We start from the raw sequence: 288358 nt of genomic DNA, 5'->3' as shown, positions 1-288358 counted from the left end.
CGCGCTTGCACGGAATGTTAAGCCAACCGTTTCTTCATCCTAACCTGGTATTCCCTGTTCACAAGACTCACAACCGCTGCACCCGTATGCCTCTCACCGGTGTCCTGATTAATTGTTGTGGCACTGTCAAAGAGTACCTCTCACTCCCTCCAAAGCATGCTCCTTAACATTTGTCCTTCTCCTTCATAGGTTGCATAGTCATGGACAATATCGGGTTTCACTGGTACTGCTACAAATGTTGCGGGATTGACTGGGCGACACCTTATTTATATGTATGGTAGCATTTGATAGAATAACTTCCTACCTGGATGCTCTGTGTTGTCAGAGTTGATTTGGACTTTTCCAAAATCACAAAAACTGCATGCTTGACATACAATGTCACTGGGCAACACATAATGATGGTCGACTACTTTTGTACTGCAAAAGCCGCTCCTGCTAGAGCTTGTTACCCTGGAAAACTGGCCCTGCATAACTGGGTCTAGGAGTAGGCTGTAATAAGTCCAGGCTTTACGGCCTAATGATGTTTTCTGGGTCAGGACAGCTGTCATCACCTGCCCATCCAAATGTGAGCATAAATATTTTTTTTGTAATCTGGGGTCGCCAAAACCGGAACATTGCTGATCGCAGCCTTAAGAGCTCCCGAAAACAAGTTGCCATCTCTTTGGACCATTACAATCGGACCTTTCTACTTCGGTGCTCCCTGAAGTCCTTGCAGTAAGGGCCTTGTGTAATTGGAGTACTCACATCAATGATCTAGAGTAGTTCGTCCCAAGAACCGCTGCATCTGTTTTACAGTAACTTGCTGGGGAGTATTCTAAACTGCAGTGGCTCTTCCATCCATCACATTTCTTCATGCAGGTGAGATCAGTTGCCCAAGATATACTACCTCTATCTGGCAGTATTGCAATTCTTCTTTGTCCACTTTGTACCCCTTCTCCGCAAGCAATGTAAGGAGTGTTATTGAATCTCCTCAACACTGCTCTTCTGTAATGCTACCAACTAGTAAATCTATGTACTGGATACATGTAAATTCCCCAAATCCATTTGAAGCACTCTGTTGAAGATACTCTGAGATTCACAGTACCACTGGGGTAACCTTGTGTGCTCAAATTTCTGACCACGATATGTAGATGCAGTAAACTACTGAGAATCTGGGTGTAAGGGGGGGGCTGAAAAATGCATTTTTTAAATCGATCTCAGTAAAGTGGGTCAACCCAGTAGGGATGCTGGAGGGAATGGTAGCAGTATTTGGCACCACTGAAAACTCTGCCTCAACAATGTAATTCAAAGGGCGCAAATCCTGAACCATCCTCCAACTGGACTCCTTCACTTTCTTTACAGGATAGATGGCTGTATTACATGGGGACACGGAAGGTTGTATTATGCCTTGTTTCCACAACGCCATAATGGCCTCCTAAATCCCTTAGTTAGCCTCTCTAGACATGGGGCACTGTCTCACATGTGATAATATTTAATCAGGTTTCAATTTTATCTCCACTGTGACAACACTCTGTAATAACCCCACATCATGAGGATTGGTGGTCCACAAATGACCCAGCACCTTCTCCAAATCTTCCTTCCAATATGGCGATGTGGTTCTAATGCTAAAACATAGTCTGTGGTACCTCCTTATGCTCTTTCATTATCTGGCAAGGCACCCCAACCTCAAAAATCAACTCGCCTGTGTCTTCGCAATCCTCAAACAATTGTTCGTCTGACACTTCTCTAAAGTCAGATTGATGCACAATACTGTGTGCCACTCTTTGCCTTCCTTGTCAGTGCCTGAGGGAGCCACCATTTTTGATTGCCAGTGCTTCCAAAAGAATTGTGACACTAGTGCCTGGCGCCATGTCCTGTGACTCAGCAGGCTGGAACAAAAATTAAATTGATATCTGCCACGTCTGATCCCTGGGACCCCCACCAAGCACAACCACCACTTCCATAAAAGAACAGAGCTGAATGTACAGGCACCCCTCCCCCACCCTCTTCCTTATCACGCTGCTATTATAATGTGCCTGCAAAAGCACTGATTCCGTCACTGGATGCAAACCTGGAGATGAGCGTACTAAACCTTTCTCTGTGAAAGCAATCGTCCTGTTCAATTTGCTTAGGCAATTTCTGCCCAAGAGATTTGCTGGGCTATCTGTGCAATTAAACCAAGGAGCAAATATATTTTGTGTACCTACCTTAATGCATAGATCCTCTTTTTGTAAGGATCTGATGGAATAGCCCCAGAGAATCCCTGTGTCCATTGTTTTGCCTGACCACGGGAACTTGCCTTCCTTGATGTAAGATTTTGGTGCGCCTGTATCAATCATGAATGAAAACCTTCGATCACCTACCTTTACACGTATTGGAGGTTTCTCTTCCAGATCAGCAGTAACGGAAAGAACTGAACACATTAGAGATCTCTGTGGGCGGTGTTAATCGGGATACATGTTAGTACCTGGCAGTGGGAAAGGATTCCTTCCAAAAACACTTGCTCCAGTATGAGTCCCTTGGGGTAAAGTATTTTTTCCCCCATATCTGTACCAGGGCTTGTGGTGGCTTGGTTAGCTAAAACATATTGGTCTGTGCAGCCTCAGACGCGGTGTTCTGGCCTACCCGTGCCGGCTGTGGGGTGTCCGGTCAAAGGTTCAAATCCAAAAGGATTTAATTTTTTTTATATTTAATTTTTTGGGGGTTTCCGTATAGGAAAAAAGTGGTCTTTACCACAAAAAAGGGGGTTTTGGGTGGGAGTCCCCGTCCCCCAACAAAAAATCTGACCCTTTTGTCATTCGATCCTTTTCGTTTTGAACCTTTGACCTATAACCCTGCTGTGGTTGTACAGTACCTGGAGTATATGGCATAGTCGAGGGTTGCATTTGCTGGTAAGGACTAATGTGGGAGCCTACCTACTGGTTCACCTAGGTTAAAATACTGTGACCTACTCTGACAATATCCTGACACGTGCCCCATTCTCCTGCATGACCAACAATGGATCCTGTACAGTCCTCCATAGTTGCCTCCCATTGGCCTGCTGAACCGGGGCCTCATTCCTCCGAACCTGCCAAATGACCAACTTCCTCGCGGAAATCCTCCTCCTTCCCCCTCAAAAATCCTCATTTGCTGTTGATTGGCAGCATATCCGTCCATCCAACCCTGTGCCATACTTGGTTCAATATGTCCCATTTGTTCCGATTGTCCCTCTGTGGAGCTGGTAATTACCGCTTCTAAACTGCTTGACTGATTTTGGTTAATTTCTTCTGAACAAGTTTTGCTTCTGCCTTTTTGTGTCTGTTCAGTACTCTCCTTTTCCTGTTTTTTTACAAAAATGCACCATGTGCACCTGAATTTCTGGTCAACCCTTTGCCTCCATTCCCACTAACTTATCCAAATCATGCTGAACTTCTTTGAGAAGTCCCTTTTTTAACATGTGGTAGAAAATGGCCACATTGTTATCCCAAAATGGCAAAAAGAAATGCTATTACTCAGGAGCGCAACGCGCTCAATCTGGGCTTCCCCCGCCTCGTTTACTGTGAGCTTTCCCATCTGGTCCCTTGCTTGTTGGGCGTGTGCCTTTGTTGCCACCTTGCTGCATTTTCCAAGATGGCTGCCACCTTTTCTGATACATCTAAGGCTTACTATGTGTGTGCTTCATGACTTCTCTGCACCCTGATTGGGCACTTGGCATGCTCTTGTGGCCCATGGGAGACCGGCAGGCTTTTAGCCGGCCCCCTGATTCAAAGGCCCACTTTCTAAGGCCCTGTTAGCTCCCTGTCTGCTACAGGTGCGCTACCCCCCGTTCGCCTGTGATGCGGTGTGTGTGTGCGCTCGCGCGCGCCCCCCACCCTCATCCCTCTCCTCCTAACCTGATATTGCCCTTTACTTAATTTTTGTATTGTATTTGCATGCTGCCGAGGCCCTGCAACATGGGGGTAGGCACCATGCATTTGCCTATTGCTGGACTCTTGCATTTGTGTGCTGCTGCCGCCCTGTAAGATTGGATAGGCACCATGTATTTGCCTATTGCTGGACCTTTGCACTCGTGCCACTGATTTGACATTTGCATTTGTGTGCTGCTGCCGCCCTGTAACATGGGGTCAGGATCAATGGATGTAATCACCTTGTACCTTTCTTTTTGCACCTTGTGTATGATCTATTGCCTTTTGCACATTCTGCAATGTTGTAATTCACCTTGTATGCTTCCTTTTCTGTAACCTGAAGCACTGAAACCAAGTTTAAGTGACTAGATACCTCAGGGTTTTGCATGCTATATAAACAAACAAACAAACCATGCATCTCCTGTTTCCACTCTGCACATTCCTGACTCAAGTAAATATGTGCGGCAGGGTCATCATCTGTTGTCTTAGCCAGAATCGAATTTGTCTGGCATATCAGGATATATAACCCACAGGACTCCCCATACCTCTGCCCTTAAACTATTAAAGGGTGACCCATCATTGCTGTTTGTATCTAACTGAACTCCCAGATACCCTGCTTGCCTCCAAAGTTGGTCTGACCGTTACCCCATTAAAGCCATAAATACGCTTTTCAGGTCTCCTCTGGCCAACATAACACTGGCAGTCTGTTTTTCCAATGCATCTATCCACTTCCCCCTCCCCCCCCCCCCCAGCCCCGCCTGCAGTGAGCGAGGGGAGTGTCTTCATCAAATTATTCTGGCCCATGTGTGATCATGGGACGTATGCTGTCCCTTCTCGAGCAATGGAAATTGAGTTGCTCTTGTTTTTACTGGGTATTTCCCCGACTACTACAGCCATACAAACAGCACAGTGTGTCTGTCCTAAGACCCCCATGGTGGGCTTTCTGCAGCTGCTGCTAATGAACCAGGAGGTGGGGCTGCTGCACTGGGTTCTTTCTACTCTAATCAGAATTGTGGTACACTGCTTCTCGCTGTTCGTCCTGTACCTAAAGCAACATTTTCCTCTTCAAGGTTCACGTGGACATCTTTGACTGGCCCATCAAGCCAAACTTCCACCATTCTCCATCTTTCAACTGCCTATTCCCTTCTTCCTGCTCTTCTCTTCTGCCACACCAGCACTACCTCTTTCTATGCTTGTCTCGATGTTGCTTCCAAATTCTACTCTTGATTTTCCACTACCATTAACAACCTATCCTCTATTCTAGCGGTCAGAGGCACAGTTATTCCCTTTTCACCCATTCTCAACCCTTCCACTAACATTTCTGTTGATGGCATCACTCTCGCTCCTCCATCCCAAATCTCTCTGCTAGCCTACCGATTGGAGGAGTTCTTCTTCCACCCCCCGTTGTCAATCTCTGTTACACTAACCATTGAAGGAGTTAATTGATAAGAGATGGGATGGAAATGCGCTTTACACCATTACAGTAAGACAAGAACAGTAATATATTGATGTTTAATTGGATCATGAACAGCCGACCGGTGTTTCGACACAGGTCGTCTTCAAGGCGCGCACAAATGTGATCAAGCAAATCCTGAAAACTCTAAATGGAGGGCTATGAAACTGCACAGCTCGGAGTACCAAGAAGGTCATACAAAAGACAAGCAAAGTAAAAGTAGAGCCGTAATGGCAGAATCCAATATATCACTTGTTAAATCGAGTAACGCTGCAGAGAAACAGGGTAATCCTAGCAAAACTCTTTTCAGTGATCACATGGAATCTCCATGCTCCAAACCAACCTAACTCTAACAATCCTATTCCGGAAATCAACAATCTAAACACAGAAGCCAAACCCACGGTACAAAATTTCAAACCGAAAACACTTTTTCCCGCCCCAATTTTTTTTTAAAAGGCCACACAGACACTTTCACTACAATCACCTCACTAACTATTCACTTTTAATTATACTTCCCACTATTACACAAATAGACAGCATATTATTTTAAAAAAACACAATACCCTGGCCCAAATCCTCTTTACTTCATCTTCCTCACATTTACAACATTTTTGACTGCAATGTTGTCTTTATCTGACTACGGAAAGATACCCTTCACTATTTTGACTAACCAAGAAAAGAAACTAACAAACAAGGTCATCGGGGGGAAATTGCCAATGTAAGTCACTCTGGGGTACCACTAGAGCTGTTGTACTTAACAGTACTATGGAACATGGGCCTCCCCAATTTGGGGGCAATTGCATAGATGCCTTTGAACCACAAGCCCAATAGTGATCCATCAGCACTGCTGTTCCTGTTTTCATGCCTGTAAATCAAAAATGTGTGTGCATCCAGTATTCTTTCCAACATTTAGTGTACCCTTATTTTGGAAACATAGGGTGCCATTGTTCAGGGGTAGTATTTATGCTGCCCCCTCCCCCCACATTATTGGCCCATGTGAGTAACTTTTGTGACTTTGGGCCATAGGTAGATACATGCTGCGTTTGCGTTCACCACAGCCTCTTACCATTGTTCCAAGAGGGCTAGAGATTTGCACACCAATCCTTCAGTCCATCCCGCAGGTGGGAGTACAATTCTCTTATTTGTAATTTGCCCCTTTCCCAACATCACGGTATTTCCTGCCCCTTCTTATTGTTGCATTTTATTTTACTTCTATTCTGATCCCTGCCCCATTTGTCTCAGATGGTATCACCCTGTGCCGTGTCTTTGCCTTTATCATCATGTTTCTCTTGTATGTAATTATCTTCCTGTGTGGGCTTTGTTTACCCATACTAGTGAAGCAGTCTGACCCTGGAATTGCCCTCTAGTCCGACAAAGTGCAAGGTGCATTAGGCAATGTGCTGTGTTAGCGGGTACTTAAACTCTGGAAGCGCTCATGGCATAGGGTATAAGCAGGCATGCATAATAGCTCTCATCAGACGACTCTCTCCCCACTCGGGTCATATGCTGGTACCACAAATTAGTTACTTGAGCAAAATTAGTCATGGATGAGTTTGTGCTCAGTCATACTACTTTTTAGTCTCTTCTATCTGCGTAGTAATTACAGGAAAATCTTGGGTTACCATTTCATCATTCATGGTGATAGGGTTTACATTGTTATGTAGTGGTCTGGTTACATTATAAAGGAACAACGCTTGTGCCATGAGGTTAATAAAATCGAGGCTGAAAATGTTTTTAGAAAACGTTGCTATAAGCATGATTGCTAATGTGTCATCCTTTTGCAAATAGCTAGGAGTATCATTTCTTCTACGTGCTAAAAGCGAATATCGAACATTTAATCTAATTTTTCCCTTCCCACAAGTTCTCTTTCCACTTCTTCAAAAGGTCAGTGTTCCCAGAACAAATTCCATCAATACAGCAAGCTAAAGCCTTTCTAAAATGTAAGATTTACCAACAGAACAGTGAGGCTTATATTTCTCACTCCTAGAGCAGGATAAGGGTTCACTAAATAGGATGATAAAGCAATAAGAAATATTGTTAGAGGAAGCATTTAGTGTGTGTATGTATGTGTTTTCCCTTTTACTACTTGTCTCGGGCAGGTATAATTGGATTGAAATGCCCCCTCTGTCTCCTCTGGTGCTGTATATAAACAAAAGGAACACTGTCTCTTTATAGTTTATAGTCTGGTTGCTGATTTGCTTGCATCATTGCTCTCATCTGTACCTATCAGATTCAGGGGGTTGAGGCAGCGGGGGGTTTCTCATTTTGGAGGGTTTGATGTCACCAAGGTGCAGCCACTCCCATCTTCCTCTCCCCTTCACAGCTGTTTGTGTCACTTCTTCCACGACAAAAGGGCCTTCAAACCACGGCTTGTGCCAGTGACGCATGAAATGACTGCAGAAGACTGTGTCCCCTGGGTATATAGCAAAAGGCTCCTCAACTGTTGTAGTATCAATGTGTTTGTCTTCATCAATCTGTTGAGAAATAAAATTAACACTTGCTGTCAAATAATCATGCATTTCAGGTCCCATTAGATTTGAAAAATGGAGCCTCTGTTTGCACACGAGTTGAAGGGGCAAGAGGTACATGCATACAGCGTCCTGTCACCAGCTCATAAGGAGTCAGGTGATGGTCTGAGCCGGGCTGATTACACAGTTCAAATGGGGCTAAAGGTAGGCAATGGAGCCATCCTTTTTTCAGGGTCACTTAATTTGGCCATGCGCTCCTTGAGGCAGTTGAGGCACTTGCAAATACAGTTTGCTTGTAGGTGGGAAGCAGAAGATAATGTATTTTTAATGCCCAAAAGAATTGTAATGTGCCCAAATGCTTAATTTAAAAATGTGCTCCATTGTCAGACCTGAGCATTTTGCACACTCCCCACCTTGGGAAGACCTCGCGTGCAAGGAACTTTTCAGAACATGTGGCATCAGGATGTGTGTATCGACCTGCCTCAATCCATCAGGAAAAGGGGCATACGACTACTAGCATATACCTGTAACCATTAAATATTTAGAGTATATCTACATAGTCGATATGTGAATTCTGAAATGGTCCAGTAGGATGGGGGTATTGCCCCTCTCACTGTTCACAAAGTGTGCCCAGCAGTAAAATGATGGCATGCTAAACAGTTCACAATTTATTTAGTACCTTGCTCTGCCAATTTCAGAAATCAAAACTACAAGACATTTTTGTTGTGTGCATTAGGTGATGTAATTCATCTAATGCTACTTTAAGTAATCCCAGGGGCATAACTGGTTTCCCGGTGCAGTCCTGCCACTGCATTGCATCTGTGGGGGACAATGAGCACCCCCTTTGTTTCCATGATTCTTGTTCTTCTGGTGGTGCTCTTCCCTGCAATTCAATTATTTGGGCTATGGGTAATGTACTAAAACCTTCCTTCATTACCATGTTACGAAAATGTGTGTTTATTTGGTGCAGTCACAAATTCAAATATTTCAGAAAAATAAGCTGCTCTTTTTGCTTCTGATTCTGCAGCCTTATTGCCGCGAGAAATGAAATCTGTACCTTTTAGTCTGTGCTAAGCACTTCACCACAGCGATCGCTGGTGGGAGTTGAAGTGTGCAAGAGCCTGCCTGATAGTGGTGCATGTTGCACTTGCGTGCCATTTGCACGCAAGAAGCCATTCCTCTTCCATAATGACAGTCCTGTGTGTACTGTTGACTTCACTTAGGCAATATACCATTACTGCCTCATCTTCATACGTTTCAAGTGCCAAAATTAGTGCTGCCAATTCTGCTGCTTGTGCTGAGAAATGCAATGGCAATCTCACACTTATCACTGTCTCAAATCTGTCATCCAATTTTGCTTTTACCACTGATGTCCCACTGTGTCGTTCGCCCATGCTCTGAGGAATTGACGAGGACCCATCAATAAAGAGGATTGTTTTTAACGTATGGTATCGCATCATGATATTCAGTCTACTTGGTGCAATCATGCACATTGTCTCCTTTTACTGGTTCTGCTATGAATCTTGGTGGATTCACTACTCTGCATCTGACCATTTTAATCGATGGGTTCAATATAATCACCTCGTAGTTGGTGGCTAACTTTGTGGTCCACGTATTTTTAGGCTTTTCAAGAATAGCAAGCAGGGCAGGCTCGACGTGTAATGTTATTGCACAGCCCAATGTGATGCTAGCAGATTTTTAAATTGCAAAGGCTGTTGTTGCAATGCTTGGTCACATGGATAATGACCTCATCAGTGGCTCTAAAATCCTGCTGTAAAATGCCAATGGTTTGTGTCCCATGGTGGGTTTTTTGAGTGAGGACAGCCATCATCACTACTCCATTTGAATGGAAAATAGAAACAAGTCTTCATTGTAATCGGGAATCCCTAACACAGGTGCTGTGCTGATTTTAGTTCATCAACGGCATCTATCATTTCGCCTGTCCAGGCGATGTCGCTATTCTCTTTCTGTGCCTCCGAGTCCTTTTAAGAGTTTCCTTACATATGTGCTGTTATCGAAGACCCATGCTCTGCAATAATTACAAACACCTAATAATTGTTGTAACCCTTTCACTGTATCTGGTATGGGTGTCTTCATGATTGCTTCTGCTCTTCTTCCTTCCTGTGATATTAGCTGACCAAGCTGACCTATATATAGGACCTCTTTCTGACAATATTGCATTTATTCTTGGTCTACCTTGTACCCTTTCTCTGCCAGGTCTATCAACTGGACAGTGTCTCCTGCGCTCTTCCTCTGTTAAGCTGCATACCAAAATGTCATCTATATATCGTATTACTTTGCTGTCAAGGTGTATGTTTCCTAGGTCCATCTGAAGTACTCGGTTGAAGACTGATTACCCCTGAGGTAAACTAGTATGTTTTTGTTTTTTTCCGCGATAAGTAAACAAGGTCAAGTCTTGGGACTCTTCATGGAGTGGGAACGAAAGTAAGGCGTTCTGTAGGTTAATTGCTGTAAAATTAATTTTGGGTGGAATATTGCACAATATGGTGGCTGGGTTCAGAACCAATTGGATCTCTGCCTTGACTATATAGTTCTGGGGGAGTTAATCCTAAATAAATCTCCATGACCCCCCATTGCCTTTTTCACTGGGCACACAGCTGTGTTACATGGGGATTTCTGATGGCACCAATGTCCCTTATCACACTAGAGTGGCAATGGTGTCCGAACTCTGCTTCTTTTGACATTGGGTATTCTCATATGTGGTAGAATGACCCCTTGCTTAAATTTAATTTTGACTGCCCCTACCCCTTATAATAGTCCGACATCATATGGACTACTAGTCCACAATGTCCTTGGCCCAAATCTTCCTGGAGAAAAGAAGGTATCTTTTTTTTTTTATGAATGCAGTTCTTTTCTCTGATGTACATCTGTTTACAATGTTTAGCTGATAAGACTAATAGGAAACATTACTTCATCAACTGTAAACAAGTCTTGATCTGTCGGATCAGTCAATGTGTGTCATGATCTCTGCTTCCAAAAGATCAGGACTTGCCCGACTCCCTTGGAAGCAGACCCATAACCCCGGTTCCGAGTGACAGCCAGTCCCAATTGGGACCTTTTGGACCCTGTCCTGGCGCCAGTGGCACCAGGCTCATAAAGATGCCCAGTCCCAGCACTGGAAGCGCCGGGCTCATAATGCTTGGGTGGACTTACCTGCAGCAGACCATGCTGCTTACTTACCTGCCAGTTGAACCCCTGATCCTCTTCTGTTTGGGACTACTTTTCCTGTTGGGTGGGGCAGGAGCCACTCCCTAGGTTCAGAACACTGGAACTCTTCTGGAAAGCAGGAACTCTTTTCTTACCTAGGCGTGGCTGTGGAAGGAGACACCTAAGCACTACAGGAGGCTATTTAAACCACACCCGATGGATGAATCTTGCTTTGTGTTATTCTGCATTCTCTGCAGCAGAACGCTCATCGTGTCTTCTGCTTCTGATCCTGGGCCTAAGGGAACAAAGGCTTACCATCCTGGAATCCAGTCTTCAGCAGCACCTGTAAAGACAAAGAAAGAACAGGTTAGCACTACGGTCTTCAGTGGCAGCGCATCTCTTACCTGGTCCATCGGCTGTCACCAACGCCTCGCGCTGCATTCCGGCATCTGAAAGACAAAGGCTTACCTACTCTTCGCATGCTCCGGAGGTCTTCGCACTGCATTCCGGCATCTGAAAGACAAAAGAAGGTGCGTTTAAAGACATTGGGCAACTTTATTACTCACGTGCCATTACTCCTTCCCACGCCGAATCCAGTGGGTATTCCAGCACCCTTCAGCTTCTCTAAAGCTCCGAACTTGTACCTGCAAGATAAAAGGGACAGTTAGTGCGCATCGTGAAGCAGGCTACAAGCGCTTACTTACGTGCTTCCAGGCGCTTCTATTCCTCACGCGGGTTCGATCCTCAACTCTCATCAGCCCGCCATCGCCGGAACCCTGCAAAACAAGAGATATCATTACAAAAGACTTTTAAGACATTTGAAGTGCCCAGAACTTACCGTTCGTGCAGTTAACGACGGACAGCAGTCCTCTGAGGTCAAGAGGCCTGCACCCTTATCCAGTGAAGAAACTGGTTACGGCACCCTGCCCCGAGGCAGATGGAGAGCTCGGCGTTCACTTACCTAAGGTGAGGGCGTTAACCTTTGGGGTTCTACAGGAGAAGAGAAAGGGAAGAGGAGAGAGGCACCCAATAACCCCAGTTCATTAATCCCATATTTTCTATCTGCAGACATCTTACTCTTCGAGTCAGACATACAGTGCACAGAGGTCCAGCCCAAAGAGCCAACCGTGTGTTACACATCACTTTTGAAGATATGGCATTCACCCAGTCAAGACCGGCGCCTCTGCGGGAATCAGGTGAGCGTTACAATGTGTGTCCCTCGTCAAGAGCTATCACTGTTCTCCAGTTTAATACCTCATCAACTCATTGCAAAATCACCCCGTTCTCTCACTATTGCTTCTCCTAGCTCGATTGTGATCACTTGTTCTTGTTCCTCATCCATGGGTACCTCTGGGCTGAACAGAAACTATTTGGGTAATTGTAATATTCTGTCCTGTATTCTTGGAAGCCATGCTAACAGTGTGTGCGCTCCGGGTCTAATGGGACACCCTTTGTGTTATCTGGCCATTAAATGCTGATATGAATTCTTGTGAATTTAAATGGTGAGTAAAATGAACATGACCATATCATTCACTGACCAGGGGATAAAATGTTCTACAGGATTTCCTTCAAGTCTCTTCCCAATATCTTAACTGGTGTCTTTCGGAAATATAGTAGTGCATGGGAAGATTGGATTCTCCTATGGTGATAGGCAGGTCATCGGTAAAAGGAATCATTTTTGTGGCCCAAGAAATACCTTGTGCGTTCATGGCAATGCCCGACATTGGGATTTTTCAACGCAAGATCCAGTTGCCCCTGTATCTACAAGGAAGGAAAATGTTTTGTCACCTGTGGTTACCGCGACTGTTTCTCTTGTAGGTCTTGTGTAACTGATAGGATGGACCACATTGTCTATCTGTGAGCTGTCCTACTGTGGGTTTAAGTTTAGTTCTGTGCCTGTGAAAGGGTTCCCTCCCACTACTGTCACCCCCTATCCTTGGTGTGGGGGTGGAAGGCACTAGGTTTGCATTCCAGGGTGCCAATGTATTCTGTTTTACAGGTGCTTGTGTTTGCATTGGTATATACTGAGTCTGAATAGGGACTTGCTGTGCTTGCATTGGTGCTTGTCTTTGGGGGCGGTATTCCTTGCAGAGTTTGTTGTATTTGCGGCGCTTGTGTTTGGTACAGTGTGTGCTCTTGGGCATAATACACAGGTGGCTCTGCACTACATGAATGGGGAAATGCTGTCCCCCCAAACCCCTCTTTGATTCTGTTGCATATCCTCCCCTGCTTCCACACACCCGGGAAATGGAACCCATTTTTCCACATGTTCAACATTGATGTATCGACCCTCCAAACCTAACTTGTCCTCCATTAAATCCTCCTCACTGTGGAGCCTGAAATCCGAATCCTCTTCCTCTTGGTGCACCCTCTCTTCCTCTTGGGAAATAATTATACTGCTCCTTCCACTGAAAACTTTGATCGTTTTTGCTGAACTAGTTTTGCTTCCTCCAGCTTTCTCTCAATTTTCATTCCATCTTTCTTTCTCTTGTTTTAACTGGCAGTGGTGAGCGACAGTCGACATAATCCCTCACCATGGTTTTGCTTCCATTCCCAATATCTTTTGTAATTGTCTGTGCACTGCCCCAGCCAGCCTCTGGAACAATATGTGATAGAAAATAGATATAGGTTTGTCCCACGGCTTTCTCGCTTTGAGACGCCATTTTTTTCTGAATCTCTTAAATATAAGCAACTGGGTCTTCGTTGTCGCACATCTTACGTGTCATAATTTGTCTCATGTCTAACAAATAGGGATACTGAAACCTAAGTGCTCTCCATACATCAGCCCTACAATTCATCAGGAGTGCTGTTATGGGCTGTCGCTCTAGGATACCTCGCTTGTTCCCAAATGTCATTAGCCCTCTCCCCTTTTATGGCAGCAAGCAAGCTTTTTACTTCACCCACCACTAACATCATTTGTGCTGTTATTCTTTATCATTTGTAAATCCACTTGCCCGCTCCTGATGTCAATGTTGGTAGCTTACAGACTAAATTGTTCTTGTCCATCTACGGCCAGGAAATCTATTGCGGTTGTCCTCTTCCGCCCCCCTCCAACAATGGGAACTGTTAATTCTGCCCCTTGCCTGAGTGCAGCCGCACCCTTTCTCTTTATAACCACGTCTCTCATGCTAACTTTCTTTTGCCCTGGTAAAGTGCTCAACAGATTCACACATTGAGTTGGCTCTTCTAAGCTGCTTGATCACATTTTTGGATGTCTGGGATACTCTACCGGTTCTGGCTTCCTCCATTCTGGGTCCTCGATATATGACCATGCTGGTTCTTTCCTTATTCTTGCACTTGTTGAGGAGGCTCGTACGGCCCTTTCCTCTTCCTCCTAATCTATAAATATTGTATCCTCACTTCCATCTTCTTCATCGTCCTCCCTGACCTCAAAATCTATTCTTCTTAGGGGACTAGTTGCATATGTCCTACTCATTGGCTCTTCCAATATGTTCCTTGCCTCATCTTGCAGAAACCCTCTCTTGTCTTTGCTATGTTATTTGCCCCATAATTTCTGTACAAATTCCCAATCCTCCTTCGCATGGCTTCTCCCTCATCTGGAAGAGTATGCTTTTTGAGTATTTCATCCACTTCCTTAATGCTTCTATTTGTCCTTCTCTAAATTTCTGCTCTTTGTCTCGTTATCTGGGACTGTACTTCCCGTGATAATCTCATGTATTTCGCTGTCCTCTTTTCTGGCTTCTTTCAATCTTGAATTCTCTTGCTAATTTTCTTCCTCTTCCTTTTCTCTTTCTGCATCTCTTTGCCTTTTTCTTTAATTTTCCTTGTCTTGTTTTCTCTCCTTCTGTGTGCTTCTCATTTCTTTTCCTTCTTCATACCATCTTTCCCATTTTCTTTCCTGTTCTTTTTCTTTTCTCCTGTTCTTGTTCCTCTTTCTTCTCCTGTCTTCCCTCTACTTCCCTTTCTTTCTTTAAAGTTGCCCATACCCTTTCTATCTAATTTAAGCATCATTTGTCCTCCCACCATTAGTTTGGGGTGGTCCCTGTCTTCTCCCTATTGCCCTGCCTCTCTCTTTCTGCGGATCTCCTCCTCAGCATCTGTCTCAGTTAGGCAGAAACCTGTGCAGTTCCCTTAGGGACCACTGCAAAAAGTTAAGACTACAGGTGTTGGCAGTAAACCCAATTGGCAGCAGTCTGCACTACCCAGATTTACCTGGTAGCTCAGGCTGAGCAGTCAGACCTCTCTCAAGAAGAGTTGGGCAGTATATAGAGTATACACATTAGGTACAAAAATACAGTAGCACAAGCAAACACTGACCAGAGCTTGGGTATAAAAGAATATAATTATTTAAAAACACACTTGTAAAAAAATACACTGGCACTAATATGTAAAGCAAGTTCAAACAGTCATAAGAAATATATACACCTCCCTGATTAATTATTCGACAAGTCTTGGGAAAAGAACACCACTTATTATCAAATACAGAGGTGAGCGCTTAACCAAGATGGCACTCCAATAATTATTTAAAAAGGGAGGGGAAAAGGCAGAATAAGAAAAGCACACAATACCAACACTTTTAAAAGAACCACAGCAAGTCAAGAAAGGCAGTGTCTACTGTAGAGAAAGAAAGTTCATAGGCCAGGCCCACTCTTGGAGAGAGCAAGGCGGAATGTACTTTTAAGTATTTGCAGATAGTTCAAAAGGAGTTGGATCAGTTCAGAAAAGTTAGTTAACAGGTCCCAGGTCACCCCAGGATAGAGAGTCAAGGATTTACGGGACACCTTGAACAGTCTGTTGCAAGGGAGACCAGGCGGGACACAGTACCTGAAATGGTGAGAAATCTCCAGCGGGGGCAGTTGTTCCTGGCAGCGGGTGAAAGTCGGTGCTTCGTCCAGGGGAAGAGAAGATCTCGACGTGGAGGAAAGCTGGAGGTCATTGCACTGCCAGGGAAGAAGCCAGCAGCAGAGTTTTCCGGTAGAAAGGTACTACCCTTTTATTCGCGGTAGTGGTGAAGCATGGCTATCCGGCCCAGGGGTGCTTGGCATGGGCGATTCGACCACGAGACGATCCAGGAAGGCAAAAAGAGGGCGAAATGGTTAACCCCTCCAGTTCAAAGGAAGAAGACTCTCAGGCAGAAGATCCTGTCGTTGGGAAGTGGTGAGTCAGTTCAGCAGGGCTCCACCGGTGTGTTGTCGTTGCAGGTCGGCTCAGCTTCTCCCTCTTTGGATTCTTTAGGTCCTGTGGTGACATCTGAAGTTCCAGTCCCCAAAGCCCTGCTTTTATGCAGAAAACCCCCATTCATCAGTCCTAGCTGTCACTCTAAACCTGCTAAGTGGTGAGCCCGGCGGCTCACCACTGGGCCAATCACACAAGAGTGCGACTTGAGTTGCTGAGGCAACTCAGTCCAGGGTGCCTATTCCCCCCCCCTCCCACACATCCTGTAGACCCAGACAGAGTGGCACCACTTTTGGAGGCTTCTGTGCAGAAGCCCGCCAAAAAGTGGAACAAAGGGCTTGACTTGGGTTGGGGTTACAGAGGCAAACGCAAACGGCATTTTAAAACCGAGTCCTGGCAAAAAGACGGAACCGGGAAATAAATATTAAATAAATAACCCAGCGGTATCTTTAACATTGCACTAAAAAAGTGGTGCGTTTAAAATGAATGGGGAAAATCCTGTAGGAAATATTCCGGTGGAATATTTCGCATGGTATCCACTGCCACCAGCCAGAAACTCGACAAGGGGGGGGGGGCTGCACAGTGCCCCCTCGAAAAACAGACCCAGGGGCAATCTAATTACCCCTACCAGTACTTCCACAATATGATGGTTTGTACTGGTTCTGTTCACAATTTAAGACTAGTAAAGTCAATGGTGACTTTACATGCCCTGGGAGACAGTAGTCAGTCCCAGGGTATGGAGTCTATGTTTGGGGGTCACTATGACACCCCTGTGTTACTGCACTGAGGGTGCTGTGTAACACACATCCCAAAAACACATGAAGCCCTATGGAGTAAAAGACCCCATAGCCCATAAAACACATTACAAAGTCAAAGGACATTCTCAAATCATGCCTAAGAGTCTCACTCTTAGCAGGAAAAAAAAATAAACCCCAAAAATCCAGCAAAGTTGCTGGGGGACTGACTAGGTTTGGGAAATTAGCCTATACCGAGAATTCTCCTTAACACTCACCCACCCCCCGACTCCCCAGACTAAGGGACAGGAGGATTTAATCCACTCCTGGATGAATCTCATACCTCTAGTCGATGACATACATCCTAGAGAGCCCATCAGCATTTTGGTGGTGACACCCTGACCTGTGCTCAATTGTGAAATCAAACCCTTGATGGCAGATTGACCATCTCAATAGTTTTGGGTTTTCCCCCTTCATTTGCATCAACCATCTCAGGGGTTGGTGGTCAGTCTGAATGACAAAAGTAGAACCATACAAGTATGGCCTAAACTTCTTCAGTGCCCACACAATAGCAAAACATTCTCTTTCAATTGTTGCACACCTTGTCTCAGGATCCTTCAGCTTTCTGCTGATGAAGCAAATTGAGTGCTCCCTACCTTTCTCATCCTGTTGGCTAAGGACTGCACCTATACCTACATTAGAAGCATCTGTCTGTACAATGAAAGTTTGGTGGTAGTCGGGAGCTCTCAGTACTGGTGCTTGGCAAAGCGCTTTCTTCAGGCTTTCAAAGGCCTGATTGCACTCCTCATTCCATCTGACCTTCTTAGGGAATTTTGGAGAGGAGATTACATTCAGTAGAGAACCTATGGTCCCATAGTTCTCAATGAAATTCCTGTAATATCCAGTGAGGCCTAGGAAGGCTCTCACCTGGGTATGAGTAGTAGGTGTTGTCCAATTTTGCACAGCTTCAATCTTACTGAGCAAAGGCCTTATTTCTCCACCTCCTACCTCATGCCCAAGGTAGACCACCTTACTCTGTCCAATCTGGCATTTGCTTGCCTTTATGGTCAGGTTGGCCTTCCCATGAGCCTGCAAAACATGTCCTAGGTGGTGAACATGCTCTTCACAGGAGTGGCTGAACACTGCAATGTCATCCAAGTATGCCATGCAGAAGTCCTCCTTCCCAGCCAGAACCTGATTTAGCATCCATTGGAATGTTGCAGGTGCATCTTTCAGCCCAAAAGGCATAACCTTAAATTGGTATAAGCCAGCTGGGGTAGAAAATGCAGTTTTCTCCTTGGCATGGTCTGTCAGGGCTATTTGCCAATAGCCGAACGTTAGATCAAATGTGCTGAGGAACTTGGATGCACCAAATCTATCCACCAAATCATCTGTTCTAGGCAAAGGGTGGGCATCAGTCTTGGTGACTGCATTAAGAGCTCTATAATCCACACAGAATCTCAATTCTTTGGATCCTGCCTTTGGTACTAACACAACTGGGCTAGACCATGGACTAGTAGAGGGCTCTATTACCCCCAAGTGCAAGCATCTTGCTGACCTCCTCTTTGATGTGGGATCTCACATTTTCTGACATTCTGTATCCTCTGATTTTGGCTGGCAGACAGTCACCAGTGAGTATATCATGCTGGCCCCAAGGGGTCAAGCCTGGTGAAAGTGAGAACAGGGAGGCAAACTGATTTAGCGTAGATTTGCACTCTTCTTGTTGCTCAGGTGTCAGATTTGAAGAGAGATTTACTCCTTCAATCTTTTCATTCAAGGGTAAGCCTCTGAGGGGATCAGGGAGAGCTTCACTCTTCTTCCTCTTCTGTTGAAGCTAGAAGCAAGGCTCCTACTTCAGGCCTGGAGACATACACCTTTTAGTCTGTTGGTGTGGACGACTCTGGGAGCCTCCTTGGGATTGCCCAAGTCCACCAGATAGTTCACCTCTCCAAGTTTACCCACAACCTTGAAGGGTCCCATCCATTTATCTTGAAAGGCACTCTGCCTTGTTGGGATCATAACTAGAACTAGCTGGTCTTGAGTGAACTCAACCATGTTAGCCTTTTGATCATGCCAATGCTTGACAAAAGCTTGCCCAGCTTTCAGGTTATCACTAGCTTCTGCCATCATGTGTGACATTCTCCTCCGGAGACCTATCACATAGTCACTCTGACTGGCTTGGAGGGGGGAAGGAGCACTCTCCAACCCCTCCTTAAACAGGGCCAATGGACTTCTGACTGGATGGCCATAACGAAGTTCAAAGGGAGAATAACCTACTCCCTCCTGAGGGACTTCTCTATAAGCAAAGAGAATACATGGCAGTAGTAGGTCCCACTTTCTTTTAAGGGGATCTTCCAAAGCACCTATCATGCACTTCATGGTTCTGTTGAATCTTTCTACCAACCAGTTTGTCTGAGGGTGGTATGCGGTTGAGAACTTGTAAGTAACTCCACTGGTTTTCCACATGGCTTTCATGTAGTGGGACATACAATTTGACCCCCTGTCAGAGATTACTTCCTTAGGAAACCCAACCCTGGTAAAAATACCAAGGAGGGCCTTAGCCACAGCCTGAGCTGTAACAGTCCTCATAGGAATTGCCTCAGGGTATCTAGTAGCATGGTCTACTACAACAAGGATAAACCTGTTGCCAGAGGAGGTTGGAGGATCAAGGGGACCAACAATGTCAATCCCTACCCTCTCAAATGGGACTCCCACTACTGGGAGAGGCACTAAAGGTGCCACATTCTTAGAACCAACCTTACCAGAAGTTTGGCAGGTGTGGCAGCTCTAGCAAAACTTATCTACCTCAGCCCCCATCTTTGGCCAATGAAAGAAGAGTGAGAGCCTTTCTTTGGTCTTCTTGAAACTCAAGTGACCAGCCAAAGGAATCTCATGGGCTAGTTGCAAGAACTGTTGTCTGTTTTCTTGAGGTACTACAAGCCGCTTGTAGTCTCCAGGTGCAGACTCAGTCGGTTCACTGTAGAAGAGGCCATCTTACCAGTGCAACCTATACTTCCCAGGCTCTTGCCCATCAGCCCGAGAAGCAGCCTGTTGGCGAAGACCTTCCAGAGTTGGACATTCTCTCTGTCCCTTACTGAAGTCTGCCCTGTTGGGTCCACCTTCTGCCAGTAAAGACTGCAGCTCAGGATGGTCAACAGGATCCAGATCTCCAATGAGTTCTTGGCCTTCCACTAGCTCCTCTTCAGAGTCTAGATCAACCATACAGGGTTGTACCTCCCTCTCAGCCAGAGGTGGAGTTACAGGTGTAACTTTGGACAACCTAGGGGAAGTCCTTGTTGCAAGCACTGGAGTGCTTGCTGCTGGCTGTTTCCTAGAAGGCTTGGGTTTCCCCTTTGCTTCTTGTTGTTCAGAGATAGCAAGTTGTAACTCCAGTGGAGTAGGAGTGATATCCTTCTTCATCATCTCCTTGGGAGTACCTCTCATGGTTCTCTCCCTTGCAGGTCTGGTGAGCCCCTGCAACCTTTCACTAGGAGGTCTGGGGTTATGTGACACTACTCCAAGAGTCTTCAGGTCATTTCCCAACAGAGCCCTTCCTGGTACCTCACCTTGTATGATGACGGGTATCTTCACAGTCATGTCATTACACTGGATGAGAACTGGTAATTGGGGAAGCATCTGCACAGGCCCTCCAGCTAACTTGGTGAGGCGTTTGGGTGCCTTAGCAACATCCTCTGTGGTGGATAAATCATTTTTCCAGGCAGTTATGCTGGCCCCAGTGTCCCTAATGGCAGGAGTCTCCTGACCATTCACCTGGACACTGTCCTTATAATACTCTTTAGTATTATCTGGGATAGAATTATATACATCTAAATTCTGTTGTTCCCACAACCCCAGAGACACTAAAACACTGGCAGAGACTCCAATGGGATCATCAGCCAGTAGTAGAAAGTTTTCACTGGCCATCTGTACTTCCTCCTCTTGAGCGAAGGCTAAGGAGACAGTGTGGACCCCTGAAGGTTTACCCTTACATCTGGGATCCCCTTCCACATGGTCAGGTGAGCCACAAACATAGCATTTACCAAATGCTTTTTGGAATGGTGGCTTGCTCTGACCTCCTTCTGGTTTGGCACCAGAAGGTACACTAGCCTGATTCGGTTTCCCTTGTGGCTTACCCTTATTTTGTTTGGGGCCCTCTTTGGGATTGGAATTATTAGAATTCTCTTTGGAGTCCTTTTTAGGCTGTTTCCCCCCCCTCATCCTTTTTCTGAGTTGCCCCAGAGTCCTTGTGAGTAGCCCTGTTGGCAACCCACAAGTCAGCAGCTTTAGCTAGTTTTCTGGAATCTAATTCCTTTGAATCAGCCAAGTGCTGTCTGAGATCAGGAGAGCAGGCATCATAAATTGACTCCAACATCACAAGATTCTTCATTGCCTCAGAAGTGTTCACCTTGTAACCCTTAATCCATCCCTCTAAGTTCTTCAAACTTTCACTCACCCAGGTAGCCCAAGGGGGACCATCATGCTTTTTGAGGGTCCTAAACCTCTTAAGGTACTGGGAAGGGGTCTTCCCAAATCTAGCTATCAAAGCTAGCTTCACACATTCATAATTCTTCTTATCCACCTCCCCCAACTCCATTACCACATCAGATGCAACCGGGGGGGAAGCCTAGAGAACAACCAGGGAAGTAACTCATTCCCTGAGATGTCCTGAGCCCATGATTATACTTGAACATAGCCAACCAATCCAACTTGGGCTCATACATACCCACAATCTCTTTAGGCATCTGGGGTCTTTTGGGACTGGAACTCCTAGAGGATCTGGAGAGAGAAGCATTTTCAACAGACAATTTCTTCATCTCTAGCTCATGCTTGAGCTCCATTTCTCTGAGCCTTAGTTCTTGATTCAGTTCTTGGTGTCTTTGTTCTGCTTGAGCATTTAGTCTTAAACTTCAATTCAAGTTTCATTTTCTCTATTTCAAGACATTGAGGACTAATGGTGGGACCTGGTAAAGGTCCAGTAGGTATGGCTGGTAGAGCAGACAGAGGCCTAGGGGGGACAGTCACAGCAGCCTCACCCTCCTCTTCTGACTCTTCCTCAGGATTATCAATACTTTGATCAATATCATTACTGTTAGCTACATTCTCTGGGAGAGTGGGTTCCTCTGAACCATCACCCAGACTTTGGTTTGCTAACAATCTTTCTATTATCTCCATTTTCTTGCCTTTAGTCGGGAGATTCTTATGCTTACAGAGAACTCTTAAACAATCAGCAGTTTTTGTAGCAAGGGACTCTTGACTATAACTTTCCATAGTTGACAGGTTAGAAAATAAACTTTTTAGTGCTAAGCTTTGTGGTTAGTTGCACTAAGGTTTCTATAAGCACACTGAAATGTATACTCAATACAAATCCCACCGCTGTACACCAGTGTTAGGCAGAAATCTGTGCAGTTCCCTTAGGGACCACTGCAAAAAGTTTAAGACTACAGGTGTTGGCAGTAAACTCAATTGGCAGCAGTCTGCACCACCCAGATTTACCTTGTGGCTGAGCAGTCAGGCCTCTCTCAAGAAGAGTTAGGCAGTATATAGTGTATACACATTAGGTACAAAAATACAGTAGCACAAGCAAACACTGACCAGAGCTTGGGTATAAAAGTATATAATTATTTATTTAAAAACACACTTGTAAAAAATACACTGGCACTAATATGTCAAGCAAGTTCAAACAGTCATTAGAAATATATACACCTCCCTGATTAATTATTCGACAAGTCTTAGGAAAAGAACACCACTTATTATCAAATACAGAGGTGAGCGCTTAACCAAGATGGCACTCCAATAATTATTTAAAAAGGGAGGGGAAAAGGCAGAATTAGAAAAGCGCACAATACCAACACTTTAAAACCACAGCAAGTCAAGAAAGGCAGAGTCTACTATAGAGAAAGAAAGTTCATAGGCTAGGCCCACTCTTGGAGAGAGCAAGGCGGAATGTGCCCAAGATCACACAGTTGAAGTATACTTTAAATGTCTTTGCAGATAGTTCAAAAGGAGTTGGATCAGTTCAGAAAAGAGTTACAGGTCCCAGGTCACCCCAGGATAGAGATTCAAGGATTTTTCGGGACACCTTGAACAGTCTGTTGCAAGGGAGACCAGGCGGGACACAGTACCTGAAATGGTGAGAAAGCTCCAGCGGGGGCAGTTGTTCTTGGCAGCGGGTGCAAGTCGGTGCTTCGTCCAGGGGACGAGAAGATCTCGACGTGGAGGAAAGCTGGAGGTCGTTGCACTGCCAGGGAAGAAACCAGCCGTGGAGTTTTTTGGTAAAAAGGTACTACCCTTTTATTTGCGGTAGTGGTGAAGCGTGGCTATCCGGCCACCGGGGTGCTTGGCATGGGTGATTCAACCACGAGACGATCCAGGAAGGCGAAAAGAGGGTGAACTGGTTAACCCCACCAGTTCAAAGGAAGAAGACTCTCCAGGCAGAAGATCTTCTGTCGTTGGGAAGTGGTGAGTCGGTTCAGCAGGGCTCCACTGGTGGTGTCGTCTTTGCAGGTCGGCCCAGCTTCTCCCTCTTCGGATTCTATGTCCTGTGGCGACTTCTGAAGTTCCAGTCCCCAAAGCCCTGCTTTTATGGAGAAAACCCTCATTCATCAGTCCTAGCTGTCACTCAAACATGCTAAGTGGTGAGCCAGGCGGCTCACCACTGGGCCAATCGCACAAGAGTGCGACTTGAGTTGCCGCAGCAACTCAGTCCAGGGTGCCTATTTCCCCCCCTCCCATACATCCTGTAGACCCAGACAGAGTGGAACCACTTTTGGAGGCTTCTCTGCAGAAGCCCGCCAAAAAGTGGAACAAAGCGCTTGACTTGGGTTGGAGTTACAGAGGCGAACACAAACGCCATTTTAAAACCGAGTCCTGGAAAAAAGACCCAACCGGGGAATAAATATTAAATAAATAACCCGGTGATATCTTTAACATTGCACTAAAAAAGTGGTGCGTTTAAAATTAATGGGAAAATCCCATAGGAAATATTCTGGTGGAATATTTTGCGTGGTAACCACTGCCACCAGCCAGAAACTCGACGAGGGGGGACTGCACAATGCCCCTTCGAAAAACAGACCCAGGGGCAATCTAATGACCCCTACCAGTACTTCCACAATATGATGGTTTGTACTGGTTCTGTTCACAATTTAACACTAGTAAAGTCAATGGTGACTTTACATGCCCTGGGAGACAGTAGTCCGTCCCAGGATATGGAGTCTATGTTTGGGGATCACTGACACCCCTGTGTTACTGCACTGAGGGTGCTGTCTAACACACATCCCAAAAACACATGAAGCCCTATGGCGTAAAAGACCCCATAGCCCATAAAACACCCCATAGCCCATAAAACACGTTACAAAGTCAAAGGACATACATTCTTAAATCATGCCTAAGAGGGGGAGAAAGAGTCTCACTCTTAGCAGAGAAAAGAATAAACCCCAAAAATCCAGCAAAGTTGCTGGGGGACTCACTAGGTTTGGGAAATTAGCCTATACAGAGAATTCTCCCTAACAGTTTCTTTACTTTAAAGGAATGGTTCGCCCAAAATGTTTTATTTCAAAAATAGATAGGCAATATTAAAAAAAAGATTGGCATTTTTTTTTCGAAGTCCCTATGTAAAATTTTGAGCAATTAAAGCTCAAAAATTTGCAAAAGCAAGCACATGGGCCTGTGCTGGCTTTTGCTTTTGCAGCACTAATGAAGGAAAAGCCAGGCAGCTGTAGTAAATAAAAGCTACCACTGGGTGGCTTTTCCTTCATTGGTGCCGGGACACTGAGGACGCGGACCGGAGACTACAGGCAGAAAAGCTGCAGCTGCATCTCGGTAAGTGCTATTTATTTATTTTTTTTAAATAAGCACTAGCTGCGTTTTTTTCCCTAAGTTTTCCGGGCTGGAGGAGGCCAGAAAACTTAGAAATAAAACCGCAGCTTTAAAAATGTTGTGTTTATGTTTGCGGTCGCTTTTGAAGCGACCGCAAACATAAATACAACGTTATTGTGTTTGAAAACGCTGTGGTTTTTCTTTCTAGGTTTCTCGGGTTCCTCTGAGCCTGAGAAACTTAGAAAGAAAAACCGCGTTGTGTTTCTGCCTAAATCTGCTTTCCCATTTGGGGCTTTAGGGCTCCCCACGGGGATCCCTAGAGCCCCAAATGGGAAAGCAGATTTAGGCAGAAACACTGCAGCATTTAGCATTGCGGAAAACAACCGTGTTGTGTTTCTGCCTGCCTTGGCTTTCACTTTGGGTCTCCAGTGCTCTCCTGGGGGAGCACCGGAGACCCAAAGTGATAGCCACGGCAGGCAGAAACACAACGCGGTTGTGTTTGAAAACGCTGCGATTTTTCTTTGAGTTTCTCAGGCTCCTCCGAGCCGGAGCAGCCTGAGAAACTTGGAAAGAAAACCTGCAGCGTTTTCAAACACACTAACGTTGTATTTGTTTGCGGTCGCTTCAAAAGCGACCGCAAACATAAATACAGCGTTTTTAAAGCTGCGGTTTTATTTCTAAGTATTCCGGGCTCCTCCAGCCTGGAAAACTTTAAAAAAAAAACACAGCTAGTATTTATTTTTATATAAAAAATATCACTTAACGAGATGCAGCTGCAGCTTTTCTGCCTGTAGTCTCCGGCCCCCGTCCTCCGCGTACAGCACCAATGAAGGCAAAGCCACCCAGTGGTAGCTTTTGTTTACTACAGCTGGCTGGCTTTTCCTTCATTAGAGCCGCAAAAGCTAGCACAGGCGGGCATCCATTTCACAAAATGGATGCCCCCATCTGCTATCTTTGAGCTTGAATTGCTCAAAATTTTACATAGGGACTTCGAAAAAAAAATGCCAATTGTTTATTTTTAATATTGCCTATCTATTTTTGAAATAAAACATTTTGGGCGAATCATTCCTTTAACTCGCAATGTTCATCATATTCATTGCGTGTGGACACTGAACTTTGCTCGTTTATTTTTACTCCGTTTATAACATCTTCACTGCTGTACGCGGGGGTGCCTATGTTGGTTAGTGTAGCCTGCTGCTTTTAACTCTCGTAATGGGTATAATCCCTGCATTTCGTGAGACGGATCGCTACACTGGAGAGGAAGACCTGAGGGCAACGGGCCCTCCCCTTCATGCTGATTAAGCATCTACTCTTTCACTGGTGGCTCCTCCGTCTCATCCCCACACATTTCTAGAATGGCTAGTCATTTTTCTAACTGCTTCCCTTTGTATGCAGCATGTAAATATGTCATCATGTAGTGCAGTGCTGATCTCAAGAGTGCCCTCCTGTGGCCAAGGCATAACCATCTTGCCACTAGTGTCCCAACTCCATTGGGCATGGTACTTGACAATTTTGTCCTTGTACTGGGGTAATGCTTTACATAAATGAATAAAGAGTGTGTCCCATGTGATGGCATATCACAATTTAGTCTACCAATAATTACCAAACCTCTATTTCAGCTCGGACTTACTCTCTATTCACCCCTCCTCCACACTCTTCCCTAAACAATTTTTCCTTTTACTCCCAATGCTTCTACGTGTCTCCCAAGCACCACATTTTCTACGTAACAACATAATACCCGGGCAACACTTCAAACGCTGCCCAAGCTCAGGACCGCACTCTTTGGTCCAAACCACAGCATCATGTCCTTCACAATATACACAGAGGTTAACTTTTCACAAAACTAAACCATTTTACAACCTACAGCTGGTGTTAGCAATCACTACACAAATAAATACACCACAAATATAATACGGCTGTATTCTCCTCTCCTGGTGAGGTAATCCAACTTATCAATATTACCCCCTAAAGAGGTGTATTATGTAATCTTCTGTGACCTTGTCCCAGGATATCTCATTGCCATTAATACCTCATAGGTGTACTACATAATCTTCTGTGACCTTGTCAGAGGATACTTGCACAAGAAAGGGTTAACCCCTGAATTTTTGTTCCATGGGTCTTTCACTTATAAATGGGGAAAGTACATCTATCATAAAGAACGAAGTGATTGGCTACCCCTCCCTCAGATATCCAGTTCTATATTTCTGGTTCAAATATATCATTAGAAATGCACTCCGCTGTAGTGTTCTTCTTTGTGCATACAAGACAATTTCATTTCTGCATGTTATGCACCTCTCCAATATAGGTCATAATATTGAATAAATATCACAACAAACATTAAACAAACTTTTTCTCGTACAATATGAGCTAGGCATGTTCTCCAGTATGGCTATCATGTGGGGTTAGTATTCAAAGTGCTTTCATTGCAATAAAAATAACAATATCAGTTTCAGAGGTGTGTACAATGTTTTTCTGGGTGGCCACTAACAACCAAGGAGTTCTTGCATCTAGTCGGAAACAATGTCATATCGCTTTTCCATACCTGGAGCACAGTCTGTTTTATTTAGTTATGGTTGCATAGTGAAGCTTAAAGCACCTGGTGGCTACACACAAGTATACACAGTTGCCACTGTTCAGCTTGTTACTTGGTTGTTTTTTTCTGTAAATGCGTTGACAGGGTGTTATGGCCCTTTCGGTAATGATGCGTACATCCAGGCAACCATACCGTGTGATGCTCTAGTGGGCCTTCATCAGGACGGGGGAGACTTAATGGCACAAATTGAATCACTATTCTAACCCTTTTGTTTTGTATGTGAATCTATACAGAGAAATTACATAACATGTTAAAAAGCCATTTAGAAACCAATGGTGTGGAAGGTGTGTATCTGTCTTTTTATTTTAGAGGATAACTGGAAATGGACTAACCTGGCAGTGGCTCAGATCCTGGCGACAAACTTATTCCATATGGTGGATGAATCCTAAAAAAAGTTTGCTCTGGTCGTGCTCCTAGAGCAGTCTAGCTTAACGAGTTGCCTGAAATAAGTCAGAAATATAGAGATCTCAATGCAAGGATATCTCAATTTAGAACGTGACATAACTAGTCAAATCTAGCATCAAGTAGGGAGAGAAACACCGCCATTGGCAAATTACAGCCTGCATGCTTCTCTTGTAGTGCCTCCTGTGCTCAGGCCCTGAGAATACTCATTTTATTTATAAATTGTTGAACTCTGCAACGGAGAACAGTTGAAACAGCTCATAAACGCATCTTATACATGTATAGCACTAACCAAGGGTCTAAACAAATTGCAAACGGAATGATGGGGCATATGCTCACGGCTCCACTAACCGAGGAAGCTCTAAAACTGGCTTCAAAACAAGACTTTGGGTGGGGCACCAGGTGATATTATACACCATCCGCGTGGGGGTCTACTCACCCCTACCCTCCGGGTATGTGCAAATGTAAGTCTAAACGCCTGTGTCTATTATAGCAATCATGGTGATGTCAAAGGCTGTCGAGAGGTCAAGGACGATAAGTGCAGCACAGCCTTCTGAGTGTGCAGCGTTTTTTTTTTAGATCATGTCAGTTGGAGATGATTCAGTTCCACGTAGGGGTCGAGGAGGAAGTTGGATTTGGTAAAGAGGCAAAGCGGCAAAGCTGGGAGTAGGCTGTTGGGAGAAGATATTTGGCTAAGAAGTGGTTGTTAGAAATAGGTCTATAGTTGACTGGAAGGAGAGGTTCAAGGGACGGTTTTTTTTTTAGGCGGGTTTGATGTGCGATGTCTTGAAGGCTGCTGGGAATATGCCTGAAGTGAGGGAGGATGGGTGGCTGTTAGCAAGTAGCTTTAGCAAATCAGGTATAGGGTTGTGAGCGGAAGAGAAGATTGGGAGGGAGTAGGAAGTTTGACGGGGTCAAATGGCAGTGCAGGCGATTGGGGCGGGAGTGCTGCCAGTTTCATTCTACAGGAATGTTGTAGAAATGGTCTGAGAGGGCTTAACGGAGTGCTTGGGAGTTGAGGAAGGGGGGGGGGGGGAGAAGTGTAGTTAGGAGCCTTGAATTCTGAGATGATCTTGTGGAGTTTCCTGCTGCTGTTTTGGCCTTGGAGATTCTGTTCCAGTAGAAGGATTTTTTTTGCCTTCTGGATTGCTGCCTTGTAGATATGGATCTGACTAGTGTAAGCAGCTCTATTAGGGGTAGATGGGTCAGCCTGCCATCTGCGTTCAAGGGTGTAGTTGAGGGTTTTGAGAGAAGGGGTGAACCATTTAGGGGAAGGGCCTTGTCTTTGGAAGGATCATTTGCAGGGGTTGAGAGGTTTGAGGGTGTTGGAGAGCCATATGTTGAAATGGCTGATAGAGGGAAGACCTCCCTGTCGGGGCGTGGGTAGGTCTGAGAGGGCGCGTGTGGCGCACTGTAATAATGCACAGAGCCGGAACGAAGTATCTTACATCTGCTTTATTCAAATGCTACACAAACCCTGTCTTGCCCTCCCCATCACTTCCTGTTCCCCTGATGTCACTTCCCTTCACCCCCAAGCACCTGCCCCCCATAACTAAGGAGACGTCAACATGACGTCTCCCCCCCCCCCTTATACAGTCACCAGGTCCTTCACAACAGGTGAATGTCTGATGTGGGTTACTAATCCATTTCCTCAATTGAGCGGCGTGGCTGGTCCGGGCCCTTTGAGGACATGCACTTGCAAGTTCTGGAGGGCTTCCACAAACCCCTCTCTCGGGGAAACCTTCCTGGTCTGACTCCTCCGGCTCTCCCTGGCCTCCCTGATAGGGATCATCAGAGGCATAGTCAATAGGGATGGCCACGCGCCCGCTCAATCGGCGTGTTCCCAGACGGGGAAATTCCTTTGAAATGTGATAGTTCCGAGTGATGAGTCCTCCCGTACCTTGCGCCGTGATCATGGATCCCTCCTTCTGCGTAACCAGTAGTGGCTCTTACTGGAAGATCGAGGTGGGTTTGTGGGTCTGGGATTGCTTACAGCATCAGCTGGTTTAGAATCTACTTGTAGGGCTGTCCCGTGAGCTTGGCTATTTGGAGGGCCCTCTTCAGGTTGGCCATGAATCGTTCTATCATTCCATTCGCCTGTGGCTATAGCGGGGTTATTTTCTGGTGATGGAATCCAAGGTACTTTGCAAATTGTGTGAATTGATGCCCATTGAATGAGGGCCCGTTTTCTGTCTTGAGCACTCTCGGAATGCCATAGGCAGAGAATATGCAGTCAAGCTGGTATGACATGATGAGCGGCTGTTGAGGATATGAGTTGTGCTTCCGGATATCGGGAGTATTTGTCCATCACCACCAGCACGTACTTCCCTCCTTCGATGGGCCCGAAGAAGTCGGCGGCTACTGCTTCCCATATTCCTCGGGGAAGCTCCGACATTTTTAAGGGTTCTGGGTGTCAGTTGGGCGTGATGAGGCTGCACGAAGGGCATGACTTCAAGGCTTCCTCCACCAGGGAGTCCATGCTGGGAAACCAGACCTTCTGGAGCAGCATGTGCTTGGTCGACACCATCCCTCCTGTGGTTCTCATGGACGAGCTTGATGACTTTTGCTCGTAGGGATGGCAGAATCACCAGTTTACAGTCTTTTAGGAGCAGGTGCTCGTCCTTCACCTGCACCAGTCATTCTACCTCGAAGTGCACCTGGTCCCCTGCTGCTTTCCCTCTCTGGCTCTCCTCCACATGCCTGATTCGAGGCCCTCACAGATGATTTGGCAAGCCAGATAGTTTTCTGTATCTCAAGCTACTGTCTCAATGTCTGTCCCCTCTGGGGTAGTTTGATGTATGAGGTACCGATTATATCTGTCCGCTACAGAGCGTTCTGGCGTACACCCCTCCCGGGGCCTTCTGCACAAGAAGTCAGTTTAATTCTCTCTTCCCTGGCTGATGCATGATCTCGAACGCATAGTCTGGCAGTCGTAGACCCCATCTGGCTTTCCGAGGTGGCATCTTCGCCTGGGTGTTCCCATACAGGAATAGCAATGCCTGATCATCTGTGATGACTCGAAATGGTTTGCCACATAGGAAGAGGTGGAAGTGTTTGCATGCCCATACCACAGCGAGGCCTTCCTTCTCTGCCTGGGAATATGCCTGTTCAGTAGCAGAGAGGCTCCGGCTGGCGTATGCGACGACATGCGATCGCGAAGGGTCTTTCTGGTCCACTTGACCCAGGATGGCTCCCAGTCCTACAGGGTTGGCATCTACTGTCAGTTCAGTTTGGCGGCAGGGGTCGTAGTATGACATATCCTCTGCCTTAGCAACCCTTTCCCTGATGATCTCGAAAGCCTTCTGGCACTCATCAGTACAGCGGAAGGTAGCGTCCTGTCTGGTTAAGAGTCTTAGTGGCTCGCTTACTGTCGCAAAGTCCTTGATGTAGCGCATACAGTAGCTGACGAGCCCTAGGAATTACCTCCGCTCTGAGACGTTAGCTGGGGGTGCAGTGTCGTTCAATGCGGCCACTTTGTCAGGCTCTGGTGTTATACCTGATTTTGAAAAGATATGTTCAAAGAATCTCAACGTGCTCTTCCGGAACGCACACCTGTCTCGATTAAGCTTAAGATTTGCCGCCTCCAGTACTTTACATACTTTCATCAGTGTTTCATCATGCTTGTTGACATCCGCGCCGAAGACCAGGATGTCGTCGCTATAATTGAGGCAGTTCGGTATGTGCTTGATGACATTGTGCACTTCAGCTTGAAATATCTCTACTACTGAGGATACACCGAAGCAGAGCCTTTTATAGCGAAAGCGGCCCAGTTGTGTGACGAAGGAGGTGATGTTCCTGCTCTATGTCTCAATACGAGTTGGTGATTGCCTTTCTGTAGGTCTCGCTTGGAGAACACTTTGGCCCCGTTTAACAGGTGAATCATGTCTGAAATACATGGGGCAAAGTGCCTTTCTCTCTGTATGGCTTGGTTGGGGTGTCTCATGTCCACGCACAGTCAAATTGCTTCCGAACCTTTCTTGGGCACCGGCACTATAGGGGACACCCAGGTGGTGGGGCCGGTGGCCAGCTCGATGTCTTGCTTGAGCAATTTATGTAGCTCATCCTCCACCTTCTTTTGGATGTTGACTGGGATCCCTCGGTAGTGTTTGGGCTACGGGGCGTATGGAGTCATCTATATGCAGCTTTATGGGTCTATTCTTTAGTTTCCCGATGACCTTAAATATGCATGGGTAGAGGTTGTTGATAATTTCAACTGGATCAATGTATTTGTGGACCATGTTGTATAAAATGTGGTTGAGTCGAGGGGCGTGGCTAGGCGGCACACCATGCGGACGTGTCTTCTTCGAGCTCCGATCCGAAGCGCCCAAGTCGATCAATTTAGCCCGTTTATATGTTGAATTTCTGCCTGACATGAAGATGGATCTGAAAAGATGTGTTGTCGAGGTCACTAGCGAGTTTGGAGGGCTGAAGACTCTTGTTTAGGGCACTTTTGGAGCCGCGGATCCTAGCACCAGGAAAACCAAAATGGCGAGCGCGCCATCTCGGGCAACCCCTGAGGGAGGACCCTTCATACGAGCCGGGCTAGATTTGGGATCCTGTTGGATGGCCCCTGCCTCTGCGACAGCCGCTGAGCACCGATGGAGGAGTGCACACGCAGATGACGAAAAGCATTGAAGGAGCGCTATGCCTGAGGGGAAAAGAATTTGAATTGCATCGGCAGTAGCGAAGCCCCGGTGGCGGGACGGCGCTTGGTGAGCCCACTGTCTCCTTGGCCCACCTGACTTTGTGGCAACGGCCCTGCCCGCCCTTGTGAGCTCGGCTCGGGGTGGCTCTGGTGTGGGGCGGCGACATCCGGGGGAAGCCTCCCTCGCGAAGCGGAACAGCACCGGACTCTCCGGCTGCCTCTGATAGATCATCGAAGGGGATGGGGGTTCTTCACCGGTTCCCCTGCAGCACCGCGGCGTGAGGCCCGTCGGCCCCTGGGAGCTCTGCTCGGGGTTCCGACAGGTGAGTCTGGCTGAGTTCCCGCGGTCCACCCCTCCATTCCACCCCCCACCGGCTGGCGGACGGAAGAGGAACACCGGCCCTGCCTCTGGCCCCACCAACGTCGCGGAATTCGCTCTGCCCACCCCTGGGAGTGTTGCGCGGTGCGAGGCGGATAGTACTCCGAGGGGCCCCCGCTACCCCCTGCTCGCACAGGCCGCCGCAGGTCACCGCTCACCCCCCGCTCAACCAGGACAAAGGGAGGACACTCCGTGGGGGGACCTCACTGGCCCTCCGGTTCGGGTGCAGGTGCTGCGCCTGCCGTTCCTGCACTTGGAGGATTTGTTTAGAGGACTCCGCAGAGAAGGGCCCACCCTACCTCATCGGCCCCGACATACTTGCGGCACCCCCTCGAGGGATCAAGATCATAGCCTAGAATATCGGGGGCCCCAACCTGCTTCCCAAAACCCGGAGTGAACTTGGGCGGATCCACACGGCTCCCGTGGGTGCAAGAGAACAGACACGGAAAGGAACCCGGACAGATAAGGAGTGCTGAAGGGCCTGAATAAACATAGCGGGGGCCGTGTGGATGCCCCGGAAAAGGTGAGGACGCTGGGCCTGGTGACGGGGAAAGCTCCACTTTCAAGAAGAGTGTTTTTAAGGGGTGACCCAGCTGCTTGGATTGGCTCCCCTGTCATATAAATGTGCTGGCACACTTTAGTTACAAGCTCACGAGAACAACGAAGCACGGGCTGAAAGATCCTCTGTCTCCCTCTCCTCAGGCACTTTGATTTACCACGCGAAGCCAAGCAAGCGACAACTGCAGTACTGCCAGGGGGATGCCAAAACGGGGAATAGAAAGAAAATGCACAGCATACAAGCTTATCTAACGCTACAGCCTAGAGAGCCATCCACTGCGAACACTACCACAGCTGAAATTGTCCCGCCTTCAACCCCGGAGCTGCTTACCAATATGGCTGTGTCCAGGGAGTATTTGGGAAGTTTATTTTATTTTAAGTACTTTAAGCAAGACATTACCCGGGAAATTAAGAAGGAGATCAAAACCTCCAAGGACTCTCTGGCCCAGTCGCTTGCAGAACTTGCATCTCACCTCGAGGGGCTAGAATCCAGAGTCAATGACCAGGACAATGTTACCTGTGTGCAATCCCATGATACTGAAGCCCTGGCAGGAAAAGTAAAGGTCCTGGAGGAACATTTAGAGGACATTTGGGCAAAACAAGCGGACCTGGAAAATAGGTTGAGACGAAATAATATACGTCTCTGTGGGGTGCCCCGGAAGATTCCTCACGGGGACCTGGCGGAATATGTTGAGACGTTCTTTAGGGCCCTCTTGGAGTTGCCACCAAATGAAGATTTAAAATTGGACAGAACCCACCGTGTGTACTCTTCAGCTCAAATGAAGAACTTGCCTCCAGATCTGCTCACCCGGGTGCATTTTTACCACCAGAAGGACGACATCATGGCGGCAGCCAGGGACTCCGACTCAATTCGATTTCAGGGCTCTGAGATACAGCTATTTCAGGATCTGGCCCCATACACCTTGGCACGTAGACGGCGTCTGCACATAGTGACAGCCTGGCTGAGAGAGCGGAAGATTCGTTATCGTTGGGGGGGGTTCCCGTGTAAGCTGATGTTTGAACACTGCAATCAACATCACATAATATCCTCGGAGGAAGAAGCGAAAAGCCTGATGGAGGAGACACCTGATGGCGTGGACCACAACCCACGGTCCCCGAATGAGGATGGCTCGGTCTCATGTCCGGCGCCGAAGCCTAGGAGGGGGAGATCCCATCGCAGACTGCAACCGGATATGGTCTTGAGCGGCGATTCAGAGTTAAAGAAAACTACTAAAGCCTCCGATGAGGCTCCATCGCCAGTATCCTCGGAAGAGAAAAGTTGGGCCGAGATTTGCACAGGTTGAAGGCAAGAGGCCCAATTTTCCCTTTATTCGGGAGACGATATCCTGCGAGGACACCGCCGGATCCCGTACATGACCCGATGAAGTAGAAGTGTCGGTGAAGTGTGGAACATAGTTCACCCTGGACGTTTCCCTTTCTGTTCCGGAACGACTTCTAAGATGACTTCACCTGAGACCTAAAATAAGTCTGCAAACTGGGTCCAATCCCTCTGTTAAACTTCTCTCTACTTACGGTACTTACCTGTTACCTCCGAATCCTGATTTAAGTGTGTTTTCGGTATTGGAAATTCACTGTTAGAAGCTGACTTGACTTTTGATGGAAATAATTAGTTTACTTGGGATTATATGCCTTTCTTATAAGTTCCTTAATGAGTTTTTTATGTATTGCTCATCTCTGATGTTGACAGAGAGAGAGACTGTTTTGCTTCACCACAGCCCTCATTCTGGTTGCTTCGCTGTATTCTACTTAAGAAAATGTATCACTCTGGCGCTGGCCGGGAGACCCAATTGCTCCAGAAACCTGAGCGACCGAACCATCGCAACCCCTAGCTATAAATTCATCTCACTTAATGTTCAGGGTCTGAATTCCCCCTTGAAACGTAAAGCACTCCTCCACAGATTGAAGTCCTTAGATGCATCCTTTTTGTTTCTCCAAGAGACCCACCTACGCCCGGCGGATGAATTGCGCCTGAATGACGGGCTTCATCCCATTAGATTTTTTGCATCGAGTGGTCTGAAGAAGCGGGGGGTTGCCATCTTGGTGCGCAACGGGATCTCTTTTAAGTCCAACGGAGAGTTTCGAGATGAGGGGAGGTTTTTGCTGGTTAACGCCACACTAGATGGCCGCAAAGTCACCCTTGTCTCCATCTATGGCCCAAACACTAATCAAAGTCCGTTTTTCACGATGTTGTCTAAAGCTCTATTTGACCACGCCAAGGGGGAGGTGATTCTAGGAGATTTTAATGTTGTAATCAACCCCTTGGTTGATAAAACACTATCGCCAACAGTAAATGATGGAAACAACTTCAAGGCTCTCACCTCCATGCTGAAAGATCATTCTCTGATCGAGGTGTGGAGATATTGTCATCAGGACAAAAGGAATTATACATATTATTCTGCGGTACATGGGGGGATTCTCAAGACTATATATGTTCTTTATAGCCGACTCGTTGATCCCAAATGTATTGGAGGTTGAAATTCTCCCAGAGGCATTAGCGGATCACTCCCCGGTCCTGCTGTCCATTACACCCCCATATCACCCCCCCCCCCCCTCCCCTGAAACCCCTCCCTGGAGGCTAAATGACTTTCTACTAGATGATCCAATGATTCGTGTTCACATTAGAGAAACTATGAAATTATATTACAGCGAAAATGATACGGGAGAGCTGTGCTGGGGGACTATTTGGGACGCAGGTAAAGCGGTACTCAGGGGCCATCTAATAGAACAGGCAGCACAACGCGGGAGAGCTAGGAAACTGTTGCGAGAGCAATTGGAGGGGGAGGTTCTCAGATTTGAAGGGACACATAAGAAGAAACCCTCTTGGCGCATATTAAGAGACCTGAGGGTGGCTAAAAGAGCGTTGGAAGCGCATCATGTGGGGAAGGCGGCTTATGGCATGATGCGCACCAAACAATTTATTTTACTTGAAAGGGAATAAAGCGAACAGATCACTAGTGGCCAAAATAGGAAAGCAGACCAAGCAAAATAGAATAGACCTGAGAGACAAGTCAGGCAAACGCACATACTCGGAGGAGGGCAAATGTCACATCATAGAATTTTTCAAGGAACATGCGACCCCCGCTTGTTGGGAACCCGCAGCGCACTAAAGAGTTTATAGACAAAGCGGAGCTCCCACAGTTACCCCAATCCCTAAGAGAAATCCTAGAAGCTCCAATATCGGGGGAGGAAGTAGAATTTGTTATCAAATCTTTCTCCATTGGGAAGGCTCCGGGTCCAGACGGTTTCACAAACAAATTCTATAAAACCTTCGCAAAAGATCTCACACCACATCTAACTATTTAATACTCTATGGGAATCGGGATCAGTTACACGATCTATGGCCGAATCGTCTACCACCCTAATTCTAAAACCTGGAAAAGATCCGGCAGATTGTGCTTCCTATCGGCCTATAGCTCTGCTTAATACTGACGCCAAGCTGTTCAGCAAAATCATAGCGTGTCGCCTGGGGGAGGGATTACCTATACTAATAGACCAAGACCAGACGGGCTTCATCCAGGGCAAACCAACCCATAACAATATTCGTAGAGCATTTGACTTAATAGCCCTGGCCCCCTCCATATCAGGCCCTCTATCCCTGTTATCATTAGATGCCCATCGGGCCTTCGACAGCATGTCATGGGACTACCTACACTCAGTCCTGAAGGGCTTTGGTTTTGGCTCGCACTTCTCCAAGCTGTTCCTGGCCAACTTCCAGATCCCCTCCACCCAAATTCGAATCAATGCCCATTGGACTCCACAGATACCTCTTTGCAGAGGGACCAGGCGGGGTGTCCCCTATGACCCCTGGTCTTTGCTCTAGCAATGGAACCGCTAGCCTAACACACCCGCTTGCATTCTGAAATCCAGGGGTTCGAAGTAAAAGATCAGAATCATAAAGTCGCTTTATATGCAGATGATGGGCTCTGCTTTCTGAGAGAGGCTCAGGCCTCGGTCCCTCCGCTCATGGCCCTGCTTGACGGATTTGCGCAGATCTCGGGTTTCTCAATAAACGCTGCCAAATCAAAGGGGTTGAATTTATCTGAAACACCCGATGTACTAAATGCCATACAGAATAAATATTCCCTCAGGTGGGTAACCTCCAAAATAACATATCTGGGGGTGCACTTAACTTCAAACTACTCTGGGCTGGTGAGGGCCAATATTTCCCTGCTACTAAAAGGAGCTAAGGAGTCTCTACTAAAATGGGCTCCCCAGGATATCTCATGGCTGGGGCTAATGACAGCCGTTAAAATGACCCTGCTACCCCGACCCCTTTATGCGTTCCAGGCACTCCCAGTCCATATTCCAGAGCGATATCTACAAGATTTGCAGAAAGAGATATGCCGATTTATCTGGCAGCGCAAAACACCCAGAATTCAGCGCAAGATCCTTATCAGAAGTAGGCAGCTTGGAGGCTTAGGGCTCCCCTCTATTGTAAGATACTATCAAGCATCTCAAATCGCCCCTATCCTGGGTTGGGCTATCCAGGAGGACCCCCCCCCAAATGGCAGGACATAGAACGGTTATTCGCCGGGGCCCCCCTCTCTCTTTTTTGCCGCAGGAAACGCGGGCCTCCCAACCTCCACTTCTCCCAACTACGAGCTCCTCGCTCAGATGCTGGGATAGGCAGATCACCCTAAGGGGGTTGACCCCCCCCGGGTCTGAGCCCCATGACCCCGATTACTCAGAACCCTGTCTTCACTCTGGGGCTCCATCCTAGATCTTTCCAGAACTGGTCAGGAACAAACACCTTGAGGCTGCAGGAGATATATGCCGACAGTACCCCCTTGACCTTTATTCAATGTAAGGTGAAATGTAATCTTTCAGGAACAGAAAGGTTTAAATCCATACAACTTAGGCACTGGGTCACCAACCCTTCAGTTAAAAAAAGCTGCTATCAGGCCTCCTATAGGCTTAGAGCTAACTGCTGCAGAAGGACTACACACCCACAAAGTAGCAACATGCTACCGACTCATAGAAATAGCCCCAGAGGAGGAAAAATTGCCTTACATGGAAGCGTGGGAGAGGGAGCTGGGGAGGGAGATTGCGCCTGAATCAATGGCAAAGAATCTGGGCCAGAGCGCACAAATCTTCTAGATGCACAACGGTGAGGGAATGTGCAATTAAAATGTTATAGATGGTATTTCACACCGCAGAGGTTGTACGCTATCAATGTAAATTACCCTGATACTTGCTGGCATGGGTGTGGGGCTAAAGGAGACTAGGGACACGTGGTGGCACTGCCCGATTATTCAGTCCTTCTGGTCGGAGAATCGCTCCAAAATTAAGGACATCTGTGGATCCCTCCTTCCCATGGACCCGTTGGTGATGGTGTTGAGCGATTCCCCTAAGGATGGATCATATCCACAATCTGGTCCCAGAGCGCAGCTAATCACTCAACTACTGATGGCGGCCCGCCTTATGCGCGCGATTCTGGAAAGAACCCGAGGGCCCCCCACATTGCACATTGGTGGGTCAAGGTCTGGGAACTCCTGGGAATGGAGAAACTAACAGCCGCAATAGTGAAACGAGCAGACAAATTCTGACAAATTTGGGGCACATTTCTAGACTATGTGGAAGAAAAGGAACACATGCTCTTCCAACCAAGACTGGTCAAGTGTCTCCTTCAGCCCTGAAGAGTTTGGAGTGAAGAAAGGACCATATCGAACTGGAACCAGAACGGGAGGAGGATAGATACTGGGCACCAAGGGTAATGCCCGGACCATTTTTTCTTCTTTTTCCTTTCTCCTTTTCTTTCTTAAGCATACAACTGCAATAATACATCCCCAAGAGTAATTGCGTTATCACTAATGGAACTATAGTTGTTAAAATGAAATGTCAATCCATTGTTAAATTGGTCACAGCGACAATTGCTGAGGTTTATTAAGCTGGCAAATTTTCATGATACAGTTGAACTGCAATCAAACAACGTTGCCACTGTTTGTATTGTTAATATCTCAATGTGCACTTATGTTTCAATAAAAAGATTTTGACAAAAAAAAAAGTTAATGAGTCCCATATCGGCCACTGCCTTGAAGCTCAGAACGCACCCACTGTCTGTTTCTGTTGCTAGGACGTAAATGGGTATTTTTCTCATGTCCCTTGTATCGGCAGGTGCCCTCAAACTGTCAGACACTTGAGGGGTGTCTTGGCACCATAAGCGTATATGTCCACCATTGTGCGGCACAGTTTTGGCTGTGTGGGCAGTTCCTTGAAGACGGTTTAGTTGACATTGACTGTGGTCCCTGTGTTGATGAGGAATTCCGTGGGCTGCTCATTTAATTTGATGATGAGAGTAGGGCTGTGTGCTGTGGCGGTGGGGTTTCCTAGGGCATTAACGTATGCTTTCTTCTTTTGATCGCTTCCCGACGAGCTGGGGTGAGTTAGATGGTGATTGTTCTACTAGATGGCGCACATGGCGCCTTGATTTTCGCTCGGGTCTCGCACGCATCATGTATCTCCTTCTGTCCCTCCTCTCCCTTCTTTGCCTGTTGTCCCCTGAGTCTCTTTCTCTTGAGTCTAGGGGCGTTTGGTTTGCTGGTCCTTGGGGAGACGGGCCAGGGTGGCTGAGGAGGGAGGGGTTGGCTTTTATTTTGGGTCAGGATGGCGTCTCCCTTGTCCGCTCCCTACCTTTGTCCCAGAACATTTAGCAGACCCCTTTAAAGTGACTTTCGCTGACCGATCGCTGGGCAAACACCTTCATGTGGGTATTCAAACCCGCATTTGTAGCAGAAGAGTTCCTCGGACCTTCTCTCCTGGTGTAGCCTGTGAATGCTCTCTCCTGGTGTAGGATTATTGAAGCTCTCTACCTGGGAGTCTGTAGCCCTCTCGGCCCCGGCTAGTGCGAGTATTTCATCTAATGTGCGTTGATTCTGTAGCAGCTTCCTCCTGAATGTCCGAGACTCGCATCCTGCTATGATCTGGGTGCCTCAGTGTTGGAGTAGTTGGCGAAGTCGCAGTGTTTCATTTTCGTGCGCAGCCGCATGACATAGGCATCTAAGGTTTCACCTTTGATTTGCTTGATGCTGTGGAAGAGATGCCTCTCATAATCCACGTTGGTATGGGGGTGAAATATGCAGCTAAAGTGTCTTTTAGGTCCTGGATGGAATCAATAGTCGGGAGGCATCTCGTCGATCATGTTGCGTGTGGCAGAGCCCACTGCCAGATTCAAAAGACCTATTTGGCGAGCATCCTCTATGGGCCATGTAGCCCCCATATATAAGTCAATATCTCGTATCCATTTGGTCGATCTGGGACCCATGTTGCTCATGTCCGTAATGTTGAATGCCTCTGGCATCTGTGCCGCCAGCGTGTCTGGTAGACTGTAGGGAACCTGATCATCGCCTGTGGGCTCTGCCCAGGTTGTCCTTGTGTCTGCGCACCTTGATCATTATCTTGGCCTGACATTGTCCACTCTGGTCTGCTTCTGGGCACTCTAGCGTAAGTGATGGGCATGGTATGATCCACTCCTTGTGTCCTCACCCTGAGAGATGGCCGCCTTCCTTGGCACGAGCACCATCAGCGTCAGGGCTTTGTCTCTCTGGGTGCACCTCTGTCCCTCAGAGGACAGGGATGGCCGCCTCTAGTAGGCACGAGCACCATCCTTTAAATTTCCAGGGTCTATGGAGCCTCCTGCTTTGGGGCGCTTTTGTGGTGATGGGCCCTACCCCCGCTCACCTCACGTGTTGCTGGCTCCTCCCTTTGATGATGGGGGCACTGGCTGCCACGCCAGGTTTGTGCTGTGCTCCCAAACACAGCTGTGGCCCGGGAATAGAACGCCTGCAGTGTTATTGACCGCCACTGCCCGGATCACCTCCCTGCCCACGTGGGGATGGGTTCTGCTCTTCCGCTCGGTGCGCCTGCGCCACGCGCGAGCAGACACCTCACTGCTCTGCTGCCTCCTTCAGCGTCTTCTGCACTTCGCGGAAGGCCGCCTGCCTCGTCGCCAGTGTCTGGGCGTGGGTAGGTCTGAGAAGGCGCACGTGGTGCACTGTAATAATGCACGGAGCCAGAGAGAAGTATCTTATGTCTGCTTTATTCAAACGCTACACAAACCCTGTCTTGCCCCGCCTCCCCCCCCACTCCCCCCGTCTCCCCCGTCAACTAAGGAGATGTCAACCTGACACTCCCTGGACTGGAAGATTTTGAAGGGAGAAAAGCAGGGAGTCGGCCAAGTCTGGGATTACTATGACCTTGTTCCACAGTGAGAAGACGGTCTGGTGTTGGTCAAACAGGGAGGAGGGATAGGAGTTAAAAACTAGAAGATGGCTGCGTGGGATGCAGTGTAGTCTTGTTCCTCGGAGTGTGAGATGGAGAGGTGCCATTTGTGGAGGATGGTGCTCCCGCCTGTTGTTCTAGTTCTGATATGCCCGATAAGTGATTAGCCTGGGGGAACTCCTTGTGTGCAATGTGTCAAGTCATCAGAGAATCCGGTTTCTGTGATGAAAAGGATGTCTGGACTTTCCGAGGAAATAAAATGTCGGTTTTTGTTGGTTATGCTCAACAGTTGCAGAGGAAGTGGACTGGAGCCTTGCATGTAATGCCCGGCTGACTGCCTCGCCATCCTGCGACTCCCCAGTGACTGGGAACAAAGGTCTTCTGGATCAAAGTGAGCAGTTGAGGAGGGGGGGGGGCAGTGGACTGGCTGTGAGATCTGAGAGCTTGCTGAGCAATGTAGCTGGGGGAAAGATGTGCCTTTGTTGATGGCCCCAGCATGGGGATACTCATTGGTGATGCTGTCTTCCTCTGGGAGTTGAAATGGGAACTTTGGCTTGGATGGATTATGGGGAGCTGGACTGAGCAGAGGCGCCATATATGAAATGGGGAAATGGAATGGACCACCACCACCGATGTAAGCTGTGTTGACTGGACTGATTGGCACTCATCAGTTTGCATTAGAAGGAACAGTTGTGAGAGACAGTGTAAGTGGAACATTCTTCAGGGGGAAGCCTAAGCCTGGAAACCACAGGACCGCCCTGGCCCCACAATAGCAGTAAGCATATCTCAAGGTGTGTGGACCCTTCAGAAGTATTCAATGACATTAGATCGGAATGGATATGGAGCCTTGGTCCAGGCCTTAGAGCTGTAAAAGGGCATCAGGAAACGCACCACATGAGATCAATACATTATTCAGGAGCAGAGAATTAATTACATTTCATTAAGTCTGAGATATCATGATTCTCTTTTTTTGGCATCTTATTACTAAAAAACAATTCATATTGAAAATATTTGATTGAATATATACTTCAATAGAAATGTTTTTAAATTAAGCTTTCAATCCTATTAATTATAATATGATTAAAAAGGGGACTTTAAAGTAATTCATTTTGGACTGTGAAGATCAACACCTTTTTTGAAATTCAAAGAATATCCCCCCCTCGCTCAACGATCTGTGGGCCCAGGGCCAGCGCACATGGAGGGAGTGGACACCTCCTCCCCATCGGCCCAGCGCAGGTAAGGGTGGTCATCCTTCCAGGAGCAGCAAGGAGTCCCTTTCCTCCGTGGGTGACCAGTCTCGCATGTGACAACATTGACACCCCACACGGGGCCCAGTCCTTCATTAAGGGGCCGACCCTGTGTTTGTTCTTGGACCCCAACCAACTCACTCACTCCCTCTCTTCCCCCCCACCCCCTCCTCTCATTCCATTTCCAGATAGCCCTGTGATTGTGGACCACCTGCACCCCCCCGAATCTACCAGCACTGCTCCACTTGAGAGAGGCGAGCGGGGCAACAGGCATACATCCTACCTGGGGAACCGCACAGCCTACGTCTGTCATTGATCATTGAAAGCATCTACGCAGCACAACAACAAATAGGTTGCATGCATGTTGGACCCATGTTCTAGTGTCTCAGACCACGGGGGTCACATGGTGAACAGTTAACCCACAGGCACCACAGTGGAATCAACTCCCACAAGGGTACGTGCCACGATCTTCTGTTCACAACGCAACTTCTCTGTTGGCAGTAGCCCTGACCTCCGCCCTAAGCACCCACTTGTTGCCTTGCTTGGAGACCAGAGCGGACAAACGCGGATAGAGCTCTCCTCTCGCCATAAGATCCCAGAACCACCACTAGCCCACGCCACAAACTAAGGCTAGTGGTGGTTCTGGCATCTCTCTCCTGGTAGCACGGTGAATCAGAATGAGGATTCAAGGAAAGCCTCGGCTGAGCACCCCTACAGAACAATCCTTGGTCTCCCCCAGGAGGATTTTCGTGCTCCCTAGGCATATGACAAGAATGAATCCTGAATAACTCAGCCAATCGGGGGCCATCACTATATTCCAGCGCCCTGGAGGAGAGGTAGGGTAGTGGTGACTCTGTGTTGCCACAGGAATATCAACCCTTCTTGGTGGCCCCCCTAAGCCCGGCGTCATCTATCATTGAAGAGTTTCCTAGGAGTTTGCCAGCCTCAACTCTCTGGTTGCCGTGGTGCCCCCGCAACCCAGAGGGGCTCCTGAGGCACAGCTGCATTCCCTGCTGCAGGACACAAGATAAATCTTGGAGCTGAACTCATATGATCCTTGGGGTGGGCCGCTCTCCCGGCAGCTATTAATGGACTGGGTGGAATCTCTGAAAACATTCTGCCACTCCACAACCCCCCCCTGAGTGCAACCCCAACATGCTCTCCCCCTCGCAGGTAGGTACTGAAGAAACACAATCTGTGAGTAAACGTATGGCAGTCCTACTGGATGAAAATAGGGGCTTTCGAGCGGACATTGGCAAAAGGCTGGACAACCTAGACAAGAAGGTGGACACCATGGACGACCGCGTACAAGCACTGGTAGCAAATAGAACTTCTGTCAACGTCCTGGAAACCCAGATTGATATGCGCCTCTCGGAACGGGAGAGCAGGGACAAGTGTGTCCTAAAGCTCGATTATTTGGAAAATGGAGAGCGCCGTAATAACCTAAAGTTCCTGGGCATTCCGGAACGGGAGGGCGAGACGCATTCGGACATTTATAAGCGCTGTTAACACGGTGGTTAGAAAACTCTTTGATGAAGGCAATTTCAAACAAACCAACAATTGATAGGCCTCACCGGGCGGGAGCGAGCACCAGGGGCTCGAGGTTGGTACTTGTACGATTCCACTATTTTTCAGAGTGGGAAAGCGCACGAATCACGATCTACCAAGATCTCTCATTCACCCTGGCAAGGCGAAGGCTCTGTAGCCCCCTGACAAAATGGCTCCAATCCAAAGCAGTGAGATTCAAAATGGGGTTTCCGTTTTCCCACTGTTTTGAATTTGAAGGATACATATACTCCCTGATCACAGAGGATGACATCCAGATGGTGACCCATGAACTCTTGGGCGACCCACACCCCCCCTCATGGAGGGCAACCCGAGGAGCTGAGGGAGAGAGTTTACTGAATGCCAGAAGGCCAACAGATTTACCGAAGGGCCCCGGGTCTGCGGCAAAAGAAAATTCAGGAGAGTAACCCCAGTCTCCCCGTCAGCTTCTAATGACTGACTGGCCCTTTCACATAGCTGGCGTCTACGCGCATCTTTTGAACTGAACACCATAGGAATTCGGATCTGGGGGCCTGCAATTTGGTTGGTTGCTGAATGGGGGTAATAATTGGGGTTGCCTGTTGGCTGTGTAGGGGAGGGTTGGTGGGGACAACCTGTAGTATCTTTCTTCTCAAGTAATTACCGGGTGGCAGGGGGCTGAAAAGAGGTATTGAGTTTAATACAAGCCCAGAGGGGGTAAAACCTGATGGCCTGGCCCAGCGGCACTTCCTGTCCAGGCGCTCAGGAGGGGGAGGGGGTAAGTTGGGGGGAATTGTTCTTGTTTATACTGTTCTTTGCACACTACCAGGCCGTAGGGCAATCTACATAGGACGGTTCCATGTGTTAATAACCCTGCAAAAATATCGCCATATTTTTGTGCCGCTATTAAGGCATGGAACCTGCGGGTACCCACTTCCAAAAATGATCCCTCCCAAAAATATTGTTTATGGCCGTTCCAGACAACCATATATACGGCGATATTTTTGGTGGGGATAATATGAAGTGATACCCATCGGGCCACGCGGCACTGTGAAAAGTCCGGCCCCTCAATACCAGGATTGAGGCAAAGGTGACCTATTGTAACTGGGAGGGTCGGCGGGGATGCACAAGATGGGTGTGTCCCCCAGATGGCTAACACTATACAGGCCTTGGCACTGGGTTCACTAAATGTACACGGTCTCAACTCTCCCTACAAATGGTCTCTACTGGTTAGGGAATTTCACAGGTTAAAACTGCATTTTCTCTGCTTGCAAAAGACCCATTGTGTGAGGGGGGAGGGAGTGTGAACCGTCCCTGAAAGCCCGGTCCATACAGGAAGTGTTCCATACCTCGAGCGTAGTTAAGAAGAGGGGGGTCGCTCTTGTGGTGTCTCCTAGAGCGCACTTTACACCGAAAGCTCAACGCAAAGACCCAGAGGGCCGCTATTTGCGCTTGTCAAGGGGGAGATAAGGGGAAGCATAGTGATGGTGATTGCTATTTACTGCCCGAATGAGGCCCATGACCTCTATTGGGAGTGAATTCAGTCTAAAATGATGTCTTTTGCAGAGGGAGATTTAATCATAGCTGGGGATTTTAATATGGTCCTTGACCCGGAGAGTGATAGGAAGAGGGAGGCTATCTACTCAGGCACGCTGGCGCAACAGCGTATGGCCGCTCGCTTCCAAAGGGTCAATGAGGAATTAGGTCTCTCTGACTCTCTCGCGACAAGACAGGGTCATGATCCCCCTATTTACATATTTTTCCAAAACTCATGCCACGATCTCGAGGATCAACTATATTGTAGTCGATTCAGCCCTGCAGGATTGAATTGCCGAATTTGGGGTGGAAGTTATCCTGTCGTCGGACCATGATCTGGTCAGGGTCCAAATAGGGGTGCCCCTGAAACCCTCAAACACTTCAAGGTGGTCGTGAAATATCTTGTTGCTGCGAGATAAGGAACTTTTCCAAACCATCCTCACAGTCGTAAAGGAGTATTTTGCAATCAATGATAATGGGAAAGTGGGCATGGCAGGGGTTTGGGAGGCTTTCAAGGCAACTATAAGGGGAGTTCTCATTGGTATGCGAGCAGGGAGAAAAAGAGATAGGAAGAATGAAGAAAAACTTCTGAGAGAGAAAATAACAGCGATCCAACCGGAGGGCAAACTGAAATCTCAAATGTTTCTGGGTAAGTGGGCAGAACTCTAACAGCATAAAGCGAAATTGGCTCTCCTGGTCGGCCAGACGGAAAGGAAGCTGGCCTTCCTAAAACAAAGGTATATGCAAAAAGGGGAGAAAGCTGATAAGATTCTGGCTTGGAGGTTGAGGGAGCTTAGGAAGAGTAGAGACATTGCGCTCCCTAGAGGGCACCAAAATCCTTGGCGACTCCCTGATGGCAGCGGAATTTGGCAGTATTAAGAGGGGCTGTACAAGTCAGAATATAAGGGGATGGGGCCGATGCATATCGCTTCCTTGATTCCCTTCTTATCCCTCGACTTCCCCCTGAGAAAGCTAGCCCCTTTGAGCTGCCCATCTCCACCCAGGAGTTAATAGACACCATTAGTGCAATGAAAGGGGGCACCACGTCGGCTTCACGGTATCCTTCTATAAATCCTTTCGGACCACCCTTGCTCCGTTCATGGCTAAGGTGTTCCACTCAGCTTTGGAGATGGGAACCCTCCAGCAATCCATGCTATCGGCCCTAATTGTTATTCCCAAAGAGGGAAAAGATCTGGCGTTATGCCAGGCCTACAGACCCATCTCCCTCTTAAATACCGATGTAAAAATGTTGGTGAAGCTTCTGGCAAATAGGTTGGCCCAACATTTCCCAACCCTGGTCCACGGAGACCAGGTAGGGTTTATTCCAAGTAGACAGGGGGCGGTCAATATTAGAAAAACCCTAGACCTAGTGCATATATCCTCAAGCAAGGGCCTGGAAGCATATCTCCAATCCCTGGACTCGGAGAAAGCTTTCGACCGGGTGGAGTGGCCCTACCTGAGCAAAGTCCTCCAAGGATGGGCCTACGCACCAAATTTCGGGGGTGGATCGCTTCTCTCTATAACGCTCCCTCAGCAAGAGTTGCAGTGAACGCCACCATCTCCTCCCCTTATAGCTTTCTAGAGGGACTAGACAGGGCTGCGCCATCTCCCCCTTCTCTATGCCCTGGAGATGGAACCCCTAGCTATTGCCATCAGGTTGAACCAGGGGATCACAGGAATCCATTGTGGGGAGCATGTCTTCAAACTCTCACTATTTGCCAATGATATTCTGTGCTATATGACCAATATACATGACTCGCTCCTTTGCTTTCTTGCCCAGATATGAAGGTTCGGCGCATTCTCGGAGCTAAAAATAAACCTCTCCAAGTCGTGTGTAATGCCCATGGGGGAAGTAAACTCGGGGAATCGCAGGAATGAAAACAGTAGGCGGCATGAGAATCGAGCGAAAATCCTCCCCATACCTGGGGGATCCATCTCCCGAGGGATATGGGAACACTATTTGACTTAAATTACACCCTGACCTTTGACAAAGTTAAAGCAGACTTACAGTGCTGGGCCCCGTTGACCCTCTTGTGGTTCGGCTGCATGGTGGCGGTTAAAATGAATGTTCTCCCCGCCTCCTCTATCTCTTCTCATCCCTCCCCATACCAGACACTTTCTTTTTGACCCTACATGTCTTAGTCCAACGTTTCATTTGGCAAGGGAAGGGACTGAGAGTGAAACATGTGACCTTGACCCTCCCTAGATCCATAGGGGGCTTCGGCCTCCCTGGCTTTGGGGTGCTGATAGAACACATGAAAGGCGAAATGGGAACCTACTGGACCTACATAGAGGATATCCACACGCACCCTAGGAATGTACGCAACCTCTTGTGGTCACCTGTTGAGTAAATCTCCTCCCCCGCCCCCATCAGATCCCACCCTACATTGCCAGTCCTCTGGAAGCTATGGAGGCGCAACAAGGCAAATGCGCTCCTAACCCCCTGGCCCTCCCCCTTGACCTCCCTGTGGGGCACCCCCATAGACCTGGGTAACAAAGGGCTACGCAACACACAACAATGGTCCGACATGGGCCTGGAGAGGGCCGCCCACCTGTTCAGGCAGAATAGCTTCATTGAGTATGATACATTAGCTGCAGCCATGGGTGCGAAACCACTCTCGAACATCTACATATGAAAGGGCTCCTAACTAAGCCCAGTTGGCTCAAGGACCTCACTTGCCTTCTTGCTCCCTTCAAAAAAGTTATCGCAGAATCCACCACGAGGAAGGGAACACTGTCAAAACTCTATAGGGTGTTGATTACTGCAGAATTGGATGGGAGACAACAGTACAAGCACTTCTGGGAGGGAAATCTGTGGGTGACATTGGAGCAGGTGACCTGGGATTCAATTTGCAAGGTAATGCTGTCAGGCTCCCTATACACAGCAGCTATGGAGCACAACTTCAAGATTTTGCACGCTTGGCACTTGCCACTTGCCACCTGTTAGGCTGTCTGAAATGTTTGTGGGCGTCTCCCCTCTCTGCCCCAGGGAAGGCAGCCACCAGGGAACGTGGTACCATATGTGGTGGGCATGCCCGTCCATCCAAACCTATTGGGCCGAACATTTGAGCTGGATCAAAGACATAGTGGGCGTTTCCCTGGATCTTCATCCCTTTGAACTACTCCTTGGCACACCCTCCCCAGACTCTGAATCATCTAGCTTCCCAAAAGTGGTGGAGGCCATGCTAAGAGCCGGAAGAATAGCTGTAGCTGGAAATGGAAACGCACTTTGACTCCAACCCAAAACGAGTGGCTCCCTAAATTGTGGGGCATCTTTAACTATGAAAAACGTTCGGCTATCGCTAGTGAAAAAATGGACTCGTTCTTGCTGGTTTGGAATATGGTCTTGTTGCGCAAAGGTTGTGAAGCCCTTAGATTGTAACAGGGAGACCTCTGTGAGGTCTGGGTTTGGTCCCGGGCTGTGGTTCTTGGCATGATGTCACTTGAAGCCCAAGCTCCACGCACAGAACCTATTATGCCAGATAACACCCATAGAATTGGACTCAGTAATATTTTTCAGCATGTCCTTAACCGACGGTTGGGACTGGTAGTTATAGTGCGGGGGGAGGAATAAAGGCTTAGTGTATGACAAATCGCTGATGTTTAAAATGTGCCCTACAATTTGTTCTTGTTTGAAAATGTTCAATAAAAATTAAAGTGAAAAAAAAACATACATTTGAAAGAATTAACAAAATGGTGGGAAATGAACACTCCTATAAAGTATTTAGAAGTAGGAAGAACCTTGAAAGGTCTTAGGATATGTATCTTTCCTTCATATGGAGAAGATAGAATAGCATTAAATAAATGGAAACATTAAAGAACTACAAGTCCCATCTGACTTGTAGTCCTTCTGACCAATACATCATCCCAACAGGTGCGTCGGCGCGCCGGGGATGGTTTGTAACGCTCCGTATAAGGTACGGATAAGTACGGGCCAGAGACTCGACTCTACCTTTCTTTTGAGATGGGACTGCAAGAAGTCCTTTAGGCTCTAAAACGTGCCTGAAGTGTCTGAGGTAAGAAGCAAGATGTTTCTCAAAAATGCACTCTCTCTTATCCTTCAGTCACAACGCTGGTAAACAGTTGCAACGATGACCATTGCATGTGTACAACTCCACTTCTACCTAGTGCTGCTACCTCAGCCTCACTCTCCGAAGCAGAGGAACTGCATGTTGTATGTTTTCTAGTGAATAATCCAGCTAAAATGCTCAATTTGGGTGCTGGCGAGGAGCTGGGGACCAGCCAGCATCTGGTGCCCTTGCGTGCCCCCTCTCCACTCAATATCTCTGCCATTGTGATACCCTGTAGTATTGGTGACCCCCCTGTCCCGTGAGGTAGCTTTTAAGGCCCTCGGGATGGACGAGCCCCTACTACAGGTCCATAGTGGTAACCTTACTATGGGTGCACTGGAAAAAACTACCACAGGCAAGCCAAGGGAAACTAAAATACTGTTCCACTGAATGCTTAACAAGGGATCGGGTGTTTTAGTAAAGTCGCAAACCTTATTTAGGAGCAAAGCCTAGACATCCTGTTTCTAACAGAAACTTGGATGACGGAAACCTCCTATCATGCTATGCTTCTGGCTACCCCCAATGGATACCTGGCCCTACAAACCAATCGGGAGGAAGGCAGAGGCGGGGGCAGAGGCGGGGGGGGGGGGTATCTATTATCTACAAGCATAATCTAAAGATTCACCCAATTAATAGCTTTGATCTGGATAACTGCAAAGCTCTAATGGTGAAACTTAAAAATAAATCCTGTATCCTCCATTACCTTCATGCTTCTATATCGCCCCCCAAGAATCACCCCCTTGTTTGAGGAACAATTATTGGCATAACACAGGAGGCCTAGGTATATCCCTGGTGGCCCATAGACTGGGCAATCCCTTTGCATACAGGCCACTAGCGCATCGGTTATGATGGTCGATGAGTTAATCATTGGTGTCCATAGTTATACCAGAGATACCTGCTTCATCAATGGATGTATCTAGGATATTTGCTCGCTATCCTTAACATAGTGGATAAATGGATCTCATATTTATTTGAACTTGGATGAGCTCCTTTTTAATGCGGCCAAGACTTGCTTGGTGCAAAAACACCCCAGATTCTCACCGACCATGTTGTGGTGATCGTACCCTCTGTGATCTTCCAGAATTGTGCCAAATTTATACAAGCTCTGAGAGAAAATTAGTAATTAACCCTGCTCTTTTTCCCAACATCTGACTACAATCAGTGTCAGAGCTTCCAATTATGATTAGCGGATCCCATGGGATTGTGGTGCCTACCATATTCTTTTTTGTTTTTTGTAACTTCTTTTTATTGATTTTACAACATTGAAGGAAAAAAAAATAAAGAACATTCTCCAACTATCCTCCTACCCCCCCCAAGGCAGCTCCGATTTTGTCCGTAGATCATTTAAACCATGAATCAAAACGCCCAGGTGACCAAAATACAGTGACGAAAACAGAGACCCCCCTCCCAACCCACCCTCTCCCTGGTGCAGCTCTGTCTTAACCATAGTCCTTTGCCCTCGTGAGTCCACCGCCCACCCCTACTGCAAGTCCAGTAAATGCAAACGCTGGGGCCGCCAGCCAATTCGAAAGTCATCTTTAAGAAATAGCAAGGTTTCCTCCCAGTCCCCTGAAAAAGACTTCAAATCGTCGTCCTTCGCATAGGTTGCCCATTCGAGGGCCACTATTTCCCCAAGTTTCCGCAGCAAATCCGGGAGAGTCGGCACCTCCCTGCTCTTCCATCTCTGTGCTATTACCAGCATAGCAGCTAATGTCAAGATCGCTCTAGCGTTTCCCCGGGATTTAATCTCCCGCCCATCTGTGGACCGCTCCACTCCCAATAGGGTCACCTCCGGGGGGCCTGCTGCCTCCCAGCCGAAGACCTGTTCCTGAACTCCCTGGACCTCCATCCAAAAAGGTCGAATATTTGGGCAGGACCACCAGATATGCTGCATCGTTCCCTCCTCCCCACACCCTCTCCAGCAAACCCCAGAGGCAGTGGGATATATCCCCATCAGACGGGTCGGGGTGTAGTGCCAGCCATACAGAACCTTATACCACATCTCCTGCAGCTGGGAGGCTTTAACCAGTTTAGGGATTGTCTTCCAAAGTCTACTCCATTCCTCCCATTCGATCGGCCTACCCAGGATCTGTTCCCATCGCAGCATATATTTCCATGGGGGCCTGTCAGGCGTTTCATCCAAAATCCTGTATAGGTTGGAAATCAGGCCTTTGGAACCATCATTCGAGAGAAGAAACTTCTCAAACCGCGTTTTCTCCCTCGTTGCAGCTAGTTTGTTCACAGGATGCAAAACCCAGTGGTGTAACTGCGCATATCGAAGCCTCTCCCCCTCCCCGACACCAAATTCCCTCTTGCACTCCTCGAAGGAGAGAATCATCCCCCCCTAAACAGATCTCCCAACCATCTACAACCACCCTCCTGCCATTGTTTAAAGGCGCCTCGTTCTATCCCTGGGGTAAACTCCCCTTTGCCAAACAGAGGCGTGAAGGGGGAGGGAAAGGTCGTGATACCCTTAGCCTTCACAAGTTTATCCCAATTCTCCACCATTAACGATGTGATGGTACTTTCCCTACCATATTCTTAATGTGTGCTAGGATTTCCTTCTATTATGTTTTAATAATCGGGCAGCACCACTAGAAGTGACCCATGGTGCCCACCATGCCACAACCCCTCCAACAATGCTCTGAAATATGGGGGGAAATCTTATGCAATCTACTCGGGGACATGTGCCACCGGAAGCCAACATTGTACGCACATTCTTTAATAGGCATGCATTTAGAGCTTTGTTTGGCCCACTCCCAAATATCTGTCCAGGAGTCAGCTGGGTGTTGAGTTCTAAGTTCCTGTCCCATGCTGACATGTACAGGAGCGACTCCTCTGGATCAGCTGATTCTAAAAGTCAGTAACATATTGAAACTAACTTATCACATGATCCTTCTGCTAATAACGTCTCAACACCCTCAGGGGGACGGGTGTGAGCCTCTTGTACTTCTCTGTTTGTTAGCCAGTCGCGTAATTGGGCATTCAGCTTCAGGGAGATTACATTTTTCCTTGCATTCAATGAATGTATGGGGGGGAGCTCCCTTGGACTAAATGGTCTAATTTGAGAGGGCATTACTCTCCCCCTTGTGTAATATGCCCTCCTCCAAACCTGGTGTGAATTTTCGGTAGAGTGTGATGGGGATCGATGGGCTCAGGCCCCGTTTTATACCCAAGAGTCTACAGGCTCTTTCCCGATATTGTAAGGCGAATCTGGTAGAAGATAGAAGAGACCATTGCTGATCCTGCAATCTCCAGAGCAAAAAGGGCAGATGATGGAGAAGGATTCAGGACAAACCTTGTTCCACCGCAGCCCATATTTTCTCATTTTGATGCCTTATCCACGTTGACACGTGACTAATATGCATCGCAATCAGATACTGACCAACAGGAGGCACCCAGACCACCCACAAAGGTGCTGTTTCATTATTTTCCGAGATGGTCTTGGCAACTTCCCTGTCTATATAAACTTAAAAATGGCCCCTTGTATGCGTTTAAGCATTTTGTATGGTATTTGAATGGGCAAGGTTCTAAATAGATATAACCGTTTGTGAATGAGTGTCTTCTTAACCCCAGTGACTCGACCTAGCCATGAGATCTCTTGAAGGTCCCATTTGGTAATTGATCCATGGCTGATTTCCATAATACTGGGATATTAGACTGATATAAGGAGTCATAGCGCAAAGTCCTATAAATGCCTCAATAGTGGATTGAATTTTCTGACCAGGCATATTGCATTATTGTGCGCAGACAGTCTGTTGTGACACTTGCTTCTGTTATGTTTAGCCCTTAAGATTTTAGAGGGTTAGTTTTAAAACCTGAAATCCCACCGAACTGGCTTATCCCCAATAGCAGTTCCATTAGGGAACAAATGGGATTCCGCAAGAATACAAGGACCATTGCCGTATTGTGATAATTATTTATATATCCAAAAGCTGAGATGCTTCAATCTTTGGGTTCACCCTGATGAGTGTGGGAACGGCTCCACTGCTAGGGCAAAAATAAGGGGGGGGGGGGCAAAGCAGACATGATGTGTACCTCTTCTTGTTTTAAAGGCATTGCTAAATCTACTGTTGACTTTAATCTTGGTGTATGGGATCTGGAAATGGAACATTATTTGTTTTTAAAATTGGGACCAAACACACATTTTCACCAATAATGTGTGCAGGTGTGCCCAGTTGGTGCCATCAAAGGCTTTGTTGGTGTCTAGTGCCAAAGTACAAATGTTTGCTCCGATTGTGCAAACATTGTACTCTATTTTGTATTCTATTGACTGGCAGTCTTATGTTATCCTGCGTAGCTCTTCTCCCTTATGACCCCTGTTGGGTATGGATCGATCAATACAGGGAGACTTTCTTCTATCAGACAGAATTTTAGCAAAGAGTTTAGCATCAGTGTTCAAAAGTAAAACTGGCCAGTAGGATGAGCATTCCGTGGACTCCTACCCAGTTTCAGGAGCAAGGTTGTGGTAGATTCTGCCGCAGACCCAGTTACGACACTTGTTTTAAAAAGGGAGTTTAAAAGCTTTAGGAGTCCAAGAATCAATATTGTGTCCTATAAAGTTGGGAAGCCAACAGGGCATGGGGGTTTCGCTGGAGGTGGTTTCATAATGCCTCCCCTAGTTTCTTGCACTGTACTAGGGTTTTCTAAAGCGTTCCCGATTTCCCTCAGAATTGTAGGGAGGTCTGAGTGAGATAAGATGAGTATTTCTGCAACATCTGTCAGGACCAAGTCGTTTTAAGAGCACCAATGCAACATCTGGGGGAGTAGCTCCACAGCTTGGCAGCTAAAATCCTATTAGCTTTGTTGTCTCTAACGTAACAAAATTGCTTGGTATTTAAAAGTGACTAAGAAGCCTTACTTACCAAGCTGGCCTCCACAATATTTCTCATTACTTTGAGTTTGCTTGAGTCTTTCTGTTTATGGTTAATATTGCATCTCTCGACTTGCATTTCTAGGGATTCTGTGTACTGCTCATGGACCTTAGTAAGAGCTGCAGATCCTCCTATGATCTCTCCCTTTAACACTGCCTTTGTAGCATCCCAGGGGATTCTGTGACCAATGTTATCAGTCGTTCTCTTTAAAGTAGTTCTACAGGGCTTGCTTTATATGTTAAACCATGACTAGGTCTTCTAAGAGATCGTTGAATTGACAGGGTTTATGATGGGGGAGGGCAACCCACCCAGGTTGAGGATTAATTGCACCACCAAAGCTTGGTCTGATTGGACCTTGGTGCCGATAGAGACTTCTATTCTTTTTTCAGGATTAGTGTTATGGAGATCAAAAACATGTCCAACCCTATATTGATCGCCAAATAAAAGGTATATTCCCTGCTTGTTTGGTGGAAAAACCGACAGGATTCGATCAGGGAGAAATCTCCAAGTAATTTTGCCCGCACCCTCCAGTTTATGCAGTCTCCCGAGGATGGTGGTAGCGGTTTGTCTATCAGTCGGTCCATCACGCAATTGAAGTCACCACCCACTATTGAGCTCCCTTCAATAAAGGATGCCAACACTGGAATGAGCTCAGAGTAAAATTGATCTTGGTTTTTATTGGGGCCATATACTGTGTTGAGAGTAAATAATTGGTCCCACCAAAGCACCTTAATCATTAAATCTCTCCCCTCTGGATCTCACAGCAATGCCTGCTATGTGAAGGAGAAACCCTCCCTCGTAAAAATTGCTGCCCCCCCCCTCTTTTTGCTGTCGCTTGATGCAAAAAGCGACAGATGAATACTCTGTTAGCCTCCCCCCTTCTGTAAAAAGCAAGTGAATCTCCTATAGAAAAACAATTGAGATCCTTTGTAACCAGCCTTTGTACTAAGGTCTTCTGCTTCATCAGGGAAATTGGCTATTTGTAAATGGAGCCTAAGCCTTCCAACGACCCTTCTCCCTAAACTGTGCTGAGTAGCTTCTGTCATCTCCAAAGTATAGGAAACTTGTTGTGCAAACCAAAAATACCAAATTTCACTAACATAGCTCAAACAGGTATACATCAACATAACAGTAAAGCTCATATCAACCTGGACTGGCTCCTTAACCTCAGTTTGGGCATAAACCATTAAGCAAAGGAGTGTGGATCCCCTCCCCCTTCCCAGATTTTCCTGTAAATAATAATGATGTTGACAAACACTTAGATTATACTTGCGACCGGAGTGGATTCTCCCACATAAGCCTGGGTAATTATGGGTTGCGGCATGATGCACTCACCTCATAGGGGTTCTTTTACCCAGGCCTGTTGCATTCTGGCATCCATTCTGTTTCTTAAATCTGTAAGAACTGGGTTTCAGTCCTGAGTTTCACTGGTGTGAGATAGGCATGGTATCAAGAGATGACACAGACAACAAGGGTAACAGTTTGTAAAACATTTATTGAAAGTCTTTGGGTTAATTTAACGCCTGTCTTCCCCTATAACTAAGGTGGTGTTTTCCTTACCTAAATAAACTATGAAAAGTCTATGACTGTCTGTCAAAACCCTATGCTTGCCCTCACATCTAATACTAAACATAGTGTAGGGATATCAGTAACCAAATAAGCAGTGTTCAAACTAAAGTTCTCAGCTTCGTCAAGTTCCTGGTTTGCTCTTGGCCCCCCTTTTCCAAGTTTGAGAGAGTTCCAGCAAACATGTTCTGGCGGTTCCCTTCCCCAAGTTCAACACAGTTCAAACAAAAGTATCTCGGTGTTCCCTTCCCCAAAGTTTAGGATACAGTTCCAATAATGTGTCACTTTATTCACAAAGTTCAACAAGAGCTTACAGTATTCTTTCCAAGCTCAAACACTGGTTCTTCGAAATACAATGTTCAACTTGTTCTCAATCTTCAACAAGAGTTTAGGGTTCCCTTGCCCAAGCATAACATACTTAAAGGAATGGTTCGGTCAAAATGTTTTATTGTCCCTACGGGTCGGCCATGTGTTTTTAAGCCTAAGTCGCTCAATTTTAGAAAAATTTCTTATGGACCTTACCCGAGTTTTCGTCCTTTAAACACACGCGAAAACGGGCATCAGGGCGCTGCCATTTTGTGATAATCCTATCAGTTGCCCCATCGCCCTGGCTGACCTGCTTTTGCGGCACTAAATCATATCCCCCGCCCCTGAACCTGTCATCAGCAGATGCGTACCGCCCATTTCACGCCGCCAAAGCACGTCTCGTGTCAACATTCGCTGCGCTTCAGCTAATGATGTGTCGCCATGGAAATGGCAGGACGCCTCTTTCCTCAATAAGTATAAACAGACCGTTTCACAACACACAGCAGCAGATTTTCGATTCCATTCCTCTCTCTGTGTTACTTTGAGTCTTCTGTGACTTGTTTCTGTGCTCTGGTCAGCTACCTTCGTTGCTTGTAGCCCGTGTGAACAGATACCAGTACCACCGCTATAAATTATTTTAGTTTGTTTAACACACAATAGCTACAATAATGCCCTACATGTACGAGCCAGAGTATACCGAGGAGGAACTACTGGAAAGGGAAACACGCGAAAATGATGGGTCTTCGGACGGCAGTTGGGAGGACGATTCAACAGCTGAAGTGCCTGGATCTGGTCGCATGGACGGTGTTTCCACCTGGTGCACATGCAATCGGGGCGAGCTAATGCCAACCGTGGACAAGAACTGCTGCTGCTGTGAAAACTCAGGCTGCGTGGCCTACATTTCAGAAGGCGAGCCACGACCGCAATGCATCACCGAGCTGCCAGACTTCAGGGCAGCCTGCCTCACACTGTCTGTTTTGAGGATAATGGTGGTGCTTATGCACGAACTTCGCGCAACTGTTAGTCCTCGTAATCCGAGTAACGAGTAAGCATACTCTGCTTGTCATGCCACTCCTATTTCATGGTCTTCTACTATATCCAAACTTACATATACATATCATTGTAACACATGAAAGTCGTTCAATAATGTGCAGTGTCTAGATAGCATTTGTCCGAGCAGAATGCCATTAGTTACAAGAATTGTCATTGACAACAAAAGTTTATTAAACTTATCTTGGTCAATTAAAAACAGTTTGTTTCATTCCTTTTCACAGATGGTACAGGCTGGTGGCCTATCGTTCCTTTACATGGTGGCTTCACGGCAGGCTTGGACACAGCGTTCGAGGAGTAATACCCGCCTGTGCAGTTCGTGCCATAAGAGAAACTTTCCCAAGTGACAGCGGTCAGTACAGGGCATTTTCGCTCGCTGTGCTGCAACCTGACCTGTACAATGTGTAAAGTCTTGTATTTTTGTGTCATCAAAATAAGATATGAAATAAAACACCACATATATTTTAACAACGGTTGTTTCGATTTTTTAAATGAATCAAGTGTGTCTCCATTCAAGGATGGACGTCAGACATCTGTGCTCCAAATGGGTGAAGGTCAGGCCGCTGTGAAGCAGGGGGTGGTCACTATATCTAAGCTAACATAATATATTCTCAATAATGCATGCACTAAATAACACTTGTTCAAAGTCTTTCAGTTGGTTATGTCTCTATAAAAGTCACACATATCAATCAACATTGGATTATACATGCCTTAGGTTAAGGGTCTTGACCACTATAATACACTGTTTGAAGTGTGGGTCTGTGCTCACAAGAATCTCTGGTATGTGGCATTTGTTATTGATAGGCAACGATATACTGCAGTAGGGGTCTAATGTTAGTTGGGGATCTGCTAGGTGGGCATCATGGCGTGGTCAGTTGTCTGGCACATGAAGAGAATACCTCGCAGGGACACAGGGTCAGAATGGCAGTAGGTTTCCACTGGCGAGGGTGCGTGGGCAAGGACACGTTTGTGGAGATGAACGAGCTATGTGCTTAGTTCACGCTGGTTCACATGCAGGACAGTGATCTCAGAGGAAGAGTGATGTGTTACATTTATTAGCTGTTGCAAATACCTCCTGGAGTTTTCCAGTCAGAGTGGGAACGAGGGTGGGGGCCAAGTGCTCTGCGCAGTGAGGCCTGGTCACCAAGCTGGAGTGGAAAGGGGGTAGAAAAATGGATGCCCCGTGTCCTGCTCAGTGTTCCCATTTACGCGAATGTCAACCAAAGTTAACATTACATAAGGGCAAGGGGCGAACCCACTACTGGAGGCACTTGGTCCGAGTTTCTACTGAGAAGTAAAGGATGAGAGGGGCCTGATGGCCCCTCACTCCCACACACTTGCCTGCACGCCCACCAGCCCATCCATCCCACCCCCCTCTATCAAAGGCGGTTCGCACCCGGGGATGAGCGCTGGCATGGGGGGCTGTCACGGGCGCAAACTGCCAAGGTGCCAAACAGCATGTATACTTCAAAAGGTATCCCACGCCCAGGGGCCATCGCTCACATGGCCTCCTCAGACCCTGTGTCTCTAGGCAGGCCTCCCCCCTGCAAACCACATAATACCACGACATACACACGTCATTCATTCACAAACACACCCCTGTTTCTAATACTTTATAAACCACTTGATATGTCTCATGAGAACATATTTGTGCTTTGCAAGTCAACTCCTGAACCTTCTACATGAGAAGCACTGAGATCTATGCTAATCTGCTCGTCGTCGTGCTATCTGTGACCGCTTCGAGCAAACTCGTCAGTGTGCTACCTGTGGCCATCTACCTGTTCTCCTGCAACATACTGCTCGGCCTGCTGTATCCAACTGTTTGTTGGTCAAGGTAAGGCCATGTATCCTAGTCATATTTCGGTCATTTTTACATTTGTATATATTTGCGATTACAGTACCCAATAGTGCTATGGTCATTGGTCTCATTGCTATTGACTTGAGTTTCAATTGTTATGCTATCAATAGATCTATTTTTTTTCATCTGTGTCAATTGTCATCGAATTGCATCATTCGGGGGTCCAGTCTATAATGTAAGCATGTTTCCTTCTCGTGCAAGACAGAACATCCAAAGGACGAGTCACATGTTCAGAGTTTAGTCACATCATTTAAAAAACTTCTGTAACTTATGCAAATACTAAGCCGCACATGATGAACTGGTGTAGTTCCGGCGACCAAAACAAACCTTGCATTGAACATGGTATGGTTCATTTACTTTTTTATGACATTTTTATTCATCAAGGTTTTATAATAATCTTGATATTTACTTTTCAGAATTTTCAACAATGCCTGACTGTTCGATTAGCGGTTGCCCTTCGAAGACCCATGCTAAATCTGAAGGCACTACAATGCATGTATTCCCTAAAACTGTTGATCGAATAAGAGAATGGGTCAGTCATTGCGGATATCCACCGGAAGAGCTTGAAAGTAGAGTCCAGCAAGTCTTTGAAGACAAGAGGGGTGATCGATACCGCATCTGCAGCCGGCACTTTTCCTCAAACATGTACGCCACATCTTGGGTAACAAAGAAGAATAAACGGCGAACGACACGAAAATTGCTCGCAAACGCTATTCGAACTCTATTCGTCCACATTCCGCCACTGGTGAGTCAAGTGTCCAGATTTAGCTTTAGGCCTTGCGGTAGTGTGTAGGTAGCCAAATGGATTAATTGATATTTTAGGTGTTGTGTCCCTTGTAATACTTTCGATATTGATATGCGTGTATAGCTTTTTGAATAATGACATTTATCAATACATTATTTTTCGATTTTATAACCCCCAAAGGAAATCTATTTATGGGCACAGGGAACTGTGCTATATTGCCTATTTTCAATAGCATTATTCTTAAGTATTCTGTCGGTTTACATGGCAATTTTTTAATATTTGCATTTCATTATCAAACAATAATTTACCTTTAGAACTGCTTGAATATCCACTGAATCTGAAGCAAGAACATTCTACATCCGTGACGTGCCCGCCGTTATCAACCACTTCTAGCGCGTATCAGGTAATCATACTTGGCTTTTCTGCTACAGACTTGTTTTATGCATGTCAAGTAATAGTTTTTATGTATCGTGTGATTATTTTACCAATTGTTTGGTTAGTGCTTTCCAATTGATATACACCTTAGTTGTCGTCCCCTGGTGTTTGTTTTCAGTTATAATTAGTGTTATCCATACTAATGCAAGTACTGTCTTTCAGGGAGATGCTGAAGCGTCCACCACTTGGACAACAGCCCTAGATGTTCTTCAGCAGCACAAGGTATGGATACTGACAGCTCCATCGACCGTGATCATCGGGACTGGAACACTTGTCGTTTGTTCTACACCATGTTTCACTCGTGGTTAGCCATTGATATGTACCTGTGCGGTCGACCCCAAGTGTGTGTTGTATTTTCAATATTGTAATCCTTACTAATGCAAATACTATGTTTCAGGCAGTTGTTGAAGCGTCAACCCACGCACTTGATGCAGACCCTGACATTCAAGTAATTCCAGGGGAAGTGGAAGCGGGACCATGCGGATACGAATCGGCTCAACAGCTTTCGAAAGTGTGCACCACATTTACAACATCCATAGATATTCTTCAGCAGCACGAGGTATGGATACTGACAGCTCCATCGAGCGTGATCATATAACGTGATTCCATTTGCTATACTTTCTTCCCTATTGATGCAAGTACTGTGTTTCAGGGAGACGATGGAGCTTCCATTACAATCACAAGATCCCATTTAGATGATGCAGATGTAAAGAAATCGGAGAAATAAGTCGATTAAATCTGATCATATTTAAATATTCCTTGATTCTTTTAGACAATGCATCATTTGTGGTTATCTCTTTATATGTACCTGTGCCGTCGACCCCAAGTGTGTGTTATGTTTACAATATTGAAAACCATACTAACGCAAGTACTGTGTTTCAGGGAGTTGCTGATGCCTCCTCTCCAATACAATCATTCATGGCAGTCCATGCAGAGCCAGAGGTATGGATACTGACAGTTCCATGAACTAGGTCATCAGAGCTTGAATACTTGTCGTTTGATTGTTCTACACAATGTTTAATTCGTGTTGAGCTATTGAGATGTACCTGTGTGTTCGTCCTCACGTGTGTTTTATGTTATCAATATTGTGATACATAGTAATGAAAGTACTATGTTTCAGGGAGTCGATGGAGCCTCATTCCGTGCTGTCTATGCGGATACAGAAAATATAGTCGTTGCAGCGCAAGAGGAAGGGAAGAGATGCGGAAACGAATCTGAGCTACAGCGTGCAGATGTTGAAGGTCGAGTCAAGAAAGTTGCAAAGAAAAGAAACAAAAATAAGGTTGGTTACAAACAGTTCATAACTTTATAATTTCTTTGTGCTGGGGACTATTTTATGTTTTTTCCAGTCAATTGTACTATACTTTATCTTGTGTTTAAACTGAACATCCCTTTTCCAATCTGTCCTGTAGTTACCCGTGGGACTACGAACTATACATACACAGACAGTGAAGTGAATGAGAGATGTTGCTTACCAGACCATCTGCACTATGGAGGAACTATTAATTCAGACGCCGCGTGTTGAGACTAGAGATGCTCATATCCAATGGCCAGAACATGAAATGAATGTGTCCGGAGAATCCAGTAAAGTTGTAATGGACCATTGCTATAGTGCGACTGCACCACCACAAGAAGATGATACTGAATGTATTGAGGATAGCACGGAAGTAGTAGCAGATCGATTCACACAATCTACACCCGCCAACAAATTGCCACCAAAAAAGCTGTCGACAATGTGTTCTCCCATCAATGTTGAAGTAACAGATGTTGAAATGACAGAGAATGAACCAGCAGCAGCATTCACCGACACATCAGAACCTGATATTGGCGATATTTCTTTCAGTTGTAGTGAAATGTCCTCAACGATGCAGTCCGAAACAAGTGTGACACCGGATGAGTCTAATGAAAGAGGGCAAATACATAGTATTCGAAAGTTGTTTGATGGATATTATAAGTATGCTGAAATGTGGGCATTCTGTCAGAGGGAAAGTATGTCGGAGGCCATTGATTCATGTGACTCGTCAAAAAAAAAGGCAGTAACCTCAAAATACATGCCGCCTGTAGATTAAATCATGCGTTCTCATGGTCTGCACAACCGATGCTGGGGAAGCTGCCAGCAGGCAATCTACTGTGTGCAGCTGCATCACTTTTTAGTGGGTCCAGTTTTAGAAAGTTAGTCTTTCTTTCAGTTTGTGGGACTTAATTTCTAAAACGCAGTACTACAAATACCAACATGATTATCTGTTTCCGACCATTAGTGATGCTTGGAAAATTGAACAATTGTGTCTAGCAAGTACATTCGAAGGGAAACGATTCAGGCTAGCCAGCGATGGACAGTGCGGCAGCCCTGGATTTTCTGCCAAGTACTGCACCTACCACTTTCAGAGTTCGGTGGTCGTGCAGGTAACACAATGTACATCCTCAGTGGCCATGGAGAAACTAGGATTTATAAAATCAGTGGAATATCTACAATCGAGGGGAATGCACATCGACCTCATAGCCACGGAAAGACAAGTTTCAATTGCCAAGACGATGAGAGAGCAGTTCCCACATATTAAACATCAATTTGATGTGTGGCATCTTGCTAAATCAATCAATCAATAAGACAATCTCGGCTGCAGGGAAAACAAAGGTTTGGAAAGTATTTCACAGTGATCCCAGTCTATCGGCAACCATCTTTGGTGGAGCTCCAAAACTTGTGAAGGGTCAGTGGAAATACTACTTGAAAAATGGCGGTCACTGATGTAACACTGTACCAAAGTTCACCACTGGCCAGAAAACCTACATTTCCACCAATGTGAACATGGCCCTTTGTCCCCAGAGGAGGCAAGGAAGAAGAAGTGGTTGAATCCATCTTCACCGACACACAAAGCCATTGAGAAGATTGTTTTCGATAAAACTCTATCAAGAGATTTGAGGGGACTGACAGAATTCTGTCCCACAGGAGGTTTGGAGGTGTTCCACAATATGTGCCTAAAGTACAGGCCAAAGCGCTTGCATTTCAGCATACAGGGCATGAGACATAGGACTCTTCTTGAGGTCTTGGCCCATAACGCGAATCTCAGCTGTGAACAATCTAGGACTACGGGTAATGTAAGGATGCCTCGCTACGCTAAGGTGTTTTCTAAAAAGTAAGCAATGGGTCATCAAACCAGTCTGAGGAAATGGAGTTCGACTTTGTAAAAAGCCTTATTGTTGCTGTACTCGAGAAGCACAGATATGGAATTTTGAACGTTTCTGTGCAGAGCACTGATGCATTGCCACCGAACATTGCCACTGTGCCATGTCCACCCAAAGCAGAGCTGGTTGTGAAGTACAAATCCCGGTTTAAATAATTGTAATATGATTGTCTTTTTGTAAATGAATGTTATTGTACAGTGTACATACAAAGTATGCTAACCCTAACCCCTCCCTTCACCATCCTGGGTGGCGAACAACCTGGGTGTCATGTTTGACTTCTCTCTCTATTCACCTCATTTCGCTGACCTTGTCAATATGTGTATGTATATATTTTTGTTGCTGTAACTAAGTTTCGCAAGGCTTGCGTATTGCAAATAATAAAACAAACAATAAATCTCACTTTCAACTCAACTCCTCGGGTACGTTATACTTTCCCTGACCTTCCCCCAAAAAGTCAATGTCTCCATAGGTATGGTTCTCTAGGGCTGCAAAGCTCGCGAACAACGAGGACAAAATTGGGGGCCTCAGAACGCGCCAAGCGAGCCGTTGCAGATGGGAGAGAAGCCAGTTCACATTTGCACATTGAGGCCTAGTACATAGATGGATTCGAAAATTCAAGTTCTCACAGATGGCTTTACTACGGGATGTTGCAAAGTAAGAATGTATGCTCCTTTAGAGTGAAGGTCAGCGGCTTTGATTTTCAGCTGGCGGCCTGAAGAGGCCCACAACTCACACTGGCAGTATAAGGTTCTATTGTTTTTTGACCTTGAGAGACAGGGACCATGCCGAAAGGTGCAGTAACGTAAAAGACGATAAGGCAGATAATTCTGAAACTAGACAGAGTTTCATGTTAGTTCAGTATACGAAAAATCATTGTCAAGAGCACAGTGGGATTTACGGACTGCATTACGCAGACACACAATGGAAATTGCAAATATAATGTAAGTAACTCTTTAGACGCTTTTATACCGGAATGAATGGATGAATGAAGAGCAAGTAAAACGTTTATGGGATCGTCTTTGTACCGGGCACATGGGCATGCAGGTCCACATTCCACACACATGTAGACAAACAGTTGTTTCTCATTGTGTTAACCTCGATTTATCTTGTTAGTTTTCGCATTGATTTTAGAGCCGAACATACTCCATTGCACTATCCTTGAAAGCAAATAGTTTCAGATCGGCCATAATAAATAAAATGAGTAATATTAATAAAGATCGGCTGGCGAGACTAATTATAATTTTTATGTTTTCAAAACAGGTATATCCTACCCTACTGCCACCAGTTTCAGACCCCGGCAGATGGTTTCTTCAACCGCCAGCTGCAGCTTATCGTAAACAACTGTACCACTTTGACAATCTTATGGGATGATCGCCAAGGGCCCATATGCCCTTACGCGGTACTAGCGGCTAGAAGCAACATATCAACCTTTACGCTGGCCTAGTGCCTAGTTGATGGAACAGCCTTGCAGTTCACCGTGCAACCAAAGTGCTTCTTTTAACGAAAACCAACACCCTGTGTACCATAAAGTAACAGCGTGTGACTCTCGATAAAACGGAACAGGATTTGCGGATAGAGAGAAAAGAAAAAAAATACATTCCGATTTAATATGCCAATTGCTGAATATTCTATAAACATTTAATGTTAAATAAATGTACTTTACCAAATGTACCGTGTTGCTGTTTGATTTGAAAGTACAGTTTCATATTCCGAATTGTGGTGGGCTGTGTTGTGAGTTGATCAGTGTTGGTTTCTGGGTTCTGTGTGAAGTCGCGTAGAAGACTGGGCGCGTTTTCCTACGCAGCACAGTAACGTCACAGAGAGAGGGGGAGGGGGGGAATATGAATGTTTTGATAATGTCAGGCTCAGGTGCGGGGGATATGATTTAGTGCCGCAAAAGCAGGTCAGCCAGGGCGATGGGGCAAGTGATAGGATTATCACAAAATGGCAGCACCCTGATGCCTGTTTTCGCGTGCGTTTAATGGATGAAAACTCGGGTACGGTCCATAGGAACTTTTTCTAAAATTGAGCGACTTAGGCTTAAAAACACATGGCCGACCCGTATGGACAATAAAAAATGTTGACCGAACCATTCCTTTAATCCTTAAAGCTCAAAGTACAATTGATTCACAACATTCAAATAGGTGCTCAGGGTATCCCTTCGTAAGCTTAAAGCACTTCTTCTGTAAAACACAATTGATTCACAATGTTCCATGAGGGCTCAAGTTTCCCTTCCTCAAGCTTAAAATATTCCTTCCTTAAAGCACAATGTTCAATTGATTCACATCATTCAAATAGGAGCTCATGGTTCCATTTCCCAAGCTTAGAGTGTTCACTTAAAGCACAAATATTCAATATTAGCCTCTTTTTGTTAACCCTTGGTCTCACAGCTTTATGATTGGGGTTTTGCTCCCACTTCTCCCTGCTGCTGTTCACTCAGTCTATTTTATCAAGTTCATTCTTTCATTGCTCTTGTTTCAGAGGCTTTCGAGAACATACTGATTGTACCTGACCACTCATATACAATGAAACTCACTGGTCATATTGATGCTTCCCACGGCTTCTCTGCTCACACGATGCCTTGTGGTTGAGGTCAGGGTCTCACCCCTTGCCCCTCAGACACTCCCCGAGTTTGTTTCTGCTCACTGCTAGCCACAACGAAGGGACCTACAATCTTCACGGGTCCCTTCTTCCAACCTCGCCAACACACTGGAGACATGGCTCCTTCGCCCCGCTTCTGCAGCCTGCCTCACTCTGCACACCCTTAGCTTCTGTCCTCAATGAGTACTCTCCAGGTTGGACCAGCTTCTCTGCTGCTCTCTCCTGACAACAAGCTCCTTTCTGCTGTGGGCTCCACCTTTATACGGCTTAGCCTGTTAAGGGGTTTCAGGTGTGAGTCCTTGGTCTCTCTTGCCTGACCATAGTTTATACAATGACTGGGACATGCCTGATCTTCATCTCTGTAGTCTTCCAAGTCCCTCTTCTTCCCAGTACTAGAGTGGTGTTTTCTGTGGGAATTGTTCATTTCACTTTGAGGCTTCTGCCTCTTCTTAGTACTTTGAAAAATAGGGCATGAGTGCAAATAACCCTTGATGGCTGAGGGAAGGGATGGTAAGTCAGTGTTAGGGAAGGGGGGGATACCATGTCTTGCTGTCCGGCACCCTCTCTGCAATCCCCAAGGACTCTCCACCCAGGTGATCCTCCCTCGCTTGTCCACCCTCATGGTCAGGATCCAAAAGTGATGGCCCTTCCCTGACCAGCTGAGCAGAACATCCCGGGGGAGTGTTTGTGAGAGTGCCTTCTGGTTTCTCACACTGGCCATCCTCGTTAGTATTAGTTTCTTGCTCTTGTGACTGCTTCACAGCATTCCTTTTGTTCATTAGTTTGTCTGCTTCCTCCTATTTCGCTATGGATCACCATTCCAAGAGAATAGTAATTTTGTTGTGAACACTCAGCAGAACTTTTGGATTTTTCTCAGAGCCATTGGGTTATCATGCGCAAGCGTTTTCTACTGGACAATTTTCATTGAGATCAATCTTGAAATAAAGTTATATTTGTGCCACAGAATTGTATTATTTGTTGGAGGTTCTTGCTGCTTTCATGATCTTCTCCTTCATTTGGTAGAAGTGCACCTAGCTGAGAACATCAGGGAGGGAATTATTTATTGGAAGGTCTAGAAGACTGTATGCATTCTACGCAGGATGATTTCTGAGGAGTCTTCAAGGTCTAGAGTCTGACCAAAGAGTTTTCAAACAAATTCTTTCAGCTCACAATCTAACACTTCTTTCGAGGTGCCCCTCCAATGAATCTTATTGCGTTGAGCATGATTTTCTGCATTCTCCGGGCGTGAGCATATCACTTGCATTCTTTCCTCCAAACCAGTTACTGCTCATTAAGCTGGTGTGCTTGTTCACAAATTGCATTATCGGTTTCCTGCAAACGGTGTTCAACTGGCCTTACATGCTTATCTAGGTCCAATATTGATTGAGAGAATTTCTCAGCACCACCTTTGATTTTGTGCTTTAGCTCCTGCAGGAGGATATTGCTTTGTCACCCGGGACCCATGATTTCTGAGTGTTGTGCCTTGCCATGGACTTGTGCCATGATCAAAAGCTGCTCTTTTTTCATGGGGGGGGTTTCCAGGATGGATTTAATGTCTTGTACTTTGGATTTAGGTGAGGGTTTAGGCATGGCATGGGATAGATTTATAACTTATTTATAGTGGCTGGCCTTAAAACTCTGTGATGCGTGCACCCCTTCTGTGTTGTTGGGTTCACCTTTCTTCCCCTACAGGTTACTGTGCTTCCAAACAAGTATAACATTAAATCTGGATGCTTTTACTGCTCTTCTGTAATGCTGGGGCAAGACATGGAGGAACCAAGGGAAATGGTGCTGTATTGTAGGTCCCAAAGAGCATAGGCATACCATCTTCACTGGAAATCGGGCTGTGTATGTGGTTCCCAGATTAATTGCCTGAGAGCACCATATCACTTGCAGTGTGTTGGTCGTGATCATTCAAACTCAATTCCTAGAGGGAGGCTTCCCCAATCAAGCCTGACCAGTGCCACAGCAAAGGTGACTGTGCTGTGTCTAGGCAGCATCAGTCCATCAACCGGACTCCTCCACGTGCAGTATTCGCCCCACTTGTATGAGCGGGACGACAGTCCAGATCGGCCCTTCTCACACTAGGTCTGAACAGTGTCTCCAGGACCTACCAAGCCACCACCTGGAACCCCACTTTCTGGGACTCACTGATGCCCCACGCACTGGGTGATCACCAGCATACAGTCTCTCGTGGTGAACCACCACTGTCAGCCCGTGCCTCTTCTGCATCTGGTTCCCCCTCAGCAGCAGAATAATCTCACCAACACTGTATGGGACATTGAGCGGTCCAGGGCTCTGGAAGTAGCCCGGGTTTCATCTGGAGCCTCTCTGCCTGGCCACCATCTTCTCCACCTGAGTGCAAGGGGTTTTGGATGCACCAGGCACCATCTTGCTTTGGAGACTCCTGCAGAAAAGGAGTCTCGACGGGGTCTCCTGGAATCCCCACATCACTGACTCTTTGGCCCACCTATGGAAGTGGGGGTAAGGGGGGGGGGACATTCTTTTAATGGACAAAAAAGGGGCAGGGTGCGTATCGATTAATCTGCTCTCTGCATCTGGTAGCTCACAGGGAACAGTCTGCCGTGTTCTGTGGCTTGGCCACACCCCCAGAAGATTAATTTTACCTGCAGTCGTCTGCCCCCAATCACGCACCAGCAATCTGTCCCATCTTTTTAAATCTGCTCTCTGCATTTTCAAGATCTGGTCACAATTCAAGCTTCATAGGGTGATAAAGTCACTCGGAAGGATTTTTCCCAAATATCTTTCGTGTTATTCGAATGGCATTGCACTGGTTTCTATAACTTTACCCATCTCATCCCTTCCACACACTTTAAGGAATATATAAAATGTGTTATAGTCAACCCAGCACTCTGATATATCACTGTTCTAATTGCCCAGAGAAGATTCCTGATGTGAGAGATACAGAAGCACAAGAGGAATCTAAAAGGGAGATTCTAGCTCCATAGATGTGATTCCCAGGATCATAATATTTTGACAAATGATACTAACAAAATATTCAATTATGAGTGTCAATGAGGGTAGGGGCATCTCTGACATGTCCCTGTGAACAGGGGAAATCCACTGGAAGCAACACCAATGACTTGAACCTTCATGCCTGGACGCTCAATGTGCTTCCACCCAGGACTTAAATTATGCTTCCCCATCGTCACTATGCGACCAAACTCACTTTTTATGTCCAGGGAAACCATGAAAACCCTTTCTTCCCCCCTTCTGAGCAAGAACAGCAGGTCACGAGTTTACCTAATATTATCAACAATCTTCCATGTATAAAGCCTACATGTTCCCTTTGTTGCAACCTGGGTAGCATTTTATCTAACCTATCCTCAAATTGTGTGGCAGACATTCAGGAGGGAGATACATCATTGATTCGCCATGCATAGGATCACCTCCCCGCTTTTGGAATTATTGAAATAATCCTTGTAGCAGAACGAGGGAGATGTTGTGACATTGTTAATTCATTAGCTCAATTTCTCACTAAATTGTTTAAGTCAGAAGAATTGTATGACATGGCTCTGTATATCCATTCCCCCCATGGCTTTACTACTAGGTATGCTTTTTATTTTATTTATTTTTCTTATTGTGAATTTGATCAAAAATATGATCTTACACACAAGTATAAAAGTACAATACAGAAATAACAATAAAACAGATATCATATAAAAACAAGACATCCCATAAACCTCATCACACAGATTTTATTTTTTAAACTGCAAGTTGTTTGTGCTCGTTTAAAATATCAATAAAAACAATCAAGAAAAACGGGGTAACGCCCCCAGATGACACTCTCCCTCCCCACCCCACCATAAGACAGCCAGCGTAGGGTGATAGGTGAAGGTAAAGACAATATGACACATCTCATACAAGGGATAATCTGGATTCCAAAGGTAGCCTTCAGAACGACCTGGCTAATTGTATTACAACGGATCTACAAACAGAATCCTGTTACTTAAGTGTTTCTTGACATAACAAATGGGCACCTTACATTAAACTCCGGGCATCCAGTGCACCGTCAGACACCTGGTTGTTCCTCCCACCATGGCCCTACATCACACCCTGTGCACACTCTGGGTGAAGGGTGAGGCCGGGGGATCGTCCGCCCTTGTAAACATATGTTCTGAATGGGGCCCAGATATCCGCTGGTCTGCTATTGGAAGGGAGCATTGGGGCATATTGTGTTTCCCTCCTCTCACACACTGCCATGTTGTTAAGCCATGTTTTGGCGCTAAGTGATCTGGCCACCACGGATGCCATTCCCACCAAGCATTTCTCTGACCGTAGGCCCTCCTCCACCAGAGCAAGTAACCATAATTTGGGGGAGTGTTGCACCCGAGTGTCCAACATCCTGCAGACTGCTTCCTCAACTTTATTCCAAAGACTCTGCACCCGTGGACATGACCATGCCATGTGATAGAAGTCGGCTTGGTTCTCGCCACATCTCTTACAACACAGGGACCTATCAGGGTAAAACCTATGCAAGCGGGCTGGCGAACAATACATTTGCAAAAACTTTAAATGTATCAGACAAAACCGGTTTATTTATCGATATGGTTCTGGTTTGCGAGCATACAATGTCCCACTGATCCCTATTCAGTGTCTTCCCGAAAGTGTTTTCCCACCTCCCCATGTAAGTGCCTGTCTGGCTGGGACTGTGTGATCGGATCATTTTATACAGGGACAGGACCAGCCTACCTGTGGTCGGGGGGTTGGGGGGGGGTGATGGTAAGTGATCTACTGCATTATAGGGAAAGTCGTGGGGGTGTTCGGGAAGTCAGGACATATGTACAGGTGCATTGTGATACGGGTCCATTCTCCCCTATCCTTCAATTCTGCCCATTAGATAAACTTGCCATTAGGGGTCATGCCTCCCAGGGTAATCGCCTTGTGAGTGAGTGGGATGCCCCTGACCCGGTACATGGCCATGATAGGGGAGTACTACTTCATTCCAGCCCACCAGGTTAAGTGGTCCCAGGCTTTGAGCGCAACGGCCAGTGGCTGCACTTCGGATCTCAAGTGCCTCTCCCGAGTGCACCATAGCAGTCCCCTCACATCATTGGGTTGTAAGGTCTCTTTCTCGAGGAGAGTATGCAGGAGGTCGGCCATAAGGGACCACCACCAGACCGAATATTGAACTTGTGCTACTAGGAAATATAAGTCTGGGAAGTCGAGTCCTCCTTGTACACAAGGTAGAGACATTGTGTCAAGGGATAGCCAAGCCTGTCTGCCAGCCCATATTAACCTGTTCACCAGTCGTGACCAGAATCCCAGGGTGGGCCAAGTCAGGACATTATTAAAAATATATAAAAATGTTGGTAGGGTCACCATCTTGGCCAGCGAGATCATGGCTGGCTGAGAGATGTGTAGGCGGATGCATGCATCCAACTTGTGCTCTAACCGCTCCAGAACTGCCATGTAGTTGCCCTTATATAGCATCCCTGGATATGTGGACACCCGTATGCCCGGGTACCGAATACCCTGTGGGCACCATCTTTGATGTCACCCTGGATGACACAGGGGGCCAGGGGAAGGACCTCAGATTTAGTCCAATTGATCCGGGGACTCTGGGAATTCACCGAAATCATAGACCTTCGGCATTAGAGGTAGGCTATTTTATGATAAGATGTCTATCTTCTTGTACAAATTATACATAGCAAGGAGTGGTAAGACACATGATGACAACATCGGTTGTTCCACATCCCCACCCAATGTACCCACCAATCTGAATCACCAACTCCAATGCTTTGTAACTTTGTTTGGCCCATTACATTATTATTTACTATGGACCAGAAATGTCTAGTGTTATTTTGAGTAAGTGCTTGTAGCAGCCTTTCACTATCTTGCTGGAACATTTGAGATTCATGGTTTCGCATCCAATTTTTAAGGCCTCTTATTACATCATTTTTTTAAAAGATATGTTACATGATGATATGCCATGCAGCTCAACTGTTTGAACTCTACCTTCTTCGCTTTCTTTTGCTCTCATACCGATAGATTAAAGGAATGAACATGGCTAGTTGTCCTCCACCTACAATCTTTGGGCTTCTCTCTTTCCCAAATAAACGCTCGAAAACCTTTACTAGTACATTTTACAAGGATATCTTCTTTAGAGCCCTAGTTCATATATGTCTAGCTTCCTTGTTAAATTGGCCCCCTTTCTACTAAACTTTTGAATTCTATTTCCCCCAGTACTAACAGCAAGATTCTGATTGATCTGAGATTTGATGTAGGATGAATAATTCCAATAAGGCCTCAAGTACGTTATGATGACTCAAATGTATTGTTCTAATCTCAAATCTATTATACTGCTTAAACATGACATGAAATAATATTAGACAAATATAAAATGTCTGGTCTCCCCTTTTCCATGTGGGCCTTTTTATTAAATAATCACAGTCCACATTCCGTTGGCAACCAACAAGTCCCAGTCTTCCAGCAGGTCAATCCATCTTGCCTAAGCTTAGAACTTCTTCCATTACTAGACTCTGTAAAACTGTTCACATTAAGGTCACCAGCCATTATCACATGCATCTCCCCCACTCTACCTCCAACTAGCCAAACATGCCTCAATATGAATAACAAATTCAACAATCCCCAAGATACGCTTTTTTTATTATCAACACTTCTTCAGGTGTAATTTGAGCTACTAGCATTTGGACTGCCTTCTCGCTCGTGCTTGCAAGGTTAAGCTTATCTGAATACCACCTTATCACTCTTGTTTCCCTTCAATTCTGAGATGTAACAGGGTTTCAAAAATGTTTTAAATGCCTCATCAATTCTATCCTCTCGTCATTTGTCTGTTCCTCCTCTGAATGCCTCCTGCCACTTAGCATGTTTGTTGGCACTTCAACCTCTATGCTAATAATCGGTCTTCTGCCCCTTCTCATACTATTTATGTCTTTGAAATCTCAATTTCCTTTCAGTTACATTGCCTTAAGGGGACTTAAGTTTGGACTTAGACTCTCAACCCTTTTAATACCAAACCTCGATCTGACCCCATCGTTTTCACTCAATTGCAACCGGGGTTCACTCTTTCAATTATCTTTTGCATTTTTTTTGCTGCTCCCTATTTATCAGTTCCCATTTAACGGTTGCTTTAAACCCTTCTGTGATTATGGGTAGGTCAACTTCCCCTGTCTTTTTAAAATTGTGCTTTTGTTACCTTTTCTAACCTTAAACAGAGTAAAGAGTAGACTCTGGTTGTTAATTTCTATAAATAACCATGAACAACGTTAAATGATATCTATCAATACTAGTAGCTCCATCATATCATATTTGTTCATCTGACTTCTACTACAGGATGCGGTCATTAAATCCAACCAAACCCGGAATATTAATGTCAGCTAAAATTGTGCACTTGTAACACCCAAAAGCTTTATAGCCTGGCTTTTTTGGGGGGTTTAGGGGGGGTGGCACAATGAAACAACATATGCCCTGTTGCAATCTCTAAGGAACAACTGTCCAATTGGGGTTTTCTCTTGTGCCTAAATCCCAAATGATTGAAATATGATTATTGCACCTCACTATTTCAATGGGTAAAGGTCCTATCCTGGTAAGACCCTAAAAATAATACACCGAAGACCGAGGCTAAAGATAAATTGGTGCGCAGAAAACAATGGTTCAAAGGAACAAAATATATAATTTTGTAACTCTGATCAATTTTTAAAAATGTGTTCACATATATATATAGGACTCGAGTCAAGTTTTCAGGCTATCCCTCATTTATATCAGAAACATTTAAAATCATTGTATGCAAATTTATCTCATGAATATTGAGGGGTATCCTGAAAATACAACATGTTTCCAGCCCTCGAGGCCTGGAGTTGGACAACCCTGATTGACAGTGTCCTATGTGGCCATGATTAGTAGGGCAATAATTGTAAGCGCCTGGTACAAGAATATCTGCAACCATTTATATCAATGTAGTAGACAATTCAGAAGAACAATGGTCTAAGACCACCATGTGTTGCACACTAGTCAAATATTAAAATCGAAGAGTGTGCTTCTTCAGCCCCAAACGTCTGTTGAACAAGAATACAATTATGAAAAACAGAAACCAAATAATTAGACCTAAAGTACTTAATAGACCATATCTTACTTATACTGTACTTCATAGTTAAAAAATACTTGTGCCTCATAATTGAGCTCCATGCTATAAAGGCACTGCATTAAGAGGAGAGCAGAAGGTCAGCAGTAGCGTGGGTCAATAGATCACTTGCATGTGGGGTGTTTTGCAAGAGGAGTACCATCCTTAATTGGTCATTAATGGCATCCTTGGATTCACAAACCGCGAGAACTAAATTGAAGTGTGCAATATACATTCTTTGCAAAAAACTAGCGAGCCATTTAAAAAATCTAATGTGACTACCCTTATATATACACATGTAAGAAATCCTTTGTGCAGTAAAACTAACTATTTAAAATTGTCATTGGCAGGAATACTTAAGAGTGATGGTAATTTGAAAGAATAGCTGAGTATTTGTAAACTATAAATAGTAATTGGAAAATCCTATGTATATTATGGTATGGAATAATCAATTTAGCTATCAAACATATCCATTTATGGAGCCTGCAATGGAAACATTTATATCAAAAGCTGTATTAGCAGTGCAAGTAATGCACTGTAAAATAGGGTAACATACTAAGGCATTTATATAACGCTACGAACCCTCAGGTATCTGAGTGCTGCTTACTCTTACCCACGGTGTGAGATGCTGCACTCATCTCAGAAAAGGATACATTGAACTTGTAAATACAAATTCAATGGGATCATAAAGATAAACATGCTAAAGCGATTCTAATTCACACTGGCGCGCTACACAAATAAAGAAATACAAATACCCGTTTCACTCTCCAATAGCTTCTCCAGAGCCAATCAATCACATGCAATGCTGATAGTTTGTGGTTAAATTTAGTTCTGATAAAATGTGATGCTTTCGAATGCAAATGTCCTTTTAGAAGGATTTCTTTAACTGGTTGTTGGTAGACTATATCCTTCCAACAAGCAACTCATGTAATGATTCCTAATTAGTATACAGCTAGCATCTGCAAAGAATTTGAATTATTCACTAGAAAAAAACAAAAAAATTAAAATTAAAAAAAAAGGTGGTGGGTTTCTTCCACTTCTAAACCTACTATGCTAATTGCTTCCATATATTCGGAGACCCTGTTCTACCGCAGACTACAATGCCAAATCTAGGAAAAGTACTCTGCTGTAGTCATCTAAGCCAAAAACTGCTTTTAGCCAATGGTTTAAATTCTTAAGAACTGTACGTTATCTGCTAGTTTAGCAAACACCCTGAATAGTTTAGTTGGTTTAACAAATGCAAGAAAATAACCACTGTTCATTTCATTAACATGGCACCGATTCAAATCAAGATTAAAAAAAGGGGGATAAAGTGTCTGCTGCAAAGATCCCAGTCAAGCCTGCACGTTCAAATGCAGGCAAAATGTGTGTAATACACCTGCTGCAGAGCTCTGCATGCAAACTGCAGGCCTTGAAGATCCAAACCAGGTAGGACTGCTTCACTGGAGAGCGTCCCTGCTGCATAGAGGTCTATGCGACTTAATAACATTCCTAAATTCTGTGTCCCCCACTAACTCGCTTTTTAAATGGGTCAAAAGAAGTGCTTTTGCATTACATCCATTTTGTCCTGTCTCTCTCGTCAGTCCCAACAAGCGAAAGCAATCTACACCCCCAGACATTTGCCCAAGAAACCCTTTACCTTAAAATATGCCACCCCAACACCCCCAAAGGGGTGCCTATGGAGGCATTACCCGCCCATTCTTTTTTTCACCTGGGTGGTTCACCTGCCAGCTAGTCTGGTCTCCCTGCGCTTTTTATCTCACAGAAAACCCCTAGGAGGTCCCGCTGAGCTGTGCACCCAGTAAAGAATATAGGGGCTCCGGTGTCTATCCCAAACGAGACCCTACGGAGCTCCAGTGCCCCCCACCCCCAATCAGACCTCGGGGAGGACAAGGGGCTCTGCAGTCCTCATTTACCGGGTCACTCGGACACCTGCAGCAGAGCAAGACTGTAGTACAGCCTGTCTCCATTCCCTCCTCTGTTTCCGCAGAGGGTCCTCTTTGGCCCGTCTGCTATCCCTAATGGTGTCAAATAGGTGTGTCTTCCCTGGCATGGAAGGGTGGAGAGTACACTTCAAGCAAGGACACAGGAAGTTCTGATCCACCCCTCCACGAATAGGCACTAACACAATATGTATGGAGAAGACTTTAGAGTAGCCTTGATAACCCCTTGTTGGTGTGGTAGAGAAGTTCACATGCTAAGGGGTTACCATGCCAAAGCACAGCCAGTAGAGGAAACGGGGCCTTTACCTCCACACCAACGCAGAGGGGGAAGAAAAATGCCCAGTAATAACACACCTGACAAGTTAAAGGCACTTGGAAATGTGGGAAGATAAAGGATTCAGGAGGGCTCAGTGTCTTCCTTCTCACTCTTCCTCACCAGACTCTACAGCACCCCCTTCATCCTTAGATGATGAAACTAGGGGAAAATATTTGAGCCAATCTTGCGTGGGGCAGATTCTGGATCATGTACTTTCGAATTCACCAGAGTACAGCCATATTCCATTGCTAAAACGAGGATATGCTAGACAAAGAGGACAGTAAAGAATGTCCTTCATTTGTATTCCTGTCATTCAACAAATTATCTGAATGGAAGACAGAATATCTTCCCTGGTTCATGGGACAGGTATATCCTTCTGAAGGAGAAAGATTCCACATGTCAGACTTACTAGATGTACATTGTTACCGAGCCTAACGGGGCGCCGTCCACCGCCCGAGGAGTCTCCAGTCCCTGATCCAATGGACAAAAAGCTTGATTGAATTAACAGTCTCTTAAGGTACCGAGTTCCAATGTTAGGCATTCTAGGACCACTTTTTGGAGCCCCAGGTTTTTTGCTATATGCCCTTCTCCCCCCCCCCCTCCCCCGCGCCAATCTGTCTTTTTTGGTTCATTGACCTTTTTTGGTGGTCAGAAGGACTTCTCTGGAAGTCATTCTGCCATTATATCCCTTTTTTTCTTATACAAAGTTATAGTTTTGGGTCTCCTCTTAGGCGTGAAGTCCCAGGCTGCATCTCATGCTGGTTTGCCCTTCGGTGATTTCATCACCTTACACAGGTTAAGGGGAGAAAGTTAACACAGCTTCTTTATATAAAAGAAGGTTCAGTAAAATATATACATATAAATAACACTTTGTACTCTGGTACTTCTATTAAAAAAATGGCAACTATATACAGTCTGTGGAACCACACAATACTTAAGGTACCAACTACAGACATTTTTAAATAGGCATGTGAATTCTGAAGTGGGGTGTAACAGCATAGATTAGGAAAGAAAGGCAGGTTAGTTGTGAACTGTGGCACAATGCTTTCTTTAGACTAGATAAACAATTCTGTGTGAGGATCCCCCACTTAGCCAACTTGTAATGGATAGGTTAGGGAGTAACTGGTCTACAACCCTGTCCAAAAAATGTTCAATAGCCCTCTACTTTCTTTTTAAAGATTCTACCACCCCAAAGTACCTGCGAGGCCACAGGAGAACAGGATCCAAGATGAATCTGGGATCCCTGGATGACTCGAAGCTAGAAGATGCTAGTCAGTTCCGCAGCTCTGGGTCTCAAGTAGCACCATGGCAGGGTACGCCCCTCTTTTGGGCGCTACACTACAAAGGGCTTCCAGCAGTCACAAACACTCCTCCAGACCATGGGTGACACCAATGGACTTCTTTGCCTTGAGATGTCACAGCGGTACTCTTCTGGATCCAACAAAACCCCTTCTCTTGACAGCAGGCACACAGGACTGGCTTCCTGAGTACTTCTGATGAAGAGCAGAAGGTTGCATGCTGTTAGCTCCTATAGAGGTCTCCTATCCAGGTCCTCTCTTGGATCAGTACTTGGAGTGGCACAGCAGCCTTTGCATTTTGGTGAAGTAGCAGCCGCAATCTTCCTACTCCAGCTGGACTACAGGGATTAGTCAACAGATCATGCAGAAAGGCATTCATGCAGGCAGCCGGCCAATTGGGCTCACAGGCATTCACTCCACCCAGACACCCATAAAGAATGTAGATTGGGGCATGCACCCAGTCTTACAGCACACTACACTGCATTCATATCGGTTTCAGTCAGGGCTGCCTCAGGCATTGCGTAACAGAAACCAGAAGCCCACAACACAGAATGAGTTGACTACCAACTCAATTCACACAGGTCCCGCCCCAAGGGTGTACCCACAACACAGCCCATGAGGGCTCCAGTCAGTCTCACAGGAGGCAGCCCTAGAGCCATATATGGTATTCCCACCGAAAAGCCAGTCAAGTGGAAGGGACAGAGTCAGGACTTTGGGAAACAATGCAAAAGTCAATAGAAACCAAAAGGACAGTGGCCATCTTGCCTTTCTTCAGGCAACCATTTATTCTTGTGGCAGAAAAAAGAAAAAATGGAGGACACTCAGAGCCATTGCCAAGTCAGCATGTAGCTGCTGCCAGCATATAACCTGCTCTGTGGGCAACACAGGTGCCCAAAAACACACAACTGATACCCCACCAGTGGTTGCCATAAGGGTACCCCATGGGTGTTCACCAAAAGGAAAGCATGAAGAGCTGCACTGCCAGAGGTCCAGGCTGGACCTCAGTGGCAGAAAACAAAGAAAAAACATGTGGCAGGACAAAGACTAGGAGGCCCTGTCCCTCCAGAAGGCATTTCCAGCATCACAAAAAATCATCTCTACTCCTTGATGCCACCTCTTCTTACTCCAATACTCTTTCCATTCACAAAACCTACTCCACCCCAACTCCCATTACACATCCTCTTCTTGCATCTACCCCAAGTGCCTCCCTTTCTCAGACTCAACGTTGCTATGCTTCTTCCTCTCACACTCTTTGGAATGCAGTTGCAGTCTGTCAAAAATAAAACCTCTGTTCTCCTTCTCTTGACTTCCATGTTTCATTAAGGGGAATGGATCTTGCCTTAAGGCTCTGCAAACCTTGCTGCCCTTCATGATCCTGCGCTCACCTTCACTCGCTCTCCCCGTCCCACTGGCAGGTGTGGTGGTGTAAAACTGTTTACATCCTCCAAACTTCTCATCTCTCCTGCTCCCAATTTTCCCTCATTTGAATACACCATCTCCACAATCACACCTCCCCCTTTACGGCACACAGAATATCTCCATCTACCAGCCACGTGGCCCAGTAGGTCAATTCTTCGACCACATCTCCCATTGACTCCCAATCATCTCAGGCAGATAGATCAGGGGCAACGTGCTCGCCTTGGAAGTCAGATGACACGGAGCAACACAGGTTCAATCCCCGGGTACATACTTAAAAACCTCTGGGTATTAAGCGCGTTATAAATAACCTATCATATCTCCCTCCCGATCACCTCATTGTCATTGGGGACTTCAACCTCCGCCTCTTCTGCTCTATCCACTGAATTTAACTTCTACAAACTCACTTTTTACAAATTGTATATTTATCGATTTTTCTCAACAATTAAATGCAATACAATAGAGTATTCCAATAAAACAATGAAAAAAAGGAGAAACTAACAGCCAAGACAATTCAGAAAGTAATACACTATATAGCCATCATCTCCGAAATATAACATTACTTTTTCTTTCACATATTTTTAGAAAACAAATATGTGCAGGGATTAGACAACCAACAGGGGAGACGAGACGAACACAATACAGACTAGTGGGTAAATGGGGTTCAGCCAAATCATTCATTAAGTCCTCAACCATGTATTGGTTACACAGCAACCAACACATGCAGACATTAGGTGCATGAAGCACTGAAGAATCCCAAATCAATTGATATGCATCTAATAGCTCTATTTTTACAGAATATTTTCTCTGGCAACAGCAATTTACATTGAATCCCATCTTCAAGCGGGGGCTTGCCACTACTTTTCCATTTCTTTAGAATCTGTTTCTTAGCTAGTAACAAGGCTTTATATATATCTAAAGTTGAAGCCCAGTGGAGAATTTAAGATCACCTAGAAAAAGACCCAGTATACAAAACAATGTGGTATGCTGCATCAACTCCATTTGAGAGAGAACTTGTTCCCAATACTTGCATATTTTACCACAGTCCCAGAGCATATGTGCATTCGAACCAACCTTTTTGCAAGACCAGCAAGACTCAGATTGTAAAAGTTTAACATGCTTACTTGGTGAGCAGTATAGACAATTAATAATCCTCTTCTGGGTGTAGCGTATATCCAGGTGAAACGTTTTTGCATATTCTCAACCAGCAGAGAGTGCCACTTGTATCCCAGATTCCCACATTTTCTGCTCAAACTTATCCATATCTTTTATCGACCACAGAAGGATGAATGGCCAAGTTGACCATGCTGGGATGATACCTGCAGATATACAGATTGTGGCAGCAATCAAGCGTACAACCGGTTGAGCCATTTTACCAGTTTAAGCCTACACTCCATTACCCACATGCTACCCAGATCCTCTACCACGTCTAGGATTTAGTCCGGCTAGTACACAATTCAGGCACACTTCGCTGGACACCCTTGGGGCAAAACTGCAAACAGGCAGGACACGAGTATGATGATTTGGCAAGAGTTACCCTTGTCGCAGAAGCAGGCCCTGCACAGATTCCCTTGGTGTAGGAGGCTGAAACTGCAGAAGCACAGGTCTTGATGTACAAGCTGAAGATCCAGAAAGCTCCAAGAATGCACTCTGACAGCAACTGCTTCTGGAAGGTCAGCCTGGAGGGAGCTGGTAGTCCACCTGGTGAACCAGGGATACTTCTGTTGAATGTTCAGCAGGCGCAGATCCTCGAGCAGATGTCAGAATAATCACAAAACAGCCAGAGCTATCCAATCATGGACAGCCACCAGCTAAACATTCTACCCAGCAACAGAAACTGTGGCTCTGGAGTACAAGCCACTATGCCCGAGCGCACACACACACACACACACACACACACACACACACACACACACAGACTGCCCCTTTGCCTGGGAAAGCACAAGCTCTGCCCAGGAAAGAGCTTTGCATATATGGCAATTTTGGACCAGAGAGGGCAAAGCATCCAAAGTACAAAATGCCCAAAGGACATACAAATCTCATGCCACTGCCAGAGTATATGGTACCATTTATGGCAATGCCATCTTAGAGTATAAGGTAAAAAATAAAAAACACTAGTAATTAGCAGATTCCCCTCGACACAACACCTTGCTTTTTGCTGCCAGTGGAACCCCCCCCCCCCCGGCCACCCTAGACCCCAACATCATGACACCCCAGTGCCCACATCCACTCAACCATTGGGGAACCCGATACCCGGAGAGCCTTGATCACGAGCCTGCATGCAATCCTGTGCCTTCTGCACGAGGGCTAGACGCAGGATAACAGGAGCACCAAGGAGAGCAGGAGCACTCAAAGACAGGCGGAGACCCCGGCAGCAGCGGCAGGGTAAAGTGCCTCCACTGCAACAGCCTGGCCCCAGCCTCCTCCCCCTCTATCCCCTATTACCATGAAAAGCCAGAGATCGAAAGGGGTGATGAGCCTCCGGCCCACACCACGAGAGCAGCGCACACCGGCAGCTGTTGGGCCCTACAAGCGATTAGCCCTCACATGCCCTGATCCAACCACAGCTCACCAACACCAAAGGGGAGGTAGCTTCGGCCGCCCAGCTGCAGCAGTCACCATCCCGCAGTGGACAGCCTTTCTAATCTGCTGCAGCAGAGGTGGGCAAGCGAGCAGGGAGGCCCACACAGCCAGTCCCGGCTACATCGCCCAGAGCATCTCACAGGGGTGAGCGCCAGCACCACTGGAGGGGGTGCCTTGGCAGCCCAGTCGCAGAGGACGCCATCGCCCAGTCGCAGAGGACACCATCCCACACTAGAGGGCCGGGGCAACACACTGCAGTGGATGCGGGTAAGCAGTGGAGTGCCTCCATCACCCGCCCACACATCATGCATGCCAGGAGGACAGCAGAGATTCCAGGGCAACCCTGACACCCAGCACGGCTTCGAGGGAGCACAGGAGGACCAGCCGGCGTGCTAGCTCCGGTAAGAGCCGAAGAGACAGTAATAAAGGGCTGAGACCCTCCCAAACACCTCAGGGGAACAAGCCCCCCCCAAAATGACAGCGCAACACCAGACATATGGTGACCAAGCAACGGAATAAACACTAACCCTAAACCAATGGAGGGCTCTGCACACGGCCAGCAGGGTTCTTATAGCACGGTTGACTCCCCCCGCTATCAACGCAGGGGGCCCAGCTCAACCCTCTTGGCACGACTACGCTGGGAGACATGAACCCCTGCCCCCCTCTGCCGGGCCATAAGGACTTTCCACCCACAAACCGAGTGGTTCCATCCTCCGGATAGCAAGGTGCACCTCCACTGTCGGGCACTTAACCGTGGGCCATAGAATACCTCTATTACACCAGATATCTAACAAATGGGCTGTCCGCCCTAATCCGGCTACAGGATTCTAGCAACTTAACATCTCCTTGGCTCCTGTCCCAGCGGGCCTTCCTTATTGCGCCACGATGGCCAAGCCAAAGGGCCTGAAAACAGCAGACCGCCAGTATGCTACACCTGCAAGAGAAATCCTGCAAAGCCGACTGCAGAGCCCAGGCCACATCCCCGGAGAGGTCCCAGAGCCCATGGGCAACGAACGAGGATATTCAAGCCCTTTTAGCGGACATCAAGATGGAATTTCGCAACTGTATGACAGATGTGACTGCTAAAATATAGGGGCTGGACAACCGAATTGTGGTGGTGGAACACAGGGTAGGCGAGACAGAGGACCAAGTCGTAGAACAGTCAGCTCAGCTTACTGAACTGCAGTGGAAACTCCAATCCCTAGAAGAAAACAGCGAGTGCATGCACCACAAGCAGGCATGCAGGAATAACGTCCATGTGAGAGGGGGCCCCCCGCCTCAGTATCAAACCAGGCCCTCCTGGCCTACACTAGTGACCTCTTCCAAACGCTCCTCGCGGACTGACAAATCGCACTCAAGACTGCGAAGCCGCAGGGGCGCCCCCACGATTGACGTGCCGGAACAGGGTCTACTTCTTTGCCACAAAACAGGAGATGTCAGCCAGCCACAATTAGAGAAACCTGACTTATCAGGGTGCTTCTATACAAATCTTCCAGAACCTGGCGCCCACTACAGTCCAGCAACAGAGAGCCATGCGGCCACTAATGGTCTTTCGCCAGGATTTAAAAAACACTATCATCATTGGCTATTCCCACCCACAAGGACAGACATGTATAATCCATTCGCTCGAGGAAGCGGGAGGCATCACGAGGGGAACCATCAACCCCAGACGAAGACCTAACAAACCCATCCCCAGATAAAATCCAAAGAGAGACCCCGAAATCACAGCGAAACCGCTGCATGAAAGTGCCCTGGGAGTGGGGCAAGCCACCCACTACTCAAAACTAAAGCACCCCGACCTACGTGCTGGAACACTCCGCGCCCACAATATGCCCCAGCCAAGTGAATGGACAGACACTCGGCCTTAGGCCCGATGGGACTTTTTTGGTTTAACCTTTTTTGTTGGGCCCCTTTTTGGCAGGCAATGTTTGGTTACAAAAAACCTGGCTGCAGCAAAATGGGATCCATAGCCCAACACTTTAAGATGACCTCCCCTTTCACAGATCAAACCCGCCCCCCCAACCCCCAGACCAGTGAGTGAACATCAGGATTCCCTCCCTCCACACGAAAAGCTGTGCAACGGCTCACTGGATGTTCGAGGATTGAACTCTGGAAAAACGCAAATCCACCATCAGGTGCCTACAGGACTTCGAGCTCAATGGTGTTTCTCCAGGAGACGCACCTGCTAGCGGAAGACCGTCCACAGCTACGAAATCGGGCTTTTGATACAATTCTGGCCACAGCAAGAAAGGGGGCATAGCAATTTTGCTAGCAAGGGGAAAACCCTTCAGGGAAAAGGAGATCCTGCGAAGCCCGGACAGCAGATACATTGCAATAAAGGGTGACCTCAATGATCAACTTCACACGCTAATTGCCATCTATGCCCCAAACGAGGCCCAGGAAGCGTTGTACGCCGATCTGGAATAAACGCTCTCCCCTTTATTGAGGGCCAAGTAGTTATAGGTGATGACTTTAATGGGGTCCCAAACCCGATGGACAAACCTGGTGACCCTGCGCCTAGGGAAATTACATGGGCCTATGCTATTTATTTAGATCCCTGGGCTTTGTGGACACCTGGAGGGTCCTTCATCCCGAAACTACACTTCTCGCATGTCCACTGCACCTCGTCCCGGATAGATTTGATAGTGTTAAGTCCACAACTGCCAACGTTCACCGATGACATGGCGATCGCCACAAGGGTCATGTTCGATCAAGCCCCAATTTTGTTCACTGCCCGGATCTTTGACCCGGACCCCCCTCCCCCCAGAGAGGCCTTCATGGACGAACCAATGTTGCACGATATGCTGGTGCGAGACACCATATCTAAAGCGATACATAACTACTTCAAGGAGAACCCGCCAGACCTCACATCCACGGTGACACAATGGGAAGCCATGAAGGCGGTAATCAGGGGAGAATTAATAGCTCAGGCAGCAGAATACCGGAAAAGACGTGCCGGAATAAAGTAGCTAGAAGAGGAAGTGGCAAAAGCAGAGACTCTTCATAAGAAGGGATGGTCACCTAAAGCAGCCAAACTCCGGAGACTAGACCACACGAAATTGGAGGCCCACTATGTGGAGGACACGGCCCAGACCCTGATCAAAATCAAACAAAGCTATTATGTGAATGGCAACAAAGCTTTTGGTTAGCAAACTAGCCAGAACTCGCCGACAAAACTACATCACAGCCCCAAGGGGCCCGGAAGGCAAGACCCTATAGGGGGAAGAAGCTAAACTACATGTAGCAACAGCTCACCTAGCCAACACGCTGACAGCTGCTCCTCGGCCACAAGCGCAACAGGAGCAATTTGCAGAGCACACCCGACGCCCACACCTGTTGGAAAGGGACAGATCTTTGGAGGCCCCATAACAGTTTAAGATCGAGGGGGTGCTCACATCTTTGAAACCTAGGGCTCCAGGTCCTGACGGCTTCTCACCTAAATCCTTCAAACTCTTCCGTCCCCTGCTTCTGGGCCCAATGACAGCTTTTCAATTCCTTCTGAGATACAGGCACAATAATTCCCTCCATGCAAGAATCCACCACAATCGTACTCCTGAAGCACGGTAAAGATCCGAAAGACTATCGTAAGGGCCTATCTTGCGTCTTAACGTAGACACAAACGTCTACTAAAGTGCTGGCAAACAGGTTGGCGTTCGTCCTGCCATCAATCATAGATCCAGACCAAACAGGCTTCATCAGAGGCAGAACAACAAATATTCGTCGGGCCCTCAATCTCGAGGTAGCAGTTCAGAATCAGTAGGAGCTAGTAGTCCTAACCTTGGATGCTACCAACGCTTTTGATTAAGTGGTCTGGAACTTTATGAGCCTCATACTGGAAGCCTTCCAGTTTGGCACCTCATTCCGCAAGATGCTTCTAGCCAACTATCAAGCCACGAAAACGTCCCCAAGAGTAAACCAAAAACTCTAGGCCTGGATCCTGCTGTCATGCGGGACGATACAGGGATGCCCACTCTCCCCTCTGATCTTTGCCCTAATGATAGAACCGTTCGCTGAAAGGATTCGCCTAAATGACGATAGCTGGGTTGAACATAGATGGCGAACAATTTAAGATCTCCCTATATGCCAATTATGTAATGATTGGCATCACAAACTGCCAATCCTCTCACCCCGCCGCCCAAAAAGAATTTCAAGCCTTCGAACAGGTGGCAAAGTTCAAGGTAAACTACTCCAAATTGGAGGCACTGGGTATAAGCCTGGTTGCAGAAAGCACAGCAGATCTCCAAACAATGCCCGCTAAAGTGGAAAACTACGTCCTCAGCTTACCTCAGGATATGCATTACAGCAGACCTGAAACCGCTATACGCAGCAAACTTCCCCCCCTTTGTTCAAAGAGCTGGAAGCAGACTTAAAAACACTGGGAGGAGCAGGAAATTTCCCTACTGGGCAGAGTTACAGCATGCAAGATAAACCTCCTCCCCAGACTTCTATACCTTAACTCAACCTTGCAGGTCCCACTCCCGAAACAACCTCTGGAGTAGCTACAGAAGAAACTGAAAACTTGTTTGGAAAGGGGACAAAGCTAGAATTCCGCTTAGTCATGACTGGAGCGGCCAAGTGGGGAGGCATTGGCCTTCCCAATCTCAAACTTCTACATAGCAGGCCAACTCTCAAACGCTAAAGCATGGGCGGAATAAGCAAACCTCCAAAATGGACTTGCATCAAACAAGCTACATGCCCTCTCCAGCTGAGAGCCCACATTCCAGGCATAACGACGATCTTATCTTCCAAAGCTACCTTAGGCGCATGGTCATGGGCCCGGCGCAGGAAGAAGCTACCCAAGGGCCTAAGAACACTCTTCCCTGATCCTCCAGAACCTGCACTTCCCTCCCGGAATGGCCACAGCTAATTTTAGCGGTTGGTCAAAGGGGGGGGGCCTCTAGACCGCCTGAGCTCTACGATAACGGCTCCCCACTCCGTTTCAAATGCAAGATGCGTTTCAGCTCGTGGAAATGGAGATTTACATATGCCCAGATTAGATATTGGATCTCACAGCCAACAGGAGGCCACAAGGGACTTTCACCCCCCTAGAGCATGCCCTGCGGGAGGGTGCGGATCACCAAGCTGTAGACTCCTACAGGAGGACATGCTGATGACCAAACCGCATATGACCAGGTGGGAGGAGGACCTGGACATTTGGTCAAGGATCAGCTCAGCCTCTAGGTGCATCACCAATAAAGAATGCGCATTGAAACTCTGATTGGATTATCCCCAGGAACGCCTACACCATTTTCAGACATCCATAGACCATACTTGCTGGAGGCAATGGAGCGCAGGGGACCTTCTTCCATATCTGGTGGGTATGCCCTACGGTGCAGGCCTTATGGGAAAGGATCACACATTATTGAGGACATAACCCACTGTAAACTACCCATGGACCAGAGATCATTCTGGGAGTATCAAGACCAGAGCGTTACCCCAAGACTGGGCGTACTGCCAATCCAACTGCTGTTCGCGGCCAAAATAACTGGCCCGTAAATGGAAAACACAGGAAGACCCTTTGATACCTATGTGGTGAATACAAGTGTGGGAGATTCTGGTGGCTGAGAAAGTCACCGCAGCGAAGGACGGATCCTTACACCGCTTCACCAACTGCTGGTCCCCGGTACTGGAGTACCATAGCCGGCTCCCGGCACTGCCCTTTCAGCCGCAACTGGCAACAAAATTCCTGAGTTCTTAGAGACTCCTCGTCCTTCAGCAGCGATGGGCCACGAACTCCAGGAGCAACCAGTAATGGGGAAGGAGTGGGGTAATCTATACCGCGCTATGGAAGGGACTGGTGGTCTCGTGCTTACTTTTATACATTTCTGCAGCCGAAATAAAGTTGTTCAATTTGTTTTACAACTAACCCACAATGGAGATAGTTTCCCATTACTGATAGTTTGTGAACAAAACAAAGGGGCAACTTGCCTCCAAAAAGCCAAGTCAGCAGCCAACACACAGACACAAAAAAAAGTCCATGGGAGCGAAGCAACAAAACAATCATCTTTCCAAGGGCAGGGTTGGCAGCGGAATAAACTTAATCAGGCAAAGGAGCCATATTTCTGGACATCTGCAGGACCCAAATGCGTGTTTTAAGGCAACATTCTCTGCTTCACTTACCTGGTCATGTTGATCGTGACTGACTGCAGTCACCCATTTAGCTATCCAGTCAATTTTTCTGCTTCACGGAATACAGCTCACAGGGTTTCCCAGCACACTACATTTATGGTCCGTTTCTTTTAGGAGTACTTGAGGCAATCAACCAATTATTTACACTTGTTGGGACCTTGACTATTAAGTGACATGGGGGCGGTTTGTTGGGATATTGCTGGCTTGCTGTGACCGACTAGTTGCAACGTTTTAATAAAGATTACCAGCAAGTCATCATTATGCAAGTCTACATGCAGTAGCACTTGAATAGCCAATAAGGTGTTAATTGATACAATGACTTCAATGCCCTGCCAGAGACAAATTAGTAGGGTGTCCAAAAATAATGTAAGAGTATGATGGGCACATCATTTACATTGGGGCTCAGCCAAATCCAGTTATTAGACCGCATACAAAAGACAAACTGCAGTTACGTTTTTTATTAGGGCTTCCTTTTCGTGCCAAACATTTTGTTGAGGAGAAGAAAAGTAATTGGGCATACAAATTTAATACTAACTTTAGCTTGCAGGACTGTTAATACTTGTTCCTCCCCTTTGACACAATGGACTGAACTAATCCATTTGGACTTTTTTCCCCCAGTTATAAAATTATAAAATCGACAGTCATGAAGCCACTATATGCATCGTTGGATTGACTTTCTCAGGCTATGGAAAGCAAGTTATCCTCTGTGAGCCTGCCCCCGCCCCCCCACAAAATAACAACTGCAGCAATTTGCACGGCTCTTCCTTATCCCCAACATTAAACATCTCACTGCCTGCCAACATCTTTTCACCCATTATAAGTTTGCAAAAAACATTGTTTCAGGTACACAGGAAACAGCCATACCAACCCACCTTGCTGTGCACCAACTACATGAAACCAAAACATCAGGGACGACAAATTTAGACCAGCTACATCACTTACCTCATACCAGAAAACGCTAAGACTTGCAGACTGATCTCGTTCTCATGTTCCAAGTTGACAGCATCATATTTCATCCACGCAAGCTATGCTAAAAACACCCATATCCGGAAAAATTGACCGCTATAAAAACCCTAATTTCCTTGCACCCAACAGGCCCAGAATGTAGTTGCAATGCTGGTTACATACTGACCAGTAAGGAATAGGTCTCTCCAGCATTCACACCCCCACTAAAAAGCCAGTTCAAAGCAGCCTACCCGAAATCACAGCTTGTCTAAAACGTGCAAGTCTACACACCCTGATGTGATCTGCACTCCACTAAAGCTATACTCTAAAAAAAAAAAAAAGATATTGTCAGCACCAACTTGAGGAATACAAAGAAGTCTTCCATCCCACCATGTTCCGAAAAACGCATACGCCCCATGTTGAATGCTGGTTGCCATCACTAGTTTCCTACCATATTGCATAAACAAACATGTATAACACCAATCGTCTTCCCTTTAGTGCAACTCCTCAAATATTAAATATGACGTGCTAGTAGGAACGCCTGGGTTATGCCCATCAACCAAAACCTAACATACCCTCAAGCATTAGCCCAAGTTGCAAGGGGGTGCTACAAATATATAATTCAGAAAGTAAGAGGAACGGGTTTTTTGCAGTCTTTTATTAAAGAATAATATTTAAATGATGGAGCACAGAAATTTAAGAGTTGGCATTGGGTCCCTTCTTCTTTCCAAAGGTAGGTACAATGTTGACAAAGCGTCTGTTGTACTGCATGCGTCTCTTTGCTCTGCCAGTCTTCTTTTTCTTCTTCTCTTGCTTGGCCACCTGGAAAAATACAGATTAGTTGTTACCAAAAACATGCAACGTACAGCACAATTAGTTGGTAACTTTACCACATAGCCAGTAAACGTGCCCTTGCTTGTTTATTCTCTACCAATTTTGCACCTGCCAATATGTCCCCCATAGAACTAATTGAGAAACTGCAACCCTTGAATCAGCACACCCAGCAACAATTTATTGGTGGTCTATATTGTAGCAGAAACGTTGGATTCAAACACATATCAACTGAAGGGCCAAGGGGGGGAACATGCATTTGCATTATTCATTTCCCTGCATACCTTTGGTGTTTGTCCCCTCACTTTTCCAGCTCGAGCAAGAGAACCGTGCACCTTACCTAGAATAGAGAATAAAGAAGAATGCTGAATAGGTAGTGTCAGATATGAAAAGAAAATGCAGCAGAAGTCCCCTAAAATGGGGCTGCCCTTTAACATTCATTCCGTGTTCAATCAGAAGCAGGTGTTAAGGAAAGGCACAATACATCCCAGAAAGAAAGGACCTGTGTCCTTTCATTAAGGAACAGTTGTCATTTTATGGACTAAGACAGCAGAAGTCATCCTGATCGGGCACTCTCCACAGAAAGTAAAACAGGGTTCGAAATTGAGGGGAGATGGGAGCTTGTAGCCTAGAAGAGCCTGGCTAGCTTGACACAAACAGTCATCAGGAGCTACTTTTGGCTCCCCAAGCCAACTGACGCCAAACATACAAATGTTGGCACATCTGTATGACAAAGCATAACAGGTCACAAACAGACCATAGATTATATTTACAGAAATCTGTATTTTAGTTACTGGTCCCACTGTAGCTCCTGGTCACTGGTTACCCAGGAGCTGCCTGTAGCTCCTCCAACCTGAATACCAATTCCTGTAAAAAACAGTGTTTATAATGTTTGAAAACATAAGCACTGCATGCAGACCTGTGTAACCCACAAAAACCTATGCAATATGAAAACTGGTGCAGTGCAAAGTGAGTGCCGATGAGCGAGATTGGACTGGCAGCACTCGTTGGGACTGAACTATGCATCCAGCTATCTAGATTGATGAATAGTGGAAGCAGAGACCACAGATACATTTCAGTGTTGTGTTGCAATATATGTCCTATTAAAGGAAAAGCTGCACAGTAGAAGTTGTCTTCCTTTAAAGCCCAGTATAGATTATCATGAACACATTCACTGTGCAGCTTAAACAAAAAGGCACAAAGCAAATAGTGCTGCATAGCAATTTGCTATGCAATTCTGTAAGTTTGCCAATTAAATTGGCTATTGTGCAGCAAAGCTAGCTATTTAAGTCACCCTGTTCAGAGAAAGCACAGCTCTTGCTGCATTTCTTTCTTGCATTCAGGGCTCTCCACCCTTTTCTATGTATGCTGCAAGTTCAAAGGGGCTAATGCAGAGCGTGCAGCAGGAATCCTCTCCTCCAAGGCACGTGTGGAAGTGCTAGATAAGATTTGTTTTTCTTTTTCAAATAATTGAAACCAGAAGTAATCCGGATGATACTTTATCAAGTATATTATTTATATCCTGTCTGGCAAAGACCCGAATTAGACAGTTAAGCTACTGTTTAACATTGCATTACCTCAATTTCAGTAAATTTAGGTTAGTGTATATAAATGTCAGCGACAACTATACATCTGCCTCGACAAAATGATCAAATGGACGAGTGAACACTTTTGAAAATGTACATGTTCACACGGCCAAACGCTTTTGATGGCAAACCTAGTTCTGCAACCGGCTGGTTGCAGAAATATGTGCAACTAGTGCCAACCCATGACCCAATGCCATAATCCATGACATCTCATCTGGTTGCTTTATATTAGCTACCCCCAAAATGAAATGGCTGCAAACTACACGATTCCACCTAGTTTGCCCAGTTTTCTGGCCGCAAAACTATTCACTCGGCTTAGTCGCTTTCTTCCCTCTTACTAGTGATCAATTGTTCCATTCAGTCTACATTTACAGATCTACCCAGGGTTTGAAATTGCTAGGAGCTACTTTTGGCTCAGAGGGCCAAACGGTGCCTTCCAAACATGTAAATGTGACATTGAGTATTTGTGAAGAATTAAAAACACATCCAATATACATTTAAATACAATAGTTCATACAAAATGTTAAAGGAGCATCTTTGGTAGCACCTGGTTCCCCCGCGGTAGCTCCTGCATACTGGGGGATTCCAGACAACCAGGAGCTGGTTTTAGCTCCTACTCATTGAATCTCAATTCGAACCTTGTCTACTGCACTACCGAAAACCGTGGCTAGCCTTCAGAGCTCCCTTTGCTCGAGGAGGATTGCATAGCACCTGTTGGAGAAACCAGGATATCTTTGTGTCCACGCAGCTGACATTTTATAGACAATCATCCAAGGCTCGCAAAGTCTTTTCACCCACTGGACAAGTCGAGAAGATTTTATGAAGGCAGAATACCATTTGCAGAGGACGTTTGAAACGTATTCAACATTTACTTTTACAGTAAAAGTCCACGAGTTTTATTGTGCATGGCTTGCCTCTGCGTGGCAGCAGTGAGTCAAAAGTGTGTTTGTGGTGAAAGGCTCCATTTTACAGAAAGCGCATATAGTCAGATGCTCCCCATTTGTTAAAGTTAGGAGTAAAATGATGTTTAGGAAGCCAGTACAAATATTTTTTTGCTGGCCAAAGGAAATGCTTGACATCATTTTGTTGCACCCAGATTAAAAGATACATGTACTTCTCCGAGCACACTACGTTTTTTCCAGTGGAACTACGTGCACTGCTGGTCCAATATCCATGGAGCTGTGAGTAAAAGCAGGGGCATATGGTCATGTGTCCGTTTCCCATTTTTTGTTAGCTGCATTTTTACTATTTTTATTTTTTGGGAGCATTTGCCCATTTTTAAAGGAGTATAATTGGATGATACACCCCTCCTCTGTAGGGCTGGTTGTGGGTCAAGTGCATTTCTCTTAGGAATGGTAAAAAATGTGCACGGCCCGACTCGTCTCATTAATGCCTTACTTCAGTGGTACACAAAACTGCTGTATTGTCGCTTGTTTTAGGTCTTGGATGCAAATACCTTCTGGTGACATTAAACACATTAGTACAACATTGCTAATGAAATGGGGCTGTTAGCTAATATTCGAATTAGCAAGCTCTGCTAATTTTTTTGAAAACGAATGTACGTCTTGTTCACTGCACAGCTAGCCTCTGGATTGCCAAATTGTGCCAAACATTAAGTGGGTATTTGATGACCTGCACCATTTTACATAAAGCACATTTACATTTTTTGCCACAAGTCGATTGCTTTTAGTTTCTTAACCTGCAGCTCCCATGGAAATTTAAAGAATTTGCAAGGCCCGACAGCTCACTAATGTCTTACTACAGCGGTACACCAATATGCTGTATTGCTTTTCATTTTTAGGTACAAATCACTTCTGATGGCATCAACATTTTTAGTGCAAAAACATTGCTATTCAAGAACATTTTAATTAGCAAGCTGCTCATTTTTTTGATCCAATGTATGCCTTGAGCTAGAATGATGCAAATACTTCCTTAAGTGTGGCATGTCAGTCCGCTACTTCAGGATAACCCCTACAGCAGTCCCACTTCATATAGACTGCCCCAATGCAACCTAACCTTGTTAATGTAGGAGGTATATACTACCCTACAGCCGGTGCTTGAAGACTGAAGGCCCTGATAGCTCCATTTTTATCTAGCACACTTGTGGGACAGTCACACTCTATGGAAAGTGGACTGTAAGCATATGCGCTTTGGCATAAACCTCTCCCAATGTGCATATTTAAATATTATAGGACATTGCATCTTCTTTACCAACCAAAACCTAAAGTTGTAATGCTTTACGCAGCTAAACCAGACAAATGGCAAAAACATGCCATGGCCTTTCCTTACAGCTACACAAGCTACTGACTTAATTAGCCATAAAACATTGAATGACAGGAATGGTCACATGTTGCTACCCAAACACTACAGCAATTCATCTGCTGAAGGCCAACATACATGGATTTTTACTGCAGACTGTGTTGCAGTTTTCAATGTTCCAAACTAATAATACGGGAAATTGATACATACCACCAAGCATTCGAGCTGTGATGCCCAAAGTGCATTGTTCAACAACACCACATTGCCCGATGACTGCTTCATCGTCCAAAGTTGCCCCGGCATACGTAAGTACCTGGTCAGCTGTAGGGAGACCTTCCAATTGTTCGATACGTGCCTAAAATTAAAAATAGATCATTTTTGTAATACTTCAGTAACTTATGTCATGGGATAACACGTACAGTAGCCCCACATCATGTAGATTGCCTCAATGACACCCAATCTTTGTTAATGTGGGAGGTATATACTACCACTCAGTCGGTGCTGGAAGACTGATGGCCCTGATAGCTCCATCCTTTATCTAGCACATTTGTGGGACAGTCACGCTCTATAGAAAGCTGACTGGAGGTATATGCACTCATGCAAACCACCCAATGTGCATGATTGTTTAAACATTAAAAGTTACTGTAGCTTCATTACTAAAGTAATTCGCCAGGCAAGTTATTAACAAGTCTAGTGCACTCGCTAGTATTTATTTTTTTTGTGCTCCCTGTGAAACCACAGGATTTCCCTGCTAGAATCGCCCAAAAACGAAATACTTATTGCTTGTGTGGGCAATTTGTGTGCTATAAATTTAGTCTTTGATTGTTATATATCTTTTATTGGATTATACATTGAAATGATTGTTCTCACAGTATTTCCTCAAGTCCAATTGATCCTCTTAGATCAAAGCAATGTTTGTATACGGTGCCGTTGCATCTTTATAAATCCAATTTAATATTAGTTGATCCTTTTAATGCAGTCTGTCCCAATTAGACAAAAAACGCATGATTGGTACATCTATTTTAGCAAAGATTCTTGTGGGAATATTAGTTTGAGACAAATTGGATTTAGAGGAACTATATAATAGCAAGGGACAATCTGATGGTTTCAAATGATCTGATCGGCCCTCGCCGGGTCCTTTCCTGCCTGACAAAGCCATGCTCACTGCTGCAGCCCTGGGGTTCCTTCCGCAAGAGGCTGCCATGAAAGGGAGAATGGACTAATCCTCCCGTTCAGCAGCAGCCATTTTTTCGTCTCGCAACTGAAAAAAGGCTATTAGTACTCTGGTTTTACGGGCCGGAGTACTAATAGCAGTAAGCCCCACTCAAAGGGGAAGGGGGTGGCATTACCTGAAGCGCTAATGCTTAGATATACAATCAACTGCTATTCTCTCATTTGGGTGTGTATTCTAATAAAAGATTTAGAACTGAATCTAAGTATCCTCATTACTAACGCCAACTTGTAATGATTGCATGGTTAAGTAAAAGATTTAAACAGGTTACTGCAAAGAGGACACAAAGGAGATCCAAATATGCAGTTTTTTAAATTAAAAAGAAAGTGAAATGCAATTTCTCTATTCATGCAAAAATTGCATTACAATTAGTACTAGCAAGACCAAGGGTGAAGCAGATACAAATACCTGTTGTGTGGACTTCGATTATAATGCGTTAATGTTTAAAGCACACCAAAAAGACTTTGGGAGGCAGGGAATCTGAGGGGGCATGCCTGTGCACTGGAGTTTGCAGTTCAGCTATACAAGCCACTAAATTAGGTTTACAAGTCCCATGCCAGGAAATGGGATCAATTAAACAAGAGTGCAACAGAAATCATGACAACAATGTTATCGGTCAGCTCGGCAGACAAATTACTTAGTACCACAATTGTGCCAATATAAAAAAAAGATCTTTACAATGAATCCCATGATGCTTCCTAGCTGCCTTCAGAAGGACTACATCTAGCTAACATAACTGTAGTTATAGGGTGTTTACTACATGGACTTCTGCTGGAAATCTGGTTCGCCACTCAGCTAGCACTTCCGCAGTTTGGCAGGTATGTTGACAAGCACGGGGTAATGTGTCTCTATGCAAGTATGACATTTGTTAATGGCAAGTCAGTAAAACATTACGTAAAATACCACAAAGCAGCCCCCCCAGCGATGCGCGTGACATTGCCCTCTGTGGGGAGTGCTCATAAGGTCACAGGCATGAGTTTCCAGTGAGCCACAACCCATCCCTAGCTCACTTCCCTTGCCCCCAACCAGACCCTTCATGGCCGCTTATATGGATTCACGAATCACTACGTTTGAGCACCAAACCCGTTTTCGTCTACATGGACGTCTCAACCGATGAACTGCTATTTTCCATGCCCGCCTGCACGATGTCATTATGAGCGTACTGTTGTACAAGGAGCTATGCTTGTCAACGAATGTGTTCATATTCTGCACTACAACCAGCACTTCACCTCAACTAAAACACATTACACAAAATATATACCTTGTGGTAAAATTTGCACTTTGAGGCGCATGCATTTGCCACTGACAATGAAATCAATGCGTGGGATAAAGGGGAAAAGTACAGAAAACGTATGGAGCATTACTGAATATGCACAACGTACCTTAATTGAATGAACAGTATCGAAATCAGAAACGTCTAGAGTATGCAAACTCTGAGCAAGTACAAAAAGCTGCATGGTTCTGAGAAAGAAAAAAGTGATTAGCAATGACAAACATTACATAGACAATTTGTATTCCACGAAAGCAGTCGCAGATTAAGCACGTGCCACACAAAGGGACCTTTTACTGAAATAACAATCGCATGTAAAGGAAACCAGAGGTCAATGTTCCATAATTCGAGGCCCTGCCTTGAAACACTTTGTATAGGTACATAAATCAATACGTTTTCAAGAAGGACGTAGCAAGGAATGCGATTATGATATTTTATTTATATCGCGCTCATACACAGGTGTTTCAGACTGCGACCAGGCAAAGGGAGGGGAACAGTGGAGAGAACAAGCACAACGATCTTACTAGGCCCAGTGACATTGAGAACGCACAAGTGCATGGGGAAGAGAAAAGCATGAGAGGACAGGATAAATAAACATGGTGATCAGAAACAGTGGTAGTGCAGCCTGCGCGGGCCAAGTGCAAGGTTAGTCAGACAGGGAGTATCTGATCTGCAGACAGAGTTGGGGGGGGGGGGCTGTATGGCTATAGATACAGGCCCCAGTGCAAGGGGTGGCCAGGGGGCAGTGCAGGAGGGCAACAGGGTGAGCAGGTACCTGGGCTCGAAGGGCAGACGGGGGCCAGGTGCAGCATTGCTGAGCGAGAAAGCAGATCAGCAGGGGAGAAGAGGGGGAAAGGCAGAGGCGAAGAGGAAGGTCTTGAGGAGCTTCCGGAACCGTAGGTGGTTCTCAAGTTTCAAGGTAGCAGGTAGGCAATTCCAGAGGGAGGCCCCAGCAGAAGACAAAGATCTACCACCAGCTCGTTTCTTTGAAAAACGATTGACTATGGGGGAATTGGATGTAGAGGAGCAAAGGGCTCTACCAGGGGAGGTATTTACGGAGGGATAGTTGAAGGTAATTTGGACCCAGGCCCCAGAAAGCCTTGTGGACAATGCAAAGGGTTTTAAATGTAATCCTTGCAACCACAGGGAGCCAATGAAGGCATTTCAGAGCTGGAGAGATACGATCCCAGGGCTTGAGGCCAAGGACAAGTCTCGCAGTCCTGTTCTGGATTAGTTGTAAAGGGTAGAAAGTGGAGGCAGGTAGATTTAGAAAGAGGCTGTTGCAGTGGTGCAACCTAGAGAGAATCAGAGCTTGGGAGACAAGGAGCTGCTGAGGGAAGGAGAGGAAAGGAAGAGTCCCTTTATGGGAGGTGCAGTAAGAAGTTAAACTTTTTGGAGACATCAGAGATGTGTGCGGAGAAGGAAAGTGCGGAGTTAAAGATGACCCCAAGGTTCTTAGCTTTGCTGGTAGGGGCAGGAGGAGGGCCATGGGAGGCCGTCCAGAGAGTGAGGGGAAATGATGGAGGGGGTGTACCAATGAGGAGGATCTCAGTCTTGTTGGCGTTTAAACAAAGATCATTTGTGGCACACCAATTTTGAATGGAAACAGATGAGGGAAAGAGGCCGAGGGAAGCCTGAAAATGAGTTGGGTGTCGTCAGCATAGCACTGGTAATTTGAGCAGAAAATGGAAATGCAGTAGGCGAGAGTTGCCAGATATAAAGCAAGCAAGTTTGCTGACCAGAATCACAAATGCGTTTATTTGTATTCCGTTTGACACAGCATTTATCACAAGTCTGCCAATTTTAAAGTTACAAAACAAAGCTCATTTAAGAAACTACACACCGAGGAGTGAGGTATTACTTGTCTTTGGGACCGAGCTAAGGGTCCAAGAAGAGCGAACCTCTGAGGTGCCATCAGCAGCCCTTTGCCCCCTCGGATAACAAGCTGTAGTGCCAATGCTGTAACCGAACTTCGCACTATGCGCCTTGCACACCAAACTCACGTTAACTACAAACTTAAAATGGCCACCACAGACATTGAAAAGGCGCTCCTTTACTATGTTCATGGCATGTGGAAAAGGAACAAGTGGCCGGTAAGGAATTGGTGGGGGTGAGGGGTACTTCACCATTTAGATTTTTATTTGGTTTTGTGTTCAGCACTGGCCCTACTTGGGGGGGGTTATCTGAACACCTTACAAGGTTCAAAATTGCAGCTGAAACAGAAGTTATAAAATTTCAGGCTAGGAAGAGTATGATAGACAGGTAAAAGCAGGGGTAGTGTATTAGGTGTGGTGGAAGCAGGCATGTACTGATGCCTTTTCAGAGTGGCCATGAAGGGTACAGTGCATATATAAGTGGTAGGGCATTGAGGTTCTGTTTTTTCATCATCTGACATTATTATGAATGCATTTTAAACGCGTATAAAGATTTTTTTACTATTAACGAACCCCACAACTGACCTTTCCCGCCCCCCAAAAATGTTGATTACCTTTTTCGTAATTCCGTACACATTTAAAACGCAGTTGTAGATATGACAGGCGACAAAACGACTTTATACCAGCGTTGCAGGTTCTGGGTGCCCACTTGGTAAATGGTTGTGTGCGTTAGTTTGCAGAGTAGAATGTACTAAGATTCGGGCTGGCTTGTCTAGCTTGTGTCAGTGATGGGTTTCTGTTTGTTATGAAGGGGTTTCTGTTTGTTATGAAGGGTTGCGGTACTGCTTTGAATACAAAGCAGAGCAATATGAAGGCAATTCTCTGGAGTACTGGGAGCCAGTGGAGCTGGGGTGATGCGCACGTTTTTGGGTAGGCGGAGAATGAGTCTCACTACTGTGTTTTGCATGACTTGAATGGTGGGTGTTAGCGATTGTGGGCAATCACCATGGAAAGTATCAAAAAATGAAAATCACCACTGGAACAATAAACGAAGAGAGAGACCTGGGTCCACAGGGGAGCCTCCAGGAAACCGCAGAACTAAATATTGCCAAAGACCCAGTCAGCCGATGATATAAAAAGAGTACAATTGAGTATTGTCTCATCATTAGATGAAAGTTGAATTGAACAGGAGTTCAATGCGGCTTTACCAGTCATCTGGAGAAAGAGGAGCAATCACATGAGAAACACAGAAAGAAGCAGATGGCACAATCAGAAATAAAATCGCCATGCACAACCCAACAATCCTGCCACACGAAATATGCATCCTCCATAGTTGCCCCGCCAACCACGTCGCTCGCTGTACTTATGAAATAAGTCTTCCAAGACAATCTGCGGTCAAGCCAGACCCTAAGCCACCCCAACTATACCAGAAAGGCTGGTGTGCCCCCCTTGAACCACTTTCTCAACTCCATCGTGTTGGTAAAGGTGTTCCCCCTTTCTCAGCTAAGACCAGTATTAGACCGCAACAACCTAATCAACTGCTCCCTTGCTACAGGCTCATCTTCCCGAATGCCCTAAAAACGTGAAACCACCCCTTTAAATAAAAAAAAAAAATGTAAGCCCACTAATTAAGCCAACATTTTTCTTCCACTAGGTGTGTGCATTTAGGTCCAAGTTCAACGCGCGCAGTAACTGTATATTGGAAACTAAAGGATGTTAGGAAAGGTGTATGTGCACAACATGTAGCACCACGATTCTTGGTGGAACTATTGTTTGTCAAACTTCCATTTTGTTTTGTGGTAGGGTCTTCTGCTCCCACATTTGGTGAACACAGGCAAGTTGAACTTAGATGAATCCCTCCCATCTCCAAAAACAATTGGAAAGGCTTACAGAATTAGGTACCCAACGGCAAGCATACAGACCGTGAAGTTCACCCCACACATGACAATCAAAGTGGCCCCACTGTACAGAAGGGACTAGCTCCTTTAGTCATTGCACAACACCACATGGGCATCATTTTCTTATCAAGTGAGCCTCCAACACGGCCAGGTACTTCCATTCCGTTGAATCAAGCACACTCTTTCAGCTTGGCTCTTAAACCTCTCTCCATGGCCGAGAAATTAAAGTTCAGCGCGATTCATCCCTTGCAAGCTACGCTGGGATGGTCGCATGGATTTATGGCTATTCAACAGATACCTCAACCAATCGTCCCTGCCACCATGCAAACGTATTCAGTTTCAAAAGGGGCCACCATTGGTCAGCAGTGTGCGTGTGGAGGTTGATCAGCCAGTTATACCTCAACTCTCCAAAACATCTTGGCCCCACTGTCCCTTCCGCTAATCTCCTTCGTGGTTGCATTCCCACCCAAAGCCGCCAACCACCATGGGGGAATCTGACATTAGACTACCCTATGCCCCTCCAACGTGAGAAATTACACCCCCAAGTACATGTTCTAAAACACATCCCATCGTTCATGAAAAAGGCAGGCGACAACCCATTCATTGAACAAGACATTATTGCAATAGTAATTTGCGTTGCCCCGTTGTCGCATGAGCTCTTGATAATCCAGAATAAGGAGGCTAGACAGACTATGGTATTCTCGTACACCAGCCGTGTTATCTGTACACCCCCCCCTTTGCTCTACCAAATTGTGGTAATGCCATTCAGGAGAAACATTTGTAGAACACTGGAAGCTGCAAGGGGGTATACTTTGGAATGCTGTCCCAGTAACATCAAGGATGAGTTTCAAGTATTCACCCATTTCCATAAAAACTTCTTTAGTACTACCCATCATGCATCTTCCTTTAGCCTTCCCAATCTGGACGCCCAGCTGCCTCTGCCGACTACTAATCCCTTTTCCTTCACCTGCTGCCTTTGTCCTCCATTTACCGGCAACACTTGCCCTCGCCCATTGACTAAATGAATGTCTACCAAAATATGTTAAGAAAAAGCTGTCCTCTGTTCCGTATTCCCTCACCTTTGCAGTTGGCCTGAACAAAAACCCTCAACACCACAAATATAACGAATACATTCTATAAAAAGGTGCTAATTCAGAACAGATTCGTTGGGGGCACCTACAGGAGTAAGCAAGAGGGGGCTGCGGCACCTCCTGGGGGTGGGGCGGACTACACCAACGAACTGCCGTCACACTGAAAGAAAGCTGTGCAGGGAAATGTGGGAGGGACACTCTGCAGGTCATAGGCCCGGGGAACCGTTGTAGGTTTTTAGATATTGGAAAACCAATCCAAACTATACTCAATAGGGTACAGTTGGATCAGCCAAACACCACCAAAGCGAGCCGGCTAACGAGGAACCAGCAACATTCGATCCCACAGGTATACAACTCTAACGGAACCATAAGTACCTGAACCAGGATACAGACCCCACTAACCCACCCCTCAATCTTCTGCATACCTAAACCCACACAACCATCTCTCCCAGCAATCCGCATGCACTTTACCACACCAACACCACAAACTTCACCCACAGCACTCGAGGCCGTCATGCGATCTGATACTAGCACTAAAGCCCAGCACTCGGTGTATACTGAGCTGAAGCTGCCAACAGGACACCACTTCTCCCACTCTCCTTCTCCCCTCCTCCCGACTAACCCTACTCCACCCTTCCTGTTTACAGACCCGCCAGAGCACCTGGGGACCAATTCCGCTGGAGACTGTGCGCTATACAAGTACCGCTAACATAACAAAATCCCCAGATAAATGTAGCAGGGCTGTGCCGGGGAAACCTGCTCTAAGCACGAGCAACACACCACGGGCCAGGGTGGAGCTCAAGCTGCGCGTCATGGCCAGACCGAAGCAGCCAAGACAACACTGTGTGATGCAATGACAGCAGGCCAATTCTACAGGCAGATCCAAGCCAGTGAACTGTTCACATGGCCACAAGTGTCTACTATCAGTAGGTGGCTAAAGGAAATTGACACTGAACGGAAAGACGAATCAAATAAGCCTGAGAGTCCCTTGGAGGTGGCCAGCCTTCATGAGTATCCATCACAAGGTTTGCAAAGGGTGTTACCCAGCAGATACCGTGGGAACCTCTCCCTTCCCACCAGAAGCAGAGTGTTTCATGTTCCATTGTCAATGGTACTGACTAATGGCAGTATAATAACGTTCTGGTGATTAGCACAAATGTTATTTTAATAATTGCAAACGATCCCTGGGAGGGGTGAGAAGCGATGTGGCACCACATGGGGAGGCGATGAGTTGGGATACTGTTGATCTGTTTGCTCCAATCAAGTTTCACCAACATACGTTTAGCACTATGATATGATATGGTATTTGTAACGCGCCTATACACAAGCGTTTCAAGGCGCGACGAGGCGGGGGGGGGGGGGAACAAGGGAAAGACAGACAAACGATCCTACTAGGCCAGGTGTCATTCAGATCGCGCAAGTGCAGAGGTAAGGGGAAAAAGGAGAAAGTGCAAGGGGAGGAGGTGGGGGGGAAAGTGCAGTACAAGGTAAGTAGCGTAAAATAAATAATGAATAAAAAGGGCCAGCTGGTGGCAAGTGCGAGGTAAGTGCAGAGCAAGTGCTGGGAAGGGGGCTGTAGGGATACAGTGACAGTCCCACGGTGCAGGGGGGGCCAGGGGAGGCAGTGCAAGAGGAGAGTGGCTGGGCCCTGGACCGAGGTCGCTGAGAGTGGCCCAGATGCAGGTTAAGTGCAGAATTCAGTGGGGAGTTAAGCAGGTTTAGCAGGGGAGAGGGAGAGAGAAGGCAGAAGCGAAGAGGAAGGTTTTGAGGTGCTTCCGGAACCGGAGATGGTTCTCCTCAAGTTTCAGGGAGGCAGGAAGGCTGTTCCAGAGGGAGGCCCCTGCTGCGGAGAGAGATCTACCCCCAGCTCGTTGCTTCGAGAAGCGGCTGACCATGAGGGAGTTGGAGACGGATGAGCGAAGGGCTCGTGAAGGAAGATATTTAGGAAGAGAGAGTTGAAGGTATTTAGGCCCCAGAAGGCCTTGTGGACAATGCAGAGGGTTTTGAACTTAATCCTCGCAGCCACTGGGAGCCAGTGAAGAGATTTCATTCCAGGAGAGATACGGTCCCTGGGCTTGAGGCCAAGGACAAGTCTCGCAGTTCTGTTCTGGATAAGTTGCAGAGGGCGGAGAGTGGAGGCAGGCAGATTTAGATAGAGGCTGTTACAGTAGTCCAGCCTTGAGAGAACCAGGGCTCGGGAGACAGTGAGCTTCTGGGGGAAGGAGAGGAAGGGAAGAATACCTCTGAGGAGGTGCAGTTGGTAGTGAGACTTCTTAGAGACGTCAGATATATGAGGAGAGAAGGAGAGTGTGGAGTCGAAGATGACCCCGAGGTTTTTAGCCTTGCAGGTAGGGGCAGGAGGGGGGCCAAGGGAGGCCGGCCAGAGAGCTGAAGGGAAGGAGGGAGTGGGTGTGCCGATGAGTAGAATCTCAGTCTTACTGGCGTTAAGGCAGAGGTCATTGGCGGCACACCATTCCTTGATAGTAGACAGACAGTCGGAGATGAGGGAAGGAGAGGAGGAGGCCGAGGGTAGCCTGAAAATGAGCTGGGTATCGTCCGCATAGCACTGGAAGTAGGGGCAGAGAGCGGCGATGCGGTGGGCAAGGAGTGCCAGATACTGGTTGAAAAGCCAGGGAGAGAGGTTGGATCCCTGGGGGACACCACAGGTGGAGAAAAAGATGTCAGAGAGGAAGGAGCCCATTTGGAAAAGATGGATGGGATCTTTAGCCAATGAGTATTGTTGGCAAACATGACAATTGTATTTTGTGGAATAAAATTAATGTTCATGTATGCCCAGATGTCAACTCTAATCAGTTCCAGTCCACTGTTCTGTTTGTGTAGTGCTCGCCTAGCTATAATAAAACAGTGTTCCGCTTCGTGCCCAGCGTGCACTCCATTTGGGGAGGGGGGGGGGTGTAGAGGACCCCTAATATATGTAAACCATGACTTATTGCTTATGGGCCCGCATTCTCTACATATACTCTAGAAATGCCGGATTGTTTTTATACAAATGACATACATATTTACACCAGTTGGTCTGGGCAGTCAAAAGGGGCTCATGTAAACCATTACTTGTTGCTCATGGACCATCATTCTCTACATATACCCTAGACATGCCTCAATGATTTTTTATACAAATGACACCCCTCAGAGTTATCACATTTAATGGGTATCGGGTTATATGGTGCGCAGTACAACAGATGGCCGAGTGACCGTCGAGAATGTTCCAGCCGGAAAACAAGCTGCATTTTAATGTAAGCAGATTTGATTTTGTTGTATGGGACACCAGTTAACTTTTCTAAACATTGACAAATAATGTGGATTGCTGGGGTTTTGTTACCAGCTAGTCACTTCTTTTCAGACGGACTTCACTTATCAAAGCTGTGACGTTTCTCACAGGACCATGCGTGAGGCCACTCAGTCCAGTTCCACGACTACATTCTTTGACCCCCCCTTCCGATTTCAAATATTGAAAACCATTCCCAATAAGGAAGGAGATCCCCCTCCGTCCCCTCGTGCAAAACTTTAGGACGCGAACTGAGACTACAAACCCCTAGGGTCAACGCAGATCGGCGGGTTTAGTACCTCGTCGTAAAAAGACCGTACGCTATACTTAATGAACCTGATATTTTCGGAAGGAGCCTCCAAAGAGCCTAGAAATTGCGTCGGATGATTAACCATGCGTTAGACAGTCATTGTGCGACAGCATCTGCGAGGAGATAGCGGGATGATGGCGTGGCCACCCGGAACCAGTATGATGGTGGAGTCGCCACTCGCCCGACAAGAGCGGCCCTAATGGCTTCCGTGAAACAGCGCGGCCGTGTTCCGGAAGCCTCGCTTTTTCGGTCACTAGAGACTGCGTATCACACACGTCCTAAAACGCATCCATTTAAAAACACTTACCCGCTTTTCCTTCAAGGACTCTCGGTGAATCCACTGGAGGAATACGCCACCCGAGCTCTAACCCTTGCGGTAGACGGTGCGAAAAGGCCTGTACGCTTGCGCATGCGCTCAGTGGCAGTGCGGTGGGCGGAGCCATTGCCACATTTTGTTCCAGCCTCTTTCGAAAACAGAGCAGCCATGTGCAAAGGGGAAATAGAAACAGTAGACAGACTATGACGTTTAACCGTAATGAAATTCGAGGGCCGAGGCCCACCAGTGACGATACGCTAAAAGCCAACAGTGTGATTTAATCAATATTTATCTTGTAAATATCCTAATTAAACGTCGCGCCTTCGCTGTAGCGCAGCGCCTATTCGACTCATTTCAATGTGCGCCAGCTAACGCATGAAGCGTCATGTACAGTACACCGCGTGGATTTCAGTCCAAGATGCCATCAAGCTAACCATGTGCAAGGATGCGATGGGCCTGTTCTGTGTAACTTCACGTACACAGCAATACTATTTTGTCCGACGTTAACATGTCTGCTAAACGGTCTTTCCACCCATGCACATGCAAATGTTTCTCGCCGCAAACGTAGTCTAGCCTGTGTCAAGTGTACACCTACACGCTGCTTATCGCTGGCAAACGGTGAAGCAAAGAGGGCAGGGCGGAAGGTGGTGTGCGCATGCTCACGAGGGCACGCGCACGCGCAGTGGCATTCAGAGCTTGCTGCTGCATAGTATAGCTTCTACTACAAAGTAGTTCTAACCCTGGTTTTGTGCGATGGTATTTCTCACTTTATAAGTACCACCGGAGGAGGGGGAATGACAGTAAGTCAGGGGAAGGGCTGCATGTTTCTCACTGGTTGTTTTTCGCGTCTTGTCGTTAAACAGTATTTTCTCAGTGTTGACAATGATTATGGACTGGTTTGGTAGTGGATATTTACAGACGTGTAGGAGATTGGACACTGAGATGTCTCCCCTTTCGTTTATGAGCAGTTTGGTGTGGCGGTTTGATGGTTGCTGGGGTAACTAAGGAATGCTGGGATGAAGTATGGGACGTGTTATGTACTGAAGGACGTGATGATGCGCACGGTTGGGACTGTTGGGTGAATTTTGTACCCACACAACCGAGTATTTTTCTATGTCTTGTGGGAGTTTAATGATTTGGGAAAAAAGCCAAAAGACTATCGTCAATTCCAAAACCCTACAATGGTACTTTACAATCTTGGATCGCTCGAGGCACACTTTGTTGCAGGACATAACATTGCCGTCTTTAAGAGAGGGCTATCACGTAGTTGAAATAGGTTTATGTAAATGTAAGAGCTTACTCAGTAATATAAGTGCGCCCCCTGGACAATGTTTACTAAACCCAGATTTGGCTAACAGGAAATGATGTCTGATGGATTAGAGTATAACTTGTGATACAGTACCCACATATGAACTTTTCGCTTGGTTAGGTAGGAAAAGGGCTTAGGCACGTTGCCTTATCTGATCAAATTCCCTGACCATGGATATTGCAAACTTTTAATGGAAATTACATCATGCTACCGACCATTGATATTATAGATCATAGGCAACATTTGCCAGTATCTAAGTGCAGATGTAGTTTATGTAATGCATTTCCAGAAACTCTTTATTACAGTATGATTCAGTGCCCAATTGTCAGGACTGAAAGAACCATTTATTTTATAATGCTTTCTATATGGATGCTTCAGTGAGAACTTCTGGGCTTGGATTTTAACAGGCTTGAATTTGGGGCTTCTATTCAGATTTTCAACACATTCGTTTAAGAAAGTCATAATTCTATTAAAGACATGTAGGAAAAGGATTATGCTTCTCTTATCTTTACTCACTTGTGCAGCATTACATTTACAATAACAATATTAGAACATTAAAGTGAAAAAACTACATGTTGCATGTAAAATAGTCTTTAGTAGTTCTCTTGTTATTGGTGTTCAAATAAACGTGATACATTTCCTCCAATAGTTTGTTTGTTTGTTTGTTTGTTTGTTTATTCATTTATTGTGCGCACCGGACCCTGAGGTAGCAGGGCGCAAGAGACAAGGAGGTTTACAGCTTGGTTACAGACGTTACAAGTTACAAAGCAGGCAAAGGGGACATTTCTTGACTCTGCAAGGTGAAACAAGTACAAGTGCAGATAAGGCGCAGCAATCCAATCTATGACTAGCGTTTACAAAAAAAGCAGGTCATTTCGTGTCAGGTGAAGAAAGAGTGGAGGTGCGAGGGGGAGAGTGCCATTTATATCGCATTCTCGGTGAGCCATTTTATGGTATTCTTTCTGAAGTTGTTGAACGTTTGGTCGGATCTAAGTGCATGAGGTAGGGCGTTCCATAATTGAGCTGCCTTGACTGGGAAGCTGGATCCTCCAATAGTGGTTAGTTTAAATCTGGGCACTATGAGGCAGTTGGGGGCTGACTGTCCTTGTAAGTCTAGTGGGATTTTTTTTGTTAAGACGTTCTGTAAGGTAGCGGGGGGCTTTGTTATTTAAGCATTTATGGATGAGGGAGGCAGATTTAAGGTTGATTTTTTTCTTGGGTGGAGAGCCATTTGTGTTTACGGCTTAACTTCTGAGATATGTACTCTTCTAGGGATACTTAGGGCCGCTCTAAGTGCATTATTTTGGAGCACTTGAATTCTATTGACGATTTGTTTAGTTGTCCCTATGTAGAGGGCTTTACAATAGTCTAATCTTGATAAGATGAGGGCTCTGGCTAGGATAAGACAGCTGTCATCTGATAAGATTTGTTTCCCGGCTCGTATTAATTTACATGTATAGGCCGTGGATGAGGCCAGTGAGTTCACCTGTTTGGTTAAGGATAGTATCGAATCAAGGTAAAAACCAAAGGGTTTTTACTTCTATGGCGACCTTGATAGTGTTGCCATCGATGATGATGGTTGAGTAGTTTTGGTTGAGTTTGGAGATGCGGGCTGTGGTGCCCAGGATGATGAGCTCTGTTTTGTCATCGTTGAAGCATAGGCCATGGTTAGCCATCCATGCTTGAACGATGCTATAGACTCTGTTCACCAAAGCCAGATCTTCAACGTAACCCCCAGTAAGTGGTAGGAGAATCTGGGTATCGTCTGCGTAGTTGATATAGGTGATACCCAGATTGTCGAGATCGTCAAAGAGTGGCTTGGTGAAGATATTATAAAGTGTTGGCGAGACACAGGATCCCTGGGGCACTCCGCAGGTGATGGGTATCAGGACTGCTGCCGCTGCGGGGGAGAACACCCTCATGGTCCTGTCACTAAGGAATGACTGTATCCAGACTATAGCCTCTCCTGAGAAGTGGGCCGCCGAGTCCAAGTGATTACATAGGACTCTATGGTCCACCAAATCAAAGGCGGCTGAGAGGTCTAGAAGGAGGAGGAGAGCTAATTTGCCATCGTCTCTGAGTGAGTCTATTTGGGCCTTTAAGTCAATAAGGGCAGTCTCTGTGCCATGTTGCGGTCGGAAACCGGATTGGCGGGTGCCAAGGAGATGGTTAATCTCAAGGAAGTTCTGGATATGGGTGTACGCTACCTTGTCTAATATTTTTAGTAAGAAAGGCACCGTGGTGATGGGTCTATAATTTGTGGGAATGTTGGGGTCCAATGTTTGCTTTTTCAGAAGGGGGAGTACCCAGGATTCCTTTAGGTTGATTGGGATGGTGCCTGTAGTGAAGGAGGCATTAATACGTTTTGTGATGAAGGGGGCTAGATCTCTAGCCGCGTCCTTGATCAGTTGTGCGGGGCATTGGTCACCTTTGCAGTTAGACGGTTTAAGAGTCAGAATAGTCTTCTCTACCTGAATCACTGAGACCTTGGAGAAATGGAATTGGGTAGATTCTTTGGGTTTGGGTGTGGGAGTTTTGTCCAAAGGAGGTTGGGTAGGTAATGAGGCTTTCTTTAGGGCAATTTTAGTTTGGAGGTTGGGCACTTTGTTGGTTAGTGCCAGTTGTATGTCTGTACACCAGGTTTTATCTTTAATGGAGTCATCCTGTACAGCAATGGGAGTTTCCAATTCTTTTAGGATGGAGAACGGCTCCTTCATACTGGAGTTGGCTTGGGTGATCCTGTTGTTATAAGTTTCTTGTTTGGCCAGGATGATATATTTTTTGTATTGCGAAGAGATGCTTATTAGGTTAGTTTTATTTTCAACGGTAGGCTGCCGGTTCCATGCCGTTTCGCATTTTCTCTTCTGTAGTCTTAAGTTTTTTACGTGGGGTGTAAACCAGGAGTTCAGGTGCTTTTTTGGTTTGCTGTTCCTAAGTTTAAGCGGAGCAGCTCTGTCAAGGGAAATGGACATAGCATTGTTGAATTCCTCCACTAGGATGCCTGGGTCGGTATGGTCTGGTAGAGAATTAAGTTTGGGTAGGATGTGGGACAGAATATTATCCGCTGTGATATTTTTCTTATTTCTGGTTAAAGTGGGTATGGCGGGAGTGGGTGTTAAGGCTATGGGTCTTTGAGTGTTGAGGGTGAAGGTGATGGTCTGTCCATATTTGGGGGGCAATGGCGGTTTGTCCATCTTTGGGGGGCAATGGCTGTTATAGAGGGGTTACAGTTGTGACTGGCAATCCAGTCAAGAGTTCTCCCTTTGGTGTGGGTTGGAGTATTCACGATCTGCGTGAAACCTAGTTCTGACAGGGTATTGGCTACGGTCGTGGCCTGGTGGTCATTGATATCGTTGTACCCTAGATTGAAGTCTCCTAGCACTGAGGTTTGAGAGGAATTTTTTAGCTTCTCGGAGATAACAGTGGTGATATCTTCATTGAAGGTACTGATGGGGCCTGGGGGTCTATAGAGGAGGTAGATATTTAGTGTTTGAGAATTGGCGGTGGGTAGTTTGATAGAAAGAAGCTCACAGGATTTAAGGTAAGGTGTGGAAGTGATTCTCATAGAGAGATTAGATTTCGCGATAATTGCTATTCCTCCACCTCGTGCGTCTGGTCTGTCAGCTCTGAGGATGGTATAATTTTCTGGGACTGCCAGAGTGAGTGCAGGACCTGCTGCCTCGTGGAGCCATGATTCAGTAATGGCGATGAAGTCAAGGTCATTTTCCCGTATGACATCTGCTATGTCAGTAGCATGAGCGACTAATGATCTGGCATTGATCAATGCAGCTTTTAATTCAGGTTCTAGCTGCACTGTGAGAGGCAGGTTGGCCATAGGTTATTAATGTTAGGGTAGGATTTGCGTCTGGGAGGGGCGATGGTTTCCAATGGTGGAAGTAGTTTTGGTCGAAGGTGATCCAGGTTGATGTTATATTTAATGATGGGTTCGAATATTTTGGGTAGTCGAGCCCAGAGTCTAAGGTTCCTCTGTGCTGGGTTGCAAGGTTTGGAGATACATTATATGTGGGCTCCTAGGCCCTCTATGGACAGAGATGTTGGCATGGTCATATAGACAGTGGTGGTGAGTATAAATATCAGGTTGGTGAATGATGCTTGGTAGACTAGGTTAGGCAGGTAGGAGTACATAGTGTTACTACTAGTTGAGCTAGGGAAACTGGGCTTAAATGCTGTGGTTGGATACTGGACAGAGTAGGCTAAGTACAGCCATCAAATACTAGGCAGGATGGGCTGAATGCAGCAAAGCATACACTGGGCTAAAAGCAGCAATCAAATACTAGGCTAAAAGCAGCAATCAAATACTAGGCTAAAAGCAGCAATCAATTACTGAATGTGGCAAAGCATATACTGGGCTAAAAGCAGCAATCAAATACTAGGCTAAAAGCAGCAATCAAATACTGGGATAAATGCAGCAATTAAATACTAGGCTAAAAGCAGCAGTCAAGTACTGGCCTAAGAACAGCGATCAAATACTGGGCTAAAGGCAGCAATCAATCAAATACTGGGCTAAATGCAGCAATCAAATACTGGGCTAAATGCAGTAATCAAATACTAGGCTAAAAGCAGCAATCAAATACTGAATGCGGCAAAGCATATACTGGGCTAAAAGCAGCAATCAAATACTGGGCTAAATGCAGTAATCAAATACTAGGCTAAAAGCAGCAGTCAAATACTGGGCTAAGAACAGCAGTCAAGTGCTGGCCTAAGAACAGCGATCAAATACTGGGCTAAATGCAGCAATCAAATAGTAGGCTAAAAGCAGCAGTCAAGTACTGGGCTACAACGGCAAACAAATATTGGGCTACAGCGTTTGTAGCACTGTAATTGTAACAGTGGGTTACCCTAGTATTATGCACAGGGCACAGTGGGCATAGATCAGCATACAGTGGGCATAGATCGGTATAGGCAATGACTAAGTAGCACAAAGGCACAGTGGGTTGCAGTGACTATTGTACGCAGGGTACGGTGGGCAACGTTCAGCATAGGCTTGCCGGTTACCCAAGGCATTGGCTAGGGAAGGAGTAGCTACAAGCTACAAGGTGGGGGCAGGGGCTAGTCGGCACGACTGCCGAAGTGCAGCAAGTGTTGAGTGGTGGCTTTTTGTTGGTGAGTGAAAGATGGGTCTCAAATGTCAAGTTTTATAGTTTCCCTTCTAAAGGTGCAAGAAAAAGCCCCAAGGTTGTTATCTTATCACTTATCACTTCTATAACATTGTTCACCATCTTGAAATCCTCCTCCTTTCCTGTGCTGATCATCTCATTTTTTGCGTCCCAACCGGTAAATGTTGAATTTATTTAATCTTGTCCTTATTCTCATGTTCCTGCAATTAAAAAACCATTTTTAGGTTCCTGGTCACCTGGGCTGGGTAATCGTGTTGTATGTATGACAAAATATATCACATAATTGCATCATAATCATGACATTATATGGTACATTTTCACGATTAGAAATGGTGGGATAATCCTTCGCCTCTGTCTTAAATAGAATAAATTATAACTTTCTTAAACAAATGTGTTGACAATCTGCATTCTATGTGAAGACCCAGAGGCTCGATTATGTTTGTTTAAAGCTTACTTACCACCAACGATGTTACTTTTTCGACTGGCTTGAAATAGAAAGTTTTGAATGTGGACTAATTTTTCCATCTGCTGCTTCTCCTACACTAAAAGCTTTCGATGCCATGGCTCCTCTCGCTGAGTGTGCACCATCATTTGAAATGTCAATACCTGCTTGGCTCATCACCCATCTCATCCATCTTGCTAAAGTGGCTACTGCTCCAAAAGGTCTCCTCAGTGCAATGAGCAAATGTGATACCCCTGCAGGCTGTAATTCATTTGTTTTATTTATATACGTCTGTATGCACCGTACTGGGCATAGTTTTGGTTGTTCAGTGAATGATGTATATTCTATAGTGTTCAGGGTTTTTTTTCCCGTCTAGTTATATAAAATGTCACCCCTGTGGGTGTAAATGTCTTCCTATTAACCTCTAATGCTCTTACGTTAGATACCTGTTTGCATGACAATAAACATAATTGCATTGTCAACTTGGCTGATCATTCCTTCCTTGATAGATCCTTGTTGTCTGGCCATGTGGTGAACAACTTTTTTTAAATTTCCTTTATTAAGCATTTTCTTTGTCACGTTTTCGCATGCATTATACACATATACGTGTTTGCTCAGGCATTGAAAAGAAAACGATTTTGCGTAATTTTTTTTGTAAAACTCCCAACCCTCCCAACTCCCACCCTTGGAATCAAAACCCGTTTTTTGTTAGGTTCTCAAAGCCGATTACATGTATTCCTTTGGGGCATAATTTCCCTGGCGTTCTCTCATTTCACTTCTAGGCGTCGAGGAAGGGGGCCCACTCCATTTCTCTGCTTGAGATCATTTCATGTACACCGCTGTGATGCTCTCCATCTCATTCTCAAGCTTTCATGGCCCAGGTTGACTCTGTTGGGAGAGTCTGCGATTTCCAGCTGATAGTGACGCAGATCCTCGCTGCTAGGAGTAGGAAGTGTGTCATATAGGGGGCACTCTTCCGGCACGGTTTTCCTGCTCCTCCAAGCCAAATATTACCAGTCTGGGGTCGCACTTTCTGGTAATCCCTTCCACTTTATGGATCTAAATCAGCACCTCTTTCCAGTATGCCTGGGTTTTCGGGCAAGACCACCACATGTGCCAGTAGTCCGCCATCTTCTCCAACATTGGGGACTTGCTTGTTCGAACATCCTGGATAGTCTTTTGGGGTCGTAATGCCATCTGTACAGCAATTTTATTCCATGGAGTTTATAATGGGTTGAGATGGATGTTTTGTGCACGGATTTGCACATTTGAGACCAAAGCTGATCAGTCATCATTAATCCCAGGTCCTTTTCCCATCTGCTTATCAGGGTGACAAGACTGTTTCCTTTTGCGCTCAGTATGGATTTATATAGCTGAGAGATGAGGCCCTTGGTGGCGAGTGAAGATTTTTTCCATTGAGGTGAGGTCCCCATTCCTTATGGGGGGGGGGCCCATATGTGGCACAGGGAGATGGCCATGTCGTGAGTCCCCTCATTTCCCCTTTGTTCCACCTCAGCTATAGAAGAGATCCCATCGCAAAATTATTAATGACACTGCTTTTTTGTTGCCCAGAGCTATCTCCCAAAGTTACCGGGCGCATTAGGTGGTTTTCAATGGTGACCCATTGTTTTTGCCTATCTACTCTCAAATGTGGAACCAGGGCTCTCAGCTGGGACGCTCGGTAGTACGTGTATAGGTCAGGGAGACCTGTTCCACCTTCCTTCTTCGGTTGGATTAGGGCCTTATAGGCTATCTGTTGCTTTTTCCCTTGCCAGAGAAATTTAAGGAGCATGATTTTTATGTCTGTAAAGTGAGATCTCAGGATGGTGATGGGGAGCATTTGGTACTGATATAAAAGTTTGTGGAGTTTTACCATTTTTATGGCATTTAGATGGCACAGCCATGATATTGTTAACTTAGTCCATCTCTCCAGATCTTTTGTTATTTGTAGAATTAGCGGCGGGAGGTTTCCCTCATATAGTTCTTCTGGTGATTTCGCATCATTGATTCCTAGATACCTTAGGCTCTGGTATGTGGTTGGGATTCCTTTTGTTGTTGAACTTCTTGCGTCTAGGTGGTTGGGTGTCTTGTATGGGAAGAGTATCGATTTTTCCGCATTTGCTTTTAGACCGGCCCACTTCCCAAATTCCTGAATGGTCTGTAGCACTTTAGGTATGGCGGTCTGGGACTCTGCTAAATAGAGGAGTATATCATCGGCAAACATAGCCAGTTTGTATTCTGTGTCACCAATTACAATTCCCCTAATGGCGTTCTCTTTCCTGATTACATCGGCCAATATAGTGCATAGAGGAGCGGCGACAGGGGTCACCCCTGTCTGGTCCGTCTAGTTAGGCCAAGTTCTTTTGAGAGCTTATCAGTTACTGCCACTTTTCCCTTTGGGGCTCTGTAGATTGCCTGGATCCCCCTTATGAATCGGTCTCTGAATCCCATGTTCCTAAGCGTGGCCCAGAGAAGGCCCTGTCGAATGCCTTCTCCGTGTCCACACTAAGAAGCGCTGCTTCCCCGTCTAGTCCCTGGAGTGCTGCACAATGTCGAGAGTCTTTCACATAGCGTCTGCCCCATGTCTACTTTTTAATGAAGCCCACCTGATCTGGGTGGACCAGACTGGGCATTATCTCTTCCATTCGTGTGGCTAAGACCCTTGCGTATATATCTTGGCATCAGTATTTAACAGCAAAATCGGCCTATAGGATTTGCATTGTGTGGGATCTTTTCCTGCCTTGGGTATTGCCACTATATGTGCCATGGAGAATGAGGGGGTCGCTTTGGCAGTTTCTTGAATATGGTTGAATAGCCCTGCCAGGTGCGGGGCGAGAGTACAGACATATTGTTTATAAAGGCCCATTCTGTAGCTGTCTTCCCCAGGAGCGCCACCAGGGGGGGCGGGGTCTCTTGATTGCCGCCTCTACTTCCTCAGGAGCTATGACAGACTCTAAGAGACCTTGTTCTGAACCCTTTAAGTGAGTTAGTCCCTCCCTCTCAATGTATTTCTCCTTCTCATCCATACTGCCTTCTGAGGTGTACAGGTGCTCGTAATACTGAGCAAACTGACTGGCTATGTCCTCTGCGGACTGTACCTGACCTCCCTCATCTGTTTTTATTGCCTCCACCCATCTCCCTGCTCTTTGGGCTCTTAATCTAGTGACCAACATCTTATCAGCTTTGTCACCCATTTCATAAAATTTCAGTTTTAATAGTTTTAGCTTTCTCATTATGTCGCCCTTCCCCAGTGTTTTAAGTTCCTCTCTTTTTCGTCTGAGAGTTTCTAGATGGTCTGTGCTATATGACCCCTGGGCTTGTAGTCATCCCTCCAGGTTTGAGATTTCCCTCCTCAAATTCTCCTCCTGTAATATCTGTTCTCTCTTACGCTTAGCCCCTTCCCTCATTAAGTGCCCCCTCCATACCGCTTTGCCTGCAACCCATACCATTGTAATATCTACCGCACCATTATCATTTGTTTGAAAGTACTCCTCTATTGCGGTCTTCAATTTCTGTGAATAGTTTGTCCTTCCACAGGAAGCGATTGCAGTGCCATTTGGAATCTCGCTGGTTGAGCCCGTCCATTTTCAGCGTTGCCATGACCATATCATGGTCCGACCATCCTATTGGGCGAACCACACTGTCCCTGATTCTAGATTTAATTTCTCTATTGACTGACAAATAATCAGTTCTGGTGAACGTGTCGTGCACTTCTGATCTGAACATAAAACCCCTTTTCGTCTGGATTAATTGCCCTCCAGACGTTTACTAGGCCCTTTTCATTGAGGCTTGTTCGAAAATCTACTACCATCCTCCCTGGGAATGGCTTTAGATATCACCTGTGTTGCCTGTCTGTCTATTTGCGGGTCAGCCCATGTATTAAAATCTCCCCTATTACCACAGGGCCTCTGCTGTTCTCCTTTATAAATAATAAGGCTTTCTCATTAAATGCCCCTTGACCTTGGTTGGGTGAGTATACTTCTGCGAGGGTTATATGCTGGGCTTCCCATTCACCTTGAACTCCCAGCAGTCTACCTTCCAGTAAGGCCTTGACTGTTGGGTTTTTCAGCCTGATTCGTTTATTTAGTATTAAGCCTACTCCCCCTTTCTTTTGGTCTGCAGATGCCCAGAATGTTTGCCGCAAGCATCTCCCCTTCAATGGTTTCTCCTCCCCTGATTTGAGCCTCATCTCTTGGATAAAGAGAACGTCCAGTGCGGTCCTCTCAAATTCCTAGCAGAGATCTCTTTGTAGGGGAGTTAAGCCCCTTGACTTTGAGAGTGCCTACTCTTAGAGTTGCTTGTTCCGGACCTGTCTTAGACGACACCTCCCTCTCTATGCCGGGTCCCATATGTTCTGCCTGTCCCTTCTCTTATTGCCCCTTCGCCTTGAGCGAACCTCCATTCGGTGTAGTGCCATGTAATCATTCCGTTTTCTGTCCCCCTACCCCCTCCCCATAAACTATGAACATGACTAAACCCTCTAACTCAGTGGTCTTCAAACCTTTTCGGCCTGGGCCCCCCCTGAGCAAAGTTTGGGCAGGCCGGGCCCCCCCAAAAGTGCCAGATGGACAGTATGTAGAAATCGCAATGAACTTTTGCATGCCGTCACTGCACTCTACTCCCAGTACAGACCCTGGGCTCTCCCCACCCTACTTCCACCACTATCCCAGTGCTGCCACCCATCCTGCTCCCACCACAGTCCTATAACACAAGCATACACACATCCATACACATTTAAATAAAAAATAAATTGCCATAAACGTACCTTCTGCAGGGGCCTGCGGGTGGTTGCTAAAATGCCCGCTCCAGGTTGCTCTGCCCGTATGTGCGAGGAGGCTCAGGAGCACCCCCTCGCACAAACATGCATGCAGTGCCCCAGCCAGCATTTCCAATGAGCTATGCAAGGCTGGCGAAGCGAAACACCCCGAGCGTTGCATGGCTCAGTGATCATGTGCGGCTGGGGAAATGAACTGTCAAAGGCAAACAGTGTTTCCCTTTGACAGTTCAGCCAGCCCAGGAGCACTCCCTCAGCTTGAAAAAACAGCTGAGGGAGTGCTCAGTGTTTCACTGGGCTGGCTCCTCGGCTCCTCCATAATGGGTGAGGTGGCCAGTGGGTGGACGCCCCCTCACCCATTATGGATGAGCCGGCAGGCTTGGACTGGCCTATAGGGCAATAGGGCGAACCGTACCAAAAATGCTAGTGTAGGTCAGTCAAAATGGGCCACTTTTATGGCCAATGTGGGCCAGTTTGAGGAGTTACTTCACTATGCAGCTAGTAGTTTTGACCATTGTTGCTGAATAAGTATTTTTTAAATATCACAATTTGTTTACATTTGAACAAAAAACAGCCCCTTGGGTACTATTCAAACAGTCTGATTAAAGGACTGAATATCCATTTGCAACTGCTGGCCATGTTATTCGGTAGTGCGTGCGTTCTGTGTCTGTGGTATTGACCTCACTTTTACCTTTTCATGGCGGATTGGTCGGCGATGTTAGGCTTATTTTCTCCCCACGTGGCTTCTTCTTAGCCTCTGTGGTGGCCCTTCCGCTGCTTGTAGGTGGGGGGAGTGGCCAGTAGGGCCTCTGGATTCGTTCTGATCTGTCAAATGTTTCAAGACTTGCTTTGGTTCCTCGGGGTGACCACTCTGTAGTCCACCTTTTATATACGAAAGTCAGGTCAAAGGGATAACCCCATCTACATCGGATCGAATGCTCAGTGAGCAAATGGGTAAGGGGCTTGCATGCCCTTCTTCGTCCCAAAGTAAAGCTTGGCAGGTCCTGAAATATCTGTAATTAGAGCCCTGGTATTCTAGATCCTGCACCTGTTTTGCCCTGAGAAGGATTTCTGATTTCTCCTTGAAGCTGAGGAATTTCACAAGTATTGAACGCGGTCCACCCCCGTACGCTCTTCCTCTTATGAGCTCGCTCAATTTGCACTTTCTTGCCTCCTTCAGCCTCAGATAGTTGGTTTATGATATTCTGGATGTTTGGCCATCTTGTCTGAAATGGGTCGGAATGGAAATCTATTTGAAACCCTTGAACTGTATTTGTGACCGAAATGTCTGAAGATAAAGCGCGCCAGTGTTCTTCACATTGCGCTAGTCTCCCACCTACTGCAGGTACTCTATTGTACAGGTTTTCTGTATCTGTGTTCTGCTGTTTCTGGCGTTCTGGTTGCCTTCAGCCTCTACCCCTCCCTCTTCCCCTGGATGGGAAGAATCGGTTGGGTCTTTGGCCATCCTGCCTCCAGTGATTCCTATCGTTGAAGGACCTTTGATGACTGTACCAGCTGGCTGAGCGGCCCTTTCTCGGCCAGCCTGTGCAAAAATGTGTCTCCCAAACACCCATTTTAGGGATGCTTGTGCCTTGTCTATAGCCACCTAGGAATTCGAGAACTTTGTAAGCTCCTTTATGTAAGTCACCGAAGAGCTTCCCTTTCGCTGACGCTGCTGCCTATGAAGTTGCTAGTTCACTTAGCTTGGGATCAATCTTTATCAAAACTGACTTGCATTTCTCTGTAAGAAGCACACTATTTCCATTTCCTAAGACCCATATTGCTCTCTTTGCCCATCCTGACAGAATCACTGGGTCTGTGGGTTCATTTTTCTCATTGGCCTCTGCTGCCATTTGCAGTATCTTGCTGAGGGGTCCCACCACATCCAACATCTAGATTCTAGACCAATGTCCTTAACATATATGCTCATAAAGGTCACAATTTTCTCATCAATTTCAGGTGTTTCCGCAATACGTTCTGACAGATGTGGTCTTGGGCATTCTGCTCTTAAGTTTGTTTTGTGGGATGTCTTGACCCACTTTTGCTCTGCCATGCGGCACCCCTATGTTCTGATGGTACCAGAAATATCAAAATGGCAGCAAAACCCTTGTGCGCGCCAAAACCTATGGAAATCGCGCTTTGCAAAACAAAAAGATGGCTGCCCAATCTGCCATGCATGTTGTCAGTGGTGGAACAGAGTTCTTACTCCTGAAACATGTCACTGGGCTGCCCAACTAGGGAAAATGGAGCACAGAGGGAAAAGCAGTGGTTTGCTGAAAGAAATCCTAAATCTTGCTTTAAAATCCTTTTTCTTAGTTGCTGAAACTGCAGAATGCCGGTACAAAACACCCTCAAACATCCAATATTCTTGCTGGGTGCTACAATTCACTTAGTTCAAGAAATCATTGTGGACGTACAATATCCTGAAAAGCTGAATTTGTCATAAAAACATCCACAGCAAAAATTGCCTGCCTGTGGAATCTGTCAAAATCTGGGCGCAGTACCCTCGGCCGCCTGAATGACAGCTGTCAGAAGCCTGCATGAGAAACTTAAACTTCTACAAACTGAAATCAGATGGTTGAAAACTAAGTGGCCTGTTACTGAGAGTAACCTATGTTGCAGTTGTTTAAATCCCATGGTTTAGAATCTGGAATAAGTGTTATAGCTGCTTGTTTTGAAATTACAAGTTTGTTTTAAGCAAAGAAAAAATGCAACAGGATGGCATTTGAATTTAAGCCTGACTAAAAGCAACCAAACCAGTATTACAGCTTCCCCCAGAGAGGCCAGGCCTCTCTCTTCTGCTTCCCTACACCAGGAAATCACACCTATGTGATGATTATAGGGTGGGAGGAGAATTTGGGCTGCAGTGGGAAGTAGACAATGGACATCCCCCAGCTGAAAGGAAATGCGAAGTGTGAAGAGTCATAAATGGCCTGGGCCCAGGAGGAACTGGGAGGAGACTGCTTCTGAGCTGCAGGGAGATAGAAGGAGGCGGAGACAAACAACCATTTGTTGCTTAATAAGGACCAAAGACACATTTTAAAAAAGACTGATCACTTACTGTGTAAAATTGTTAAAAACACATAAATAACAGCATTGTTAAGGTAAATATTGACTGCACATCTGAAAAGGCGCCAGAACTCTGTGACATGTTCTAGGAAGAAACAGCGGAAACAGTGATATTACACAAAATGTATTTTTGATGGAAGCAGGAAACTTGATGCACTTATGCCCATGTTTAATGCGCACATTTGTAGACATTTGCTCCGAAATTGGACATTGTGCTCCGGACAAAAAGGGCAGAATTCTGTGGAAAGCAGACACAAGATCTCACAGCCACAGGGTTTTGAGGAGTAGCTGCTACACAAAATATGTAATCTGTATAGCTGATTGTGATAGAGGCTGCAAATGTGTAAATATGGATTGTGCCAAAAGTATATTTTGTGTTCAAGGGGTAAGGGGTGGACTCTAAGCCTCATAAACTCACACCATCAAGGTGACACCCTGTTTCTCTCCTCCTATCAAGGTAGAGAGGGGACTCTGGCCAATCGCCTGCCAAAGGGGCGAGCTTAGGATAAACCAGCACACACACCCCTTTACCATAAGCATAAATAGAGACAGCTCAGGACTGGAAAAGACGCACAGATTCACCCACTAACTGATTGCTGGCGGAGCACCCTGTAGCAGAACCATCCATCTTCCTTTCTCCAGACTCCAGAAACTTGGAAAGCAGAAAGACCCATTGCATAGCTGAACCATTTTCAGCTAGGCCTTAAAATTCCGGAACCAGAACCCCAGAAACGTAAGGGGAAATAGACAGCCGGGCTATGCTGTACTGCTTGCCTACTGAAAATAATTATCATCAGAACCAAGAGATCAAATCCAGTCCTGTGCCAAGCGTTGACCAGAGCCATTGCAGACCCAATCCAATCCAGTCCTGTGCCTAGCTGTCTGTCCTGACCAGAATTTCTGACCAGAATCCCTGACGGGTCTGTTTTGAAACGCATATAGTGAGTATCTATAGATAGAACTGTGTTACTAGCATATGTACTGTCCATAGTCAATCCCTATTTTAAATCCATCCTATTTTGTCTTCAGAGCCTGCATTGTTAGGAGTATTTTTGAATTGTCTAAACTCTCTATCTTATCCCTCCAATCTTCCTCCTGTACTAGTATTGTTAAAACTATCTTTGCGCTGATATATTTCATCTGAAGAAGGCGAGCTCCTCGGCAGGCAGTCGCCCTGATCCAGTGGCTGTGCTTCCATGTAGTATTTGTTTCTTCATAGTCATCCCCTAGTGTAAGAAATCCTTTTTGTCATTTTAAAGCGCATTCTCGTTTTCCCATTCTTGCACCTATCTCGAAAAAACGACCTCCACTAAAACCTCCATAACTTTTTCGATTTTTATGCTAGAAACAAAATTTCAACTTCTGCTTGTAGCTACCATCCACAGCTTTAATTCACATTCCATCCATATAGTTCTCCCGTAATTATCCCGATTATCGCGCAAGGAAAAGTTTGCCGAAAATTTTCGTTTAGGGAATTTCGGACACGTGTAAAACAACTTTGGATTGCTTCCGACCTCTGTTTTAAGATTTCACATTGTTTCTTAGTATTACATCATTGCTAGTGTTTGTGTGTAACTATCTAAAGCAGCTCCCATAAGAATTTAAACCATTTCAGCAATTTAGACCATATTTAGTGTTTTCACCCAATCCATTCTTCAGATAACTTAAAAACCATTTTGACAGCTTGCCAATCAATTATGTTTTTCTCTTGTATTGCTGAGGGGAAAGTGGGATTGATATATTGTTTGAATTATGCCATTTCTGAAACCTGTTCTCTCCTATCTCTTTACATAGTCTATTGGGGGGTTGAGGGGTGTGCAGGGGGAAATAGTAACCACACTGCCATTTCATTTGAACACACAAACAAAAGTATTATTTCTGTGCTGAATTGCTTTTGCTCACTATTGCTCCTTGTGCATTAAAGAGATTGCTTAGTGTTACCTCACCCCATTGGTGATTATTGTATACCCATCAAAAGTGTGATTGAATTGTAACTACATAAATAAATATTTTAACTTTGCAAACCAACCTGATTCCTGGTTCAGCGTGACAGGGGTTCCAGGAGGGGGCGTGGTATGAGTGGTACATTGTTCAAAAATAAAAAGCACTTTTAGACACAAATAAGGATTTCAGTTGTGCATTACACGCTAGGCATTGACTTAGGTGAAGTGCTGGATTGAAATCACTTACAGTTTCTAGCCTCTTATGACAGAGGCGTTATTAGTCTTTTCTTCAAATAAGCGACTATCTTTGACGGTGGTTCTCACTCTGCGGTACGTGGGTGTATTAGAGTATCCGGGTCGAAGTCATCCCCGGCCTCCTTGTCTATTTCAGTCATTTTCCTTTTCTTGGAAGTTCCTTCTTCCCCAGATGAAGATATCACTTTGATTTTCCCCGAGGACTGTTCTTGCCAATCTCCATCCTCTTCAGAACTCTCTGGGGATGTGTCATGCCATTTATGTACTCTTTTCTTAGACATCACTGCTTTATTTAATTTCTTCTGTGCGTGCCCGGGGGAGCGGGGGGTCTTGGTATGTTTAACCTTATGGGCTGTCTTTCTTCCCCCTATCTCTGTCTCATGTCCTTTTGCTCCCCTGAGTTCTTGCATGCCCTGAGAGAATTTTCTCCAATCCTCCATGATGTCCATCTGGTAGGGATCTCCCATATTGGCTTCCAGAGCCTTCTGAATAATTTGTCCCATCTCTGTATAATTCCTTTTTTGGCTCACTTGTGCTTTACTTTCATCGCTGGAGCTGGACATTTTAAATTAGGCTCTTATTTGCCACAGCATAAAATAACTAACTATAAAATTTTACTCACAGGCTTCTTTATCCTGTATTCCTTTCTTAAACACACTGTGTGAGCAGTGGGCTTAATTCAGGCTTTTCCCCCTGTCAGGTTTTCCTTCGGTCTGTGCCCGTCAATTTCATTGCTTTTTTGCAACGTCTATTGTTTTGCCACTAGGTAGCAATGTTCCGCTGCTCGAATGGTCTTCAGAGAGAAGTTCTCTGTCAATATAATGAACGTGCATGTAGCGCTGAACGTTCTGCTTACTGCAGGATTATATAAATGCTTATCTCTCTTCCGAGATAATGATTTGACCGGAGGTGCGGGCACTCTTAGTAGACACGGCTGACCGGAGCAAGGATGTGGTGGAAATACAACATTCTGACTCGCCTCCTCCTCAGCGCCATGTCTACTCTGCCCCCTAATGCCGGTGTGAAACTCCTGTCACTGAGTATCAAACCCGGCGAACTGTAAATATTCCCTACACTGCGGATATGCTCCGCCAGAAGATTTACTACGCTGCGCTCACGCTGAAATAACCTACGCTGCTGCTGCTTGTAAAAACAATACAACATTATTCATTCCATATTTGTAAACATAAACACAATTGGTACTTGAATGGCTGGCCAAGCAGCAAAGAAAGAGGAGGATATCAAGATGGCGGTCAATGTTCTAGAAGTGATAAGAGTCTATTGGAGGAAATGTATCGCATGTTTATTTGAACACCAATAACAAGAGAACTAAAGACTATTTTACATGGAACATGCAGTTTTTTCACTTTAATGTTCTAATATTATTATTGTAAATGTAATGCTGCTCAAGTTGAGTAGAGCTAAGAGAAGCATAATTCGAGCCTCCGGGTCTTGACCTAAAATTAGCAGATATTTGCTTTGTTGTAGCTATTTTTAAGCTAAGAGAATTTGTAGTGTAACTTTATTGATTAAGATGCTTGGTGGACTTCTTTTGTTTTTTTGACTATTTTTGTTGCTGGATCTGTTGCTGTAATGTATGAGTTTTCTTCCTCTTCTTCTTTTTGTCTTTTTAATATTTGTATATTGATATTATTTTATAATATGCATAAGGTTTATTTTATAAATGATATCACAAAAAAAAACAAATCTACATGCAAGGAAAAACAAGACCAGTGTGAACTAACAACACTTGACACAGGGCATTGGCTGCCAGGTGGATGAAATCGGAAAAACCGTTAACGCGTCCTGGCCTAGGATCTAGGAGGCCCTGTGTGGCAAAAGAGGCCGATGCCTACTGGTAATCTTCAGTACTCCTAGTCCTTCTTCTCCTTGTCAAAGTACTTGCTTGCAAGGGTCCAACTTCAATACGAGTAACCTACTCCATCTTTTCCATAATATCTGTATCCACCCATTTTCATAGAGAGTCTAAAACATATGATCATTCACCACAGTGTTTTAGTTTAATACCACTACATATCATGTAGGGTCACCAGGTTTTCAAGAATAAAAGCCGGGACAGCTAAAAACATAAAAGAAGAACTTGCCTCTCACATCCCGCTTTTCGCTCCCCTATGCCACTGCTTCTAAAATGTGCGGTTTTGACTGTGGATGCAAGCATGTGAAAAAAAGAAATAAGCAGATTGTGCTTGGATTGATATTACAGGCCTTGTTTATTTATTTCTCAATGTGTATCTGTGGCACAATCTGTAAATGCATGTAGCCAGTGCTCCAGATAGGATTTTGAGGTGCGAGTATTTTACTACCTATTTTGAGATTTGAAGAGTAAATACAAATTCAAGAGTACAATTTAGTATTCACCTTTGCAAGAGAGTAAAAGATATTGGATATCCATCCAATGTGTGCATAAAGTTAAACGTTTGGAAAATACTAGAAACAGTATAGTCGTATTTCATTTATTCTGGTTTCAAATACTTTATTACACTTGTGGAAAATGCTCTCTCACGCAATAACTTGTAGGTGTATGCTATCCAGCTGCATCTTCATGACATTTGGACACAGGACCTCTAAAGAATTTACTATAGCTACAGAACCATATACCAATTAGTTGGGTATTCATAAATGAAGTCCCTTTCTGCACCAGCATCACCACTATGCCATTCCCCTTTGACTATTGCTGCATCTTTACCTTCCTTTTCACAGCTTCGTCCACATGTTCTGGTTCTACAATTTCTGTTGCTACTTTGTTTCCCTGTCTTCCACGTTTTTGCTCTACCTATCACTATTGAGTGTTTCCATGCTTATTGTTGCGGTGTCTTGCTCTGTATCGCTGTGTGTATCCTGTTTCGGAATACTATTATTGCTGTTTCTCTGCTCTTTTTTGCTGTGTCCATTGCTGTAACTCCAGTGCCCCTCGCTCGTGTTAATTCCTCCGTTTTCTCTCACATTGTACTACTCTGACTCTCCCTCCTTTCGATTACTTTCTCTGTTCTGTCTGCCCCAACTTTAGCCCTTGTCCCGTGTCTCCTATATACGTAATTGCTCTTCATCTCTTCTTTTTATTTGGAAATTGGTATAGCAATAAACGGTGATACAAGGTGATACAAGCTGAAAATGCATTTTCCATCTATAAATATAGTTCAGTTTGAAAATTAGGGGGTGGTTCCTTTTAAATGTATGCACACTTGCTTTTGGAAGTTAGGCTGAAAATTTCGAGTTTTCTATCACCAGATGCTGAATTTGTTTCTATGCAAGTTCTTTACCTGCACTGAATGCTAAGTATGGCTGCACTGATGAGATGTGTGAGTTCTGAACCATCAGACATTTACTCTCCAGAAATCTAAGTTAGCTCTGCTACAATTCAAACCTTTTAACTCCATCTTAAACACATATCACTGCATGCAGATGCATGAGCACACCAAGCTATTGACAGGTTTGAAACTCACAGATGAAACATTGATTTGTGTGGCAGGTTTATCAACTCGCTGAACTAAATTGAAGTGAAAGGCTTGTAGGGTTGGGGCATCAGCAGTCCCATGCATGGCTTACCTGAAATAACGGGCTCGTCCCAAGCTCCTTCAATGAACTATCCTACACACGAAGCAGGAGATGTATAGATGTCCTGGAGATTTGGCAGACATGGTAAAATCAGAAGTTAGGAAAAGCGCAATACTGAGAGCAGGATGCCTTGACGCCTACCAAAGCAATGCAACCTTTCTCACACTGTCCACCAGTGTGCATACTACCAGCTCAGGAGAGTGGAGGGCAGAGTTTAGAGACTATTTCTCTTTAGTGTTTTAGCTACATACTGAAACTGCAAACACATGTTGGTACTGCGTCATTACAATGCCACTGTTGGAAAGTTCAGGTACTGTTCCAAAACATAGCAGTCCTGCTAAGAAATCTGGTTATGATGCTACTAAATGTGCTCTAGCCCTGTAGTTCATTGTCCCATATGGCAGCTACGCTGAGCGGCTAGGGTACTGATATGATATGGCATTTGTAACGTGCCTATATACAAGTGTTTCTGTGCTTGAATATATAGCAGAGCTGTTGAGAAGTACTAGTGCAGTCAACCCTACTAAAAATATTTACAGCAATGTTGGGAAGTGTTGACCTGGTCTAATTTAAAAAATAATAGCTAGTCCTGATGGGGGAAGAACTCTGTCACATTACGTTTATACAAAAGTCCATCAATGAGTTGCTGGTAGATTCTCATCCTCCCTATATGTATGAATTATGCCTGCTCAGGGGGTTGGTGGGGTAGAAAAAGGAACATTCAGACCATGTGTCCAGACGTTCCTTGCTTGTTCTGCTGTGACTATGTGCCCTTTCATGCATACACTCACATACAGACACACGCATGCAAACACTTGCCATATTTTAAAACTAAACCAAACATATCTATTAATTTAACATCAACAGCCTTTCGTAATAAGAAATGCCAAACAGCTGCTTGCTCAGAGGCTCTCATAATCCTCAAGCCTTTAAATGCCATCAATTTGGTGGTGAGATAAAGAGAAAACATAGTATGAAATGCCTATGCAAATCACTAGTAAACTTGAAAAATGTTTACTTCAGCAGAGTGGCCTCTATTAAAACCAATGAAAATAGTGACCATAAACACAAAAATGCAGCCCTTGCTAGAACACACTTATACACTGTACTACACAACTGTACTACACCAATCTTCAAAATCAGGCTCAGTAAGAATGGCAATTCTAATGAAACTTCCTAAAGTGTCAAAGCAATTTGCAATGTACATTAGTGATGCAACATTCTTAAATAACATTTTAACACAGAAAGTCAAAGCATTTGAACAAAGTGAAAAACGCACACTAATTTATTTCCAAGTGTTACACTTTACAGACTCTAAACGTACTTGCTAGATGAAATAACCAATGCAGGAAAGTGTTAAATAAACAGATCATGACTCAACCCAGTTGGATGTCTGCAGTGAACTACGTGACTTCTGGGGGTGCTGCCAAGACTAGCCTTCCAATGGATCTGAGTAGGAAAAAGAAAGGTGACATATTAACAATAATTCAGTGCGTAAAATGGCCAGATGCGTACCATATCTGGGGGGGCTGCATGTAGCTGATAACTCAAAGGTTGGGGGTTTGAGCCCAACCTGCGCTGGCAAAGTTGTGAGTGTCATGAGGTGTATCATTTTCACTTTATAATTTTTGACGATTTAAATGAAATTGTCTGCCTCCCTGTCCCCAAAATCGGTACAGGGTTTTAAAAAAATTAAACCCAGGACAGGGGGACAGAGGGCCCAACCTGGGAAAGTTCTGGCAAAACCTGGACATCTGGCCACCCTAATATCGGCACAGGGGAGGGAGAAGTGGTGCATGAGTACTTTGGCAAGGAAGGGTAGGACTAGGTATAATGCTCTTTAACAATAAGTAATCAGCCCATTACCTCCATGTCCCCCTTGCTCCTCTCAGTACTTACTTGTGATAAATACCAAATACAGCAGTGAAATGGTCCATGGGTAAAACACAGCCCACCAAGGATGCGCCATAAATACCCCATTACCAATTTATTTCCTGAACACATCAACAAGTCACACTTGAAAGTGAATACCACAGATCAGAACCCTTGCCCCAAAGGAGTTTTATCCCTGCATATGCATTCAGATCAGACTAGGTTGCCGCCCTGCAATCCCTTTGCCTTGGCCCAGCCCCATCCATCTAGTCGAGCAACTCTGAACCGATTCAGGCAAGGGAGCGTGTGCCACAGAAGAGTCCATAGCAATCACTTGCCAAATCCACCTACTAACAGAAAGGACAAAAGCCTGTTGCGTTTGGGGGCCACACGCGTGGAAAGCAAACAGGCTCTCCAACTGTCTGGCCGAAGCATTCCTGTCCAGATAAATCAATAGTGACATTTTCATGTCTAAGTTGTGCCACCTCTCCTCTTCAGGAAAAGCTGAATTCAGGAAAAAAGACAGCATTGCAATATTCTATGCTTGCTGAAACGTAGAAGCAACTCTTGGATGAAACCCACAATCACACCCGAGAAAAAGATAATTGGTCTTGGGGGGTTGGAGGGGGATGGGAGATACAACAGCTACCAAGAAAAACGAGTTAAAAGTCTGGAATTTCGGGTCAACGAATTCCACTGGTTCAAATGGAAAGACCTGCAATGTCCTCAACAACAAAGAACGATCCCAAGGCAGAGCTCCTGCATGCACCACAAAACTAGCAAGCAAGACACTTTTCAGCAGCTGGGCCACCAGCTGTTTGCAACCTCTTCTGGCTACCGAAAGTCCAGAATAGCCACCAACTGTATAGATGACACTACCCAACACATCTGCCAACCTTTCTGCAAGAATAGTTCAAAGGGAAGGGTCCACACCTTCCTTAAACGCCACAAGATAGGAATCGCCTTATTACAGGAGACTCATCTGAACGCACAAAAGCAAGCAGCATTGGCTAAAAATTGGAGAAGAACCCTGATAGGCACCACGTATTCCAACTATGCACGTGGAGTACTAATATGGATTGCCCCCTCCATTCCCATCAACCTGACATACACTAACTTCGATAACAAAGGTAGAATGGCCCTGCAAAGAGGCACCATTGAAGGCAGAGAACTCTGCCTAGTGAACACATATGCCCCCAACCACGATGCAACAGTCTTTTTCCGTTCATTGTACACCCGGCTCAGTCCAAGTAGAGACGGCATGCTAATATGGGAAGGGTTCATAACTGCACCCTAGATCCACGCATGGACAGATCGGACAGTAAACACACCTGCCCCTCCCCTCCCGCTAAAATATTGAAAGCCCTTCTACAACAATATGCCCTGCATGATCTCTGGAGGGCTCAGCACCCAGAGGGCAGAGCCTATTCCTTTTACTCACCTCCACACGCAGTACACACTAGAATCGACAGTTTATTGGTGAGCGAGGAACACTTAGACCCATTCGAGGACACACAATACCTGGCCAGAGTGCTATCGGATCATTCTCCCATAGTTACCTCTTGGACAATAATGGCACCTAGACCCCCCATACCCACATGGAGACTCAGAAGCGAAGCACTGTTAGACAAGGCATTCTGAGAGCAGATTAGACAATGTACGACAAACTACTGGCAGACGAACACGGACAGTGTCCAGCACATCGGCACGGCATGGGAAGCATACAAAGTAGTGATCAGAGGGGAAATGATAGCCACCACAGGGGGAGTCCAAAAATCCATCACAGCAAGGTTAGCAAGCACCGAAGAAGAGCTGAAGCAACTAGAATCCATAGCCTCCTCAGACCCAGCCCACATATGCAAAATAGTCGAACTAAAGCAGGCCTGCCTACAACACTGGGAGGCCCTCGGAAAACTCAGCTACGCCAAACACACCGAAAGAAGCCACGCCCTCGGAGATAAACCGGGTAAGCTGCTTGCGTGGCTTTACAAGCGAGAAGCCCCCAGAACACCCATCTGCCTTATCCGCTATGCCAATGGCACAGACACGCACTCACAAGCCGCCATAAACCACGCATTCGCCGAGTATTACCAGGCCCTCTACACTGATACACCGCCGCCTACAGACACAGAAATGGAGGATGTACTGGACATCATTAGACTACCACACCTTGAGGAACACGTAGCAGAGTCCCTGGAAGGGCCGGTACCCCTTTGGAGGTTGCTGTTGTTATTAGAACACTTCCCTCTGGGAAAGCACCGGGACGGATGGACTCCCAGGCGAGTTCTACAAGAGCTACGAGGACGTACTAGCTCTGTTACTCTCCCAGGTGTTCAACGAGGCATATGATATAGGCCAACTTCCTGATACCATGAGGGATGCGGTCATCCTACCACTCCTAAAACCTGACAAAGATAGCACCGAGTGCGGCTCATATAGACCCTTGTCCTTACTAAACACAGACAGTAAGATACTAACGGCAATACTGGCTATGGGGATGCGTAAAGTCATCCCGACCCTGATCCACCAAGACCAAACGGCATATGTGCCCGGCAGAACCATCACCGAAAACCTACGTAGACTGCACCATGTCATTTACAGTACCGAAGATAGACAGACGGAATGCGCAGTGGCGTCCCTGGACGCCTCCAAAGTGTTTGACTCGGTACGCTGGAAATGGCTCCTGGCTACCATGTGCAAGATGGGTATAGGGCCTAGCTACATTAAGTGGGTCGCACTCATCTACACCAACCCCGAGGCCAGAGTATGCACCAACAACACTTTCTCAGACAAATGGAGGCTAACCCGAGGAACTAGGTAAGGATGCGCCCTATCGCCCATGCTGTACATTATGGCTATAGAACCATTGGCAGCATACCTTGGACAAGAATACGGAGACGGGGGCATAGTGATAGACGGGGAGAATCACCTGATCTCTATGTACGCTGACGACATGCTCCTCTATCTAACAAACCCTGTACACATATTGCCCTTCATATTAGAAACTTTAGACAGATTCCACAGATATACGGGGATCCAGATTAATCGGAACAAATCCTGCCTGTTCCCCCTAGCCGCCTTGAGCGAGAAAGAGGCTGAAGCTCTCCCAACATTAGCCCTAAAATGGGAACCCTCCTCGTTCAAGTACCTGGGCATTAGGGTGCACAGAGACCCCAAGACAGAGCACGCTCTCAATACAGTTGGGGCAAAGGAAGGGCTGGCAAAATCAATGAAGTTCTGGAGCAAGCTGCCGCTCTCGGTGGAGGGCAGAGTGGGACTACTAAAAATGGTGGCGTTACCCAGACTTCTTTACTTCTTCCCTTCGTACCATATAACATACCACAACGATTCTTCAATGAATTACACAAGCTGTGCAGGTCATTTCTGTGGCAAGATGGAAGGCGAAGAGTCACCCTGGACACAATGCAGAGACCCTATGAAAAAGGAGGCCTCAAGGTTCCCAATTTCGAACTGTATTACCTAGCCGGACAGTTGAAGCATGTGATACAATGGATGGCCGACGAGGCCTCAACAGACACTCGCCTGCTGCAGCCTGGAGTCACTCAATTGCTACTAAGGGACCTGCTATGGACTGAGCCGGGAACTAAACACCCACACTCGTACTTGATCCTCTTAGGTATCCAGATGTGGAAAAGAGCCTGCAAGGCCGCAAAACTAGCGGATCCCTACTCCCCACAGATCCCGATAGCTGCCATTATGACAAACAGGCCGGGAAGCCACAAGATAATAAGAGGCATATGGGAAACTAGTGACGTCGCCACCCTAGGTGACCTGGTGGATGACCAGGGAATCTTAAATTTTACTGAGCTACACGAAGCCTCTGGGATCCCCATGGGACAGTTCTTACTGCACAACGCGGTGGCGAAGAGACTAGCAGCCCGCTGGCCCACAATGTAGAACTTGGATACCGGACACAAAAGCATTGAGGGCCTGCTGTGGGCAGCGGAGGGAGGCCACGAGACCTCAGAATATGTGAAACACTGCTCGACAGCACCACCCATCAAAGCCTTAAGTGTAGGGAAAAGTGGGAACAGGAATTTGGCTCGCAGTTCGAAGACAAAGAGTGGGAGGGCATAATGAAATACCACAAGAAGGTATCTAGGAACGCTAGGTTCCAGCTCATTCAATTTTACATCACGAACAGAGCGTACCTCACACCAGACATCATCTCCAGATTTAGAGGAGCCGAGAATACAGGATGCCCCAAATGCAAAGAACCTCAAGCAGGGATGACACACATGTTTTGGGGATGCCCCACCATACAGTCATTCTGGGCACAAGTTAAAGCCAGGGCGGCCGAGGCAAACGTCAGCCTGGAGGTACACACGCCAAAAGCATGCATCCTCGGAAGATATCCCAGAAGCAAGAAGAATAGACCACTAAACAGACTAAAAGACCTAATGTATATACTGGCAAAGAGACGTATTGTCATGAATTGGAAGCGGCCTCAGGCCCCGTGCTTGTCAACATGGTGGGAAGACCTTCGCAAATCGACGAATGCCGAAACGGCTGCTTGGGAGACTGCTCAGAGTCAACAAAGACAGAACACCTCGGACGACCTGTTTCAATGGGTGGCACTAATAGTTACATTGTTCAGCCCCAGGGAAGATGGCTCCTTTGGCGACGACACCAATGACTCACAATAATCACAGAGATGAAACTTGTGGTGTAGAACGTTATGGTCTGGATAGTTGGGGGAGGGAGGGAGGGAAGGGTGTTGTGTTATTGTATCGTTAAGTAACCACGCTACTGGAATACTGTAAAAAAAAGAAAAACAAATAAAAAAAAAGAAAAAAAAAAACCTTTCTGCAAGAATTGTAGAATCATTGGCAATGATCAATCCACAGTCTACACTCTACACAGATCTCTTGACACACAAATGCAAATTGCTTCCAATGTTTATCGAAGACCTTCAGGCTGAAAGACCGCCTGGACCTTTCAATGGCCAATGGCAGTTGCGGGGTCAGTGCCTACCTGCACATAGCCCACATGTCAATTTACTAAACCCCAAACACAGAATATTGCAGGATTCTGCCCCCCCAAATCTTCATGAGTGGACAGAGGAAAAATGGCAGGAACCAGACTGGAGCCACCACCACTTCTATCAGCAGCTCTTCGATCAGCAGAGGACGCCACAGTCACATCAGCCACAGTGTAATGGCTTGGCAGGCAAAGAGTGATGGTCTGGAGGGGTGCCCAGTGTGATGCCAGAGGTTAAGATTAACTCAAAATCTTTCAGCCATAACCCCTTTCGTTTTCCTATAGTCACCCAGAGTGGTACGGGTATGCCCAGATGCGGCTCGTGTGCCTGCTGGGCTGAGAGACCTAAGCTACACCTCACTGATAATGCCCAATAAGGGCTGCACCATGTCTGGTGTTGCTTGGGGTCTCGTGCAGAAGGGATGTGACCAAGCAGTTCAGGCTGAACTGCCCCCTTCTGGGGTGGTACAGAGCTTGATTTGCATATGGTCTTTCCCCTTTCTGTAATGGCCTGGCGGGCAAAGAACGATGGTCTGGAGGGTTGCCCACAGCAATGCCAGAGGTTAAGATTAATTCTAAACCTTCATCACGCCTTTTGTTGTGCAGTAAGGGCTGTGCCTGAATGGCATTCTAGCACGATGTGTTTGTGTTGCTATGATGGGGGTCTTTGTCGAGTCGTTACCTACTGAGTATTTTATCATTATATTCATTTTAGTGTGATCTTTGTTTGGGTGTGCTTCAGGTCATACAATGGTGGGGAGTTTGTGGTGCTGTGCTGTAGCGTATGTGTTTGTGCTTCTGGATTGTGAGTTCTTTATCCAGTGTATTAAATAGCCACATTTTTTAACAGTTTTCTCAAATGTTAAGTGGTCTTCTGCTGTCAGGATTGGTATAGTTTTGCTTGAGGGTGCAGAAAGTTGTACCTCTAAATTTGTTTTTCTCATAGCACCTCGATTCAATAAGTATGTCATTGCAGCTCCACAGGTAAGTTGTTGCTGGTAGAGGGTAATTTTCGATTGAAGGAATTCTGCCTCGAACCATGTAGTATTTTATGTGAGATGCAAAGTGCTTTAAAATGGATTATTTTCTTTTTTTAAATTTGTTATAATTTTCATTTATTTTTGAAACTTAAACAAAACATTTTACACATTGTTAATAGTCAATCCACACACATTTTATACCATTATAACTCCCTATCCCTCCCCTTAACTCCCTCACAAACCTGGCCTACAACGCACTTTTTATTTCCTTCTTTATTCCATGCCTTTGTCTTGCCTATTTAGGGTAGTTTCCTGTGCAGGGATCACACCCGTTTCTTGTGTCTTACATTCAGAGGTTGTCAGACTTGCTATGAGCAATCTCCATGACTCAACCCCTCTCCCCCCATGTTCTTCTTCTCTGCTGGACGCTTCTTGCCACACAGTGGTTTCTGCATTAGCCCATTTCAACAAGTCCCTCCACCACACATATGCCACAGGTCTTGCTTTAGCCTTCCACCCCATCGCTATTCTTCGTTTTGCTCGGATATATGCTAGGTCTTTAAGTTTATTTATATGTGGAGCCTGTTTGGGCCCAGGGGAAACCCCCTGCCCCCCAATAGACAAGCCTTGGGAGACTCAACATCTAGAGTGATCTCTACCTTCGAAGGGATTGTGTCCTCCGACGTGTTCCTCATCTTAGATATATCCTTCCAGCTCTGCTGGCCTCGGAAAATGTTTTCTCTAGAGGGCGCAGCGCGTCGACGTCCCTCGAGTCGATGTCCCTCGACAGCCGCCGTCTCGACGTCATCCTGCCTATAAAGGCCGCGCGCAGCGTCCGTTGCTCAGTTCCGTTTTTCCGCGCTTACTCGGTGCCTCGGAATACCGTTGCTCAGTTCTTAGTCAGATTAATCCTATTTACCTCGAGTTATTCGATCCATACTCGATGGCTTCCTCGTCGGAACCGACAACTCCTCGATCCGGCTTCAAAAAATGTCGAGATTGTGGGAAAAAGATGTCGTTGACCGATCCTCACAGAAATTGTCTGTGGTGCTTGGGAGCTGAACACCATTGTTCGGAATGCGAGGACTGTATGTCCATGACAGCTAAGGCCCTGAAGGAGCGTAGGGGGAATCTGGGGAAAGGTAAGACTTTTAAAGCTTCTTCTTCGTCGACGAAGTCGAGACATTCGTCTCCTCGTCACCATTCGCGCTCCAGGTCTCGGAGTGGGTCTCATCACTCCTCGAGATCGAAGCACTCGAAGAGGAGGCGTCGAAGATCCCCTTCTCCGTCTTCCTCTTCCTCTGTTTCGCCAAAAAGAATCCCTTGCCCCACGAAACATAGTTCCCGGGCTGAATGGGAGGAATTCCGAAAGAATATGATGAGCGTCTTTGAGAAAGCGGCCTCGACCCCCTCGAAGACTGCCGAGAGCGATGCTCTGGTCGAAAGACCCGAAGGTCAAAAACGCCGCGAGTCGCAGTACCCGGCGAAAAACCTCTCGAGCGCGTTTCGAACCCTCGAGCAGGACTATGGCCTCCAAACCTTCCTCGAAGGTTCCGTCGACGCCGTCGACAAAGGTCCCGTCGAGGTTGATGTCTTCGGCGCCGTTGTCGAGGGGACCTTCGACACACGGGTCTGTCGACTCGACACCGGCGTCGACGCCAAGAAAAGTCACGGTGACCACACATCCAGTGACTATCCCCAGGCCCTCGACGTCGATGGCGTCGATATTGTCGAGTAGAATTCCAATTCTGTCGAGGTCTCCACCTCTGTTTTCGACGCAACGCTCGAAGCCTTCGACGTCGGCGTCGACGACATCGACGTTTTCGAGGCCAATAATGACAAGTTCGGCACCCTCTGCCTTGGAAATGGGATTTACTCCCTTTATGAGTTCAGAACAATTGAGAACTATATCCTCAATTTTAGAAGAGGGTGATTTGTCTGAACAAGACACATTTGAGTTACAGGGACCTGTAACCCCAGTTAGAGAGGAATTTTCCTCTGAAGAGCGCAGATTAAAGGATCTTCATGATTCTTTACATGAGGCAAGTGGGTTAGACACTTCCCCTGAGGTGGATTTTGCTAAGCCAGACCCGGGGGAGCATGCTGAAACCCCCTACAGAGCCTTAATGGCCAGGATTACAGAGTTCATGGGGTGGTCTGCACCTTCACAATCTTTCCAGCAAGATGACCTCACGGATATTCTTGACAAAGGCCCACAAGAGGATCCTGTGGTGCCCTTTCATAAAGCTCTTCAGAGAAAGATCATGACAAACTGGGAAACCCCAGATGTAATACCAGCAGTAAATAAAAAACTGTCTGCAAAGTACAGGGTATCTTCCACAGACCCAGAGTTTTTGTCTAAACATCCATCCCCAGAAAGTCTGGTGGTACAAACAGCATCCTCTACCGATGTCAAGACGGCTTATCCTACAGTCCCACAGGACAGGGATGATAAAAAATATGATGCTATGGCAAAGAAAGTCTTTTCAGCATGTAGCATGGCGTTAAAGTCTGTTAATGCTACTTGCACCCTTGCCAGGTTCAGCCATACACTTTGGGAGTGTGCTTCTACAGCGGCTGACTGCATCCCGGAGGGAGAAGAAAGGGATGCGTTCCTGAATATTATACAGGACGGTAAAGACGCTATGTGCGAATCCCTCCAGGCGGGCATTGATTCGGCTGACAGTATCAGCAGAGCAATGGCGGCAAGTACATCAACCAGGAGATTCGCTTGGTTGAGAAAGTCGGGTTTTGCCCCAGATGTGCAAGCCAGGCTCTTGAACATGCCATTCGATGGCTCTTCTTTGTTCGGGAAAAAGGCGGATGACAGTTTAGAGAAACTGCAAACTTCAAAAGCTGCAGCAAAATCCCTAGGAGCTGCAATCCGTCAGACTCCTTTTCGTCCCACAGGAACCTCTGCGAGGGGCAAGTCCTTTCGCTTCTACTCCGCATTCGGAAGAGGTAGAGGACGACCGGCTCAAAGGGGTCAAAGAAGAACTACCCGAGGTGGACGGGGTAGATATTCTAAAGCCGCAGCAACAGCAGGTGCCTCTTTACCATCGGCACCTGCATCAGCCGCCCCAAAACCACTCTGAGGACTCCCCTCACAGGACACCTGTAGGAGGCAGGTTGACTCAACATCTGACGGTATGGCAGGCTATCACGTCAGATGCTTGGGCATTGGAAACAGTCGCCCAAGGTTACTGCCTGCCTTTCCTACGTATACCTCAGAGTCATCCACCGGGGATCAGCTCTCAGAAAGCTCCAGATCCGCTCCTCTTGCAGGAAATTTTGGACCTGCTAGAGAAAGGTGCCATAGAACCGGTACCTGTAGCGGAGAGGGACAAGGGCTGGTACTCCCCTTACTTTCTCATTCCGAAGAAAGACGGAGGACTGAGACCCATCTTGGACTTGCGAGAATTGAACAAATTCCTCAGAAAAGACAAATTCAAGATGGTCACTCTTTCTCAGATCCTCCAGGCCCTTCAGTTTCAGGACTGGTTGGTATCTCTGGACCTTCAGGACGCTTATTTCCATGTGCCTATCCATCTCAAACACAGGAAATACCTGAGGTTCGCAATTGGCAGCTCTCACTATCAATTTCGAGTACTGCCATTTGGGCTGACCTCCGCCCCGAGGGTCTTCACCAAGTTAATGTCGGTAGTGGCTGCAAGTCTAGGGAGGGAAGGGATTCACGTCTACCCCTACCTGGACGATTGGCTGATCAGGGCTGTTTCTCCGGAGCAAGCTCAGATCCAGCTAAATCACGTGTGCCATTTCCTTCACAGACTGGGCTTCTCCCTCAATTTAAAGAAGTCACAAATGATACCATCGCAGAGACTCCAGTTCATAGGAGCGATCCTGGATACTTCCCTGGGAAAAGCCTCGCCACCAGAGGTGAGGGCTCAAGATATTCTACAGATGGTTACCAAGTTCCAGCATGCCCAACGTCTCCCAGCCTTCGACTTTTTGAGGTTGCTAGGCCTCATGGCATCCTGCATTTTCCTTGTGCCAGAGGCTCGCCTGAGAATGAGATCCCTCCAGTGGGCACTGAGGACTCAGTGGTCACAATTCTCAGGGAGAATGACAGATCTTCTTCAGGTTCCCGGCAGGGTGGCTCGAGACCTTCAGTGGTGGGCCTGTCAGGAGAACATTCTGAAAGGAGAACAGTTTTGGCAACCCTGGCCGGAGATAACAGTAGTCACGGATGCCTCACTCACGGGGTGGGGAGCCCACGCCAACGACTTGACCATCAGCGGTCGTTGGTCTCCATCGGAGTCCAGACTACACATCAACCTGTTAGAGCTGAGAGCCATCAGACTTGCGTTGAAGGCTTTCCTGCCAGCTGTACAAGGGAAGAACGTCCTGATAATGACGGACAACACGGTGGCCATGCATTACCTCAACAAAAGAGGAGGCGTAGGATCACTACCCCTGTGCAGAGAGGCGATGCAGCTCTGGTTTTGGGCAATCCAAGAAGGAATCTCTCTATCGGCAGTTCACCCAGCCGGAGAGAAGAACTTGACAGCGGAAGCTCTGAGCAGGCAGAACACAGTCTCCCACGAGTGGGAGCTAGCTCAGGAAGTCCTTCAAGAGATCTTCACCCTTTGGGGAACCCCTCAGGTAGATCTGTTCGCCACCAGCCTAAACAGGAAATGCGACCTGTTCTGCTCAAGGGAATTTCCTCCGAGAGGAGCTCTGGGAGACGCGTTCATAGTGGACTCGGAGTTTCCGCTTCTGTACGCGTTCCCACCGCTCCCTGTCATTCCTCAAATGATCAGGAGGTTGAGAAGATTCCGGCGAACCATGATCCTAATTGCCCCGGATTGGGCCAGGAGAACGTGGTACCCGGACCTTCTAGACTTGTCCATCTGCCCTCCTATTCGACTTCCTCTCTGAGAGAACCTACTCTCACAGAAGGGAGGTCAGGTTCTCCATCCAGACATCAAAACCCTCAACCTTCACGCTTGGCTTCTGAACGGCTGAAGTACAAGGATTGGGACCTCCCTGATGATGTTATGGAGGTGTTGCTTTCGGCAAGGAGGCCAGCAACAAAGTCTTTATACCGCTGCCGTTGGAACAGATTTTGCAGCTGGTGTAGAGAACAGAATATCGACCCATTTTCATGTGGTACACCAATGGTTTTGTCCTTCCTACTATATTTGGCAAATTCAGGCCTTCAAGTTGGCACCATTAAGGGCTATCTCGCAGCGCTATCCATCTTTGAGCGTACTGCGGAAGAACCATCCTATTTCAAATTACCCTTGGTAATACAGTTTCTAAAGGGGTTAACCAATGTTTATCCCCCAAGACCATTCCAAGTTCCCCTATGGGATTTAAACTTAGTACTAACTTTCCTGATGGGTACACCTTTCGAACCTCTCCATTCTTGTTCGTTAAGATTCCTTACCCTTAAAACTGTTTTATTAATAGCACTTACATCTGCTAGAAGGGTGAGCGAATTACAAGCTCTTTCTTGTAAACCCCCTCATACAATCTTTCACAAGGACAAAGTTGTCCTGCAAGTGAAGCCTAATTTCCTCCCAAAGGTGGTTTCTGAATTCCATATCACTCAGAAGATTACCCTACCATCTTTCTATCCTCCTCCTCACCCGGGGAAAGAGGAAGAGAGGTTACACAGACTAGACCCTAGGAGGGCCTTAAGTTTTTACATTAGTAGACTAGCCAGGATAAGACAGGCAGACCAGCTGTTTGTAGGTTACGCAGGTCACAAGCTGGGGTTACCAATAACTAAGCAGACCATTTCCAGATGGATCATTCTAGCCATTCTGGAATGTTATAAACTGGCAGGGAAAGAGCCCCCTCAAAACCTTAGGGCTCATTCGACCAGAGGTATTGCAGCTTCATCGGCCCTCAAAAGAGGGGTGCCGGTTAAAGACATATGTGCGGCCGCTACATGGTCGTCTGTAAAAACGTGTAAAGGTATGGACAATCTGGATTCCTCCTCCAGTCAAGAGACTAGGTTGGAAGGGCTGTACTGCATTCTATTCATCAATAGAAGACAGCGTGAAGTCAGTACTCCCTCCTCCGAATATAGAATACTGCTATGGGAGCCTATCTAAGATGAGGAATACGTCGGAGGACACAATCCCTTCGAAGAACAAGTTACTTCTTACCTTGTAACGTTCTTTCGACGGGATGTTCCTCCGACGTATTCCTCATCGACCCTCCCATCCATCCCCGCAGTTCTACTTCCCTTGTTGTTGCAGCTTATGCTCCTTCAGGGTGATTAGTCTAGTCCAGACAGTAATACTGTGGGCTACAAAACGGAACTGAGCAACGGACGCTGCGCGCGGCCTTTATAGGCAGGATGACGTCGAGCGTCGATACGGCGGCTGTCGAGGGACATCGACTCGAGGGACGTCGACGCGCAGCGCCCTCTAGAGAAAAAATTTTCCGAGGCCAGCAGAGCTGGAAGGATATATCTAAGATGAGGAATACGTCGGAGGAACATCCCGTCGAAAGAACGTTACAAGGTAAGAAGTAACTTGTTCTTTGCCAATAATTGTGCCACCTCTCTCCAGAACCTGCCAATTTCCACACACGCCCAAAACATATGCACAAGATCTGCACCCACCTCTCCACATTGCGGGCACGATTGTACCATTGCTTGGCTAAACATATCTATCTTGCTCGGAGTTAGGTATGCTCTATGCGTCACATACAACTGAATTTGTTGTAGTCTCATGTTCCTCGACACCTTTTTGTGGTATATTTCGCCCTACTCCACCCCTCGTCCGACAATGGTTCTCCCAGGTTTGCTTCCCATTGTCGTCTAATCTGATATATTTCTCCGCCCACTTTAGACATTAGTAGCTCATATATATGTGATACTTCATGTCCTCCTTTCCGATGCATCATAAAATGATTCAGTGGCTTCATCAGACTGCAAGGGCATTACAGAGTCTGGCCAACTCTGCCTTAAGCTTCCCAAAAGACTGGCATGCGTAATGTGTTGCCCGCTATGTATTCCTGAATCTTCTACCAACTCCTTCAATCTCTGGGGTAACCCATCCCTAAGTACATCCCCTACTGTAGCTATCCTCATGGATTCCCAGTTCCTCCGAACATTCTTTCTGATCTGTTCATCCACTCCTCCTAGCACTACTAGTGGTATCTATAGGGAGTATAGTGCAGCACCTCCCAGTAGTTGTCTTGCTTTGCACCAAGTATCACACCTGGGGTGCAACAATAGGCTTTCACTAGTTTTGTACGAAACTGGTAGCCATACAAATTCCTTCAAGAACGGGGCGCTTACCGTTCCTAACAGCCTCGATTCTGATGTTCGTTCCTCTGACAACCACTTGGCCACATATTGTAGCTGGCTAGTTATGAAGTATATCTCTAAATTGGGCAGCCTTCTACCTACCTTCCTTTTCATATGAATTCTGGAGCTTCCAAAGCGCCACTCTATTTCTGGAGTTATGCCATATGAAGCTCCTGCATATGCTATGTAATCTATTGAACAAACCTTTCGGAATTGCAAAAGGGACATTGGCAAAGTAATGTAGGAGTCTAGGCAGTACCACCATCTTCAGTAATGCTGCATGCCCCATCATGGACAGTGGCAACTTCGCACAAAAAGACATGTTATTCTCGATTTTGTTTACTGCCTTAACCGTGTTCTGCATATGTTCCATCTTGGGATCATGGTATATATCTACTCCTAAGTACCTGAATGTTACTAATTAAGTCCAACTTAATCGGCAACACCGGTATCTCTGAATCGGCCTCCTACTGTACTCCCCCAGGGGGTACAGACTCGACTTTTGGGGGTTCACTGTTATTCCTGACACAAGGAAATATTGTGCGATCACGTCCAGGACATACTGTAGGTTGTCGTCTGGGTATTGAAGGTACAGAAGCATGTCAAATAGATTATTTTCTTCTCTGGAAGCTAGTGTAGGCTTCTCATTGCTGGTTTGATGTCTTGCCTCTTGTTTCTCTTAGTGGAAGACAGGGCTTGCAAAATCTACTTGCCCACTTACATAGGCAAGGAGATTATATGAAGAGGCGAGTACCATTTTTATGGTAGTCAACTTTGCTCGTGACTAGGGGTTGCTTGAAACTTTTATTTGACGTTTACTGCAAACCAAGTTTGTTTGCAATAAATGGCAAATATATTTCACTTTGCATGGCTGGTCTTTAGGTGGCAGCATTGATCCAAATATGAAGTTTGCTTATTGTGACATGCACCATAAGTTCTGTTAAATATTTAGTCACCCGTCACCATGGGGAGTGCATTTCGGTTAGGTGGAGTAAGTCAACTAAGGAACCCATTGTGCAGGTCTAGTGGGATTTTAAAGAATTTGCGAGGCCTTGAAACCTTGTCACAGTGTTTTGGATAGATTGTAATTTCTTTGTGAGCTTGTCTGGCATACATAGCTGTAGGCTGTTTCTGTAGGCGATTCTTGCCAAGATCAGTGAAATTGTGACAAGGGTCCTCTGTGAAAAACTGAGATATGACATGATACAACTGATTCAGCGTAGGTGGTAGAAGCATTTCCGTAATATGGCATTGACTTGTGGTTCTAATGTGAACCCGCTATGCATGTGAATTCCAAAGTTTGTTATCACTGTTGAGCTTTCAATTCTCATTCCCATTTCCATGTGCTAGGGAAGCTGTGCAACGGTCCATTGTTGTTGTGACGGGGTGATGATGATTTCAATTTTGTTTGGATTTTGTTTCAAGTTGTTTTTGGTCATCCAGGTGTTTATCTTGCTAAGTCAGCAAGTGAGGGAGTTGTGTGAGTCGATATCCGAAGTACCTTCTGCATTGTTTTAACCAGTTAGTCTTTGTTTTTTAATTAATGCCATGAATGGGTGCATTTGATGATGGGTTGTGGTTTTGAGGTGAAAGGCAGTAGTTAGGTTATTTTAGTTCCCTTTTCAAGGAAGGATTTTATCTGTTAAAATGCAGTGTTGTAAGGGGGGGTACAGGCTTTGACATGTGATGCACCCACACTTGTACCACTATGCAGCACAGTGTTCCACAAACCGGAAGGAGATAGAAGGTGCACACTCACAGGTTTCTGAATAGTATCGGAACAAAGTAGAAACAGTCATGATATCTGCTGGGTGCGGGGGAGGAAAAGTGGCCCTGGCACAGAGCTACCTAAATACACAAAGAGAGAGAAAAGAGGATCCAAACTGGAACCCTCCCGTCCCCTGCATACCGTAATAATGCGTCAATACGACGGCTTAATATTCATTCAAGAAGGTACTAGTGTAAAGTCACATTTAATACATTTCAATAGAGAAAACAGTTTCAACTAAAGTTAATGATGCAATCCAATCTTTAAATGTAAAAAACAAATCTTGTTTATTCCAAACGAAGAAGCCAGAGAAAATTTAGTTCATTGAGGACGGCTGACGCGTTTTGAGAAGTATATTCTCTTCTTCATGAGCCAGAGATCATGCACAAGAACTAAAATGAAACTAATGTAGAGAAAAGAAAAGTACAATCAGGATATTGTTGCTATTAAGTCAATTCCACAATCTATCTGGTGTTCATCATCAAATAGTTTAAAACTACCAGTGAAGTGACACAAACAATGTCTCAACAATTGTATTGAAAAAGAACCGATATTGGGGGTCAAATTACACAGAATACAAATTCAGTTATATCCAAAGCCACAAACAACCAGAACGAAGGATGGCAAATCAGTCAATGGTAAGGGAGGTGATGAATGGTGAAAAGAACACTGACAAAAAGGTGTTCTAAACGGAATAACAGTAGGTATGCTCACCAAGACTAGGGAAGTCCTGAGTGTTGATGCGTTTAAGGAGGTCACTCTGCATAGGTAAGGGATTTCAAATAAATGATGAATGATACAAATCATTTAGCGTGCGGTGGATGCCCAGTGGACTGTAAAGAATGGAATACAAAGCCTAAAATGAGCAAAAATTCTCAAAATGGCAACCAGCAAGATATAGAGTAAAGGGGCAAACACTCACCATTGTGAGATGAATATACTACTTGGAGTCTCAAGATTCTACTCGGTAGGTGCCGTAGGTGACGTACGACCATTGATCAAGTATCAATAGTGATATAGTGCCTGGGTCTGTAAATAGTCCAAGAACGCTGTGTTTTAGTATCCGAGCGTCTCTGCCAAAGCATGATTAAAGTATCACACAGATAAACGTGTGTTAAATGTAGGTGCTCAAACTTACTGTGTCAGCAGCGTAATGTACAATCCAAATAATCAGCATCCGGCATGCAGTAATGGTTCAATGCAGGTCGCGCAGCCCAGCCATGGGTGCGTGGTCGCAGGTGGAGATTGTTGCTATGAGAGGGACGCTTCCCGTGAAGCGAGAGACCCTCTAGCATGTAGTACCCAGTCTATCAAGGCCGTCGTGCATCGAAACAGTAGACGGACTAACGGGCGGGATCGTGTTAGAAAAATGGTAAACAAGTTTTAGTGCAAAGCGGCGGCCATCTTGAAAGTGATGATGCCCATACAAATACTAGATAAGTAATGCTATGGTTGGTCTGGAATTGAATGGGGTGAATATAATCAATGGGATACGAATCAAAAAGTAGAAGAAAATCGGCATAATTCGACCATCTGGGTTCCAGTGGGGTGGCTTTGAATTTACAAAGTATAAACAGTGGTGAAGAATATATAACTGTTACATGGTAAGTTCCACAGAATAGAGCAGTTTCCATTATACAATGTCAGGTCACGTGGTAGTATATAGCGGTTCATCAACAGTATTTGAGTGTAGATACTATTTACACAATGGATAGAGATGGATTAGACACATTTAGAGCCTGATTGGATAGAGAGGCAACATTAAAATATGTAAACCATGTCAGATGAAACATTTCAAGGAAAATTCATCGTTGAGACCCCTAGGGAATAGTGTGTTCAATGTGTGAATCCAGTACTTCTCTACGCGAGAGAATGGATAGATAGTCACCACCCCTATAGGGTTTTTTAACTACTTCAAGGACTTGAAATCTGAGCTGACCAACTGTGTGGTTGTTTTCCATGAAGTGTCTCGAGAGAGGTGATTTTGTGTTTCTGCACCTGATGTTTGATTTATGCTCTGTGAGACGTTCTTTAACAGATATTGTAGTTTGACCAACATAGATTAAACTATTTGATGATGAACATCAGATAGATTGTGGAATTGACTTAATAGCAACAATATCCTGATTGTACTTTTCTTTTCTCTACATTGTTTTCATTTTAGTTCTTGTACATGATCTCTGGCTCATGAAGAAGAGAATATACTTCTCGAAACGCGTCATCCGTCCTCAATTAACAAAATTTTCTCTGGCTTCTTTGTTTGGAATAAACAAGATTTGTTTTTTACATTTAAAGATTGGATTGCATCATTAACTTTAGTTGAAACTGTTTTCTCTATTGAAATGTATTATATATGTCTTTACACTAGTACCTTCTTGAATGAATATTAATGAGTCATATTGACGCATTATTACGGTGTGTAGGGGACGGGAGGGTTCCAGTTTGGATCCTCTTTTCTCTCTCTGTGTTCCACAAACGCCAGGGGACAGTGAAGCATTAACCTGACAAAAATAGTTCATGACCATGTAAAATATGCAGATGTGAAAGCATTTTTGTTAGTCTAATTCATGCTTCAAAAATATAGGAACAGGAACAAAATCAAAATTCCAACAATTTGAATCGAAAGTGCAGATTTACATGACCCTGGAAAATACATCTGCAAAGCATCTGGCCCTATCTTGAGTCCTGTCAGCTCTGCATCTCTTGTATGCGATCGCCAGGAGGCAAGGATAGTGTACGTGATCACTTCAATTTCAGAGTGTATGACATTGTTAAATGAGGCCATAAAATCACACGACTTTCAGCAGCCATTCCTTCTCTGCAGTTTTTTAGTGCATTTTCGATTGACCTCCTGTTTGCTTTTCCTACATAGAACGGATAAAACACTTAAAGTGAATCACTGGCACGTCATGGTCTTCTATCGGTTCCGTGTGATAATGTCCCTGCAAAAATGTTGGCATGCAAAAAATTTGCTGCAAATAAATTGATGTTTTTTTGTCACAACATTATTACATGGAACATGCAGGGGACATCCTGCAACCCCCAAAACCTTTTTCTTTTTTGCAAGGGGAGCTGGGGGGGGGGGGGGTGTGTGTGTGTGTCAGTGTGTGTGTGTGTCAGTGTGTGTGTGTGTGTGTGTATATATGGTCACCTATATAATGTCGCCACAAACCCTTCCCGGCGACATTATGTACGGCAACCATATATATAGGGACATTATTAACTGAGACCCTTCGATCTAATCGACTACCATCAACCAGCTCGTTGTTTTCCTGTACCTTTAAAATGGAGAGTTCTGCAAACGACTAAAATGAACCACTTATCTAACTCCTTCTCTTGATTGCTTTCCCTATACTTTTAAATGGGCTCATAACAAAAAAACGTTTTGGACCTTTTAGGCAGGATTCATTTGCAAGTGTGAACAGGGATTACTCAAGTGAATAAGTCTGAAGCATGCAATTCACCAGATGTTATGAAGTAAAATAATCTTTTGGAGAGTCTTTCCAGTTCTGCCACATCCAAACAGTTCTGAAGGAGGGAGATCTGTGGGAAGCCCTTGAATGTTATATTTCTTGTTTTATCATCAAAAGCAATATTACTAGACAGAGATTCACAATATCGTGAAAAGTTCACAAGAACTGAAGTAGATGTAGCTAACCTTAGAAGTCTTTGCATTTTGCCATATAACAGGGTGGTACGTTAAACCGAGAAGAACCATCATGGTTGTAGGAGGTGAGCAGTTCGGGAGTGCGTCCTTTTTAATCTTTATCATTGTCCAGTTAAGCCTCAAGACTGAACATTGGTACGTTGTATTGAGATTAATTTTCTATTGGAGAAGATTAAGCTGTGGGACCTTTACATGGGAATGCACTTGATAATATTTGTACTCCGACGCCCTGTCCCCCTTAGTCCATACCTTCTAGGGACCACACCAGAGCTTTTTTGGTACATAGCAAAGCATCCCTCCAATTTGATTGGCTGTGTATACACTTTAGTTCCCTTGTCTGTGCTGGGTAAAGACGGCTTTGGTGCTGCCAGAAGCAGATGCCTGCTGCGGATCCACATTCACTCAAAACCCACTCAATACCCAATAACCCCTCTAAGATGGCTCAATGATATGATATATTTTATTTATATCACGCTCATACACACGTGTTTCAGAGCGCGACAAGGCAAGGGAGGGGAACAGGGGAGAAACAAAACAACGATCTTACTAGGCCCAGTGACATTGAGAAGACGCAAGTGCATGGGAAGGGAAAAGGAGGGATAAGTGCATGGAAGGGGGGAGAAGTGGAAAGTGCGGAACAGAGGAGAAACATATAAATAGTAATACATAAAAAAAAAATGAATAAGGCGATAATCAGTGTTATTGCAGCCAGCAAGTGGTAAGTTTAGCCGACAGGGTATAACTGATAAGTGCAGAAGAAAAAGCAGGGTGGGGGACTGTATGGTTACAGATACAGACCCCAGTGCAAGGGGTGGCCCGGAGGCAGTGCAAGAGGGTGGCAGGGTGAGCAGGTACTTGGGCCCGGGGGACAGAGGGTGGCCAGGTGCACAGTGCCGAGAGAGAAAACAGATTCAGCAGGGGATAAGGGGGGCAAAGGCAGAAGCAAAGAGGAAGGTCTTGAGGTGCTTCCTGAACTGGAGATGGTTCTCCTCAAGTTTCAGAGTGGCAGGGAGGCTGTTCCAAAGGGAGGCCCCAGCCGAAGACAGAGATCTACCCCCAGCTCGTTTCTTAGAAAAAACAGTGACTCTGAGGGAGTTAGAGGTAGAGGAGCGAAGAGCTCGAGAGGGGAGGTATTTACGGATCGATAGTTGAAGGTATTTTGGACCCAGGCCCCAGAAAACCTTGTGGACAATGCAGAGGGCTTTAAATGTTATGCTTGCATCCACTGGGAGCAAATGAAGAGATTTCAGAGCTGGAGAGATACGATCCCATGGCTTCAGGCCAAGGACAAGTCTTGCAGTCCTGTTCTGGATTAGTTGTGAAGGGCGGAGAGTGGAGGCAGGTAGATTTAGAAAGAGGCTGTTACAGTAGTCCAGCCTAGAGCGAACCAGAGCTTGGGAGACAGTAAGCTTCTGGGGGAAGGAGAGGAAAGGCAGAGTACCTCTGAGGAGGTGCAATAGGAAGTTTGACTTGTTAGAGACATCAGAAATGTGGGAGGAGAAGAAAAGTGTAGAGTCAAAGATGACCCCGAGGTTCTTAGCCTCACAGGTAGGGGTAGGAGGAGGGCCAATGGAGGCCGGCCAGAGAGTGAGGGGAAAGGATGGTGAAGGTGTACCGATGAGAATCTCAGTCTTGTTGGTATTTAGACTAAAATCGTTGGCAGGACACCAATCTCGAATGGCAGTTAGGCAGTCAGAGATGAGAGAAGGAGAGGAAGTGGCTGAGTGAAGCCTGAAAATGATTTGAGTGTCGTCAGCATAGCACTGTAAATTTGAGCAGAAAAAAGCAATGCAGCGGGAGAGAGTTGCCAGGCATTGGTTGAAAAGCCAGGGCGAAAGCTTAGACCCATGGGGAACACCACAGGTAGAGAGGGAAATAGATGATAGGAAAGACCCAAGTTGGACCTGGGAGGGTCGATCAGAGAGGAAAGGGGCCAGCCAGGCCAGAGCCTGATCAGTGATACCCAGGTTGTCACGGAGGCGGTTGAGCAGGGTGATATAGTTGACCTTGTCGAAGGCAGAAGAGAGATTGATTAGGATGAGGACAGAGGGAATGTTAGAGTCAAGGTTGGAGAGCAGGTCTTCACAGATGTTCAAGAGAGCAGTTTCCATGCTTCTGGCAGCTCTGAAGCCAGATTAGCGATCATGGAGTGAGCCCACAGAATCAGAATTAAGGTTAAGCTGAGAGATGGCTAGCTTTTCCAGGAGTTTACCCAAAAAGGGAGTAATGGAAATTGGGCAATAGTTAGCTGGACAAGAAGGGTCAGCTGTGGGTTTCTTGAGGAAGGGATGCACAAGGGAGTGCTTCAAAGGGGAGGGGAAAGATCGTGAGGAAAAGTAGAGACTGCAAAAATCGGCAAGGGCAGGAGCGAGGGTTTCAATGTGGTCCTTGATGGTTTTAGTGGAACAGGGATGAACTTGATTTGATTAGGCATTCATAGATCGGATTTGTCTAGCAACCACATCAGTGGAGAAAAGAGGAAAGGTTGAGAAAGAGAGTGGGGGCGTAGCTGAAGGAGGGTCAGCAATCGGAGACAGAGAGAAGGGGAAGGGTAGGAGGGGGTAGACCGGATGACCTGTGTTTTTGAGATGAAGTGAGGGGCAAGGGCATTATAAAGAGCCTCGGAGGCAAGAGGATGTCTAGAGACTGCAGCAGGGTTGGCCAGCTCCTTGCAGATTTTAAAGAGTTCGGCCGAATTGTTAGATACCGCAGAGACACAGGCTTGAATGTGGGCTCTCGTCTTGGTGAGGACGGAAAGTCGGTATTGCCGTTGGAGCAGGTGACAGGCCAGTTTGTCAGAGGATCAACAAGAAGCCCTCCATTTTCTCTCGGCCGCCCTACACTTAAGTTTTAAGTGTAGCTAGGTCAGAGTCAAACCAGTAGTTGCTTTTGGCTTTGGACTTCTGAAAAGATAGGTGGCAGAGTTGGGGTAGGCTTGGCTTGTGGGGAAGAGAGGGAGAGATGCGAGGAGAGGAGGATGTGATCACTCCAGGAGAGAGGAGTGGTCAGAGGGGTAGAGACGTGGAGGCCAGAGGAGATCAAGATGTCAAGTGTATGTCCTGCAGAGTGAGACGAGCCACAGGGGAGGATAGAAAGGGAGAGGGAATCGCAGAGGTCGCAAAAGAGGACGGTTGAGGAACAAGGAGAGGCAAGGTGGATGTTGAGGTCACCAAGGAGGAGAAGTTGAGTGAATGAGACCAGGAGGGAAGAGGAGATTTCAGACCACTCAGAGAGAAATTAGGTGATTTGACCAAGGGGCCGATAAGAGAGTAGCAACAGTAAGAGAGTGGCTAGGAGAGAGAGAGAGCGAGTGCCTGCAGACAAGGCATTGACAAGAGCAGTATGTTTGAGTGGGGATGATAGCGGCAGGAATCCACTCAGGAAAGATCAGAGCTACTCCCCCTCCGGGCTGGGTGGATCTGTGCACCGAGAGGATCTTGTAGCCGTCAGGGAGGAGAGTGTAATGCAAAGGGGCCAAGTCGACTGGCTCCTCGACAGAGGGTTGCATCAAATGACTGCACTGGAAGACCAAGGTTCCAAGGGCCATTTGCACAAGCACACAAGAGTGCTCTCACAAGATGGCGGATGGTGCCAAAAAATACAAAATAGCAGCTATCATAAGCGAGAAACCTGGATGCAGGAGGCTTCTGGGCCGTTGGCCTTTCTGCAATACCCACGTCACTTCAGGGTTTGGACCACTTTGCTCCAATGTTTTATTGGTCAACCCCATCGAGGTTATTCCTCCTACGGCCGAACTTCCTTCATTCCTCGTCATCTTTTTTTGTTGTTGTACTTGGACCAATGGTTGTTTGGGGGTTAGTGGGGCATTGGGGACGTGCTTGGTTTCCCGCCTGCCAGTCACTCTGGACTCACCCAGTTAAGTCGCAACAGCCTTCTTTGCAGTATAGGTTTTCCCGCAAAATTTGAACATTTCATGCAATCCTCAGCCAAGCAGGGCTACATTTAAGGATATTATTGGGAAGATGTTGCCCCATCTGCCAGCAGTTCTGGTGGATCCCTCTTGAACATCTTTGTTATTTTGGCTTCTGGGGCGCCTTTCCCACCGGCACTAATGCACAGACCTAAAGAGCAGGAAGATCTTTTTCCTGCCTAAGAACTTCCTCATCTGCCTCCACAAACATTTACCACCTGAGTGCTTCCAGTGTCCCCATCCATTCCATCTCTACTGGCTCTTCACTCTTTTGAACCTGCAGATTCGGCAGATACATGTGATGAACAGGAGGAGGAAGTGGCTGATGGGATTGCTGGATTCCCAAGGTCCTCAGGTGGGGTCTTTGTCCTTCATGGGGAAAGTCTTGTAGTCAGTCGGCTTCCAAAACAAGTGACTGTAGGTGAATAGTGTCTTGCATTGTAGAGGGTTATAGAGGTTAGGGACTGCACCCTGCCAAGGGAGTTCATGGCCATACTGTTGAGGCCAAAATGTTTTCAATTGCCTTCCAGAGGCACGTTCCTTGCGGGGGTAATTGCCAGAGCCACCATTGTGCCTTGCCTTCTGCTTTTTGCCATCATTGCTGCTTGGCCTCCAGCCTACTAGGACATGGCAGGTTTGGCCAAGCAGTTCTGCAAAAACCTCTTTGGATAGACAAGAGTCAGAACCACTGCTGCCTCTTCATAGTCTATCATAAGTACGAAGAAAGAGGGACTTGACACTGGAGGAACTAAGTTCCCTTCCCCGCGAGTGGAGTACAGTAGTCCCTAAGGTGAGTCCTTTTTAATTTTGCCTTTTTTGAAGGAAAACACTGGGCTCGTGTATGGCAAAATGAAGATGAAATCATTGTAATGAAGTTCCATTTAGCACTTAAACTTGCTGCTGGCTTGTTTGTCATAATTTTAACAGAAGTAAGATCAAATGTTCTTTTTAATTGTATACGGTTAATGTAGAACTTAAAGCAATTCCCTTGTGTTTATCTTGAAATACAGCTGTACCTGTTAATAAAATAGATGGCGGCGTACCATTGTTGCGTCCCATTCTGTACCAGCGACTCACGATACAATGCAGGAAAGATAATTTCTTTTCATAGAATTCCTGCTGTCCATGCTGAACCCAAGAGGCACCAGGAATGGCTGAACAGAATTCGCCGCGATCCAGGCCCAAATTTTAAGGTACTGAAAACTGAAACGCGTACTATGCTTAAAGGTAAAATTGTGATGTGATAGTTATGTGCTGAGCATAAAAATTAAAATCACTTGCAATGGGTTTCCAGCAATTTGATAACTCGGGAAGAATGTAAGAATTTGTGGACAACATTCTACACGTTGCCATTCTTTTCCTAGGTGGCTTAGCGCATTTCTGCTGCTGCTCCAAAATGTGCCTGCGGGCGATAATGCGGAAAAAGATGGGCGTGTAACCGTGTTTCGTGCTTGTAGTGCATCATCAACTGTTCTGCCCCAAACGTTCTCACTGACGTTGCAGGAGCAGCAAGGAAGTACGTAGTTTGGCGCGAGCACCCTACTCTGTAACCCCCTTGTTTTTTGCACACTCTGTGCAGTCAAGACCCCCTATCCAGAGTCTGATATGATAAGCCAGTTGGGATGCAGCCCCTAATGCCTGAAGAACAAGAAGAGTGGGCTAAAATAATTTGGCAATGGCAATCATAAATTGCAATCCTCATGTAATGCATATATGCGCAGCAAGAGCAAGGCTATGTATTCCTAGCTGTCTAGCCATATTCTGTTGCTTCTCATGGAAGTTCCATATTCTGGGGGATGGATTAGGACTACATTCTCAACACAGGCAGTGGTGTTGGCGGGTCTGTGCTAGACAGCTCTTAGTTGTCACTCCCCCAATAGCTAGTGGCAAGTGCAAATATTGAAGCCTGCAAAACACATTCCTTCAAAACACGTTTACTAAACCAGTCATCCCAGCGGAATATTCATACACTGGACGTCTTTAAAACAGGTTGGCAAAATGCACAAATGGCCGTTCTCAAACCAATTATCTCCTGTGAAATGAAAACCGTTCGAAGTGTTTACCAATGAGTTGATTCTACTTGCATTCAATCAAAGGTTTCTGTATCTTGCAGTAACATTTCCAAAACTGAAGCAAGCAATCTCCAAATTGACTTTTCATGCTTAGACCGGTCTTCCCTCTATAGCCAGGGTCTACACCCAGTAGATTGTGAGGCCACTGGTAGCTCGCCTGAGGCTTCCCAGTAGCTCTTCTCATTAGATGCTAAAATGAGCAGTGTGTGTTTAGTTTAGTGTCTGAGGTCCATGGACCTCTTAACCTGCCCCGACCCTCTCCTCTTCCTGCAAAGCAAACAGTCCAAAGCTGTGTGCACAGTGGTTGCATCATGGCTTGAAGGGCTTGGGACACTGTCCCAACAAGGGGTTAGCTATCAATAACAAAAGCAAATGGGAAATGTGTGTTGTGCCATTGTCCCCAAGAGGTGCAAATGATGGCTGTTTAGAAAGGGAAGGTGTATTTCTTTAGATGTATTTTGGTTAGTATTACTTTGCATGCTGGTCATTGTAGGCTTTCAACCAGAATGGGGAAAATAAAGCTACAGCTGTATGTAACCGTATTTTGCTCAGCGTATGTATGTGTATGTGTAGAAAAAAGATAATCTGTGTGAGTACGACTTCCAAGATAAAAGGTACATCTAGCGGTATGTGCTGCTGTTTATGGTAATTGTGAATTATTATTATTTTTTTATTTGAAGGTACTGGCTTTCTCCCTTTTAAGGCAGTAGTGCCCAAATTGTATTAGGTTAAGGTGGAATTTGCTGTGATATGGAGGAGCCCACCCTTATGTGTATCCCAATACAGGAATTCAAGCTCCAACAGCAATTTTACATTGAAGTTAAAGTAGAAAACCACTAACTGCACTGAATTCTGGTACTTGTCCACTTACATTTATAAAACTAAACAGGAATGTAAACTGACATGTGCTATCAATGCCAGGACTTACAAAACAGGGTATAAGAGTTATGTTTCAGCCAATGCTTTACGAAGCAGGAGTACATATATAGTAATTAGGTGAGAAAAGGGAGCAGTGGTTTGTATGTATATATTTCGATATGTATAGGATTAATATAGCATAAACCTAATTACTAAGTAACAGCAATGTACAAAACAGAGTGTTAATACAGGGACAGAACATTGAGGAGAGCCATGGGATGGGCGAGCAATTTATTGGGTTGATCCCCTTTGGCTATTTACACAAACAGGGATCTGTGGCGAACCTGTACGCATATGTTCAAATTCTGGCAGGGGATTGTTAGCGTTGTGATATTGCATTGAAATGGTGCAATTGATGAGAACTGCTTTTGCAAAAAAATGGCCAAAACACCATACAATTTACAAATTATTATCTAACACTTGGAAATTCCAGTAGATGCCTGGTCACCAACAGTATGCGGGATGTGCCTGCAGTGCCGCTGTAAAACCCCTGTTGATGCCATTGCAAACACTATTTCATAAATGTCATTTTAGACCATTTTTGTGAAGCTGGAGCCCTCAATATGTCAAAGAGCTGTTTGTGCAAGCCAGGCATCGCCCAGTGGCTACTGTGAGAAACCTGACCGTGTTCTCCCACCTACTCCCATGGGATCTTCCATTCAGGGGGCCAGGAAAGGGCCATCACTTTTGGATCCAGACCCTGGGGTTGGACAAGCGAGGTTGGATCACCTGCGTGGAGGGTCACAAGGGTTTGGGAGGAGGATACCCAAGGACGAGACATGGTATTCCCCCATTCGCAATAATACGCCAACCCACTCTCCCTCAACCTTCATGGGGTATTTTGAATCTCGCCTCCTCTCCCCCTCCCCATTTCCAACAAATACTGAGACGAGGAGGAGGCAACTAAGGTCATTGAAGATGTTCCATAGAAACAACATGGGGTAAGTAAGGGAAACCTACTATAGAGAGTCAGGGAGGGTCAGGCATTTAATAATGACCACTCACTCCACTTGACTGTTTTTTCAACTATAAAAGGTGTGGGTTTTCACAAGGTGAGCAAGCTGGGGATGCTGTCCGGACCAGAAAAGCCAAGGAGCAGTGAGCAGCAGGAGTTGAAACCTGGAGGAGAACGGCATGCCGATGCTGGCCAAGGTTTTGTGAGGGGCTGCAGTGTGGTTAGGGAGCCGTGCCTCAGAGGAGCTGGCATAAGGCAGCCTTTATCCTGCTGGTGGCGTTCGGTAAAATGCTCGTTCCCTTGGGACATGCGCCAGTCCCAAGGGTGCCTGAGGGACAGGTGGTGAGGCCCTGACCTCAACCCTGTATATCCAGAGAGACTGCTTTTCAGCACGACGCTGCCCGGGGAGAGAGAAACTCTGCTGCATGCGTTTGACTGAAGCAGAGCGGGAGAAAGACAGTTCTAAAGCGGCACGGAGCGGAAAGTGAGATAAAGTATGCGAAGGACAGAAAGTGTAAGAAATAATCCGAAGTGTAAGGAAGAATCTGAATAAGAGAAATAGAAAGAAGGAAGTTGCGTTAGCGGCATGGAACAAAAGTAAAGTAAAAGAAAATAATTTTTAAGAGTGCAAAGAAGGAAAAGAGAAAGACTTTTATAGAGTGCAGAGCGTGCACGGTAAAGCGAGTGTGTCAAGTGTGCAGGAAGCGCAGGAAAGAAAAGGACAGGTGCAAGGGTGCACGTTAACGGAAAACAGTCTGTGAAGTCCGCAAGAGGCACGAAAAGAAACCAAAGGAGGGTGCAAGAGTGCACAGTGGAAAAAAGGGAACAGCTAAGGGAAGGTGCAAGTGTATACGAGGAGGAAGTAAAGGAGAACAAGAAAGGGGACAGGAAGCACCTGTAAGTGAAAGGTTTAAAAAGAAGAGCAAGTATTAAAGAGAGGGGTTACAGATCAGAGTGGTCACACCTATGAGGAGCAAAGACCCGGGTGGATACGAAAGTCTCTGATTGTACCCCACAAGTAAAGTGTGTGTGAAAGAACTGTCCATAAAAGGAAAGGTACATCCTGACAAGCTGAACTTGTGTTTGAAAGCAGAAAGGGACCTAAGCTTGGGGAAGGGAACCCTGAGAGGTCTAGCAAAGTTGGAGTCTTATTGTTTTGTAGTGTTGAAAGGATTGAAGCTTGGGGAAAGGAACCCTGAGAAGTTTAAAAAGGAACTGTGTTCTATTTCTTTTGTGGTGTTTGAAACTTGGACAGGTTGAATCTTGGGGAAGGGAACCCCAAGGAACCAAAGACACTGTAAGTATTTGAGGATATTGCAAGGGCTCTGTGAAGAAGGTCTTATGAACAGCCCTTTTTTGATTGAACTAATTTTTGTGACATTGACCAAACTACACCTGGTGAGAAGACCACCTGAAACCAACGTTGGTTTCCTATTTTCTATTGCACATCTATTTTTCCCTTTTAAAGACTTACTGTCACATATTTGTAAAGATTGAGGGCAAGTATAGGTTTAGACACAGACAGATTTTTATTATGGACTATCCGACATCGACGGCCCTTAGAAACATCAGTTAAAGGAACTGTCCCTTTAGAGTTAGGGCCAGTTAGGCATTACACCATCCCAGGAACCTTAGTAAATAAAGGTTTTGAAACTAACATCTTTGTGTCTTTCTTGATACAATGCCTGTCCCACACGATGCACCAGAATGACCTGCATGCTTGCTACAGGGAGAGGCAGCGATCCTGTGAGCTGTTCTGTGATATTGCCTCTTTCATAGAGAGCAGATGGTGGCAGGTCGCCACTCATTATGAATAAGTCGCCCCTCACCATAATTTCTTTGCTCAAAATGTTTATATAATGATTCATATATTGTCTGGTTGGGTTGTTAAATAATTTGTATGCAGTTCAAGTGCTCGCTATAGACCTGCATGTTATTTTGAACCTGTTAGACTTTTTTTTTGCATGTAACATATAACTTCATCGCTTGCTTTTCACATGTTCATTTTTTCAATCTTGCCAATTATTTTGACACCAAAACTTTTAAGGGTACTCAACCAAGTAGACTTTGACTTAATTTTCCTTGGTTGAATTCTGTGACCTGGTATTTTTGCGCAATTTTCATAAATTGGGGATATGTTAAACTGGAATTGGATAACGCTTATGCTGAATTACTGTCAAACCGTATAACGCACATGCAGCCCCAAAAGAAATGTTACGGTCACGTGGTCTCTGCGGGGCATTGGGGCACGGTTGCAGCCCTACCAGGAAGCAGATCCCCTCTGCCTACCTTCTTCCTCTGCAAATTGGCTGTGGGCTGCAGTGAATTGTAGCACTGCTCCTGCGTAGATATGAGAGGACGTGAGTTTGCCAGCCTGTGACTGATTCCCCTCTCAAACCCTTCTTCCCATAGCGTGGTTTCTGTGAGCATGCATCGACCCATTAAGGCTCACCTGCTGATTCTTAATGGCAAGGTCTCCGTCCTGCTACTTCTGGCAGGGGCGCTTTTATGATGAGGACCGAGTTCCTTCACTGGCCCTTCACACGTGGTTGTCCAGTCGAGCTGCGACTATTCCACGCCTCTCTGGTAAGTGTCTTTCAGTTTTCTCTTTGTCTACCCTTTCTCGTTACCCTTCGATTGTCGTGAAGTATGTGTATTGTTCTTTCCACAACCCGTTGTCCGCTCGTTATTAATGTCTATCTCTGCTTTCTCCCAAATAGGTGTGATTGTGCGGCCCAGCAGAGCTACGGAGTACGAGGCAGCGCCCAATGAGAAGGGGATGCTCCCGCGGTGGTCCGGCAGCAGGTAAGTGGGTGTTTAAGGATGAGCACAAAGAATTGTACAAGCACAACCTTAATCTGAATGTTCGTTATGTCTAACCTTGTCTTTCGTCCTTTTACAGGGTCTGCCTTTGGAGATGAAGAATGCGTCGTGCTACAGTGTCAAGAGCAGGATTCTTGCATTCCGGGGGATGAAGATGATGGAAGAACGGACGTCGGGTTCGGCGAGTGAAGAAATCCGGTTGAATGCTGGTTCCAGGCTGCAAGTGTGTAGGCGGGAGACTGGATTCCCAAGGTAAGCCTGCTTTATCCCAGGCGGCGGTAAGCGTTACGCTGCATGCGAATGCAGATTAACGCGAAGCGCTGGCATGTGGATCGGAGTGGCCTATATAGCCAAGTTTGTGAGGCCACGCCCATCAGGCCTGGCTTGCCTGCCACACCTTGCCACTCCCTGAGTCAGCACGTGCACAGTAACTCAGGGAGGCCACACCCGAACAATGTGCACGTGGAGCTGCTTCAGAAAAATGAAGCTCCAGAGTAAAAGCATTTTTACACAAAATAAAGTGTTCCTGTTTACTGACTTTCATGAGATGGCGCCAGGACTTTGTCCACACGGGCCCCCTATGATTGTGACCCTTTGTCCTCTTCCCCTGATGGCACAATGTCAGTGTCCTTGGGCCCATTGGACCAGTGACCATGACAGCACTGCCCCGCAAGGCCCCTCTCAAGGGTGGTCCTTCTCCTGGTCCTCGTTTGGTGGGTTTACTGCGGTGGAACCGTTAGATTAGTCGTGGCGTGTGGACATGTTCACTAGGTTCCCAGGTTCGGTCTTGAGGTCCATAGCCTTTCCAATCTATAAGATAATATAACTTGGACCGGATCATCTTGGAATCCAAGATAGTTTTGACCAAATACTCTGGTTCTACTTCAACTATATCAGGATCTGGTGGAGTATTGCTCTGTGTACCTGGTTTCATTGGTTTGAGGATGGAAACATGAAACGCCAGATGGATTCGCATATTGGATGGCAGCTCCAATTTCATGGCGGCAGGATTCATTATGGCTTTGATAGTGTAGGGCACCAAATATCTGGGGCGGAAAGCCCTTGGTCCTTTCAGTGGGATGTTTTTAGATGCTAACCAGACCTTGTCTCCGACCTGGTAACTGGGAGCTTCCCTTCGGTGTTGATCTGCAAACCTTTTTTGTCTCTCTTTGGTTCTGGCCAGATTCTCGGCTGCTTCTTTTAAAACCTGGGTGATGGTTTTGTGCAAGTTTGCTATTGCTGGCATTTTCAATGTGTCGAGTGGATCAAAAACCGATGTCTGTGGATGTCGGCCGTACACAGTGTAAAACAGACTTTTCCCTGTACTGGTGTGGATGGAATTGTTGTATGCATACTCCGCTAACCAAAGGATGTTTTTACAGGGGTCTTCGGATTGTTGTAACATACATCTTAGATACTGTTCTAATGTCTGGTTGGTGCGTTCGGTCTGGTCATAGGTTTGAGGGTGATGGCTTGTGGACAGCCGAAGGTCAATCTTGGCAACTTTATAACACCTTCGCCAGAATGTTGAAACGAATTGTGTTCCACGATCCGATATTAGTACAGATGGGAACCCATGCAGTCGCACAATCTGTTCCAGAAACACTGTAGCAAGAGCAGAAGCAGTAGGGAGTCCTTTCAAAGGAATGAAGTGAGCCATTTTGGAGAACAAATCCACGATAACCAAGATGGTGTTGTATCCGTTACAGGAATGAAGATCTGTGATAAAGTCCATGGACAGAGTGTGCCAAGGCGCTGGCGGTACCATCAATGGACGTAATAGACCAGCCGGATTTTGCTTTTGGGATTTGTGTGCAGCGCAGACACAGGTCGCGATGAATTGGGCAATGTCCTTTCTCGAAGTTGGCCACCAATAGCTTTTCTTTATTTTAGCCTGAGTCTTTGCTATTCCTGGATGTCCTTCCACCAAGAAATCATGATAGTTGGCTATGATTTGATTTTGCAGTTTTTCATCTGGAATGTACAGTCACCCTTGGAAATATGGTAGATTGTTTTTATTGGTATATCGGTCTCCTTTCAATAGCCATTCCCATTGGCCAGATTGACTCATCTGGCACTGCAAGTCGGGTTTAAAGTCATCCAAACAGGCAGTTGCAACAATCGTGTTTTGGATCCGTTCTTCAGGAATGATGGCCACAGGGTCTGGTGTAGTGAAAGCTTCCTTTTCCTTGCTCATGCGGGACAGGGCGTCTGCCTTTCCATTGCGTACTCCTGGTCTATAGGTAATGATAAAGTCATATTCAACAAAGAAGAGGGTCCAACGAAGTTGGCGCGATGATCGCGCCTTAGCAGTCTTTAAGTATTGTAGGTTGCGGTGATCCGTGATGACAATGACTGTATGTCTGGCTCCGAGAAGATAATGTCTCCACGCTTTAAACACTGCCTTGATTGCTAGTAATTCTTTGTCAGTGATTGCAAAGTTCAATTCAGGAGCCGAAAACATATGGGACCAGAATGTCACGGGATGTAACTGTCCTGTTTCAGGGTTCCGTTGTGACAACATAGCTCCCATTTCTATGTTGGAGGCATCTGTTTCGACCACGTATGGCAAGTCTGGTTGCGGGTGTCGTAGAACTGGTGCTGTGGTAAATGCTAGCTTTAGTTTTTGGAAGGCGTCCTCTACCTCCGTAGACCAACAGAATTGTTTGTTTTTTCGCAGCAGGGAGGTAATAGGATGGACAATCTGAGAGAAACCGGGAATAAATCGACGATAGAAGTTGGCGAACCCGAGCACACTTTGTACTCCTTTCGTAGATTTCGGTGCGGGCCATTGAAGGATAGAGTCCACCTTGCGTGTATCCATGCGAACGCCTCGTGGTGTGAGAATAAAGCCAAGAAATTCGACCTCTGTTACATGGAAGAAACACTTTTCTAACTTGGCAAACAGTCGAGGTTGTCGAAGCTTTTATAGAACTGCCTGGACATGACTGATGTGGTCTTCTTTGGAAGTTGAATAAATGAGAATGTCATCAATGTAGACTAGTGCGCAAACATCCAGTAATTCACAGAGCACGTCATTCAGAAAAAACTGGAACGCCACAGGGGCATTACAGAGCCCAAAGGGCATAATCTGGTATTCAGAGAGACCATATTTAGTGCAGAATGCTGTCTTCGTCTCCTTCTTTGACCCTTACAAGATGGTAGGCCCCTAGTAGGTCCAGTTTAGTGTAAATCTGGGCGTTTTTTGCCTGATCCAGGAGTTCTGGGATAAGTGGTAACGGGTATCTATTCTTCACCATGATCTGGTTTAGTGCTCTATAGTCAATGCAAGTTCTTAAGCCGCCCTCCTTTTTAGGCACAAAAAAGAGGGCCGAGGAGAAAGGGGATTTGGACGGATGGATGAAGCCATTTGCCAGGTACTGGTCGAGGTAACTTTTTAGGTGTTGGTTCTCCTGCTCAGTTGGAGCGTAAATCCGACTACAGGGTATCTGGGCTCCTGGTACGAGATCAATTTGGCAGTCGTAAGACCTGTGCGGAGGAAGGATGTTTGCTTGCTCCTTTTGAAAGACATCCTGGTAATCCTGATATTTGCGTGGTAATGAACCAGTGAGACCCAGTAGGATTCCTTTCTTAGATGTCGGGTTGGTGGGTTTGTGAGTGTAACAGGTGTCCATACAGTCTTGGGGAAAGGTCAGAACTCATTTTCACCAGTCGATCTTAGGGTTGTGGATCTCCAACCAAGGCATTCCTAATATCATCTGGAACTGGGGAGCACAGATGAGATTGAAGGTAATGTCCTCTGGTGGCCATCCTGACGTAATAGCTTGACTTTTTCGGTATAATGCGTCACTGGGCCGGATGAAAGCTGATATCCTTCAACCGCTGTGACATTTTCCGATTTCTGCTTTTGTCGGAGAGGAAGGCCTATTCGGATAGCCAGATCTTGGTCAATGTAATTTCCCACAGCTCCACTGTCAATGTAGGCTTCCAAAGCATGTATTTCTGACGGTTGTTTGTGGTCTACCAAGAGCACCGGGATGACTAGATGTGATGTCTGTACAGTTTCCTTTTCACTGCTCGACAAGTGGACACCTACATTTGCCGGGCGTTGGAGTTTCCCCGAGTCTTGTTCCCCTTCTTCGTCGGTTGCTCATACTTTCTTCCTGGGTGGTTTCACCGGGCATTCTCGAAGGAAGTGACCTGCTTTTCCGCAGTACAAGCAGAGTTGCTGTTGTCTCCTTTTTTCTCGTTCTTCCTTGGTGAGTGGACTCCTTAATCCCCCAATTTGCATTGGTTCGGGCTGTTCGTGTGACTTGGATTGACTTTCACGAGGCCGCACACAGACTGGTCGCCCTTCAGTCCTTGTTCGATCCATTTTTCGATCCTGCAGCCTGGGATCAAGCTGCACTGTCAGGTTGATGTATTCCGCACAGCCTTCTGGGGGATTTACCACTTGAGCTAATAAGTCCTTGAGTTCCCCACGCAATCCTCGGTAAAAGAGCGTAGTTTGAGCTATAAGACGATTGAAGGATGCGATGTAGGTTAGCAGGTCCTGATTTCCCTGGCTGAGCGACAGTAATTCGTTGTACATGGCCTGTCCTTGTGTGTGTCGTGCAAATAATGTCTCCATTTCCTGTTGAAAACCTCTAAAGTCCCGAAGCAGAGGATCATCTTGATTTACCAAATGTATTGACCAGTCTGCTGCACTACCTCCCAAATACGAGTATGAACGCCACTCTGGCTTGGTTGTTAGGAAAGGCCCCAGGTCTGCACAAATAATGTAAGCGGCATTGATGCATAAATATGGCATACTTGTTAGGATCGCCTGTGAAACGTTCAGGCGGGGCCAGAGGAACCGCCCCTGGAAGAACCACCTGTACTGGTGGTGATTGGTGGGGGTTGGGAGTAGGCCCCGGCAAGGGGACCTGGCCAGCTTGTGCCTGGAGCCAATGTCTTTCCAAGTCCTCAGTATGCTCTCGATTCACAATAAGGTCCCTTCTTAGAGCATTGGTTTCCTGCCTTGAAGCATGAACTGCAGCCCGTAGTTCACGCAAAAGAGGTTTCCATAACGCCCAGGCAGAGATTCGTAGAGGCTTCGCGTTCTGTTACGCTCACCTAGTCTCTGCGGGGGCGTTGGGGCACGGTTGCAGCCCTACCATGAAGTAGATCCCCCTCTGCCTACCTTCTTCCTCTGCAAATTGGCTGTGGGCTGTGGTGAATTGTAGCACTGCTCCTGCGTAGATATAAGAGGACGTGAGTTTGCCAGCCTGTAACGGATTCCCCTCTCACACCCTTCTTTCCATAGTGTGGTTTCCGTGAGCATGCATCGACCCATTAAGACTCACCTGCTGATTCTTAATGGCGAGCTCTCCGTCCTGCTACTTCTGGCAGGGGCGCTTTTATGATGAGGACTGAGTCCCTTCACTGGCCCTTCGCACGTGGTTGTCCAATCCAGCTGCGACTATTCCATGCCTCTCTGGTAAATGTATTTCAGTTTTCTCTTTGTCTCCCCTTTCTCGTTACCCTTCGTTTGTCGTGGCGTATTTGTATTGTTCTTTCCACAACCCGTTGTCCGCTCGTTATTAATGTCTATCTCTGCTTTCTCCCAAATAGGTGTGATTGCGGCCCAGTAGAGCTACGGAGTACGAGGTGGCGCTGGATGAGAAGGGGATGCTCCTGCGGTGGTCCGGCAGCAGGTAAATTGGTGTTTAAGGATGAGCACAAAGAATTGTGCAAGCGCGACCTTAAACTGAATGTTCGTTATGTCTAACCTTATCTTTCGTCCTTTTACAGGGTCTGCCTTCGCAGATGAAGAATGCGTTGTGCTACAGTGTCAAGAGCAGGATTCCTGCATACCGGAGGATGAATATGATGGAAGAATGGACGTCAAGTTTGGCGAGTGAAGAATGCCGGTGAATGCTTGTTCCTGGATACAAGCGTGAAGGCAGGAGACTGGATTCCCAAGGTAAGTCTGCTTTATCTCAGGCGGCGGTAAGCATTCCGCTGCATGCAAATGCAGATTAACGCAAAGCGCTGGCATGTGGATGGGAGCGGCTTATATAGCTGAGTTCGTGAGGCAATGCCCATCAGGCCTGGCTTGCCTGCCACACCTTGCCACTCCGAGTCAGCACGTGCACAGTAACTCAGGGAGGCCACACCCGAACAATGTGCACGTGGAGCTGCTTCAGAAAAATGAAGCTCCAGAGAAAAACCATTCTTACACAAAATAAAGTGTTCCTGTTTACTGACTTTCATGAGTCTGGCGCCAAAGGCGCCAGGACTGTGTCCACCCGGGCCCCCTGTGATTGTGACCCTTTGTCCTCTTCCCCTGATGGCACGATGTCAGTGTCCTTGGGCCCATTGGACCAGTGACCATGACAAGAAACAAATAAACTGCCCTTGTTGGAATCCTGGATACAGGTGCACCATTCAACAAAAGGAAAAAGATGTACCATTTCCATTCAGAGTAGGAAACTGATTTTTGTTTTCTTCCAGAGTAAAAAGAAAATGTGCATCTTTAATCTATGTTGTCCAAGAAACAGTGAGGAAAACACATTACCTTGAGAGGCATTTTGGAATAATACACACAAATTATGTAAATAATGTTCCCAAAGGAAGCTATCTGCGATCCTAAAAAGGAAATAAACTAATGCCGATGCAAATGCTGTTACAGAGGCATCCTTCAAAGTGCTAATTGTTTGATAAAAACAAATGTACTTTAACAGATGGTGCAATTATGAAGGCCACAATGACTCCGGTGGCTGAATCTGCTGTAAGAGATTTAAAAAACTGGGCTGAATTTATGTCTGCCATGTTAGGTGCAAACAGTATGGCAACAAGGGTATCTGCACTACCAGCCAATGTGATTGCCTATCTCTGCGATTCTGCCTTTTTCAGACATATAAACTTCCTGAAATCAAAACTCTGATCCCCTCTAACAGCTTCTGGGTGCTGTTGCTGTTTCAAGCTGCACACCATATTACTGAGAACTTTTGGGTAGCATGCAGTGTCAGCTTGCACATTGAATGTCTCAATTGGTTTCCTACATTCTAATAAACTTGTTGACAATTTTTAGGAGACAGCTAGTAACACAGAGCAGAAAAAATGCCCAAACAATTCTTGGTACACATTTTCATACTCATGGACATCACCACCCCAGTAGCTCCTGCCTGCTGGCCATTAACTACAAGTAGCTCTTGCTAACGTCAAGGTTGGAGACCCCTGCTCTATAGCATACGTGTTAAGCATCCGGTTGTGATTTAATTCATGTACAAGTTCCTTATAAAAATCTCAGTTTATTTTATGTCAGAATATTGTTTTTAGCTTTCTTAGATTTTCAGTTGGTGTGGTATGGTTTATTTGTAAAGCGCCTATACACAAAGCAAGTGTTTAAAAGCGCTCAAGGAGGGAGGGAACAAGGGGGAAAAAACAACAGTCATTCAGAGCCCTTAAATTTCTGAATGATACAAGTTTGCACAGGCAGAGTGGGTACAAGGTACAAGTGCATATAATACAATTAACGGTGTAGATAACAGCAAATAGGTCTGATGAGGATTCTGTAGTTTTTCCAAGTGCATTGAGGTGCAACCATGCAAGGCGGGGAGACAAGGGAAAAACAGACAATCTTCAAGGCATGATCCATTCAGATCGTGCAAGTGCAAACATAGGACCACAGCTTACAAAGTCATGTGTGCACATAAGACCACAGCTTACAAAGTTAAAGGACATTTGAGCCGAGTGTCCCTGTAAGGAAATATTTGAACTTGTTTTGCAGATATAAAGAGAAATGATTTCAACAAAAAAAAATCACCTTGTTTAAAAAAGACAATAAAGAGAAATGATTTCTACTAAAAACGTAAACTGCCTTAAAAAAGACAAACTACCCTTCGAAGGGATTGTGTCCTCCGACGTATTCCTTATCTTAGATAGAAATCCTTCAGCTTTGCTGGCCTCGGAAAAATTTTTTCGCCAGAGGGCGCTGCGCGTCGATGATCGCCGAGTCGATGACCCTCGACGGCCTCCGTGCCGACGTCGACGTCATCCTGCCTATAAAGGCCGCGCGCAGCGTCCGTTGCTCAGTTCCGTTTTTCCGCGCTTCGTTGTGCCTCGGAACACCGTTGCTCAGTTCTCGTCAAGATAACGTATATAATAACTACTATTTACCTCGATATCGATGGCATCCTCCTCCGACCCGACGACCCCTCGGTCCGGTTTCAAAAAGTGCCGAGACTGCGGGAAGAAAATGTCGTTGACGGACCCTCACAGGGTCTGTTTGTGGTGTCTGGGAATCACGCACCAGAGTTCGGAGTGTGAGGAATGCCTTTCCATGACGGCGAAAGCCTTGAAGGAGCGTAGGGGGAAGCTCGAGAGAGGTAGGTCAACTTTAACTTCCTCGAAAGCTTCTTCGGTAGAGTCGAGACGTTCGTCTCCTCACCATAAAAAACACTCTCGATCTAGATCACGAAGTGGCTCCCACCACTCGTCGACATCGAGACACTCGAAGAAGAGACGTAGGAGATCCCCTTCGTCATCTTCGTCGAGTTCTCCTGAGAGAGTTCATTGCCCCACAAAACGCAGCTCGCAAGCTGAGTGGGAGGAATTCAGGAAAAAGATGCTAAGCGTCTTCGAGAAAGCGGCCTCGTCCCCCTCGAAGACAGCTGAGGGTGATACCCCGGGTAAAAAACCCAAAAAATCTAAACGCCGCGAGTCGCAGTACCCGGCGGAAAAGTCAACCCGAAAGCGCCTCGAGCCATCGGGAGATAAAGCATCATCGACGCCATCGTCGAAAACTCCTTCGAAACAGAGGTCGGCGCCATCGACGCCGTTGTCGAAGGATTCATCGGCGCATCAGTCGATCGAGTCGACGCCGACGTCGACGCCGATATCGACGCCGGTGAAGGAAATAACCACGGCTACTCCACAGCCAACGGTTAGACAAAAGACCTCCGACTCGACGCCGAGAACGTCGACGTCGTTCTCGAGCAGGACTCCGATCCTTTCGAGTTCTTCGAGGCCTAGTACACATTTCTCGACGCTTTTCACGGCGCCTTCGAGTACTTTCACGTCGGTGTCGACGACATCGACGTTTTCAAGGCCTGTGATGATGGCTCCTTCTGCATTGGAAATGGGGTTTATACCATTCCAAAAACCAATGTATCCCCCTTTAACCTCGATTTTTGAGGAAAGGGAGGATTCAGACCAAGATATTGATTTACAGAGGACCACATCACCAGAGCCAGAGACTTTCGCCTCTGAGGAAGGAAGATTAAAAAATCTTCAGGATGCACTTCAGGAAGCTAGTGGCTTGGACACTTCTCCTGAAGCAGAATTTATCAAACCAGACCCAGGAGAACATGCGGAGACTCCATATAGAGCTCTGATGTCTAGAATCATAGAATTTATGGGTTGGTCTGCACCTTCTCCTGCCTTTCAGCAGGATGACCTCACTGACATACTGGACAAGGGCCCACAGGAGGATCCTGTGGTTCCATTTCACTCTGCTCTACAGAGAAGGATTTTGACAAACTGGGAAACGCCAGAAATTATCCCGGCAGTAAATAAAAAACTGTCAACAAAATACAGGGTGGCTAGTTCTGACCCTGAATATTTGTCAAAACACCCTACTCCTGAGAGCTTGGTTGTACAGGCTGCAACCTCATCAGGCAGCACATCTGCATACCCCACTGCTCCGCAGGATAGGGATGACAAAAAGTATGATGCCATGGCTAAGAAGGTTTTTTCTGCCTGTAGCATGGCGTTAAAGTCTATTAACGCGACCTGTACGCTCGCTAGGTTCAGCCACACCCTTTGGGAGTGCGCTTCATCAGCGGCTGACTGCCTCCAAGAAGGAGAGGAAAGGGACGCATTTTTAAACATCATCAGGGATGGTAAAGATGCGATGTGCGAGACCCTACAAACTGGCCTAGATTCTGCTGACAGTATCAGCAGGGCCATGGCGGCAAGTACCACAATCCGCAGGCATGCGTGGTTGAGGAAGTCTGGTTTTGCCTCTGACGTGCAGACCAGGCTTTTGAATATGCCCTTTGACGGTTCTACCCTCTTTGGAAAGAAGGCGGATGACAGTTTGGAGAAACTGCAAACGTCCAAGGCAGCAGCCAAGTCATTGGGAGCTGCTATCCGTCAGAATACCTTTCGTCCTTCGGGATCATCGTGGAGAGGACGGTCCTTTCGTTACTATTCCTCATATGGAAGGGGCAGGGGACGACCGGCTCAAAGAGGCCAAGGAAGATTTACCCGTGGTGGACGGGGTAGGGGAAAGAAAGCCGCACCCGCAGGAGCAGGAGCCACTTTACCTTCGGCAACTGCATCAGCCGCTTCAAAACCACTCTGAGGTCTCCCCTCACAGAACACCAGTAGGGGGCAGGTTAACTCACCATCTGACGGAATGGCAGGCTATTACGTCAGATGCTTGGGCTCTGGAGACAGTGGCCCAAGGTTACTGCCTGCCCTTCCTACATATCCCTCAGAGTCATCCACCGGGGAACAACCCTTTGAAGCTTCCAGATCCGCTCCTCTTGCAGGAGGTTTTAGACCTGCTAGAGAAAGGTGCCATAGAACTGGTACCTGTAGCGGAAAGGAACAAGGGTTGGTACTCCCCCTACTTCATAATACCGAAGAAGGACGGAGGACTGAGACCCATCTTAGACTTACGGGAATTGAACAAATTCCTCCGAAAGGACAAGTTCAAGATGGTGACTCTCTCTCAGATCCTTCAGGCCCTCCAGCTTCAGGACTGGTTGGTATCTCTAGACCTCCAGGACGCTTATTTCCATGTGCCGATCCATCCCAGGCACAGGAGATACCTGAGGTTCGCAATTGGCAGCTCTCATTATCAATTTCGAGTTCTGCCATTTGGGCTAACCTCCGCCCCGAGGGTCTTTACCAAGCTAATGTCGGTTGTGGCTGCAAGTCTAAGGAGGGAAGGGATTCATGTCTACCCTTACCTAGACGATTGGTTGATCAGAGCTGTATCTTCGGAACAGGCTCAGAGACAACTAGATTATGTTTGCCACTTCCTTCACAAGCTGGGCTTCTCCCTCAATTTAAAGAAGTCACAGATGATACCATCACAGAGACTCCAATTCATTGGAGCAGTCCTGGACACTTCCCTGGGAAAAGCCTTGCCACCAGAGGTGAGGGCTCGAGATATTCTGCAGATGGTCATCAGATTTCAGAATGCCCAATATCTCCCAGCCTACGACTTTCTGAGGTTGCTAGGCCTCATGGCATCCTGCATATTCCTCGTGCCGGAGGCTCGCCTGAGAATGAGATCCCTCCAGTGGGCACTGAGAACTCAGTGGTCACAGTTCTCAGGAAGGATGACAGATCTCCTTCGGATCCCGGTCAAAGTAGCCCGAGACCTTCAGTGGTGGGCCTGTCGGGAGAACATCCTGAAAGGAGAAATGTTTTGGCAACCATGGCCGGAGATAACAGTAGTCACGGATGCCTCACTCACGGGGTGGGGAGCTCACGCCAACGACTTGACCATCAGCGGTCGTTGGTCTCCATCGGAGTCCAAACTACATATCAACCTGTTGGAGCTGAGAGCCATCAGACTAGCGCTGAAGGCTTTTCTGCCGTCTGTACGGGGAAGAAACGTCCTAATAATGACGGACAATACAGTGGCCATGCACTACCTCAACAAAAGAGGAGGCGTAGGCTCACTACCACTGTGCAGAGAGGCGATGCAGCTCTGGTTTTGGGCAATTCAGGAAGGAATCTCTCTATCGGCAATTCACCTAGCCGGAGAGAAGAACTTGACAGCGGACGCTCTGAGCAGGCAGAGCACAGTCTCTCACGAGTGGGAGATAGCTCAGGAAGTCCTTCAAGAGATCTTCACCCTTTGGGGAACCCCTCAAGTGGATCTGTTCGCCACCAGTATCAACAGGAAGTGCGACAGATTTTGCTCAAGGGAATTTCCCCCGAGAGGAGCTCTAGGAGATGCGTTCGTAGTGGACTGGGAGTTCCCACTTCTGTACGCGTTCCCTCCGGTCCCTGTCATTCCTCAAATGATCAGGAGGTTGAGAAGGTTTCGGAAGACCATGATCCTAATTGCCCCGGATTGGGCCAGGAGAACGTGGTACCCGGACCTTCTAGACATGTCCATCTGCCCTCCAATTCGACTGCCATACAGAGAGGATCTTCTCTCGCAGAAGGAAGGTCAGGTTCTCCATCCAGCCATCAGGACCCTCAACCTTCACGCTTGGTGTCTGAAAGGTTGAGGTACAAGGATTGGGACCTTCCGGATGATGTTATGGAGGTGTTGCTTTCGGCCAGAAGGCCGGCAACTAAAACTCTATACCGCTGCCGTTGGAACAAATTTTGCAGCTGGTGCAGAGAAAAGAATATTGAACCCTTTTCTTGTGGTACACCTATGGTGTTGTCATTCTTACTTTACCTGGCTAATTCAGGCCTACAGGTTGGCACAATTAAGGGCTATCTCGCAGCGCTATCAATCTTTAAGCGCACTGCAGAGGAGCCTTCATACTTCAAAATTCCATTGGTAATACAATACCTAAAAGGATTAACTAATGTTTATCCCCCGAAACCTTTTCAAGTTCCCTTATGGGATTTAAACCTAATTTTAAACTTCCTAAAGGGTGCCCCTTTTGAACCACTACACTCTTGTTCATTGAAGCTTCTCACCCTCAAAACTGTTTTGCTAATAGCATTGACATCTGCTAGAAGGGTTAGCGAGTTGCAAGCCTTATCGTGTAAACCTCCACATACAATCTTTTACAAGGACAAAGTTGTTCTTCAGGTGAAGCCTAACTTCCTCCCGAAGGTAGTCTCGGAGTTTCACATCACTCAGAAGATTATATTACCTTCTTTCTACCCTCCTCCTCATCCGGGGAAGGAGGAAGAGAGACTGCACAGGCTGGACCCTAAGCGAGCCTTGAGCTTCTATATCAGCAGATTGGCTAAGATCAGACAAGCAGACCAACTCTTTGTAGGTTATGCAGGACATAAGTTGGGCCTTCCAATAACAAAACAAACCATCTCCAGATGGATTATTTTAGCCATTCTGGAGTGCTACAAATTGGCAGGAAAGGAGCCTCCTCAAAATCTAAGGGCTCATTCTACCAGGGGTATCGCAACATCCTCAGCCCTTCAAAGAGGGGTGCCAATTCGAGATATATGTGCGGCTGCCACATGGTCGTCCGCACATACATTTACCAAATTCTATAGCCTGGATTCCTCCTCTAGTCAAGAAACTAGATTCGGCAAGGCTGTGTTACACTCTGTCCATTCTGGAAGGGTAACATAACTTTTATTACTCCCGCCTCCAGTCACAATACCACTGCTATGGGAGTCTATCTAAGATAAGGAATACGTCGGAGGACACAATCCCTTCGAAGAACTAGTTACTCTTACCTTGTAACGTTCTTTCGATGGGATGTTCCTCCGACGTATTCCTTATCGACCCTCCCATCCATCCCCGCAGTATGACTTCCTGTGGGTTTGCAGCCTATGCTCCTTCAAGGTGATTAGTCTAATCCAAAAACATTACTGGGGACTACAAAACGGAACTGAGCAACGGACGCTGCGCGCGGCCTTTATAGGCAGGATGACGTCGACGTCGGCACGGAGGCCGTCGAGGGTCATCGACTCGGCGATCATCGACGCGCAGCGCCCTCTGGCGAAAAAAATTTTCCGAGGCCAGCAAAGCTGAAGGATTTCTATCTAAGATAAGGAATACGTCGGAGGAACATCCCATCGAAAGAACGTTACAAGGTAAGAGTAACTAGTTCGTCTAATGACATTGCTTTGTTGCAAACCCTCCAATTTGTATTGGTTAATCTGAAATGGAATGCCGTGACTGTGCATTCATGCAAGCTGAGCTGGAACCTAAAATCTGGTAACTGCTGCTTGCTGGCCATCCCAACCTTGAGGAGCAAGAAGCGTGTAGACTGCACTGTGGCAGTGGTGGGGCCCTGAAGCTGGAACGTTACCTGTGAAAAAGAGCTTTACCATAAAAGGTTCAAGAAACGAACCAAACTCTGGTTGTTCAATCAATCCTTTGCCAGTCAACCCGAACAGCCCATGTAACAGTTGAACTAGTACGGAAATGAAAGTACACATAGAGAGCAGATCCTACCAATTCTATGTCCTAGGAGGACTAGTTGACTTTGATCTGTAAATAGTTATGTTGCTCATTTGTGTGATTTAGAAATGTATGTGATTGCTTGCATTGTGATAAACGACATTTGAGTAGTGTTTTTCCCATTCCCGTTAACCTTTCCCAGTATGCTTTCCATGCAAATGGAAACCGTTGCACTGCAAGTTGGCGCATTACAAAATGAAATACGATTTCTTGTGTTATCCCTACTTCCCAAAAGTATGTTGAAGGTTTGACATGAAAATCATGTCATTTAATGCATGCACATCCTTCGTGAGTTAGGCATGTTTCAAATATATTTTGAAACTGCGGTTCTGGGTTTGTCATGAAGTTCTTTTAAGCACATGTATTGTTTTTCAAGTTGTCATAAGGACAGTAAATCCACTTTACAATCATTATAACCCTTGTTATCGTTTAGAAATGTGACACTTTTATACCTTAAAAGGGCAATACATCTGACTTGTACAAGTCAAGGCATATTAATGTGTGATCACATTCACTGATGGTGTTTCCCTTAGTCTGTAATTTGCTTTTAACCGGCATGTATGACACTAAGTAACTTTCCCATCAAGGCTTAGATTTATTTTCGAAGTTGTGTTTAGAACCTTGTAATGTTTCAGTACCATCGACCGCAAATGCAACATTTTATTTTGATAAAAATATGAACTACTATGCATATTGGATTTCGATCCTGAATTTGATCAAGATCCTAGTCCCTTTGAAACGGCGATCAAAATGCATTTGGTCATCTTAACGAGTCGATTGGGTCATCTTAATGAGTTGATTGGAAGAGCCTATTTCATCATTGCAAAACTCGTGTCATCTAACGTGAATGACCTGTTAAGCATATTCTGTGAAAGCGAAACATCTACTGTTTCGGAAAGTCATGTTTTGTTTTTGAAATTGGAAGAATCCAGACTTCCAATTTGGTAGCTAAAATATGTTGATCTTCTTTGAGAAAAAGTTGTATTCTGCAGGAAATGGAGCATATGTCCCTGACTCCTTACTAGATGTTTCTGGATCTCATTCCTTCAGATTTCTTGTGAAAATGCAACTTGAATTTGGAATGACAATTTCTCAGATGGCTTTGTATTTCTTTTGCAAACCCAACGTTTGCACATATTGTACACTTCTACACATGTATGTATGATTTCTGGGATGAAAATCAAAATCAAAATTGTTTGTAGAGGGTTGAAACTAGTGCCATAAATTGGCAAATAACATTTGTTTTTGCCACGTGGGCCAACTTTGTTTTTCTTTGATTTTCTGCTTATTGTTCATGTCCTAAATCTGGCTTAAAATCTTAAATATGTCCAGCAACATCCTAGAAACCCCAGCCACATCTCATTATGCTCGCATTGTTTTAACACCTTCAAGGGGTCCGCAACCTTTGGTTCTCCATATGTTTCAGACTAAAACTCCAAGCCAGCCTAGTCAATCATGAAGTATCATGGGAGTTTTTGTCAGAAACATCTGAAGAGCCTGATTTGGACGTTCGGTTGTCATTTTGGAAACTACCATGTCAGATGAAAGCGATTGATGCGTTTGGAGGATTAAACAAGCACATTTTACTCCTTAAAGGAAAAACCAGCATGCACTGGTAACAGTTTGCGTCAGTTCATTTTTCCATTCAATGTAGCACGGTTCTGGGACTTATGGCCAAAGAGATGGATTTTGTGTGGACTTCTTGGCACTGCGTCCAGAATTGGATTTGGAATGGTGGCTCTTTTTCCTTGTCAACATCCCTCGATGTTAGGATCTTAGGGTAGGTAATTGGGCTAACCTCAATCTGAGGAAGCCCAGTTGTTGGCATGGATTCAGCGGTGTCTTGCAGGCTGCGGGTATGTTTTGGCATGTAAAAATACCATTTTAATGTTTAAATACCAGCAGTAGAGCTTCGCTGTGAGAAAGGCACTTTTGATGCCTTTGTTCTGAACACATCAATTCAGCAGTGCAGGAGCAACAGGAGACCTAATGATGATTACTCCTGTGTTTTTAGTTTTTTTTATTTTTGGAAGTATTTGCTTAGTTGTTTCACTGCTTATATAGAGGTGCAGATGCCGGCAAAGGGTGTGCTACTGACATTGCTAGTGGCCGCTGGGAGTGACTTAGAGTTGGCAACAGGGAGTGTCATATAGAAGGAATCTTTTCCTGGCCCTGTTCTGTTCCCTTTTCCTTGACGTAACTTAGAGGCTAAGGACACTAAATGGGTTTGCAGTTTTCTGAGTCAGCTTGGCTGTTATCCAGATTATTCATTTCTATTCTGCAGGCCCCTGAAAGGAGTGCTGGTCATTGGGCCAGCTCTCGGCGGATCCGAGATCCGGCACCAGATATGGAGCCGGATCTCGGGATCCAGCCAGAGTCAGCCGCCCAAGACCATGAACCGCGCTGGAATAGTAAAAAAAGAAAGAAAAGAAAAGCTCCTGTGACGGCAGCATTGCCTTTTACTGCGGCTTTGGCACTGGTGTGTAATGGACAATGCTTACTACATGTACAACTGATTCCTTTCACCAGTGCCAAAACCGGCGGTAAAAGGCAATGCTGCCGTTACGGGTGTTTTTCCCCCAAATTTTTTTACGTATACCAGCTTTGCTGGATGTCCACTACGAGCCACGCCCCCTCTAGACCACGACCCTGTGGGCACCGCCCCCCCCCCCCAATCTCCTCCCCCACCCTGGCCCTTGTGTTGTGGGATCCCCCACCACATTTTTTCCATTTCCACCACTGCCTGAAAGGTATGTCCTGGCAAAATGTGCCATCTTCTATGTTATGACAGTGTGGCGAATAAACATTACACACTGCATTGTCTTATTGTTTTGGAAGCTTTCGCACCACAAAAGGCTCGTTTGTCAAAGGCAGTAGGCATGGTCTCAGAAAAAGGGAAGGCTACACCGACATAGGAGCAAAAAAGGCTTACATTTACCCAGTACCCTCCAAAAAACATTTTTGTAATTATGTGCTAAAGAAAGACAACATGTGTTTTAAAAATGAAAACGCTTGTAAATGTATAAATATTTAGTAAAAACAGATAAAGGGCCTGCAGTGGTTTCACCTTCATAGGGGATTGTTTTGTTGTGGCAATTTGCTCAGCCACAACATTATATATGAGGTGGGCAGGTGGCGGAATGTAAAAGGAGGGATGGGACGGGGGAGAGGAACATTTTGAGAAATAAGACCACGATTACATGGCAAAAGGCGAAATTGCCATGACCAAATAGTCCACTTTACAAATTGTGGACATGAAACCCAAAAGATCCACAACCTAGATTAACTGACCCTGTTAGTCAGCCAGGATATTTTTAGTGGCCCACTACAATAATCTGGAGTGCACCAATTTGTCAAATAATTTGCAGCACACATTTAGGAGGCAGATAGATTGAGATCACTGTTTGTAATGATGGGCACAATGTAGGCAGATTGACAGGAACCCTTCTAAGAAACCAGATTGAATTGCAATATCTCGTCGATATGTGTGCTCAGCAGTCGGCTTTATATTTAAATATATTCAAAGCGATAGACTCTGTGCCAGGACTTTTGTGTGAGGCTTCAGTTAGGGTAGTTGAGCAAACCTTCAAATGGAAAATTCCACTGCCAAAAAATAAAAAAAATGAGGTAGTTAACTCCTAGTAATAGGGCACATAGGGCGTACAAGGATTATATATTGAGAAGTGATCAATCCAAGAGGCAAGTGTAACCAGTGTTTCACCCACTTTGGACTTGGGGCCACCAATTTCTAAAACAGCTGGGTATCGTGTGCTTTTCTGGCCCCTTCAAACTTTGCCCAAGCACTACAAGCCCACTTGAAGTTAGCCTGCTGGCATGTGTTCTTATACTTCCGTTGGTCCGCAGTCATTTGTGCAGAGCATCTAACTGGAGCCTTCAATGCCCGTAGTAAGTTTGCATCACCTTTTACAGGCTTTATCAACCCATACGGATCATTTTCCAGTTTCTGTTTTCACTGCTCTGCAAGGGCCAGTTAAAAATATTGTAATTGTATCAATCAGACTGTGAAACTCTTAAAAAAAAAACTTTCCGGAAAGGATTGCTCCTATAAGCATGAGTCAATTCCAGAGGCCCCCATAGCAATAAAGCTATGAAGAAACTAAAACTCGACCACTAGGGATACTGTGGTACACCTAAATGAACCACCCCAGATAATAGACAACTACACATTAAGGGCTAATTTAATAATACGATGATGGGTGAATTGTCATTTTTCAACCAACATAATTGATCATTTCTTCACAACAATTATCATAGATCACACATCTTGTGGTACAAAAACATTCTTACATCATCATAAATACCTGATTACAATCAAGGACACGTCCCATTTAAAAACAATTGGCATACAATTACAAAACATTTTTGTGTGATATCGCAGCTCTGTTCCTGTATAGCATACCTGTTCAGGTGAATACCCTACTTGTCTTCATTATCTATATCATTACTAGCCTCCCATTCTGATGGTGTGCTTTATAGTCTCTCTGCAGTATGTAGAAAAGTAAATGGGATGCAAGTACAAGTTACACACGGCTGTGCCTACTGTACTCCTATTCCATTGTCCCCTCTCCCCCATGTAACTCTCCTTTCATTCCTGCTAATAAAAGTCAATTCTGATATTACACAAATAGAATGATTGGCTTTTGGAGTTCAGGGCACACAAGAGGGAGGTTTGTGTGCTTGTCTGTCTTGCATGGGCCCTGTCTTTTTTAATTGGAACTGGTGAGCAGTGTGCTCCAACCCCCTCCCCCCCCCCCCACACCCCTTTACTGGGTATGGCTTTTTCATGAGTATGGGGGAAAGAGGACTAGGAGTCCAGTGATCATTACAGTGATGAACATCTATGTTTTCCCTCTTCCGATCTCCACTTCACCTGTTAAGACGTTTAGTTTTGCGGAGCAAATTCTGGTTTCAATTCTTCATGTCATCTTCTTGACTGGTGTCTCTTAGATTAGATTTGAATAATTATGCTAAACCTCCCTCACATGTGAGACCCCCAGCACTTTTTGCTGGACTAATGGATTCTTTTTCTGTTCCCGAGTGATTGGGGACCTTTTTCCTCACTTCCCCTTTCTTTTACTCTTTCTATGTGAGTCATTTTTGTGACTCTCCATGCTTTATCTTTGGAATCCTACTTTCCTATAACCTTTTGAGCATCTACATTTTACTGTTGCAGCACACAGCACTTTGTATGCAGTGTTGTTGGGGAGCCTCTTGTCTGTCCCTTTTTATTTTCTCAAATTTTCCTTGTGTGAACTAATGTTCCCATGGGTAGAATAATATTTTTATCCTTTCTACACTTCCCCATGTGAGATCAGCACACCCCACCTTATGTGGAGTGGTGAGGGTTTACATAATATCCTCTTTGTCACTAGTTCTGTAGCATTTCTATTACTGTCCTTTACTTACCTCGCAGAACACATGTTCTCAAGGGTAGAGAGGATCCACTGTATCCCCTTTCTCACTGCTCCTGTAACATTTCTGTTAGTGACAAGCATACCCTTATGGCTGGTGGCAGTGGACATGTTCTACTGACTTTTGTGTGATTTTTACTTGCAGGCTGTCAACCCAGCTGCTGCAATGCACAGAAGGGTCACCATTGACCCGAAATGGTGGCAGTGTTCTTTTTCCGCCATTTCTTGTGTGCTTGTTCTTTCTTGGTCCTTCTTCTGCCGTTCTGGGTGGGGCAGGTCCAGGTTTGACTTATGTCTTCGACAGGAATCCTGTGTGCAGCCTACTTGAGTCTCCGAGGTATCTGTGAAGACAGGAAACAAGGGAGGAGTCTGAAACTTCTCACTCCTTTGTCTTCTAGCATGCCTGCCTGGAACCGGTTCCAAATGGGAGACTGGCCACCCCTCAACGTTTGAATGTAGCATGAGCGCTGATTGGCTCAGTTCCTGGATATATGGCCTGGATCTGGAAGCTGAAGACAGGTCGACCACTGGGGCTGAATCCGATGAGGAAGCAGAAGAAAAGATGCCTGTAGCAGATTCCAGTGACCGGAGATGCCGGCTATGTGACCTCTGCCTGGGCTTACATCTTCTTTCATGCAACAGAGGAGTCTTGGAGACGACAACTCCAACCTTTGGACTGGTGACACAAATCGGTCTTAAGAAGACCTGCATTTCGAGCCATCCCATGACATGCAGCGACCTTCCTGGCCTGCAAACCACCAATACCCTGGGACCTCGAGACTGAATGCTGTGCATCGTCTTCCCGTGAACAAACCTCGCTGAAACTTTGGTGGACTCCACTCCAGAATCAAGATTCCACTCCTTGAATTTACCTCACCAAAGAGCTGCACCGAGAAAGCAAGGCGAACCGGTCAGACCACCAATTTTCATTTGGTACCTTGAATAGGCCGTCAAAACCACAGAGCTGTGAGAAGCACTGAATAATCCTTGGCTGGGAGCCTTTCCTCTCAACTGCTTCTGCAATTTCCCATCCAGTGTCCTTTCTTTCCTCACCACAACCAAGAATTTTGAGACCGGTTCTTATGCTGCTGCATCGTGAAGGTGTCCTTCTGCAAGCTCTCCTTCACTGCTGAGGTACTGTGTGGCTCGAGGTAATACTTCATTGTGCTGCTCCTTTGTGGATAGGGGGTAATTTGTGTAGTTGGGAGTACGCCCTGGCCTATTGCTGGAATGCATGCAGGGAGCTTTCTACAAATTCCCTGAATCCTTTTACTGACTCTAAAGTACTGTACTTACTTGTTCTCTGATTTCCTACAGTTTGCTTGTTCCTGTTCTGCCTACTGTTGGCCACTGGACCACAAGTGCTCCCCTTCTGCCTTTTGAGAACACTCCTGCCCTAGATTAGGGAAGGAATGCTAAAGTGTAAGCCCTCTGTGGAGGTATTCCTACTTATTTGCTATGGGTTGGTGCTGTAACTGTATATTCCTGAAATAGAATGTTACAAAGTTATTACTTACCTTTTGAATTGCGTTTCACTATTCTAGAAAGTAACATTGTTGGCATAACTGTATTATCCAGTGATCAATCGCAGCAGTGCACTTCCGATTGCAAGAATGGACAAGTGTGTAATTTTCAGGTGACCGATGTAAAAGGAATTGGCACATGGAGACTTTAGTGAAGGCATGATGGTACATCTTTGATGTCCATCTTGAATGAGGAGCAACAGGGAAGGAGGAGCACAACATGTCTTTTGTGCCACAGTGCACCAGTGCATGTGGGTATTTATATAATTTTATTACCTCTCCCCACTAGAGTAATATATATTTCGAATGGATTGCGTCCTCTAACGTATTCCTCATCTTAGATGTATTCAGCCAGCTTTAGCTGCTTTGGAAATTTTTTGTCGGCAAAGGGCGCTGTGCATTGATGTCGTCGAGTCGAAGTCCCTCAAAGGCCTCCGTCAAGGGTGACGTCACCGGGTATACAATATAGCACGCGCGGCGCCCATTGGCTGCAGTTCCGTTTTTCCGCAGTACGTGTTGCTTCGGAGACTTGGCGCGGCTCGATAGTTCTGTGACGCAGTTATTGTGAAAGAAGATATTCGAGATGTCCTCCTCATCGACCCCGACTACCCCACGTTCGGGGTTCAAAAAATGTAAAACCTGTGGTTCCAAAATGTCGATCACGGATCCGCACCGAGAGTGTCTGTGGTGCCTCAGTGAAAACCACGTCATGGAGGCCTTTATGGAGTGTCAGGAAATGACGGGCAAGGCCTTGCGAGAGAGGAAGGCAAAACTACAGGTAGGTCGAAAACCCGACTGAAAAGCCTCAAGCGTCGAGTCGAGATCCCATGAGGAGAAATCTCCTCGACGCGAAAGGCGAAAACACAGGTCTAGGTCCTGAAGTGGTTCACACCACTCTTCGTCTACGATGAAAAAGTCCAAAAAGAGACGCCACCGGTCCCCTTCCACCTAGTCTTCGGACGAGTCCCCCAAGAAAATGAAATTGCCCACAAAACATTTTTCCTCCGAAGAATGTGTGGCATTTAGAGTCAAAATGATGGAGGTTTTTGAAAAGGCTAAGCCTTAGTCTGTGCCTTCCTCGGAAGCCGGCCGAGAGTGTTACCGTTCCCACACTCGCACGCCCTCGTGCCCGGGTGATCGAAGGAGGAAGGATCGGGAACCTACCAGTACCCCGAGTGATAAAGATCACTCGAGTCGACCGTTCAAGGTCATCGACACCGTCCGGAACCCGACATACCTCGAAGGATGAGCCTTCGAAGAGCGTCTCAATGCCCTCGAAGCTATCTCCGTCGACGACTATCTCGTCAGTGCCATCGACGCCCCCGAAGCCTTCGGTGCCTTTGGTGCCAAAAGTTTCAAAGGCTCCAGTTCAGCCAGAAACTGACAAAACAGCTAAAGAAAAAGCTGTAAAGACTATAAAACCTTCAACCTCCACTGTAGCAGCTCCTCCAGAAAAAAATTATAAACCTCTACCAAGGAAGGAATATTTTAAACCCTTGGCTTCAATTTTTGAAGAACAAGAAAGGTCGGAGGAGGATGTTCCCTTTGGCCTAGAGTATGGCACGCCTAATGTCCCAGAATGTCTGATTTCTGAGGAAAGCAGAATGAGGGATTTGGTGGAAACTTTGCATAACGTAAGTGGAATTGACACATCACCTGAAACAGATTTTGGCAGGCCAGAACCAGGGGAACATGCCAGTCCCTCATACAGACAACTGATGACAAAGGAGGTAGATTATTTAGGATGGGCTAGACCACCAACTCAGTTTGTCCAGGATGACCTGACGGATATATTGGATCATGGGCCCACCGAATATCCGATTTTACCCTTCCATGTAGCCTCACAAAATAGGGTGGCCAAAAATTGGGAGACCCCACACTCAATTCCTCCTGTGAATAAGTCCCTCACTTCAAAATACTGCCCTTCCAGTAGCGACCCCGGCTATCTGTCCAAACACCCTACTCCTGAGAGTCTAGTGGTCCAGACAGCCAAAGCTTTTAATCAGGTGGCATACCCTACAATCCTTCCCCATAGGGACGACAAGCGTGTGGATGGTCGGGCATGCAAGGTATTTTCAGCCGGGAGTATGGCATTAAAATTGGCCAGCTCCACATGTGCCTTGGCAACATTTTCGTACACTCTGTGGGAGTGCATTGCAATGGCAGCGGAGCACATACTAGAAGGGAAGAAAGGGAAGGATTCCTAGCCATCGTTGGAGATGGAAAGGAAGCTATGCGAGAATCCCTTCAGTCTGGATTGGACACTGCAGATAGCGTGAGCAGGTCCATGGCCACTAGCACAGTGATATGCAGATTTGCGTGGTTGCGAAAGTCGGGTTTCGCACCAGACGTGCAAAACCGTCTTTTGAACATGCCCTTTGACGGGTCTCACCTTTTCGGCAACAAGGCGGACGAGATCCTTGAGAGGTTGCAGACCTCAAAAGCAGCAGCCAAATCTTTAGGAGCTGCTATTAGGCAACCTCAGCCTTTTCATACATCAGGACGATCCTATCGTTATTACTCCTCATATGGAAAGGCGAGAGGAATGGCCAGTCAAAGAGGCCAGAGAAAAACCACTTGTGGTGGACGAGGTAAACGTGCTAAGCCAGCCCCAGCTGCAGCCTCTTTGCCATCAGCAGGTGCAGCAACCGCCACAAAACCACTTTGAGGACTTGCATCACAAGACACCTTTAGGAGGCAGGCTGTCACAGCATCTGCAAGAATGGCGAGCCATTACTTCGGATGTTTGGGCTCTTGAAATAATAGCCCAAGGTTACTGCCTTCCTTTTCTAATGCAACCTCAAAGCAATCCACAGGGGAGACTCTTTGAAGCTTCCAGACCCGCTCCTACAGCAGGAAGTTTTAACCCTGCTAGAGAAAGGTGCTATAGAACCAGTACCTGTAGCGGAAAGGAACAAGGGATGGAACTGCCCATATTTTTTGATCCCAAAAAGGACGAGGGACTGAGATCCATCTTGGATTTAAGAGGCTTGAACAAGCTCCTCAGGAAGGACAAGTTCAAGATGGTTACTCTTTCTCAGATCCTTCAGGCCCTTCAACTTCAGGATTGGTTGGTGCCATTGGACCTTCAGTATGCTTATTTTTCATGTGCCAATCCATCTCGAGCACAGAAAATACCTGAGCTTCGTGGTTGGCGACTCGCATTATCAGTTTGAGTCCTACCATTTGGGTTGACCTCCGCCCAGGGGGTCTTCACCAAGTTAATGGCAGTGGTGGCAGCGCACCTCAGGAGAGGGGGGATTCACGTCTATCCCTACCTGGACGATTGGTTGATCAGGGCGCATTCTGCCAAGCAAGCCCTGAATCATCTGAAAGTCACCTGCCACTACCTCCACAGACTGGACTTCTCCCTCAATTTCAACAAGTCACAAAAGACACCTTCCCAACAGCTCCAGTACATAGGGGCTGTACTAGACACATCCTTGGGAAAGAGCTCGCCTCCCAAGTCGAGGGCTCAAGACATTCTTCAGATGGTTTCCAAATTCCAAAATGCCCAAAATCTCCAGGCCTACGACTTCTTGAGGTTGCTTGGCCTCATGGCATCCTGCATTTTCCTAGTGCCAGAAGCACGCCGGAGGATGAGATACCTTCAGTGGGCTCTAAAGACTCAATGGTCCCAGTTCTCAGGACAAATGACGGATCTCCTTCAGATTCTGAACAAGGTTCGGCAGGATCGTCTGTGGTGGACTTACACAGAGAACATACTAAAAGGAGAACATTACTGTAATCTCCGCCCATGGTTGCCAATAGTGACGGACGCCTCGCTCATGCCATCGATCTGACCATCAGCGGTCGTTGGATTCCATTGGAGTCCAAACTACACATCAACCTTTTAGAGCTGACAGCAATCAAACTAGCGCTGAAGGCTTTTCTGCCATCTGTCAGAGGAAAACATTTCCTGATAATGACGGACAACACAGTGGCCATGCATTACATAAACAAAAGAGGAGATGTAGGGTCACTACCTCTGTGCAGAGAGGCAATGCGGCTCTGGTACTGGGCAATTCAAGAAGTAATCTCCTTATCAGCAGTTCATCTAGCCGGGGAGAAGAATATGACGGCTGACGCTCTGAGCAGGCAGAGTACCTTGTCCCACGAGCAGTGGGAACTGTCTCAGGAAGTCCTTCAGGAGATCTTCACCCTTTGGGGAACCCCTCAAGTAGACCTGTTTGCGACCGGAATCAAACGCAAGTGCAAAAGGTTTTGTTCAAGGGAATTTCCCCCGAGAGGAGCCCTAGGGGACGTGTTTGTGGTGGAGTGGAACTTCCCACTGCTATATGCGTTCCCTCCAATCCCCGTCATTCCTCAAGTCATCAGGATTTTAAGACGGTTTAAAAACCACATGATCCTAATTGCCCCGGATTGGGCCAGAAGGACGCGGTATACGGACCTTCTAGATATGTCCATCTGCCATCCGTTATGTCTTCCTCGGAGAGAGGACCTTCTCTCACAAAAGGATGGCCAGGTTCTCCATCCAGAGGTCAGGACTCTCAACCTTCATGCGTGGTATCTGAAAGGCTGAGATACAAGGATTGGGACCTTCCAGATGACGTCATGGAGGTGTTGCTTTCGGCGAGAAGGCCAGCAACAAAATCTTTGTACCATTGCCGCTTGAAGAAGTTTTGCAACTGGTGCAGGGAAAAGAATGTTGCTCCTTTTCTGTGTCCTATTCCAAAAGTATTATCTTTCCTCTTATCATGGGCACATAGAGGTCTCAATGTTGGGACCATTAAAGATTATCTTGCAGTGCTTGAATGTTCCTATTTTAAAATTCCTTTTAATAGTGCAATTCTTAAAGGGACTCACTAATGTGTTTCCTCCCTCTTCTTTTCAAGTCCCAGTTTGGGACCTTAATCTGTTTCTAAAGTTTTTGATGTGTTCCCCTTTTGAACCTTTGCACACATGCCGTTTAAGACTACTAACCTTGAAAAACGTTTTCTTGGTTTCTTTAACATCGGCACGAAGAGTGAGCGAGTTGCAGGCACCGTCTTCTGGGCCACCCTATACTCTGTTCCACAAGGACAGAGTTGTATTGAGGGTTAAACCCTCGTTCTTACCTAAAGTTGTGTCTGATTTCCATTTAAATCAGAAGATCACTCTGCCTGCGTTCTATCCTCCACCTCATCCCAGTAAGGACGAGGAATGATTGCACAGGCTGGACCCAAGAAGAGTTCTAAGCTTTTACATTTCTAGGTTCTCCAAGCTTAGAGAGGATAATCAACTTTTCATTGGCTACACCGGAAGGAAGTTTGGTCAGTCGGTGTCAAAACAAACCCTATCACGTTGAATTGTGCTTTGCATTTCAGAATGCTACAGATTGGCGGGAAAAGATCCACCAGAAGGCTTGAGGGCCCATTCAACCAGAGGCATTGCGTCTTCGATGGCCCTTCAAAGAGGTGTTCCCTTAAAGTCTTTTTGTGAAGCAGCAACTTGGTCTTCGCTGCACACTTTTACTAAATTCTATAATGTGGATGCTTCCCACTCTAAAGAGCTTGCTTTTGGTAAAGCAGTGCTGTATTCAGCTATATAATTTTAGAAATCTACTCCCTCCTCCAAACATCTTTTTACACTGCTTTGGGAGTCTAAAATGAGGAATACGTTGGAGGACACAATCCATTCGAAGAACAAGTTACTTACCTACTGTTAACGTTCTTTCGACTGGATGTTCCTCCAACGTATTCCTCATCGCCCTCCCATCCTACCCCCTCTGTAGATTTTCCGGCGTTTTTACCACTTCAACTCTCGCAAGGCTACCTACACTATCTATACAGCAAGAGCAAGAGAGGGAAAAACAGAACTGAGGCCAACAGGCGCCACGCGTGCTACTTGTATACCCAATGACGTCACCCTCGACGGAGGCTTTCGAGGGACTTCGACTCGACGACATCGACGCACGGCGCCCTCTGCCGAGAAAAGATTTCCAAAGCAGCTAAAGCTGGGCGAATACATCTAAGATGAGGAATACGTTGGAGGAACATCCAGTCAAAAGAACGTTACCAGTTGGTAAGTAACTTGTTCTTCTCACGGAAATGCACTGTGTTCAGTGCATTTGCACAGTCCTTGCACTGAAGCGCATGGATTGTGCACGTGGACCTGAATCATCACCCTGCTGAAGTACGCTGGAGATGCATTACGCAAGGGGGACTACAAGCCTGCTGTTAGGAAACATGTTTCAGTTTGCAGCTTTGCCATATCTTTCAATTTCATTTGTACCACCAGCTTATCTGCTGACTGTTTTGTGACGCTGACACAATTTGTTTGGAGTGATGTTGTTTTTCCTTACTTCACACCCTTGCTTAAGCCATTTTGTTTCTGGGGAGCCAGTGAGAGCTGGGAGGCTGGTGAGTCCTTCAGGGTACGAGTGCAAGGAGAGCCTACCCTTGCCTCATTTAAGTCAGTGGTGTTGCAGTGCTACCGTGCTTTCTTTGTAAATGAATAAATGCACAGGTCCGAATATCTTCTACTACGCCAGTGCCACAGTAAGGAGTCCAAATGCTTGAGCTACTTTTGCAAATTCCACATGCTTATTGGGGGTGATGTGTGCACCACCCATGGAAGATGTGCACTTTACAAATAATCACAATAACATAACAAAGCTGCTTTGTCTTGAAATGAGACACAAGATGATTAACTGTGTCTTTAAACGCATCCTCCTTGTTATCAGTTTCCTCTGATTCTATCATTAAGTGAAACATTTTGGCCCTATATGCACACACAATTGAGCAAAACTGCTTTCTTTGTATATTGAAGTGATGTACAAATGCAGGCAAAATCACGTCTGAACTGATACATTTTTCTGTCTATCACCTCCTCAAGATTGTCTTATATAGGTCAACACTCGGCACATGTGCTCCTCATTGGCAGTGGCCATCTCTCTGGACACAGCCCAATGGTGGTGCTGTTGAATTGTGACTTTCCTGTTGTCCTTTCTGTGTTGGGTGCCCCTCAGCCCCACTAATGGCACTGGTGATTGTGCAGCATTGATCATAGTCCTGTGTCAGCGTTTAAGACTCAGTGAGCCTGGCACTCACTTGCGCATTGGTGCGACCCATACTGGGTTTGTTCCTGGATACAAAGGGAAAATATCTTGCTTAACAGGGCCTTGCATATATATTCTGAGTACCCCAGCATGCAGAGGTGCTGCAAAGCCAGAATCCTACTGGCACTGGTGAATATACATGTGTGTGTCCAACTGACAGTTAACTAGTGAGCGGCACCTGGTACACTGGCTGCTGCAAGCAATACACACCCAAGACATACACAGTGCAGCGACAGTACTGCCAGTCATTACAGTAGTGGAGCAGAACCAGTGTCATGTAGGCTTACCAGATCAGTGTGCTGGAACAAGCAGAATGATTGCTTAGTGCTGTCACTTTCCAGCTCATTGTTATTCATGTAACTAGATAACGAGCACCCTACCTTTGACATGGGTCACACTGTTGTTGCTTGTTGTGTGATTAAGACTGACTGAGAGTTAAAAAAATAAAGTTTTCAAAACGTCACATAATTGAACTAATCCTGAGACAATGAGTGCCAGTGCTCAGAAATAAGTCCTGGTGCTCAGCGCTGGAAAACACCCCTACAAAATAAGGACTGCACCACTATACCCCTTATGGAGGGTATTGCAGAGGAACCAAGGTTCCCCTTTCTTTGACTATATGGGCCTTTTTTTGATACTTTGTGAAGCCAAGGTCAACAGATGGCAGTGGTACCTTTCTACTGTAGACTTTTTAGGAAAGTTGCTATGACCCTTTCTTACTGGATGGTAGCACTTGTTTGCGATCAATTGTTAGGGCACAGTTCCATTTTGGGGGCTCTGCTGTCCCTTTTAGGGGACCCCTAACATTTTATTTTTTCCCCTTTTTGTTTTTAGAATTTCAGACCTCTTTTTGTGGTCAGAGGGACTTCTATCGAAGTCCTCCTGCCACTGCAACCCGTTCTGTTTATAGTCCTATGCTTATCCATATCACTCCACGGCTGGGGTGCTTTTTAAGAAACCCATTCTGGACCCAGGGTGAATATATCATCCTACATTTGTTTTAGACGGTAGGCTGGTGGCAACTATAATTTAGTTTTGGCTTCACTAGGGGTGCAAGCCAAATGGCCTCATTAGGCCAATGTATGTTTTTGATGGCCTTTTGGGTACTACTGCATTTTTATAAGTCCTGCTTTCATCCGTTTTGGTTTTAGGACATTCCTATGTCTGGTGAAACCATGAGGCAGGTCTAAAATGGGTATTGTGCAAACATGAGCACACTCTGAACTTAGCTTTGTATGAGTGCCCCTGTGTGGTTGGATGGCATATCTACGGGATTCCCAGATCCAGCCTCAATTCTGAAGGTATTTTGGTGGGTTGCTTGCCTGCCTGCTGGAGGATTATTGCCACAAAGCTCTTGCTGCTGCAATTTTAGGACCAGGTCTGGCAATACTAGTTTGGTTCTGTGTCTTTTCCTGTGCTTTGCTTATCATTTTGGACTACTTGACATCCTTCGGTGGCTGTCCTCGTCCTCCCCTCCCTGGCCCACTGCACCGAATGGGCTGAAATCCCCATGCTGAGACAGTTTCTTGGCTGTTTTACGGGTGCCTCTACGTTGGGGGGTGGGTAAATACCACATTGGAGGTAACAAGCTAGCATTGTCCAGAAGCTCTTCTAAACTGCACTGCAAGAGAAGATATTTTACTCACCAGGTTGTTTCACTGTTCATTAGCTGTGCTTCCGGGAACCACCACCATGAGTAATTACCCTTTGTCCTGGGGTTTAGGGTTATTCACAATACTTATGGGGTCTCTGGTCGAGGGTCTCTGCAGTCCGTCTTCTACTGTGATTGCTATAGACTTACTTTTGCATGAATCCTGTTCTTCCCTTTTTCCTTGGGCAAGTAGGAGAGAGCAGAGGCTTACCTGGCTTTTCCCCCAGGCCCTCGCTATGCCTACAGACTTTTACTCATTGATTCCGGGATAGGACAAAAATGTCGAATCTTGAGTTACAAAAAATGCGAAGCAGACTTGTTCACATTTTGTAACTCAAGCTTTTGGGATTTTCTTCTTTTGTCCCCGCTCTACATTTCATGAATGCAGGGGACAGTTCTGCAACCAAAAATGGCTAACTAGGGGTTCGGGGACACCCTCTCACCTAGTTTGGCATTTTTGGCTTTGACATTTTCTGCAATGCAGAATACGCAACAAACGCACATTCAGTAATTTTCTTTATGGTATTTTAGTGCAATAACGTCCAAGATCACCATCTGGCAAGTAATCCACAAAAATGTATCGTTTAGACCAAAAGTAGTACCACTGCGCCTCAATATTTCAAGCTACTCATGTAACCAATGTGACAGTGACTACTGCTCTGCAGAGGTAAAGGCACGAATAGTGGCTTACGTGCCTACTCATCCCTACATTACTACTAAATCAGCACTGATCCCAGTAGCAAACGTCAAAAGTACTTTAAAGGGATGGTCTAGTAAAAGTTTTTATTTAAAAAATAGATAGGCAACATAAAAAAAATACTAGCATTCTCTGTTTTAAAACTTCGTATGTAAAATTTTTAGCTATTCAAGCTCAAAATTCGCAAAAGCAAGCACATGGGCACATCCATTTTGTGAAATGGAGGCCCTCCTGTGCTGGCATTTGCTTTTGCGGCACTAATGAAGGAAAAGCCAGCCAGCTGTAGTAAACAAAAGCTACCGCTGGGTGGCTTTCCCTTCATTAGTGCTGTAGGCGGAGGACGGGGACCGGAGACCAGAGCAGGAAAGCTGCAGCTGAATCTCGGTAAGTGCTATTTTTTTTTTTTTTTTAAAATAAGCACTAGCTGCGTTTTTTTTTCTACGTTTTCCAGGCTGGAGGAGCCCGGAAAACTTAGAAATAAAACCACAGCTTTAAAAACGTATTTATGTTTGCGGTCGCTTTTGAAGCGACCGCAAACACAAATACAACGTTAATGTGTTGGAATACGCTGCGGTTTTTCTTTCCAAGTTTCTCAGGCTCCTCTGGCTCAGGAGGAGCCTGAGAAACTTGGAAATAAAAACCGCAGCGTTTTCCAACACAACCGCGTGTGTTTCTGTCTGCTCTGGCTATTACTTTGGGTCTCCGGTGCTCCCAGGGGAGCACCGGAGACCCAAAGTGAAAGCCACAGCAGGCAGAAACACAACACGGTTATGTTTACATGCCGCGTAGTGTTTCTACCTACAGCTGATTTCCCATTTGGGGCTCTCGGGCTCCCCGTGGGGAGCCCGAGAGACCCAAATGGGAAATGCTAAATGCTGCGTTGTGCCTGCCTAAATCTGCTTTCCCATTTGGGGCTCTCGGGCTCCCTTTGGGGAGCCCCAGAGCCCCAAATGGGAAAGCAGATTCAGGCAGAAACAACGCGTTTGTGTTGGAAAACGCTGCGTTTTTTCTTTCCGAGTTTCTCAGGCTCCTCCGTGCCAGATATTTAATGCAATACTGCCTACAGGGAGGATTCCCAATGCCTGGCATAAAGCTGTTATTGTCCCAGTCTTTAAAAAGGGCGAAAGGGACAGTCTGACTAATTACAGACCTATATGCCTTTTAGATGGGGCCGGAAAGCTGTTTGGGAAAGTCATATTGAACCATCTACAGCTCTGGACTGGCAGCAATGATGCGATTAGCGTACAGCAGGCTGGTTTCCAGAAGGGTCAAGGAATAGTGGACCCATGCTTTATGCTTTACCTCATAGCCCAGAAGTACACTGTTTTATGTAAACTGCACCTGTGTGTGTTATTTCTGGACCTGAGGACTGCATTTGATTCTGTGTCTCGGGTGGAGTTGTGGAGGGTATTAATGAAGCGAAAGATTCCTCAGTACCTTATTGCTATATTATCACTTCTATACTCTGACGCAAAAGCTTGTGTTGGATATGGTCCGGGAAGTGAACAGACAACCTTTTTTCGAGTAGGCTTGGGTGTCAGGCAGGGGTGTGTCCTGGCCCCACTATTATTTCACATCTATATTCAGGAGATCATAGATGCGTTATTAAGTGGGTGCCAGAACTCTCCTAAACTGGCTCCAACCAGGTTCCCGGCATTGTTTTATGCGGATGACGCAGTCCTGATTGCTACCATGCCCAAGGGTCTTAAGCAATCCCTATCTAGTTTTTTTGAGGAAGTGCAAAGACCTTGGCCTTACTGTAAACACGTCTAAAACCAAGTCAATGGCCTTAGTACCAAATCAAATGAAGTATATCTCAATCAACCTGACGATAGAGGATGAACCAATTGAGCAAGTTAATAGTTTTGACTACCTTGGAGTAAGATTCCAGGCAAGCCCAGGATGGATGGACCAGACTAGCAGGGCGGCTCTTATGCTGGTAAAATATAGCGGCTCCATTTTTGCCTTTTTTACTAGTTATGGAAGCAGTGCTTTATCACCAGCAGTGGAATTGTATCAGAAGTCAGCATTGTCAGCATGGAGTAGAACACTGGGGGTTTGCAAATGTTGAGAGGATGCTTGTCAGGGAGAACTATTTAATGAAAAAAATATTATTACCTCTTAGCGCACCAACTGCCCTTGTTCATTTAGAATATGGCACCGTCCCATTGTCTGCAGAAATAGTGTTTAGACCAGTATGTTTTTGGTTAAGGATATGGACTCAACCTAGCCTAAAACAGTGTAGGGATGCATTGCTACACATTATGTCCCTTTATGCAGGCAAAAGTTTGAAATGGATATCCCATGTGAAACATCTATTGATCAACGTGAACGCCACTGAGTTCTGGGAAAACCCACAGAGCCTCCTTGCTTCAAGCCTGTCTTGGCTTAAATGTCGTCTGAAGCAAAGAGCATGGGATCATATTTTGCTCGATGCCTCGAGACTAAAGCTGGGCCTGGAGTACTTGGAACATGAGCAGGAGGCTGGCTTTAAGGCATTCGTAGTTGTAGTTATGCCAGTTTATGAAAGATCACTGTATGCGAGGTTTAGAGTAGGAAATTTGCCCATCGCTGCCTTTACACACACATGGAAGGGCTCAGGTGCTGAAAAATGCCCAATGTGCGGTGCTGGCAATGAGACAGTCTCACATTATCTTCTCCTTTTATAAGGCGACCCTGCGGCTAAGGCGGATGTATTTGAGACCTATCCTGCTGGAGGCTGTATCCATACACTTGGCCCTGCACAACTATTTCCAAGCCAATGTTTTAATCCTTCACTAATGTGTGCTGTTGCCCGGCTGCAGAGGAGGAAGATGCTAATAATGTGATGAGGCCATATGCTAATTTTTTATTATTCTGAAATCAATAAGTGTCCTAGGCTGCAAGCATAATAGCTCTTCTAGTATTTTTTTTAAATTTGACTTTTACATTTGGCTAACACTGCTTCTTATGTACTAATGTGAGATATGGAAGTGCTCTCATTTTTTATTGTACTATTATGTATTTTATGATGTTTTGAATCTGATGACTCACAGAAATGATGATAGGGTTCAGAATACCAAAGTACCAAACAGAACTTATTGCAGGCTTCCGGTTACCTTCTACATGAAGTTTTATACTTAAGACATATGACAATAACATAGTATAGCCTTAGAGGTTGAGCACAGGGGAACACAATGTCCAGCACAGCCAGGGGGCCTACCAAAGTCCAGGGTATCTTTTAGATAGACAGTTCCTAGGTCCAGAAGGAAATATTACACATCAAGGAAGGAAACGGTATCCTCACACAAGGATACAATGTATAACCTATGATGGAGTGTAATGTACAGAATTAAAAGTCCCTAGAACCTCAGGGGGAGTGTCTAAAGATCCAGGACTTGGCGGGGAACTCCAGGGACCTTAGGAGGACCCTAGGAAAATGTCACAGAACAGGTGAGTGCCTTGCAGTGTCGCATATAAGACTTCCAGTGTTGAGAAGAGTAGCCCATAGGGAACAATCGGAAAAAGCCAGGTAATTCTGTTCGTTTCCACAGGTGCCAAGAAGACACCAATCAATCTCAGGGTACACCAGTGGAGACCCAGAAGAAGAGATCCAGTGGAGGGTTCAAGCAGCAGCAGCCCCAGGAGCAAATAGGCATAGCAGGATTCAGGCCCCAATGTTATCCAATGGGGGGAAATGCAGGAGAAGGGGACCTGCAGAACCCAACAACCACAAACCACAGGGACCCCCAAGAAGGAGAATTTGGAATAACCCACCAACCCAGGGCCCAGAGGTAAGTACTTGCAGTAGTTGCCTCCAGAAATGTGGTTACTGGAAGGAGAAACAACGTGATAAGTAGCAGCTTGTTTCTAAAGGTCGAAATGAATGTCCGGTCACCCAGGAATTGGCACCCTAAGCCAACGATGACCCCAGTTCCTCAAAAGAAGAACAAGCGTTATTCAATGGAGTGGGACCCACCATCCAGAAGTGGAATCCATGACGGTGATGGCTCCAGGAGGACAGAGGAACCTGCACACGCTAGACCCCAGCAGCTCAGCAGGCAAACGTGGTCAGCACACACAGAGAAACAGCCTCTGCAGCAGGGCAACTGTGTTGGCGACCAGAGATGACCCATGCAAGCACATTTGGTGGGATTGGGGGGCTCCCAACACCTTTCCAGGTGGCGGCAGCAGCTTCCAAAATGAAGACGGAATGCCTCAGCGGGAAACCGCAGTAAAATGAGGTACAATGGCCTGGAAAACAGCCCTAGGATGGAGGGCCTGTCCCCAGCTGATGAGCAGGACCAAGAGCAGGTTGAGAATCTCAGTAAGGGCATCCACCAGCCAAGGATCCAAACCAGAGCTATGCCCAGGCCACTACATCCGGCCAGTGTGGCCAGAAGAGGGCCTAAAAATGCAGCAATGCGAGAAACTGCCGAAAATCCTCAAGCAGCTCTAATTTATTTTTGTTTATTTATTGTCTGTATTGGTTACAAAATAGAACGTTTCACACACAGACATCGTTACATATTTAAAAAGTGGAAACATACAAATTATACATTTATCTGTACCCATAAATACTTAAAATGTATGCTAATATTACGTATTACATTTAGCAAAAGAAAATTCATTACAAATTACCAAACACAATGGCTACAAATTCAGAAGTCACAATTAGTATAGAAATTTCATATGTGTTTAAGATACGGACCCACAGATATTCATGGTCATGACCCTCCTCAGCTTGCATGAATTTCCCCAATTTCTTCACCTGCAGTTCTCCCAAAACCAAACATTCCATTCATAAACTTCTTAGTGTCTTCAAGTGTAGATCACAATGTCGACATAGTCTTTGCACTACTGGAGTCTTCTGCTTCTGCATTGTTCCCAAGACATCTAGAGTTGGCCATAGGTTCAATTTGAATCTTAAAATCGTGGATCTAAAATGTGTTGATGGATGTTTTTTCAAATATGGTGCCACTTTACCAAACATGTTTATGTTCCATTTAAAATGGTCATCAAAACAGCGATGTTCCATTACTGATTCCATGACCTTAATCCATTGATGCCTATAGAGTTTAATTTGAAATTTGTTGGGGTTCGTGGTGAGCTCGTCCACCAAGGGTTCTAACTTGATCAGGAGTTCCTCACATTTATTTTTTCACTGTGACAATGGCTTGCAGGAGCCCATACACAAAGCATTCCCCAAATTTACAAACAAAGAATCATTTGGTGGTGACATGATTGATGCATATGTTTGTAACACCATCCCGTCTACAAATAATCCCAATGGCAACAGACCTAATTCATATTTTATCCCTGATATTGGGACAGAATTTGGGAGTTTTAATACCTTTCTCTACAGGAGTGCTTCCAATTTAGACCTGCGTATCTCCACTGTTGAATGCTCAGCACCAAAAATGAACTTCTGCACAGTTTTTTCTTTGTAGAACTTAATCATTGGTATGGCCATGAAGCGGCCGTATCTGTAATCAGATTGGATTAACTGCAGTGCAGATGACAAAAATAACACTCTTATTTTCCTTGTATAATGTAGCTTTTGCTAAACCGGAGTAGATAAATCTGCCAAGGTACTAAAAACGTGGGACATCCTCCACTAACTGGTCTGCAATGTACCACTTGGCATTTTTCCATTTTGATTTAGCCACATTTAAGATTAGAATTTTTGATTTGGGGTTATTTAGATTCAGTTCAAGTCTCGACAGAAATTGATTTATACCAAGCAAGGCATGCTGCAAACCAATCGGGCTTGTATTGTCTGCATAGTTCAAATATTGGACCTTTTTGTTACCCAGTTGTGGGGGATTAGTGCGTAACGTGTCCCAGCAAGACCCCATGTTTTTGATGTAAAACGTAAACAAGAAGGGAGCCAGGACACATCTTTGCCGTAATCTCCAATTTGTCTCAATCCACTGTGAGCAGTCCACCGCAGAGTCTAGCCTTGCACATAAACCCGTATCCCTGTGAAGGGCCACACGCATACCAATTAATGGAGACAGGCATCCACACTTGAACAATTTGTTCCTTAACAGTGCGCGATTGACGCAGTCAAAAGCTTTACATATGTCCATAAAAGTCAGATACAAAGCACAATTCTGGTCCCTTACTTGGATATCTAGGAGGGAGACTGCAAAGTTATTTAATCCTGTACCCACTCCCTTCTTAAAACCTGCCTGATATACATCCACATTGCCAGTATTTTTAGCTCACACTTGGAACTCACACACCAACATTTATGCAAAGATTTTGTTTGAAACATCCAGCAATGAGATTGGCCTATAATTCAAGTGGGAGAATCTGTCGCCACCCTTGAATATCGAGATTATCACTGCCAATGTCCGAGGTAGGTGGAAATAACTGAGTTGCCACAATATTTTCAAACAATGCCGAGAGGAGTACATCCAATTTTAGAGTCATAGCTGAAAGCCCATCTGGGCCTAGAGCGTTAGATTTTTTTTTGCTGCTTCTAATCAGTTTCACTATGTAATCTAGGTCCCATTTTATGGCTCCATGCCAACTCGGCCCACTATAATCAATAACTGCTTCCTCTCTCTCAGCAGTATAAAGTTCCCTGAAATGAACTAACCATGTTTTTTCTGGTATCGGCTGTGTTTGCATGTAGGTGGCGATACCTGGGGATTTAATCAAACTCCAGAATCTATCCACAGATGATCCTGTGATACAACTTCTCAGCATCCTTGTTCAACATTACAACTCTATGACTCTGAAGCCAATTTTTAAATATGGTCTTCAATCCACGAATCTCTATCTGGTGCATACTAACTTTTGTAATCTCCTGATTTTTTATCTAAGTTCTCTCTTCCGATGCTGAACTTCTTGGTCAAACACTTGGCTATGTGGTGGAACCAAGACCCGTCCCCCACATACCCTGGAGTAACCTATCAGATGTAAGACTGCCCTGGGTAGAGCGTATTGTAGGCTCAAATGTGAGCATGCACACAGTGGACCGCGTGGATTATCCAAACAAGCTGCCAACATATTAAATGGCAGAGCGATTTTATGGCGCCATTTTACACTAGAATCCCTTGGGTTAATCAACGTCAAGTGATGCATTAGGTTTAGAAACTATCAAAGGGGACCAATATGCGATCATAGACTGGTCACTTAGAGGAGACAGTAGAATATCCATAGCACCACCATTCACTTGGAGATCCCCCGTAACAAAAATGTAATCAAGGGTCGACTTCCATTTGTTATTATGCCAGGTGACATTTGGAGCAATATCAACCTTAATTACACCATTGACAAGTCCCACGCAGCCATTTCATGTCTGATCAGATGGCCATTGGTTCTCTTTATACCTGAAACACCCAGCCTAGCTGGTTTACGATACCAATCATCATCCAGGCATTCAGAGTTAAAATCATCCACCACTATTGTGCAGGCTTCCTCCTCCGGAGATTCACCCAACATGAGAAATGAGAATTCAGCCAGACATTCCTGAATTGGAGTGTGTTTTGGATTAATATACATGTTAAATAGGAGACATTTTGGGCTTTTATTTGTAGCCCTGTCTTCCTGTGACAGCAGGGTCACCAGGATGTCAGACCTATCCGTATTGATGTGCCTTGATTACATTTTACAGCTGTTAATAGGCCCCCATAGGGCCTTCCCTTTAAGCCCCATTTGGCTCTGGTAGCAAACAACTCAAATTCATCCATTATTGGTGCGTCCACCATCAGGGTTTCAGGCATATGATGATACAAGATTTTAAGACCTCACTATTTCCAACCATGTTTACAAACCCCTAGTATTCCAAGATAGTATATTAAACTCATGCATTCTGCTGATTATTATGCAGTGTTCTATGTAGGGAGTCTACAAAAGAGGGACAGTGGTATGCGACTTCTCATTTTCGCCCATTAGATCTTAGAATGTCCCCGTCTTTGGTCTCCCCATTGTTTCTCAACCTAATCCTAAATTGTTTCAGTGGCCCATTGACAGATGAATATCCTTCATAGCACTTAGAAGGTGAGTTAACCGGCTCTGAATAGCTAATAGGTTCAGTGGCCAGATGTCCAAACATTTCATATCCCAAATACAAGAGAGCTTCACATTCGGCCAGGATCGCATTCTTAATTATCTGAGAGCGCAGGTGTATCTTTACCAAATCTACGCAGTCATCACCTGCCTATCGCCCTTTCCCCGCAATGGATCTTACCCCTCCCTTTCATACTTGGTTTGTTTTCAGGCTCCACACCTCTATTTGGGGCTTGCAAGATAACCTTGGTGGAAATCCAGCAGCTCTAAGCTCAGGAACAGGGTTTCCCCCTATATATTCATTAACGCACAGGGATGGCTTCTGCCAGCCCACCAATCCATTAGGGGATTTGAAACAAAAGTATTGGCGGCCAGCCAATCTGGCTGGCCTCAAAAACTGTCAAACACTCAGGGCCACCCCCCACAGGAAGTGTAGGAGCCTGCCCAGGGCCAGGAACTGGTTTAGACCAGTCCAAGCACACTGAAAGGCACAGGCAAACCCCACACCCTGGACTAGGGTATTAGTGTAACACAATATACTGAAAAAATGTCCATAGGTTGTTTATTTATTTTAAAGGTATCAAAAATGTATTTATTGAGATACATTATTTTCCACAATGAATTAATCATTAATTAATACACACACATTAAATTACATTAACATTGCAGGAGAGCATAAGACACCAGATAATAAAAACCTAACACAACCATCATTCTTCACCAATCAAACCATCATTTGCAACTCCCATCAATCAACCTCATTCACTCACAGTAAAAAAATGTTTTGACTAAAACTATTAGCACAATGCATATGTGGTAGCATTTCATGAATTAGCCCCACATAATCTTAAATATTTCATTTTCATCCACATAGAATGTGTATAAGCACAACAATTATCCAGAAATGTGCTCTATTCAATGGAGTGGGCACATTCAGCAGAAAATGATAAATCCCATCCCCGGATGTTCTTCTCTACCGGTTTCGACATTTGAAAAATAATTGAAATAACGTCTTCGTCAGGAGAAACAATTGATACACTACTACCACTGACTCCCAATGTCATATGCTCTAAATAGTCAACCCCGTAAGTGTGGCTCAAGGAAAATTCAACAGGATTTCTAAATCTCGAGAAACAAGACTGGAATTGTTCCAGTGGTCGAACAACTATTGCCAGATATTTCACTGATGTTGATGTTAACTCAGCACAGTTAAATCCAAATTCAATTTTTTGACTGGAGCCTGCTTGAGGTAGCCGTGCGTGTTACCGAAGGCATATTCCGGTCCGAATTCGGATGCGCGTTGTGTCGGCGGTCACCAGCAAGAATCGGAGCCGAGGTCTCCAAGAGTTTCCAGTCCAAAACACCTTGGAGGCTGCCATCTTGGGCCCACAAAGAGCCCATGGGGCAAAGAGTGCAGTAATAAGGCCTGCCTTGTGGTTTCCCTGAACAAAGGAAGCCACCTAAACAAAATGGCCGAGAGTAGGACTTAAAAAGACAAATTAGTATTCCAAGATGGCTGCCTGCAGGGGGAGGACGTGTTAATCACGGCTTGTCCCTGGCCCCCAGTCTAAAGGTGAATAAGGTGAATGAAGTTCTGTTCTTGTCCCCCTCCCCCCACCATCGAAAATGGACACAGTGGGAAGGCCCCATTATGGTAGCAATGGCAAGCATGGCCCCAAACACTGAAAAAATAACTGAAGCAGTAAAAGAGACGGCCGGGAGACCGGAGAGGGAACAGGGTCCGGCGGCTAACCGTGCAGCTGACTTTGCCGAGCTCTACCTGCAAGGGAGGCAGAGTGCCTCATATACCCCAGCGGTGCCCGTAACGGAGGACAACAGGAGAAGAATAGGGATCAGAGCGAGCGACTTTGAGGAGGAGCCCTCTCTCTCCGGGTGTCCGACTGTAAGAGCGGCCTTGAGGACACGAATGCTGCTAAGGAGGGCGGCAGGCAAAGCTACATCTCGGAACAGGTGGGATACCTCTGGTGGGTTCCACGAGAAATGTAATGCGGCAGGCCCCGTAGGGGCATCAACACTCGCAGACCGAACAGAGGGCGATGCCCACCCCTCCCAGCTTCAACATTTGCTGCCCAAAGCAACGCTGAGGAAGGCTGGAGTAAGACTGCGCAGGGCCCACTGTCCCCCAGGAGGGTGCCAGCCTGGGAGTGCCACAAGCTGCAGGTGGCAGGTGAGGAGGAGCGAAGGGGCCCCAAGACTACTAAGGCATCATACAAGTGGCACACAAGGAGGGGACCCATTCCAGTGCCGGCAGCAGGATTAGATAAGAGGGAGGGCGTGCATCACAGTGAGATCTGCAAATGAGCAGAGGCTGACGCATGCCAGGCACTCTGTGGTGAGGAGGCACCTCTCAAGTTAAACAACTACACAACAAGTGACATTGCATCACAGAGTGGAGAAAAGCCCTACTGGGTGAACTGTGAAAGGGGCAAGATAGTGCTGGAGTTCAGGCCTTATTTATAGGAGACCTGCCTAGCTCAATGCGAGGACACTTTTAATCTAGGGTTGCAGGCACCACCAATGTAGATGCGACGCAGACAGGACCCAATTGTGAGCAGGAAGCCAACAATGACCGGGAAGAGCACACTCCGGGACCTTGGATGGTGGGATCCGTACACTAGGGTGCACGGATCCTAGGTGACAGAGAGCTGGGGATTATAAGGAAGACAGCCCTACCGGCGCACATGTCGAAAACCAAAGGAAGAGGATGTAATAAGGGCACCCTGGCACATTCCACAGCGAACGCTCGGGGAGCGTAGGGCACGATCAGTAAGTGCTGGCAGGCAGAGGCTCAGATCATTCCAAGAACTGCCCAATCTCCAGAAACTGAAACTCGAGAAGAGGAGACCCCAGAGCACTGGGATACCATGGCAATCACCAAGGAAGAATTGATGCGATGTCTCGCGGACCATCCGCAACGTCTTAAGGAATCTCTTCAAGAATCCTTTCAGGAGCAGATCTCCTCTCTAAAAACTAACATAAAAGGTGCCGTACAGGAAATAAAAGGTGAACTCTCGAAACTAGGTGAGCGAGTGGACATGAGTGAGCGAGCCTGGCCGGAACTGGCTGATGATTCTCGGAAAAACGACGAAGCCCTGGAACGGATAGCAAGGTTGAGGATCTTGAGAATAGGTCAATGCGCTCGAATATTCGCTTCAAGAATGTTCCGGAAGAGATTGTGGACAAAAATCTTAAGCAATCAATCCAGACCTTTTGTGCTGACCTTATTTTGGAGATCCCCTCGGATGAGATCCATCTAGACAGGATTCACAGAGTGGGGCTGAAAGGAAAATAGCTGGGGGCCGACCAAGGGACGTTTTGGCAGCATTCACTTCCAATGGGCAGAAAGTAGAGGTTTTGAGGGAAGCACGAGCAGGCACGTCATTGACCATCAATGGCTCGGAAATATAGCTCTTCCAGGACTTGGCATACTCCACTCTACTTAAAAGGAGGCTGATGGGGCCTGTCACCAGAATTCTTAACCAGGAAAAGGTCCACTATAAGTGGACATTCCCGTTTGGCTTGCTATTTTCTTGCAAAGGCATGCAATGAAAAAGTGACAATTTATGAAGAAGGCCTTAATGTGGTGGCACCCGAGAGCAGCGACCGGACCGGGACACTGGACGTTGGAGGCTGAATAAACCAACCGAGGCAGCAATGGAAGTGGTCCACAGTGATGTGAGAAAATAGAAAATACTGGGCTTGAGAGGCTAGAAAAAGCCGGTGGACACGCCACGCACTGAGGGATGATGCCGACTGTTGAGTGAGGGCAGTGTTATCAGACTTGGTGGGGGTTGAGCAAGGGTAGCTGTTGTGGGGGCGGGGTAGTGTTGGGTATTGGGTTGGGGGCACAGCGGAATTTTAGGGAGAGGGTTAGTTTCACCTCTGTACAGTTGGTTGGATCTAGGTAGTTGCATGGTCATGGTTTTCTCCGTAGATGTTTAGGACCCATGCACCAGCCTGGGTGTTGTAAGGGATTGGGGGAATGGGAGGGGGAGCTGCGGGGTATGCAAGTTGGAGTGGGTTAGGAAGGCAGGCAGAACAGTCATAGGAACAAAGATCTGAAAAGGGTTACTCACACCCACAGAGGTGAAGGCTTTGTTAACACGGGGTTGATCCCAACAAGGGGGCAATGATAAGGGGCCAAAGGAGGGGGATGGAAATTGGAAAGGTAGGGACTAACCATGGGTTTTAAAACCACCACATACAACATTAGTGTCAAACTCACCGGTCAAGGGATGTAAGCTGGAAGATTTTTTGATGCGTGAGAAACCGGACTTTCTCGCCCTCCAAGAGATCTTTCAGGCTAATGCGAAAGATAAAAAAGCAGGGGTTTTGATAGCGTTTAAAAACAATCCTGACATGGTGGTTCTGGGCTCCACGGAGGATAAGGAAGGAAGATCTCTTTTTGGTAAGCTTTGTATTAACATGGATGTATTTATTGTAGCGACAGTGTACGCTCCTAACTCCGGACAGGATGGATTTCTCAGGGCTACCCTGGCAGCAGAGGGGTATGTTATGTTAACAGGGGACTTAAACATAGCCTGTTATTCAGAGACCGATAGAAGTAGAGTAGGATATGTGCCCAGGGGCACACCGTCCTCGAGACAAAGAGAAATTTAAACAATTGTGGTTTGTTGATGGATGGCGCACTTTTAGCGGTGTGGAAACGGGATATGCGTTCTATTAGCATGTTCACAGAATGCAGTTGCGCATAGATTATATCTGGGTCTCCTCTCGATTGGTTGGAAGCATCCAGGTAGTATCCCTGGGCGCGATCGCACTCTCCGATCACGCAACCTTGGGCACGATGTTGGACATCACCTAGCGACAGCGGGGGCTTTGGCAGTGGGCATTACCGTAATTGATCTTAGAGCATACGGTCTTGTCAGCAGAGGTAGAGGTGAGGATTCAGACTTATTTTAAAGAAAATAAGATGTCATATGCCTCCCAGGGTATGTGGTGGGACGCTTGTAGAGCAGTAATGAGGAGGGAATTGATTGCATGCAAGGCTCTGAAGGAAAAGCAGAGTAGGCAGTTAGAGGAGGACTTAGAGGCACAATTTAAGGATATTATGCAGAAGACGGGTAACTATCCAACAAGGGTTACAATGAAAACCCATAGAGCAATTTGAGGGCAGCTCGAGTTGCTAAAGGCTAGGAAGGTGGAGAGAACCCTTCTTGGAGCTAAACAGTACTATTATGTACAGGGGAATAGAGCAGAGAAGCTACTAGCGTGACAATTGAGACAGAGGGGGGCTGCCCAAACGATCTTAAGAATTAGGGAGGTGGAAGGGGAGGATGTGGTAGACAGAGGGGATCATAGGGTGTTTTGAACTATTTTTTGGGTCTCTATACTCTTCCAATAAGCCTCCGGACGAACCGCAGAACACTTATTTGGAAGCGGTAACTCTTCCGATGCTGTCGAGAGAAGATGGGGAAGATCTAGAGGTGGATATCGCGGAGGAAAAAGTTAGTGTGGCTATTGGGGAAACTCTCCTTCAACAAGACTCTGGGCCCTGAAGGTTTCATGGCCTCTTTTAATAAAAAATAGCAGAAGACCCTTCTCCCCCATTTAACGCGACTATATCATTCTTTTGAAAGTACAGGGAACATTACAGCTTCTATGGACCAAGCCAAATTGGTGGTATTCCCGAAGCTGGACAAAGACCGGACACGGTGCAGCTCATACCGTCCAACAGCATTAATTTACATCGACCCTAAAATTTATACCAAGATTTTGGCTTCTAAGCTGGAGGATATACTCCAAACCCTAATAGGCCTTGATCAGGCGGGATTTATTAAACGTCAAACATTTGATAACACAAGAAGGGTGTGACATTTAATAGAGAAGGCCGAGAATCGGGGGATCCCAGTGGCTCTCCTCGCCTTAGATGCTGAAAAGGCATTTGACCGGGTGGAATGGTTGTTTCTCTTTCGGACTATGGTAAGTATGGGGTTTGGGGAACGTTGCCTCCGGAGAATACACAGCAATTAACAAACCCACACTTTATGCCTGTCCGTTAACGGACAAGTCTCTGGCCCTATCTCTTTGGAGAGGGGGGGACCAAGCAGGGGTGTCCGTTACCGCCCCAACTCTATGCTGTTTCTTTGGAACCCCTACTGCAACGCCTTCGAGAAGCTCTGGGAGTGAAAGGTATTCATTTTGGGGTGTGTGAGCACAAACCAATGGCATTTGCCGATGATATGCGGTTGGCTCTGTCGGACCCAGCAGAGTCCCTTAGGGCAAAAGCCTCAGAGTTGGCAAAGTGTCAGGTCTAAGCATTAATACACATAAATCAGAGATATCACATCTCACATTACCGAAGGAAATGGTAGGGGAGATACAGGAATACACTCAATTTCAGTGGACGGAAGAGAATATCACATTCACGTTACGAAGTCCATGGCAACATTTTATGAGGCGAATTATCCCCGGTTACTTTGCACCTTTTAAAACATACTTATGACGTTGGAACCCGCTAGACATATCGTGGATGGGGTGGGTGGCCTCGATTTAAAATGGTGATCCTCCCATGTCGTCTTTACTATTTTCAGACTCTGCCGGTCTCCCTGCCCGGGAAATTCTTCAAGTCATTCAATCGGCTAATATCCGTGTTTATATGGCATAATAAAAGACCACGGGTACACCTGGAAACCCTAATGGCTCCAAGGAACCGGGGAGGACGGGCTGTTCCTGATTTTAGACCGTATTATCGAGCGGCCCAATTGAGGGTGCTGAAACAATGGCTATCGTGAGATGATAGTATACTCTGGGTCTCCATGGACAGATGTCACGAACCCGCTAAGGTGGTGCTTGTGGAGCCAATGGAAGCAGCAGCGCCTTGAACATGCCATCACGTTCAACGCCGTTCTCCTGTTAGCGCTCTAGTCATTTCCAAGATGGCCACCACCGGGCTACCTTAGCCAGTCGGCACCCGGCAGACAGTGCGTGGCAACCCATGGATTTGGGCCAGACTCTAGTTTTCTGTTTCTTGTGCTCTCTGCCCCTTTGAGCGCTGTCTCTTGCTGCTTCCCTTTACCTCTTTCTCCCGCCATTCCGCACAGTACTTTCCCCTGTTCTCGTGGACTTCTCAGCTCCTCTCCCCCGCTCTTTCCGAGCCCCGGGCTGCTTCCTGCTCGCTGGGGGGAATTCCCTGCTTCCTACCTTGCTTGCTTGTGGACGCCTGTTATTCTCAGGCAGACCCTCTTGCTCCTTGCCTCTTATATCAGGGGCATTTCCTTTCTTCCGCCTTGCTCAATTGGACTAACCACCTAAAAGTCTCCATCCTCCCTTTCTGGAACTACCCTAGGCACGGACTACCTGCTGCACAATGCTAGCCGGCAAGATTACCACACTACAGAACAACGGTAACCCTGCTCTCAAGAGGTTTTTTCCGTCAGCCTAAGCTTTTTCCTCTTGTTGGCTTCCTTGGCTTCCTCGGGCAAGGGGCCACTTGCCCGCCCTGTCAATCTAGGCAGGCATAGTGGCTTCCCTCCGAGGGAGACCATACCTCTTCATAAAGAAGCGGTTTTCGCGCAGACAAAGGGCTGAAGATTCCAGACGACTCTCCAGCGATTCAGGTGAGGAAGGGGAACACCTTTCTGATTTAAGTGACAAAGCCAGTGAAAGTGACAATCCTGTCAACAGAGCAGTGGTGGGGGTTCCACTAGATGTAGTACTATGGTTGGCCAAGGAGGATCGACCTCCTACTATGCGGGCATCGCAGATTACTGCACTCGTGGGAGAGGTGTGGGCTGATGTGGTAAAACGGGGACATATTTCAACAATTCTGGGTCCATTCACACCACTATTTGTGAATCCCCAGTTTACGCCAGGGATGGAGGCGAGAGCCTTTGGGAAGTGGAGAAAGGCGGGATGTTTAAGGCTCAATGAGGGGATGTATGGTCAGGAAATCAAAACTTTTGAACAGTGTAAACAGTCTTTTGGCCTTATGGGAGGGGATATGTTCTGTTACTACCAACTGCGGCACTGGGCAATACATCCCCTCAATTGATTAGCTGCAGGCAGACCACTGACTGCATTTGAGAAATATATTACATTTCACTCAGGGGATATACATCTTATCTCCGCATTCTATGCTTTAATATCTAAAGGGGGCACCCGGGAGAAATGGACATACATGGGTAAGTAGGAAAATACCCTTGATCGAGACTTTATGGGGAAATATGCTGAAGCTCACTTGGTCTATACAATTAAGGGAGATGTGGAATAAAACCCTCCCCCAATGGCATTATACCCCGGAGAGGCTTAGATTTATGTACCTAGAAATGTCCCTGGAGTCCTGGCGAGGATGCAAGGGGCGGGGAGATTGGGTGTACATTTGTGGTCTTGTCCGGCTTTGAAAGCATTTTGGGTCCAAGTATGCATGACCGTGAAGGCGGTGGTAGGGGTCGATGTACCCATGGGGATAGGAGAATGTCTTCTGGGTCTTTGGACAAAGGACTTTGCACCACAAGGAAGGGCATGCATGGTTTTGACATTGGCGGCGCTACTAGTTATTGCCCGGAATTGGAAGAAGTAACCTGCTCCTACTCACTATGAATGGCTACAATATACAGGGGGACAACCAAAAGTTTAGGGCAGTTTTGGGTATACTGTTGGGACACTTAAGGGATGATTATTGGATTCAAATGTGTCCGCAGAACATTTGGATTTTGGACATTATCTCAAGCCTGTAAGCAATTCATAAAAGTGAAGGACTTTATTGTACAATCCTGTATGTTGAAAGGGATGTAGCTCGATGGAATGTGGGGGTGGGGGGTGATAGCGGGAGAAACGATGGGAGAGGGATAATGTTTGTTTGATCTTGAAAAATGCCAATAAAAAATAAAAATAAATAATAAAAAGATCCATTATTACCCCAATGACTACCATAAAGGCACATTGGGCTACTAATACGCTAAATCGACTTGCACCCCGGGTGAAACCAAAACGAAATATTAGCTGCCACTAGCCCCCCCCCCTAAAACCAATGTAGGGTAACAAAATCACCCTTCTGCCCAAGGGCAGAAAGAGGGTGCCTGGGAGGCACTCCTGGGACTAGTCCCCTTATGGGTGACCCAATACCATATACCTGCAGTATAGAATAAAGGGATGTAGCAGCAGGGGGACTTTAGCAGAAGTCCCTCTGACCACCAAAGTAAGCCTGTCGTCAGGGGTCAAATCCCAGCTGCTGAAACAAGTGTGTCTCCTTTGTCTTCTGATGTCCTATCCAGACTACTCTGACGGCAGGAATTGGAGAGGGACAGGGCGTTGAGGGAGCCCTAGCTGAATCCAAGATTGTGGCATCCCTCTTGGGATAAACCTCTTTTCTAGTCTAATCTAACTCCCTCCCCCTTCCCTGTTTGCCTACTTCAAAGGGACCCCAGTGATAAGCACCCTAGTCTGAAAGCCATTGTCATGTCAGGACTCTCTTTGTTTGCCATGTCAGGACTGTCTCTGTAGCACTAGTTCTCAGAGGACCTTGTGGGGGTGTTGGCCTTCTTGAGGAGGACCAAACGGCCAACATCCTGGGCAGAGGCCCACATGGTGGTTGTGGATATACCCAGGTGAGACAGCTAATACATACTCAGCCCTGCCATTAGTGAATCACCTCACCAATCTGACAGTACTATGACATTCAAATGCTTAGGCTGTATACTTGTTTAACCTAAGCAGCCACCATGCCATAACTAGACAAAACCTATATGTACAGTTTACCATGCCACTGGTGGCCAGAGTGCACAATTATTTTTGAACCAAAGGTGCAGACAATTAAAAAGCCACCTCTGTCTGTTGGACCATTGGGTTCCAGCATCTTCAGGAATGCACATGTTACCTTTGACCCTGCTCTGCTGCCACTGCAGGGCAGTTGATTGAGATTTCAGGAAACAGTCGCAGAAAAGGCACATGAGTGCATAATCATTTTGGCATGGAGCAGTATTAAAGGGGTGTCTGATTAGGAGGCCTCCCTTTCAGAAATAGAATTGTTTGCATAATTTTATTTCTAAAATCCAAAAAGTTCAGGCTATCCTGCCAGGTTGTGTGCCTTTGTATCCGGTGCAACTCTAGCTTTATCTAGTCATTCCCTTGTTGGCATGTACTCTTTTACATACTGTCACCAAACACGTGCTCGTTGCCATCAATATATGAAGTGCCACCGATATCTAGGTTATTTTTAAAGTCTTACATTACATTGTCTATGGAATAGTGTTGCTACCATATCACACTTATGCTTACTTTTGTATCTTCGTACTTCTAGGAGCGTAATGTCACCATCTGGGTCTGTTACTATCACTCTAATTATATCCTGACTTTGATGGTCTTAGGGCATGAGTTCTGAAGTATTAACCCCTTTTTCCCCCATTTAGGTGCTATATATAGGTTATGGTGCACATGTATATCACATATGTAACTATGCACTAGAGATTTAGGAATTGCCATAACTGTGTTGTGTTCTGCCATATTGGATCCTGATCATGACTATAGTAATGTATGTTTTTATTGCCTAGGGATCCCTTTTGTTTCCACCCCTTAGCGTTTTATTGTGCCTACCAGCAGGTAGTTTGCAACACACAAAGTTTAGGAGTGGGTTGGGTCTTCTCTGACGATTATTATTTCTATGTGCACTGCTTTAGTAATATGTGTTCTGTTTAACCTGATTCTGAGTTTGATTTTATAATAAGGTGTGTATTTTTCAGTATTTCATTGTCAGGTGTTCTTTGATGGTAACTGTGGAGAACATGCCAGTAACGCCAGAGAGGTAAATGGGTTAACGTAACGGGTGGTAGAGATAAAAGAGAGTGAAGGAGGCAGTTGGGGAAGTCTGAAGACTTCCCATCTCCCTCGTACCAGTATTCCCAAATAGCCAAGAAAGGCATATGAGAAACAGTCCTGGCAGTGTACCAGGCCTGATTGCTACATAATATTAGCCAGAAAGAAGGGTCTGGGACCCATACAAAGTCGGTTGAAGCCCAGCGAAAGCAGCATACAAGGGTCTGAGAACCATATGAAATTGTGGAAGCCCTGCAAGAGCCATATACAAGGGGCAGGGACCCACATCCGTTCAGATTAGCATGTAGCCAAGGGTCTGGGGCCCACAGTAAGTCAGGGAGGTCCCGATAAGCACACAAACAGGGTTTGCTATGAGATAATAAAGGGTTGAGGACCCCCGCTAAAAGAAGGGACATTTTCTTGAACACTGAGATCTGCAGACAAGTCTGGCAGGATAGTGAACCAGGCAACAGCTTGAGAAGATTAGGGGGGCGGAGACAAACTCTACTCCCCATGGTGTGAACTGGAAATGGAGACTTTCTTTTAAACACATATGGAGGATTATCCAAGAATTTTCGAGTTGAATAGGAGAACAACTCTGTGTTTTCTCATTGGACACTGAACATTGCGCTGGCATCCAGAACGAAGGAACTATCCTTCTGGATCAAGAAGACACACAGTTTTTCTTAGTTAATCTAGAATTTAAGGGCTGGAAATGGGTTTAGACACAGGACGGTGGACTTTATTACTTTATTGGACATCCTGACCGATTCCTTCGTCTTTTTTTTAGGCAGGGAAACCCCTCTTAGGAATAGGGCAAGATAGGTTTTTATTTACTCTTTGCCACCCAACATGCCACCACTGTGTCAGACTCGTACTTCTGCACCCTTACAAAGGGTGCAACGCCTTCCATTTCCGGGAAGGGGCGTAGTGACTGCATGGGACAGTGTGCCCTGGTGGTGAGTACCGCCGCACTAGTAAGTCTCCTGGTTGGCCCATCTTGGCAAGAGTGAAGATTTCAAGCAAATACCAGGTACTAGTGCCCAGACTTTGCGCAGAATTATTGCTCATGATTGTTCTGTTTGGCTCAGCCATTCTCTTAGATGTTCTAATAAAGTTTATTCACTGTAGACTGGTCCTACCTTTATAGTTTTATAAGGCCTGTGATAACTTGTTTTAAAAACTTTCCCCAGCATGTTAGGTAATTGTAACCGTATTTACCTAAAGCTGTATTCATTCTAAAGTGTGGTGTGTGTTCCAATTGGATAACAAAATGGTTTTGTATGTAAGTGTAAAGGGTTCTTACTTGTTTATTTAACCCAGATGCATTAAGGTAGAATACTACATGGGCTTTTTATACCTCCATGTGTGCACAAACCCTTTTGTTAACTGTACTGTATTTACTGCTGAGCCTCATTACCAAGTGAGAGTTTGATTAAACATTTGTGTTAAACCTTTGCAGTTCCTCGAAGGTTGGCTTCCCAGGACCCTACACCAGCAGTAGTTCTGAAAAACATCCTAATGCCTGCTATAGATGTGCCAGGTGTAAGGAAGGCATGGTATCATAAGCAAGACAGACACAATATCCTACATTTCAAGGGTGTTTATTGAACAATAATTTGGTGAGGAAAACACATAATCTAAACCTAAATCTAAGATGGGAGCAAGCTTCTACCATCAAAATAAAGAAAACGCTGTCCTTGTGGTGTTGTGTCAAAGAAAGATGGACTATACCAAAAAATCTATTGCCACGCCCTACTTCTAAACAACAAAATGGGTGTGGGACAATGATGTGTATTTCAGCGAGTACTTCAAATGCTTATTGCATCATACATTCATGCAAGCCGGCTTCTCCTCTCGCTCACCAGCAGCATCTGATATTCTGTAACAAATTCTCTTTGTTCGTCAGGTTTTCGGTCAGGCGCGGCTCACCTCCTTTCAAGCTCCATCATTTTATGCAAGGGAGGTGCTAACGTGACCTTCTGCATTTGCCTTGTGTGTCACTTGTTTCTTTAGTGTCTCCCTCCCCCGGTTTCAGACCCCTCTTCTCAAGATTTATAGTTCACAGAGAAGACTTCCCTCCGCCGGGCTCGAGCCCCCTCTCAAGTTCACGGTTTTCAATTTTATGTTTTTGGACTCCCAGTCCCAGAATGCACTGAGAATTCTGCTCCACAAAACGGCATTCCATGATTTTGGGAGCTGTAGGAGCCAAAAGAGGGGATGTTTAAATGGTTCCATGTAATAATGTCCCTGCAAAAATGTCCCCTGACAAAAAAGTTGCTGATTTTTGCGGGAGACATTATTACATTGAACATGCGGGGGACACTTCCGTAACCCATTTTTAAAACACATTTTTAAAAATGGGAGCAGGGGACATCCCCAAAACCCGTCCCCATACACCATATATATTGTCGCCAGTGGCTTTTCCCGTCGACATTATGTATGGGGGACATTATTACCTGATACCATTTGAATGAGGTCAGAGTCTCATCTCCTGCCCCTCAGAGACCTGGGTTCGCCTGCCTTGCCAGGGGAGGAGTTCTGCTGTGGGTACCGCCAGGCAACCCCAGCAGCCCCTGGCTTTGCTTTCTGGAGGTACAGTTCCCTCTCCACTCTACAGTCTCCTCTGAACTCACAGGGCCAGTGTTTGGACGTTTTCTTCTCCTCCGGGTCTCCCAGGGTCCCTGCCGCTCGCTTGGTCTTTCTCTGGCTTCCCGGCACTTTCCAGTATCCCCAACTCGTTTAAAGTGTGTTTTTATGCTCTGCCTTTTATACTGCCTGGGAGAGTCAAGTGAAGTCAGGTGTGAGTATTTAAAGAGGGAGGCCTGACTTAGCCTGGCCTCATTACTGGCACAGTCTGCTATAGGAAGGGGAGAGTCTGTTTTTCTCTGCCTGAGTGTGTTCCCTGTTGGTAATGTTCAACCTCCCAGTTTCTCTCTTCCTCCTCTGTGTTTAAATGAAAAGGGGGAGGGGGTGGGGGGAGTTGGAAGGTCAGTAAATCTTACACAGTAGGATGGGAAGAGGTTTTAAAGTTAAGGGGATACTGTGCTTCACCATCAGGTGTCCATACCCTGTTCCCCGAGGTTCTGTACAGTGAAATCCCCTTGGGTTTTTCACAACAGGAAATTCAAAAAGATCTGACATACATTGTGGACACAATTATTTCATCCCTCAGTCACCTCTCCTTTCCCCACTCATCTCTCTCCTTCCCCCCCACTGATCCCTCTCACTCCCCCATTCATCCTTCTTCCCCCACCCTCCCTTTCTCCTTCTCCCCTCTCTTCCTCGCTGCCCCCTCCCATTTTCCCCATCTCCCCATCTCCTCCGCTACCCCTCCTGCTCCTTGCCTCTCCTCACCTCCCTGTGCCCCCTCCACTCTCCTCCTCCCCCTCTCCACCCCTCGTTCCTTTTCTCCCCCCATCCTCTCTCCTTTTCTCCCCATTACCCTATACTCCCCACATATGGCTGGGGTGGTTGGGTCCTCCATATCACACTTACATGAAAACTGTTTAACTACACTGTTGGTGCATTGATTTGCCTTACTCTTCCTGCCTCCCCCTCGGTATCTCCTCCTCCCCCGTTTTCCCCCTCTTCCCTCCCTTTGCTCCTCCATCACAGTTTCTCCCCCCTTTCTCTCTCCTCCCCCTCATTCCTTCGCCTTATCCCTCTTCCCACCTTTCCTCCCCCTTCTTCTCCCCTCCTTCCCTGTCTCCTCCTCCTCCTCCTCCTCCTCCTCCCCCCCCCTCCTCTTCTCCCCTCCCTATCCCTCCGCACATATGCATTAGGTGGCCAGGTCCTTCTTAATCTCCCATGTGTTGTTTTATGGGCGCAGTTTTTTTAACATATCTTTTCCATAAAAGTACTATGAAGATAAATGCGTTCTGCACTGTGTCCAACTCCAGATGCATTGGGGACTTCAAGCTTGCAAACATTCGGAAAGAATGGCTTAGTGGGTACGGGTTTGACACCTCTTCACTAAAATGATTTGGCAACACAGTGGATTTAAAGGGGGGGTGGTTGGCTGCAACAACTGCGCAGCTCCACTTCTTTATGCCAATCCTAAAGGAACATGTCGAGTACCAATGATCTTGATAGAATTTTAGGTTCCGAATTGCATAAGTAACATACAGCATGTCCTTCGATTTCATCTCACAAAGCATGCTATAGCAATACAGTGCACTTAACCCACACTTCAGTCCCTTGACTATATTAATCAGGACTGTCATGTTGTGTTTGAAGTAGTACTTGCCATCGAAAGCAGGTGTCCTCATTGATAAAGAATTGCCAATTTGTTTTCATTATGAAGAATTGATTATGCATTTCTTGCAAATAAGTGTTACATTCCTTGAATTACTTCTTGAGATTGCCTGGCGAGCCAGTGGTTGATGTTTTGAAGAATGTAAAACCAAATTAATTCAGCCATGTTTCCTCTGTTGCTTCCTGCAATGTTCTGGCTTTTTTAGAATTGTTGTATAATAATCTGAAAATTGTTATCTGCCTAGAATTTGATGAGGACTTTTTTCATCTCAAGGAGGGAGACACATTTTATAGTGCATGTCCCTGTTAAGGGCAATGCTGGAAAATTGGTTGGGGGGGGGGGGGGCGGTGGTTTAAAGAGCAGAGCTCGGTCCTGCATATGATTTCTAGGAAGATCACTGTGACTGCCATTTGGCTACATGACATGAATACAGAAAACATGTTAATGTTTTTCATTTTATGTTTTTTCTTTTTATTGTTTATTGTAGATTTCCACTTGCACTAGAGTCTGTTCAAAGCACTTTCTGCCCACTGATTTCATGCGGACTCTGACAGGAAAAAGGAATCTTAAGCCAGAGTGTGTGCCATCTGTCTTCCAGTGGTCTGAAGATGCAGCTCAACAGCTTCAGCCAACAAAGAAGAAAAATTTGGGGTATGTTTGAATGTTCATGTTTCGCTATAATTCAGAAGAATCTTTTTTTTTCCGCATCCAAACTAGTCCTATTTTGCTTCCCCCTAACCTTTTATATACTGCCCAACAAAGGTTGACATCAGCTAATTGGGTTACTTTAACCTATGGACCTTAAATTGCAGTGTGAACTGTGAGGGCATCATGAGGCAAGACACAGACAACAGATTGACTTTTCTTAATAAAGATATTTTAATTGTCTTTATTTGTCAGGATGGATTAATGCCTAACTTGCCCTAAGCTAAAGTGGGATCTCCCTACCCAATGAAACTAAGGCCAGTCTGAAACCTGTCTGTGTGCAAACCTATACTTGCAACCAGGCGATCGTAGAGGTGCTTGCACTGGATATTTGTCAATATAACTCAAGTGTAGTATATCTATCAATAACACATTCTCATAGATCTTATTTGAGAATGTAGGTGCTCCTGTGTGTGTCTCGGCTACAAGACTAATGTTAGAATACAGGGTAAAAGGTCCACCCACTGGTGGGGGACAACAGGGCACACTCTAGACTGACCAAAGTCAGTAAATAAATCGGATCTCCAATAGTCTGGTGTGCAACGCACAATAAAGTATGTAATTTAATCACAAAGTTAAATCAATAACATTTGTAGTCAATAATAATTCTTGGTCAAAAGTATTTTCATGATGCATGTAAATCATGTATACATCAATCAAAAGTATAGATATAACAATGTAAAGCAGTGGGGCGTGGCTAGGTGGCACACCATGCGGACGTGTCTCCTTTGAGCTCCGACCCGAAGCGCCCAAGTCGATCAATTTAGCCCGTTTTTATGTTGAATTCCTGTCCCACATGAAGATGGATCGTAAAAGATGTGCTGTCGAGGCCACTAGCGAGGTTGGAGGGCTGAAGACGCTTGTTTAGGGCATTTTTGGAGCCGCGGATCCTAGCTCCGAGAAATCCAATATGGTGATGCGCGCCATTTCGGGCAACCCCTGAGGGAGGACCCCTCATACGAGCTGAGCTGGATTCGGGATCCTGCTGGATGGCCCCTGCGACAGCCACTGAGCACCGATGGAGGAGTGCACATGCAGACGTCGAAAAGCATTGAAGGAGCGCTGCGCCTGAGGGGAAAAGAATTTGAATTGCATCGGCAGTAGCGAAGCCCCGGCGGAGGGACGGCACGTGGGGAGTCCACTGTTTCCTCGGCCCACCCGACTTTGTGGAAACGGCCCTGCCCGCCCTTGTGAGCTCGGCTCGGGGTGGCTCTGGTGTGGGGCGGCGACACCCGGGGGAAGCCGCACTCCTGAAGCGAAACGGCACCTGACTCTCTGGCTGCCTCTGATAGATCATCAAAGGGGACGGGAGCTCTTCACCGGGTCCCCGGCACCCTGCAGTACCGCGGCGTGAGGCCCGTCGACCCCTGGGAGCTCCGCTCGGGGTTCCGACAGGTGAGCCTGGCTAAGTCCCCGCGGTTCTCCCCCCTCCCCCCGGCTGGCGGTCGGAAGACGAACACCGGCAAGCAGGTCTCCACGGCCTCCGGCCCCACCAACGTCGTGGAGTTCGCTCTGACCGCCCCTGAGAGCGTGCCGCGGTGCGAGGCGGATAGTACTCCGAGGGGCCCCCGCTATCCCCTGCTCGCACAGGCCGCCACAGGTCACTGCTCACCCCACGCTCAGCCTGGACAAAGAGAGGACACACCGTGGGGGGACCTCACTGGCCCTCCGGTTCTGGGGCGGGTGCTGCGCCTGCCGTGTCTGCACTGGGAGGATTTGTTCAGAGGACTCAACAGAGAATGGCCTACCCTACCTCATCGGCCCGATGTACTTGCGGCACTCCCTCGAGGGATCAAGCCAAGAATATCAGGGGCCCCAACCTGCTTCCCGAAACCCACAGTGAACTTGGGCGGATCCACACGGCTCCCGTGGACGCAAGACAACAGACACGGAAAGGAACCTGGACAGGTATGGAGCATTGAAGGGCCTGAATAAACATAACTGGGGCCGTGTGGGTGCCCTGGAAAAGGTGGGGACGCTGGGCCTGGTGACGGGGAAAGCTCCACTTTCAAGAAGAGCGTTTTTAAGGAGTGACCCAGCTGCTTGGATTGGTTCCCCTGTCATATAAATGTGCTGGCACACTTAAGTTACAAGCTCACAAGAACAACGAAGTACGGGCTGAAAGATCCTCTCCTTAGGCACTTTGGTTTACCACGCGAAGCCAAGCAAGTGACATCTGCAATCCTGCCGGGGGATGCCCAAAACGGGTAACAAAAAGAAAATACACAACATACAAGCCTATCTAACGCCACAGCCTAGAGAGCCACCCACTGCGAACACTACCACAGCTGAAATTGTCCCGCCTTCAACCCCGGAGCTGCTTACCAAGATGGCTGTGTCCAGGGAGGATTTGGAAAACTTGTTTAAGTCCTTTAAGCAAGACATTAAGAAGGAGATCAAAACCTCCAAGGACTTTTTGGCCCAGTCGCTTGCAGAACTTACATCTCACCTCGGGGGGCTAGAATCCAGAGTCCATGACCTGGAGAATGTGACCTGTGTGCAATCCCATGATACTGAAGCCCTGGCAGGAAGAGTAAAGGACCTGGAGGAACATTTGGAGGACATTTGGGCAAAACAAGCGGACCTGGAAAACAGGTCGAGACGAAATAATATATGTCTCCGTGGGGTGCCCCGGAAAATTCCTGACCGGGATCTGGCAGAATATGTTGAGAAGTTCTTCAGGACCCTCTTGGAGCTGCCACCATATGAAGATTTACAATTGGACAGAACCCACCGTGTGTACTCTTCAGCTCAAATGAAGAACAACTTACCTCCAGATGTGTCAAGTGGCACAGCGAGTAGAGCGCTCGCTTTGACATCCGTGCAGAGCTTGCTAACGCAGGTTCGAATCCCGGCGTGGCCAAACTCAGCCTTTCATCCTTCCGAGGTCGATAAATGAGCACCATACACCGTGGGTAATAATAAGCAGTGCTCCGATACCTGAGGGTTCGTAGCGCTATATAAATGCGAAATTATTATTATAAATGCGAAATTATTATGATGTGCTCACCCGGGTTCATTTTTACCGCCAGAAGGAGGACATCATGGCGGCAGCCAGGGACTCGGACTCAATTCGATTTCAGGGCTCTGAGATGCACCTATTTCAGGATCTAGCCCCATACACCTTGGCACGTAGACGGCGTCTGCACAGAGTGACAGCCTGGCTGAGAGAGCGGAAGATTTGTTGTCATTGGGGGGTTCCTGTGTAAGCTGATGTTTGAACACCGCAATCAACACCACATAATATCCTCGGAGGAAGAAGTGAAAAGCCTGATGGAGGAGACACCTGACGGCGTGGACCACAACCCACAGTCCCCGAACGAGAATGGCTCGGTCTCACGTCCAGCGCCGAAGCCTAGTAGGGGGAGATCCCGTCGCAGGCCGCAACCGGATATGGTCTTGAGCGGCGACTCCGAGTTAAAGAAAACTACTAATGCCCCCAATGAGGCTCCATCGCCAGCATCCTCGGAAGAGAAAAGTTGGGCCGAGATTTGCACAGGTTGAAGGCAAGAGGCCCAATTTTCACTTTTTCACTTTATTCGGGAGATGATACCCCGCGAGGACACCGCCGGATCCCAGACATGACCCGATGAAGCAGACGTGTCAGTGAAGTGGGGAACATAGTTCGCCCTGAACGTTTCCCTTTCTGTCCCGGAATGACTTCTTAGAAGACTTCACCTGAGACCTAAAATAAGTCTGCAAACGGGGTCCAATCCCATTATGTTAAGCTTCTGCCTACATACAGTACTTACCTGTTACCTCCAAATCCTGAGTTAAGTGTGTTTTGGGTACTGGAAATTCACTGTTAGAAGCTGACTTGGGCGCCGGTTTGGATGGCGCCCGGAAAAGTTTACTTGGTTAAATTACCCTGGGGACTACAAATGTTGCAACTATTGATGGAAATAACTAGTTTATTTGTGATTGTATGCCTTTCTTATGAGTTCCTTCATGAGTTTTTTTATGTATTGCTCTTCTCTGATGTTGACAGAGAGAGACTATGTTTTGTTTCACCACAGCCCTCATTCTGGTTGCTTCGCTGTATTCTACTTAAGAAAATGTATCACTCCGACGCTGGCCGGGAGGCCCAAATTACTCCAGAAACCTGAGCCACCGAACCATGGCAACCCCTAGTTATAAATTCATCTCACTTAATGTGCAGGGTCTTAACTCCCCCTTGAAACGCAAAGCACTCTTCCACAGATTAAAGTCCTTAGATGCATCCTTTTTGTTTTTCCAAGAGACCCACCTACGCCCGGCAGATGAATTCCACCTGAATGACAGGCTTTACCCTTTTAGATTTTTTGCATCGAGTGGTCTAAAGAAGCGGGGGGTTGCCATTTTGGTGCGCAAGGGGATCTCTTTTAAGTCCAACTGAGAGTTTCGAGATGAGGAGGGGAGGTTTTTGCTGGTTAACGCCACACTAGATGGCCTCAAAGTCACCTTGGTCTCCATCTATGGCCCAAACACTAATCAAAGTCAGTTTTTCACGATGTTGTCTAAAGCCCTATCCGACCACGCCGAAGGGGAGGTGATACTAGGAGGAGATTTTAATGCTGTAATCAACCCCTTGGTTGATAAAACACTACCGCCAACAGTAAATTATGGGAAAAACTTCAAGGCTCTCACCTCCGTGCTGAAATGCTGAAAGATCATTCTCTGATCGAGGTGTGGAGATACTGTCAATAGGACAAAAGGAATTATACATATTTTCTGCAGTACATGGGGGATTCTCAAGACTAGATATTTTTTTTATAGCCCGCTCGCTGATCCCAAATGTAGTGGAGGTTGAAATTCTCCCAGAGGCATTAGTGGATCACTCCCCGGTCCTGCTGTCCATTACTCCCCCCCCCCCCCCAAATCACCCCCCTACGATACCCCCCTGGAGGCTAAATGACTTTCTACTAGATGATCCAATGATTCGTGCTCACATTAGAGAAACTATGGAGTTATATTACAGCGAAACCAACACGGGAAAGCTGGGCTGGGGGACTATATGGGACGCAGGTAAAGCGGTACTCGGGGGCCATCTAATAGAAAAGGCAGCAAAACGCGGGAGAGCTAGGAAACTGTTGAGAGAGCAATTAGAGGGGGAGGTTCTCAGACTTGAAGGGGCACATAAGAAGAAACCCTCTTGGCGCATATTAAGAGACCTGAGGGTGGCTAAAAGAGCGTTGGAAGCGCATCATGTGGGGAAGGCGGCCTATGGCATGATGCGCACCAAAAAATGTTCTACTCGAAAGGGAATAAAGCAAACCGACTACTAGCGGCCAAAATAGGAAAGCAGACCAAGCAAAATAGAATAGACTTCCTGAGAGACAAGTCAAGCAAAGGCACATACTCTGAGGAGGGCAAAATAATTTTTCAAGGAACATGCGACCCCGCATGCTGGAAACCCACAGCGCACTAAAGAGTTTATAGACAAAGCGGAGCTCCCACAGTTACCCCAATCCCTAAGAGACATCCTAGAAGCTCCAATATCGGGGGACGAAGTAGAATTTGCTATCAAATCTCTCTCCATTGGGAAGGCCCCGGGTCAGACGGTTTCACAAACAAATTCTATAAAACCTTTGCTAAAGAACTCACACCACATCTAACTAAACTATTTAATACTCTATGGGATTCAGGATCAGTTACACGATCTATGGCTGAATCATATACCACCCTAATTCTAAAACCTGGAAAAGATCCGGCAGACTGTTCTTCCTATAGGCCCATAGCTCTGCTTAATACAGACGCCAAGCTGTTCAGCAAAATCATAGCGTGTCGCCTGGGGGAGGTATTACCTATACTAATAGACCGAGACCAGACAGGCTTCATCCAGGGCCGATCGACCCATGATAACATTCGTAGAGCAATTGATCTAATAGCCTTGTCCCCCTCCATATCAGGCCGTCTTTCCCTGTTATCGGGCCTTCGATAGCATGTCATGGGACTACCTACACTCAGTCCTGAAGGGCTTTGGTTTTGGCTTTGGCTCGCACTTCTCCAAGCTTATCCTGGCCAACTTCCAGATCCCCTTCACCCAATTACGAGTCAATGCCCATTGGACTCCACAGATACCTCTTGGCAGAGGGATCAGGCATGGGTGTCCCCTATCACCCCTGGTCTTTGCTCTAGCAATGGAACCGCTAGCTCAACATATCCGCTCACATTCCGAAATCCAGGGGTTCAAAGTAAAAGATCAGAATCATAAAGTCGCTTTATATGCAGATGATGTGCTCTGCTTTCTGAGAGAGGCTCAGTGTAACGCTCACCTGATTCCCGTAGAGGCGCCGGTCTTGACTGGGCGTATACCGTATCTGCAAAGGTGATGTGTAACACACGGCTGGCTCTTTGGGCTGGACCTCTGTGCACTGTATGTCTGACTTGAAGGGTAAGATGTCTGCAGATAGAAAATATGGGATTAAGGAACTGGGTTATTGAATGTCTCTCTCTTCTTCCCTTTCTCTTCTCCTGTAGAACCCCAAAGGTTAACGCTCTCACCTTAGGTAAGTGAACGCCGTGCTCTCCATCTGCCTCGGGGCAGGGTGCTGTAACACACGGCTGGCTCTTTGGGCTGGACCTCTGTGCACTGTATGTCTGACTTGAAGGGTAAGATGTCTGCAGATAGAAAATATGGGATTAAGGAACTGGGTTATTGAATGTCTCTCTCTTCTTCCCTTTCTCTTCTCCTGTAGAACCCCAAAGGTTAACGCTCTCACCTTAGGTAAGTGAACGCCGTGCTCTCCATCTGCCTCGGGGCAGGGTGCTGTAACCAGTTTCTTCACTGGATAGGGGGAGCAGGCCTCTTGACTTCAGAGGACTGCTGTCCGTCGTTTACTGCACGAACGGTAAGTTTCGAGTAATTCTAATGTCTTTAAAGTCTTTAGTAATGATGTTTCTTGTTTTGCAGGGTTCCGGCGATGGCGGATGACAGGCTGAAGTGAGTTGAAGATGGAGCCCGTGTGATGAATAGAAGCGCCTGGAAGCACGTAAGTAAGCGCTTGTTGCCTGCTTCACGATGCGCTCTAACTGTCTTTTTATTTTGCAGGTACAAGTTCGGAGCGGCTGCAGGGTTAGATGTGGAAAGGAGTAATGGCACGTGAGTATTAAAGTTCCCCAATGTCTTTAAACGCACCTTGTTTTGTCTTTCAGATGCGGGATGCAGCGCCGAAGGCCTCCGGAGCGTGCGAAGAGTTGGTAAGCTTTTATCTTTCAGATGCCGGAATGCAGTGTGAAGACCTCCGGAGCGCACGAAGAGTAGGTAAGCCTTTGTCTTTCAGATGCCGGAATGCAGCGCGAGGCGTTGGTGACAGCCGATGGACCAGGTAAGTGAAGAGCTGTCACTGAAGACCGTAATGCTAACCTGTTCTTTCTTGTCTTTATAGGTGTTGCTGAAGACTGGATTCAGGATGGTAAGCCTTTTTCCTTAGGCCCAGGATCAGATGCAGAAGACACGATGAACGTTCTGCTGCAGAGGATGCAGATAAACGCAAAGCAAGATTCATCCATCGGGTGTGGTTTAAATAGCCTCCTGTAGTGCTTAGGTGTCTCCTTCCACAGCCACGCCTAGATAAGAAAAGAGTTCCTGCTTTCCAGAAGAGTTCCAGTGTTCTGAATCTAGGGAGTGGCTCCTGCCCCACCCAACAGGAAAAGTAGTTCCAAACAGAAGAGGATCAGAGGCTCAACTGGCAGGCAAGTAAGCAGCATGGTCTGCTGCAGGTAAGTCCACCCAAGCATTATGAGCCCGGCGCTTCCAGCGCTGGGACTGGGCATATTTATGAGCCTGGTGCCACTGGCGCCAGGACTGGGTCCAAAAGGTCCCAATTGGGACTGGTTGGCACTCGGAACCTGGGTTATGGATCTGCTTCCAAGGGAGTTGGGAAAACCCTGACCTTTTGGAAGCAGAGATCATGACACTCAGGTCTCGGTCCCCCCGCTCCTGGCCCTGCTTAATGGATTTGCGCAGATCTCGGGTTTCTCAATTAACGCGTCCAAATCAAAGGGGTTGAATTTATCCGAAACACCCGATGTACTAAATGCCTTACAAAATAAATATTCCCTCAGGTGGGTAACCTCCAAAATAACATATCTGGGGGTATATTTGACTCCGGACTACTCTGGGTTGGTGAAGGCCAATATTCCCCCGCTACTAAAAAGAGCTAAGGAGTCTCTATTAAAATGGACTCCCCAGGAGATCTCATGGCTGGGGCGAATGACAGCTGTTAAAATGACCCTGCTACCCCGACTCCTTTACGCGTTCCAGGCGCTCCCAGTCCATATCCCAGAGCGAGATCTACAAGACTTGCAGAAAGAGATATGCCGATTTATCTGGCAGCGCAAAACACCCAGAATTCAGCGCAAGATATTTATCAGAAATAGGCAGCTTGGAGGCTTAGGGCTCCCCTCTATTGTAAGATACTATCGAGCATCTCAAATCGCCCCTATACTGGGTTGGGCTATCCAGGAGGACCCCCCCAAATGGCAGGACATTGAACGGTGATTCGTTGGGGGCCCCCCCTCTCTCATTTCCCTTTCTGGACGCGGAATATACAGGCCTCTCAATCTCCACTACTCCTCGCTCAGATGCTGGGATAGGCAGATCACCCTAAGGGGGTTGAACCCGGGTCTGGGCCCCATGACCCTGATTACCCAGAACCCTGTCTTCACTGCAGGGCTCATCCCAGATCTTTCCATAACTGGTCAGGAACAAAGACCTTGAGGCTGCAGGAGATGTATGCCGACAGTACCCCCTTGACCTTTATTCAATGTAAGGAGAAATGTAATCTTTCAGAAACAGAAAGGTTTAAATACATACAACTTAGGCACTGGGTCACCAACCCGTCTGTTAAAAAAGCCGCTATCAGGCGTCCTATAGGCTTAGAGATAACTGCTGCAGAAGGACTACGGACCCACAAAGTAGCAACATGCTACCGACTCATAGAAATAGCCCCATAGGAAGAAAAACTGCCTTACATGGAAGCGTGGCAGAGGGAGCTGGAGAGGGAGATTGCTCCTGAATCATGGCAAAGAATCTGGCCAGAGCACACAAATCTTCTAGAAGCACAACTGTGAGGGAATGTGCAATTAAAATATGTTATATATGGTATTTCACGCCGCAGAGGTTGCACGCTATCAATGTAGATTACCCTGATACTTGCTGGCATGGGTGTGGGGCTAAAGGAGACTTGGGACACATGTGGTGGCACTGCCCAATTATTCAGTCCTTCTGGTTGGAGATTCGCTCCAAAATTAAGGACATTTGTGGCTTTCTCCTTCCCATGGACCCATTAGTGATGGTGTTGGGCGATTCCCCTGAGGATGGATCATATCCACAATCTGGTCCCAGAGCGCAGCTAATCACTCAATTGCTGATGGCGGCCCGCCTTATGCGGGCGCGATTCTGGAAAGAACCTGAAGGCCCCCACATTGCACATTGGTGGGTCAGGGTCTGGGAACTCCTGGGAATGGAGAAACTAACAGCCGCAACAGTGAACCGAGCAGACAAATTCCGACAAATCTGCGGCCCATTTTTAGACTACGTGGAAGAAAAGGAACACATGTTCTTCCGACCAAGACTGGTCAAATGTCTCCTTCAGCCCTGAAGAGTTTGAGTGAAGAAAGGACCCTATTGAACTGGAACCAGAACGGGAGGAGGATAGATACTGGGCACCAAGGGCAATTCCCGGTCCATAGAGGGCGCTGGTGAAAGTTTCCCTTTTTCTTTTTTTTTTTTCTCTTTTTTTCCCCTCTTCTCCTTTTCTTTCTTAAGCATACAACTGCAATAATACATCCCCAAGAGGAATTGCGATATCACTAACGGAACTATAGTTGTTAAAATGAAATGTCAATCTAATGTTAAATCAAGTGGTCACAGCGACAATTGCTGAGGTTTATTAAGCTGACGAATATTGATGAAACTGTTGATCTGCAATCAAACAACGTTGCCACTGTTTATATTGTTAAGATCTCAATGTGCACTGATGTTTCAATAAAAAGATTTTGACAAAAAAACAATGTAAAGCAGTGATACAATTTCAAATAAGCAAGAAAAACTATTATTTTACAATTTCAACATGAATAAATGCCTGTCATTCTTTGTGAATTAATCTCAACACTGTTTTGTGATGATGGAGTACAGTATTGTTGTACGACGCGTTTCGGGCTTATCCCTTCATCAGGTACAAAATAAGTTGTAATTTCTGGAATAAATAAATAAATTATATGTGTTTTAGTCTCTCAAGGAATATTCTAATGTTCATATTCAATGTCAGTAACTACATAATAAGCGAATAAAGAACTAACATGTGTTCCTATGGATTATCCAAGTATTGGGATGAGTTCAATGGTATGTATTTCCACCTCCTCCGAAGTTTGACAGGGATATGTTTTGGCTTACTACTATAAATCGGTTGCACTCTTATCCCTCACTAAGACATCTGTGCACTGATCACAAAAAACTGGGTACTAGTGCACCCTTTTTAAGCATCTATCCGCACATTCTCACTAGTTCCATCTTTTTGCGTTTCCGTTGGAATTTGTTACTCTCCAAACAAACCCTTGTTCAATGCCAAATTATCTCCCAGGAACAATCCATTTGTCGTTTGTCTAGCGCCAGACACAGTTGAATCTTTAAGGGACTTGGTAACTGAATGCTCAACTTTGGAGCATCGGCAAGCACAGTTCTTTGAGAAACATCTATCTACCCTGTACGCTGTCTGCAGTGAACCTTTTTGGCAGCTATGTTTAGCTGGGCAAACCACTTCTTTTGTTGTTGCAGTTGTAGGATTCATCAATTCATTGAACTTACAATCTGACGCAACTAGATAAAACGTTGTACTGTTTAATTTGTGAATTTTTCTGCTATCTGCTTATCGGTCTTGAGACTCTCTTTTTCTCTGTAACAATATTCTTAATATCCAAATGAAATGCATTGCTTATTCACGGACAAGGTTAAATAGAAGCGGGGAAACTTATGAATTTTATCAATCCCTTTTTAATCTAGATTTTATGAAATTCACATGATGTCCATTTGTACTGTTATAAAATCACAAGATGTCTTTTTTGTACTGTTTATTAAAGGTTGATTGCATCAACCACATGAAAAAAATGTTTAAAAAAAATCTTGGTATGTTTCAAAAGGTAGTTTATTTGGTATTCAATAAATCTTGTGGCATTTCAAAAAGTACTTTGCAGTTTGCTCAGTATTAAATATTCTTCCCTTAGGGTTCCAAACCCCACTCTTAAGGGTTTTAGCTGAATCGCTACTTGCAAATATCCAATTCCCGCCCCTGGGGTACCCCGGTATGAGTGTTCCCTCTCTCACACTCATTGGTGCTCGGCTGCTCCTGTGGTCGTCTCCGCAGTCTTCTCCAAATTCCACTTTCTTCCCTGGTAAGCGTCTGGAGTTCCAGCAATCAGCGCTTGATACCGGGAATCCTTGCTGCAGTGACCCACGGCGGTTGGGAGTCTTCCGTGTTCCCAAGCTCCAGCTGGGAACACGCGGCTAAGGTAATTGCAGGGGCTCTGGCCCTCTCATGGCTCACTCACATTGCGGTGCCTCTCTGACCCCCTGGCAACACACAGCGTCCTCTCAACCGGCCCTCCTGCTCGCCTCGCAACTGCCACCTTCTCACCAGGCAGGTTCCCCCTTCTCCTCTCTGTCTACCATTTTATACACTTGTGGCCTTTCGATTGGTCGCAGGTGCAAGTCCTTTGCCTGTCCACAATTATAGTAATTAACAGGAGATGCCTGACCTTCCATAGTCCTCTTCCTCCTCTCAGTACCATAGTGGTGAAACTGACTAGAAGTGTGCACTACTCCTAGCTGCCTCTTCTTCATCCCATTTTTAAAGGTATGTGAAGTTGGGACATAGGTGTGTAGGGAAGGTAAAAGGACTTGGAATACCCTACAAAGATCGGGGAAGGGTAGTACTCCTTCTCAACAGGGAAAGGGGGGATACCATGTCTCACCTGCAGCCATCCTCTTCCCCACTCCCCGAGGTCCCTCCACCCAGGTGATCCTCCCTCGCATTGCTACCCCCAGGGTCAGGATCCAAGAGCGATAGCCTTTCCGTGGCCACCTGAAAGAGGATCCAAGGGGAGTAGATGGGAGGATGCCCTCTGGTTCCTCACAGAATACACATCTAACTGTTACTGGTGACTAGCCTTAGTTTATCGATTCGCTTGTCCAATTCACCAATTGTCATAAAGCACTGGTACATCTTTTTTGTGTCCAATGCATTCATTTATCTTTGTTCGAATTTCAGGATGCCTTCTATGTTGGTTAGTGCTAACTCTGTAAGAAACATATTGTGCATTTCCCGGGATGCTCACAGTGCTGTTGATCTGCATTATGCTTTTGAATTGATGGCACCTTACTTGTCTTGCTTTCCTTTATTCCAATGTATTAATAGCTGGCAGCAGACATTTGATTTTGAGTTTATACAGAAGCACCTTAATTGGTAGACTGTACCGTGGAGTCAGGAGGTGTGGCTACCGCGCTGGAGCTTACTGTTTGAAGATTAATGTGTACTTGCAGCCAGTTGTAAGAACCCAGTGGGGCAGTGCTCGAAGCCCCTGGTGAAATGTTGCAGAGGGGTTGGAGATTCGAGATTCTTACGGAGTCGGCACTGTACACAAAATTCATATATTGAAGACTTCAATTGCGTTTGTCATATTTCAATTGCAAAAAGTCACGATAACTTGATTCTTTCATCGTGCCGTTGTTTATATGTCACTGAGGTGCCGACACGTGTTTCAACCACTAGGGGGTCTTTATCATGGCTTGCATTGCCAATCAGAGGTCAGCATAGCAAGCATTTGGAACAGATGTTTAGTTCCACAAGGGTGTCATATAACATTAAACCAAATGTGTGACCATTGTAATGTGATAGTGAAGTGTTGTGTGATGAGTTACGTGACAATGGTGAGGAGTTGATGTTAGTGAGAAAGTGCCATATATATATTATTAGAAAGTCATTCATTAAAATGTTATGCATGTCGTTCATTATAGTTTATGTGGGTATATGCCACATGACGGGAGGAAAGGCAAAGCACCAAGGAAGGAAAGGCGAGAAAGAAATGAATGTCAGTTGGATGTAGGTCTAAGTTATCCCTGGAATGAAGGATTATGGTGATAATACTGGCTTACCGTGTGGATTAGTGGCACGAACACTGGTATGAGGAAGCCTTAATACTTGGCAAATAAGGGCACTGGATAGTGCATCTGGGGGTGTAAGAAGTACAATGTTCAGTCTTGAAACAATCATACCAGTGAATTAAATTGCATTGGATCAATAAGGACAAGCCTGGGAGAGATCAGGAGATTTTATAAAAAATGTGGGTGTTTTGATTACATATATGTATTAAGTTTCTGGATGCTAAGATTTATTCCGCCATATTGTACGGCAGTGAGATCTGTGGGAAGTGTGAGTTGCACTTCTTTGGATCACATATTAAACATTTGCCTGAGGAAACTGCTGTTCGTGCTGTCCAGCACCTTGGGATCTCCCCTTGCGTTGGAGGCTGGGGTTCCAAATATTGATGTTCAGGCTGAATGTAGGTTTTTAGAGTATTTTCGTAAACCACGTTCTGTTCCCTTGGTGAACCCTAATTTTGCAACTGTGAGTGAAGAATTAGCAAATGCAGCAACATAGGTTATTTACCCCTTGTATACAAAGTGTTCCATCTTTGGCATAAAAAGGGGAATTGCCTTTGATGAATGAAGGGGTGGCTGGATTACAAAATGACAATTGTATATGAAAGCCAGAAGAAGAGAATTTGACTTGGCGCTAAACTATACAGAAAATGTATGTTCACTTGGCGACTTGATGAGTGCTTGTCGCATTTATTGTGAGAATTTCCTGCTAAGCGTCATTCGCTCTCCGGTGTAAAGCCGTAACGTTGCAATGGTGAGTTTGACCGTCTTACCGCTGAGGGCCCGGAAGACGTGGTTGTTTAATACAAAGCTTTCTATCTGCGGAAGTGGGGCGAATAAGGGTCTAATTAATTTCTTATTTATCTGTTGAAAATCTTTAGATCTTAGATGCCTATTGCTGAGGAGACCTTTTAGTGTCAATAATATTAGGCATGTCACTGATGCTATGAATTTTGTTCTGTCCTGTGTCGATACTTCTTTCATTAACGATTTATTCTGAACTGTACCTTATTTTATCTGATGCAAATGGTGAAAATAAAGTATTTATCACTATGGTATCAATGACAGAGCAGCCAGGTTTATTTTAGGAGGGCTGTCGTGAGGTACAAAGAATGTGCAGCATACATATGGCACAAATAAACACTGATACAGTGATGTATTTCACAAATAATGGTTTATTATACATATGTAAAGAGAATTCTTTAGATTGGAAGTACTATTATAGGTCATAAACACAATTATAAAAACAAACACAATACTCATGGTATGTACACCAAAGTATAAACTACATTTAGAATAGCAGTATGCACTACAAAGTGAGTAAAACCTAGTGTTAAACATTTAGAATGGGAGTATGCTATTCAATGGGAATACAACCACATTAGTAGACTTTTAGAAGGACAGTACGTAATTCAAGATAAACAGACCCTATTGGTAGTAAACTATATAACTTATTCAGTTTCTGGAAAAATATAGTTCTGATGCTTGTGAATCTGCTTAGAATCACATGCTGTGCATATAGTCCGACATCTAGTGGTAATTGCGGAATATTGCATCTTTCGAGGATCGAAAGGGGAAGTCGACATGGGCGTGCTTGTAACACTATCCCTAACGTGATGAGTAGTGTACCCAAAATCCCTGATGTGTCGAGTTCCCTCAGATTGTTTTTTTCCACCCAGCTAGCTGATTGCCATATGCGGAGCTTGAAAGAGATTTATTGCAAAGCTAGAACTTTCTTTTTCCAACGACCTATGGTCGTTTAGTCTTCAACTCTCTTCTTCGACGACTACTTTAGACCCCTACACCAGAGAAGTCTACGACGTTCGCCGACTGGTGCTTTGGTCGATGCTGTCGACCGCATGGCCTCGGGCCTCCGGCCAGGCCTATACAGTAGGGAGAGGGGGGCACGGGGGTTTGATTCTCTAAGAATGCATTTCCTTTTCCCCTCTCTTTTCCCTTCTTGTCTGGCTGTCGCCCTTACCTCTACTATGGAGAGGACTCCTTTTAAGTTCTGTCTGTCTTGTAACGGAAAGTACCCGTGGAAAGACACTCACCGAAAGTGTAACAAGTGTCTGCCTCGTGATCACAACGAGCGATCCTGCAAGTCCTGTCACCTTTTCCGTCCAAAGACGCTAAAGGATCGGCGGACGAAACGGTGTGTGGCCTATGCCATGCAAGGAGTGTGGTTTCCCCATCGGTGCAGGCGCCTCGAGTGACGAGGACTCAAGCAGCAGCCATGGCTCCAATGTGGAGGCCATAGACTTATCTGCTGACCCTTCCGGGTTCCCAGTTGCCCGTCCTGGGCTGCGTCAGGCAGGCCGCCCGTACTGTCATTGGGAGTCTACATCCCGGCAACAGGCGCATACCCACACCACAGAAGGACAAACACACAACCCCAAATGCTCCCTCGATGGATACGTCAACGGTTACGGCTGTGCCTACTGATCCTCACGATCGGCCGCCCTCCCTGCATCCGTCTTCTCGGCATGCGTCTGGGCATTTAACCCATAAGAGCGTCTCTACTAAAAAAACACAGGAGCCCTGACGTGCCGTCTAAGAGCGCATCCGCCCCAAAGGTTTCAGCGGTGCTGAAAGCCTCAACGACACCTACGGGGGCTTCAAAATCTCTCCCTAATCTGCCAGAGCTACCGGAGAGTCTCGCTAACGTTATTTCGGTGACAAATGAGCAAATAAGCCAAAAAGTGCATACTCTCGTCGAGAGGAGTATTCGGATGAGACCCAGCACCTCTCTAAAACTTTGTCTGACAAGGCCCCTCCTTCTAGAGACCCCTTTTCTTCTGGAGAGCCTTTCCCTCCTCCTGACCCCTCTTGTTCTTCTCCATGGATCAGACTAAGGGTTGAGAGCTGTATAGACAAACTCTCTCAATTTGTAGACGTCTCTGACAATTATTTTACCCCTAAGAGATCTAGGGAGGAGGATTCCTGCCCTAGTTTTCCAAAGGTACAAAAACTCTCCAGCCAGACTCCACAGGAAGAAGTTTTTGAATTCTCAGAACCTGAAGAGGTCTATGCGGATCCCTATGACCAACAAGACAATCTCTTTGGACAGGACGAGCCTGACCCGTGCCCAGATTGGGACTGAGATCAGCCTGTACGAAAAGCACGTTGGCTCTCCCCCACTCCAACACCTGACCCAGATGCCATTTCTCTTGATCCTCCCTCCTCACCACTACGAAGGCAGGCTTCACTTGTTGATGATCATATGGCCTTCAATGCAATCCTGAAAAGGGCTGCAGAACATTTCCAGATTGCCACACAGGAAGTTGCACAGGATATTGACTTCGTAGAGGACACCCTGAAGGAAAAACCGCCCACAAGTCAGGCTATCCCACTAAATAATTCCATCAAGAAGTGCATCGCACCTTCTTTGCTGCCCCCTTCACTTACAAGGGCTGTCAAGCCTCGGGTCGAAAAACTGTTCCGCCCCTCCCCTTCTGATCCATTGTCATATCCAGGGGCATGCCACTCCAGACTCCCTAGTAGTCACTACTACCAGGAAGAGGGCTGGGGTACCTTTGTCTACTTCAGAACAGCCCCCCAATAAAGACTGTAAACCGTTGTACGCCCTCAGCAAACGCATCACCACTTCAGCTGCATATTCCACTAGAATTGCCAATAACACTACACTTCTTGCAAGTTATAGTGATGTACAGTGGAATCTACTTCAGGAGGGTCTCCAGGAAGTGCCATAACCGGTACGATCGAGGCTGCTGACGGTTGTCTCGGAAGGGAAACTGGTGACCCATAACATCCTAAAAAACACATTGGATCCAGCTGAGACAGCGGGACGGACCCTGGCTCAAGGTACTCTTCATAAAAGGCACGCCTGGCTCAAGAACTCAGGTTTTAAGCCGAAAACCCAGGCCTCACATATAAACAAACCGGTGGAAGACACACATCTGTTTGGGAAAGCTGTGAACAATTCCTTAGAAACTGCTAAAAAAGAGAACGAGACTCTCAAGTCCCTTACGAATCACTGCTCGCCCTTACCAACAGCGAGGAGGTTACTCTTGCCGCTCCTTTTAGGGGCAATCTTTTTCCCGTTCCCCACATAACCAGTATGGAACGGGGGTTCACCATGATCAGTCGGACAGGGCGCAGCTGGCACCAGTCAATACCAGCAGAGGGGTCAGCGAATTAGCAAAGGCAAGGGTAGGAACACCACCCCTAGAGGCTCCCCGGCCTTCGCTCAGAAATGACTTGCCAATCCGGGTCCCCTCCCATGCCTCTCTGGTCGGGGGACGTTTGACATATTTTCTTCACACATGGGAGGGGGGTCACTTCAGACCAGTGGGTGCTTAAGACCATAGCCCACGGTTATTGTATCGAGTTCCACCGGCCACCTCGATACCGTCCACCAACATCCAGATGCCCATCGCCAGCACACCAGCAGATTCTGCTAGATGAGGTGCAGTTCCTTCAAGAAAAGGGAGCCATAGAAGTCGTCTCAATTCATCTGGTAAATAAGGGTATTTATTCAGTGTTACTTCCTTGTACCCAAAAATGATCTCACCATGCACCCTGTCTTAGACACCCAGTGAACAAATTTGTCAAGCCACAAAAGTTCAGAATGACAACATTGCAGGAAGTAATTCCACTGTTAACACAGGGGGATTACATGGCCACATTGGATATGAAAGATGCATACTTTCATATTTCAATGTTGCCAGCGCACCGAAAATAGCTAAGGTTCATGATCGAGGACAAGCATCATCAGTTCAAGGTCCTTACCTTTGGTATTGTGTGGGATATATTGACCCACTCAACAGTATTTTCCCCACATCACCAAGCTGCATTTGGAAACAGCAAAATGGCTGCGCTGGCTTGTGAGCGCTATGGCCGCAAAACTGCGTTTTGCAGCAACAAAAAGATGGCTGCGCCTTCTTGCCAAGCATACATTGGGCAGGATGGAATAAGGGGACACACTGAAAGAGCATGCCTTTGTGTTCTGACATACACAAAAGGAAGAAAGTGAAAAAGCAGCACTGCTTTGCTGAAACCCCAAAATCCCCCTTAAAAAAGAAACTTTTTCATGTTTAAAAAATGCTGCTCTGACGCTATTTCCATCTGTTCTTCCTTAAATCACTGTGGTCAATAAGGCCTTGCCATGCCCAATATATCTCATTGTGCCTCAGCAAAACCAGGCATGTTTTCTGATTGACAGGCCTGTCAAACCAATTCTGAGAGAAATCAACAAGGAACTTCACTTTACTCGCACAGGATCACGCGTTCATTTCTTTACAAAAGTATCCAAAGCTCAGCAGTTGAAAGAAACTAACTATCTGAGCCACATCAGTTTCAATGTATCTGTGCTTCAGACAAAACTCCTGTATTCAATAAAATGACTATAGCTGCAAAGACAGTCTGGGAATCTAATGGAGCTGCAGAACCGAATTGAAAGAAAGAAATGCTAGCTTTTCACCACAGATGTAGAAAGGGGCCTTTGCAAACTAAAGAAAATAAAATGTGCCGTTTAAAAAGTAAATTGCTAAATAAGGCAAGCAAGCTTTCATTCAACAATGTAAAGGGGTTGTGTTGTTGTTGATAAAACACACAGGGGCTATTTTATTCCACAGGTTTGTTTTAATTCAGGATCCAAAATAAGAAAATAAAGATTTTAAACCACACGGGCTGGATTTGCAAGCTCTCAAAAACAGGATATTCCAGATGGCAGAGCTAAAAGCTTCCCCCCTAAGGAAGGGAGTCACACCATAAACTCTCAGCAGATACTAACACCTCTATGATAATTACTAGGTAGGAAAGAATCTAGCCTAGGCTGAACCCACTGAAAATGGAACTCCCAGGGCAAGGAAGCTTGAAGTGTAAAGGGGCAATTTATTTATTTTTTTTATTTATTTGCATTTATAAAGCGCACAGAACTGCCCTGGGGCATCGTGGCGCTGTTACAGCAGACTTAGTCATGAACACAAGCATAGGAATGTGTTTACAGATGTAACCGAGTTACATAGTACATTTCACATTGGTAATAAACATTGAGCTTAAAGGTTATGCTATGCTGTGGATACAATGCAAGCATGAGAGTGAATGTGGCAGACTTTAGCGGAATAGGAGGGTTTTGAGGTTTTTACGGAAGGTATGGTATGGTATACACCTTCAATCAAGCTGAGAAACCCCCACCTTGCTTTGAAGGAAATGACAGTTGGTAGCAGTTGAAGAAAAGGAAAAAAAATATCCAGTGACAAAGGACTGCCATTTGTTTCCAAAGACTATTTTATAAATAAACTGTAAAGACTTTTTTTTTTATCTCTGCAGCAAGACTTTGAACAATGTAAAATGTTCACAGTTTAGAAGTGATTTTTTGGGGCTTTCTCTTGGTAGAATTCACTGACACCTTGGGGACAGAAATGGCAAAGTATTGCGGATTATAAGAAAAGCATCCATGTTGCAAATGTGAATTTCTATACATACATCCCTCATGATAATCCACTCATGTGTATAAAGTTATGGAATTTTAGACTGAATCTTTCATACTCAAAATGACCAAAAATGATTAAAAGGGCAAAACAAGGTCTCACAGGTTGCAGGATTGGACAGCTATGCTATACATAAAATATGGAACCGGATTATGTCATTTATTAAGGTGCTGCAAATTTACAAATGTGTAAATTCTGTTATGATTGATTTTTTTGGCAAAAAGGTCTGTGGGAAGTCTTCCAGTTGTTTAGAGGCGTGGTTAGTTAAGCCGGCCAAGCTATGCCTTTATAAATAAGAGTCCCTGACAAGACTCTAGAGACACACACTCTTCCTGCTGTTCCTGTGCTTTGTTCCTATTCCATCCATCCAGATTCCAGATCCCAACAGAGCATTGCTGACCCTACTCCAGGGCCCACTGCAAAACCCAAGCAGTGCTGATTCTGTTACAGAAAGGCCTACATTCTGAAATCCCACTAAAATTCCCAAATAACCAAAGGGGAAAGCTGTGATATTCTTTTGGAAAGCATCCTGACCCAGCCTGGCTTGCTGCCCATTAACCGCTGCCATCCGGCCATCCTGCCACAAAGCTGACCTTTAGTATCCAGTGACCAGAATTGCCATTCCAGTCCAATGCCCTCCAGTGACCGGAACTGCCCAACTGTTTGCCAGGCGTGCTGCCGTGTAGTGACCAGAACCATTGACTGTCCAAAAATTCCCAAACTAAAAGTGGACACTCAAGTATAAATCACCATCCCATAGAAATCCATAGTGTACCTTGTCTTGTCTAAGTATCTGTGCACTCTGCCCTTGATTTCTAGTGCTAGCGCCATCTCTCTTTTCAATTTTGTCTAGTGTAATCCTATGCCAATAGTCCTATTTCGAGTGATCGGATTGGTTTCCGCCAGGGTTGGGCGCTCGGGTGACTGGGTTGAAGTCACGAATCAACCTTGGAGCTTACTGTGTCCATCTTTGGTGGCATAGCCTTAATACTCTAGTTTAAAGTAAAGTAAAACTGTTCTTGTCACAACTGTTTTCCTTTCCAATTTCACGGCTTCATTTTACTCAAAGCACACCTTTTATATCTTGCATAACTCTTTCACTTCCAAATTGTACCTGTGATATATAGCTATCTCCCAACCAAGAAACTCTCCAAATCAGTGTTTTTCACCTGTTTTTATTAAAAACCGTTTGGTTAATTTTAGGCGGGAATGGAAAAAATGCAACTTTCACGCATGTCATTTGGCTGCAATCTGTTTTAAACTTTCCTCTCATTTTCAAATTGTATGCTCTTGGTAATCCATTCTTTGTGATTGTTAGTGTTGTTGCATTGTTGCTCTAGTGAGGAATTGTATTTGCTTCAAGGGTTTTATTTATTTGTCCATTTCTGAGTGTCATTTCATCACATTGTAAGGGGTTTGAAATTCGGTTTTCTCTCTTATTTGGGGAGGGAAGGTCAGGTTTGGATTCCGATTCTTGCCTCTTATTCCTGATTACCTGCTGTGTCTTTCTATCCCTTCAGAATGCAATTATTTGTGGGTTGAGGGAACATTGCAGGGGGAAATTCTAACTTGGGTGCTATCTTTCCTAAATCAGTTAGTGCTCCTATTCCGCTGTGCTGTGTATATGTTTCACTAGAAGGTTAAACCCATTGCATTGCTCACATTCCAATTGTAATTATCACCCCTTTGGTGATTGCTGCCCCATATTAAAAAGTGTATGATTTCTTTTGAATTTTAAAATAAATAAATAAATAAATATTGCATTTTACCAATCAGCCCGGTTCATGGTCCATAGTGACCAGGGTATTTGAAAAGGGGGTGTTATACGAGTTGTGTACCATCTCAAATTGAATCTGCATAATATAAAGAGATCAGCATTTCAGTCGAGTGCTGCATACTAGGCTGAGACCAAGGTGTGCGTCGCTTGATTGAAATCCTTAACAATTGCCTCAGCCCTGAGGGTGTTTACAAAGGAACTGGCAGTAGTAGTGGCTCACCTGTGCAGGTAGTCCATTCCAGTGTATACTTACCTCGACGACTGGCTAATAACGGGATTCATACAGAACATGCCTATCAAATACCCAGAAGACGGTAGATCTCCTCTTCAGTCTGAGATTCTCGATCAACGAGAAAAAGTCCAGCCTAGACCCCAGCCAAGTCAAACAATTTCTGGGGGTTCTAATTCGGAACAAAGACCGGCTTGTGTTCCCCTCCAACGAAGAGGGTTCAAAACATGCTGTTCCAGATCCCTCACTATGTAGCCAATCGGCAGGTGAACGTACGCAAAGCCACGCGACTGTTGGAGATGATAGCCTCCTGCATTTATCTAGTCCCACACGCACCTTTGCGCATGCGCCCCATGCAAGAGTGGCTCTCGAGCCAGTGGTGTCAGGCTAGTGGACAATGGGACGATCTAGTGGTTGTCTTGGTAGCCCTCATTCTCTATCTCTGCAGTGGTGGTCAAGGGAAAACCTCTTGCAGGGGAAAACCTTCACCACCCCCACAGTAGAAGCCACTATCACCACAGAGACATCTCTGACGGGTTGGGGGGGGGCTCACCTCCTTCATCAGATGGCGCACAGCGTTTGGTCCCCAGCTGTAGCATCCAACCACATAAACCTGTTGGAATTACTAGCAGTGTTCAAGGCCCTGAAGGCTTTTCAATCACCCCTACAGGGAAAGACAGTCCTAGTCCTCATGGACAGCACCACAACCATGTATTACCTGAACAAGCAAGGGGGTACGCACTCTCCAGGGCTATCCAAACTGTCTCAGAACATATGGAAATGGGCTCTCAAACACAAGATGTTCATCCTGTCACAACACATTCCAGGGGAACTCAATCTTCTGGCAGACGTGCTCAGCAGAGACTTCCCACTACCCGTAGAGTAAGAGTGGCGATTGCAAGAAGAGATTGTTTTCAACGTCTTTGCAGACGGGGGCTTCGCAGAGATCGACTTGTTTGCAACTTTGGAGAACGCACAATGCCCAGATTACGCCTCCAAGTACCTGCAGAACCGCTCCAAGGGGAACAGTCTCTGGATAACCTGGGCAGGGAAATTTGCTTACGCTTACCCCCCCCCCCGACTCCTCTACTCGACAGGATAGTGCATAAGATGCACCAGGAACTTGTCACGATGATTCTGGTGGCCCTGATGTGGGCCCGCCAACCCTGGTTATCTCATCTGATGGCAATGTCAGTCGCTCCTGCGAGGAAGCTGCCATGCCCGTACAACATGCTGTCACAAGACAAGGGGAAAAACATTCCATCCATGCCGGCAAACTCTCTACTTAGCAGCCTGGCTCCTTAGGTCATAGAGTTTGGACACCTCCAACTTCCCCAAAGATGCATGGACATACTTAGAGCAGCGCGAAAGCTGTACACCAGGCATTGCTACTCCAACAAATGGAAACGCTTTGTCATCTGGTGCGATTCCGCGAGCATCAATCCCATTGACTGCTCAACTACAAATATTGTCCTGTACCCGACTCACCTACTAGACTCCGGTCTGGTTATCAATTCCCTAAAGGTCCACTTAGCTGCACTTGCAGCTTACACCGCGTCCCAGAAAAAGGTTTTGTAGTGGAAAATCGGTGATCAAGGCTTTTATGGAAGGGTTAAAAGACTTCATCCCCCTTTTTCCAACCCAGCTCCCGGGTGGGACCTAAATGTTGTACTGACTAGACTAACGTGGCCTCTCTTTGAACCTATGCATAAGGCTAGCCTTAAAGCACTCACTTATAAAACCGCCTTCCTGGTGGCAGTGACCTCAATAAGAAGAGTTAGTGAAATGCAAGCCCTTTCAGTTCAAGACCCATTTGTCATGATTCACAATGATAAGGTGGCCCTGCGCACTCACCCACGATTTGTGCCTACATTTATTCCTAAATTCCATGTGAACCAATCAATAGAACTACCCACCTTTTTCCAGAACCCCACTAACGTGGCAGAAAGAAGCCTCCACACACTTGATGTGAGGAGAGCGGTGATATATTATCTGGAAAAGACCAAACCACTAAGAAAAACAAACCAGTTTTTCTTTTCAGTGGCAGCTGTTAGAGAAGGGACCCTATCTCTAAATCGGCCACCTCAAAGTGGATCGTAAAGTGCATCAAACTGTGCTACACTCTTGCTAAGAGAGTCCTGCCTTTCAAGCCTAGAGCACACTACTCGGGGCACTGGGGCTGCCATAGCATTTATTGCAAATGTTCCTCTCGAGTCCATTTGTATAGCAGCAACCTGGAGTTTTGTGCACACCTTTACACAACACTACTGCCTGGATACTCACTCTATGTCTGATTCTCAGGTGGGACAAGCAGTGCTAAGCCATCTCTTTGCAACTGTTCACACATCCCACCACCATCTAGGTACTGCTCGCTAGTCTATGCACAGCATGTGATTCTAAGCAGACCCACAAGCATCAGAAGACATGCATTACTTACCGTAATAGCATTTCAGATGATTGTATCTGCTTAGATTCACATGCAGCCACCCTTCCTCTCCTCTTGGAGTAGAAGGAACATAGACATCTTACACCTTTCTCTCTCTGTACTCACTCATAGTCATAAGGCTCCCTCACCGCAGAAAAAACACAATCGGAGGGACCTCGACGCGTGCAGGATATTGGTTACACTACAGGTCACGTTAGGGATAGTGTTACAAGCACACCCATGTCGACGTCCCCTTTGAATCCTCAAAAGAAAGATGTAATACTCTGTGATTACCACTAGATGTCGGGCTATATGCACAGCATGTGAATCTAAGCAGATACAATCATCAGAAATGCTATTACGGTAAGTAATGCATGTCTTATACCAACAATGTTACAAGTAAGTACCTTGCAACAATATGTAACTTATTCTTCTTTCAGGAATTATACAATTACACCCATATTACGTTTTAGAGTAGTGGAAAATAATTCAAGGGTAAGCAATAACTTATTAATTACTTTTCAGGAATAGCAGTATGCACTTCAAAGGAAAGTAAGAACTCTGTATTACACATTTAGAATGGCAGTAGGCTATTGAAAGGGAGGAAAACCCTATTGGTAATAAACTCTTAAACTTATTCTAGTTCAGGAATATGTAGTTATTCCAAAGTTACTTTTCAGAATGGTGAAACAAAAAAACGACATAAGACTTTTCAGAAAGGCAGTAAGCAGTTCAAGGTAAGCAAAACTTAATGTTACACATTTGGAATGGTGAAATGCTATCAAAGGTGAGTAGAACCCTATTGGTAATACACTGTTATACTTATTCAGTTATAGGAATAATACAGCAATACCAACTCTGTTACTTTCTAGAATAGTGGAACACAATTCAAAGGTAAGTAAATAACTTTGTATACTTTTCAGAATGGCATTAAGTAATTCACAGGTAAGTAAGAACGTTGTAACACTTTGTAACTTGTTCTATTTCAGATATAACCAGGTACAAAACTAACACATAGCAAGTAAGTACTTTGCAACACTTGTTCTATTTTATAGTCAGATGGCTTTGTTAGGACAGTATTTGTAAGCCCACCCACGGGCTTCATAAAACTATACCTTGGACAATACAGTAAACTCCCAACTCTTAGTGTACACCTGTACTGCTCGTAGTGTGGACAGAGCAGTCAGACTTCTCTTAAGAGGGAGAGTGGGCTGTAGCTGGGTATAATGAAATTGTAGCATACATATGGTCCAGAGAAACACTGGTACACTGGTGTATTGCAAAAATAATGGTTTATTTTATATATACACACAGGCAAAAAGACTTCTTTAGAAAAGTGAGTACTATTATCATTTATAACACACAATTTCAAAAACCAACACTATACTTATGGTATGCAAACCAAGGTATAAACATTATTTAGAATAGCAGTATGAGTAAAACCTAGTTATACACATTTAGAATGGCAGGATGCTGTTCATGGGGAGTGAAACCACATTAGTAGACTTCTAGAATGACAGTCTATAATTCAAGGTAAGCAGTCCCTACTAGTAACAACCTACAGGGTTATTCAGTTTCACAGATACTATAGTTATACCAACACTTTGCAACATATGTAACTTATTCTTCTTTCAGAATGGATACAGTGGTATTAGCATACTTGTTTTGAAAAACATTTGAACTTTTACTTTTGACTGAATTCTTTTGATTGTTTTGTTTAGCCGCAATTCGGTCAAAGTGTATTAAATATATATATATATGGGGTGTAGTAAGGGAATAGGGGGGTTGCAGGAGATCTCCCCCCGCATTTTTGGCCAAAAAAAGAGCAAAACAAATTCGGTCAAAAGTGAAAAGTTCAAATATTTTTCACCAAGTAGACCCAAACCTATAATAGTGGAACACAATTCAAAGGTAAAGAATAACTTCTAGATCACTTTTAAGAATGTCAGTATGCCTTTCAAAGGTAAGTAAGAACTGTTAGGGGAGTGTTCCTAAAGTCCTACTGACAGTACAACTTTAGTAAGCTATCCATGTGGTTTGTAGATCCCCAACTCTTAGTATCAGTCTATCTTAAGAGGAAGATGTGGCCCGTGGGTAATGTAAGAACGCATGATATCAAGAATAGACGGACACAAGGGATCACAGTTCAAAGGTGTTTATTAAACTGTAAAGGTAGGTTGGAAAAACTTCTAACCTAAATCTAAGATAAGAGAAAGCTTCGACCATCAAATAATATAAGGCAGTCCTAGTGGTGTTGTGTTAAATAAAAGGGCCTATACTAAGAAAAACCTATTGCCTATCAAGTTAAATACAAAGGTGTGGGATAATGATCTTAAGAAAGAAGGAAGTGTTCACAAATGATAAGTCAGGATGCGGTACACGAGGTCTCCTTGCCCACGTTTTCAGCACAGGACAAGGTGGGACTTTGGAGCACAGCACACGCTCGGGCATTCCCAGCACGAGCTAACCGTTCTGCTTTCAGCAATCGGGACACTCAGTGGTTAAGTCTTTTTTCTATAGCAAAAAGTCTCTTGCCTCTGTGGGCCTGATGTATTCAAATAATAAACAAAGTGTTTCTTTTCACAGATACATCGGGTGATGTCTTTCACCTCTGGATCCCCCTCTTCTGGGCACAGATCCCTAGAAACGTCTTATTAATATCAGGTTCTTTGGAGGTTGCCTCTCCTGCTTCCGAGGATCTGATAATTCAAATAACTAAACAAAAAAAATCAATAAAAGCAATGCTCTGTCTTTGGTTGATAGTTCTTCACCCCCCGGGTTCCCGCTCTTCTGGGTTCAGACCCCTCTAAATATCACTTTGAATGTATTTTGTCCTCCCACGTATTCCTCATCTTATGATTATCTCTGCAGTGTTGTCGAGTCGATGTCCATCGAGGGCCTCCGTTCGATGGTCGACGTCATCATCAGTATAAGTAGCACATGCCGCGCCCGTTGGCTTCAGTTCTGTTTTTCCAAGCTAACGCTTCGAGTGAATTATGGCGCGCTTCAGTGAAATATTTTCGTTAGAAAATGTCTTCTTCGACTCCATCGACGCCCAAGTCGGATTTAAGTGCCAGGACAATGATTCGAAAATGTCGATCACCGACCCCCACCGCGTGTGTCTCTGGTGTCTGGGCTCTGGGTACTGTAACGACGAATGTGGCTCCTGTCGGACAGAGAGCATAGAGGTAAACTGGCGGTGGGGAGGTTGGCATCGAAGTAATCTTCGAAGAGGGAGAAAAAGACCAATGAGTCGAGGGATTCTTCTCGATGCAAAAAAGCAAAAGGGTCCCGATCGAGGAGTAGATCACGCCATTCTACGTCTTCCTCTAAGAGGGAAAAGAAGAGGCGTCACAGGTCGACCTCCAGCTATTCCCCGACAGAGGTAATCAGGTGTCCTGTTCCCCTGCTAAGTGGGACGCATTTCGTAGTGACATGATGCAAATGTTTGAGAATTCGCCTCAACCCACTCAAATGAAAAGTAAAAGAGCCATGCCCCTGTCACTCTGCATAAGGATGACAAGGGGAAGTTGAAGACTAAATCTTCAAAGCCTCGCTTTAAGCCAGCGTTAAATCGAGAAAGTTCTCGATCCGACAAAAAATCGTCCAGAACCTAGCTCATCTAATGTTCCGTCAAAGAAGCACAAGGCGTTGAAATCTTCGCTTTCGTCAACCACGTCAGTGTCGGAGCTGTCGACACCAAAATCGAGGTCGACGCCCACTAAACTGGCACCGGTTTCGAAGCCGTCATCGTCTAATATGACATTGTCAAAGCTATTAACAGTCCAAGGCAAGGTTTATAAGCCTTTACCTAAAAAGACTATTTTAAGTCTGTCGGCTATATATGAGGAAGAGCAACCCTCTGATGACAATACAACACCTTTTGGTCTACAGTTTGGCAGCCCCAGTGTGCTAGTTGAATTTATACCCAACGAGTCCAGGCTAAGAGATTTATATGAGCTTGTGGTTTGGATACCTCGCCAGAGTTAGAGTTTGGCAGGCCTGACCCCTCTGAGCATGCTGACTCATCGTACAGAAAGCTTATGGGGAAAGTTACTGAATTTATGGGATGGAGTAGGCCTATTACATGTTTCAAGCAAGATGATATGACAGACATCTTGGACCAGGGTCCTCAAAAAGACCCAATTTTACCTTTCCACTTGGCACTACAGAAAAGAGTCTGTGCTAATTGGGAGACCCCGGAAACTGCGGCTGCAGTAAATAAAAACTTTGCAGGGAAATACAGAACTTCCAGCAGTGACCTGGAATATCTTACCAAGCATCCTACACCTGAAAGCTTGGTGGTTCAGGCGGCTATGTCTACCAGGCAGTCAGCTTACCCATCCATCCCTCCTCACAGGGATGACAAGAGAGTAGATACCTGGGCGCGAAAAGTTTTCACTGCGGGTACTATGGCTTTGAAATCCACCATTGTGACTTGCACATTGTCTAAATTTACGTTTGCCCTGTGGGACTGTGTTGCTATGGCGGCTGAACACATCACGTAAAGGTGAAGAAAGAGATGGCTTCCTGTCAATAATTAAGGATGGTAAGGAGGCAATGGGTGAATATCTCCAGTCTGGTTTGACATGTCCTGCTTTACATCTTCTGAACAATTAACTTTTAGCCACAGAGTTACCATTGCTAAATCTATGATCTGCCATCGCTAAGCTGCAATTCCACTGCCTGTATTTTTTCATGAACTTCCATCGCCCCAGCTGGTCCTGCAGGTCTGCCGTTGGCCTTGCTCTCTTGCTGTCAAACCATGACTTTTCCGGCTGCGGCTACAAGGGTGCCACTCAGCAGTGTGATGAATCTTGCAGAGTCCTCACAAGAACCCTACCTAAATTCTCCTCCCAGGTGGTATGGGGAAGGCAGCCTCTACCGGTCCTAAACCTGGGGTTGGTATTAGCCCGGAGGATCACCTTAGAGGGGAAAGGCCCCAAGGGAACAGGAGGACTCCCCGTTGGGAGAGAAGCAGTATTTATCTTCCTCAGAAAGAGATATTTTTGTAATACCAGAATATGTAATGGCTTGTTGTCAGTGTGAGGTTCCCTTTCCAAAAGATACCCATCTTGGTGGTTGTGAAAACTGTCAATCATCTATTAGGAGTAAGCCCCCCCTTCATAAAGGTGCCCAAAGTTTAGTGGTAAAAACGATTGTAGTCAACAGGAGAATGCTAAATGTGAATATCCGAACATTAACATCCTAAGTTCTGATAAACTTAACTCTCCTTTAAATCCGAACACATCTTTGAGTCCTTTTAAAACTCTGTTTGAAGTTGTCATTAATAATGGAAGTGAAGTAGGTACATTTGGAAACAATATTCAGAATAAAAGAGATCATTTGAACATTGGGGACTTCCAAGTCCCACAATGCCCAAAGTACTGGGATGAGGAAGATGGATTTGGAGGGACTGGACTGTTGAATGGTTCTAATGACCCAAACCTGAGTGGGACTGTTAAGTATACAAGATCCCCTCAGGTGCAGGCCATTAGGAGAAGCTGGAGGGGGAGCGATTGCCGTAACTTTATGTTGCAGTGGCAGCAGAAGCAGAGGGGAAGCAGAGACGCCGAAGCCACTGCTGTTTGCAGAGCAGATGCCGGTTTCGAGAGGTGCCCTACCTTTGATGACCTTAAATGCAGATGTTGCGTGGCAGAAAACGTTGCTGGGGGAAGCTTTCTGCCTTCTGGCCTTGAATGCAGATGTTGCGTGGCAGGAAGCGCTATTTCCAGAAGCTTTCACCATTGTAAGTTGTGCTACGGTGGAAGCCGAGCACAAGAGTGTCCATGGAGCAAGGAACTCTCCTCTGCCAACCTGCGTGGGCTGCGGGAAGGGAAAAGCAATTTGCTGTGCAGGAAAAGGCGGAAGAAGCAGAAGAAGCAGAAGACACTGTAGCAGTGGAGCGAGTGGACATGTATGCAGCAACCAATGAGTTCACCACTTTTGGGAAACCCTGGTAAGCTCTGTGATCATCTGCTTGCCATTAATGATCATTTTAAATACTGAACTGATGTAAAGAAGTTAAAGTGGCAGAATTAAAACTTTGTGAACAGACAAGAAGGTTATAATTGTATTTATAAAGGTCAAAGATATTGCCAGAGCCAAGAGAGGGCAATACTAAAGCAAGTTAACAATAACCGCCATTGCCAAAGCCAAGTGGGGGTAATTCAGAAACAAGCAGATTATAACACCTATTGCCAAAGTGCTAAAGAAGTAATAGTTGGAAAAGATCTCAACAAGCATTGTTTAAGCCAAAGAAGAGCAAATGTGATGGAAAACCTTTATCAGCATTTGGTTGATGTGAGAGTGGGGAAACAAGAGTGGCAGGAGAGAAGTCCTCCTGATAGAAAGTATTCGGGAAGAGAGGAGCATAACCTGCTTTGCATGTGGTAATCGCAAGAGTGGAACAAATAACACTAATGTGTATCATGTCTTTCTAGAAGAAGTATTAAATACTGATGTTGCAAGTTAATACTGATGTTGATGAAAGTGTAGAGACTTTACTAAGCTATTTGAAGTCCACAGAAGTACTTGTATTAGTGTTAGGAGCTTTTAGTCCTGGCAGGCGAGTATACTAGGGCAGGGACTTTGCAGTGGCAGTCCTGGCAGGTTAGTGGACCAGGAAAAGTAATTGGAGTGCTGTGTTGTGGTTAAATGTTGAGAAGAAGTGGCAAGACCACTAAGGTATCTTGTGAACTGTTGTGGCATTAGCCTGACAAACATTATTGTGGGTACAAATGAATTGTGAAGTATTTTGTTTCTTAAGAAGAAGTTGTGTGAACACTGTGATACGAGTGGAGAGATAAAGTCTTGTTGTCTAATTGAACTGTTGTCAAGGTCCAAGTGGAAGACTTTTGGAGCAAGAATAACGTTATAATCTGAACTAAGTTGCAAAAGTGAAGTTTTCTATTTTGAACTGTTGATTCAAAAACCTGCTTTGAATCTGGGGAAGGGAATCTCACCCAAATTACAAGGAGAAACAGTTATTATGTTTGTGTTGAATATAACTGTTATTTCTGTTATATTTGAATTGCGCTACATTCCCTTTTTGAGTTCATTGTATGTATAAGTGTGAGGCACAGATTCCTTTTGTTAGAGTGTTTATTTTGATAGCAGGGAAATCCTCTTCAGGATAGGGATAGTGAGGCGTTTGTTAAACCCTTTGAGTCAATAAAATGGCATCTTATGAAAAACCTTTAGCAAGTTGTCCGCCTCACATTTCTGACCCCTTGCAGCAGGTCCTGTTGAGGATCCTCTTACTGTGAGGACCAAAACTGGGAAGACCACGCCACCCTTTCTAGTCCTCCTTCATTTTCCTGCCTCCAAGCTCAAGACTTGTTATGACTCCGACCTAGCCTCTCTGAAACACAAGTTCTTAGTTGCTGAATGGAAGTGGCGGGCTTCAAGCACATCCATAACAGACTAGCCTGCCGCCTGCTCCAAAAGCGATACAGACTCTCCATCCGCTCTAAGAGGGCCCACATCCTAGCCTGCATCTCTGGTGCTGCCAACAACATGGCTGAAATGTTCAAAATCTGCAAGGAACTCGCCAATCCTACTGCAGTCTCTACTTCTCTGCCTTCCCAGGTCCTCTGTACTGCACTGACCACTTACTTCACATCCAAAACTCAGGACATCCTGTCCTCACTATATTCTACTCCTCTCCCTCCTCCCTCGCCCCCCTCCCCTTTCCTCCTCCTCACCCATTGCATCTGATGAGGTTGCTAAACAAGACCTCCCTATGAAAGTCTCCTCCAAACAGGCGCTCTCCTGCTCCTCCAGAACTGTCAAGGACAACATTGCCTTCCTTGTTCCAGCCTTGGCTGATATTCTGCAATTACTCCTTTGCCACTGGCTCCTTCCCATTAGCCCTCAAGCACTCACTTGTGCCCCCGCTCCTTAAAAAGCCTTCTGTCGACCATTACTGTCCGGGTAACTACTGCCCTATCTCCATTACCCCATTCCTGGGCAAACTCTTGAAGAAGAGGGCCATCTCCCAACTTATCCACCACACCAGATCTGTTGGTTGTCTCCACGACCAGCAGTCTGACTTTACAGCAGCCAGAGGCATGGAAACTGCACTCCTGAACACCCGTGACTCTCTAACCTCGATTTGAACTCTCCATCCGTTCTCATCCTTCTTGCTCTTTCCTCTGCCTTTGATACACTCAATCATGCCACCCTTCTAAATCTGCTCCATGATACCCTTGGCATCACGGACTTTGCACTGTACTGATTGACCTCCTTCCTATCTGACTGACCTTCCCAGTTTCAACTGGCCCCTTTTCTCTCCTCCACCACACTCTCCACCTCTGTCGTCCCTCAGGGCTCTAACCTCTCGCAGTGGCTCTTCAACATCTACCTTGCCCCTTTAGCCCACTTGATCTCCACCTTCTCTCCTCACTTCCAGTGTTATGCATGCGACACGCAGCTCTCCTTCAAGCTTCCCTCCACTGCCTCCTCTTTCATTCCTGACTGACTGCTATTCAGGCATAGTGCGCTGCTAACGATCTCTGCCTTAATGCTAGTAAGACTGAGGTATGATATGGCATTTGTAACACGCCTATACACAAGTGTTTCAAGGCACGACGAGGCAAGGAAGGGGGAACAGAGGGAGGACAGAGACAACGATCTTACTAGGCCACGTAACATTGAGATCGCCCAAGGGGAGGAGGGGGGGAGGAAAAGTGCTAGGGGAAAGGGCAGTGCTGTACATGGGATGAAAACAGGAAGTATGGCCAGCAGGTGGTAGGTGCAAGGGTAAGTGCAGGCAGCAGGTGTCCAAAAGTGCAGGTAGGGGGACTGTAGGGTTACAGATACAGACCGAAGTGCAAGGGTTGCCAGGAGGCAGTGCGGGTGTGCAACTGGGCGAGTAGGGCCTGGGCCCGAAATCGGAGGGTAGCCAGGTGACCAGTGCAGTATCAGACAGGAAATCAGCAAGAGAGAATACAGAAGCAAAGAGGAAGGTCTTGATGTGCTTCCGGAACCAGAGATGGTTCTCCTCAAGTTTCAGAGAGGCAGGGAGGCTGTTCCAGAGGGAGGCCCAGCCGAAGAAATAGATCTACCACCATTTCGTTGCTTGGAGAAGCCACTGACCCTGAGGGAGTTGGAGGTGGAGGAGCGAAGAGCTTGAGTAGGAAGGTATTTACGAAGAGAGAGTTGGAGGTATTGAGGTCCCAGGCCCCAGAAGGCCTTGTGGACAATGCAGATCCTTCTCATTGGGACCCCTGCTCCCTCCTACTCTCTGCCCACCCTCCATGGGGCCCCTCCCATCACCCTCTTTGTAAGGCTAAAAACCTTGGCGTCATCTTCGACTCCTCTCTCTCTCTTTCTCTTCTCAGATTGCGGACCTTGCCAAGAAGGCCCACTTTCAGCTGTACCTCTTCAAAGGCATGCTCCCTTTTCTCACCTTCTCCCAGAAACTCAATGTCTCCAAATATCTGATCCTCTTCAGGCTGGACTACTGCAACAGTCTCCTCCTCAATCTGCCTTTACCCTCCCTTCAACTAATCCAGAACAGGGCTGCAAGACTTATCCTTGGCCTCAAGCCCAGCCCTAAAATCTTTCCACTGGCTCCCAGCGGCTGCAAGAATCAAGTTCAAGACCCCCTGCATCATCCACAAGGCTTTCTGGGGTTAGGGACCCTGCTTCATCCATTTATCTCTCCATACATATATCCCTGCTAGAGCCCTTCGGTCTTCTAGCTCCAACTCTCTGCAGATCAGATGCTTTTCCAAGCAGAGAGTGGGGGGCAGATCTCTCTCTCCTCGGCAGGAGCCTCCCTCTGGAATGGCCTCCTTGCCCCTCTCGGGCTTGATCCGGATCTCCTCAAGTTCCGGAAGCTTCTCAAGACCCTCCTTTTCTCTTCTTCCTTCCCTGTCTCCTGCTCTGCTAAGACCCCCGTCTGCCGCACTGACTGGCTGCTTGGTCCCTTCTGAGCTCCACAGGGCACCAGCCCCTCTTCGCCCAGTCTACCCCAGCACCCTTCCTCCTGACCTCTCCCCCGCACCCACACCTAACCTGCACTTGCCCTTTCTGGCCCCTTTCCCTTGATTAACCTGGCAGGGTGTGCGTCCCTACCAAGCCTCGTCCTTCCCTGTCCTTGCACTTAGCATGCGGTCCTCACTCCCTGCCCTCCCTGCATCCCCTGGCACTTGCCCACCTGGCCTCTCCATAGCACTTGCCTAGCCCCGAGTCCTCCTTCTTCCCAGAGTCTTCCCCCTTGCTCTTATATACCTCCTCTTGCCCCTCGCATCCCTCCCATTCTAGCATTACCCCTTCTGCCCCGGCCGGACACTCCCTGCTCCCCCTCACCACTGCCTCCCCCCTTGCACTTCTTGTTACTGCACTTACATGATCCAAATGCTACAAGTCCTAGTAGGACCATTATTGTGGTTTTCTTCCCTCAGTGTTGTCTTGTGCTGCCTTGAAACACCTTTTGTTGTATAAGCGCTCTACAAATAACCGATAAATAAAATGTGCTGCAGTGTCTTCGCCTAAACACGCAGATCATAGTCGCATTTGCTTTCTTCTTTTTTTTTTTTTTTGTTTTGCGGTTACATTCGGGGAATTTTGCTATTGCTTTCTGCAGGCCCGTGAACAGATACTGAATACGTCTTTGCTGTTTTCTGCTTTATTTCACAGAATGTTCTTGCAGGGCCTACAGGGGTTTGAAAGGTGTATTCCCAGTTGATAGTTGGGATCATGGATGTCCTGGTGGGGTGGCCGGGAGACTGCAGGATCCTGCTCCAGCCACGCTCTGGGAGGCACATCGGGTAGCGTCCAGACCAACCCAAATCCTTGCAGCTTGTCCCCCTCACATAGGATTTGGGAGTTCTGCCACCTAACCAAAGCACAAAAAAAGGACAGTTGCATTTTCGTGCTTCAGTTGATGGTGAATAGAACTGTGTGGAATCTGGTGCTCTCTGCCATACAAAGAGGACTACTGTAGCCATACAAACTCGAGAATATACCTGATGAAGACTGGGTCTTGGGAAGCAATGTAATGGTCCTTTGGTATGCAATTAAACCACCACGGTTTATTTGTATAGTGATGTCACACAATATGTGTGAATGCCAAACTATGTACAATATATGGGTAAATTTTTCTTTGTATTTCTGGTTTTCATCATACCATTCATAAAAGGAAAAAGCATTTTAACAATTACACCAATTTCATTATTATATATAAACCAAAATTACTCTATTAGCACAATATCGATACAAGAAGAAAATTGCATTAACACATAAAAAAATATGCATGCTTTTTACCTTGACACTAGATACCTCTTTGTAAAAGAAACTCAATTGACTAGTTTAAAAATGTCCATTAAGAACCTAACTAAAGCCAATATTAGAGATATTTGTGTTCCATTCATATGTTTTTCCCATAACGCTTCTGATATTTTGTTTGAGGCAGAGGATACAAATGGACCAAGAAATGTTATGTTTAGCAACAGGAGTGCGGGTCAATCAATTATTACATGATACAAAGTTTCAGTAAACTGACATTTACATACTCTGCAAGATCTTAATTCTCTTAAAATGTTGCATTTGGGACCAGTCACAACGTGGCTAAGCAATTGAAACGAAATTTCATATACCATGTTCTAAATACAGATGAGGGACATTTCTGTAGGTATGGTCTGTCTTCATTTCTGGTTACATACCAAACAGACTTTCCCATATACAATTTCAATCTTTGCAGATTGTCCGAGTCTGTTAGTCTATTCCAATTTCAAAGCTTCTGTTTCATAACATTATAAAAATCATTGTTATTGATACTCAACAGTTGTGTAAACTCAACACACCTAAAGTTGAAGAGGTACTTATTAAAATCACATTTAAGAGTCTCTCGTAAAATACTTGCTAAACTAAAAACCTCCACATTAGTAATGTTTGTATACAGAAAAATGCACTTAGTAATGTACGAGGCCCACCAGGATTGCAGATTCATCTCTAGCCGTATTACACTTATTGGAACTGATCGGGGTAAATTAAGAACTTCTCTCCAAATATATCCTTCTAAAATGTCAAAATATTTCCTAGATAATATATTAAATATGTTCCTTTTGATGATGGGGAGGAACAAACAAATTATATAGAACAGTGGCAGGATTCTGCTGTACCCAGACTTAAGCCAGGCTATTCAGTTAAAGGGCACTGCAAGGTTTCTACCACTAGTTACAAAGTTACATTCTGCAAGTTTTGTATTCAAGAATATCCCATAAGAACATGATCCTTCTCATTGTGACCCCCCTGCTCCCGCTTTTCCTCTCTCACTCTGGCTGGCCTCCCTGCGCCCTCTGCCCTCATCCTCTGGTGAGCTAAAAACCTTGGGGTGATCTACAACTCCACTCTCTCCTTCTCTCCACACATCACAGATCTTGCCAGAAAGCCCATTTCCAGCTGCACCTCCTTGGAGGTATTCTGCCTTTTCGAATGGATTGTGTCCTCCAACGTATTCCTCATCTTAGATATTCACGTCCAGCTTTAGCTGCTTTGGAAAAGAATTCTCGGCAGAGGGGGCTGTGCATCGATGGCGTCGAGTCGAGGTCCCTCGAAGGCCTCCGTTGTGGGTGATGTCATTGGGTATACAAGTAGCTTGCGCGGCACCCGTTGGCCTCAGTTCCATTTTTCCGCAGTACGTGTTGCTATCGGAGACTCAGCGCGCCTCAGTATTTTCTGTGACGCAGCTATACTTTTCTAAGAAAATCAAATCGCTGTTATCCTCTTCATCGACCCCGACTACCCTGCGTTCGAGTTTCAAGAAGTGCAAAGATTGCAGTTCAAAAATGTTGATAACTGACCCACACCGATCGTGTTTGTGGTGCCTCGATGAAGATCACGACACAAGGCCTACACGAAGTGTCAGGCGATGACCGGTAAGACCTTGCGAGAGAGGAAGGGAAAACTGCAGTTGGTTCGGCAGACAAAATCCGACTGAAAATCCTTGAACGTCGAGTCGAGAACCCATAAAGAATCTCCTTGACGTGATAGGACACATGGGTCGAGATCCCCATCCACTTCGTCATCAGACAACTCTCCCAAAAGAATGAAATGCCCCACAAAACACTCTTTTTCCGAAGAATGGGAAGCTTTCAGGGTGAAAATGATGAAAGTATTTGAAAGTATTTGAGAAGGCTAAGCCTCGGCCCGTGCCTTTCTCGGAAGCCGGCCGGGAGCGTTCCCGTACCAACACTCGCGCGTCCTTGAGCCCGGGTGATCGAAGAAGAGCTGATCGGGAACCCTCGGACCGCGAGCAAGAGAGACGACCGTTCGAGGTCGACGCCATCCAAGGTCATGCATAGCTCGAAGGACAAAGCCTCGAAGAGCACCTAGACGCCTTTGAGACAGGTTCCGACCGCAAATTCCTAAGGCTCCAGTTCAGTCATCTAAACAGGTTGCAGCAAAAGAGAACGCTGCAAAGCCTACACCCTCTTCAAAACAGTTCCTACAGAGAAGACATTCACTCCTCTGCTCAGGAAAGAATTCTTTAAATCCCTATCCTCTGTTTTTGAAGAGCAGGATAGGTCTGAGGATGAGGAGGTCCCATTTGGCTTGCAATATGGCACCTCCAGTGTCCCAGATTGTCTCATCTCTGAAGAGAGTAGAACGAGGGATCTCATAGAGACATTACACAATGCTAGTGGTGTGGATACATCACCTGAGGCAGAATTTGGAAAGCCAGAACCAGGAGACCATGCCAATTCCTCATTCTGTCAACTAATGACAAATGTGGTTGATTATTTAGGTTGGACTAGACCACAGATCCAATTTGTCCAGGATGATCTGACGGACATTCTAGATCAAGGCCCGCCCACTGATCCTGTTTTACCTTTCCACGTCGCCTTGCAAAATAGGGTGGCCAAGAATTAGGAGAACCCGGACTCTATTCCTGCTGTGAATAAGTCCCTTACATCAAATTACTGCCCTTCCAGTAGCGACCCCGGCTTTCTGTCCAAACACCCCACTCCCGAGAGTCTGGTGGTCCAGGCAGCCATCGCTACATCCAATAAAGCAGTGTACCCTTCTATCACTCCAGATAGGGACGACAAGCATGTGGATGGATGGACACGCAAGGTATTTTCAGCAGGGAGTATGGCCTTAAAATCGGCCGACTCCACATGTGCCTTGGCAAAATTCTCAGACACTCTCTGGGAGTGCATCTCCATGGCGGCGGAGCATATACCAGAAGGGTAGTAAAGGGAAGGATTCCTAGCTATCGTTAGAGATGGAAAGGAAGCCATGCAGGAATCCCTTCAATCTGGTTTCGACACTGCAGACAGCGTCTGCAGGCCCATGGCTACTAGCGCAGTTATGCGCAGGTTTGCGTGGTTGCGGAAGTCTGGTTTCACACCACATGTGCAGTCCTGTCTCCTGAACATGCTTTTTGACTGGTCTCACCTTTTTGGCAGCAAGGCTGACGAGAGCATTGAGAGGTTGCAGACCTCAAAAGCGGCTGCCAAGTCTTTGGGAGCCGCTATCAGGCAACATCAGCCTTTTCGTTCATCAGGAAATTCTTGGAGGGGGAACGATCCTATCGTTACTACTCCTCATATGGAAAGGCGAGAGGAATGGCCAATCAAAAAGGCCAAAGAAAAATCCCTTGTGGTGGACGAGGTAAAAGTGCTAAGCCGGCTCCAGCTGCAGCTTCCTTGCCATCAGCAGCCGCAGCATCTGCCCCAAAACCGCTTTGAGGGCTTGCATCATGTAACACCGGTGGGGGCAGACTCGCTCAGCATCTGCAAGAATGGCGAGCCATTACTTCAGATGGTTGGGCTTTGGAAAACAATAGCCCAAGGTTACTGCCTTCCATTCTTAATGCAGCCTCAAAACAATCCACCAGGCAGACACACTCTTTGAAGATGCCAGATCCGCTCCTACAGCAGGATATTTTAACCCTGCTAGAGAAAAATGCTATAGAACCAGTGCCTGTAGCGGAGAGGAACAAGGGTTGGTACTCCCCATATTTTTTGATTCCCAAAAAGGACGTAGGACTGAGACCCATCTTGGACTTGAGATACTTGAACAAGTTCCTCAGGAAGGAAAAGTTCAAGATGGTCCCTCTTTCTCAGATCCTTCAGGCCCTTCAACTTCAGGATTGGTTGGTGTCATTGGACCTTCAGGACACTAAGTTTCATGTGTCAATACATCCCAAGCACAGAAAATACCTGATGTTCACTGTTGGCGGCTCGCACTATCGGTTTTGAGTCCTGCCATTCGGGTTGACATATGCCTGAGGGTTTTCACCAAACTGATGGTGGTAGTGGCAGCGTATCTCAAGAGAGGGGGGGGATCCATGTCTACCCCTACCTGGACGATTGGTTGATCAGGGCGCGTTCTCCCGAACAAGTTCTGGATCAACTGGAAGTCACCTGCCACTCCCTTCACAGACTGGGCTTCTCCCTCAATGTAAAGAAGTCACAGATGACACCTTCTCAACAGCTCCAGTACATCAGAGCGGTATTGGATACATCCTTGGGAAAGAGCTTGCCTCCCAAGACGAGGGCTCAAGACATTCTTCAGATGGTCTCCAAATTTCAGAGTGCTCAAAATCTTCCAACCTACGACTTCTTGAGGTTGCTTGGCCTAATGGCATCCTGCATCTTCCTAGTGCCAGAGGCTCGCCTGAGAATGAGATCCCTTGAATGGGCTCTAAAGACTCAACAAAAGGGGGGGTGTAGGGTCACTACCTCTGTGCAGAGAGGCTGTGTGGCTCTGGTATTGGGCAATTCAAGAAGGAATCTCCTTATCGGCAGTTCACCTAGCCGGAGAGAAGAACGTGAAGGCGGACGTTCTGAGCAGGCAAGTGGGAGCTAGCTCAGGAAGTCCTTCAAGAGATCTTTGCCCTTTGGGGAACCGCTCAAGTAGACCTGTTTGCGACTGGAGTCAACCGGAAGTGCGAAAGGTATTGCTCAAGGGAATTTCCTCCGAGAGGAGCTCTAGGAGACGCGTTCGTGGTGGACTGGGAATTCCCACTACTTTATGCGTTTCCACCGATTTCCCCATCATTCCTCAAGTAATCAGGAGGTTGAGGCGGTTTGAAGCTGCATGATCCTAATTGTCCCGGATTTGGCCAGCAGAACGTGGTACCTTCTAGGTATGTCCATCTGTCCTCTAATTAGTCTTCCTCAGAGAGAGAATCTTCTCTCACAAAGGGAAGGTCAGGTTCTCCATCCAGAGGTCAACACTCTCAACCTTAATGCATGGTATCTGAAAGGCTGAGATACAAGGATTGGGACCTCCCGGATGACGTCATGGAGATGTTGCTTTCAGCAAGAAGGCCAGCAACAAAGTCTGTGTACTGTTGGAAGAAGTTTTTCAACTGGTGCAGGGAAAAGAATATTGATCCTTTTCTATGTTCAATCCCAGAGGTGTTATCTTTCCTCTCATCACTGGCATATAAGGGTCTCAATGTTGGGACCTTTAAAGGTTATTTGGCAGCGCTTTCTATTTTTAAGCGCTCTTCGGAAGAGTGTTCCTATTTTAAAATTCCTTTGAAAATCCAATTCCTAAAAGGGCTCACAAATGTGTTCCTACCTTCTTCCAAGTTTCAGTTTGGGACCTTAAACTGGTTCTAAAGTTTTTAATGTGTGCCCTGTTTGAACCTTTGCACACATGCCCTTTAAGGTTAAGCTTCAAGACCATTTTATTGTTTGCATTAACATCTGCACGAAGAGTGAGCGAGTTGCAGGCACCTTCTTCCAGGCCACCCCATACTGTGTTCCACAAAGACGGGTTGTTTTAAGGGTTAGACCCTCTTTTTTTGCCTAATGTTGTTTCGGATTTTCATCTGAATCATAAGATCATTCTGCCAGCTTTCTATCCTCCCCCGCATCCCGGTAAGGAGGAAAAAGACTCCACAGGTTGGACCCCAGAAGGGTGTTAATTTTTTATATTTCTAGGCTCTCCAAGACTAGAGTTGATGATCGACTTTTTATTGGCTACACTGGAAGGAAATTGTGTCAAGCAGTGTCTAAACAGAACTTGTCAAGATGGATTGTGGCTTGCATTACTGAATGCTACCGATTTGGCTGGTAAAGACCCGCCAGAAAGCTTAAGGGCCCACTCGACCAGAGGTATAGCCTCTTCGACAGCCCTTCAAAGGGGTGTCCCCATTAAGTCGATTTGTGATGCAGCGACTTGGTCCTCAATACATACTTTCACAAAGTTTTACAGTTTAGACGCTTCCCACTCTAAGGAACTTGCCTTTGGTAAGGCAGTACTATATTCAGCACCGTAAAAAAAAAAATAATAATTCTACTCCCTCCTCCTCCAAATTCTAACCCTGCTTTGGGAGTCTATCTAAGATGAGGAATACGTTGGAGGACACAATCCATTCGAAGAACAAGTTAGTTACCAACTGGTAACGTTCTTTCAACTGGATGTTCCTCCAACATATTCCTCATCGCCCTCCCAACCTACCCATCTGTAGAATTTCCAAGGTTATCACTACTTCAACTCTTGCAAGGCCGAACCATGTCGACCTACACTGGCTATCATCATGAGCAAGAGGGGGAAAAATGGAACTGAGGCCAACGGGTGCAGCGTGAGCTACTTGTATACCGGATGACATCACCCTCGACGGAGGCCTTCGAGGGACCTCGACTCTACGCCATCGATGCACGGCGCCCGCTGCCGAGAACATTTTTCCGAAGCGGCTAAAGCTGGGCGTGAATATCTAAGATGAGGAATACGTTGGAGGAACATCCAGTCGAAAGAAAGTTACCAGTTGGCAAGTAATTTGTTCTTCTCACCTACCCCCAGAAGCTCACTGACTCCGGAGCCCTGGTTCTTTCTAGGCTGGACTACTGCAATAGCCTCTTTCTCAGTCTGCCTAACTCTACTCTTCGCCCTCTACAACTCATCCAGAACAGGACTGTGAGACTTATCCTTGGCCTCAAGCCCAGGGACTGCATCTCTCTGACCCTGAAATCCCTCCACTGGCTCCAGGTGGCTGCAAGGATCGAGTGCAAGACCCGCTGCATCGCCCACAAGGCATTCTGGGGTCGGGGCCCTTGCTATCTCCAATTCTCTCTTCCTAAGTACCTTTCTACTAGAGCCCTCCACTCGTCTACTTCTAATTCTCTGCAGGTGAGTTTCTTCTCCAAGCAGAGATTGGGGGGGTAGATCTCTCTCCTCCGCAGGTGCCTCTGTGAGAAACCAGAAGGTGCCCCCCCCCGCTAGTCCACAGGGATCTGTCATCCAGGTGTCCAGGACACGGGCATCGCTTTTTGATCCAGATCCTGGGGGTGGACCACTGCGGGAGGATCACCTGGGTAAGGGGTCATCGGGGATTGGGAGTGGGACACTGGATGGCGAGACGCGGTATCCCACCCCCCTGTAACACCTTTACCCCATCGGATACGTGGGAACTTTACCCCCTCCAACTCCCAGTTTCCCTTCACAAACACTTCCTCATAGACAGCCCACTCTGGGAGAAAACAGACTCACACCTGAGCAGTCTACCCGACATGTCCCGCTACTATGGTCAGGTGAAGTCAGGCAATTACTAGCAATCACTCACATCTGACTTCCATTAAACTTCCCCACACGGATAAACGGCGGAGCATGAGCAATAAGGGGAGAAAGGCGAACCAAGAAGGGTTCACAAGGAGGGAAATACCCTTGACCTTTCCCACAGGAGACCGTTACTTTCAAGAACCTTGTAGATCAGAAAACGTATGGCTAGGAAACCAGGCTAAAGAATCCTGCATTGTGTGTCGGAGATACCAGAGGCCGTCCTGTGTAGCTGACCAAGTCGGGGAGGAGCAGCAGCCGACGTGGTATAGTCCTTGGTTCCAAGAACAAAGAAGTGACAAAAGATCCACACAGCCGGTCAGTTGGGGGAGGCTGATGCAAGACCGGTATATGTTGAAGTCAAGGTTGCAAGCAGCAATATTGTATAATGAGAAGGAACGAACATTGTTAAACATGTGTGATGAAAGACGCAATTAAAGCTGAATTGCTGATAAATGGTTGAACTTTGAGAAGGAAAGATACTATACTACTGACAGTGGTCCGGCGCCACGTGGTTGATCAATTGAAGGTCTCTATAAAGGTATCCAGCCAAGAGGTGGCAGAAACTAAAGTAAGAATATTGTGTGAAGTGAATCAAAGTGGTCTTGCGATGGTTAAGCCAAACCTATCGCACATTCGAAAGTCTTCGATTTTTGAGAACAAGAGGAAAAGGGAAAACATAGAAAGTGAGATTGCATGGTCTCAGCCCGAATGAGGCAGACCAAATGGGATTCCGAGCCTGAACGAGGGAGTCCAGTTGTAAACATTGTGGTAAAAGGGATCCATACCTGAAGGAGAGAGACCTGTGATAAATATTGAAAACGAGAACTTGTACATGTGCAAACACTGAGAAGAAAGGAACTTTTGTGCTTAATTATTGCGATAGGCCCTCTGCAGAAAGCAACTGTTATTGGAAAAGAAGCTTGGGCAAAAGGCCTTGATACCTTTGCTTTGGAACTGTATCCTCATGGCAGAGAAGCCAGAGTGTGTACGAAGCTCGAGTGTGCCATCCTATCCTAGAGAAGATTAGATTTAGCTGTCCCCTTGACTCTTTTTTACCACCCCCCACTGAGCCACTGTATCCCTTATGACACCCATAGAATGAATAAGTAAATCAAGGAGGTTTTTATGAAGTGGTCTGCGGAGATCCAAGAAGACATACTTGCATGAGTGTACAGAATTTCCACCAAGCTGATCTAATCTCAATAGTAACATGACTGAGTAGCCTGGCTTTAATTTTAGAAGGGTAAAGGACTGGAATAATATACAGCTAGCCGCAGACAGGCACACACATGTAGGTCTGTGCAGTATGTTTACTGAAAAACGATTCTTTGTTATAAGGTTATGTTGAGAAAGATCTACAATTGGGTAAGTACTTTAAAGAAATAGAACAGACGTATTATACAACAGTATCAGGTCTAGCAAAGGCCCAACACATTTAAAACTATTAGTGAAAAGACTGTACAATTTAGTACAGTTTTGACTACTTTGCAATGATTTAAATTAGTGAATCGTAGTGGTTTATCATAGATATTGACATAGAGAATCACTGGTAAGTAGTAATAATACACTGAGAACCTTTATAAAGTCCAGGTCTCCAAGGGGAACAAATTAACATAGGATGTTTGAAAGATAACAAACATCAGCAGTACTTTTAGGGAGTTGTTGTCAATAGGAAAAAGGACAAAACCAATAATTATTTGCTGTTATTATGGCAATGTAGGTGATAACTTGCATGTCCCAGAAGTAAAGAAGAGGCAGCCATCCAGCTATGAAGTCTTGGGCAGCCCCCTAGAAGAGATCCTGGCCCAAGTGTGATGCCAGGAGGTTATCGGATCAGTTGGCTGAAGAGTGAACAACATTCCCACTGAAGGAGAGGGTTGCTGTAAGGGGACCTCAAAGATGGACCTGCACACACAGCCCAGAGACCCTGATGAGAAGAATCTGTGTCAAGATGGAGGTCATAGAGTAGGACCAGCGCAGGTATAGATGTCACCTTGGGTGTCAGGACTGGTGCTGCTAGATGCTGGTACCGGATTACACTACTGTTAGAGTCCCAGGAAGTGGTAGAATATGAATTACTGGATCCATGATGGAGGACCTCTGCCAGGTAACCCACAATGAGGAGGAGGACATTGAAGCAACAGTGGAGAGTTCAGGGTGACCCTTTAAGGCAGTTTGCAGGCAGCTCAGGTGGTAACATAGGGAGCTGCGCAGGCAGTAGAACAATTCCATGATGAGGATCGGCTGCATGGTGGCGATTCAGGATATCCCATGACAGAGCAAGAGTTTAAGGAGAGCAACTGCAAGCCACTTGGTTCTAGCCAGGTAGCAACGGTTCTCACCTCAGGTGCTGTGAATACTGTTTAGGCAGGGAGACTTCAAGGGGCTCCAGGCATGGATGTTCCCTCAAAGTATGCTGCGAGGTAGGCTAGGAAGAGCTTGAAACAAGGTTGCCGAGCATGCAGGATCAGAGAAGCTCATCTGGAGGATCAGGCGAACAGCAGCATCAGTTTCCTCATTCATCCCATATCTCCGGCTTCTTCCAAGTAAATGTCTCTAATGTCCTGGGTTCTGCCTACTTAGAAACACAGGGCAGTGAGTTAGCCCTACCCACCGTTCCACAGAAGTGCACCTTTCAATGTTTTAGTGACTACCTTTGATTCAGGGACACCCCTACAGAAATTAATTGAGGTACCTGAGAGACCCTAAGGTAACATCTACACCTCTTCCAAACTAAACCGGATACCAGTCACGCACAAATGTCTTTGCTGGTTCTGCAAAGAGCTTGAATAGGCAGAATGGCCTTTCTGGCTGTTTTCTCATTGTCCAAACAAGGGACGATCATTAAAAAAAAAAAATGGCTTGATAGGATTTCTTATGCCTTGCTAGTCGAATTGCACTGTGTAGTGGAATGTGGCTGCTAACGTTGTACAAAGGCTGTGTAGCTAAAGTAAATCATGTAGCTATTTGTATTTGTATTTTATTTATTTGTATAGCGCACCACGCCCGTAGGCAACCGGGCACATATCTTCCAGCACATAGGTACATGACTGGCAAGGATACAGTTACAGTCAGTAACATTCACAAGGGCAGTATAATACAAAGCAGTGCAGGTTGGCAGGCAAAGTAGCAGGCGGAAAGAGGGTGGAGAGAATCAGAAGGCCTGCGAGGGCGGTTGGTCAGATGTGGCGGATAGCCAGATCGTGGCTTTGTGTTCGAGAAGGGTAGGAGAAGGCAGGGTTCTGATGGTGAGTGGCAGTGAATTCCAGAGTTTGGCAACAAGGACTGGGAAGCTAACCCCACCGGCTGTCTGTAGCTTGTATCTGGGGATCGTGAGACAATGTGCTTGGGAAGATCTGAGTGATCGTGCAGGTGTGTACTGGGAGAATCGAGAGGCTAGATAGATGGGGGCCTGTTTGTTTAGGCATTTGTGAGTAAGGGCCAGGGATTTGAGTGATATCCTTAGGACATCTGCGAGCCAGTGTAGGCTCTTCCTAGTTTCAGTGGTTTCAGTGATATGTGCAGATCTGGGAATATTGAGGGCCGCTCTAATCGCATTGTTTTGAGTGATCTGAAGTTTGTTGAGGTTACGTTGGTTGGTGCCTTGATAGAGTGTATTGCAATAATCCAATTTGGACATGACCAGTGTCCTAGCAAGGATAATGCAGTTCTGAGTGGAGAGGAAAGTGCGGCAGGCTGTGATCAGCTTGCATGTGTAGGCTAAGGCAGCTACGACTGCATTGGTTTGCCTATTTAGGGAGAGTGTAGAATCAAGGTAGATTCCCAAGGTTTTAGTATCTTTGGCAACTTTGATGGAGTAGCCATCGATGTTGAAGGTGCTGAAAGAGGGTTCCAACTTATTAAGTCTTTGTTGGGTGCCCAAGATGAGGTGCTCTCTCTTGTCACCATTAAGACAGAGCTCATGTTGGGCCATCCAAGCTTGGACAACTTGGTAGATGTCGTTCAGTGCTTTGGAGTCTGCGATGTAGTCACCAGTGATAGGGATGAGTATCTGGGTGTCATCAGCGTAGTTGGTGTAGGTGACACCCAGATAGTCGAGCACATCAAACAAAGGTTTGGTACATATATTGTAAAGTGTAGGGGATACACACGACCCTTGTGGCACTCCGCAGAGGACGGGGGATGGATCAGCCGATGAGGTAGGTGAGAATGCTCTTATGTGTCTATTGTCCAAAAAGGAGCTAATCCAATTAGTGGCTTTATCAGAGAAGTGGGCGGCTGGTTTCAAATGTTGGCAGAGGATTTGTTGGTTGACCAAATCGAAAGCTGCAGACAGGTCCAGAAGTAGTAAAAAGGCTAGTTTGCCATTGTCCTCAATTTGTGTTTTGAGATCTAAGAGGGCTGTTTCTGTCCCGTGCTTAGGTATGAAGCCAGATTGTCTTGTGCCGAGTAGATTGTTAGTTTCCAGATACTTCTGTATCTGTAAGTAGGCTGCTCTATCTAATATTTTTAGAAGGAACGGGACCGTGGTGATGGGTCTGTAATTGGTAGGTATTGACGGATCCAGTGTAGGTTTTTTCAGCAAGGGGTGACCCAAGCGTCTTTCAGATTGTTAGGGACAATTCCCGAATGAAAAGAGGAATTGATGAAGGCGGTAATGTAGGGGGCAAGGTCATGTCACTGACACCAACCTACTCGCTGATGCACTCTGGTTGTTTGAATGTACCCAAGGACAAAATGGAGTTCTCAATGAGCACCCTGGTCCTTGTATCCTTGTAGGCTAGGAAGGGCAACAAGACAGAAATTGGTTAAAGCGGACTAAAGGGACTTGAGTAGAAGTTACTTTTACAACAAAAAGAAACATTTATGGGACTACTCCAATTAAGAAAGGAAAACTTTGAAAAGCTGTTATGGCCTAACATTAAGCATAAATGGAAAACTTACTTAGAAGTAAATCTTAAAAATGTGAACTATTGGTCCTGAAGTTGTCGACATGCAGTGGAATTGCACTTCCGAAGGAATATGTTATATGCGTGGAGTTTGGACTGCTTAAATATATCACCTGCCAATGTTTGAATCCTTGATCTTGTCTATGTAATTTAATGATTTATATACATATGGACACTGCTTCCGTTTGAGAATGTGTCTGTATGACAGGGATTTAGTTGGTACTATTGTATATTGAATGTTAGAAATAGGATTATTAGTTTAGGACTAAAATATGTAAGTAAATAATGTAAGCTAAAATAGTGCATCTTGAAATAAGTGTGCAGTGAACTAGAAATGTAAAATCCCCATTGAAAAATTGATGTTGAATATATTGATCAAAAAAGTGATGTTAGATGGTGAATTAATTAAAACTATATTGTGATATTAGAAGCAGTCCAGCGTCTATTGCTGTAAAAAATAAAAAGAGATGTGGTATTATAGCTCCATTTTACATTTATTAAAAATCAGTAAGTATCCTGGTAAGACACTATGGCAAGGATTTGTTTTAAAAATAATATATTTGGATGGCCTTCCATTTAGAAATCTTATAGTGCATGGTATGAAATTCAATATATTGTCTTACACATTGTGATTGTACACTAAAACAAAAACTAATCTAAATATCATTCCCTATGCAGAACAAATAAGAACACACTGAAGCCTGTCCAGCCTGTCAAGCAGACTGAAACGCACAACTTGAAAATAATGGAGCCTCAGCAAACCGGCTCCTTCCTCGATCACTGTTACGACATTCCCCCAATCTCCGAGTCTGAAATGCTTGTAGCTGCTCGTGAGGAGATCACAAGGCTACAGCAACGCACAGCCGTGCTGGAGGGCAAATTATTTTTTCTGGAACGGTTTTCCAATGATTCCAGTATGATCTATTTCTACACTGGATTTAGGGATTATGATGCATTAAAAGTCGCCTTTGCATCTCTGAAACCATCTTCAGCCAACAACGTTGTGTGGAATCAGTGCCAACAGGATGCAGACCTTATTGTGAAGGATCAAGGGTCTAGTGAGGATTCTCTATCTCTAATTGATCAGTTTTTTCTGTTTTTGTGCAAAGTTCGTCAAGGATTTTATGAGCAAGACCTGGCTGTGAGGTTTAATATTTCACAATCCACTGTTACTAAAATAATCATTACATGGGCTAATTATATGTACATATTGTTCAGGGACATGTTATCATGGCCTACCCGAGAAACCATTAACAAATGTATGCCAGCTATCTTTCAAACTACATACCCTCAAGCACGTGTGATTTTGAGTTCCATGGAAATAAAAGTTCAAACATCTGCCTGTCATAATCCGCTTTCTGGACCGTATTTAATGCGGAATAAGTACACTATTTTTAAGGGCCTCTTAGGACAATCCCCTAATGGTGATTACATATTTAAAAGCCTTTTATACAGTGGTACTATATCAGCAAACGAGATTACTAGGTTATCTGGAATTCTGGAATTACTAGAGCCTAATGATGTGGTTATAGCAGACACAGATTTTGCAATACAGGCGCTCCTAGCATCTGTGGATGCACACTTGGTGCACTATCCGTTTCAATGTGCTATCAGTCCATCAGCACAAGAAATGGAAGAAATTAATGAGGAACTGATGGAAGTGGGAGAGGTGGAAATCGAGGAGGTACTCGAGGGAGAAGGTTCAATGTCAAAGGAGAAGCAAGTTGTGTCTGTTGGAGTGGAATCCATGTTGTCAGATGTACAAAATGCAGTTGGAGAAGAGATTGCAGGAGGAATTGAAGGAGTTTCAGATACAATAGGAGAAAAGGAAGTAGAGGCAACTGTGGAATTGTTACCAAACATATTTCGTGAAGGAATGTCAAATGCAAAAAGAGAAAAAGTGCCAGATGCAGTTGGAGAGGAGATGCCAGACACAGCTGCAGAAGAGGTTTCTGGCTATGTTGGAGAGGAGGTGAAAGACACAGTTGTGGTTCAAGCCACATTTGGGCAAGAGGTGATTGTTGCAGTTGAGACAAATGTGGCAGATGGATTTGGGGAACAGGCACCCTATGCTATTAGGGAAGAAGAATTGACCACTCAGGAGTTGGAAGAGGCCTCCAACATTGGCGACACAAATCAGATTGCCTCCCTCACAGTACACATTGAAGAAGTTGTTGGAAGAATAAAAGAATATCATCTGTTTGATACAATCATCCCCTTAACCTTAGCAACCACAGTACATCAGTTGTGGGTGGTGTGTGCTGGACTCACTAAGTTTAGTGGATACCAAGGATAACTGGTTTATCCCTATTTAAATGTACTTTATCGAAAATGTATTTACTGGACAATGTGCATTTGAAGAAGTGTTTTGTTTACCCTTTCAGCATTTTTTCTTTGTACTTTTGTGTTCCAAACCCAATGGTTGCGTTCTGGCTGATAGTCTGTCATTTGATGCTTCAGATGTGACATTGAACAATGAGTAGAGTCTCCAGTTGCAACACTCCCAAACAAGCTGGTTGAGAACAAAATTAATTGTACCCCCAAAACACATTTTTGCACTTCCAGTGATATCAATTAAGTATATTTGTAAATATTATTAGTCCAATTGTTTTTATTGTCTGCAAAGAATTGTTTTCTATGTTGCCGGCAGAACGTATTTTGAGGCAGTATTCCTCAGACTTTATTTAAACATCTTTTATGATATTGCATCAATATTAAATGAAAGACAAAACATCAGTGAATCTTTACTGCCGTAGATGTGTCTTTTTAATGTGCAGTTATTTTATAATGCCCCAGGAACCTTTTTGTCAATCCAAATTAGATACGAAAGAATGGTAGCAAAATTATAGAAAAAATATACAATGCTAGCTAAGAAAAGGTGTGATAATGCTATTGTGTAGTCTGATGTTGGAGAATGTTTTGGGGTTTAATTATGAATTTCATGTCCTGAGGTTTATGCCATTCAAATTGGTTTTTCTGGCTAATCCCATTTTAAAGGCATGATTTTGCTTTCTTCATGTAATTCAAATTTCAACTTGAATGCAGAAATCATGTAATTAGAGGTCAATTGAAATGTTTTTGCAGGTTGCTGCTGTCACATGTTTACCAGAAATATAAGGGTATTCCCAGGAAATAAATTAATAAGCACAGATGTATTATATGTTGTATCCTATGAACAGGTTTACCTCCATTAACATTCGCAAATATTGGATATATTTGACTTTTCTTTCCGACTTTACACAGAGGAAGGCTTCCTTTTGAATTATGTAACGCATGAAGTACAATCACAGAGTCCTGAAAGTCGTTCTTTTTCTACAAAAACATTGTCCTTGCTGGATTAAGTAGAAGGACCTCACTCTAGTAATACCGCCATGAGGCTAAAATTCTGCTGCCGATTTTCTGATGTCACTAGTAGAAATAGCCCTTTTTTGATATTTCCTGCTCATGGTAATGTGTTATCTTAAGTTAATTTATACCATGCAGCGCTGCCATTTTCATGGTCTCCAGGTTGGTTAGGGAAGAGTAGAGGGATAAGATAGGTGGTGTGCTCAGCTGGTGATGCGTGTAGAACCAGGAAAAACTGGCATCTGTGCGTGTGTGCTTTCTGGGTGTATTTTGTACACTGGATGCTTATTGTTTCCGGTTGGGCAGGGTCCAGTGTTTGTGTTGTTGGGTTTTGGAACTATTGCGGTTTGTGAGTTGGTTTGAGAGTGGTGTGCGGTTTGGGTGTTTAGCAAGGTGGTTTGCTAGTCATATTGGCGTGTGTGGTGAGGGAGGGTGGCAGAGAAAAGGAAATGGTTAGTATGTTTTTGTGTGGTCTCTGGGTATTATGCAGCTATGCTTTTGCTTCTGTTTGTAGAGCATTCACCTTTGGGTCGCCATGCAGTAAGATTGTTGGGACAAGACTAAAGGAGAAATGGTTAGTATAGTAGAGATTATTGTCTAGGGGACTGTAAGCTAGTGGTGAAGTGGGCAACACCTGTGACAGTTAGTCATGCTTATGAGAAGGGAAAGGCTAGAAAGGGGGGAAAGCTTCATTCCATCAAGAAAGGGAGTCGGTAGGCATGGCCAGTGAAGGCATTCTGGCTTTGATACGAACAAGTGTATGTTTGGATATGAACACAGCCGTCAAAACTGGGATGGTGAGTTATTTAATTTAACATAAGGTCAGTATTTATTGTACCTGTGTAGCTAATATTCATGCTAGTGGGGTGATACCTTGCTTCTAACAAACCTTAATGGTTAATATTTTTTTAATGTTATTGTGATTTATACTGTGCACCTTATGGTCTCCAGGCGCTCTGGCAAATCTGAAAAGGAAGAGGGTTGGGGAGGGTTAGTTTGTGGGATTGGGAGGGGAAAAGCACAAGAGCGCTTCAATGTGCTCTTGGTAGCTTCAGTTCGGAAACACTGGTCACTGCGTGCTAGTTTGATTTTAGTTGGTCTACTTTGTGTTTGGTCTGAGTGTGTATGGGGTGATTTGTATGCGATTGGCTTAGTTTCTTGTTTGGTGCTGTGGAGTGTCTGTAGTTTGCATCGTCAAAGAGCCACCATTGACGTTACAGCGCCTATCCTGTTTCTGAAATGGCACTTTGTAACACACAAGCTCGAACACTTGCAATAATCATTTCTGAACAGTACAGCTGGTCAATATATGTTATGTTACTTTGCATTTATATAGCGCCTTATGCATCATTGGTATGATCTCAAGGCGCTGGTAGGTTGAACGCCCTCGGGGGGGGGGGGGGAGAAGGGAGAAGGGAAGAGAGAGAGAGAGAGAGAGAGAGAGAGAGAGAGAGAGAGAGAGAGAGAGAGAGAGAGAGAGAGAGAGAGAGAGAGAGAGAGACTCTCTCTCTCACTCAAGGTGCGTGGGTGCACCAGATATGTGTGCAGCAGGTGTGGCACTTGCTTGATAGCTGCTTCTTAGCGGTAGGTGTGGTGGATGGGAGGTCAGGAATATGTGTTCATTCTGGTGGGTTGATATCAAGATAGAATTCTGGCTGCGTTAGGCCTGAGGAGACTCATAGGCTAGCGGGTGTGCTGAGCCAGTTGTGTTTAATTAGGATGATGAGGAGTATGTGGCGGGAGTTAGTATGGGAACAGCTATACCGAATGTGTCATAGTATCGCTGTGTTCTAGTAGAGAGTAAGCGTGGTGGTGTAATATGGTGGTTTTCAGTAAGGTGTTTGAGATTGAGCGCCCATCTGAACCATTTATTCAATCAGTTTTATTCACACTGTCCCTTCAATCACCTTCGTCTGTTCATACATTTCGTCAGGTTCATCATTTGGTTTACTAGTCTTTCCATTCATTCCATCATTCGATCGATCATCAAGAGAAACTGCTCACTCCAATCTATTAATCCATTTCATCCTTTACATCCATTTAGTGTGTTTCATCTGTTCTGTCTTTTTTATTCATTCGATATGTTCCATGTGTTTTACACACTGCATCAGTTACATCCGTTGCATCTATTCTAGTCACTCCATTCGTTCCAGCAAGTCAATCGGTTCTGTTCATATCATCCGTTCCATCCACTCCATTCATTCCCATCACTCGATGCGCTCTATCCATTCCGTGCACTCCATCTGTTCCATGCACTCCACCTGTTCCATGTCCTCCATCGTTCCATGCCCTCCATCTGTTCCATCCTCTTCATCTGTTCCATCCGCTGCAACCGTTCCGTCCATTCCATTTGTTCCATCTACTCTGTTCGATTTACTCTATCCGTTGTGTCCACTCTATCCGTACCATCCACTCGATCCGTTCCATCCACTCGATCCCATCCCTCCACTCCATGTGTTCGATGCACTCCAGCCATTCCATGCACTCTATTTGTTCTATGCATTCTATCCGTCCTATCGGTTCCATGCACTCTATTTGTTCTATGCATTCTATCCGTCCTATCGGTTCCATGCATTCCATATGGTCTATGCATTTCATCCGTTCCATCCACTCCGTCCGTTCCATCCACTCCGTCTATTCTATCCACTCCATCCACATCACAAACCAAGCCAGATCCCACTGGCCTTTCTTTCCTTCAGATCGAAAGAGCAAGAAAAAGAACATGTGAAAAGTTCCTTGAATATGTTTAAACTGTTACCAACTTGTGATAGTCTTTGAATCCATTCCACCAGTTGGAACTTAACCTGGGAGATTTTGTGGCATGCCAACAGCGACAAACGTTTGGAATTTGAGTGTCTGATTTGTGCTACCCGATTCTATCTATGCCATTTCATGTTGTTTGCCCTGTTATACACCTCACAATTGGAATTTTATGTAGTACGCTACAGAAGTGGATTTATACGTTCCATACCGTTTAATCTTATTACATGACCACTGGTGAGCAAAAAGTGTCTCCGTTAATCGCAGTGTTATCATGGACACATCCAAAACACAAGAATGCCTGTTATACTGGGTTTGTCATAGTGGGATTTTGCAAACTGAGTGCACAGTGGGATTGCCGCAATTGCAATATACTGGTACGTCTGGTAGACCAGTAATTGCAGATCTGAACAGCCTCTTAAACTAGCTGAAAATATATTTCAACAAATGCTTACAACTGTTAATCAAACGGAGACACATTTAAACTACGTATCTGATGACTCAATCAGCTGAAAGACCTAAGGTCCAAATGCATTTTTATTACTATGATGTCAGAAATTGGAAACTGTATGTACCTCATGACATTGTTAACTGGTAGACCCCGCCAAAGTGAAAAATTATTTCTAGATACACTTTTTAACAGTGTTCACAATTATGATATTTACTACCTACAGTTAACTGACACAGCCAAAGGGGAAAGCATTGCAGCACCAAGGTTTGCCAACATGTTTATGTATGCTTTGTGTGTGTTTTAACATTGCTTAATATGTAATGCTCAAAAATGGAAAAAATAATTGGTACTTTCATGCTGATTTATCGATGATGCCTTTAACATCTGATATGTTTTGCGAGAGACTTTGCACTAGTTCCTTGATTAAATTAAACATTAACATGAGAGAATCAAATTTACTGCAGAGCAGAAGTAGGTTCATGAGTAATTTTTGAGAGTTTGAGATAACAGAGGGTTTCACCCAAAAAAGTCTCCTGATGTAATGTGTATCTAACTTACTCAAATGAAAGTACACGTGTACTTTCCTCTTAAAATATTCAAATATCATTGAATTAATTTCATAAAGTGGGGAAAATGGTCCCAAATTGACCTTCAGTAACATTTTGCTTGCAGTAGTACTATTAGATATTACCTGGTTGTGGTAGAACATAGTCAACACCTGTGACAAATTCACAGTGACCTTTTTGAGAAAAGGAGTGTGTTGAACTGTGAGTCAGAGGGATCCATTCGACCTGCAATGCATCCTCTGGGGGTGGTAAATGGGGAGATTTCACAGACCTTGCCGACTCCTGCCATTTTTGGTAAAAGAGAATTAGACCCCTTGCTGATCATCCGGCGGAGAATACATACCTGATTAGAACCCTGCCCTCCACAGACATACACGCACCTGAGGGGAAAGTTGTGAACTGCAACTTTTACATAGACATGAACAAGCCAATTCCCAATAAATTGGGCAAGTAGAATGCCGGTACGGTGTGCTGCCATAATTCCCCTGCCCGATGGTAACTTAGCAGGCCAGTGGAGCTGCAGGTCATCACAACTACTCTCACCAGCAGATGAAGAAGGGAAGGGTCCACCCACAATGGAGGAGGGGTCCATGGCCAATCAGGAGTAACGAATCTCAGAACAAATCAATCAATCAGAGTATTTATTGCCCCAGTAACCATAAGGACCACTAGCTTTGTGGGAGAGAGGACAATGTTCCAGTGTGAGGTGATCGGGAAGAGTGAGGGCAAGAGGTGGCGGAGGAGCAGGAGTGAACGATGGAGGAGATGGAGCCGCAAAAGCAGGAGGAAGAAAGGGCTGGAGTGTAAATCCCAGAAGAGTCACCTGTAGACAAAGCCAGTGACCATGGGGTGGTAAACTACAGGGAACCACAGAGAAGCAGGGCCCAGATTAAGACTCCCAAGAGAAACCTGCGGGATGTTGAGAACTCTGGGACAGGAACTGTCAGAGGTAAGTCTGAGGGTAGTAGCAAGTCATGGGTGCTATGTCCCCTCAGTTTGCCAGAGCAGGTGTTATACGCCAGGACCAGCAATGCCAAAAATCCTGGGCGGGGTTTAGACTAGGTTGGCAAGGAGCAGGCTATCAACACTATCCAAATTCTCTAGAGCTAGTACCTGTGTGTGTGGGGGGGTCCTATCCAGACACAGTGAGGCAAGGGGCAAATACCTATGTGAGTTGACCCAGGAAGAAAGCCAAGCTCAGTAGACCTCTAGGGTAAGAGGGACATGTATGCACCTGCCCACTGCAGAGCCCTGAGGACATGAGGGATTGAACCACCAATAATGGCCATCCATCCCTCAGGGATCAGGGTTTGGGAGGACTGTACTCCCCATGACTAAAGGAAGTGCCCAGGGGCACTATAACACCCTTAAGACTGTGTGACTTTGTTGCCCACTATTCTGAAGGGGAGCATTTAGGAACATTGCTTTCTAGAACCAGGCCTGGGTCTTTGGACTCATGACTGTCATGGAAATTGGACTTGGCGCTCAAATGTCGGGAGGCGAATTCAGGAAATCTTTAATAGCAGCACTGTAGGGTGAACACAGGAAAAGACAGAATACAATTCCCATTACTAGCAACCTTTGTAGGTTTTCAGTACATTGACTTCAATACGAGTGGAAGAGTCTATGACTTCACTAAGGAGGATTTCTCCTTTCAATTAGCACAATGGCCTCAATGAGGAAACGGCCAAGCCCAAAGTCATCCCTGAGATAACCAGCAGAGATATATAATTAAGACTCGCACTACACTCCCTTATCATTTGTTTGAAACGGCTTCTGGTAGTAATACTTGAATATACTTTTTGGCAGCTAAGCAAGGTTATGACTAATTGTTTTAATTGTTACATGGTTAAATATTTAATCTTTTAACAAAGAAAACCTACATTTTGTAAATACATGACAACATTTCATTATCAATCCATCAATTAAAAAGATCATTGCCACAATTAATTAACTAAAAATACAACATCTTAATGGTTAAAAGGAGTTGCATACAAAATCAACATCACTCAGTGTATACTTTGTCGTCATTTTTGGGATAAACACTTAGAGATCTTCCTTTCGAAAGTGCAGTACAGCAAGACTCCAGCCATTCGGACCATTCAAATTCATTATGCGTTGCCAAACAATACTACTATCTAAGGTCTTATAGCCTTCTAGGAGATGTTTAAAATAAAAGGACCGTAGATCGCACAGAGTAGGGCAGTCCAAATTTATATGACCCAGGGTTTTAATTTGTCCTTCTGAATTACAGAATCTAGAGGTCCTCTGTTCTCACTGAATCTTTTCCCTGGCCCACAGAATTTTTCTGGTCAGTAGACGGTTTAACCTTGACCTCAATAATTGGGAGCATCAAAACGCACTTGTGAATCTAATCGGGTAGGCTGGAATAACCCCCACTGGTCTTACGTCAAGGTGTACTTCTGCATACAACTGATATTTCCTGACGTCTTCAATGGTATAGATCCAGTCCACTTCCCAAAGTTTCCTTTGAGCTTTACTAGGGACTAAACCAACCAGCTCAATGGTTACATTGAATATTTACATAAGAGCATTACAGTCCGCCACCCACTTGTTCAATTGAGGATGCGTTTTCATCTCCATAGTCTCTTTAATTTCCACCAGATGGTCTTTTCCACAGCAAAAGTTATCATTGAGAGCACAGACACATTTTTCCAAAGTATGCAAATTTTAATGGAAAGTTGTCCCTCGTACCTGAGCACAGCTGCAGGAAATTCCCTAGGGAGTTTCAGAACTCTACGCCAGAAGCAGCCCTCAAGGCAGGACCAATCAGATAATACGCACAAAAGCAGAATTTCCACATCATAAGTAATTAAAACCTTCAATACTGGTATTCATGAAAACTGGCCATATTTCTTATTTAACCAGAGCTTGGGCGGTATATTTTGACCTGTAATATGCAAGCAATTCAGTTCTGTTAAGACTCAACTAAATAAATGCCGAGGTATTTCAAGTATGAAACCCTCTCGAGTTCTGTATTGCACAGAAACCACTTGAAATTGTTATAGCGTGGCTTCAGACCTGGTCGAAATTGGAAGACATGTATTTTACACACGTTGATGACTAGATTATTTTCTTTGGTGTAAACTTCCAAATTCACTGAATTGGTGTTGCAACCAAATTGGTGTGTAATCAGTAGTATCATGTCATCGGCGTATAATTCATGGATTTATCAAAGAGAAGCAGAAGGAAACACTGGACTCCTGCAAAAGCACCCCCAATATCAGAGAGAAAGAAAATGAACAGCAATGGGGCCAAAATGCAGCCCTGCTTTAGGCTGCATCTCGTCATGATGGGCGAGGAGAGTTTACCTTTGCTGTTCAGTCTTACCTTGATGGAGATCAAGCAGTGGATGGCTATAATCATATCCAAAAGTCCGCCAGGGCACCCCCATGCATGAAGCTTTCTCCACAGGCGTGGAGAAGTCAATAGTGGTGTATACAGGTTTTGACTTCTCCGTGGCTTTTTCTTTGGTTTTTCTTTTGTAACCCTTTTATTTATTAAACACTTGGTGAACCGACAGTCGGACAGCTACAAACCAAACAATTAAAGAGCATTCAGGTACAGCAAAATGACATTGCACCAGCACATGCAGCATATCTTCCCAGGCCACCCAGACATTAGTTCAAAGGTGCATCATTCTTCATAAGAAAATGACGAAAGTTCTGACAAATACAGTTCCTCCACATTATTCGCCCACATAACATTGTGTAGCCAATCTTCATGAGTAGGCGCCCCACTCCAGGACCAACGCATCAGTATGGATCTCTTACCGAGCAGCAGCCCCAAATTCAGAAACCGCCTCTTAATCGTTGCCATCTCACCCATGAACCCCAACAATCTTGTGCCTCAAGATTGAGCTGACATCTCAACATGTCTGACAAAGTCTAGCAAACTGAAGCCCAATAACCACCCAGCTAGGCAAACCCCCAAAACATGTGGATCAACATGGCATTTACCGTGTGACATCTTGGGCAGTCCTTGGCATTCACAGTGCCAAATGTATTAATTCTAGAAGGTGGATAGTAAAGCACCTTTAAACTGTATTAAAAGAAATTTCGAATTGAGTGAAACCTCTTCATTCAAATTACATATATGCTGCCATTGCTGGTCACTAAATTCTACTTGGAGATCTGCGCACCATTGGCTCCTAGACTTCGGCACCGCCTAAGCATCCATAGCCTGTGCAAATATGTAAGGTGTTGACATCCTTCTTGGTACCAGGGTTAGATAATAAATATTTCAAACAGGGTTGTGAAGGAGGCTCAAACAGGAACACAGGCCAGCCACCATGAAAGCAGCCCTCACGCGATAATAGTATAACAACTGCAGAGGCTCAGCATGATCCTTAATAGCATTCCAGTCCACAAACCGTTCCTCCACATACAAATCCCCAAGGACACAAACATGCGCAGTGCGCCATCTTCCTGCAATGTCTCTATCCATTGTAGGTACCAAAACTGACAACCCCCACAATGGCATCTGCTTATCATAGGGAGCTGAGATGCCCAGTCTAGCATTAAGTTGCTGCCAATCCGCCCACGTGGCCCCTATTGGGTCTAAGGGATGGGAGTACCAATAGAGAACACTGGCAAGCAGTGTCAACAAGGGTGCGGTACTCATCTGCAGCCTCACCAGGTGAACATGTGGGAAGTCTGACAGCACACTTACCCAATAGGTCGCAAAGTGAACCTGTGCCATCAAGTAGTAGAGCTCCCAATTTGGCTCTGCCAAGCCCCACCACCCCCTCCACAGCATACGGTCTAGCAAGATGAGCCAATCTCATTCAAACCTGCCCATTAGCCCACAGCAACGCAGAGCACCCCCTAGCAAGGTCCGTGAAGAATGCCCGCCCAGGCAACAACAGAATATTCTGGAACAGATCCAACAACTTAGGCAGGATGATCATCTTGATCAGGGATAGCCGTCCAGCCAACAAAATGGGGTTACAGCTCCATCTTTGAAACTTGGATAGCATGGCAGTCAAATATGAGGTGTAGTTGAGGATCAGCCTTTGCTCTGCCGATCTAGTTGTCAATATCTACAAATGGAGAAAAACGTGTTCAAACCAGCAAAGACCACAAGGTTCTGCCAACACAGGAGTTGCATCTGTTAAAGGAAATGTCTCTTACTTGTCGGAATTGAGGTACAAACCAGAGTATCTGCCGAAATCTGTCACTACCCCAATCAGTGTGGACAGATTGACTTCCGGATTATGAATATATAAGAGTATATCATCAGCATAGAGTGATATAATTTCAGACCTGCCTTCTAGCCATATACCCGCCCAGGCATGCTTATCTCTGAATAAACTGGGGTCCAAACCCACCTGATATAGAAAAAGCCAGGACACTGTGTCAAATGCCTTCCTCATATCCAATGACACTGCTTCAGCACTACAATCTGGAGGGGTCAACGACATCACGCCATACAAGCTCCACAAGTTCAGGACCGTCGAATGACCGGGAATGAAGCCCGACTGGACCATATAGAGCATCAATGGAGACAACCTGGGTGCTAGGACCTTCGCAAGTACTTTTGCATCAGTATTAATGGAGGAAGGCCTATACGATCCTCAGTCCTCAACCGGTTTTTCAGGCTTCAGCAAAAGAATAATAATTGCTTTGCGGATAGTGTCAGGCAGCACCCCCTTCCACAAGACCTCCTACCACAGCTATAACCTATACGGGGTGAGAGGATCCTGGAATTCTTTGTAAAACTCTGCACATAAACCATCCCATTCGGCAGTACCCTTATGGCCTTGTTAACCACCTCAACCGTCATAGGTAATTTGAGAGTCTATCTCGCTTCAGCAGATAATAAAATGGTCAGTATCCCATTCAAAAAACACTTGGTTTCACTGGCAGTAGTGTGCCCTGCCTGCGGTCGATAGAGGCCAGAGTAAAACTGGAAAAAACGTCAATCTCATCATCAGTATGCGCCATCATACCATCCTGGCACTTATTACACGGTATGTACCCACCACCACCTTCTGTTTTCACCAATCGTGCAAAGACCTTGCCAGGCCTGTTCCTGTCGCCATGCCTCCTAGCAAGAGCCGGCCTGTCGAAATGCTTCACCTCTCTCTGTGCAGCCTCGCGAAAGGCATCCAGATCAGTTTTAATTGTGCATCTCAATTCAGTAGAGGGGCCAAGTGCATAATGCTGCTGCAACGTCAAAGATTTGGCCTCCCTAGAGCTCAACTTACTCCATAGGACCCCAAATCCGGTTGATATCGCCACACCACGAATAAATGCCTGCCAAAGCGTCGCTACCGAATCAACCGTGCCCCCATTAATATCGAAGTAAGAGATGACCTGCTCCTGCAGGTTTCGCAAAAAAGCTGTGCCCAGTAGTGCAGCAGGCAGAAATCACCACGGTGGCCGAAGCCCACCCCCAGGGATAAGCTCCACATCTGGCTATATGGGAGCATGGTCTGATAAAGTGCGCAGCAGGATTTCTCAATCTACAACCTTATTCAAAGGAGAGCTGGAGTACTAGTCAGTAATCTATAGGAGAGTGCATATTGTGCATAGGCGAGTAAAATGAGTACTCCCGTCCGGCACTGTGCAGTGTACGCCAGACATCAAAAATATTAATGGTGTCCATATGCGTGCCTATACACAAGGCGGCCCTATTGCAGTGCCCATGAGATCAAGGTAAGGATCAAGAATAATGTTAAAATCACCCGCCACCCCATAGTATCTCAGCCATGGGGTATACCGCGCACAACTGAAACACCCGATTATAAAACCCAGGATTGTCTACATTAGGGCCATATACATTAACCAGTAGCACTTATCGTTGTAGCAATATACTGTGCACCAGTACATAACGTCCCCCCCCTCATCGACCTTGGTGTCTAAATGTGTAAACTGAAGAGAATGATGAATGAGCCATCACCCCCCCCCCCCACGCACCCATGTGAAGAATAAGTAGTGTAGTACCGCTGGGGGCACCAGTCTGGTGCAAACGCCATGGCCTGTCGCCCCAGGACATGTCTCCTGCAGGAATAAAACGTTAACCCCCTTCCGATTTAACATAGGAGGCAATTTTGCTCCCCTTAGCCGGATTGCCCAGTTCGTAGACATTGCAGCTAAGAAGGGTTACAGAATGGGTCACCCTAGGGGGTACAGCCATATTGGCCTAGGCAAACCATTACAACTAACTGTAGCCAGCAAACCTTGCCCCCGTCCCTCACCATCTGTCACAAAGTGTGTTTTAAACTGCCCAAACTACCAGTTCACATCCCCACCCAAACCCACCACCCCCCAAACAATGGCAGTGCAAAACCCTGCCCCAACCCATCAACACCCACAACATTTGCACTCGAAAAAGAGGACAACCTTTGCTCTGTGATGCGGGCCTCTAACCATCAACAACGGATAGTTAACCAAGGATGGAGTTGTGGACTCAAGCTTAACATTCAACACATTGCAATGAACTCCTACAATAACCGATAATAGTGATACCATGCACCAAAGAGCTTACAAGCAGGAATTAGCGCCCCCCCCAGCACCGCCATCGCAATCTTAAACTAAATATAAAAGGCCTTCTCTAGCACCGTGAAAAAATGTTTTGTTATTAAACTGAAGCTTTAGCTATGCCGGGAAGAGCATCGCACAGGGGACATTTCTTTTACGAAGCAGTTTCTTAGCTCCCAGAAACGTGCAGCGTTCCTGCTGGATTGCCACTGTGAAGTCAGGGTAAATATGAATCATCCGGGAGTCCAGACACAGCTCCTCCTTCTCTCTGGCACATCCAAGAATTAAATCATGGTCGCGATAGTTCATGATACGCACAATGATGGGCCTAGGATAGTCGCCAGGTTTAGATTTCGCAGTGAGCTTTGTGAGCGCGCTCCACCGTAAAGTGTGGAGAAAGTGGCAGATTATCCAACAGGTTGTGGAGCAGCTCCTAAACCGACCACTCTGTACCTGCATAATGCTTCCAAGGGAACTCCTATTATATGGATATTTTGGTCCTGCGTGACCTAGATTCTAGGTCGTCGCATTTCACCTTCACCAACTTCAAATCCCTTGACAAAGCGGAAACGGTGGACTGCAACATCATCCTCCATCAAGCTAATCCGACCTTCCGCCGCTGTACACATCGTTTCTCTCTCCAACTGGTTTCGAAAGGTAGCAATGTTGGTGTTGATGCCAACTAGTTTTTCATTCGCACATGCAAATCCGTGCAGCATTGTCTCCAGGATCTGCTGCATATCGAGCAGGGCGGTGTCTACCGGGGCCTCCCCAGGCAAGTGTATCAAGGCCATGGTGCTAGGAGATGGCCAGGGGTGGATTTCGTGAACCAATCCCTGCTCCCGCCTTTCTTGTTGCCAGCCCCTTTTGTCATGCCAGGGCACGCTCAATACCAGGGACGTCCACCCTATGTTGCAAAGAGAAAAGCAGCAGAAGCGCACACCTGCAGTCTTAGGCACTGTAGTCTCACCTCAACACCGGCGTTACAAATAGAAGTCCTCAGCACCCCTAGCCGTTGACGTATTCAGTGGGGGTCCCCCTAACTGCCAGCCATCGCTGTCCCCCACAGAAGCCAGAGCATACATACATGTTACACCACCAGGCTCTAGGCAAACGCAGATGAGGACGTCCCAATGCGCAGCACACTATGTAGGAGCCATGTGAGTAGCACGCCAGGTCAAGGTATGCCCCCACCAATGTAGCTGTATTGGGGTCCCCAGCACTGCATTTCCTAATCATAGCATTTATTTACTTGAGGAGCTCAGGTTCCTGGCGCCCGACTGTGGGTCACCCTCATTATTGGCCTGGGGGGGTTCCCCTCACCCCCGGGCCAATAATGAAGGTGACCCACACCAGGAGGTGATTCTAAAAATAAATGAAACTTGCTCTGCCATATGTGGCAAGTACGTGACTTAGATCATTCAATATAAACCCCCTCTCAAAGTTATGAAACTCACATGGTTCTCCTTGTGTTTCAGAAGCAATGGCAGTGTATATGTGGGGGTGAATATGAAGTGTAATATAACTGTCAACCTCCCCGACATTGGAGGGGGTACCGCTGCTCTCATGGACCTATACTGGGTGTGTGGTGTACTGGCCTATACACAAGTTCTGCCGTCCTGGGGCGGTGTCTGCGCCATGGCAATGTTACAAGCTCCCGTGCTGGTGGTACCTGATGCCAAACTTACCGCCATCGGCAAGCATCCGCTGACCAAGCACCTATTGCATCAATGCTGAAGTAATTATTTGTCTAAAGAATCAAGTGACAAGCTAAATGTGATACTGCAAGAGTAAAGGCTGTTTAACAAGGCTGACACGTGTTTTGCTTCATTTATCTCTCCTGATGTGCAAGCAGGAGCAATTGCCAAATGGCTAAAAATAACAAGGTGGGAACTCATTCAATTGGCCAACGACACAGAAAATGGGTTGAATGCTGTCAGGGAAGAACTCTGTGCTATAAGAATAACCACCTTACAAAACAGGTATGTACTAGATCTGATGGAGGGTGGAGCTTGGGCAACACTGGGCACTTCTTGTTGCACGTATATACCTTCCAACAATTTGTATTTGTATTGTTTTATATAGCATGCAGACAATGGAACACTGTCACAAGCAATAAACGTACTGCACACACTGTGTGCCACCATGGGGAAAGAAGGTGGGGTGCAGAACGATGACTGGTTCACTTGAATCTTTTCATGGGTGGCCTCATGAATGAGTAACATTCTTACAGTATTGCTTCCTTTCATTATCCTGCTGCTGGTTCTTTTTTTGCACTTTTCAATTCGTTCTAGGATGCTGCAAGAAAATGATGGTTAAGGTAATGCCTATGATGCCTCTCATAATAAAACCTATTGATGACACTCCTCTTTGAAGGATGCTCACACCCAAAATGATCAATGGTGTCCCATGACTTGAATCGCGCACCCAATTGGTCCTTAGGGAGCCTTGTTTGAATGACCCAATGGTCCAGACAACTATTTTGAAACACATGTTGATTGTACAGGCAATAGAGATTGTTGCTTTTTGCCATGCAGCCTAAATGAGCATAGAGTGGATCTGCGAAATGTTGCCAAAGTGTGGGTACCGTTGACACCTTTTGATGAGACGAAAGAGAACGATAGTGTAGTTGATAAATCAACTAGAGGGCAGAATGGTAATATGGGGGTGCAACGTCCTAAACGTAAAAGAAGCTATAGGCTTTGAAATTGCTATAAATATGAGTGTTGTTGGTATTTTATTGAATTGGGCTTAGTTTCTGCCTCACATTAGAGAGTCCATGGACTGCCAAGTATGCAGCGGCGTGAGCTGGCAGCACAAATACTAATCATTGCACCAAGAAATAGGTCTTGGAGTTTTTCTGCCATTTTGAATTGGATTCCATTTCTGCCATATCCTAGAGAGCCTTCAGGCTGCCAAGTATGGGGGCAGGATGTTTGGCAGCTCAAATATTAGTTATTTTCCAGGGAATTAGGCCTCCATTATATTTTCTCTCTTAAAACCTTCCCCAGAGAGTAGAGCACACCATGTAGTAACAGTTTGTTTCCTTCGCATACTCGGACAGGTACATGATTGTTGCAAGGACAGGCTTTTAACATGGGAGAGCAGTAGGTTTTGGGAATAGCTTGGGGTGCCAGGTTGTCTGGTCGCATAGGAGAGAATGGTATTATTCTAGTTTGTTGCGGTGGGGGGGCACATTTCGCTCTTCTTACTCACTGGGCATGATTAGGTCATCTTTGGGCAATGCACATCGAAATGTAACTTGTTATTGTACTGAACCATTAGCATAGGACAGTGTTCTAGCCAATTAGAATAGGGTAATTTATGCCGACTTAGGTTTTCTATAGGCAGGAGCCAATAGGATGCTTAGGCTGATTGTATCTAACGTTTAGAATGCACACCAATTCTAATTTTGTGGTTTTTGTATAACAGGGGCATGTCAAGAGCATCCGTTTTCCAGTCTCGAGAGGTTGGCTGACCTCCTGGCCGTTTGTTTTGCATTTACATTAAAGTTGTGTTTCTACAATTCAGGCCCACATCATTGTTTGGATTATCTTGAGGGCCTACAAACCTTTGAATATGTCTCTGGGTTGACAAAGGGTTTGTCTACAGCGGTCATGCTGGCCACAGGGCTTCAAACACCTGTGGTTTTCCTAGCTATTAATAAAGCCATCATGCTTAAAGTATTGTCCAGTATTGGTAGGTAAGGAGTTACAAGGGTATCAGTCTTTCCACAGACTGACAAAAAACTAAGTTAACTTTGCTGGAACACCTGTGGGTTCTTCAGCAGAAGAGAAGGCTACACCTGTCATTACCTGCTTGACAAAGTGGACTTTTGCATGTTCCCAAGACACAGAAAAGCAATAACCAAAGGACTTACTATATAGGGGGACTTAATAGAACCAGATTCTCAATCTGCAGCAGAAGCCCCACTATCCCTATTATGATTCCCATGAGACTTAACACCCTTGTGTTTCTGGTCCTGTTTGGAAGGACTATCTAACCCATCGTTTTGCTTCTTAAACTTGGACTTTGGAGGATCGTGTCTGTGGAATACCGTGTAGGGCATTCACAGGTCAGTCAGCAGATAATGCCATCTTCTTCATATCCGACTCCTTTAAATCAACCAACTGCTGTTTCAAATTGGTGGGGACAAGAATACATTTTTTTTTATTTCAGCATGGCTAAATGGACCATGCCTTCAAAAGTGGAAAGTTTGTGGTCATCAATCCACCCATTCAGGATCTTAAGGGAATCATTCATCCAACTCGCCCATTGAGAACTTATTTTTAAATTCAGTGCCGAAAATGTTTTTAAAGTATTGAGAAGTCTTCCAGAAATTAAGGATGAGAGTTTTTTTAATGCTTGCGTCACCTTTCGCTACTTAACACCAACCTCAAACATTGCCTTAAATCCACTTTGGGGAAACTGTGAAGGCATCATGAAGTAGACAAGACAACAGGTTCAAGTTTCAACTCACAAAAGTTGTATTCACTTAAATGTCAGGATGTAAGAAGACCTAACTTGCCCTATACTAAGTTAGGATTTCCCTACCTAAAGAAAACTAAGGATAGTCTGCGTCACAAAGTCCATATCAAACTGCAGTCTGTGTCCAAAACCTAAACTTAGCCACATAATTAACTGTATACAATGTGTAAGGATGTCAGCAGCAAAGTGAATAGTGTAAAAAAAAAGAAAGTTCTGATCTTCTTCCAGCTCTTGGCTTGTGATCAGCTACCCCTTCCCGAAGTTCAAAACCATTCACAAAGTATCAGGGTTCCCTTCCCCCAAGAGTTCAAATCTTCCAGCTCTTCAAAAAGAACACCATCCCTTGGGACACTTCCTATATCTGTTGTCATCAGTACTTTTCACTGGTTCACAAAAATGGTTCTGTCTCTTGACTTCAAAATCACTTGAGCGACTGTTGCAAAACACAAGCTTCTTTATAGTTTATTTCATTGGCTTTTTCCAAAAGGGGGGCACTCAGTCTAGACGCACTTGTTGGAAAAACAGTCCCCCCCCATTACAGGTCACGCAACTGATAACCCTTTTCATCTGCTTTTCATCAACCAATGTCCATTGCTTTCCCTTGGCAGTGAAGATTGTTCCTTTCATCAGGATTATACTCTTACAACACCTTTGCCATGGCTTGGTTGGCCACCATTCACTTTGTTACACTTTCTGTACTCTATTGGCTCTTGCCAATACAGGTTTCCTCTTAACCTGCCGTTCCTTGAACACTTTGAGCTTGTGTCAATACTAGTTTCTCTTCTTATACCCTTCTTGGGATTGTATTGGCTGTGCCAACAATGGTATCTCAAACAATTAATTCCATGGTATTTGCTACTTACACCACCTTGCTTTCATTCCATTCAATCATGCTCATTACTTGCTTTGGCTCTATGTGGCATACAGACATGCTTATAATGTCTTTCAGTTTGTTTGGTATGCTTTCATTACATTCAGAAAGGTTCATAACTTGCTTTTAATCTGTACGACATTCAGAAATGCTTAAAACGTCTCTGTTTGTTCAGTATTCCAAATCATCTGTTTCGGCATTCAAAAATGTTTGAAACTATTTTCAGTTTGTTTGAAATTCAAAGGCACTTGTTTCAGCATTCAAAAGTGCTTAAGACAATGTCCAATTAGTCCGATATTCAAGAAATGCTTGCTTCAAGTTCCCGGAAAGCCCCGGTATTAGAGTGATGGCAGATGCCGCGCCTAGATGTAGCTACAAATGTTGGTATGTACCTTGCTTAGATGACAGGGTTGTGAGCGATAGCCTGCATGAGCAACTGGGTAGGATTATGAATGCCGACCATTGCCACATCTGGATAGAGTAGCGGTTGTTGAGCAAAGCCACGTCCGGACTGCATCGGGAATGCTACCGAGGCCAGATTAGGATGGAATTGCAAATACCAGCTAGCCGCACACAGACAGGTTCCAATGGTGGGCAGGGGCCGAATTTGGGCACAATTGTGAATATTGGCGAGCATCATTTTTGGAAGGGATAGTGCATATCGGCTGGTGTCCTGGAGCTAGATTGACATGCAGTGATGTTCGTGTGCCACACCTAGAAAAAACGTGGAAATTCAACACATCGCTTATAGACAGCGATGCCAATAACCAATCCACTAACAATTTCACCCCTCCGCCTTAACCTCTCAAACTCTAACCAGACACAACCACAACCCTATACCAAAACAAACCACACAAACTTCACTACACCGCAACAACAAAACAAACCTCACATAAACTCACAGAACAGCACACGACGTCTACTGACCGGAAAACACCCCAAGCCCAGCGAACGGTGTTAACCGTGTTGAGACTGCCAACAGCACATCACTGCTCTCTTGCACTTTTCCAGCTTACACCCACTAACTCACCCCCCCTTCCTGTTTCAGAGCCATCAGAGCGCCAGTGAACCACTCTGGGGGTGATAGTGCATGGTACAAATATCCTTTAACATTAACCATAGTTAATGGGACATGCCCGATTGTTCCATCTGAAATCCTCCATAGCCCTCTTCTTCGTCTCAGTGCCAGAGTGGTGTTTGGGGAGGTTTGCATTATCCGAATGAGGATGTATCATCCTAGTTGGTCTCTTCCTCGTCCCAGTGTTAAAGTGGTATTTCTGGGGGACATTTTGTAGAGGATAAAAGGGGAAAGGCTGATGGTAGCCTACAAATGCTTTTGGGACAGAAGGTTCATTTTGAAAATAGAATGGGGGATACCATGTCTTACCTAAAGACGTCCTCTTCCCCACTCCCTACGTTCCCTCCACCTAGGTGATCCTCCCTCGCATAGGTTTGTTTGTTTCATTATTTATAATGCGCGAGCGTACCCAAGGGTATCAGGGCACAGCCTTTACAAGAATTTGCAAAGCTTGGTTACAGGTCATAGGGTATACATTGAGAGAGATAAGGTACACCGAAGTTATATACATATCAACAATGAAGGAAAGGGCTACATAGATTTATATACAGATGAGGTACATAGAAGTTATATACAAATGAGCAAAAGGGCACATGTGGTTACATTGTGTGTGGGTAGCATAGACGGGGACGGCCTGGCAGTGGGATATCCTTGAAGGCCTACGTTTTCAGCCATGAGACTACCTTGGATCGGAAGTTCTGGTAGTGCAGGTCCATTCTGAGATTAGGCAGTAGGGAGTTCCACAGTTTGGCTGCTTTTACTGGGAAGCTATTGCCGCCTATGGTGGCACGTTTAAAGTTGGGTCTAGAGAGGCAGTCTTTGCATACAGTTCTGGTAGGTCTTAGGGAGGTCTGTCTATGGAATCTGTTGATCAGGTAAGTAGGAGCAGCGTTATTTAGGGATTTGTGAGTGAGCGATGCAGTTTTTAAGAGAATTTTGTCGTTGATGGAGAGCCAGTTGTTCTGTTGACTAAGTCCTGAGATGTGCTCTCTTCTGGGAAAGCCCAGAGCCGCTCTAAGAGCATTATTTTGCAGAGTTTGTAATTTGCTATAGTGGTAGCCTTAGAGGATCCCAGATAGAGGGCATTGCAGTAGTCTAGGCGGGATAGTATAAGGGCTCTAGCTAGTGTAAGGCAACTAGTGTCAGATAGAAATGGTTTAGCTGTGCAGATTAATTTACATGTGTAGGCCGTGGAGGAAGGCAGGGAGCTCACTTGTCTTTTGAAGGAGAAATTAGAGTCCAGGTAGAAACCCAAAGTTTTGACCTCTTGTCCAACCATGATGTTGTTACCATTGATCATTAAAGAGTTGTAGGTAGGGCCGAGTTTCTTTATACTGGTCGTAGTGCCTAGGATGATGAGTTCCGTTTTTATCATCATTCAGGCATAGTCCATGTGTGGCCATCCATGCCTGGATGATGATGTACACCCTATTTAGCAAGGCCAAATCCTTTCCATAATCTCCGGAAAGCGGGAGGAGGATCTGGGTATCATCTGCATAGTTAGTGTAGGTGATACCGAGATGATCCAGATCATCGAAAAGGGTCTTGGTAAATATGTTGTACAAGGTGGGGGAGACACAGGAGCCCTGTGGGACGCCACAAGTGATTGGTATGGGGTCTGCCGCAGCATTGGGTGAGAAGACCCTCATAGTTCTGCCATTAAGAAAAGAGGTAATCCAGGTGATGGCCTCAGTAGAGAAATGAGCTGATGTGTGGAGGTGTGTGCAAAGGACAGAGTGATGGACCAGGTCGAAGGCTGCAGACAGATCTAGGAGGAGGAGTATATGCACCCCCAAGAAGTGAGGACGCCCTCCGGTTCCTCACAGAGCCTAGTAAAGAGACATACAGCCTGGTGTCTGGTAAATCAAACATTGAACAACTGGCTTTACCCCCAGTTGATCTAAGATTGTAATTTCCCAGCACTGCAGAAGACAAAGTCCAACACTGGCAGAGACCTTATACAGGAAAAGATTTTTTTTTGTAAACAATGTTTTTTTTTTTTTAACCTCTTGGCATACATTTGCATATTTTTTATTACTGTCTTCCCTTCCCCCACCCCTTTAACTCGAGCTTCCACCTCAGGTTTACAGATTTCCTCCCTGTACTAGAAAAGATCTCCCTAAATCAACCAAATTGTATAGCCTCATGTTCACATGGTTTGAATACAAGCTAGTGGAATATTACAATATCATAAGGAGGAGATATCCTATATTTAGGGTAATACTGCTTTGTGGGCACCAGACAGTCCTAGGTAAGTGTAGGTCGACAGCTTAGTCAGCTAGAGAAACATGAAGCTGTAAGCAAGGTAAATACAATTGGGAAATTAACCCAGTGTTAGCCGAGGAGGAAACTTCTCAGTGTGTGCATAATATAACAGGCTAGCTGCGCAGCTATAGCAATATATAACCGTTCAAAACAAGTGCGTATAATTTTCTCTAAGTTCAGGTCTCCTGTATTAAACGTGCACCAGCAAAGAGGCTTTCCATTTCAGTTATTTTTTGGGCCAAGTTCCTCAATCAACAATGTTTCTAGTAGAAATAGTCCTACAAAATGCTTTCAATTCCGTTTTTACCTGGCAATGACCATCAAAACTCATCCAATGCATTTTTACAAGCTGGCTCAAAAGCAGACAACCAACCCAAAATATTATTTAGATCCTGAATATGAATGTCTTGCAGAACTTGGCACCACTGGAAATTTTGGAGCCATGTCCTCCCCTAATCTCTGTGGTCACAGGTGCCCTTATCTTTGGCAGCCTCAAGTTCCACTTGCTTGAGCTCCAAATGATGCGCCCGCTCTACCTCCTTTCCCAACAATTCTGCCTCAAACCTTCTCTGGTTAAACCCCCTGGCCTTGGGCTGATCAGCTAGTTGGGTCTGATGTAGACCAAACTCCCTGTGCTCTAGTCTGAGCTTCTCAGACACCAGCAGGGCATCAGTAGATGCAGAAATAGAAACACACAGGTACACAGGGTCTGTGTCTTTAGCCCCTCCGCTAGCAGGATTTTCCTGATAATCTAGAAGGGTTTCACCAAGTCTAGCTCAGAGCTTGTTGTATTGAGTCACAAAGGCAATGGACAAATATTTAAGTTTGTTCAGTTTTCATTTGCCTGGGGTCTTTGCTGTATAGGTTTCCAGATCTGTGTTTGGTTACCCTAAAGCACATAACCCATGTGCACAGTGGTATGGGTCTTTAGCTTAGGACCTCTGTAATGTTTCACCAAGTCCTGAAATAGTGTATCCCACCACAGCAAGGAAGCCGTTTCTAAACCATCACCAGTGTGTGATTTAGAGATAGCACGTTTTATTGGACTTTGGAGGAGACATGACTGAGCAGTAAGGCTTAGTTATGAGGGCTCAACATTGGTATAGTGTAGAGCTCACTCACAAAGGAGACTAACTAAAAGATTGTGCAGACATTTATACTGAATGTTACACACAATGTTTTTGGAACTTCCCTCTATTGACTGGAATGGCATCCCCAGCACATCTACAGATTTTGACCAAAGTAGGGTGAGGGCTTTTTTCACTCACTTGCCAAGCTCACAGTTTCGGGTGCACTAGTCAATCCATATGTTTACAAGTGCAGGTAGAACTCCTCCCATTTTCTCAGTAGAGCCATCTTAGGTGGAGTACTGCAGGGAAACACTGTTGCCTTTTCTGTAAATTACATTTGTGTTACTTATTGTATGCCTCTAGAACAGATTGGTGGCAATGAACACATTTTTACACGTTAACAGTGCATTACCATGCTCTGTTATCTTTACTGTTGTTAAGGATGTTTTCATACCACCCTCCATTGAGGATGCTGCAAGCCGTAACCCTAGGGGGAAAGCTAACGCACCAGATGAGAAAGGAACAAAAGGAACAAAGGTTGAACTCTCAGGTTGGGGTAACAGGCCAACACAGATAAAATTAGTTCACACCCAACTACAGAAAATGCACTGCTACGATATAGTGAAAAACAGAACCTTTAATAAAGTAACACATTAAACATCCATTCAAATAACTCCTTTGAGTATTAATACACAGCATTAGAAGAAGATACCAGCATATTGTACAAACAGTAATGCCTATAGAAGGACTAACACCAATATCTATATGTGATTCCTCTGCAAGAGGTGAGCACCCAACATAAAATAACATGGAGATGGGGAGAACGCGGTAACCACGAAACCTTACGATTGGGTAATTATTCTATTGGCCTGTACAATTAAGTAGCGTCCGAAAGCCACAACCTCACCCCAGTATTTTGTTGGAAGCCCTAGACCTGATGGTCAGCACCCAACACATATGGGGTATGGTTTAAACAGCAAAATACACGGTTTACCCGAAAGGAAAAATAACAAAATCCCCGAGGCCTATAACATTAATCTGCAATCACTTAGACTCCCAGGGCATTATGGACGGTATTGTTGCATATTCACAGGGACGTCATTTGGGGGTCACCAGGGGTCGCAACTGCGACCCCTGTGGTCTCTCTTGCTACCCCTGTGGTCTCTCCTGCTACCCCTAAACTACCCTTTTTATCTAAACTCCTGGGCTGGCTGTGGCCAGTGTCATGTGGCTCTTTGTTTCTGGAGAGGGGCTGGCTTTCTTGTTCAAGCCTCTTAAGAAAAACCAGGGGGTTGCACTAGTCTAACACTTTGAGCAGTGACCCTAAATAAGAAAAAATAGGAATAACAAATAATTTGTCTTTCTGGGGGTGAGTCCCTGATTTAGTCTGTTCTGAAACACCTCAACTCAGCCTTTAATCCTTCTGAGGTCGATAAATGACTACCAACACAAGTTGGGTGATATTGTATGTATATTTGTTCTATATAAAGCTCTTAAGTGTAAGTGCTATATAATAACACATTATTATCATTTGATCATGGACGTCTGCTTGCGTTCACAGTAACTTGGTAATATGCGCCTATACACACTGATATTAATGATACATATGGTGATCCATTCTTGTATGAAATGTATATCACATTACAGTGATATCGTAACCATATTATTCAGTGTGTACTTAGGAACAATGCTATGTGATGCCACTTCCTGTTTGGTCAAGGGGCGAGAGGTCATGTTCCTTTGCTTCCCGTGATGTCACTTCGGGGTTGGGTCAAATGGCATCATGTCCTGTGATGTCATCAGAGGTCAAGGTTTATGTGATGTCACTTCCGCTACCACTGGCATTTTTGTGAAATGACGTCCCTGCATATTCACATATATAATATAGCCGCAGATAAAATTAAACAGTTGTACACCACAGCCAAAGGCTTTCAAGAAACACATTTCTTTTTAGCAAACAGTTAAACGTTTCAGGGACAAATATACACATGCTTAACAGAAATATATTTACCATGCAAGAAATGCAGTGTAGGACTTTAAAAATAAATATAAAAAAATCACAGGTTAGTGCAAAAAAGCCCATTAAACCCCTAGGGGAGCCAGAAAAAATATCCAGAGTACATTTTAGGAGAGTTCCAGTTTAAGTTCACAGTTCCTTTTGAATGAATAGGAAAAGTTAAAAGTGCCATACACTTTAATGGAGGCAAGTCTGATTTACCCCACAGGTGCTGCGACGATCGACCCTAGGGGAAGACAGAGAAGACACCAAAGAAGTGATCCAGGGGTATTAAGATAGACTCAAGACCCCAGAAAAAGTTGTAAAATAGGACCACCCACCAATAGAAGTCTATGGAAAATGTGGTAAAGACTCCCCTGCAGGGATTCTCTACCATAGCCCTGGGGGACAAAAAGAGGGATTATCCCAAATAATAGCACACCCTAGGATCCCATGGTAAGTACTGTGGCGGGTCGGAAGAAGTCAGACACATTGAGGATATTCTGAATTATCTTTAATGAAATTACTAGAATAAAGCCCATCTTTCCCTATTGCTAGAGGGCATGCCCTGCCTATCTAAAGGAACTACAAAGGTTTTGGTCCGTTGGCAGGAAGACCAAAGTAAAAAGGTTCTCAGTCCAAACTAACTACCTGACTCAACAACTATACATAACCAATTAAATAAGCCAAGAGAATGTCTTTCTTCCCCGTGTCTTTTCTTTCCTTCTGGTAGTCTCTTTATAAAAGTGTCTCCTTGGTACAGATATTTCTTAACATCATCTTCGTGGATAGTCTCTTTGATCAACTCTTGTAACTCTACCAAAATCCTTTGAGGTTTTGTGTTTTCTGTGGTATTATACTTAGAATAGCTCTCCTTCAGATTTATTCTCTCGCTCGTCTAAATTTGCAGACTATTCCCAGTCTTAATTCAGGGTTTCCTAATTTGGGTTTGCCTAGATCCCTTTTAGGCCTTCCTTGTCATGGATTCTCTTTCTGAGGTTGTCTCCTCTTCAATCTTGTTCACTTGACAATCTTATTTCCTGTCTCTCATTACGTGACTATGTTGGACTTTCTACAATCTTCAACTCTTAAGGCATAGGGTATCTTCCCTTCTTCCCAGGGGACTTGTTTTCAGTCTTTATTTGTTCCTCAGCTCGGAGGGTTAGACCAGTCTTTTATAGGTTTTTCTTGTCTCTTTTTAACTGATCTTTCTAGTGATAACTTGTTCTCAGCACTGGGATGAGTTTCTCTTTTCATATAATACCAATCTTCTTCGACCAGGTTATTCGTTACTTGCTTTCTGAGGTTTTCACCATTCCAATTATACAGTCTTAGGTTTATTGTCTCGCCCTTGGGACTGGAATGAGTTTCTTCATACATATAATGAGGCCCCGGCGGCCTCCTGCATTTCCCGGTACCTCTCTGTATGGAGGGGAAGGTTACAGGGTTCGGCTCTCGCTCGGGCGACACTCTTCGGTATCTGGCTTCTCACCTCCTCTTGCCGGCATCCTGTTTCTCGGCTTCTCATTGGGTTACTGCCGTACATGGCTGCTTGTGATAGGAAGCTGTTCGCACTTCCGGAAATGGTGATCTCTGCGTTTTTCAGACATCCTGCCCACCATGCTGCAGATATGGGCACGCCACTACCAGAGACGGTTTTCCCTCTTCCTCTTCACAACGATTTCTTCACTGTTACATACGCCAGCACTCCAGCATTCCGCACTGCTGTTCTTCGTTCCCTCGAAAGTCATGGGCCCCACGACATGCCTCGGCTCTGCCTCCAGCAGGCATCATGATGTCAAGGGGCTACCCCTGCATACAATACTCCTTCTCCAACTCGTCCCAATTAAATGTTACATCTCTACTTAAAGAGACATCTCCTTTTTCCGGGTACCTATACCCACCTAAACCTGTTAGGACCAATATGGATGATGCCACAAGCCCACATGGATAGAAATGCTATTTTAAGGGTACCTAGACAAAGCAAGCCCTGATACACAACATGACCAAGAGCCGGTCTTATAAAATCCCACTGGTACCCCCAAAGGTCTACTATAAGAGTACATTGGGTTACCAATGCGGTACAATTCTTGCACCCTTGGTGAAGACAAAATAAAGTATAGCTGTCCCCAACATACTCCCTAAAACCGTGTAGGGTGATAGAAATCACCTCAGGATAAAATGGTCAGTCTGAGAGGCACCACTGGGAAAGTCTAGGTTTGGGGCGACCTAATACCTTATAGAATGTAAAAGAGACATAATGGCATAAGGACTTTGGAAGAAGTCCCTCTGGCCACCAAAAAGATCAAGGAACCGAAGAAGACACAGGTAAAAAGCAAAGAGTTGAGGAGCGCCCTAAAAGTGGCCCTAGATTTTTTTTATTGACCATCTACTCAAAATGGTTGGCCATCATGGTTGAAGCCCTGTTCGTCGATGCACAGCCTCTGTTGGCCATCTTCGTGCCCTTTTAAGTTAGAAATGGCCATATAAGTCATGCACCTTGCAGGGTTCCTGCAAAAGAAGCCTTGTCAGTGAGTTGTGTGCCTGAAGCTGCTGGAATAGTACAGAATGGCTGTCTGGTCCTAATCGATTGTGAGTGGCTTCTTGTTGCTGGGCAAATGTGGGCTAGCTGGCTATCCACCAATGGGAACCCACTACCTGTTTTAACGTTGCAGGTATCTTTCAGGGGTGCCTTCATTTTGACCACTGGAGGCAAGAATACAAGGTGGAAGTCCAAACAGAGCGAGACCGGAGGACTTCTTTTCTCACCAGCACTGGTGTTACCAACAACCACATAGCGAAGATCTACCATTGAATTGATAGCGGAGACTAATGAGTTACATGGCCTGCAAATGACATGCATCATCCTGGAAATAGACTGCATTTATGCATGGATAACGTCTAGTCTGGGGGCAGGAAACTCTGGAAGCATCTTCTCTGCACTACTGGGGCCTCTTCACTTTACTTTTGCTGCTCTTCACCACACAGGGGGGCCTGCCTGAAACTAAAGTGCTACCATCATGCTGCTGAGTGCCTGCCGACCCTGTGCAGGGTTGAAATTACTACTGCTCCAGTCTGCTGCTCCTGAGGAGCCATCCAGCATTGTGGGAATCGAAGGCCAGCTGTTTCACCTCAAACAGTGACACCCGCTGGTATCTGACAACTTTCAGAAGAAGACATGCACTCTCAACCAGTGAGCCTTCTTCTGCAGATCCAACAGTGAGCTGCATTCCCAATAATCCCATATTGCCTGGAGTTGTTTTTTTCCATCCAGTGTCCAGGGTGCAAGTTTGCTTATGCCTTTGTCCCCCATTGAAATACATTAGAGGTGAAGTCCACCGCAGCAGTCCCTGCCTTACCACAAGCGGTGAAGCCTTGGTAAA

At 45.7% G+C, this 288358-nt stretch overlaps 2 protein-coding genes and 2 non-coding genes across 6 annotated transcripts; 1 reads left to right on the top strand and 3 right to left on the bottom strand.

The window, feature by feature from the left end:
• Nucleotides 1-88676: 88676 nt before the first annotated feature.
• FAU (FAU ubiquitin like and ribosomal protein S30 fusion) lies at nt 88677-105277 on the bottom strand. Its single transcript, XM_069638756.1, has 5 exons — nt 105122-105277; nt 96468-96546; nt 94065-94209; nt 90294-90349; nt 88677-90000 (listed from the first exon to the last, which is right to left on the bottom strand). The coding sequence occupies exons 2-5, from the start codon at nt 96540-96542 to the stop codon at nt 89875-89877; spliced, it is 402 nt and encodes a 133-aa protein (XP_069494857.1). The 5' UTR covers nt 96543-96546; nt 105122-105277; the 3' UTR covers nt 88677-89874.
• LOC138527664 (small nucleolar RNA U109) lies at nt 93617-93744 on the bottom strand. Its single transcript, XR_011283979.1, has one exon. It is a non-coding gene; the product is annotated as a small nucleolar RNA U109 (small nucleolar RNA).
• On the bottom strand, nt 94321-94449 carry LOC138527663 (small nucleolar RNA U109). Its single transcript, XR_011283978.1, has one exon. It is a non-coding gene; the product is annotated as a small nucleolar RNA U109 (small nucleolar RNA).
• A 496-nt stretch (nt 105278-105773) lies between the features above and the next one.
• On the top strand, nt 105774-261325 carry LOC138527508 (uncharacterized). Of its 3 annotated transcripts, XM_069638753.1 has the most exons (4): nt 105774-105930; nt 151154-151336; nt 210901-211064; nt 259259-261325. In XM_069638753.1, exons 2-4 carry the CDS (start codon nt 151175-151177, stop codon nt 260874-260876), a joined length of 1944 nt encoding a protein of 647 aa, XP_069494854.1. In that variant the 5' UTR covers nt 105774-105930; nt 151154-151174; the 3' UTR covers nt 260877-261325. The 3 variants fall into 3 exon arrangements, with proteins under 3 accessions (XP_069494854.1, XP_069494855.1, XP_069494856.1); XM_069638754.1 differs by lacking the exon at nt 151154-151336 and having other exon boundaries at nt 105797-105930; XM_069638755.1 differs by lacking the exons at nt 105774-105930; nt 151154-151336 and adding an exon at nt 162718-162837.
• Nucleotides 261326-288358: the final 27033 nt, after the last annotated feature.

Source organism: Ambystoma mexicanum, chromosome 14 (assembly GCF_040938575.1).
Source record: "Ambystoma mexicanum isolate Mex_15411 chromosome 14, UKY_AmexF1_1, whole genome shotgun sequence".
Classification (NCBI taxonomy): Eukaryota; Metazoa; Chordata; class Amphibia; order Caudata; family Ambystomatidae; genus Ambystoma; species Ambystoma mexicanum.
This window is presented reverse-complemented; position numbering and strand designations above follow the sequence as displayed.

Bases quoted from the DNA above. Each gene is read 5' to 3' on its own strand.
- FAU (XM_069638756.1), bottom strand. From the start codon at position 96,542: ATGCAGCTTTTTGTACTTGCTCAGAGTTTGCATACTCTAGACGTTTCT. The intron at 90,350-94,064 runs GTATGTATCAAT...TCTCTATTCTAG, and splicing joins CACAGCTCGAATGCTTGGTG to GTAAGGTGCACGGTTCTCTT. The intron at 90,001-90,293 runs GTATGCAGGGAA...GTATTTTTCCAG, and splicing joins TGAGGGGACAAACACCAAAG to GTGGCCAAGCAAGAGAAGAA.
- LOC138527508 (XM_069638753.1), top strand. From the start codon at position 151,175: ATGGCGGCGTACCATTGTTGCGTCCCATTCTGTACCAGCGACTCACGA. The intron at 151,337-210,900 runs GTACTGAAAACT...TGTTTATTGTAG, and splicing joins ATCCAGGCCCAAATTTTAAG to ATTTCCACTTGCACTAGAGT. The intron at 211,065-259,258 runs GTATGTTTGAAT...TTCCCTATGCAG, and splicing joins ACAAAGAAGAAAAATTTGGG to AACAAATAAGAACACACTGA.